The sequence below is a fragment of the Hordeum vulgare genome, chromosome 4H (assembly GCF_904849725.1).
Source record: "Hordeum vulgare subsp. vulgare chromosome 4H, MorexV3_pseudomolecules_assembly, whole genome shotgun sequence".
Taxonomy (NCBI): domain Eukaryota; kingdom Viridiplantae; phylum Streptophyta; class Magnoliopsida; order Poales; family Poaceae; genus Hordeum; species Hordeum vulgare.
In genome coordinates, this window is record NC_058521.1 from 359,240,820 (window position 1) to 359,529,177 (window position 288,358).

Below are 288,358 nucleotides of genomic sequence, written 5' to 3' on the forward strand. Positions count from 1 at the left end.
GTAGTTGCTACAAGCTGGGTTAATCTTTATTCACTTTTCTTTCGAAGTCTCTAAAAATTTCAGAATTTTTCAGAGCTAGAAAAAGGAAAAGATGAGGAGGTTCTTGAGAGGCTCGTCAAGCCGTAACCCCAAGGAGGATGAGAAGAACCACCCCAAGTACGTAGTCCCTCGAGTCACAGAAGTTTCAGCGTGCGACTGGCCAAGTGATGAATTTTTGCACGCCGCTGGACTTTATGAAGACTTTTATTACTTGGTGTAGAACGAAGGTCTTACTGCGTTCGTTGCAGATAAGTGCTCACAATACCTCCTCCTCACCAATATTTTCGTTGAAAGCTTCAACTTTTATCCGAGGAAGAATCCTCCCATGGTTGAGTTCATGATATACGATGTTCCCCAGTGCATGACACTCCAGGATTTTTGCAATGTATGCAAATTACCTTATGTTGGGGATATCCGTGACCCTCGGCCACGGGACTTGGGAGGATTTCATTGGTACTATTGCTGTTGGAGAGGAGAGAGGAGTGTCTCACGCTATAATTGCTAGCATACATTTTCCTGTGCTTCGGTACTTCTTACTATTTGTGGGAAAATGTTTGATTGGCCATGGGGAGGCTGGATCACTTAGTTCTCCAGACCTTGCGGTTTTGCGCGAGGGCCTTTATAACGATAAGACTTACAGCCTAGGTGCTATAGTGGCCCAACGGTTGAACATCAACCGTTCCAAGGGTGTCGTCTATGGAGGTATCTACGCTACCCGTCTTGCCAGACACTTTGAGATACCCATTAGACTGGGAGAGGAAGGAGAGATGCTTCTCCCTGAGAAATATCTGGATTATGACAGCATGGTTCGCCATGATTTTCTGGATAGAGATGCTAGTAGACGGATGGTTTATAACCTGGTATTTAGTCAGGGTACTCGCGAGACTATTACTTTGCCTGCTCCTTCTTTGTTCGATCTTCATGCAGGCATGTACACTATCATGCCCTCGGACATCTACCCATATTAGGGCTTGGCCCAACCACAGGCGCCCGTACCCGAGCCGCCAGTCGAGTACCAGATGCTAGTTTATCAGTGGGAACCAGAGGAGCTCACACAGCAGTGGCATCCACAGTCTGCTCCGGAGTATTCTAGAGCTGGTGATTTCCCACCATGGGAGTAGACCAAGCTAGGCCGAAAGCCTAAGCTTGGGGGAGTACGTGTTCTCACCGACTTTACATTCATGCTTAAGCTTTCACTTTGTTTGCCGGTGTTTACACTTTGCCACTGTATTATCCATGCTAGTTTATTTTCGTTTTCTTGTTTTGTGTCCTTTTGAGAAAACCCAAAAAGATTTTTCTTTCTTCTTTTGCTTGTTGGGAGCTTTCCCGTGTAAATAGTTTTCTTTTTCTTTGGGTCAAGGTAGAAGATATTGGTTACAATGTTTAGTGGCTCTTGCATGCATACCTGTTTAGCTTTCAAAGAGCCATATTACTTTGTCTTCTCCTTTGTGTTTGCCTGCAGATTCAGCTTAGTCCAATGCACGAGCACTCTTATTATTGTTCACAATGTTCGGTCGTGCAAATGAAAGGCAATAATGATGATATATGATGAAGTGACTGAGACTGAAAAGCTGGTATGAACTCTATCTATTTTGTTTTTGTAAATATGACTAGCTTGTCGACCCAGATTTAGCTTTGTTGTGAGAGAACCATGTTTGCAATGAAAACTTAGAGATCATAGTTTCTGATGCCATGCTTATTTAGCTAGGAGCTTATAATGGTTTGTCTTGAATGCCAACATGGATTTTGAAATGACTATGATGTAGTATGATAGGATGGTATTCTCCTTTGAATGTTTCAAGTGCCTTGACTTGGCGCATGTTCATGCATGTAGTTGAAACAAAATCAACATAGCCTCTATGATGTTCGTGTTCATGGTGATTTATATCCTGTTCATGCTTGCATTCAATGTTAGTCAAACTCATTGCATCTTGATGACTGTTGTCGCTCTCTAGTTGGTCGCTTCCCAGTCTTTTGCTAGCCTTCACTTGTACTAAGCGGAATGCTGCTTGTGCATCCACTTCCATAAACCCAAAAGTTTTTCCATGAGAGTCCACCATACCTACCTATTTGCGGTATCTACCTGCCGTTCCAAGTAAATTTGCATGTGCCACTCTCTAAACCTTCTAGAAATAATTTGTTTTGCATGCTCGAACCGCTCATGTGGTGACATGGGGCTATTGGTATCTTCCATGCTAGGAGTGTTATCCTCGACATGTGTTTATTCACTGTCATTCATGAGAAAGGGGTCGGTAATTGGAATGCCCAGTTCCACGCTTAAATCGAAAACATAACTATAAAACAAGACTTCCCCCAGATTGATGTTAGTATGGACGGTACCCGAGGATTCGGCTAGCCGTGGAGTGTGATTGATTGGTGGTGGTGGAGTTAAAACTTTACTTTTCTGTTTGGGAACCGCCTATAGCATGAGTAGCATGGAAGTTATTGAGAACTCTTGGTCATTGCGTTGACAATGAAAGCATGCCACCCAAGATTATTATCTCTGTTTTCAAAGCTTGAGCTCTGGCACCCTTGCAAATCAATGCTTCCCTCTACGAAGGGCCTGTCTATTTATTTTCCTGTTGAGTCATCCTCCTCTTTTATAAGCACCAATTAGAGAGCACCTCTGTCATTTTTATGCTTTGCTTTTGATTGATATTGAGTATGACTATGATTGGACCTTAGTTGCTATGAATTACAATGTTTAGTGAGCCCTTGATCTTTGAAAGTGCTCTGAATTTATGTTTTGCGGTCTCAGAAAGAGCTAGCGAGATACCACCTATTCATATTGCTTCATTCTTGTTTTGACTGAAGTGTTGGTATTTGAAACTCATTATTATTTGCTCGTTAGCTGATTATGCCATTGATATTAGTTTACTGTGAGACCTTTGTGTCACTTGCTTATGTGGTTAACTTGTGATCTTGCTGAAATTCTGGTCATGAGTTAGACATAGTTGCAACAACAAGATCAAACAGAGTTTGTCAAAGTTTTTCTTTCTCTCTCAGTTTGTCAACTGAGTTGCTTGAGGACAAGCAAGGTTTTAAGCTTGGGTGAGTTGATACCTCTCCATCATATCTACTTTTCCAAACTCTTTTGCCCTTGTTTTGGACTCTAATTTGCATGATTTGAATGGAACTAATCTCGACTGACGCTGTTTTTAGTAGAATTGCCTTGGTGTTTTTTTGTGTGCAGAAATCAAAATTCTCCAAACGCCCTGAAAATTTACGGGGAACATTTTTGGAAAATATGAAAAATATCTGCGCCAAGTTCCACCTGAGGGGGTGGGCGAGTGGGCCACAAGCCCTGGCTTCGCCACCCCCCTAGTGGCGGTGGGCAAGCTTGTGGGGCCCACACAGCTGTGCCGCCCCCAATTCCAGCTCTATAAGTTCACTTTCGTCCCAGAAAAAATAAAAAGAGAAGATTTCGTCGTGTTTACGATACGGAGGCGCCACCACAACCTGTTCTTCATCTGGGGGGTAGATCTGGAGTCAGTTTTGGGCTCCGGAGAGGGGAAATCGTCGCCATCGTCATCATCAACCTTCTTCCCTCTCCAATTCCATGAAGCTCTTCGTCGTTCATGAGTAATCTATTCGTAGGCTCGCTGGGTGGTGATGAGTAGTATGAGATCTATCATGTAATCGAGTTAGTTTCGATGGGGATTGATCCCTAGTATCCACTATGTTGTGAGATTGATGTTGCTACTACTTTGCCATGCTTAATGCTTGTCACTAGGGCGTGAGTGCTATGATTTCAGATCTGAAATTATTATGTTGTCACCAATATATGTGTGTTTTAGATCCGATCTTGCAAGTTGTAGTTACCTACTATGTGTTATGATCCGGCAACCTCGGAGTGACAATAACCGGAACCACTCCCGGTGATGACCATAGTTTGAGGAGTTCATGTGTTCACCAAGTGCTAATGCGTTGGTCCGGTTCTTTATTAAAAGGAGAACCTTAATATCTCGTAGTTTCCTTTTGGACCCCGCTGCCACGGGAGGGATGGACAATAGATGTCATGCAAGTTCTTTTCCCTAAGCACGTATGACGACACACGGAATGCATGCCTACATCACATTGACGAGCGGGAGCTAGCCACATATCTCTCCGTGTTATAGCTGTTGCATGATGAATATCATCCAAACAAATCACCGACCCGTTGCCTACGAGTTTGTCCTACTACTGCTGTTACTTGTCTTGCTCTGCTGCTACTGTTGCTACTACTGTCGCTTGCTATTGTTGCTACTTGCTACTGCCGTCACTACTGCTGTTCCTTGTCACTGCCGTTACTCGCTACTTTGCTATTACTACTTTGTTGTTACTACTTTGCTTGCAGATACTAATCTTTCAGGTGTGGTTGAATCTGACAAATTCAGCTGCTAATACTCGAGAGTATTCTCTCACCTCCTGTTTGGCGATCAACAAATTTGGGTCGAATACTCTACCCTCGAAAACTGCTACGATCCCATGTGCTGGTGGGCCGTCAACAACATTCTTCTAGTTTCAAGTGCCGGAGAGTGCTAGCAGCATTCTTCTGGTTCCGTTGCAAGGGAAGGTGTGCTGTTACGGAGTCAGTAACATATCGAAGGACAAAGGGAATGTATGAATCCTTGACACTGAGGTTCAACCGATAAGATCTTCGGAGAATATGTAGGATCCAATAGGGCATCCAGGTCCCGCTATTGGATATTGACCGAGGAGTGCCTCGGGGCATGACTACATAGTTCTCGAACCCGCAGGGTCTGCACACTTAAGGTTCGATGATGTTTTAGTATAGTTGAGTTATATGTGTGGTTACCGAATGTTGTTCGGAGTCCCGGATGAAATCAAAAACGTCACGAGGGTGTCCGGAATGGTCCGAAAACGAAGATTGATATATAGGATGGTTTCATTTGGTTACCGGAAAGTTTTGGGCAATTCCGGCAGTGTACCGGGAGTGACGAATGCGTTCCGGGCGTTCACCGGGAGGGGCCCACCCACCCGGGAGTGAGCCCAAGGCCATAGGGTGGCGCCACAAGTCCCTAGTGGACTTGTGGAGTCAGACCAAGGGGCCCATGGCGCCACTTAAATAAATACCAAAAAGAAAAGAAAAAGATAAGGGAAATTGGGAGGTGGGAAGGAAGAGGAGGACTCCTCCTTCCCCAAACCGAATTGGAGGAGGAGTCCTCCTCCTCCCTAGCGCCGGTGCACCCCTTGAGGGCTTGGCCCTCAAGGAAAGCCCCTCCCCCTCCCTCCTATATATAGTGGTGTTTTAGGGCTAATTTGAGACAACTTTTGCCACGTGCAACTCAACCTAGACCACATAGTTCTACCTCTAGATCGTATTTCTGCGGAGGTCGGGCGGAGCCCTGCAGGAGTAGATCATCACCACCATCGGAGCGTTGTCACGCTCCCGGAGAACTCATCTACTTCTCTGTCTTGCTTGCTGGATCAAGAAGACCGAGATCATCGTCGAGCTGTACGTGTGCTGAACGCGGAGGTGCCGTCCTTCGGCACTAGATCAGAACGGATCGTGGGACGGATCACGGGATGGTTCGTTAGATGGTTCGTGGGGCGGTTCGAGGGACGTGAAGACGTTCCACTACATCAACCGGGTTTCTTAGTGTTTCCTGCTGTGCGATCTACAAGGGTACGTAGATCCAAATCTCCTCTCGTAGATGGACATCACCATGATAGGTCTTCGTGTGCGTAGGATTTTTTTGTTTCCCATGCAACGTTCCCCAACAGTGGTATCAGCGCTAGGTTCATGCGTAGATGTTATCTCAAGTAGAACACAAAAGGTTTTATGGACGGTGATGTTCGATTTGCTGCCCTCCTTAGTCTTTTCTTGATTCGGCGGTATTGTTGGATTGAAGCGACCCGAACCGACATTACTCGTACGCTTACTAGAGACTGGTTTCATCGACTAACATGCAACCTCGTTGCATAAAGATGACTGGTGGGTGTCGGTTTCTTCAACTTTAGTTGAATTGGTTTTGACCGAGGCGGTTCTTGGAGAGGTTAAATAGCAATTTGCACATCTCCGTTGTGGTTTTTGCGTAAGTCAGATGCGATCATACTAGATACCCATAGCAGCCACGTAAAACATGCAACAACAAATTAGAGGACGGCTAACTTGTTTTTGCAGGGTATGCTTGTGTTATGATATGGACAATGACGTGATGTGATATATTGGATGTATGAGATGATCATGTTGTAATAGTTAATATCGACTTGCACGTCGATGCTACGACAACCGGCAGGAGCCATAGGGTTGTCTTTAAACTAACGTTTGCGTTTGTAGATGTGTTTACTATATTGCTAGGATGTAGTTTTAGTAGTAATAGCATAAGTAGCATGACAATCTCGATGGCAACACGTTGATGGAGATCATGGTGTGGTGCTGGTGACAAGAAGATCGTGCCGGTGCTTTGCTGATGGAGATCAAGAAGCACTAGATGATGGCCATATCATGTCACTTATGAATTGCATGTGATGTTAATCCTTTTATGCACCTTATTTTGCTTAGAACGACGGTAGCATTATAAGGTGATCTCTCGCTAAAATTTCAAGACGAAATTGTGTTCTCCCCGGCTGTGCACCGTTGCTACAGTTTGTCGTTTCGAGACACCACGTGATGATCGGTTGTGATAGACTCAACGTTCACATACAACGGGTGCAAAACAGTTCCACAAGAGGAACACTCGGGTTAAGCTTGACGAGCCTAGCATGTGCAGACATGGCCTCGGAACACATGAGACCGAAAGATCGAGCATGAATTGTATAGTTGATATGACTAGCATATAGATGCTTACCACTGAAACTATTCTCAACTCACGTGATGATCGGACTTGAGTTAGTGAATTTGGATCATGTACCACTCAAATGACTAGAGAGATGTACTTTTTGAGTGGGAGTTTAGCAAGTAATTTGATTAGTTAAACTCTAATTATCTTGAACATAGTCTAAGTCCACTTTGAAATATTTGTGTTGTAGATCAATGGCTCACGCGACAGTTACCCTGAATTTTAATACGTTCCTAGAGAAAGCTAAGTTGAAAGATGATGGAAGCAACTTTTTAGACTGGGCTCGTAATCTTAAGTTGCTCCTGCAAGCTGGGAAGAAGGATTATGTCCTTAATGCTGCGCTAGGATATGAACCACCCGCTATGGCTGACCAAGATGTTAAGAACGCTTGGTTAACACGTAAGGAGGACTACTCAGTAGTTCAATATGCAGTCTTGTATGGCTTAGAGCCGGGACTTCAGCGTCGCTTTGAGCGTCATGGAGCATTTGAGATGTTCCAGGAGTTGAAGTTTATCTTTCAGAAGAACGCCCAGATCGAGAGGTATGAGACCTCCGATAAATTCTATGCTTTCAAGATGGAGGAGAATTCGTCTGTCAGTGAACATGTACTCAAAATGTCTGGGTACTCAAACCGTCTAGCTGAGCTGGGGATTGAACTCCTGCAAGAGGCTAACACTGACATAATTCTTCAATCACTGCCACCAAGCTACAAGAGCTTTGTTTTGAACTATAACATGCAAGGGATGAACAAGTCACCCGACGAGTTATTCGCGATGCCGAAAGTCGCAGAGTCAGAACTCCGTAAAGAGCGTCAAGTGTTGATGGTGAATAAGACCACTAGTTTCAAGAGAAACAACAAATGCAAGAAGGGTAACTCCAAGAAGAGCGACAAACCTGTTGCCAATCCGACGAAGAAACCAAAGGCTGGACCTAAGCCTGAAACAGAGTGTTATTATTGCAAGGGACTGGGTTAGTGGAAGCGCAACTGCCCCAAGTATTTGGCTGATAAGAAGGCGACCAAGGAAAAATCAGTTATATTCAATATACATTTTATTGATGTGTACTTAACCAGCTCTCGTAGTAGTGCCTGGGTATTCGATACCGGTTCTATTGCTCATATTTGCAACTCGAAACAGGAACTGTGGAATAAGCGAAGGCTGGCAAAGGATGAAGTGACGATGCGTGTGGGAAATGGTTCCAAGGTTGATGCAATCACCGTCGGCACAGTTTCACTTCAGTTACCATCAAGATTAGTTATGACCTTAAATAATTGTTATTTAGTGCCTGCATTAAGCATGAACATTATATCTGGATCTTGTTTATTGCGAGACGGTTACTCGTTTAAGTCAGAGAATAATGGTTGTTCTATTTCTATGAGTAATATCTTTTATGGTCATGCACCCAATGTGAGAGGATTGTTCATATTGAATCTTGATAACGATGATAAACATATACATAACATTCAGACCAAAAGAGTTAGAGTTAACAATGATAGCACCATGTTTTTGTGGCACTACCGCTTAGGTCATATTGGTGTAAAGCGCATGAAGAAATTCCATTCCGATGGACTTTTGGAGTCACTTGACTTTGATTCACTTGACATGTGCGAACCATGCCTCATGGGCAAGATGACTAAGACTCCGTTCTCCGGAACAATGGAGCGTGCAAATGACTTGTTGGAAATCATACATACCGATGTATGTGGTCCGATGAGTGTGGAGGCGTGCGGCGGATATCGTTATTTTCTCACCTTCACTAACGATTTGAGTAGATATGGTTATGTCTACTTGATGAAGCACAAGTATGAAACGTTTGAGAAGTTCAAGCAATTTCAGAGTGAAGTTGAAAATCATCGTAACAAGAAGATCAAGTTCCTATAGTCTGATCGTGGGGGTGAATATCTGAGTTTCGAGTTTGGTGCTCACTTAAGACAATGTGGAATTGTTTCACAGTTGACACCGCCTGGAACACCACAACGTAATGGTGTGTCTGAATGTCGTAATCGTACTTTATTAGAGTTGTTGCGATCTATGATCTCTCTTACCGATTTGCTGTTATCGTTTTGGGGTTTTGCATTAGAGACAGTTGCATTCACTTTAAATAGGGCACCATAAAAATCCGTTGAGACGACACCATACGAACTGCGGTATGGCAAAAGACCAAAATTGTCGTTTCTTAAAGTTTGGGGATGTGATGCTTATGTCAAAAAGCTTTAGCTTGAAAAGCTGGAACCCAAAGCGGAAAAGTGCATCTTCATAGGTTACCCAAAAGAGTCAGTTTGGTGTACCTTCTATCTCAAATCCGAGGGCAAAGTGTTTGTTGCTAAAAATGGAGCTTTTCTTGAGAAGGAGTTTCTCTCGAAAGAATTGAGTGGGAGGAAGATAGAACTTGATGAGGTTGTCGAACCTCTAATCCCTCTAGATGGTGGCGCAGAGCAAGGGGAAACCCTTGTCATTGCGATGCCCGTTGAGGAGGAAGTTGATGATGATGATCATGAAACTTCGGATCAAGTTCCTATCGGACCTCGCAGGTCGACGAGATCACGTACTGCTCCTGAGTGGTACGGTAATCCTGTCTTATCAATTATGTTGTTAGACAACAATGAACCTGTGAATTATGAAGACGCAATGGTGGGCCCGGATTCCAACAAATGGATGGAGGCCATGAAGTGTGAGATAGGATCCATGTACGAGAACAAAGTGTGGACTTTGGAGGTACTACCTGAAGGCCGCAAGGCTATTCAGAACAAATGGATCTTTAAGAAGAAGACGGACGCGGACAGTAATGTGACCATTTATAAAGCTCGACTTGTGGCAAAGGGTTTTTCACAAGTTCAAGGAGTTAACTACGATGAGACATTCTCACCGGTAGCGTTGCTTAAGTCCGTCCGAATCATGTTAGCAATAGCTGCATTTTACGATTATGAAATATGGCAGATGGATGTCAAAACGGTGTTCCTTAACGGTTTTCTTAAGGAAGAGTTGTATATGATGCAACCCAAAGGTTTTGTCGATCCAAAGAATGCTAACAAAGTGTGCAAGCTCCAGCGATCCATTTATGGACTGGTGCAAGCATCTCGGAGTTGGAATAAGAGCTTTGATGAGGTGATCAAAGCATTTGGGGTTTATACAAGTGGTTGGAGAATCTTGTACTTACAAGAAAGTGAGTGGGAGGTCTGTGGCATTTCTAATATTATATGTGGATGACACATTGCTGATTGGAAACAACATGGAGATTTTGGAGAGCATAAAGGATTACTTGAATAAAAGTTTCTCTATGAAGGACCTAGGAGAAGCTGCTTACATTCTAGGCATTAAGATCTATAGGGATAAATCGAGACGCGTGATAGGACTTCCACAAAGCACATACCTTGATAAAGTTTTGAAGAAATTCAAAATGGATCAGTCCAAGAAAGGGTTTTAGCCAGTATTACAAGGTATAAAATTGAGTAAGACTCAGTGCCCAGCAACTGCGGAAGATAGAGAACAAAGGAGTTCCGTCCCCTACGCTTCATCTGTAGGTTCTATCATGTATGCAATGCTGTGCACTAGACCAGACGTCAGCTTGGCCATAAGTGTGGCAGGCAGGTTTCAGAGTAATCCAGGAGTGGATCAGTGGATGACGGTGAAGAATATTCTGAAGTACCTGAAAAGGACTAAGGAAATGTTTCTCGTTTATGGAGGTGACAAAGAGCACATCGTAAAAGGTTATGTTGACGCAAGTTTTGACACCGATCCGGATGACTCTAAGTCGCAAACCGGATACATATTTATTCTTAATGGGGGTGCGGTAAGCTGGTGCAGTTCCAAGCAAAGCGTCGTAGCAGATTCTACATGTGAAGCGGAGTATATGGCTGCCTCGGAGGTAGCAAAGGAGGGTGTCTGGATGAAGCAGTTCATGACAGATCTTGGAGTTGTGCCGAGCGCACTAGATCCAATAACTCTGTTATGTGACAACACTCGCGCCATTGCCTTAGGAAAGGAACCATGGTTTCACAAGAAGAACAGACACATCAAACGCCGCTTCAACCTCATCTGCGACTACGTTGAAGAAGAGGACGTGAATATTTGCAAAGTGCACACGGATCTGAATGTAGCAGACCCGCTGACTAAACCTCTTCCACGGGAAAAACATGATCAACACTAGAACTGTATGGGTGTTTGATTTAATACAATGTAAATTGCATGGAGATGTGAGGACTAAATTATTGACTCTAGTGCAAGTGGGAGACTGTTGGAAATATGCCCTAGAGGCAATGATAAATAGTTATTATTAAATTTCCTATTTAATGATAATCATTTATTATCCATGCTATAATTGTATTGAATGAAAACATAGATACGTGTGTGGATACATAGACAAAACAATGTCCCTAGCAAGCCTCTAGTTGGCTAGCCAGTTGATCAATGATAATCAAGGTTTTCTGGCTATATGCAAGTGTTGTCACTTGATAACTGGATCACATCATTAGGAGAATCATGTGATGGACTAGACCCAAACTATGAACGTAGCATATTGATCGTGTCATTTTATTGCTATTATTTTCTGCGTGTCAAGTATATGTTCCTATGACCATGAGATCATATAACTCACTGGCACCGGAGGAATACCTTGTGTGCATCAAACGTCACAACGTAACTAGGATTTGAGTTAGTATGGATCAAGACTGGGATTTGTCACTCCGTGTGATGGAGAGGTATCTCGGGGACCACTCGGTAATACAACATCACACACAAGCCTTGCAAGCAATGTGACTAAGTGTAAGTCATGGGATCTTGTATTACGGAACGAGTAAAGAGACTTGCCGGTAACGAGATTGAAATAGGTATGCAGATACCGACGATCGAATCTCGGGTAAGTAACATACCGAAGGACAAAGGGAATGACTTACGGGATTATATGAGTCCTTGACACTGAGGTTCAACCGATAAGATCTTCTGAGAATATGTAGGATACAATATGGGCATCCAGGTCCCGTTATTGAATATTGACCTAGGAGTGCCTCGGGGCATGGCTACATAGTTCTCGAACCCGCAGGGTCTGCACACTTAAGGTTCGATGATGCTTTAGTATAGTTGAGTTATATATGTGGTTACCGAATGTTGTTCGGAGTCCCGGATGAGATCACAGACCTCACGAGGGTTTCTGGAATGGTCCGAAAACGAAGATTGATATATAGGATGGTTTCATTTGGTTATCGGAAAGTTTCGGGTAATTCCGGCACTGTACCGGGAGTGACGAATGGGTTGTGGGAGTTCATCTGGAGGGGCCCACCCACCCGGGAGTGAGCCCAAGGACATAGGGTGCCGCCACAAGTCCCTAGTGGGCTGGTGGAGTCAGCCCAAGGGGCCCATGGCGCCACTTAAAGAAATACCAAAAAGAAAAGAAAAAGAAAAGGGAAATTGGGAGGTGGGAAGGAAGAGGAGGACTCCTCCTTCCCCAAACCGAATTGGAGGAGGAGTCCTCCTCCTCCCTAGTGCCGGCGCACCCCTTGAGGTCTTGGCTCTCAAGGCAAGCCCCTCCCCCTCCCTCCTATATATAGTGGTGTTTTAGGGCTGATTTGAGACAACTTTTGCCACGTGCAACTCAACCCTAGACCACATAGTTCTACCTCTAGATCGGATTTCTGCGGAGCTCGGGCGGAGCCCTACAGGAGTAGATCATCACTACCACCGGAGCGCCTTCACGCTGCCGGAGAACTCGTCTACTGCTACTGCAACAAAAGACCTTCCAACAGCGCCAGAAATAGGCACGTCGACGAGAGAATACTTGGCTTGATCTTTCTTATGCGGCTACGCCTTAAGGGACTTCCTAGGCAAGTATGCAAAGGATTTCCCCCGTGGCCTTGGAGCCTTGCGTTGGTGTTCCCTCGAAGCGGAAAGGGTGATGTAGCATAGCGGTGGTAAGTATTTCCCTCAGTTTGGGAACCAAGGTATCAATCCAGTGGAGGAGTATCTCAAGATCCTGCACAAACACAAAATCTTGCTCCCAACGCTATGAAGGGGTTGTCAATCCCTTATAGATTGGTTGCCAAGTGAGAACTGAAAGCAACAAAGTAACAAGGCAAAGTAAAAGCAGAGGTGTAAACGACGGATGTGAATAGACCCGGGGGCCGTAGTGTTTACTAGTGGCTTCTCTCATGAAAGCAAGTAGACGGTGGGTGAACAAATTACTATCGAGCAATTGATAGAACCGCGCAAAGTTGTGACGATATCTATGCAATGATTATTTCTATAGGCATCACGTCCAAAACAAGTAGACCGATACTGTCTGCATCTACTACTTACTCCACACGTCAACCGCTATCGAGCATGCATCTAGTGTATTAAGTCCATAAGAACAGAGTAACACCTTGAGCAAGATGAAATGCTGTAGAGGGATAATCTCAAACCAATGATAAAAAACCCCATCTTTTTACCCTTGATGGCAACTACTTGATGTGTGCCTTGCTGCCCCTACTGTCACTGGGAAAGGTCACCACATGGCAGAACCCAAAACCAAGCACTTCTCCCATTGCAAGAATCATAGATCAAGTTGGCCAAACAAAACCCAAGACTCAGAGAGACTTACGAGGATATCAAATCATGTATATAAGAAATCAATAAAGACTCAAATATATATCATAGATAATCTAATCACAAATCCACAATTCATCAGATCTCGACAAATACACCGCCAAAGAAGATTACATCGGATAGATCTCCATGAAGATCATGGAGAACTTTGTATTGAAGATCCAAGAGAGAGAAGAAGCCATCTAGCTACTAACTACGGACCCGTAGGTCTAAAGTGAACTACTCACGAGTCATTGGAGGGGCGATGATGATGATGAAGAGGCCCTCCAACTCCAAAGTCCCCTCCGGCAGGGCGTCGGGAAGGGTCTCCAGATGAGATCTCGTGGAAACGGAAGCTTGCGGCGGCGGAAAAGTATTTTCGAGGCTCCCCTGATTTTTTGCGGAATATTTGGGAATTTATAGGCCAAAGACCTAGGTTAGGGGGCGGCCAGGGAGGCCACAAGCCTGCCCACCGCAGCCTCCCCCTCGTGGCGGAGTGGGGGCTTGTGGGCTCCCTGGAGCCCACCTGGCCTCGCCCAAAGGCCCCCTGATCTTCTTCCGTTCGGGAACAAAATTAAACAACCAAAGAAGACAAGATAACGACGTGAAACCATCAAAAATTATAGATACGTTTGAGACGTATCAAGCATCCCCAAGCTTAACTCCTGCTCGTCCTAGAGTAGGGAAGTGATAAGAATGAATTTTTGATGCTTTCATGCTACCTAGCATAGGTGTCCTTTGTAATTCCTCTTATGTGACGTGAATGTTCAGATCCATTAGATTTAAAACAATAGTTTGCTATTGACGTGGAAACAATAATAATTCAATTAAACTAGCAAAGTAATCATGAACTTTCAAAATAACAAGGCCAAAAGAAAGTTATCCCTACAAAAGCATATAGTCTGGCTATGCTCTATCATCATTGCACAACGAATTTAAATCATACACAACTCCGATATTGGCCAAGTAATTGTTTCACAACTTTACTTTCTCAAACCTTTTCAACTCTCACGCAATACATAAGCGTGTGCCATGGTTATAACACTATAGATGGTGTGGAAGTAGTGGAGGTTGCAAGACAAAAAGGAGAAGATAGTCACATTAACTAGACATATCAATGAGCTGTGGAGATGCTCATCAATAGATATCAATGTGAATGAGTAGGGATTGCCATACAATTGATGCACTAGAGCTATGAGTATGTGAAAGCTCTTAAAGAAAACTAGTGGGTGTGCATCCAACTTGCTTGCTCACGAAGACCTAAGGCAATTTTGAGGAAGCCTATCATTGGAATATACAAGCCAAGTTATATAATGAAAATTTCCCACTAGCTATATGGTGGTGACAAAATGAGAGACTCTCAATCATGAAGATCATGGTGCTTAATAAGCACAAGTGTGGAAAAAGTGGTAGCATTGTCCCTTCTCTCTTTTTCTCTCATTTTTTTTATTTTTTTATTTTGTTTGGTTCTTTGGCCTCTCTTTTTTTGGTGGGCTTCTTTGGCCTCTTTTATTTCCTCACATGGGACAATGCTTCATTAATGATGATCATCACACTTTCAACTCAAAACTTACAGCAACTATGACTCTATATGGAATGCCTTCGGTAGTGTACCGTGGCAATGATCTAGCATGGCATATACATCAATGGAAACATCATGCTAGCTATCTTACGATCATGCAATGGCAATGTAGACATGGTGGCACATGTCATGGTGGTAGTTGCATGGCAATATATCTCAGAATGACTTTGAAAAATCCATAATAGGTAGGTATGGTGGCTGTTTTGAGGGAGGCTAATGGTGGGTTTTGTGCATCGGCGAAAGTTGCACGACACTAAGAAGATAGTGATGGAGGAAGGTGAAAGTGCATCTAAACCATGGACTCAACATTAGTCCTGAAGAACTCGTATACTTGTTGCAAAAGTTTTATTAGTAATCGAAACAAAGCATTCAACGCATACTCCTAGGGGAAGGGTTGGTAGGTATAAACCATCGCGCGATCCCGACCGCCACGCAAAGGATGATAATCAATAGACTAATCATGCTCAGGTTTCATCACATAGCGGTTCACCATACTTGCATGCTACGGGAATCACTAACTTCAACACAAGTATTTCTAGATCCACAACACCTTACTAGCATGACTTTAATATTACCATAACCACAACTCAAAACTAATTGAGATGAATCAAACTTCTCTAACTATTCAATGCACATGAAGGTGGAAGTTTTCGTATCCCTTTGGATAACTACCCCTTTTGAGACTACTTTCAAAGCATAGATCAATTACCAAGCCACGCACCGCTGTGCCCTAAAAGATATAAGTGAAGCACATAGAGCAAAAGTATCTAGCTCAAAAGATATAAGTGAAGCACATGTGAGCTGAATTGTCTACCAAAAGATATAAGTGAAGCTCGACAAAATCATGGTGTGTGTATGTATCTCTCTCTAGGTGTGCAGCAAGGATGATTGTGAGACAAAAAAAATAAAATACTCCTACGATACAAGACGCTCCAAGCAAAAACACATAACATGTGGTGAATAAAAATGTAGCCCCAAGTAACGTTACCGATGGATTGAAGACGAGAGAGGGGATGCCTTCCCGGGGCATCCCCAAGCTTAGGCTTTTACGGCATCCTTGAATCTCTTGGGGTGCCTTGGGCATCACCAAGCTTGAGCTCTTGCCACTCTTTATCTCTTTGTCCATAAGAACTTCACCCAAAACTTGAAAACTTCACAACACGAAACTTAAACAGAAACTCTTGATAACATTAGTACAAGAAAGCAAACCACCACTTCCTTAGGTACTGTAGAAAACTTAAATTCTACTTGTGCTGATGTTGGGTTACTATACTTTCAATCTTCCATGGCTAATACCCCCCGATACTATCCATAGTTTCATCAAAATAAGCAACCAACACAACAAAAACAGAATCTGTTAACAGGAGACTAGTCTGTAGCAATCTGTATATTTCGTATACCTGTGGTACTTCAAAAATTCTGAAACATTACGATAGTCTGAAGAATTTGCTTAGCAATCATAAGCAAAATGAATCAACTCAAAAGCTCTTACAGAAAAAAAATGAAAATTCTTTTCGTGAGCAGAAAGTTTCTGTCTTTTCCAGCATGACCAAACGATCATCCCCAAGACTAATCATAACGGTTTTGCTTGCCACAAACGCAAAAAGAAACAGAAAAAAACACAATCATAACAGAATTATGAAAGTGTGGAAAGCACAGAATAGAAAGAAAAAGGATAGGTTCGTTGGGTTGCCTCCCAACAAGCGCTATTGTTTAACGCCCTTAGCTAGGCATTCAATGATGCTCTCACAAAAGACAAGAATTGAAGCACAACGAGAGCATCCTAAAGCATTTGGAAACCACATATAAGTCTAACATACTTCCTATGCATAGGCATTTTATTGGAAAACAGATTGTCAAGACAACCAATAGTTTCCATATGCAAGGAAGAAGAAAGAGACAATAGCAATCTCAACACAACGAGAGGTAATTTGGTAACATGAAAGTTTCTACCAAAATATTTTCCTCTCTTATAGCAATTACACGTGGGATCATATTCAAATTCAACAATATAGCTATCCCATAGGATATTCTTTTCATGATCCACATGCATGCAAAGTTGAGGCTCTTCAAAAATAGTGGGATTGTCATCAACCAAAGTCATGACTTCTCCAATCCCACTTTCAATATTGTTGTAAATATCATATTCATCATGAGGTTTGAACAAATTTTCAAGATCATAAGAAAGATCATCACCCCAATCATGATTATTGCAACAAGTAGTGGACAAAGCAAAACTAGCATCCCCAAGCTTAGGGTTTTGCATATTTTTAGCATGATTGTCACTAATAGGATTTATAGTGAAACAATTGCAATCATGCTTTTCATCCAAGGAGCTCTCATGAATCACTTCATGAATTTATTCCTCACAATTTTCAGATTCACGCATCTTAAGCAAAACTCCATAGAAATAGTCAAGTGCCCTCAACTCACTAGCAATTCGTTCCACATAAGTGGGTCTCTTAAAGAGATTAGCTAGTGGATGAGGATCCATATCAAAGGATTTTTAGCAAGCACAGATGCAAGCTAAAAGAAGGCACATGGTAACACAAGCAAATAGAAAGCGAGCGGAAGAAGGGTGAACGGAAAAAGGAAAATGAAAACGGCAAAGGAGAAAGGCAAATGAAAATGGTGAATGTGAAGTGGGGGAGAGGAAAACGAGAGGCAACTCGCAACAAAAGTAAATGCAAGAGAAGAGTTTGTGAGACCTACTTGGATAGATCTTGATTTCTCCCCCCGACAACGGCGCCAGAAATACTTCTGCTACTGCAACAAAAGACCTTCCAACGACGCCAGAAATAGGCACGTCAATGGGAGAATACTTGTCTTAATCTTTCTGCTGCGGCTACGCCTTAAGGGACTTCCTAGGCAAGTATGCAAAGGATTTCCCCGTGGCCTTGGAGCTTTGCGTTGGTGTTCCCTCGAAGCGGAAAGGGTGATGTAGCGTAGCGGTGGTAAGTATTTCACTCTGTTTGAGACCAAGGTATCAATCCAGTGGAGGAGTATCTCAAGATCCTACAGAAGCACAAAAGCTTGCCCCCAACACTATGAAGGGGGTGTCAATCCTTATAGATTGTTTGCCAAGTGAGAACTGAAAGCAACAAAGTAACAAAGCAAAGTAAAAGCAGAGGTGTAAACGATGGATGTGAATAGACCCGGGGGCCATAGTGTTTACTAGTGGCTTCTCTCATGAAAGCAAGTAGACGGTGTGTGAACAAATTACCGTCGAGCAATTGATAGAACCACGCAAAGTCGTGACGATATCTATGCAATGATTGTTTCTATAGGCATCACGTCCAAAACAAGTAGATCGATACTGTCTGCATCTACTACTATTACTCCACACGTCGACCGCTATCCAGCATGCATCTAGTGTATTAAGTCCATAAGAACAGAGTAATGCCTTAAGCAAGAATGACATGACGTAGAGGGATAATCTCAAACCAATGATGAAAACCCCATCTTTTTACCCTTGATGGCAACGACTTGATGTGTGCCTTGCTGCCCCTACTGTCACTGGGAAAGGTCACGACATGGCAGAACCCAAAACCAAGCACTTGTCCCATTGCAAGAATCATAGATCTAGTTGGCCAAACAAATCCGAAGACTCGGAGAGACTTACAAGGATATCAAATCAGGCATATAAGAAATCAGCAAAGACTCAAATATATATCATAGATAATCTGATCACAAATCCACAATTCATCGGATCTCGACAAACACACCGCCAAAGAAGATTACATCGGATCGATCTCCATGAAGATCATGGAGAACTTTGTATTGAATATCCAAGAGAGAGAAGAAGCCATCTAGCTACTAACTACGGACCCGTAGGTCTGGAGTGAACTACTCACGAGTCATTGGAGGGGCGATGATGATGATGAAGAGGCCCTCCAACTCCAAAGTCCCCTCCGGTAGGGCGCTGGGAAGGGTCTCCAGATGAGATCTCGCGGAAACGGAAGCTTGCGGCGGCGGAAAAGTATTTTCGAGGCTCCCCTGATTTTTTGCGGAATATTTGGGAATTTATAGGCCAAAGACCTAGGTCAGGGGGCGGCCAGGGAGGCCACAAGCCTGCCCACCGCCGCCTCCCCTGGTGGCGGAGTGGGGGCTTGTGGGCTCCCTGGAGCCCACCTGGCCTGGCCCAAAGGCCCCGTGATCTTCTTCCGTTCGGAAAAAAAATCATTTTGAACTTTTTCTTCCGTTTGGACTCCGTTCCAAAATCAGACCTGAAAAGAGTCAAAAACACGGAAAAATAGGAACTGGCACTTGGCACTGAATTAATAAGTTAGTCCCAAAAAAGATATAAAAGGTACATAAAACAACCAAAGAAGACAAGATAACAGCGTGAAACCATAAAAAAAATAGATACGTTTGAGACGTATCATCTACTTCTCCGTATTGCTTGTTGGATCAAGAAGGCCGAGATTATCGTCGAGCTGTACGTGTGCTGAACGCGGAGGTGTCGTCCGTTCGGCACTAGATCGGAACGGATCATGGGACGGATCGCGGGACGGTTCGTGGGGCGGTTCGAGGGACGTGAAGGCGTTTCACTACATCAACCGCGTTTCTTAACGCTTCCTACTGTGTGATCTACAAGGGTACGTAGATCCAAATCTCCTCTCGTAGATGGACATCACCATGATAGGTCTTCGTGTGCGTAGGAAATTTTTTGTTTCCCATGCAACGTTCCCCAACAAATAAGTCAATGGTAAACAAATGTTGTGGGGAACATGAATTTGGTTTGGTCGAAGTTTAGATCAGGTCTTGCTCTCCCAATCCGCAAAGTATCAACAAGTTTGGATGGAGGGATTGAGAGTATTGAGAAAAATGAGTTGTGACAATGGAGGAGCTGAACAAGACATTAGGGTTAGGAATGGAGAAGGAATAAGGGTGGCTTTTACAGTGTTCTTGGTTGGGGTTTTCTTCCCGTTGGACCCGTGCGCACGGGCTAAGTCGGCCCAGTGTGCATGGGGTACTCAGAGACTAAATCGCCACCCCATGCGCACGGGGTACTCACTGAGTTTTGGGGTACCCCATGCGCACGGGATCAAAAGAACTCGTGCACACGGGGTGTCCAGAAAGTCTCTGTAGTGACTTCGTGAGTACCCGCGCATGACACTAAAATGACATATGGATGGTGGAGATGATAGGAAGGTTGGTGTATATGTTTTGGAGGTATTCCCACACAACACAAATCCAAGAAGACCCTTCATAATAGTGTTGTAATTCCTGCGACTCAATCGAACCAAAACAAAAACCATTGAGTCACCGGAAACACCACACATTCGACCTTTTTGAATTGGAGGGTCAGATACCTCCATCAAGAACTTCATGAAACCAATATCCTCACATAAACTTTAGCAACTGATATTAGTTCTCTAACATATTGTCATCATGCCAAAATACAATTAAGTGCCACATGCACTTTCAATCTCCCCCTTTTTGGTGCATTGATGCCAACATGGTTAGGACATGGCTTTAAGATATACTGAATTAAAAAATCATGAGAAAAACAAAAATTGATCACATGAGATTCCCCTACATGTGTAGATGTATTGAACAAAAAAAAATGCTTCGGTATGCATCAAGCACAGACATAAGAGGCTCCCCCAAGATCAATATGGACAATACCATGCGATCAAACATATATAGTCTGCATGGTGCCTAGATCACATGCAAGGACTGTGGTGAGAAAGGTTAGTGAGACATAACAAATAATAACATGACCATATGCCAAGTGATAAATAAATAAATAAGCATAAATAATCCATAAGCCACATAGTCTGACACATAGATAAAATAGAGTAGCTCATAATGTCGGGACCCCGATCCTAAGCCATAGGAATCCAGCCTGTAACACATTGCATCCCTTTGCGATCTCACGCACGGTTATCCCCACGACTGCCACCTTACCTTAGCCGGGACCGTTTGCGCCTTTTGACTCACTTATGCATTAGTGTCGCTAGCATTCCAATGTCAAAGAACCTGGGTCGACATATCTAGTCATAAACTAAAGTGGCTCGACTGTACAGCGACAGACATACATAACCCAGCAAAGCAGGTGTCGGTCAACAACGAGTGTAGACGAGTCGTAGCAAGCTACAAGGACTCCATTACATCGCGTGACATTTCCCTGTAGGGACAGGCACAACAACTAAGAAGGATACATGCTGGTCAACCAATGTGTCCGGAGTAGTAGCGAACTACCAGGCTTGGTGGAATCACAAAGGGGCATTTCTCTGTATAGAGAGCTACTAAGGGCATACGACTAGGTGTTGAATCCCACACATATCATAGTGCATCACACGTACGCTTGACATACTCGATATGCATAGATACAACAATGTCATCACAACATAACCATACAACAACACAACATTTATTTAGAAGACTCGGAAGAGTCTTGCATAATATGTTCATACAGGCAGGGGTCACATGACCCGACACTCAAAGTCATACAAATAGAGTTATACAAACCAATGGAAGCATAAAAGCTGTCTGAGTACAGACAGTTGAAAGGAAAAGGCACAAAGCCTGACTATCTATAGATCCCTTCTGAAAGGGGCCAGGTCGTAGCTGGGATACGAGCTACTCGTCATCATCGATGTCTAGAAAGAACCCACTTGTTGGCTCGTGGGTATCCTCTGCAACAGTTGTTCAGCAAACATGAGTACAAGAGTACTCAGCAAGACTTTTAGAACATATCTATCTACTCATGCTCAGGTATCAGTAAAGGGGGTTGTGGTGTTTCATGCAGCAAGCCAGCTTTGACTCTTGGCTAGACTAAACTACAATTTTAATAGTTTTAACAACTTTGACAAGTCGTACACGAGTCCACTACCACCACAACAATACACTATCATGAACTCCTTTCCGTCTCCCTACGAAATGCCATACATGATACTCATGCTTATCTTGATACTTTTATGAGTAGCCATTAAAGTTGTCTATGAACAACATATGTCTCCAAGTAGTCCATATCCGCGGACGCGGCTATTCGAATAGATCATAACCCTGCAGGGGTGTACTTCTTCACACACGCTCTCGCCACTTATAGCTATGTGCACGCCATGCACCTTGACAACCTTCAAGCGGTAGCCCAGCGAGGGAGTCGGCCACGACCGTTAACCACATTAGTACCTAGTCCAGGTTTATCGCCTATTTGAGAGTAACCCGCACGGATGTCCGGCCGAGGTTTCCGCCACGGCCCCAAACGATGTGCGAGGGTTCCCAAGCCCACCATACGGGTGCCACTTGGCACACCGTGCCACTGCCTACCGCATCATAGCCCACCTCTAAGGTCAGCACTATGCACGGCCTCCAGCATGACTATAAACACCAGAAACTACTTGCGACTCCTGGATCGAGTACTAGGTGATTAATAAGTCGAGCGGGGTCATATTTCAGGGACGAGCATGTGGTAGTAACTAGTCTTGGATTACATACACGAAACTCAGTTCCTAAAGACGGTTCCAATGAAACAACCCGCCATGTACTCCTACATAGCCTTTCATCAGTACCTTTACCAAATCAGGTTCCACACTTATTTCTTAGTCACTAGAACACATTCATCCATTCCTGTTCATCACACAGATGAAACAGACCTGACACTACTCTAGGCATATCAAGCATAGCAGGATAAACACATCACAGCTCAAGCAACTATCAGGTATGCTAGGTTGCAAGGTTTGGCTATTTACTATGACAATGACATGTCATGCAAAGGAATAGATTCAGTTACCGAAGCAAATCATTTGAAAGTATTTTGTCCTAATGCAATAAATGGGAGTAGGAGCAAGAACATGGGATTATATCGGAATGATCAAAAGGGTGCTTGCCTTGTTGCTCAGCAGAGGGATTAAATCCGTCACACAGATATTCAGACGTACTCGGAAGGGCAGAGCCTACCGAAATAATAACAAACAATTAATAACAATCATATGCAACAACATGATGCATGATCATGGCATGAAATGAATTGTAGCATAAGTTAATGTGGCTATCAACTTTTAGGATGATCCTGATTTGAATTCAAATTCAAATATTACTTTAAGTAATATATTTATCATATTCATTTAATTGATTTGACCTGGTGCTATTTCATAACTTTGTTTGTCATGCATGAAAATAGCACCATTGTGTTCATTGAATTTTTCTAATCAATTTGCATATATTATTTGTCAAATTTGGAGTTATAATCATTTTTTATGAATTTCCAAAGTTTTAGCATTTTTTGGAATTAATATAAATCAGAATTAGTATTACTGCATCAGCATGACATCAGCAGGTCCAACTGGCCGCTGAAAGTCAAAGCTGACAAGTGGGACCCACTGGTCAGTGACTCCGGCTAGATTTTAATTAAATTTAAAGTTAATTAGTTATTTAACAGGGGTTGTCCCACATGTGAGTGGCTGTTTAGGTTTTTCATTAAACATCTATTTTTATTAATCTAACTTAATTAGCTAGGGGGCTAGCCCCACCTGTGAGTGACTCTGGGGAGTCAACCCCACCGGCGGCGAGGTGAATCTCACCGACGATGAGGCTCCGGCGACCACAGGGACGGCGGAGGGCATCGGGTTTGCTCCTCCGGCAACCAAAAGGACGGCGGAGGGCACCAGGGGAATGGCCACTCGCCCACGATTCCATTTTTGCATGTTACATGGGGTGAAATGGCCGAAGATGACGCCGATGACGAGCTCGGCGGCTGCCGGAGCTCGGGCATCATCGGGATCATCGATCCGGAGGGCAAAAGGGACGGGGCTTAGCTCCTACGACATCTACACGATGCACCGAAGCTGATGGTGGTCTCAGATGGACCAACCCATCATCGGAGCATTACCGACGACGAGCTCCCGCGGCGGATCTCGTCGGGCTCCGGTGGAATCGGACGCTAGGGCACGGGATCGAGGAGGAAAACAAGGGGGAAAGCACCCTGGGCTCACGGGGAGTGCAGAGGCATCGAAAGCATGCTCGGGGATGGCCTCAGGAGGGAGAACGACGACGGTGAACGTCGGAGATCCGAGGAAGAAGATGATGGTGTTGGGGCGTTGCAGGGCTCGAGAGCTTGCGTGGCTTGCTGGATAGCTTCAGGGAGTCATGGCGAGTCTTCTGCGCGGCTCAGGGGAGAGAGAGAGGCTGGAGCGACGGTGAGCTCGAGCTCGGCTCGGGCTCTAATGGCGGCCGAGAGGGAGAGGGAGGAGAGCGCGAATGGGGAGAGAATGAGGACGAGAATGGGTTCCGGGGAGGCTTATCTCCCTTGCGAGCGCGATGGAGGGGCCAGGCAGGCACGCACGTGCGTGGCTGCACCGGAGGGAGCGGCGACCACCTCGTCCTGCCTACTGGCGCGAGGAAGACGACAACGCTACGGTGGGCTCGGCCAAGGTAAGCGTTAGATATGATTTTTCTTATTTCCTTCTTTTCTTTTTTCTGTTTTATACTTTTTGGCATTTGTTTCATTTAATTTTTGGCTCCAAACTATTTCTAAAATAGTATAATTAATCCTGGGGTGTTATTTGGAATATTTCCAAACCCACATAAAAGATTCAACAATTTATGAAACTCTGAAATATTTGAAATCAAATATATAGTTGATTTCAGTGGTTTTTGTGATTAAAATAAAATGCCAAAAGTGGTTTTAAAAATAAATCCACCCCTGAATTGTGGTTTCCAATATTTATCAAAAAATATGGACTTTTATGAAGGCCATTTTGGGTTCATTGATTTGTCACAACTTTGAATTGTTTTGAATAGGAAGTTGCTAGAGATTTTCTTTTGATTTCCATTTTCATTTTTAATGCAAGAATGAAAATATGATCACAATCTTGCTAATGATAAAGGGGTAGCTAGGGATGCGACAACTCACCCCACTCAAAATAATCTCGTCCCGAGATTTGGAAGTCGTCGGGAATAGCGCGGGATACTCAAGTCGAAGACGCTCCTCTCTTTCCCATGTTGCCTCTTTTTAAGAATGATTTGACCATTGAACTTTAAGAAACTTGAGGTTTCGACGTCGAGTGGTACACTCAGCTTGATCAAGAATACGAATAGGGTATTCTCGGTATGAAAGGTTATCTTGGAGATCAAGCGTTTCGTGGTCCACTTCAGGGATAGGATCCGAAAAGCAACGCCTAAGTTGTGAGACGTGGAAAACATCATGAATCTTGGAAAGATGCGGAGGAAGTTCCAACTGGTAGGCAACTTCTCCTTGTTTGACAAGAATGCGAAAAGGACCAATGTAACGAGGAGCCAATTTGCCTTCGATACCGAAGCAATGGGTACCCTTCAAAGGTGTAACCCGAAGGTAAGCCTTCTCATCAACTTCAAAAGTCACAACCTTATGATGACAATCATATTGGCTCTGTTGACGAGATTGGGCTGTTTTCAACTTTTCACGAATAATGCGAACTTGCTCTTCTGCTTCCTGGATCATATCCGGACCAAAGAGTTGCCTCTCTCTGGTTTCTGACCAATTAAGAGGTGTTCGACATCTTCGTCCATAGAGAACTTCAAAAGGGGCTTTGCCCAAGCTTGATTGATAACTATTGTTATAAGCAAATTCGGTGAATGGAAGGCATTTCTCCCAATTCATACCAATGATATAACACAAGCTCGGAGCATATCTTCTAGGATTTGATTCACTCTTTCTACTTGACCACTTGATTGAGGATGGAAAGCGGTGCTAAAAGATAGGTGAGTCCCCATGGCATTCTGAAAACTTTCCCAGAAGCGATAAGTAAAAAAATACTCCCACGGTCTGAGTTAATCTCCACAGGAACACCATGAAGAGACACTATTCAAGATATATATAACTCTGCTAGCTGGCTAGCTGTTATACTCTCACGAACTGGAAGAAAATGAGCTACTTTGGAAAGACGGTCAATGACCACAAAGATAGCATTATTTCCTTTCTTGGTCTTGGGAAATCCAGTGATGAAATCCATACTGACTTTATACGATTTCCATTCAGGAATAGCTAAAGGTTGAAGGGTGCGAGCAGGCCTTTGATGTTTTGCCTTAACTCGACGACAAACGTTGCAGTTAGCAACGAACTCAACAATTTCTCTCTTCATCCTAGTCCACCAAAGCCTCTAGCGTAGGTCCTGATACATCTTAGTACTACCGGGATGAATGGTGAGAGGAGAATCTTGAGCCTCCTTAAGGATCAACTGCCTCAGATGTGGATTCTTAGGAACCACTAGACGGTTCTGAAAGAACACAACATCTTGATCATTCATGGATAATTCCTTAGCGTTTCCGCTAATAATATTCTCCTTGATCCGTGATGTACCCTTATCACGCTTTTGGACAACTATGATTTGATCTCTAAGAGTAGGTTTCGCCACCAGGTTAGAAAGGAATCCTTGAGGAACAATGTGGAGGTTTAACTTCCAAAATTCCTCATAGAGACATGGTTGACCTCGTTGTAGCATCAAATTGTTAGAATAAGACTTACGACGTAGTGCATGAGCCATAACATTGGCCTTCCCCGGGGTGTAAGTTATCCCTAAGTCGTAATATGAGATCAACTCAACCCACCGTCTTTGCCTGAGATTCAAATTCGGCTGGGTGAAGATATATTTCAGACTTTGGTGATTAGTGAATATTTCGCAACGATTACCAAGAAGGTAATGTCGCCAGGTTTTAAGTGCATGGACTACAACTGCAAGATCAAGATCACGTGTGGGATAATTATCCTCATGTGGACGCAACTGTCGAGATGCATATGCAATCACATGATGATCCTGCATGAGAATGCAACCTAATCCTTGTCGCGAGGCGTCGCAATAGATAACAAAGTCCTTAGAAAAATATGGTGGTAGCAACACAGGTGCGGAAGTGAGGCGTCTTTTCAGTTCCTGAAAGCTATGCTCACACTGTGGTGTCCACTCGAACTTTTTATCTTTCTTGAGGAGTTCAGTTAGAGGCTTTGCAACCTTGGAGAAATTCTCGACAAAGCGGCGACAATAGCTCACTAGTCCAAGAAAACTCCTAACTTGCTTAACCGATTTAGGTTGAGTCCAATCAAGGATGGCTTGAACTCTCTCAGGATTGACAGCAATACCCTTACCAGAGATTACATGGCCTAGATAGGTCACTTGTGGTAAGAAAAATTCACATTTTGAAAACTTGGCATAAAGACGATGCTCTCGAAGTTTCATCAATACCAGCCTTAGAGGCTTGGCATGTTCTTGTTCGTTCTTCGAGTAGATGAGAATATCATCAAGGTATACCACGACGAATTTATCCAAATACTCCATGAAGATTGAATTCATCAAGCGAGACAAGGTGGCTGGGGCATTGGTTAAACCGAAGGACATAACGGTGTACTCGTATTGGCCATAACGAGTGACAAAGGCCGTTTTTGGAATGTCCCCGTTCTTGATCTTGATTTGTTGGTAACCCAACCTCAAATCCATTTTAGAGAAGACCGAGGATCCAGCGAGCTAATCATACATATCATTGATCCTGGGAGCGGATACTTGTTCTTTATGGTGACCAGGTTAACTCATCGATAATCTACAACCATCTGATCCGTTCCATCTTTCTTCTTGACGAAGAGGACGGGACAAGCCCAAGGAGAAGAGCTAGGATGAACGAAACCTTTATTCAAGGCCTCATCTAGTTGCTTCTTAAGTTCGGCTAGCTCCAAGGGTGCCATCTTATAGGGTCTTCTGACTATTGGGACAGTTCTTGGAACCAGATCTATCACAAACTCTACATCCCTGTCACGTGGAATTCATGGCAGTTCTTCTGGAAAAACATTCGGGAAGTCACGGACTACCGGAATGTCTTCAAGTTCCGGAAGAGGATTGGTGCTACGTCAACAAAGTATCTATAATTTTTGTTGGTTCCATGCTATTATCTTGTCAAACTTTGGATGTTTTGTATGCCTTTTATATCTTATTTGGGACTAACTTATTAACTCAGTGCCAAATGCCAGTTCCTGTTTTTTTCGTGTTTTTGACCCTTTTCAGAGGAGAATTTTAAACGGTGTCCAAACGGAATAAAACTTCCGAAAATATTTTTTCCGGAACTGAAGATACGCACGGGACGTGAGAACCAAGGCAGAGGCCACCAGGGGAGGCCACAAGCCCCCTAGGCGCGGCCAGGGGGGCGCCTAGCAGGCTTGTGGGCCCCGTGTGGCTCGTCTGCCCTACCTCTTCTGCCTATAAATTCCCGAAAAATCCAAAACTACGGGAGAGATCCACGAAAATACTTTTCCGCCGCCGCAAGCTTCTGTCTCTGCAAGATCCCATCTGGGGCATGTTCTGGTACCCTGCCGGAGGGGGGATTCGGATACGGAGGGCTTCTTCATCAACACCATGGCCTCTCCGATGATGCGTGAGTAGTTCACCATAGACCTTCGGGTCCATAGCTATTAGCTAGATGGCTTCTTCGCTCTCTTGGATCTTCAATACAAAGTTCTCCATGATCTTCATGGAGATCTATCCGATGTAATCTTCTTTTGCGGTGTGTTTGTAGAGATCCGATGAATGGTGGATTTATGATCAGATTATCTATGAATCTTATATGAGTTTCTTCTGATCTCTTATATGCATGATATCATATCCTTGCAATTCTCTTCGAGTTGTGGGTTTTGTTTGGCCAACTTGATCTATGATTCTTGCAATGGGAGAAGTGCTTGGTTTTGGGTTCATACCGTGTGGTGACCTCACCCAGTGTCCTAAGGGGTAGCGAGGCACGCATCGTGTTGTTGCCATCAAGGGTAAAAATATGGGGTTTACGTCATTTGTTTGAGTTTATCCCTCTACATCATGTCATCTTGCTTAAGGCGTTACTCTGTTCATCATGAACTCAATACACTAGATGCATGCTGGATAGCGGTCGATGTGTGGAGTAATAGTAGTAGATGCAAATAGTATCGGTCTACTTGTTTCGGACGTGATACCTATATGTATGATCATTGCCTTAGATATCGTCATGACTTTGCGCAGTTCTATCAATTGCTCAACAGTAATTTTTTCACCCACCGTAATATTTGCTATTTTGAGAGAAGCCTCTAGTGAACACTATGGCCCCCGGGTCTACTTCACATCATATTTTCAGCCTTACACTTTTATTTCATTGCACTTTCTGCCTTCAGATCTCACTTTGCAATCAATCTTTAAGGGATTGACAACCCCTTTATAGTGTTGGGTGTAAGCTTGTTTGTGTTTGCGCAGGTACTCTGGACACTTGGCTTGATTCTCCTACTAGATTGATACCTTGGTTCTCAAAACTGAGGGAAATACTTACTGCTACTATGCTGCATCACCGTTTCGTCTTCAAGGGAAAAATGAACGCAAGCTCAAGAGGTAGCATGAAGGATTTCTGGCGCCGTTGCTGGGGAGGATCAAGTCAAGAATAATCTCCCGTCAACGTGTCAATTTCTGGCACCGGGGATTATTCTAGGTGAAGCTCATCCAAGTAAGTGTCGCGAACTCATCTCTTGCATTTACTTTTTTGCCTCTCGTTTTCCTCTCCCCACTTCTGAAAACAAAAAATTACAAAAATATTTGCCTTTTTCGTTCGCCCTTTTCTCTCGCTTGCTTTCTGTTTGCTTGTGTGCTTGTTTGCTTGCTGAAGTCACCATGACTGAAAACACCAAACTTTGTGACTTCTCGAATACTAATAATAATGATTTTATTAGTACTCCGATTGCTCCCTCCACTAGTGCAGAATCATACGAAATCAATGCTGCTTTGCTGAATCTTGTTATGAAAGAGAAATTCCGTTCTCGTTGCGAAGATGACGCATCCCATCTTAATACCTCCATTGAGCTTTGCGATATGCAAAAGAAGAAAGATGTGGATAATGATGTGATTAAATTGAAGCTTTTTCCGTTCTCGTTGCGAGATCGAGCAAAAACTTGGTTTTCATCTTTGCCCAAAAATAGTATTGATTATGGGAACAAGTGCAAAGATGCTTATATATCCAAGTATTTTCCGCCGACTAAGATTATCTCTCTCCGTACTGATATCATAAATTTTAAGCAACTTGATCATGAACATGTTGCACAATCTTTGGAGAGAATGAAATTGATGATTAGAAATTGTCCCGCTCATGGTTTGAGTCTTTGGATGATTATACAAATCTTCTACGTTGGTTTGAATTTCGCTTCTAGAAATATCTTGGATTCCGCCTTAGGTGGAACGTTCATGGAAATCACATTAGGAGAAGCCACATAACTCCTAGACAATATCATGACAAACTACTCTCAGTGGCATACTGAAAGGTCACCTACTAGTAAAAAGGTACACGCTAAAGAAGAAATTACTCGTTGAGTGCTAAGATGGATGAGTTAATGAATTGGTTGCTAGTAAAGGTGCTCCTTTAGATCCTAATGATATGCCCTTGTATTCCTTGATTGAGAGTAGCAATGCGAGCTTGGACGTTAATTTTGTTGGTAGGAATAATTTTGGCAACAACAATGCTTTTAGAGGAAACTATGTTCCTAGGCCTTTTCCTAGTAATCCCTCTAATAACTTTGGCAACTCCTACAACAATACTCATGGAAATTACAATAAATTACCCTCTCATCTAGAGAGTAATATCAAAGAGTTTATCAACTCGCAAAATATTTTCAATGCGTCCATAGAGGAAAAACTACTCAAAATTGATGATTTGGCTAGGAGCGTTGATAGAATGTCTATTGATATTGATGCTTTGAAAGTTAGATGTGCTCCTCCCAAGATCAATATGGATGAAACTTTGAAAGCTATGCGTGTTTCCATGAATGAGAGCAAAGAAAGAACCGCCCAAATTCATGCTAGACATGAATTGCTTAAAAAGGCGTGTTCTCGTGATAAGAATCACGAATATCTTAAAGTGCTTGGTGTGACTCCCATTGAATCCTTGTTTTCTTGTGTCAAACCTAATGATGATGGGGATGGATATGAATCCACTTTGGTTGAAAAATGCCCTAATGATTCAGAGTCCATCTATCTTGATCCTAAAAGCATTGAAAGTGGAGTAGAGGATTTCAAAACTTTGAGTAGTAATGAAACTACTACTTTGGATTTCAAGGAATTCAATTATGATAGTTGCTCTTTGATTGAATGTATTTCCTTGATGCAATCCATGCTAAACTCTCCACGCGCTTATAGCCAAAACAAGGCCTTTACCGATCATATCGTCGATGCTATGATAAAATCTCTTGAAGAGAAACTTGAGTTGGAGGTTTCTATTCCTAGAAAGCTTCATGATGAATGGGAACCTACTATCAAAATCAAAATAAAAACTCTGAATGCAATGCTTTGTGTGATTTGGGTGCTAGTGTTTCCGCGATTCCAAGTTCTTCATGTGATGTTCTAGGCTTTAATGAGATTGAGGAGTGCTCTCTTAATTTGCATCTTGCGGATTCTAATGTCAAGAAACCCATGGGAAGGATAAATGATGTTCTTATTATTACAAATAGGAACTATGTACCCGTGGATTTCATTGTGCTTGATATTGATTGCAATCCTACTTGCCCTATCATTCTTGGTATACCTTTCCTAAGGACTATTGGGGCTATCATCGATATGAAGGAAGGGAATATTAGGTTTCAATTTCCTTTAAAGAAAGGCATGGAGAATTTTCCTAGAAAGAAAATAAGATTGCCTTATGGTTTGAGTACCAAAGACGACGATACGTGATTCCATCACCTTATGCCTATCTAAGGGCGTTAAACAATAGCGCTTGTTGGGAGGCAACCCAAAGAATTTATCTTTTTCTTTCTGTTTTGTTGCTTCCACACCATCATAATTCTGTTATGATTTAGCCTTTTGTGTTTATTTTTGTGTTTGAGCCAAGCAAAACCTTTATGACTAGTTTGGTGTTGGTTGTTTGATCGTGCTGGAAAAAGACAGAAAATTTTCGCTCACGAAATTATTTTTCATTTTTATCCAGAAAGAGCTTTGAGTTGATTCTTTTTTCTTCTGGTTGATATGACTTTTGCCCAGGCTGTCGTAATTTTTCAGAATTTTTGTGGTACCAGAAGTATACGAAGTATACAGATTGCTACAGACTGGTCTGTTTTTGACAAATTCTGTTTTTGTTGTGTTGGTTGCTTGTTTTGATGAAACTATGGATAGTATCGGGGGTACTAGCCATGGAAAAGTGAGAATATAGTAATATAAAACCAATCTAAATAGAAATCAAGATTGCTATAGTACCTAAAGAGGTGGTAGTTTGTTTTCTTGTGCTAATGATATCACACGTTTCTGTTTAAGTTTTGTGTTGTGAAGTTTTCAAGTTTTGGGTGATGTTCTCATGGACAAAGGGATAAAGAGTGGAAAGAGCTCAAGCTTGGGGATTCCCAAGGAATCCCAAGCCAAATTCAGGGACACGAAAAAGCCTAAGCTTGGGGATGCCCCGGGAAGGCATCCCCTCTTTCGTCTTCAATCCATTGGTAACATTACTTGGAGCTATACATTTATTCACCACATGATATGTGTTTTGCTTGGAGCGTCTTGTATCATAGGAGTCTTTTCTTTTTGCTGTGTCACAATCATCCTTGTTGCACACCTTTTGAGAGAGACATGCACTCATCGTAAATTTGCTAGAATACTCATTGTGCTTCACGTATATTTTTTGAGCTAGATAATTTTGATCTATGTGCTTCACTTAGATCTTTTAGAGCACGATGATGCATAACTTGGTAGTTGGCTTGTGCTATGAAAGTAGTCCCAAAGGTGATAGGTACCCAAAGAGGATACAATAAAACTTCCATCTTCATGTGCATTGAGTAGAAAGGGAAGTTGGATTCCTCTCAATTAGTTTTGAGATGTGGATTTGGTAATATTAAGAGTTATGTTAGTTCGGTGTTGTGAATCTAAAAATACTTGTGTTGAAGTTAGTGATTCTCGTAACATGCACGTATGGTGAACCGCTATGTTAGGAAGTCGGAGCATAATTGATCTATTGATTGTCATCCTTTGTGTTGCGGTCGGGATCGCGCGATGGTTAACACCTACCAACCCTTCCCCTAGGAGTGTGCGTTTAGCACTTTGTTTCGATTACTAATAAAAACTTTCGCAACAAGTATGTGAGTTCTTCATGACTAATGTGAGTCCATGGTATATATGCACTTTCACCTTCAACCATTGCTAGCCTCTCTAGTACCGCGCAATTTTCGGCGGTGCACAAACCCACCATATGCCTTCCTTAGAACAGACACCATACCTACCTGCTATGGCATTTTCATAGCCATTCCGAGATATATTGCCATGCAACTCCCACCGTTCCATCTCATGACTTGTGCCGTCACTCTCATATTTCCATTGCATGATCGTAAGATAGTAGCGAGATGTTTCAACGTCATACGCCAAGCTAGATCGTTGCTCATCCCGGTACACTGCCGGAGGCATTTCCTATAGAGTCATCATCGTTCTAAGCTTTGAGCTGTGAGTAAATAAAAGTGTGATGATCATTATTATTAGATCATTGTCCCATGTGAGGAAATAAAAAAATAGGCCAAAGTTTGCCCACAAAAAAAGAGGCCAAAGAGCCCAAACAAAAAAAGGGAGAAAAAGAGAGAAGGGACAATGCTACTATATCTTTCCACACTTGTGCTTCATAATAGCACCATGTTCTTCATGATTGAGAGCCTCTCGTTTTGTCACCACCATATGCTAGTGGGAATCTTTATTATAAAACTTGGCTTGTATATTCCAGTGATGGGCTTCCTCAAAATTGCCCTAGGTCTTCGTGAGGAAGCAAGTTGGATGCACACCCACTAGTTCTCCTTTTGAGCTTTCACATATTTATAGCTCTAGTGCATCCTTCGTATGGCAATTCCTACTCATTCACATCGATATCTATTAATGGGCATCTCCATAGTCCTTTGATACGCCGAGTCAATGTGACCATCTCCTCCTTTTTGTCTCACAACCTCCACCACACTCTATTCCACCATAGTGCTATATCCATGGCTCACGCTCATGTATTCCGTGAGAGTTGAAAAAGGTTTGAGAAAGTAAGAGTGCAAAACAATTACTTGGCCAATACCGGGGTTGTGCATGATTTAAATTAGTTGTGTGGGGATGATGGAGCATAGCCAGACTATATGATTTTGGAGGGATAACTTTCTTTGGCCTTGTTATTTCGAAAGTTCATGATTACCTTGCTAGTTTGCTTGAAGTATTATTGTTCTCATGTCAACAACAAACTATTGTTTTGAATCTTACGGATCTGAACATTCATGTCACATGAAAGAAGTTACAAAGGACAACTATGCTAGCTAGCATTCCACATCAAAAATTCAGTCTTTATCACTTCCCTACTCGAGGACGAGCAGGAGTTAAGCTTGGGGATGCTTGATACGTCTCCAACATATCTATAATTTTTGCTGGTTCCATGCTATTATCTTGTCAAACTTTGGATGTTTTGTATGCCTTTTATATATTTTTTGGGACTAACTTATTAACTCAGTGCCAAGTGCCAGTTCCTGTTTTTTCCGTGTTTTTGAACCTTTTCAGAAGAGAATTTTAAACGGTGTCCAAACGGAATAAAACTTCCGATAAGATTTTTTCTGGAACAGAAGATACGCAGGGGATGTGAGAACCAAGGCAGAGGCCACCAGGGGAGGCCACAAGCCCCCTAGGCGCGGCCAGGGGGTCCCGTGCCTAGCAAGCTTGTGGGCCCCGTGTGGCTCGTCTGCCCTACCTCTTTCGCCTATAAATTCCCGAAATATCCAAGACTACGGGAGAGATCCACGAAAATACTTTTCTGCCGCAACAAGCTTCTGTCTCCGCAAGATCCCATCTGGGGCACGTTCTGGTGCCCTGCCGGAGGGGGATTCGGATACGGAGGGCTTCTTCATCAACACCATGGCCTCTCCGATGATGCGTGAGTAGTTCACCATAGACCTTCTGGTCCATAGCTATTAGCTAGATGGCTTCTTCTCTCTCTTGGATCTTCAATACAAAGTTCTCCATGATCTTCATGGAGATCTATCCGATGTAATCTTCTTTTGCGGTGTGTTTGTCGAGATCCGATGAATTGTGGATTTGTGATCAGATTATCTATGAATCTTTTTTGAGTTTCTTCTGATCTCTTATATGCATGATTTCATATCCTTGTAATTCTCTTCGAGTTGTGGGTTTTGTTTGGCCAACTTGATCTATGATTCTTGCAACTGGAGAAGTGCTTGGTTTTGGGTTCATACCATGCGGTGACCTCACCCAGTGACAGAAGGGGTAGCGAGGCACGCATCATGTTGTTGCCATCAAGGGTAAAAAGATGGGATTTACATCATTGGTTTGAGTTTATCCCTCTACATCATGTCATCTTGCTTAAGGCGTTACTCTGTTCGTCATGAACTCAATACACTAGATGCATGCTGGATAGCGGTCGATGTGTGGAGTATTAGTAGTAGATGCAGACAGTATCGGTTTACTTGTTTCGGACGTGATGCCTATATGTATGTTCATTGCCTTAGATATCGTCATGACTTTGCGCGGTTCTATCAATTGCTCGACCACAATTTGTTCACCAACCGTAATATTTGCTATTTTGAGAGAAGCCTCTAGTGAACACTATGGTTCCCGGGTCTACTTCACATCATATTTTCAGCCTTACACTTTTACTTCGTTGCACTTTCCGCCTTCAGATCTCACTTTGCAATCAATCTTGAAGGGATTGACAACCCCTTTATAGCGTTGGGTGCAAGCTTGTTTGTGTTTGCGGAGGTACTCTGGACACTTGGCTTGATTCTGCTACTGGATTGACAGCTTGGTTCTCAAAACTGAGGGAAATACTTACTGCTACTGTGCTGCATCACTCTTTCCTCTTCGAGGGAAAAACCAATGCAAGCTCAAGAGGTAGCAATTGGCATCGAGGGAATTGAGTTGGCATTTAGCAACTCGAGTAGAGACATTAACTATATCACCCGAGGGATGGGTAAGCTGAACATTTCTAGAATGGGTATCAATCTTGGCATAATGAGCTGAATCCAGTCCATACCCAAGATGATATTGATATCCGAGGATTTCAGGGCTATCAATGATGCTTGGAAAACTAGCCTGTCTACTAGGATTTCATTGTCATAACTTATCCTAGAAGTTTGCCACTTACTACCAAGGGTTTGGACAACTAATGGGATTGGCATATCACAAAAGGACATGTTATGCAACTGTGCATAACTTTCGGAAATGAAGGAATGAGATGAGCCAGTGTCAAAAAGAACAGACGGTGAGTGATGATTGACAAGGAGCGTACCCAATATGACGTCGGGATCCTATGCAGCTTCTTCTGTTGAGACATAATTCACGCGTCCACGTGCAGGAGTTGGCTTCACATAATAAGCTTTGCCCGACTTTCCTTGCCCAACGGACTTTCCAGGATGCTTGCCACCTATATTCTGGGGACACTCTCGTGAGTAGTTCCCTGGTTCTCCACACTTGTAACAGATCACCTGATTGGCATGTGGTGCAGCATTGCTAGCTGGACCACCATAGGTCTTCGCTGGAGGGTTGGTCTGGTTCGCCTGAGGCGCCACATAGGATGGCCTCGGGGTATATCTTGGCGGCAGAGAGCTATTCGGGACCCACAACCTGCGTTTTGGAAACGCGGAACCAGATGAGGAGCCCGAATCGCGAGAGTGCTTTTTTGTGGCTTCATAGTCGGTATGACCAGTCTCGGCACTGATCGCCTTGTTGACAAGAGCTTGAAAACTTGTGCATTCATGAAGACGCAGGTCACGACGAAGTTCAGGGCTCAGAACCTTGCGAAATCTTGCTTGCTTCTTGGCATCAGTTGACACCTCTTCAGTTGCGTGGCGAGCAAGATTACCGAACTCGCGACTATAAGCATCCACAGTCAACTTTCCCTAGGTGAAGGCACAAAATTCCTCTCGCTTACGGTCCATCATACCCTTTGGGATGTGGTGCAGACGGAAGGTTGCACTGAATTCTGCCCATGTGGTTGCTGGTCCGGCAGGACGCATAGCTTCAAAATTCTCCCACCATAGATTGGCGGGACCTTCTAGAAAGTACACCGCAAAGGTCACCTTGTCGGCCTCAGAAACACTGGCTGAGCGTATCTTGCGCGATATACTGCACAACCAATCATCAGCGTCGAGAGGATCGACGGAGTGATGGAAATTCGGGGGATTAAGCTTCACGAAGTTATTGAGGGACACTGCATCATTTCGCGGCCGACGAGCCGTATTTTGCTCAATACGCTCTAGCAGACGGTTGGTCTCCCGCTTGTTTCTTTCCGCCTCAAGCATAACTTCCGCCAGAGAAGGCGGGTGAGGCAATTTCTCGTGTGCTGCCTAACTACCTTCTTCGTGCTCATGGGTAGGGGCACGGTTCAGCCTGGTGAACACCATCCTGGCAAACAAACTCACAATTTAGACTAATATCAACATCAACACTAGCTATGGATTAAGAATGCACTGAACACATGGAATGCGGAAATGAACATCCGAACAACATGGTAACAAGCTACTGCTATATATAGACCATGGTTCATACACACCATTACATAGTTCAGTAGAATCTCAAACTTAAGAGCAAACTACGGAAAAGATGATACTACTCATCAGAGGCTTTCCAAGCTTCCTATACATTATTTATCTATGCCTCCGGAACTCATCTCACGACATAAGCATACTCCACAAGACACACAGGACTGTGGAAGTACAATTGCTACCATACTCTTCTTCCACTCACGGGTTCAAGCATCCGCATAAAACATTTCATAAAGGTTGCCTCCATGCCCTGGGAGCTCAACCTGCGGATCAGGAAATACTCGAGCCTCGGACCCCTGGGATCCGTATGGACACGGGTGTGGCCTTGGTCCCCTGACTGGTGGTAGTAGAGGTCCTTGAAGAGGGGTGACACCTCCTATAGGAGGCCAGTCAACATGAGCTGGAAGATGAGTCCTAACAGGGTTCAACATCTCCATATCTCCATACCCTGTCTGAACTACAGGTGCCAGCTGTGTCAAGGCTGTCCACAAACGGGCACGAGTAGCATAGAGCTCCATACGAAGGACACGAGCATCTCTGTCTCTATTCTCTAACATCTCAACGATGGACTGCAGTAGCGGATCCTCCATAGAGGAATCAAAGTAGACCACACTGAGGTATCCTTCTTCTCCTGGCTGAGAAGCGGGAATATAGCAGAACTCTGAATTCTATAGCAGTGCATGTCTGGCTCTCATGATGGACAACATTGAATAGGCAGCATCTTGTACCGCCATGTCAACGGTAACCCCAATCCATAAGACCAATGGATTGGCTCCTCGGGTCCAGGTAATCTGGGAATACCCTAATAGTGCACAAGTACTGACTCTGGCTGAAATCCCGGTACTGCTCCTCCACTGTATACTCTGGGTACCAGCGGTAACCGGCTACTGACATCATCGTGACCAGCATGGCCGTGTGACCTGGCACATCAATGCACCTAGTCATACGGACTACCTAACGAGAAGGAAGGCCAGTCATCTGAAATATAGAGTAATGCAAAAGGCATTAGAGCTCTAGAAATAAAATTGGGTAGCATAACGGTTGTAAATGCTCAAAAACAATTTTGAGACAACCCACAAAGATAGGATAGCATAATCACTCAACTATCAAGTTCAATTCCATGGTCATCAAAACTTATTTTCTTTTCCTTGGAACAAAAGAAACTCAGATTAACTCTCGACCCATGTTCCTACAATCTACCGATTAGTGACATACGATCCTGAGAGATAGATAAGTAACGTAGTTCTTAATCCCCGTAGAAAAGACGAGGATGACCAGAATAGAATTACTAGATGAGAGAAGCAAGAGTCTTACGTTCCCTTCCACAAACAATTCCCTTATAACTAACTAACACATTTCTAGACTCAACTTCGACCAGTTTGGCTTAGTAATCCTACAGTCAGTCAAGCTCTGATACCAACGCTGTCGGGACCCCGATCCTAAGCCATAGGAATCCATCCTGTAACACATTGCATCCCTTTGCGGTCTCACGCACGGTTATCCCCATGGCTGCCACCTTACCTTAGCCGGGACCGTTTGCGCCTTTTGACTCACGTATGCATTAGTGTCGCTAGCATTCCAATGTCAAAGAACCCGGGTCGACATATCTAATCATAAACTCAAGTGGCTCGACTGTACAGTGACAGGCATACATGACCCAACAAAGCAGGTGTCGGTCAACAACGAGTGTAGACGAGTCGTAGCAAGCTACAAGGACTCCATTACATCGCATGACATTTCCCTGTAGGGACATACACATGAGCTAAGAAGGATACATGCCGGTCAACCAATCTGTCCGGAGCAGTAGCGAACTACCAAGGCTGGGTGGAATCACAAAGGGGAATTTCTCTGTACAGAGAGCTACTAAGGGCATACGACTAGGTGTCGAATCCCATACATATCATAGTGCATCACACGTACGCATGACATACTCGATATGCATAGATAAAACAATGGCATCACAACAACACAACATTTATTTAGAAGACTCAGAAGAGTCTTGCATAATATGTTCATACAGGCAAGGGTCACATGACCCGACACTCAAAGTCATACAAACAGAGTTATACAAACCAACGGAAGCATAAAAGCTGTCTGAGTACAGACAGTTGAAAGGAAAAGGCACAAAGCCTGACTATCTACAAATCCCTTCTGAAAGGGGCAAGGTCGTAGCTAGGATACCAGCTACTCGTCATCATCGATGTCTAGAAAGAACCCACTTGTTGGCTCGTGGGTATCCTTAGCAACAATTTTTAAGCAAACATGAGTAAAAGAGTACTCAACAAGACTTTTAGAACAGATCTATCTACTCATGCTCAGGTATCAGTAAAGGGGGTTGTGGTGTTTCATGCAGCAAGCCAGCTTTGACTCTTGGCTAGACTAAACTACAATTTTAAATAGTTTTAACAACTTTGACAAGTCGTACACGAGTCCACTACCACCACAACAATACAATATCATGAACTCCTTTCCGTCTCCCTATGGAATGCCATACATGATACTCACGCTTATCTTGATACTTTTATGAGTAGCCATTAAAGTTGTCTATGAATAACATATGTCTCCAAGTAGTCCATATCCGCGGACGCGGCTATTCGAATAGATCATAACCCTGCAGGGGTGTACTTCTTCACACACGCTCTCGCGACTTATCACTATGTGCACGTCATGCACCTCGACAACCTTCAAGCGGAAGCCCAACGAGGGAGTCGGCCACGTCCGTTAACCATATTAGTACCTAGTCCAGGTTTATCGCCTATTTGAGAGCAACCAGCATGGAAGTCCGGCCGAGGTTTCCGCCACGGCCCAAACGATGTGCGCAGGGTTCCCAAGCCCACCATCCGGGTGCCACTTGGTACACCGTGCCACTACCTACCGCATCATAGCCCACCTCTAAGGTCAGCACTATGCACGGCCTCCAGCATGACTATAAACACCAGAAACTACTTGCGACTCCTGAATCGAGTACTAGGAGATTAATAAGTCGAGCAGGGTCATATTTCAGGGCCCAGCATGTGGTAGTAACTAGTCTTGGATTACATACACAGGACTCAGTTCCTAAAGACGGTTCCAATGAAACAACCCGCCATGTACTCCTACATAGCCTTTCATCGGTACCTTTACCAAATTAGGTTCCACACTTATTTCTTAGTCACTAGAACACATTCATCCATTCCTGTTCATCACCCAGATGAAACAGACCTGACACTACTTTAGGCATAGCAAGCATAGCAGGATAAAACACATCACAGCTCAAGAAACTACCAGGTATGCTTGGTTGCAAGGTTTGACTATTTACTGTGACAATGACAGGTCATGCAAAGGAATAGGTTCAGTTACCGAAGCAAATCATTTGAAAGTATTTCTTCCTAATGCAATAAGTGGGAGCAGGAGCAAGAACATGGGATTATATCGGAATGATCAAAAGGGTGCTTGCCTTGTTGCTCAGCAGAGGGATTAAATCCGTCAGACGGATATTTGGACTTATCCGGAAGGGAGAGTCTACCGAAATAACAACAAACAATTAATAACAATCATATGCAACAACATGATGCATGATCATGGCATGAAATGAATTGTAGCATAAGTTAATGTGGCTATCAACTTTTAGGATGATGCTGATTTGAATTCAAATTCAAATATTACTTTAAGTAATATATTTATCATATTCATTTAATTGATTTGACCTGATTTTGTTTCATAACTTTGTTTGTCATGCATGAAAACAGCACCATTGTGTTCATTGAATTTTTCTGATCAATTTTCATATATTATTTATCGAATTTGGAGTTATAATCATTTTTCTATGAATTTACAAAGTTTTAGCATTTTCTAGAATTAATATAAATCAGAATTAGTATTACTGCATCAGCAGGTCCAACTGGCCGTTGAAAGTCAAACCTGACCAGTGGGACCCATTGGTTAGTGACTCTGGCCAGATTTTAATTAAATTTAAAGTTAATTAGTTATTTAACAGGGGTTGGCCCACATGTCAGTGGATGTTTAGGTTTTTAATTAAACATTTGTTTTTATTAATCTAACTTAATTAGCAAGGGGGCTGGCCCCACCTGCTAGTGACTCTGGGGAGTCGACCCCACTGGCGGCGAGGTGAATCACACTGGCGATGGGGCTCCGGCGACCACAGAGACGGCGGAGGGCATCGGGTTTGCTCCTCCGGCGACCAAAAGGACGACGGAGGGCACCAGGGAACAACCACTCGCCCACGGTTCATTTTTGCACGTTACACGGGGTGAAATGGCCGGAGATGACGCCGGCGACGAGCTCGGCGGCTGCCGGAGCTCGGGCATCATCGGGATCATCGATCCAGAGGGCAAAAGGGAAGGGGCTTAGCTCCTACGACATCTACACGACGCACCAAAGCTCATGGTGGTCTTAGATGGACCAACCCATCATCGGAGCATCACCGGGGACGAGCTCCCGTGGCGGATATCGTCGGGCTCCGGTGAAATCGGACGCTAGGGCACGGGATCAAGGGGTAAAACAAGGGGAAAGCACATGGGCTCAAGGGGAGTGCAGAGGCGTCAAAAGCGTGCTCGGGGATGGCCTAAGGAGGTAGAACGACGGCGGTGAACGTCGGCGATCCGAGGAAGAAGATGACAGCGTCGGGGCGATGCAGGGCTCGAGAGCTTGCGTGGCTTGGTGGATAGCTTCACGGAATCATGGTGAGTCTTTTGCACGGCTCAGGGAGAGAGAGAGAGAGGCTGGAGCGACGGCAAGCTCGAGCTCGGCTCGGGCTCTAATGGCGGCCGAGAGGGAGAGGGAGGAGAGTGCGAATGGGGAGAGGATGATGACGGGAATGGGTTCCGGGGAGGCTTATCTCCCTTGCCAGCGCGATGGAGGGGCCAGGCAGGCACGCAGGTGCGTGGCCGCGCCGGAGGGAGCGGCGGCCACCTCGTGCTGCCTACTGGCACGAGGAAGACGACAGCGCTACGGTGGGCTGGGCCAAGGTAACCGTTTGATAGGATTTTTCTTATTTCCTTCTTTTCTATTTTCTGTTTTATACTTTCTCGCATTTGTTTCATTTAATTTTTGGCTCCATACTATTTCTAAAATAGTATATTTAGTGCCGGGGTGTTATTTGGAATATTTCCAAACCCACATAAAAGATTCAACAATTTATGAAACTCTGAAATATTTGAAATCAAATATATAGTTGATTTCAGTGGTTTTTGTGATTAAAATAAAATGCCAAAAGTGGTTTTAAAAATAAATCCACCCCTGAATTGTGGTTTCCAATATTTATCAATAAATATGGACTTTTATGAAGGCCATTTTGGGTTCACTGATTTGTCACAACTTTGAATTGTTTTGAATAAGAAGTTGCTAGGGATTTTGTTTTGATTTCCATTTTCATTTTTAGTGCAAGAATGAAAATATGAGGACAATCTTGCTAATCATAAAGGGGTAAATAAGGCATGAGAGGCAAACCAGAATATCTCAAGCGACATAAACACCACAACAAAAGAACGAGGCTTTGAAATCTCACACACTCAGAAATTCTTAGACCACTTGTCCCCCTTTGTCATCGAGACAAGAAAGAGGGGAAAAGGTGATGCAAATAAAAGCATTAGATAAGAGAAGGCGCGCTCGAAGCATCATGTAACAACCTGGAACCAACGCTCCACAAGATTCCCCTTTTATTCCATTATGGCTGTGTTATTTATTTGGTTGTCGCATTCATCATCGCACCATGCGCATCATCCGCATTGCATCGACACTTCGTTGTCGTCAGTTTTCAAAACTGCATCCATTGTTAGTTGTTGGTTCTGTTTGTTTTTGCCGTTGACCATTTCGATACCAACCACACACGCACGCGCCCGCGACATCATTAAAATATTGTTTTTAAAAAGTGCGTATAAAACTTTCTCGGATTGGGTTGAAAGTTGGCATGTGGTCTTATTATAGTGTAGGTAGGCCGCCTGCCAAATTTCATCACAATTGGAGTCCGTTTGATACCAGGACCGTTAAATGCATATCGACACTATAGTCGGTTTATTAGTGGGACGTTTCAGTGTTAAAAACCCTGTCACGGGCTGCCAGACCTCCCTCTCTTCTCAACCTAGCCCATCTTCATAGCCCACATAGCCCACTTAGCCTTCCCTGCAACCAGAGCCATCCAATTACGATCGCACGATCGAAAATCGGAGCAAAAACCCTCAAAACATAGCCCCATTGCTATATATAGATTCCTCTAGTCCGTTTTTGGACAACCCTAGCTACAAAAACCAGCCCCAACCCCCTTCCCACGCAGCCAACCTGTACCAGCCCAGAACCGACGCTCCAGAAGATTCCTCTTTTATTCCGTTGTCGTCATGTGAATTATTTGTTTGTTGCATTCATCATGTCATCATGCCATCATGTCATTAATTTTTTTGCAACTCAATAAATAAATTGCATGGATCCCGGATCTATTTAAATTGAGGAATTCACGTGATGATTCTCTTTATAACATATCCTCCAAATACTTAGGGAGCTACTATAAATATTTCATTAATTGGATTCACCCCCAACACACTTGCAGTTCAAATCTTATGCCTTTCCTACTTCAAGTTTGGCCTCCGAACCTTGTTAATATTTTTCGCTGCCTTTGTCGAGGCCCCACCTTAAATCTCAACATTTTCGGGCCTATCTAAACTTTGTCCTAGTTCAAACTTATTTGAGTCAAATTCAAATATGTGCGAATCCAATTCTTCCAACACGGCCAATTGTATTTATCCCTGGATCCAACATAATTTTGTGGGGTCCAGGATTTTTTTTCATGATCAAAATGCATTCCTAACCTCTCTTTCCTTTCCTATCTTATCTCAATTTTCCTTAAGAGATAAAAAGGGAATAAGGAGAGAGGGAGCCCAACAGCTGGCCCATTTGGCCTAGGCCCAACCGAAACCACCTGAACCCTACCCCCACTCCTCTCTTCCCTCGATCCCATATCCCTCCTCCCAACAATGCCACCGCCACACACACTCGCACGTAGCACACATACACACACAGCGCCTCGCACCTCCTACCTCCAGCCCGAGCGGCCCTTGCCCCAGTATCGCCAGCCCGCCGCCTCGGTCGCCCCGCACCTCTGCATGCTGCCGGCCCGCCTCCACCTGCGCCGAACTCCCCGCTGCCCCTCCTGCTCCTGCGCGCCCGCAGACACCTCCTCCTTCCTCCCACCCACTGCCATGGCCGCAGCCGGTCAGGGCCGCCTCGCCCACCTGCCTCGTCGCCTCTCTTGATCCATGTCGTCGTGCCACAGCCCGCGTTCCTCTGCTCGCCCTGCCTTGGCCATCTTTGCTGCTAGTTGCCGCTGCATGTCCGTGCACCCCACGCCCCCTTCGCTGCTGCTGTAGCTAGGCCTCCCCATAGTTTCGTGCGTCGTGTCGCGCCATGTCGCCGCCCATGCCAGACCTCCTCTAGCTGGCCTCAACTTGCACCTCCCGCTCGCCCCATCCTGCACTGCATCGAGCCATCACCTCCCCTGCTTCGTGTTGACCATGGCTGCTTGCCTCTGCTCGCGTTGGAGCCCCGCTTGTAGCAACCATCGCTGCCTATTGTAGCCGCTGCGGCTTGCTGCTTTGTCGCTCGCTGTTGTCGTTGGATGCTGGTGGTTAGCAATGGCCCTTTGGTCACGTCACCCAAAACCCGTTGTTGATCCGAGGCCTTTTGTGTTGCTTCGATTTGGGAACTTCACCTCTCAACGCAAGACCCGGAAACCGCGTAGTACCACGACGTCCACGACGACCCCGGACATCTACTGAACGTGTACGACTACCGTCGCCGAAGACCTGTGTACCACTACTTCAACTACCGTCGCCATGGAACTGAAAAGATCGTCGAGTATCACTACTTCCATGATGTCCACGATGACACGTGTATGACTACTTCCCGCAACGATCCTCGGTCCACCCCGAACGCACGCTTCGAATGTATGCCGCCGGGACAACCACCCGTGGGACGAATGCATCGTTGTATGAGTTTCGATGTTGTCATCATAGATGCCATGTTAGTTGCTAGTACCCCATATTCATGCCTCCGACACATGGGAACCCGGTAACCAGGATCACTCCATCATTCTTTGGCATGACACGCTCATAATTATTTTGCACCGGTATCTCATCGAGTTATCTTGACCGGGACATTGCTGTGGCATTGTTTCTGTTTTGCCGCCATGGTACCCTTCCTTCAGCCATGGCGACACATGCTTCCTATCCTTATTGCCAGTGTTTTCATAAAAATTGCATGCATGTTGCATTTATGGCATAATATTCTGTGTTGCACGTATCTTTTAAGTAGCTTCGTTCATACGTTCTTTGTGTAAACCGACTAGAATGCCGTGTAGAATCACATGCTTCACCTCTTGCCATGTTTAAACAACATTTAATATTATCGTGTACCTAAACGGGGCTGAACTATATAATTTGTATGTGGAGTTTCGTTGTTGCATATTGAACTTCACTTAATGTGTAGTGTTTCATTGTTGTGAATTGTCGTGCCATGCCTTGCATAACTGAAGTGGACATGCATCATATTAGGTTGTGCATAATATCGTGCATGTGTCGTCGTGAATATCGTGTGTTGATTCTTGTTCCGGTTTGCTTCTTCTCGATAGAGATCCGATACGCTTCGAAGTATGAGGATCCGTTCGACTACGTTGGTTCGTTTGCTTCACGATTTCGTTCGTCTTCCCAGCAGGATCACACGCAAGATGATCATTTCCCTAGATACCATTACTATCATTGCCATGCTAGATGTTTCGTTTCTATCGCTATGTCTCGATGCCTACCACCTGTTGAATAAGCCTCTCAACATTTTTGATGCCCTCGATTTGATCGTACGCTAATCATACACGCAAATGCATACGACCAAGCTCAAAGACTCACGAGAAGATATCACAACACAACTCTAGAGACAAATAAAACATACAAGCTTCATATTACAAGCCAGGGGCCTCAAGGGGTAGAATACAGAAGCTCGATAAACACACGAGTGAGCGAAAGCAACAAATATCTGAGTACAGACATGAAACATGAGGTGCCTTAGAGAAGGCTAGCACAAAGATACAATGATCGAACGAGGCGAGGCCTCCTCCCTGGGAACCTCCTATCCCCTCCTAGTCTTCAGCCGCCTCCACGTAGTAGTAGGCACCATTGAGATAGCAGTCGTCGTCGTCGGGATACGCCATCTCTTGGGCTCCATCATCTGGTCACAGCAACAGATCAAGGGGAAAAAGGGGGAGCAAAGCAACAGTGAGTACTCATCCAAAGTACTCGCAAGACTGACATCAGAACTATACTAAGCATGCATCAGTATCAAAGGAAGGGGGTGTTATATGTGGACCAACTGCAGCAATGCAAGAATAGGGAGAGAAGGCATAGTCCTATCGAAGACTAGCATCTTCAGGGGTCTTGCAGCAATAGACGAGAGTAGAACAGGTAACACAAATAATAGTCATATTGTTGCAACAATATTAATTAAAGTCACGCCCAAAGATCCTTCCTCGACTCCATGCGAGGAAGCAAACCCGGAGCAAACATTCCAGTTAAGTAACAGTTGTAGTTGTAAAAGATCACGACACAACTCCAAGTTGTCCTATAACCGTGGACACGGCTATTCGAATAGATAAGTTCTTCCCTGCAGGGGTGCACCACATCTTCCCCGTCACACTCGATAAACTCTGGCCGGACACACTTTCCTGGCCATGCCCGGCCTCGGAACATCGACACGTCGCAGCCCCACCTAGACTCAACAAAGAGGCCAGCCCGCCGGTCTAAATCCTAAACGCTCAGGGGTCATGGGCCCATCACCCTTTGCACTCCTGCATGATGCATGGGCAGCTAAGGTCAGTCCTAGCCCCCCTTATTACAAGCGCGATGCCTATCCAGACCACTCGGGCGCGCGCCGCTCCATTGCTGACGTCTGAAGAGATTCGGCTGATACCACGACGTCGAGTACCCATAACTTCTCCCATGTAGACGGTTAGTGTGAATAAGGTTTCCGACCAACCCAGATCAAATACCCAAATCCATTAACATTTTAATTAACTAATCGACACATCCACGCGGGAATCCACCCGCCAAACATTATTCATCAATGTTCCTAGTAACATGGTCAAGTAACTATGTGGTTGTAACATCAGGGGGATTCGAGGCATCACCCTCGTTGGATTCCGAATGATGTAACCGTCAAGGTGGACTTAGAGGAATCACCCTCGAGGGTCTCACACTTGAGGGGTTGTACGACAGAGTCATTATCGGGAGTGGTGAAGGAGGAATCACCCTCGATAACCACGACCGACTAGCTGCACTACAAATATAGCATCATGAGTACTTCGCGAGGTGTCACCCTCGGTACCCGATAGTAGCTCTGCAACATCGTACAACTAAGGGGTGTGTGAGTGCTGTGTCGGGTCTTGGCTCGTCGATCATGGATCGAGACTTGACGATAACGCGGGCGCAACTGGACTAAGGGTCAGAGGGGATGACTGTGCCATCTATACTAAGGATTTTAAAGTGTGGTACTGGAAAGTAGCAGTTCATCAAAATTGGGCTATGCATCAGATATAGGAGCTAACTACAAAAGTAGCAAAATTCTAATGCAACCTTGAGGGAGAAGGAAATATGCGATATAGGGATAATCAAGGGGGGTTTGCTTGGCTTGTTGATCTGCGGCAAAAGGCTGGTCGTCACGAGGGTAGTCGTACCCAGCAGCAGCGTCAGTCTCGGGGTTTACCGGTAAGAAGAGGGGGGAAGAAACAATAAATATAACACAGATGCAATCACTAAGCATGACATGGCAATATGCAGGTCTAGGCATGAGCTAACAGAGTGTTATCCGTCATAAACGGGTCAGGAAAATATCGGATGATATTTTCCGGGTCTCTAGCTACTACTGGTTACGCGAAACGGATGGAAAGGTTCCATGTTCGCTATGCTATGGACGCGTGCACACGAATGGATAACGTATCCGTATTCGTCTCATTCTCCTGATCAACTTTCATGTTCAAAATATTTCCATCTGACTTAAGATTTCATTAATATGAATTTTTCAAGTTTGATTGAATATTCAAAAATTGAAATAGATCATTTTAATTCAATAAATGCAGTGATGACATCAACATGATGTCAGCAGCCAACTTGTGTGTTGACTCGATCAAACTGACGGGTGGGGCCTCTTTGTCATTGGCACAAGATTAATTAAAGTTTAATTAATACTAATCAGGTTAATTAATTAACATATTAGTGAATTAACACTATTAGCCTTAATTAAGTTAACTAATTAATTAATAGAATTATTAACTAATTAACTGTAACCATCTAATTAATTAATTAATTACTTAACTATTTATTTATTTATTTATTTTTATATCTATTTATTTATTTTACTCTTTTTTATATATATTATGTATTTACATAGGGGGGTGTCCTCGACCCCCTTTGTGAGTCTTTAGGAAGGGAAAATGGCCCTAAACCGAAAAAGTCATGAGGGGGGCTAATCCCCCAAAATGATATGTCATAGGGGGGGGGGGGTTTATCCCCGTAATAATCAGCTAGGGGCGAGAAGCCATGGCACGGGGCCGGTGCGGCTGCAGTGAGAGGACGGCGTGGCCGCGGCGATGGGGTGGTACTAGGCGGGGCGAGGGGCGGCTGGAGCGGAGCGCGGGCAAGGCTAGCGCGCGCAGGCGTATGCGTGGAGGCGTAGGCAGACGTAGGGCACGGGCACGGTCGCGGGCCGGTGGGAAGGCCGAGCTGTAGTCGGAGGGGCGGCGTGGGGGCGCGGCTCGGGGTGGAACCGGGCGGACCTGTGGGGGAAATGGGGGGAAGAGCCCCGAGGCTGTGCTCACCGGCGTTGCAGGTGTTGCAGCGGCTTGGTGGAGGTCACGGGAGTCCGATGAGGAGGGCGACCGCATGTGGAAGATGAGCTGGGGATGACCAGAGTGGGTCAGGTGAGGAGGTACGGTGCGACAGGGGGCGTCAGAGCAGGCCGGGGGGCGCTGGGGCGCCGGCGGCCGGCGGAGAGGCACTGACGGGGCGGTGCGGGGCTTAGGCCTCCCCAGCCCCGATCCACTCTGGATCGGGAGGGAGAGGGAGAGGAATGAGGGAGCTGGGGTTCGTGGGATTTGGTGGTGGCTACGGGGTGGGAGGGAGAGAAGTGAGTGGGTGAGCTCGGGTTAGGGTTTTATACCCAAGGGACTAGGTGGGCCGGCTGGGGCCAGTTGGGCTGGCCGAGTTGGCGAGGTTTTTGTGTGTGTATCTTTTCTTTTTTAACTTATTTTGTATTTTACTTTATTTTAACCCTTTTGTTTATTTATTTCCTTTTACACTTCACTGTATTTTAGTTATAGAAAATATTAATCATGATTTATTTGCTACGACTTGAATATTTTAGTTTTGATATTTGAAAACTTTTAATGTTTTACTTTATTTTAAACTTTGAATTTGAAATAGTTTTGAACTCACGCGAGATTAACAACAATAATCACAGTGACGCATCATCATTAGCATAGGATTACAATAGATTAATTACAGAGATTACTGTAGCAAAAGCTCAGGATGTCACAACTCTCCCCTACTAATAAGAATTCTTGTCCCGAGAATTAAGAGGTAGAAGGAAAGAGCTCGGGGTATTCATCACGAAGATGACCCTCGCGTTCCCAAGTGGCTTCATCTTCAGAATGATTTGACCACTTCACTTTAAGGAACTTGGTGACTTTGCAACGAGTTTGACATTCAGCCTGATCGAGAATCTGGACCCGGTGCTCTTTATAAGAGAGGTCTTGTTGGAGCTCAACATATCATGATCCACTGCTCGAATAGGATCCTTGAAGCAGTGACGGAGCTGAGACACATGGAAGACATCGTGAACCCGAGAAAGGTTCGTCGGCAGTTCCAATTGATAAGCTACTTTTGCATGACTTTCGAGAACAGTGAAAGGAACAATATAACGAGGAGCCAACTTGCCCTTGATCCCGAAACGGTGTGTAACTCTCATCGGCATGACTCGAAGATAAGCCTTTTCGCCAGGTTGATAGACCATATCTTGATGATGACAGTCATACTGACTTTTCTGACGAGACTGAGCAGCCTTCAGGTTCTCATGAATAATGCAGACTTAATCTTCATCATGTTGGGTAATATCTGGACCGAACAGTGATTGTTCCATTGGACGGTGGCTCTAGAATCTCATACGAAGCCAAGTGCAAAGGATACCTTGGAGTCAAGAGATGTACAGGAGAGTCAGGTTTCGATCCTGTGGAACTTTGGGTTATGGGTCCACCATGTGGGCCAAGAGTGTGGAACTTTGGGTTATGGGTCCATCATGTGGGCCAAGAGTGTGGAACTTTGGGTTATGGGTCCACCATGTGGGCAAAGAGTAGGCACATTAGTGACATCTCATACGGTCTTCGTAGCAAGACATGTCAGAGGATAGCGTGTCAGTTATGTAGGCAACAATGTCGGTACCAAGGGCGGGGGACGAATAGAACCATTTTCCCGCTCGTTGAAACGAGTCAGAAAAATAGGCAAACTTCTTGTCCACCGGCGGCTACCAGAATGTTATCCACAATAGTAACAGGGTCTTACTGACAGTTGTGGCACCGAGGGTTTTACGAAAGCAAGAATTTACCAATGCCCGGATAAATTAGATTACGACAAAGGTTAAGCAGACCAATGGAAAGGAAATTGTGTTCACACACACAAGTATTTAAAGTATACCATTTCCAAGGAAAACACAACATGGTATACATGATAGGTCATCAAGTACATACCCATTTAGATAAAGAGGCAAGAAGAATCATGATGTTTACCCATACCATGAGGTTTGGATAATTGATCAGGAACAATTTAGCATTGCGCTTCCAATGTCCCTGTTGACAATTGAAGTACCACATTCGTGATTCGAGGTAGCATCGACATGGTCATCAGATACAGGTTGGACTTTGGGCACACAACGGATTCATCAAAATTAACTTATAAAACAAGTCATATAGTTTCCGCATGGAAGATGGCGAATCTTACATATGGAAGAATTTATAACAATAGTTCCTTCGGCCCGGTGTGCCACACAAGACGTCACCGTATCAGGTGACATAAAGACCAAAGTTATAATTATTGGGAAATGTTCCAACCACCATATCTTCCCGAGATTCAGATCTGAGTGGTTTCAGGGCACCTCAGGCTCAGGATGCATGAGAAGAAAAGATGATGATGCAAGATTCTCATGATATGTACTACACAAGCAATCCTTGGATCATGAGTTGGATTGTACGACACGTGAACACCATGTCAATACATTCGTGCCCACATGGAATTCTTACAATGAAATGCAACTGAGTTGTGATTTGAGAACCATCATTGAGGATATCAAGGCCCTTGTGTAAGCATGGATTAACTCTTACGAAGGAGCTTAACTTCCTTGATCAAATCGGTTAGTGACTTCGGGTGCTAAGAGGAATTATATGAAGTGAAGATAGCAAATCTTCAAAACATATAACACTTCGCACATGTGTGAATGATTTGGGATTACCCGAGAGGAAGCGAAACAAAACTTTCTCATAGTCACGGCGGCAAGAATGCACGTGAACTTTAGGAAAACACTTCTTCGATCAAACATATTATTCATGAGCTAGGCACAAAGGTAAAGCTTTCAAGAGCTTCATCGTGAACCATGAATAAGTTGAGGGTGTGGCCGATGGGCTCAGCAACAATCCCTTAAGAATTCGATAGGAATGAATGTCCAAAATTATAAGAACAAAGAGATTGAATTTGTCGGATCAAATGATATGATGACGTATGCTCGAGGGAACATCGACAATTAAACATTGATCGAAGGGTGCACTCAAAAATACAGAATGAATAGCACGACCAATGCTAGAATGGGAGTCAACAACCAACACTCCAAGAATGAAATAATTAGTTGTTACCCTCAAGGCAATAGGGTTGCCAGAAGTATTGGGATCACATATCAGAGTTCACTTGTTGGTATTCCGGTTTGAAACAACACGGGACCAAGAAATGGATGGTGATGGCGAGAAGTATCACTATGTCAAGAATTCTTAAAAGGTGCAACGATGCTCACAACATTCTTGACATAAATGATGATAATACCCTAAGATAGAAAGTAACATAAGCTGAATTACAAGGAACTCAAAGGTCAACACAAAACATGGACACGTTTGTGTTGGAGGGAAGGAAACAAGGATGTCGATGATAATTACAAATCATCGAGGGGAAAGGATGGTAGTTCTTAACATGCATTCGATTGATATCCTGGAAGAGTTCAGAATGCTAACGATTGATCACGACACATTTGTCAAGAAGTTTCATGAAGATGTAATCGTTCAGCGACGACATCAAGTAAGGGAATGATGAAGCGAAAGGTTGTCAAAATCATAGTTAAGACCGCTAGCTCCGAATCGAGATTACCTTTCAATAAAACCAACATGATATTGAAAGCCCGATGTAAGCTTAACGCAGAGTTGGAAATGTGTTCCAGGGATGGAGGACATAGATAGCATGTTCAAGGTTTAGCATGACGATGATGATGTAGCTTAACAGCTTGGAGTGACAAGATCAAGTACAAACTCGTAACCAACGAAGATTGCTAAAAGTTGTTGAATCTTAATGCATACTCGATTCAGTTATCGGTGTACTTGCGTGCCCAACGACTCAAAATACGAGGAAACTGGAATCAACGAAACATTGTAGTTGACGAGGAGCTGATAACAAGTTATATAGCTGTGTGATATTTTTGAGATACCAGGGGCAATACTAGGAGGTAGATCGGAATAGAGGTTAGACTGGTGTATTGATCGGCGGAAAACAAGCACTTTAACTTATCTACATATCAGGTCAAAGAACAAGAATCATGGTCGGAACCAGGGTTGCAAAGTACCAAACCACAGATATAAGATCAAATCATATAATGAATGATTCTTGATACGAGAAGCTTCTATGATAGGATCAACGCCGTCTCCATGGGCATGAACACAAGTTCAAGGTCGACTCCCACTTCTGCAATGCATCACCTTCCATTTACTCATCGCCTTTGATCAGGTTGTAATTTTAAAACAATATCCGGCAAAACACCAGAAGAAAAAGTCTCATGAAAACTCTTGGGATCACCTTGATTTAGTAAGGCATAGGTTCAACCCATCGACGAATCTTAGGAACATAAACTACTAACTTCAAGAGTAATCAACACATGCTTGACAACAGAGCATGGCCGACAAAAGCATAGGATGCAATTTATCAGATGATGAAGACACAATTACCAAGGCCATCAGATACCGGAGGAAGAATATCACATGAATTTTGAATGTAAAGGATGCCATCGGATAATAACCCAACAATAGGTCTGGCAGTCCACAAAGGACGTGATGTGAGTATCGGTACTCAATCAGAGGGAGATAGAATGCAAGGCATCAGATTATAGAACATCTAAAAAATATTGATACTTAATTACCAAAGGAATTATGATTTCCAGGTTGGTGTATCAGAATCAGATGCTTCGATCAAATACAAGTAAGTTGAGTGGACTTAGATGGACAACCAACCAAAGTTGATTTGTCGAGAACCAGCTCCTGTCTGGAAGGAGGTCTGAGCCAAAAAGATAATTTTTGAGTATCAACAGATGATTGTGTTCATTCACACAGAGGTTAAATCAATAAGATCGTAGGAAAATCACAAAGGATTTTAATGAATGTTGCTAGACATATGGATTTAACCATAATGCAAGCAGGTGAGAAAGGTCAAGCACAATATGCTACTGAGGATTTGGGAAGATCGAATAGCAATTCAAGGGACTTACGAAACCCATGCCAATTGAGGATGCATGAATCCCCAGTGAGATAACTCGATACACCTTGTAATAAAAAGAGCAATTGGAAAAGTAAGTATGAACGTATTTTGTATGTAGTCATCCATAGGGGTTGACGGAGGAAGGGAAATCGTAGAAGCGATGAGCACGAGTTCTAAGGAGAACATCGGAGAGTATGTTCGGAGTCTTCTAATGAATCAAGCCGTCACCTAGAATGCGGGGCTCTATGGGATAAAGTATTTACGAGATCCTAAAGTTAGAGTTAGCAAAATCTTTAACCTGAAAGAGAAGAGAGATCAGAACCCAGAGTAGAGAAAAGGAGTAAAAGATCCTAATACCACCCGATTGAGATGTGGGCCCGTAAGCCACACAACAATGTTAGTAAAGTTTTTCAAGTACTAGAATCAATTTCGGCCAAGGAGTTGGAAAGGGGCTACCTACAGGCAGTTGGCTCTGATACCAACTTGCGACGTCCACGATTTGATTGTACGCTAATCATACACGCAAATGCGTACGACCAAGCTCAAGGACTCACGGGAAGATATCACAACACAACTCTAGACACAAATAAAACATACAAGCTTTATATTACAAGACAGGGGCCTCGAGGGGTAGAATAAAGAAGCTCGATAAACACATGAGTCAGCAGAAGCAACAAATATCTTAGTACAGACATAAAACATGAGGTGCCTTAGAGAAGGCTAGGACAAAGATACAATGATCAAACGAGGCGATGCCTCTTGCCTGGGAACCTCCTATGTACTCCTGGTCTTCAGCGGCCTCCACGTAGTAGTAAGCACCGTCGGGGTAGCAGTCGTCGTCGGTGGGATGCGCCATCTCCCGGGCTCCATCATCTGGTCGCAGCAACAGATCGAGGGGAAAAAGGGGGAGCAAAGCAACGGTGAGTACTCATCCAAAGTATTCGCAAGACTGACATCAGAACTATGCTAAGTATGGATCAGTATCAAAGGAAGGAGGGTGTTATATGTGGACTGACTACAACAATGCAAGAATAGGGAGAGAAGGCCTAGTCCTATCGAAGACTAGCATCTTTAGGGGTCTTGCAGCAATAGACGAGAGTAGAACATGTAACACAAATAATAGTCATATTGTTGCAGCAATATTAATTAAAGTCACGCCCAGAGATCCTTCCTCGACTCCCTGCGAGGAAGCTATCCCGGAGCAAACATTCCAGTTAAGTAAGAGTTGTAGTTGTATAAGATCGGGGCACAACTCCAAGTCGTCCTGTAACCGTGGACACGACTATTCGAATAGAGAAGTTCTTCCCTGCATGGGTGCACACATATTCTACGTCAAGCTCGATAAACTCTGGCCGGACACACTTTCCTGGGTCATCCCGGCCTCGGAAGATCGACACGTCGCATACCCACCTAGACTCAACAGAGAGGCTAGCCCACGGGTCTAAATCCTAAGCGCTCAGGGGTCATGGGCCCATCACCCTTTGCACTCCAGCATGATGCGTGGGCGGTCGAGGTCAGTCCTAGCACCCCTTATTATAAGCGCGATGCCTATCCGGACCACTTGAGCGCGCGTCGCTCCACTGCTGACGTCTGAAGAGATTCGGCTGATACCACGACATCGAGTACCCATAACTTCTCCCACGTAAATGTTTAGTGTGAACAAGGTCTCCGACCAACCCAGATCGAATACTCAAATCCATTAACATTTTAATTAACTAATTGACACATCCACGCGAGAATCCACCCGCCAAACATTATTCTTCAATGTTCATAGTAACACAGTCAAGTAACTGTGTGGTTGTAACATCAGGGTGATCCGAGGCATCACCCTTGTTGGATTCTGAATGATGTAATCGTCAAGGTGGACTTAGGCTATATAGGGATGAGCCACCTGTACTAAGCAGTTTAAAGTGTGGTACTGGAAAGTAGCAGTTCATCAAAATTAGGCTATGCATCAGATATAGGAGCTAACTACAAAAGTAGCAAATTCTAATGCAAGCATGAGGGAGAAGGAAATATGCGATATAGGGATGATCAAGGGGGGGGGGTTGCTTTCATTGTTGCTCTGCGACAAAGGGTTGGTCGTTAGGAGGGTAGTCGTACCCGGCAACGGTGTTAGTCTCGGGGTCTACCGGTAAGAATAGGGGGGAAGAAACAATAAATATATCACAGATACCATCACTAAGCATGACATGGCAATATGCAGGTCTAGGCATGAGCTAACATAGTGTTATCCGTCATAGACGGGTCGGGAAAAATATCGGATGCTATTTCCCGGGTATGTGGCTACTACCGGTCAGGTGAAACGAATGGAAAAGTTCCATGTCCGCTATTCTAGGGACGCGTGATAGACGAACGAATAGCGTATGCGTATTTAACTCGTTCTGCTGATCAACTTTCATGTTTAAAATATTTTCATTTGACTTACGGTTTTATTAATATTAATTTTTAAAATTTTATTAAATATTCAGAAGTTAAAATAGATCATTTTAAATCAATAAATGCAGTTATAACATCAACATGATGTCAGCAGCCAACATGTATGTTGACTAGTTCAAACTGACGGGTGGGGCCCGTCTATCATTGGCACAAGATTAATTAATGTTTAATTAGTACTAATGAGGTTAATTAATTAACAGATTGGTTAATTAACATAATTAGCCTTAATTAAGTTAATTGGTTAATTAATAGAATTATTAACGAATTAACTTTAATAATCTAGTTAATTAATTACTTAACTAATTATTTAGTATTTATTTATTTATTTTATTTTTATATCTATTTATTTATTTTACTCTTTTTATATACATTATGTATTTACACATGGGGGTGTCCTGTGCCCCCTTTGTGAGTCTGAGGGAAGGGGCAAAATTGCCCAAAACAGAAAAATTCATCACTCGGGCTAATCCCACAAAATGTTATGTCACAGGCGGGGGGGGGGGGGGGGTGTTTAATCCCCCTGCTAATCGGCCAGGGGCGAGCAGCTAGGGCACGAGGCGGGTGCGACTGCGACGAGCGTGGGGAGAGGAGGGCGTGGCCGCGGCGGTGGGGTGGTGCTAGGCACGGCGAGGGGCGGCCGGAGCGGAGCGCCGGCGAGGCTAGCACGCGCGGGCACACACGCGGAGGCGCGAGCAGACGTAGGGCAGGGGCACGGTCGCAGGCCGGTGGGGTGGGGGGGGGCGAGCTGCATCCGGAGGGGCGACGTGGGGGTGCGACTCGGGGTGGAACCGGGCGGAGTTGTGGGGGGAATGGGGGGAGAGCCCCGAGGCTGTGCTCACCGGCATTGCAGGTGTTGCAGCGGCTAGGTGGAGGTCGGAGGAGTCCGACGAGGAGGCTGGTCGGAGGTGGAGGAGGAGCTGGGGATGACCGGAGCGGCTTAGGCGAGGAGGAGCGGTGCGGCAGGGGGCGTCGGAGGAGGCCGGGAGGAGCCGGGGCGACGACGGCTCGCGGCGAGGCACCGACGGGGCGGTGCGGGGCTTAGGCCTCACCGGTCCACTCTAGATCGGGAGGGAAAGGGAGAGAAACGAGGGAGCTGGGGGTCGTGGGGTTTGGTGGTGGCTGCGGAATGGCAGGGAGAGAAGTGAGTGGGTGAGCTCGGGGTTAGGGTTTTAGTGGGGTTTTATACCCGAGGGAATAGGTGGGCCGGCTCGGTTGGTTGGCCGAGTTGGCCAGTTTTTTTGTGTGTTTCTTTTCTTATTGAAGTTATTTTGTATTTTACTTTATTTAAACCCTTTTATTTAGTTATTTTCTTTTACACTTTACTGTATTTTAGTTTTAGAAAATATTAATCATGATTTGTTTGCTACAACTTGGACATTTTTGTTTTGATATTTGAAAACTTTTAATGTTTTACTTTATTTTAAAATTTGAAGTTGAAACGGTTTTGAACTAACGCGAGATTAACAACAGTAATCACAGTGACGCGACATCATTAGCATAGGATTACGGTAGCTTATTTACAGAGATTACTCTAGCAAAAGCTGAGGATGTCACAACATTGCCATGAGAACCTTAAACCTTTTTACAACCTAGCAAACCACTGATTGGCTATGTTACCGCTTGGTCAACCATTGGATAACATTGCTAGTTGCAGGTGCAGTTGCTTCCATGTGATAACATGGGTTCCTTGTAATATCACCATATTAATGCTATTTAATTTAATGTACCTATATACTTGGTAAAAGGTAGAAGGCTCGGCCATTATAGCCTGGTGTTTTGTTCCACGTTTTCCGCCTTAGTTTCGGCTACCGGTGTTATATTCCATAATTGAGAGCTCCTAACACGATCGGGGTTGTTATGGGGACATCCTTGATAATTCGTTTTAGGTTAAAACTGGTCTGTCAAGGCCCAACTTTGGTACTACATTTGCCTAATAACCTAATAAAATTGCATAGGGACTTTCTGGACCCCGTGGATAATTAATCAACACCGTGGGCTAGTGCTCCTCATGAGTGTCGATCCAAACTGGAGCACTGTGCGGGGCCACCCCAGGGCAACCCGGGCGATGTCTATTAGGCCGTGTACACTAGCTTATACGGTCATGTCCTGAGAACGAGATACGCAACTCCTATCTGGTTCGTCGACACGTCGGGCGGCATTGCTGGACTTGTTTTACCTTTTATGAAATATTTTGTGCATTGGGATTCCTGTGATGCTTTGGACTATCTCAGATTTGAGGTTTTCCACTAAGGAATCCGAGGAGATCACGGTTTTTGTGATCGAGATTTTCTATGCGGCTTGTGGTAATTTGTGATGGACTAGTTGGTGCACCCCTGCAGGGTTAAAACTTTTAGAACGTCGTGCTCGCGGTTATGTGGCGAACTTGGAAACTTTGTTTAACATCCGGTTCTAGATAAATTGAAGTAAGTTTAATTAAAATATGCCAACTGTGTGCGTAACCATGACTGTCTCTTCTCATGAGTTCTGCTTCCGGAAGAGGACACAATGGGGTTATGATTGACAAAGTAGGTGTTCATGATCATTCATTTGATCATCATTAGTTTATGTCCGCTATGCGTAGATCATCCCCCCTCTTTAATTCTTGTACTCGTAAGTTAGCCACCTCAAATAAATGGTTAGTCGCTTGTTGCAGCCTCACCAATTAACCATACCTTACCCATGAAGCTTTGCTAGTCTTGATACCTTTGGAAATGAGATTGCTGAGTCCCTGTGGCTCACAGATTACTACAACACCAGTTGCAGGTACAGGTAAAGCAATACTTTGACGTGAGCGCGATGATTGTTCTATTTGGAGTTTCTTCTTCTTCTTCTTCTTCTTCATCGGTCTAGGATGGGTTCGAGGCCGACAGCCTGGGACAGCAAGGATGGACGTCGTTCTTTTATCGTTTGTTTTCGTCCGTAGCCGGACCCTTCTCTTCTTCATGATGATTGACATTGTTGTTGTATTGATGTGATCTTTATGTAGCTTGTGGCGAGTGTAATCCAACTCCTTGTACTCATCTTTTTATTACATGTACTTGTAAAGATATCCATTTTTGCGAAACGATGAGATGCACTTCTATCCCTGTCGAGGCCCTCGCGCTAAAATAAGGATATGATCGCATCTTGGGTGTTACAAATTGGTACCGTAGCAGTACCGACCTAGGAGCCCCCTTGATTGATCGAACTTGGCCCAGTCGAGTCTAGTAAAAAACTGCTTTGAGTCTACTTATATATCGGAGAGTAGGATTCTTTTTTCTTCTCTTCTATGCTCTTGTGAGGAATCTTGACATTAGAATTTTAATTCTACTCCCCTTCTCACTCAAATTCTTTTGGATCACGCGGATATTTTTTGAATCTATATGATGTCGATGCGACGGAGTTTTCTCTTGGTGCCTCCTGTCTGACTTGATTTCTTCCGGGGAGTTGAGCTCCAGGGGATTCTTGAGCACATCGTTATCATTTAGAGTTCTTAGTATCTCAGGACGGAGGATGTTCGAAATCGCTTCAATACTAGTAGTGGGGAGAGGAGTCCGACATCCCCAGTACTAGTGGAGAGAGTTCAGATGTACTGCCATACTTAGTATCAATGTGTTCTCGAGGATTTGAGATAGATGAGTTTCCGAGATCTCTGGTTATGTGTTGACGGATGTGATACACTAGACGGGTTAGTGTTATTGCTAGGAGTTGAGTGATGGATTTTACTCCTTGTATCTGTGGACCCGATTGCATGACCAGAAATTTCGGGAGTTCTTAGGTGGGAATTCAAGTAGTTACTTATAGGACAATCTTCCAACAGATGCATGATGTGAGGTTGGGGTTTGACATTGAGTGGATTCGTTTGTTCACGGTCGTTTTTACAGAGGACAGTATCGATATATGTCATCAGTATGCTTCGACAAGCCTTGTAGTTCACTACGCCTAGGGAGCATATTCGAGCGTCATTTCAATATGACAATCCAATGTACGATCGAGTCCGTGCGATCCTATCCACGAAAATATCGAGCGAAATCTCTCTCATATGCTTGTTTTGGCTAATTCGCAAGCCTCATCTTTTGTTTTGTTGGAGTATGGTAATTCGAGTTGCTTCGATGTCAAGTGGTGAATTCATAACTTTCCAAGAGGCGTTCTCATATTTTTACGGGAATGCAAATTCTTTTGCTCAATCAAGTGTCTTATCAATTCTTTTCGACTAGAGTTGTCATGTCAATTCTTTTCATCTGGAGTGCTTCTCTTCAAGTCAATTCTATCCTTTTCAACATTTTCAAGACCAATCTCTCATTTCTTTCTGGAGTTGTCTCTTTTGTCCCAAGTTGCCTTTGTTTTTCCTGCCCTCCCACCCCTTTTCTTCATGATTTAATTATCATCCAAGTGCAATTCAATTCATGGTTGCTTCCGCTATCGTTTTCTTTTCTGTCTTATCCATAGATTCATTGTGAGGATTCTCACGAGTTCCGAGTTCATCATTTTTCATTCTTGTTCTTTTTACAGTGAATTCAATTCAAGCTATCCGTGTTCATCATATCCTTTTCATCCTTTATATTCTTTTCCATGTTGAAAATTCTAATTCAAGCCTCTCTTGTTATTCATCCATCTCTGTTCTATCCGGAGTGTTGAAGATGTCTCAGAAGTTCTTGTTTTCAATCTTTTCAATTGTTTCAAGGCTCTCATTTCATCAAGTTTTCATTTGTACCGGTGCAATCTCTCTTTCTAATCAATTGGTTCAACGTGTTTATTTTGAGTGGGCCCATAACCCACAGTTTTTTTCCAGGATCTTACCTGGCTCTTCTAATCTTTTTCAGAGATCTATAAATCTTTTCAAAGGTGATGCAAGAATGAATTCCATAAGTCATATTACTTATTGAAAAACGCTTGAATTTTGTGGTGTCCCTTCTCATCATTCTCAGCTTGAAGTTCGAAGGAGTGTTTCTCTCAGATCTTGTCCATTCTTTTGAAGATGGCATCTCAGCTCGTGTTATCTTCTCAATTGTTGTCAATCATGAGAAATTCTCCATATCTATTTGGTGCATTTCAGTGCAGTGTTCATTTCTTCATCCCTTGAAGGCCATCCTTTCAAAAGATTTCTTCGTTCTCAGCTTTCCGTTTTCATTCTAAAATTCTTCTCAATTGTTGTCTCTTCGTTCATCTCTCGGTTATTCCGGTGCCTCATTCATGTTTTTTGTTAGGAGGCTCAAGATCTCTTTGTTCTCATCTATTCCATCCATTTCTTCTCATGTAGTCCATCCATTTCTAATATCCCCATATTTCTAAAATTTTCAGGGTGATCATGATCTCTTCGTTCTCATGTATCTTCATTCATTCATGATATTCCCATTCATTTGTGTATTCTTATCGGTGGCTTGTTCAAGCATTCTCTAATCGAACCGTGCTCTCCTTGTCCTCATGTAGCTCAATTCATTTGTGTTATCCTCTTTCATTCCAAATTCTTTCCGGTGTTTCTTCGAAGAATTCTTCAAGTGTGTGCCTTATCTATCGCTCTTTTGTCTTTCTAAGAAGAATAACTGGTATGCTAAATCTGTTGCTTGTCATCAATTTAACTTGATGAAGGATATGCACTACATTATTCTTATTCTTTTTTCTTCAAGGTGATTTTAATTCTTCTTCCGGAGCGGCTCATGATGTCAAATTCTTTATCTCAAGCGTGTCATCTTTCTTTTCTGGTGGTCAAGTTTTTCTCGAGTTTCTCTTCGCGAAGTTCCATCTAATTCTTTGCAAGGCTATAATCTTATTCTTTCATCCTTAATTTCTTTTCATCATTATTTTGTTCCGGAGGTTCTTCATGGTGGTTTGTTAGGATGTCATTCGTTCTCAAGTGTTCTTCTCTTGCATTTCAAAGTGCAATTCTTCCTCCTTTATCCTTTGAGGTGGTATAATAGCATTCTTGTTACTGGAGGAGTCTCGAAGATAACTTATTTCAATAATGAGATATTTAAATACACCAATTCTTTGATCGTGAGATATTTTTAACCCATGATTTCTTCATTGAGCTATCTTGGTTTGGATTTCACCTAAGGCTTTTCCTTAGAATTATAGCTATTATGGTGATTATCGTTGATCCAATTTCTTAATGTATCCTCTTAATGAAAGAAGTTTTGGATATCTTGTTGCTCCCAATCAATCCTTGTTTCTGTTAGTGGCTCGTTGTCAACTCATTATTTGCGATGGTTTCCATAAGCCCACAACAAGCCTGTTCTTTTCGTTGTTGATTTTTCCAACAACTCCATTCAATTCTTCTGGTAGATGCTTCTCAATTCAATTGTGGGAGTAGTTGTCATTTTCTTCTTCATTCTTTCTTCCCTATGCTAGTTCCTATTCTCTTGTTCCGGAGTTGTTGTGATGTTGCTCTCTTTGAATCAATTATCTAGTTTTTTCAAGATTGTGTCCTTTCCTTTCTTATTCATTTAACCGGAGTGTTGTGTTTTCTGTCATGTTCTTTCCTTGCTTATCAATTTAGTTGGTTTGTTGTGAATCTTGTCAAGACCTTTCCATCTTATCAAATTTTTCCCTTAATTTCCCATCGAAGTGATGCTGATTTTTTTGTGAATTCTTGCTTGTTTCTCATATCATTCTTCATCTATTTGCAACCATCAAGGATCGTTGGTTTCACTCATTTGTCAAAGAAGCGGCTAAGTTTTTTACCTCTTGCTCTGTCTCATCCCCTTCCCCTTCTCACTCTTAGTGTAGGAGAGTTGTAACAGCCCGGAACCGACGCTACAAAAGATTCCACTTTTATTCCTTTGTCGTCATGTGAATTATTTCTTTGTTGCATTCATCATGTCATCATGCCATCATGTCATTAAATTTTCTGCAACTCAATAAATAAATTGCATGGATCTCGGATCTATTTAAATTGAGGGATTCACATGATGATTCTGTTTATAACATATCCTCCCAATATTTAGGGAGCTACAATAAATATTTCATTAATTGGAATCACCCCAACACACTTGCAGTTCAAATCTTATGCCTTTCCTACTTCAAGTTTGGCCTCCGAACCTTGTTAATAATTTTCTCTGCCTTTGTCGAGGCTCGACCTTAAATCTCAACATTCCCTGGACTATCTATACTTTGTCCTAATTCAAACTTATTTAAGTCAAATTCAAATATGTGCGAATCCAATTCTTCCAACAGGGCCAATTGTATTTATCCTTGGATCCAACATAATTTTGTGGGGTCCAGGATTTTTTTCCGTGGTCAAAATGCACTCCTAACCTCTCTTTCCTTTCCTATCTTATCTTTGTTTTCTTTAAGAGATTAAAAGAGAATAAGGAGAGAGGGAGCCCAACAGCTGGCCCATTTGGACTAGGCCTAGCCGGAACCACCTCAACCCTATCCCATCTCCCTCCCCCCGACAGCGCCGCCGCCAGACGCACTTGCACGCAGCACACGCACATAGCTCACCTCGCGCCTCCTCCCTTCAGCCCGAGCGGCCCTTGCCCCAGTCTCGCGAGCTAACCACCTCGCTCGCCCCGCACCTCTGCATGCCGTCGGTCCGCGTCCACATGAGCCGAACTCCCCGCTGCCCCTCCTGCTCGTGCGCGCCCGCATCCACCTCTTCCTTCCTCCCGCCCGCTGCCATGGCCGCAGCCGGTCAGGGCTGCCTCGCCCAGCTGCCTCGCCGCCTCTCTTACTCCATGTCGTTGTGCCATCGCGTGCGTTCCTCTGCTCGCCCTGCCTTGGCCATCTATGTTGTTTGTTGCCGCTGCACGTTTGTGCAGCCGACGCCCCCTTTGCTACTACTGTAGCTAGGCCCCCTGGAGCTGCCCGCGTTGTGTCGCGCCATGCCACCACCCATGCTAGACCTCCTCCGGCTGGCCTCGACTCACGCCTCCCGCTCACCCTGTCCTGCACAGCATCGAGCCATCACCTCCCCTGCTTCGCGATGCCATGGCTGCTTGCCTCTACTTGTGTTGGAGCCACGCCCGTAGTAACCACCGTTGCCTGCTATAGCCGCTGCGTCTTCATGCTTTGTCGCTCGATGTTGTCGTTGGATGCTGGTGGTTAGCATTGAACCTTTGGTCGCGTTGCCCAAAACCCGTTGTTGATCCGAGGCCTTTTGTGTTGCTTCGATTTGGGCACTTCACCTCTCAACGCAAGACTCGTAAACCGCATAGTACCACGACGTCCACGACGACCCCGGACATCTATGGAACGTGTACGATTACCGTCGCCGAAGACCTGTGTACCACTGCTTCAACTACCATCGCCATGGAACCGACAAGATCGCCGAGTATCACTACTTCCACGATGTCCACGACGACATGTGTACGACTACTCCCCACAGCGAACCTCGGTCCACCCCGAACGCACGCTTCAAAGGTATACCACCGGGACGACCACCCATGGTCCGAATGCATTGTTGTATGAGTTGCGATGTTGTACGTTTTGTAGATGCCATGTTAGTTGCTGGTACCCCGTATTCATGCCTCTGGCATAGGGAACCTGGTAACCGGGATCACCCCATCATTCTTTGGCATGACACGCTCACAATTCTTTTGCATCGGTATCTCATCGAGTTATCAGGACCGGGATGTTGCCGTGGCATCGTTTCTGTTTTGCCGCCATGGTACCCTTTCTTAAGCCATGGTGACACATGCTTCATATCCTTATTTCTAGTGTTTTCATAAAAATTGCATGCATGTTGCATTCATGGCATAATACTCCGTGTTGCACGTATCTTTTAACCGTAGCTCCGTTCATACATTCTTTGTGTAAACCGACTAGAATGCCGTGTAGAATCACATGCTTCACCTCTTGCCATGTTTAAACAACATTTAGTATTGTCGTGTACCTAAACGCGACTGAACTAAATAATTCGTATGTGGAGTTTTTTCAATATGCAACTCGTTAAATATTGAGCTTTACTTAATGTGTAGTGTTTGATTGTTGTGAATTGCCATGCCATGCCTTGCATAATTGAAATGGACATGGATCATATTAGGTTGTGCATCATATCGTGCATGTGTCGTGGTGAATATCATGTGTTGATTCTTGTTCCGGCTTGCTTTTTCTCGATAGAGTTATGATCCGCTTCAGTGTGTGACGATCCGTTCGACTACGTTGGTTCGTCTGCTTCACGGTTTCGTTCGTCTTCCAAGAAGGATCACAGGTAAGAAGATCATTTCCCTAGATACCATTACTATAATTGCCATGCTAGTTGTTTCGTTTTTGTCGCTATGTCTCAATGCCTACAACTTGTTTAATAAGCCTCTCAACATTGCCATTAAAACCTTCAACCTTTTTACAACCTAGCAAACCACTGATTTGCTATGTTACCGCTTGCTTAACCATTGGATAGCGTTGCTAGTTGCACGTGCAGTTGCTTCCATGTGATAACATGGATTCCTTGTTATATCACCATATTAATGCTATTTAATTTAATGTACCTATATACTTGGTAAAAGGTGGAAGGCTCGGCCTTTCTAGCCTGGTGTTTTTTTTCCACGTTTGTCGCCTTAGTTTCGGCTACCGGTGTTATATTCCATAATTGAGCGCTCCTAACACGATTGGGGTTGTTATGGGGACCCCCTTGATAATTCGTTTTAGATTAAAACCGGTCTGGCAAGGCCCAAATTTGGTACTACATTTGCCTAATAACCTAATAAAATTGCATAGGGACTTTCCGGACCCCGTGGATAATTAATCAACAACCCCAGCCAGTGCTCCTCATGAGTGTTGGTCCAAACTAGAGCACAGTGTGGGGCCACCCTGGGGCAACCCGGGTGATGTCTATCAGGCCGTGTACACTAGCTTATCCGATTGTGTCCTGAGAACGAGATATACGGCTCCTATCGGGTTCGTTGACACGTGGGTGGCCTTGCTGGACTTGTTTTACCTTTTACGAAATGTCTTATGCATCGGGATTCCGGTGATGCTTTGGGCTATCTCAGAGTTGAGGTTTTCCACTAAGAAATCTAAGGAGATCAGTAGTTTCGTGATCGAGGCTTTCTATGCGGCTTGTGGTAATTTGTGATGGACTAGTTGGAGCACCCGTGTAGGGTTACATCTTTCGGAAAGTCATGCCCGCGGTTATGTGGCAGACTTGGAAACTCTGTTTAACATCCGGTTCTAGATAACTTGAAGTAAGTTTAATTAAAATATGCCAACTATGTGCGTAACCATGATTGTCTCTTCTCGTGAGTTCTGCATCTGGAAGAGGACACGATGGGGTTATGACTGACGTAAGTAGGTGTTTAGGATCATTCATTTGATCATCATTAGTTCACGTCCGCTATGCATAGATCATCCCCCTCTTTTATTCTTGTACTCGTAAGTTAGCCACCTCAAATAAATACTTAGTCGCTTGCTGCCGCCTCACCACTTAACCATACCTTACCCATTAAGCTTTGCTAGTCTTGATACCTTTGGAAATGAGATTGTTGAGTCCGTGTGGCTCACAAATTACTACAACACCAGTTGCAGGTACAGGTAAAGCAATACTTTGACCTGAGCGCGATGATTGTTCTATTTGGAGTTTCTTCTTCTTCTTCTTCTTCATAGATCTAGGATGAGTTCCAGGCCGGCAGCCTCGGATTGCAAGGATGGACATCGTTCTTTTATCCTTTATTTTCATCCGTGGTCCGCTCTTCTTCATGATGAGTGATTATGTTGTTGTATTGATGTAATCTTGATGTAGCTTGTGGCGAGTGTAAGCCAACTCCTTATACTCATGTTTTCAGTACATGTACTTGTAACATATCCATTCTTGCGAAACGACGAGATGCACTTCTATCCCTGTTGAGGCCCTCGCGCGAAAATAAGGATATGATCGCACATTGGGCGTTACACAACCTCCGCCTCCATCGTTTTCTGCGTCGGTCGAACCCACCACCGCCACTTGTTGCCGCCACCTTCATCTGCGCTGTAGCCCGTAGCCAACGAGAGGTCGCCACGCGCCCCTCGCTATCGCCCGGCTGTCGTGGCCCGCCAGGACCACAATCGGCCTGCCCCGGGCCCAACCGGGCCGACGCCACCCGCGCCCGAGCCTGTGCGCCGCCCCGCTCGCCCCCTCCTCCACCGCGTCGCTAGCGCCCCGCGAAGACCTCGCCGGATAACCGCGCCGCCCGTGCCATCTCGCGCCGTCGCCGACCACCGTTGCTCGCCCCCACCAGTGCCTCGCCGCAACTCGGCCTTGATGCGAGCCGCCGCCGCCTAATGTGCGCCCCCGTCACGGCCTATCGCCTCGCCGAGTCACTCGTCATCGGCGCCAGCAGCCGCCGGATCTACCCTTCGGTGGCTAGATTGGCCTCACCCACGCCGCATCGGCCCCGTCCCCATCCGCTCTCGTCCGTGCTGCCAGAGCAGATGTCGGCCGATCTCAATCCGACCCGTGGAACCGCTGTAGCAGCCCCACCCCCCCGCGTTTTTTCTCTAAGTCATTTTATCTGCGTGAAAAATCATCATCATGCCATGTTTAACTGACGATATTTTTGCAAACCATGTATCAGATGGAGATGAATTATATATGAAAATTGTGCAACTCTCTCTAAAGCATTGTAGCATTTTCATACATATTAGGATTCATCTAGCTGTTGTTAATTCCATTACAAAAGTGCATCCCCTCGTAGTCGGTAAAAACTGTTATTTTCTTCTAAGATGCATGGATGATAGCAATCAAACTGTAGACCTTTTGCATGTGGTTGCTTCATGAGATGTTCTCTATATTATGTCTACTTTCATGCCATGCCTCTAGTTTCCATGTAGGTGTAGGATTGAAAGTATGTCTAGAGGGGGGGGGGGTGATTAGACTACTTGATAAGGTAAATACTTAGTATTTTCTCAATTTTAGTTGTGGGCGAGTTTTAGCAATTATGACTAGTCAAGTTCACCCTACACATGCACATCTAAGAGTATAGAAGTGGAAAGTAACGACATGCAAATGTAAAGTAGAGGGTAATGTAGGGAGATCAAACGCAAAGGTTGACACGGTGATTTTTGGCATGGTTCCGATAGGTGGCGCTATCGTACGTCCATGTTAGTGGAGACTTCAACCCACAGAGGGTAACGCCTGCGAGAGTCCACAGAGGGCTCCAACTACAAGGGGTCCACGAAGAAGCAGCCTTGTCTATTCCACCACGGCTTCCGTCCACACAGGACTAGCCTCACTCACGGTAGATCTTCACAAAGTAGGCGATCTCCTTGCCCTTACAAACTTCTTGGTTCAACTCCACAACACGAAGTAGCAGGCTCCCAAGCGACACCTAACCAATCTAGGAGGCACCACCCTCCAAAAGGTAATATATGTGATAGAACAATGAACTCCTTGCTCTTGTGCTTCAAAAGATAGTCTCCTCAACACTCAATCACTCTCACAGATTTGGCATGGGTAGGAGAGATTGATCTTGTGGAAAGCAACTTGGGGAGGCTAGTAATCAAGGTTCAAATGGCTGGATTGGAATCTCTTGATATCATCACATGAGTAGGTGGCTCTTTCTCAGAAAAATGGATCTCGCAAGTGTAAGTGTGTTCTGAGTACTTCGTCTACGAATGAGAGGAGGTGGAGGGGTATATATAGGCATCTCCCAAAATCCAACTATTACAACTTTATTGCCCAACTTGTTGACACCGAAAAGAATCTCGGTGGTACCGAGTTGCACTAAATATGACAACTTTTGAATTCTCGGTGAGACATATATATATGAATCTTAGTGGTACCGATACGATGACCTAGACTAGTTTGCAAATCTCGATGATACCGATTTCAAACTTGGAAATTCTGATTCTTGAAATCTTCTTGACAGAAAGTTGGTCAGTGAATCTCGGTGGCATCGATGTGTAAGTTGGTGGTACCGAGATGGTAGTGTTTGGCATAGGTTCTGTCAAGTGGAAAATCGGTAAGGCCAAGTGGAAATAGTTGGTGGTACCGATTTTGCTGATATGGATTTGGACAGAGATATTTTTTAGAAGAATGGTTGAGTATATTTGGTGGCTACCTCTAAGCACTTGAGCAACCAATTCATCATAATACCTCACCCCCTTTTAGTAGTATTGGATTTTCTATGGACTCAAAGTGATTTCTCACAAATGTAAAATGTAGAGTCTTCTTGCTTGAAGCTTGGGCCAATCTTATCTCTTTCCTTGCATCAAGGGGCTTATCCTCACAATCCTATAGCCGAAGCATCTTTGAAATTTTCTGAAATATACTTGAATAAGATCATTAGTCCAATGATGCATATGTTGTGATCAATTATCAAAACCACCTTAGGGAGCAATTGTGCTTTCGATCTCCCCCTTTTTGGTAATTGATGACAACATATAGATCAAAGCTTCGACAAAATATATAATCAATGATTAGCATCGACGCTTTGAGAAGTATGTGAAAAGCAAGAGCTCCCCCTAAATTTGTGCATCTTTTTAAATTTGCATTGGAATGCAAATGCACAATCGATTAGGATCATGGGTCACTCTTCCATGTCAGATACAACTTGGTGGCGCGCATAAATGATATGAATGAATAGTAATGCACACAACACCAACAAGCAAGTGAATGATGATCATGTAGATAGCTCAAAGGTAATAACATGGTAGCAATAGCCAATCAGAGTGTATGATGAAACACTTCTTCTAAGCGGATAAAGTCATCCAAAAGACCAAAAGTTTTGAAAAACCAATTGAGAGCAAATAAAATGCAAAGCTCTCTCTCTATCTCTCTCTCTCTCTCAGCCCTATTTGATCCATACACTTCTCCACCTTTGGCAACAAGTTACCAAAAAGTTCAAAGGTCTAGAACTAATCGTCTCTCTGGGCACGATCTCCTCTGGTAGCTGACGATGGAGTGGATGGAAGAGCGTCAACGAAGGATTCTGCAAATGTCCATGGAGGTGGAGGTGTAGACACCGGAGGTGCAAGAGCAGGAGCTGAAGCTTGAGCTCATGAACATGGTCTTGCTTCCGGAACTGGCACAACTGCTGACCTAGTCCGGGTCCTGAACTGAGTAGTAGTAGGAAGAGGCTACTCTTCATCATCACTGCTGGAGCGTGGAATCTTCACATAACCAACTTCATGGCGGAGCTGCTCAACAGTGGTGGTTAACTCCATTACTTAACATCGAAGTCATGGAATTTTTTCTCCACGATCCTCTTGAGGCTCTTCTAGTTGAGTAAGATCTCAGAAACTTACTTCTCCATCCCTTGGATGGTGGTGACCAAGAAAGACATCTGCTCATCTTTGGTTCTGAGCTGTGGGCTTGGAGCTATAGCATTCCTAGCAGCCTCTGCCTCTTCTGCCTCTAGAGCAGTAGCCGAGCTGGGATGGCTTGAGTCCATCACAACTTCATTGTCTTCAAACTCTGGATGAAGTGGCAGGTGGGGACGATGAAATAGATATGCATTGCTTGCCGATCTTGGCATTGATGAGCATATGAATATATGGAGCATATCCACAAGATCTGTTTTGATCTGCAGCAGTCCTCCTGAAAGTCTCAACTATCAAATCCATCATTGTGAACCGGGTATGGGTGTCTAGGTGATGGAGCATGTTGATGGAATAACCTCTAATCATCTTATCATCTCCTGATTTAGGCATCAGGGTGTATCTCATAATGGTGTTCGTAGTAGGTATTCCTGCTTGCAAGAAATATACAAAGCCAAACTTGTGCGTCTCCACATACTTATGGGGCACTGGCTTGTACATGTTGGCCATGGAGTTGTGATTTATCTTTGGTTCTGAATACACATCCAAATCTCATTCTAGTGCCTTTGGAGCACCAATATTAGTGGTACACTCATCAATTGTAGACTCATACAAGTGACCTTCAGCCATCCATACAATTCTTCCATCAGTATAGAAATGAGCGGTGGAATAGACTTGCATGATCATCTCGTCATTCCAAGCAGTCATCTCTCTGCCAACAAAATCTTCAATATCAACCATCCTAAAGTTTTCTCTCACATGGGGAAAATAATGTTCATTGGCCTTGATATATTCCCAATCGACATATCTCATGTCGCTGACTGCTGGACTCTTATCAAGCAACACGGTCTCATAGAAATCTTGTTGCTCCTTTGTGTGAAAGCGGGGATCAACAACAATTCTCCTTCTCACATGATATGGATCAACTAATCTCCACTTCCTTAGTCCTTGATCTCTTCTCTTCTTCATGTCCTCAACAGTAGGGTGAGCTGAATTGTGTAGTGGAAGATGAGCTCTTAGCTTCATAAGCACAGTGGCATCCTCTTCTTCCTCTGCAGCAAATTATCTGGATGTAGAGCCTTTATTCGTCTCAGCTGTAGGAATATCTTTTGTAGTCCTCTTGGGAGCTACATACTTCTTAGCCTTAGGTGCTAAAGTCATGGGGTAGTCTTCTTAGGCATAGCATCACCCATCGGCTTTTTCTTCTTAGGAGGAGGAACCTTACCATGAATTTCTTCCTCCTCCACCTCATCAACAGCTTCTGCTAGATCTTCATAGGTTTGCCTACCAACAACATGGACAATTCTCTTCCTGGATCACTTCGACCTGGCTTCTTTCCAAGCCTAGCTTCTGGAGCTCTAATGTCAGCAGGTCTGGCATACTCCTTCCTCACAGTCTTCCTAACTGTGGTCCCCTCTTTCTGCTTCTGGAGAACAAATTCCTCATGGATAAAGGCAACATCTTCTTCATCAAAATTGACCTTCCCTCTAAAGCTCGTAGCTGCCTTGGGCAAGCCATTGAACCTAGGAGTACCTGGGTGAGAAGGTGTCCTCTCAGGACTAGTGCCTAAGTCCATCTCAGCACTAGGCTCACTGAAGTTGTTCTGAATATCCTCTGATCCTGACATCCTGACAAATAGCCAACCAGACAAGGACAAGCACACCCTATGAAGAGATATATAAGAGCTGGAGTGGATGAGAATCACAAAAATCAAAAGTTTTGAAAAAGTTGAACTCTGAAGAATTAGGTTTAATATCAGCAAAAGAGGATTTTGGTTCCACCGAGTCAAAAAATTTGGAGCCACCGAGACATACTTCTAATTAACAGAAACTGAAAAGGAGAACTCGGTTCCACCAAGAATATTCTCAGTAACCCTGAAACCAAATAGGGAAGACCAACTTTAATGAATCGATGACACCGAGATTCAATTTTGCGGACTACTAACCCTAAAAAATCAATTGTTCCCTAATCTACGGGAACATTCTTCCGGATAGAATTAGTGCATAAGTGGACAGAAATCGCCAAGACCTATTTGCACAGGAATTAGATTTGGGAGTGAAAAGAGGGGTCGGATTCATACCCTAACTTGGTGGTGAATCCGCTACGGGGAGGACAAAGGTGGAGATTCCCGTCGGCGGTGAAGACTCCGGTGGCGAGGGCACACAGGAGAGTCAATGCAAAGTCTAGGGGACTAGGGCGCATCAACGAGGATGTTCTGCCCAAGATGCAATTCTATCCTTATTTTGGCTCGAGGGCCTCGACAGGGATAGAAGCGCATCTCGTCGTTTTGCAGGAATGGATATCGTTACAAGTACATGTACAGAAGAGATGAGTATACTAAATTGGCTTACACTCGCCACAAGCTACAACATGAACAACACATTACATAAATATATTCAATGACCATGTAGAAGAGCAGGGTCCGACTACAGATGAAATCAAACGATAAAAGAACGATGTCCATCCTTGCTATTCCAGGCTGCTAGCCTCGAACCCATCCTAGATCGATGAAGAAGAAGAAGTAGAAGAAACTCCAAATAGCACAATCACCACACTCACATCAAAGTATCACTTTACCTATACCTGCAACTGTTGTTGTAGTAATCTGTGAGCCATAGGGACTCAACAATCTCATTTCCAAAGGTATCAAGACTAGCAAAGCTTATGGGTGAGGTATGGTTAACGGATGAGGCTGCAACAAGCAACTAAGCATTTATTTGAGTGACTAACTTACGAGTACAATAATAAGAGGGGGTGATCTACACATAACGGACGTGAAATAATACCAATCATGAAGTGATCCTGAACACCTACTTACGTCAAATATAACCCCACTGTGTCCTCTCCAGAATATAGAACTCACGAGAAGAGATAGTCATGGTTGCACACATAGTTGGCAAGTTTTAATTAAGTTTACTTCAAGTTATCTAGAACCGGATGTTAAACAAAGTTTCAAAGTTGCCACATAACCGCGGGAATGACTTTTTAAAAGATTTAACCCTACAGGGGTGCTCCAACTAGTCCATCACAAACTATCACACACTGCGTCGGAAACCTCAACTACGGAAAACCCGTGATCCCCTCAGATTCCTAGTGGAAAACCTCAACCTCGAGATATCCCAATGTATCCTTGGAATCCCTCGCACAAGACGTTCGAGAAAGGTAAAAAAAATCCAACAACACCGCCCGACGTGTCGACGATCCCGATAGGAGCCACGTATCTCGTTCTTTGGACACGAAGGATGAGAAATACGTACAGTGACCGTATAGAAATCCTCCGAGTTGCCCCGGGTGGCCCCGCAAGTGGCTCTGTTTGGGACCTACACCATCAACAATGTCCCCCTGTATTATGTTGAATTACTCCTCGGGTTCATGATGCCCTATGTTTTTCAGTGTTATTATGTTGGGCAAATATAGTACCAATGTTGGGCCTTGCCAAACGAGTTTTATACCAAACGAAAGTCAAAGGGGTCCCCATAACAACCCCAAGCATGTTAGGAGCGCTCAATTATGGAACATAACACCGGTAGCCGAAACCAAGGTGGCAAAGATGGAACAAAACACCAGGTTAGAATGCCAAGCCTTCCACCTTTTACCAAGTACATAGGTGCATTAAATTAAATATCAATTATATGGTTATATAACAAGGAACCCATGTGGTCGCATGGAAGTAACTGAAGCTGCAACTAGCAACGCTATAAGAAGGCTGAGCAAGCGGTAACATAGCCAAACAATGGCTTGCTGGGATGTGGAGGAGTTAGAGGCTTTTCATGGCAATGTTGAGAGGCTGACATTTAAGTGGTAGGCAGCGAGACATAGCAAAAGAAACGAGACAACTAGCATGGCATTGATAGTAATATTGGGAAATGGTCATCTTTCCTGTGATCCCGCTTGGAAGAAGAACGAATTCATGAAGCAGACGAACCGCGTAGATGAAGGAATCCTCACATTCCGACACGTTTGCGGAACTCCATCGAGAAGAAGCAATCCGGAAACAAGAATCAACACACGATATTCACCACAACATATGCATGACATGATGCACAACACAAATGATGCATGTCCATTTAATTATGAATGACACGACAAAGCACATCAATTTATTACTACACATTAAATGAAGCTCAATATGCAACGAGTTCCGTATTGATGAATCTCCATGTTCAAATATTTAGTTCACTCCCATTTAGTTACTCATTAATATTAAATGTTGTTTTAACATGGCAAGAGGTGAAGCATAAATAAATTACACTATCTAGGCATTTTAAATGATGTCGGAAATAACATATAACATCTCCGAAATGACCCCATGTGTTAATTTCGAAATTGGTCCAGATCTGTACTAAACACATTTTTATTTATTAAACATAAAAATAAAGTGGAGCATGTGATTCTACACGTCATTCTAGTTGATTTACATATATAGATCACTTAAAACGGAGCTACGGTCTAAAAGATATGAACAACACAAGATGATATGCAACAATTGCAAAATGCATTCAAATGACAGTCACAACATATAAATCATGGACGCACAAGATATTATGGAACTACGTGAAATTCTAGGCAAGTTTAAATAAGGTTGGAACAACGAATAACAATTCCGGAAATTCCCCATATGTAATTTTGAATTTGCTAAAGATCTGCTTAAAACACAGTTTTAGATTTTTGAAACGGGAAAATAAATGTCATCATCTTGTTCCGCACATTTTTCTAGCCATGTTACATATATAAAACATTTTAATCGGAGCTACGATTAATTAGTTATGACATAAACCGTTTTAACATGACATTTATGCAAAATAAATGACAACATCAAGTTAAATATTTTAAACATGGTTGAAGTTGGTTAATGTGAAACTATACAAAATTCTAAGCATTTTACATGGTTAAAGTTTTTAAATCTGGTGCACGGTTAGTTATCTATGAATTAAATTATTTTTATATCTCATCACGCAAAACAATGCAAATTGCATGTTTAAATATTTTTAACATGTGTGAAAGTGGCATATTGTTAATCTACATAAAATTATGGACATTTTACACATATGGCATGTTTTATTTAGATGCATGATTAATTATTTATTAGCATATCGAATGCGCGGTAGTTTTCTGTAATTATGAAATTCTCAGGAAATTAGCTAAATTCGTACGTAGGGAAAAAAGTCTTCGGAGCAAAACTGGACATGGGCCTAAACAAACATGGGCGCAACATAGAATATGACGCGCGTGGGCGGGAGATAGCGAGCTGGTGGTCTGGCCTCACGTCGTTGAGCCTAGAAGGTCGGTTGGGGATGGCTGGACGAATTGGTGGCCCACTTGGCGCTCAAGGGGCGAGGCGGATGGGCCAATGCTCGATGCACTGGCTCGCTTCGTCGCCTCCCTCCGAGACGAGCGACAGAGGAGGCAGTCCATTTTATTGAAAGATCCAGCTGATGGCTGGCATATATTGGAACAGCAGATAGCAGGGCGGGAATACAAATAAGGGGGGGGGGCTAATCAAAAGATCAAAAGACATAACAGGAAAAGCTTCCCAAAAAAGAAGTGGAAAAAGGTAGCATGGTACAGGCGCCGGACTCCTCACGTTAGTTCCCCAATCGGGTGCTCAAGGAAAACTGCTCCTGCTTGCCTCCAAAACTCAAGCATTGTTGTGATGGAGGTGGATATATTTGCTACTCTTGCTGGGAGACGGGAGCGGCCAGCGGGCACAGGTAACTGGCAGGGCGGTCGGATCCGCGTTAGATCTCGTCGGATTTGGGGACGGACGGGGCTGACGATGCGGTTCCCCATGGCGACACTAGGAAGGAGTCAATGTCCATGGCAACTCGTGCAGACAAAGTAGAGGAAGCAAGAGGGGGAGGAGAGAGCAAAGGGGGGGGGGACGGTGAGGTCGACTCAGTGGCTTGCCGACGAGGTCCGGCCCTTCGGTGGCCGGCGGCGTGGTCCAACATGGCGCTGTGGGGGAGAAGCAGCGAGGAGCAACTAGGGGTCGGGATGCGGGCGCTCCTCGGGCGTGGGAGTCTGGGAGGCTCTCATGTCCGTACGATCTGAGATCTGACGGCTCAGACCGGCGGCTAGGGCTGGATTAGATCTGGCTGGTAGTTGGCTTGGGGTGCATGGATTTCGGTGGTGGTGGTTGGTTGGCTGCACATGGAAATCGAGGAGAATGTCTAGGGTTCCAATTTGGGCAGGGTAGGCTTTCTTTTATACCAGGGGTCTAGGGTTAGGTGGGTTTTGTCACCGATTTCAGGCCGTTGGATCTCAATATGACGGCTTCAATTGGAGGTGGGGACTAGGCTGGGTTAGTGGGCTGTGTAGGGTGCTATTGGGATGAGATGAGAGGAAAATTTGAGTCCCATGACAACTTTTTTTAAATCTGAAACACCCGATGAATAAACCGATGATGGTGCCACTACGGTCGACCGTTCAGGAATCAAACGGACTTCGATTGCGATGAAATTTGGTCGACGGCCTACCTACACTATAATAAAATTGCACGCCAAGTTCCAACACAATCCTAGAATGTTTTGTACACACTTTTAAAAACAAGACTTTAACGGTGCCCTGGGTGCGTGCGTGTGTGGTTGGTTCCGAAACGGTCATCAACAAAAACGGAGAGAACCGGCAACTAATAACGGATGCAAGTTTTGAAAACTGACTACAACGGAGTGCCGATACAATGCTGATGATGCGAATGATATGATGATGACTGCGACAAACAAAAGAATCACACACGACGACAAAGGAATAAAAGGGGAATCTTCTACAGTGTCAGTTGTGGGCTTGAAAGTGCGTTATATCGACTATAGGGGGGGGGGGTGAATAGGAGATTTTTAGAATTTCATCACTGAGGAAATTCCTTTTGAGAGAATTCCTCACTGATGACTAACTTACAGCGGAAACAGTAAAGGATCAGAAGTGCAAAGTTTCACAACAACAATTTTTCAGAGTGAGGAATGTGAAAACAGATTGCACAGTGAGCAGGGACGCAAAATACAGATGAGGATTAACTAGCGTTAAGAATTTGGGGTTGAGGAATTTCAGAGAAAGTCTTCAGCAAATTCTTCAAACAATAGCAGTTAAAGTCATCAACACATAATCTGAGGAAAGTAAGGAGTTGAGGAATTAGAACCCGTTTCACAGCGAAGACAATAGTTGATGACCCAGTTCCAACTACCGTGACAGTCGTACATCTAGTTTGGAGCGGCTCGGTATTGAAACCAAAGGACACACAGTCCCGGGACACACAGTCCCTACCGTGTTCTCCTTGGGCTAAGAACACACAGTCCTCGCCCAACACTCGTGGTAAGTCTTCAGGGCAGACTTCCAAACCCTCACAAACTTGGTCACCCGACGATCCACAATTGACTGCTGGAAAGCTCTAGACCATGACGCCTAACCATCTGGAGGATGCACAGTCCTCAAAGGTAAAAGGCTTCAGTCCCACACAAGAACAACTTCTTCAGTGATGCGCAATCACTAGGTTTGGTTTGTGTTTTCGGTGTATGGGGTATTTCCTCACTAATGAATTACTCTCGAAGACTCTAAGGAATTTGGGTTGCTATTATGACAAGTGTCAGTTCCTAGCGGAGCAGCCAACCGGCTAATGGTTGTGGGGACGGCTATTTATAGCCTGGGAGCATCCCGACATGATTTGACACTAATGCCCTTAAATAATATGACCGTTGGTGTGGATAAGACCAATGACTTGGCGTGGCTATCGAAACGGTCGGAACCCTCAACTGTGAGAGTCCTCATGTCACTCGTATTCCTCACTTGAGGCTTTTGGTAGGATTAGGCTTGGGTTGAGCATCATGAGGAAATTCATTCCAAAGTGTAACTTCGCCCCATTTAACAGTACGGTGTTCCTATGACTCAAGTGTGAAGAAAATAAAACAGAAAGGGTAAATCTTCATGCTTCAAAGTCTTCAAAATGATTTTCTTCACGACACACCGAATTCCTCAATTTCAGTATCTTCATGAGGAATATCAATTTCATCGCAGATTCTTCGCGATTCATTTCTTCAGCTTCAGACCAATTTCTTCAACCGAAGATATACATTTTTAGGGGTCGATATTCATCAAATATCTCAAACTCCTCAGTGACTCATAGATCCTGTGTACACTCATAAACACATTAGATACTTAACCTATAAGTCTTGAAACCACCAAAATCACTAAGGGGCACTAGATGCACTTACAATCTTCCCCTTTTTGGTGGTTGATGAAAATTAGGTTAAGTCTTCAACAGGGATCAAAAATATGAAGTGTAAATACTCATTTGAGGAATTTGAAATCAAGATTCAGAGAGACTCGCCCTGAAGATGTGCATATCTTGAGGACTTTGCTTTTCACAGCAAATGCACATTGATGATTTATATCATGGAGATCTCCCCCTGAGTCTTGTAAATCATGCATACATGTAACATATCGTATGAAGAAAATGAAGATGGATGATGACAAATGGTATCTGACGAATTCCAGCTTGCGTGCATTAAAACTTGAGGAGTAAGCATGCGAAGAAAAACGTTCAAAAGCGTGAGAGTACCATCGGGCTTAAGTTACAACTCATTACATAAAAACTTCAGAAGAGCCAAGAGTTTGTAACTTAAATATAGTTCATAAGCCCCAAAATATCCCGCTTGAAGACTAACTCTCAAGTTTCTCCCCCTTTGTCATCAAGTGACAAAAAGGGACAAACTGAGGACTAACGCCTGTGAAGACTTCACTTCTTGGCGGTTGATGAAGAGGCGTGATGCTTCTTGGGAGTAATCTTCTTCCTTGGACCGGTAGCAGTGTCGAGCTGTTCTTCATCAGTTTCAGTAGTGCGGAATGAAGAAAAGGAGCTGTCTTCAAGGTCTGGAACTGGAATGGGCCTGAACTTCTTCTTGGGAGGCCATGACTAGTCAAAGTCTCGCTCAAAGTCCATTTCTTCAAGCTCTGTCTGAGTCTTCAGATGTGCAAGTGTAGCCCAGGTGCGATCAAAAACCTCATGCAGATAGTGATGGTTAAGCTTCACAGAGTTCTCTGTTTCAGTGAGGGTTTTCACAATGGCGCCAAACTGGCGTTTGACCCACTTGTGATTGCGATCCACCTTCTGGTGAAGACTGAGGAGGAGCTCTCTTGTATTCATCACGCGAGGAGGAACGGGGATTGCCGGGCGAGTCTCAGTGTCATCCCATGAAGAATAAGCTTCTGGCTCTCTGAACTGTCCATCAAGGGGCCTACGGCCTTCATCAATCACTGACTTGCCTTTTCCTTCAATGGGCTCGAAAGTCTTCTTGTTGACCCGGATAGGAGGCATATAACCAACATGGTTTTGGAAATCAGCGTGGAAGTTGATGCCTGTCCTTGTCCTGATGAATCTCATGATCCATGGGGCATATATCTTGTGATCAAATGGACACGTAGCATTGTCAGCCAAAGTCCTCAAGAAGAAATCATGGATGTTGATAGGAATACCATGGATGATGTTGAAGAGGATATTCTTCATGATGCCTACGACATCTTCTTCATCATCATGGCCTTTGATCGGCACGAGCACACTGCAGAGGATTCTGTAGACAGACCTTGGTGTATATTTGAGCTCATGGACGAGGAAGGTTTTTCTTGGTGATTGTCCTTCAGCCAAAGGCTTCATGAGGACTTCCATCATCCCGTTGGGCAGCTCACGCTGACCGTAAAGCTTCACAGCCTCCTCTGAGGGAATTGGTACAGGCAGTTCAAGGAGGAGTTCAGTAGCAGGAGCCTTGTAGTGAGTGTTTTGTGTCATCCAGTCAAACACCCAGGTGTTAATATCTTCAGGGTTGCCCGATATGTGAAGAGTGGCATAAAACTAAAGAATGAGCTCACTGTTCCAGTCAGAGATGTCGGAGCACATTGGCAGCAGACCAGCGTCATGGAGTACATTGAGGACTGGCTCTAGGCACGGTATTGCTTCAAGTTCAACGTGAGGAATATGCCTGTGCAGGAATATCTTATTTCTTCCACACAGCACAGAGTCATAGTAATTTAGCTTTGTCCTCGTCCAAAACTTCAGATGCCTCATTTGAGGCTTGTCATAGGGGTTCTCTCCAATGAAGTACATGCGCTCTTGAAAGAAATTCTCCTTTTGAAACTGTGGTCGCTTGGAGAATGGCTGACGCTGAACTGGCTGAAGATTTTGCTGAGGAATAGGAGGGGAGACAACAATTGCAGTCTCGGGGTTGAGCACGACGAAGGCATTGTCTTGATCAGGTGCATTTTCCTCAACATTGTCCTCAGGGTGAGGAATTTCATCAGCTGGGGCTTCAGGCTGAGGAGCTTGCTCCGGCTGGGCATCAGGCTGAGGGGCTAGCTCTGGCTGGGCATCAGGCTGAGGAATAGGTTCATCTTGCTTAGGTGGAGGAGTTGGGTCAGCCTGTTCCTCATCTTGAGGATTTTTCTCAGGTGGAGGAGTTTGTTCAGCCTGTTCCTCATCTTGAGGATTTTGCTCAGAACTTTGAATTTTATCAGCTTGAGGAATTTCACTTTGTTCTTCCTCAGCTGGCTTGGTGACACAGGTAGTTTCATCAGCTGGTGCAGCTGATTCTTGAGCAGTGTCTTTCTGAGGAAGGAAGGGCTGAGGACTAGCGTCAATACGAATTTCTTCGTCAGTGTGTTCCTCAGAGGCAACATCCTTCATTTCCTCATCTGTCCCTTTCGCTTGGTCATCAAGGATGACCATTTCATAAGACGGAGCGACATTAAGGGGCACAGGGTCCAGTGGAGCAGTATCTTCAAGCGCTTTGAGGCGCTTGGCCTGTGTTTCTTCTTTTGCTGAGGAGGCCTTTCTCTTTTTGGCTTCCTTCTCAGCAGCCCTGGTTTTCTTCACGTCGGATGCAGACGGAGTCATCTTCTTCACCTTTGAAGCTTTTGTTGAAGGGGTTCTCTCGACAGATTCTTCAGCTGGCTTTAAGGAACCAGCTGGAGCAGAGTCATCAGCTTGCTTTGATGAAGCAGCTGGGTCAGGGACAGTCTCACCAGCTGCAGCAGGTTCAGCAGCTAGATTTTCCATGGTGATTTCTTCAATAGAAGGTACATCCACACGGCTTTCTTGGTGTATTTCCTCAGCTTGAGGAGTTTCCTCAGCATGAGGAGATTCATGAGCTGGCTCTTCAATCAAGGGCTGGGGAGTTGGTGCTGGAGGTGCAGCCTTCTTATTGTAGTCATCAACAGCTTTAGTGGCCAGCTTGATGAAATTGCTTTTGAGACTCTGACGATCTGACAGCTTGGAGTACTTATCAGCCAAATTCTTCAACTCAGCCTGTGTTGACACCAGTGCATCAGGCGTCAAGCTGAGGAGATTCTGCTTGAGGAATTTCTCCTTTCTAAGCTTCGCAACCTTGGCCTGCTTGGCTTGCTGTTCTTTTTACTTGGCTTCATTGATGAAAGTGGCCACCATGTGGCTGATGCCAGGGGGAAGTTTCAAATCATCAAGCGGAGTGTTTGGGTCCTCATACCAGATGTTTATGTAGTCTAGGAGGACCTTGGGGTCCATGGCCAGAGGAATGGCGTTGCCTGATGCTTGAGCTACCCTTTCCTGCTTGTTTCTGATTATCGTTTGCAGGGTTTGATTATCATATTCATCACTGCCCTCTGATGCAGACGAGACAGTGATGATTTTGCTGGGGCTTGGCAGAGTTGCTCTCTCAGCAGACACCTGAGTCTTCACCGGAGGTGGTGAAGACTTTGTCTCCGAGCTGGTTGCAGCCGGGAGTGAGGAGCTGGAGGTGGCGGTCAGTGGCTTCATGACCGACTTCTATACTGGTATATCTTGAGGCTTTGGTGGTGGTGCTGAGGATTTTGGAGCTGAGGGTTTTGGCGCTGAGGGTTTTGTAACTGATGCCTGAGCAGACTTCTCTTGAGGCTTTGGAGCCCTTGGTTTTAACGGCACAGACTATGGTTGAGGAATTGCTAAACCAGAGGTCTCAGCGGCAAAGGAAGTAGCTGCAGTTGGGGCAGCAACTGAGGATTCATTGAATTTCCTCACTGCAGCTTCTGCCTGCTTCTTCAGCTTAGCCAGATGCTTTTCCTTCTCATCTGGATAGTCATCAATGGTCTTGAGGCTTGAGGGATGTGCTACTTGATGAGCCTCAAGTGGGGCCCGTTTGCCAGGAGGCTTTAGGGCGAATTTCTTCGCATACTTGGCAGTTACAAACCTGTATTCCTTCCATTCCTTAGCCCATCAGCGTTCTATTTTCTGCACCCGAATCTTTCTTGGCCATTGTTTCATTTTCATCAGGTGTGCAATAGTCCAAGTAAATATCCTGAGGTATATCCAAAGCTGTGTTCTTCTCAAGTTTCTTTCCTCCCTTCTGTTTTCTGTCATCCTCCATTTTCTTTAGCTGAGGATTTTGCTGATGAGATTGAACTCTTGAGGATTCTGATGAGACTTGAAGATTTTCTTCAAGAAACGCTGCAAATGAGTTAATGCGATGAGAACCGAGAGATTCATCAGCTGACATGTGTGTACCTGTGAACAGAGTATAGTTGCAAGGAATTTGGAGAGGTCATATGCGTTCTCAGATTTGAAGAAAATGAAAAAGTTTGACAGTTGAGTAATTTAACCAGTGGTTGAGGAATTTGACTAAGCATACTGTTCTTGGGTTCCAGAGTTGTACATATGCAAAAATTCGCACAATTGAGGAATCTCGTGAAAATCTTAGATGCTTAGTGAAGTTCATCATTGGTGTGGTGATAGGCAGTGTTTGAGGAATCAAGTGCATATCGATTCTTGAGGAAAAACAGATTTCACATAGGAGATGTAAAATAGTAGATCTAACTTGCTGTAAAAATGGGATTTTTATTTACCCTTGACGGCGCGCACGAAGAACACAGAAAAGTTGTGTAGAAAAGCTCTTCAGTCACGTGTCCAATGCGCCTAACCCGGCAGCAGAGGACGTCTACGGCGGCGGCGGACGAAGATGGTCCGACTCCGGCGTGGTTCCGGCGATGGAGAAGTCGAGGTAGTGAAGCTCTTCTTCACCGGCGACGAGACTTCCAACGGTGGCGCTAGGGTTCGGTGCTTTTTGCTGTAGCAGGAGAGTGATGGGGCGAAGAAGTGTTTGCCGAGGGTGATAAGGACATATTTATAGCCAGACAATTATTGTTGGCGCGAAGAATTCAGAGCAAACAGCCCCTGCCTCTACGTCTCCGCGGGACACGTGTAGTTTCCAAGCAAGGCGGTGGAGATAGTGGAGATCGTGGTTATCCGAACGTAGGAAGTGGGGTTCAGTTACTGTGCATTAGAGAAACAATTTTTGAGGATTTGAGGATTTTTGTTACAAAATCATCAGCTGACAAGGACGCAGTGAGGATTTTGAACAAAGTTTCAAGTAGAACGCATATGAAGAATCGAATAGACTGGATGATAATATCATAGAGGGAAAGTAGGGTCCGATCACATTCACTTAGAGGAAATATCAACTTGAAGAAATAGCTATAAGTGAATGCTGTTGAGGACTTGAAATCACAGTCTATCTAGTCAAACGAAAGTCATCAAGTGTTTTTGAAGATTTTGTGATAAATCGTCACAATGAAGAACAACTATTTTGAAGAAAAACACATTTTGAGGAAATGGAACATTTGAAGAAAATCAACTTGAGGAATTTCACGTTGGGTGGTGGCGTGACCCACCATATAAGAATGTTGATTACAGACGCCGCGTACAATTGTCGTAGGGCCCTGAGAATCAATTTCTTCATTGATTTCTTCACATTCAGAGTGATATTCTTCATTAGTTGAAGAAAATCAATTCATCATGTGTTGCACATCTAAGTCATCAATTTTGCATAAGTCTTAGGATGTGTGCATGTTTTTACAAAACATTTGAAGATTCTAAGATATTTAGCTCACACCGCAACTTGCAAAACCTTTTCTCATCCAAGGGCTTAGTGAAGATATCTGCCAGTTGATCATCAGTCTTCACATGGTCGATGAGGATATTTCCCTTGAGGACATGGTCCCGAAGAAAATGATGACGAATCTGGATGTGCTTGGTCTTCGAGTGCTGTACTGGGTTGTATGCAATCTTGATTGCACTCTCATTGTTGTAGTAGAGAGGCACATTCTTCATGTTGATGCCGTAGTCCTTGAGGGTTTGCTTCATCCATAGTAATTAAGCACAACATGAACCAGCATCAATGTACTCAGCTTCGGCAGTGGAAAGTGATACGCAGTTCTGCTTCTTTGAGGACCATCAAACTAGTGATCTTCCGAGGAAATGGCATGTGCCAGAAGTTGACTTGCGATCCACATGGTCACCAGCATAGTCAGAATCAGAATACCCTATCAGATGAAGATTTGAGCCCTTGGGATACCATAATCCTAGTGTTGGTGTCTGAGCTAAGTATCGAAGAATATGCTTCACAGCCTTATGGTGTGATTCCTTCGGTTTTGCTTGAAAACGTGCACACATGCAAACACTAAGCATTATATCTGGCCTAGATGCACATAGATACAATATAAGAGCCAATCATAGAGCGATATACCTGCTGATCGAAATCTTTACCATTTTCATCAATGCCGAGGTGGCCGTTGGTAGGCATTGGAGTCTTGGCACCTTTGCATTCATGCATGTCAAATTTCCTCAGAACATCCTTGAGGTATTTCTCCTGTGATATGAAGATTCCGTTGCGTTGTTGACGAATTTGAAGACCTAGGAAGAATTTCAGCTCCCCCATCATAGACATCTGATATTCTTCACTCATCATGTAAGCAAATTCATCACTGTATCATTTGTTAGTACAACCATAAATGATATCATCAACATATATTTGACACACAAATAGCTCATTATCATAGGATTTAGTAAAAAGAGTTGGATCGAGTGAACCAGGTTTGAAGCCTTTCTTCATGAGGAATTCCTTCAATGTATCATACCATGCCCGAGGGGCTTGCTTGAGACCATATAGAGCCTTTTTGAGTCTGAAGACTTTGTCTGGATTCTTTGGATCCTCAAAACCTGGGGGCTGAGCAACATATACTTCTTCCTCAAGCTTACCATTGAGGAATGCACTTTTCACATCCATTTGATATAAGATGATGTTATGATGATTAGCATAGGCAAGTATTATTTGAATAGCTTCAAGTCTAGCAACAGGTGCAAAAGTTTCATCGAAATCTATTCCTTCAACCTGGGTGTAGCCTTGGGCTACAAGTCGTGCCTTGTTCCTCACCACTTGACCGTCCTCATCTTTCTTGTTTCGGAAAATCCACTTGGTGCCGATGATGTTGTGCTTGCGAGGATCTGGTCGTTTGACGAGCTCCCATACGTCATTCATCTTGAATTGAAGAAGTTCGTCTTGCATAGCTTGGATCCACTCCGGTTCTAGAAAAGCCTCAGCAACTTTTGAGGGTTCTGTGATGGATACAAAGGAAAAATGCCCACAAAAGTTAACTAAGTGTGAAGCTTTTGAACGAGTGAGAGGACCTGGCGCGTTGATGTCGTTGAGGATTTTTTCAAGTTCTACTTCATTAGCAATCCTCGGATGAGCTGGTTGAGGATTTCGTCTGGGTTGAGGAAGTGGTTCGGGTGCAATTTCCTCAGGAGCATCTTCTTGATTTTCATTAGTGATGGGGATCGTTTCTTCACCTCTTTCCTCAGTGGGGACAATGTCTTCAGTAGGTTTGAGCTTTATTGCTTCCTCAGGAGACAACTTATCTGGATTAGAAGGAAATTGCTCTCTTTGCGAGCCTTTAGTTTCATCGAACCGCACATCTACAGTCTCAACAACTTTGTTGTGATAGTTGTTGAAGACTATGTAGGTGTGCGAGTCCTTTCCATAACCGAGCATAAAACCTTCATGTGCCTTAGGTGCAAATTTTGAGCTATGGTGAGGATCTCTAATCCAACATTTTGCACCGAAGACTTTGAAATAACTTACATTGGGTTTCTTATCAGTGAGGAGTTCATATGAGGTTTTCTTGAGGAATTTGTGAAGATATACCCTGTTGATGATATGGCATGCAGTGTTGATTGCTTCAGGCCAAAAGCGACGAGGAGTCTGATATTCTTCAAGCATAGTTCTTTCCATCTCAACCAGAGTCCCGTTCTTCCTTTCGACGACACCATTCTGCTGCGGAGTATAAGGAGCAAATAATTCGTGAGTAATACCAAGTTCATCAAGATAATCATCAAGACCAGTGTTTTTGAACTCTGTTCCATTATCACTGCTGATATGTTTGATCTTGATGCCAAAGTTCGTCGAGGCCCTTGAAGAAAATCGTTTGAAGATTTCCCGCACTTCAGTTTTATACACTATGATATGCACCCATGTATATCTAGAATAATCATCAACTATGACGAAGCCATATAAATATGTTGCACTGGTTAGTGTGGCATAGTGAGTAGGTCCAAATAGATCCATATGAAGCAATTCGAATGGACGTGTAGTGGTCATGATAGTCTTCGAGGGATGCTTGGATCTGGTCATTTTCCCAGATTCACATGCACCGCAGAGATGATCCTTGAGGAATTTGACTGATTCGATGCTGATGACATGCTTCTTCTTCGCGAGCGTGTGCAAATTCCTCATGCCTGCATGACCTAGTCTTCGGTGCCACAGCCATCCTTCTTAGGTTTTTGCTAGTAAGCAAGTGGCTGGTTGAGGACCTGTAGAGAAATCAACAATTTACAAATCCCCTCTTCTTACACCTTCGAAGACTTTGGATCTGTTAGATTCCATGATGACTACACATCTATATCTACCAAAGATAACAATCATATCAAGATCACAAAGCATCGAGACTGACATGAGGTTAAAACCAAGGGATTCAACAAGCATCACTTTGTCCATATGCCTATCCTTGGAAATAGCCACTTTGCCAAGTCCCAATACCTTGCTTTTACCTTTCTCAGCATATGTGATTTGCTTCAGAGGTGATGGAGTTAGTGGCATATTCATCAGCAAGCTTTTATCACCAGTCATGTGATGTGTGCAGCCACTATCAAGAACCCACTCAGTATTCTTGGGTTTGTCATCCTGCAGATGAATTAGTATAGCTTACCATCTCATATGCTTCAGATTTGAAGAATATGATACTAATTTCATCAGATACGAAATTCATCACAACAGAATTATAAGGACGTGTGAAATATTTCTATTTCATCAACATTAGCTTGCGTCCTATCAAGCATTTCCTAAGGTCTCCAGCAAATTCTCCAGATGATGATTTTCATCTGGAGACCTGACCTCCAGAAGTGATAAGTTCGGTTCCTTCAGCACCCACATCTGAAGGGGTGGCAAAGCATTCATCATCCTGCGAGCACCATATGAGAAAGGTGGCATTGAAGCTAATGCACTTCTCTTAACAGTAGGGGGGTTAAAGTACTCATATGAATATGCAGAGAACTGGTTTGAGGTTTTATGAACATAATGATTTGAAGAGTAATGCTCATATTCATATTCCTTGTAGTTTCCCTGCATGTTAGACGCATTAGCACGGGTACAAGCATAATTTTGACCAGTTGAGGATTTTGATCCTCTTGAAGACTTTGGTCCTCCTGAGGAATTTGATCTGGGGTTCAGATTCTTCAGTGGTGATGTCATGAGGACATTCACCTGAAGATTTTCAAGACAACTTTTGGGAACCCAGATTTTCATCAAGGGAGGGCCATTCCTGCATTTAGTTCCAACATATCGTGCAAATACTTCACCAGATTGATTTTTGAACAGTTTATAGTTGGAGTCAAATGACTCATCTGAGGAATAGGATAATTCACATGAAAAGCCAGTTAGATTAGATGGATCAAAAGGAGGCCCAGTAGCAGCAACCCATGAGGTTTTGGGATACTGCTCAGGTTTCCAATAAGATCCATCAGCATTTAATTTCCTCTCAAAGGCAATTCCTTCTTTCCTCTGGTTCCTGTTCAAGACCTTCTTTTTGAGCACATCACAAAGGATTTGATGGCCTTTGAGGCTTTTGTATATGCCTGTCACATACAATTCCTTCAACCCTGCATTTTCATTAGTAGCATTTGTGTTTTCCTCAAGTGAGGAAATAGACACTACAGGTGCAGTTGAAGAATTTGTAGCAATAGAAGCATTTGATGATTCTGGTGAAGAATTAGCAGTTTCACGTTCAATGCATTTAAGACATGGAGGAATGAATTCAACTTGACCAGCGCTGATCTGTTGAGCTAGTAATGAATCATTTTCCATACGAAGATCATCATGAGACATCCTCAGGTTCTCTAGATCAAGCTTCCTTTGAAGAAATTCATAGGAAAGCTTCTCATGATCAGCGAGGAGTGTATCATAACGATCTTGAAGATCATCAAATCTAGACTGAAGACTTTTCACATCTTCAGTGAGGATTTGGGTAAGGTTCATTTCATCATTCAACAGATCATCACTTCTATCTAGTAGTTTCTGAAGCTTTTCCAGGGCAGTTTGTTGTTTAGTGGCAATGATAGCAAGTTTACTGTAACTGGGTTTTTATAATCATCAGGTTCACAGTCACTTGATTCAGAGGAGGAGGCATTATTTGGTACCTTTGAACCTTTTGAAATGAAGCAATAGGTTGGAGCAAATTCATCAGCATAGCCATTAGTGTGGATGGTGCAATCATTTTCTTCAAGATTGAAGATTGACTTGCTGACGAAAGTGGTTGCCAGTGCAAGACTAGCCTGTCCGGATTCTGAGTCTTCATCAGAACCCTCTTCTTCATCACATTCCTCTGATTCTGCCTCGGAGTCCATTTCCTTGCCAATAAGTGCCCGAGCCTTTCTGAAACTAGTCTTCTTGTGCGATGAGGGCTTTGAAGATGAGGATTTTGAAGATTTCTTCTTCTTCTTCAAGTCATCAGAACTGTCATCCTTGTATTTCTTCTTCTTCCTTGAGTCATCAGAACTGTCATCCTTGTATTTCTTCTTCTTTGATTCCTTTCCCCAACGGGGACAATCAGCAATGTAATGACCTGATTTCTTGCACTTGTGGCAGGTTCTTTTCTTGTAGTCCTCAGATGAAGATTCTGATTTCCTCATGTCTCTTCTTGAAGATTTACCGAACTGGCCACGTCGTGTACACCTCTGGAATTTCCTCACAAGCATTGCAAGCTCCTGTCCAAATTCTTCAGGGTCACCAATGCTGTCATCCGAATCTTCTTCTTCAGATGAGGAAATTGCTCTAGCCTTCAGTGCACGTGGTCTAGAATAGTTTGGTCCATATAGATCTTTCTTTTCTTCTAGATGGAATTCATGAGTATTTAGCCTTTCGAGTATATCAGCTGGATCAAGAATCTTGTAGTCTGGTCTTTCTTGAATCATCAGAACTAAAGTATCAAATAAAGAATCCAAAGATCTCATCAGTTTCTTCACAACTTCGTGATCAGTAATGTCTCGAGCTCCCAGTGCTTGCAGTTCATTTGATATGTCAGTGAGGCGATCAAAGGTGTCTTGGCAGCTTTCATTGTCATGCCTCTTGAAGCGATTGAAGAGATTGCGAAGAATATCAACACCAGAGTCACGCTGGGTTGATACTCCTTCATTTACTTTGCACAGTCTCTCCCAGGTCAGTGTTGCAAAGCCCAAAGCACTCACTCTTCCAAACTGGCCTGGGCTCAGATGGCCACAGATGATATTCTTCGCTTGAGAATCGAGTTGCTTGAATTTCTTCACATCAGCAGCAGAGACACTAGCAGAGATGATGGGGACTCCATGTTCCACAATATACCATAGATCATTGTCAATAGCTTGTAGATGCATTTGCATCTTGTTCTTCCAAAAGGGAAAGTTCTTTCCTTCGAAGGTAGGACATGCTGCAGTCACCTTAAACATGCCTGCAGTCGACATAACTAAAACCCCAGGTGGTTAAACCAAAATCACACAGAACAAGGGAGTACCTTGCTCTGATACCAACTGAAAGTGCGTTATATCGACTAGAGGGGGGGGTGAATAGGAGATTTTTCGAATTTCATCATTGATAAAATTCCTTCTGAGGGAATTCCTCACTGCTGACTAACTTATAGCGGAAACAGTAAAGGATCAAAAGTGCAAAGTTTCACAACAGCAGTTTTTCAGAGTGAGGAATGTGAAAACAGATTGCACAGTGAGCAGGCACGCAAAATACAGATGAGGATTAACTAGCGTGAATAATTTGGGGTTGAGGAATTTCAGAGAAAGTCTTCAGCAAATTCTTCAAACAGTAGCAGTGAAAGTCATCAACACATAATCTGAGGTAAGTAAGGAGTTGAGGAATTAGAACCCGTTTCACAACGAAGACAGTAGTTGGTGACCCAGTTCCAACTGCTGTGACAGTCGTACATCTGGTTTGGATCGGCTTGGTATTGAAACCAAAGGACACAGAGTCCCGGGACACACAGTCCCTACCGTGTTCTCCTTGGGCTAAGAACACACAGTCCTCGCCCAACACTCGTGGTAAGTCTTCAGGGCAGACTTCCAAACCCTCACAAACTTGGTCACCCGGCGATCCACAATTGACTGCTGGAAAGCTCTAGACCATGACGCCTAACCTTCTGGAGGATGCACAGTCCTAAAAGGTAAAAGGCTTCAGTCCTACACAGGAACAACTTCTTCAGTGATGCTCAAGCACTAGGTTTGGTTTGTGGTTTCGGTGTATGGGGTATTTCCTCACTGATGAATTACTCTCGAAGACTCTGAGGAATTTGGGTTGCTCTTATGACAAGTGTCAGTTCCTAGTGGAGCAGCCAACCAGCTAATGGTTCTGGGGGGCGGCTATTTATAGCATGGGAGCATCCCGACATGATTTGACACTAATGCCCTTAAATAATATGACCGTTGGTGTGGATAAGACCAATGACTTGGCATGGCTATCGAAACGGTCGGAACCCTCAACTGTGAGAGTCCTCATGTCACTCGTATTCCTCACTTGAGGCTTTTGGTAGGATTAGGCTTGGGTTGAGCATCATGAGGAAATTCATTCCAAAGTGTAACTTCGAACCCCTTTAACAGTACAGTGTTCCTATTACTCAAGTGTGAAGAAAATAAAATAGAAAGAGTAAATCTTCATGCTTCAAAGTCTTCAAAATGATTTTCTTCCGGACACACCGAATTCCTCAATTTCAGTATCTTCATGAGGAATATCAATTTCATCGCAGATTCTTCGCGATTCATTTCTTTAGCTTCAGACCAATTTCTTCAACCGAAGATACACATTTTTAGGGGTCGATATTCATCAAATATCTCAAACTCCTCAGTGACTTATAGATCCTGTGGACACTCATAAACACATTAGGTACTTAACCTATAAGTCTTCAAACCACCAAAAGCACTAAGGGGCACTAGATGCACTTACAGGCTGTTACACAGGAGGTGCGGGAGGCGACGATTGAAGAGTTTTTCCAACCACCGGGTCCATGCGATATATATCTCCTGGGTGTTGGTGACACCGAGATGGAGTCTTCGGTGCCACCGAGTTCCTTAACTATCTGCTAGCAGAGAAACTCGGTGAGGCCGAAAAGAACAACTCGGTGGTACCGAGATAGAAAAACCTGACCAACCTTAGGCTTATTCAGATTATCTATGAATATTATTTGAATCTCTTTTGAATTCTTATATGCATAATTTCATATCTTAGCACGTCTCTTCGAGTTATTGGTTTGGTTTAAACAACTAGATTGGTAATTCTTGCAATGGGAGAAGTGCTTAGTTTTGGGTTCAATCTTGCGGTGTCCTCACCCAGTGACATAGTAGGGGTAGCGAGGCACGTATTGTATTGTTGCCATCGAGGATAAAAAGATGGGGTTTTCATCATATTGCTTGAGTTTATCCCTCTACATCATGTCATCTTACTTAATGCGTTACTCTGTTCTTCATGAACTTAATATTCTAGATGCAGGGAGGAGTCGGTCGATGTGTGGAGTAATAGTAGTAGATGCATAATCGTTTCGGTCTACTTGACACACACGTGATGCCTATATGCATAATCATTGCCTTCGATATCTTCATAATTATTCACTTTTCTATCAATTGCTCGACAATATTTTGTCCACCCACCGTATTATTTTCCTTTATGAGAGAAACCTCTAGTGAAACCTATGGACCCCGGGTCTATTTTCCATATTCTACTTTCAGATCTACAGACCAAAAATATCTCACTGTGATTTATTTACTTTTGTTTCCTCAATCTTTTATATCTATCTCTATGAGATCTCGTCCTTGCAAATAACTCTGAAAGGATTGACAACCCCTTTTTAGCGTTGGGTGCAAGAGTTTGATTATTTGTGTAGGTACTACAATTGGGGCCTTGATTGTTCCTCCTACTGGATTGATACCTTGGTTCTCAAGAAACTGAGGGAAATACTTATCTACTTCGCTACATCACCCTTTCCTCTTCAAGGGAAGACCAACGCAAGCTCAAGAGGCAGCAAATAGCAGTTTATCAAAAACAGGCTATGCATCAGAATAGGATCTATCTACAATAGTAGCAAAGTCTAATGCAAGCATGAGGGAGAGAGAATGTGCGATATATGAAAGATCAAGGGGGGCTACTTGCCTTGTTGATCTGCGGCAAAGGGCTGCTCATCGGGAGGGTAGTCATACCGGCATCGTCGTCAGCGTCAGCGTCTATCGGAGATACCAGAGAGAAGAGGGGGAAGAAACAATAAATATAAGGCAGACAGATGCATCACGATGCATGACATGGCAATATGCAGTGCTAGGCATGAGCTAATACAGTACTAAACGTCATGGATGGATCGGGAAAATATCCGACGATATTCCTCGGGTCTGTGGCTACTATGGGAAACGGGAAAACGATGGAAAAGTTCCATGTTCGCTATGCTAGGGACACGCGAGTCACAAATGGACAACGTATCCAGGTTTGTCTCTTTTTGTGATCAACTTTCATGTATAAAATATTTTCATACGGATTATAGATTATTTTATATTATTTTTAAAGTTTTATTAATATTCTAAAATTAAACAAATTTAATTTAATTTAATAATGACATCGACATGATGGCATGCTCACATCACGAGTCGACAATCTTAGTTGACTCGTCAAACTGACGAGTGGGCCCCATTATCATACTCACAACGTTAATTCAGGTTTAGTTAATAATAATCAGATTTGATTAAGAGGGGTCCCACCTGTCATAGACTATTAGGTTTAATTAATTAACAGATTTAAGTAGACAGTTTAATTACCCTAATTGAGGTGGGCCTACATGTCATACTCTCATTAATCTTAACACAATCATTAGATAACCTAGTTTGTTTAATTAAGTTAATTAATGAATTAATTAAATTAATTAGTTATTTTTTGTTTTTGTTTTTTTCCATTTTCGTTTAAGGGGGGTGGGTCCCAAGTGTGAGTTCGTTAATTAGTCATTTGTTTGATTTAAGCTAATCGTATCGCTATAGTAAGGGGGCCATACGTCATCAGCTGTTTAGCCGCCAAATGGACCAAACCACCTGGGCCCACATGTCAGCGACCCAGGGCGGTGGCACGCTGGTGATGGCGCTCTGGCAACGCCAGGGCGCGACGAAGGACATCGGGATCGGCGGCCAAAAGAAGCGAGGAGGGGCTCGTTCAAATGGGCAAAGTGAGCCGCATCCATGTGTGCTAAGAACGGGGGGCTGGGGGGAGGGGCTAAGATGGCGACAGCGCCGACCACGGTGGATGTCGGAGATCGGGTGAGATCGAGCAAGTTGCTACGTGGCATGGAGGATGAGCGGATGGCTGCGTGCGGCAAGGCTGATGACGGGCGCGGCAGGGCGTAGGAGTAGCGGCAAGAGCAGTGGCAACAACACGCTATGAAGCGGAGCAGCGCAACAACAGTGAGAGCAAGCGTGGTTAGGGGACGCTAAGGCGGTTCACGCGCGGGCGGGCACAAATGAGTGCGGGCGCGCGGGCGGCGAGTAGGAATGGAGCGGCGCGATGGGGGCCGTCGGAGTGGTGACCGGGGGTGGCAGCGGGCACGAGGGCAACGGGGTCGGGGAGGAGGCGAGGAAGGGGGCCGACAGGGAGACACCGGTGTGGGAGGGCTCTCATGACGGAGAATAGCGGCGCAGGTTTCGGGGCGGGGCGACGGTGCAGGGTGCGGCCCCGATTCAATAGGGACAGGAAAGGGAGAGTGGAGGAGGGAGTGGGGCACGGGGGTTACGGTTTCGTGCACGGGGGTTATAGCCCCCCGGGGGTGGGCCGGTAGTGCACTGTGGCCACTAGGTCCTAGTGGCACAGTAGTTAGTTAGGCCCTTGTCTTCTTAATAAAATTACTATTTAGTTAGGTACCGTTTTGCAAAATAGTTTGTGTACCAAATGCTTTTTGTTGAACATAAAATTTGGCACATAAATCAAAGGCAATATGCTGCAGTGGCTCACAAAGTTTGGGGACATTTGGAAATGCATAAATATTTACGTTTTGAAAAGGGTATTTTATTTGTTGATGGACCAGTTTATAATTTCCTACGGGTTAAATGGTGGGTCTAATAATGTTGGGTTCAACATGAAAATTCCTTAGTGAATATTTGCAACCGAGCCAACATTTTTATTTTACAGTTTAATGAAATAACTTATTTGACTTTATTTTTAATTTGAAATTGGATTTGATTTTCATCAAGTGGAAACTTGGCTTAGTTAATCTTGATGACATGGCACCATTAGCGTGTGGTTACTCTAGCTTAGCTACCGGGGCGTCACAAAATGGTTGGATTGGAATGTATTGATCTCAATACATGAGTAGGTGTCTCTCTCTCAGAAAAATGGATCTGGCAAGTGTAAGTGTATTCTCAGTGCTTCCTCTGCAAATGAGAGGAGGTGGAGGGGTATATATAGGCATCTCCCAAAATGTAACCATTATAATATTATTGGCCACCTTGGTGACACCGAAAATAATCTCTGTGGTCCCGAGTTGCACTAAATGTGGCAACTTTAAATTCTCAATCAGACCGATATATGAATCTCGTTGGTACTGATACGATGACCTAGACCAGTTTCCAAATATTGGTGAGGGCGATTTCAAACTCGGAAATTCCAATTTTTGAAATCTTCTTAACAAAAAGTTGGTTGCTGAATCTCGGTGGCACCGATGTGAAAGTTTGTGGTACCGAAATGGTTGGGTTTGACATAGGTTTTGTCAAGTGGAACATCGGTAGGGCCGAGTGGAAATAGTTGGTGGTGTCGATTTTGCTGATATGGCTTTGGGCAGAGATATTTTGTGGGAGAATGGATGAGTATATTTGGTGCCTACCTCTAAGTACTTGAGCAACTAATTCATCATAACACCTCACCCCTTTTAATAGTATTGGCTTTCCTATGGACTCAAAGTGATTTATCATAAATGTAAAATGTAGAGTCTTCTTGCTTGAAGCTTGGGCCAATCCTATTCCTTTCCTTGCATCAAGGGGCTTCTCCTCACAATCCTATAACCAAAGCATCTTTGAACTTTTCTGAAATATACTTGAATAAGATCATTAGTCCAATAATGCATATGTTGTGATAAATTATCAAAATCACATTAGGGAGCCATTGTGCTTTTAGTAGGTTGTCATTAACATGTGCGGTTGTTGCTCTAAAAGTGCTATCACGTTAAAAACTGCATTTTTTTTCATAAAGTTCCATTTTATTAAGTTTGAATTAAGCAAACCATGCCCCTTTTGCTTGTGCGAAATGGAGTGATTTGTAGTAGGCTATGACTAGTTGCAGTTAGTAGGTTTCCCATGCCATGAATGTCATCCTTAGATGTTGTTTTCTTCATGTCAACATGCTAAGATGATGTTGCTGTTTGGTAGGGTTAAATATTTCTATGTTTGAGAATATGATATTTCACCATGCCATGTTGTGTTGATGCTAGCTATGAATGCGTGCATATTTAGCCCTTGATAGGGTGGTATGAAATGAAGTGCATCATGCCTACTACCATGAGGTAAATTTTCATGCCATTATATGCCTTATAGCATGTGTTTTTCTTGCTGCCAATATGCCTTCAGGATAAAAAAACTGCACTCTTAAAACTGATAATTTCACTTGGTGTGAAACTGTGTTCAACTTGCCATTTTGTGTGCTCGTTTCCTAGTAATCCATGCTTCTATTCAATTTGCCGTTAGGAGATTTTTGTTGTGCATCTTGTCCACTACTTCCTCATGTCTTATTTGTGCATTTTAGAATCCTGTAGGTGTATGCTTTGGTGTGTATAAAATGCCATGTTACTGTTTTGGGGAGATTATGTCTATTTCTTGTATTGGTTGTAGTTGTTGAACCGTTGCTCCGTTTTGAACATGCCATATAAGAAACTTGCTTAGAATCTCATGTATTTTCATAATATCTTGCTGCATACATGATTTGGAATGCTTGTGGGTGTCATTTGCATACATTTTGCATTCATGCCATATTATATTGCATTGGTCATATCTTCTAGACCATAACTCCGTTTTAGATGATCTATATATGTAAATCGACTCGAATGACGTGTAGAATGACATGGTACACTTTATTTTTCTGTTTTACAAATATAAAATTTGTTTAGTTCAGACCTGTACATGCATCACTTAATGTGTAGAAGTTGATTGTTATGCTTTGCTCTGTGTTGAATAATTAAATGGACATGCATCATAATTACTTGCACATCATTCCATGCATATGTTGTGGTGATTAATGCGTGTTGATTGTATTTCTAGTTTGTTTCTTCTTGATATAGTTTCAAACCGCTTCAGAGTGTGAGGATTCGTTGGACTACGTGGGTTCGTCTTCTTCACGGATCCGTTCTTCTTCCAAGCAGGATCACACGCAAGATGATCAGTTCCCTAGGTACCAATACAATCATTGCTATGTTAGTTGCATCGTTTCTATCCCTATCTCTCGCTACCTACCGCCTGTTATGTCAAGCCTCCCAACATTGCCATGAAAGCCTCTAATCCCCTCCACATCCCACCAAACCTTTGTTTGGCTATGTTACCGTGTGCTCAGTCTTCTCATAGTGTTGCTAGTTGGAGGTGCAGTTGCTTCCTTGTGAAAACATGGGTTCCTGGATATATCACCATATTGTTGCTATTTTATTTAATGCACCTATATACTTGGTAAGAGGTGGAAGGCTTGGCCTTCTAGCTCGGTGTTTTGTTCCACCTTTGCCGCCCTAGTTACTTGTGTACGGGTGTTAAGTTCCATAACTGAGCGCTCTTAACATGCTTGGGGTTGTTATGGGGACCCCCTCGATTTTTGTTTTGGGATAAAACTCTTCTCGCAAGGCCCAACATTGGTATTACATTTGCCTAATAACTAATAAAATTGCATAGGAACTTTCCAGACCCCGTGGATAATTAATCACCCCTTGGGCCAGTGCTCCTCATGAGTGTTGGTCCACCTACCTAGTAGTCGGCGGTGCCACGTCGAGGCAACTCGAGGCATTTTTTGGCTATCGTCCAGTTTGCATAGACAGATGACGCTCATAGATAGAGAGTGTGCGGCTCTAGATGCGGTCTGGCTCACCGGGTGGCCTTGCTGGATTTGTTTTACCTTTCCCGAACGTATTGTGCGTGGGATTCCGATGATACTTTGGGCTATCTCGAGGTTGAGGTTTTCCATCGGAATTTCCGAGGAGACTACTGGTCTTCCGTGGTTGAGGTTATTCCATGTAGCCTATGGTAGTTTGTGATGGACTTGTTGGAGCACCCTTGTAGCGTTAAATCTTTCTGAAAGCCATGCCCGCGGTTATGTAGCAACTTGGAATTTTTTAACACCCGGTCATAGCAAAGTTGAATTTAACTTAATTAAAATATGCCAACTGTGTGAGTAACTATGACCATCTCTTCTCGTGAGCTCTATATCCAAGAGAGCACACGGTGGGGTTTTGTCTAACGTAAGATATTTTCGGATTTGGAATCTCGGCCTCTGAGTGATGCGTGGAGAAAAGATATTTAAGTTTCAATTCGCCTCGGGATGCAGAGTGGTTTTATGTAACCCCAAACTTTGAGTGGGCCCTGGGCCCTCTCTCATGTGTACCTTTAGCTGAACTTGATTCCGTTTATCCATATTCGAGTTTGGATTGTATTTGCTTGGTTGTCTTTGTTTGGAATCACTTATACTCGGTCGAAAGCTGGTTCACAGCCGAGTCCCCTAGTGTGTTAATTGTCCCCACTCGGGATTGACTTTGACTTAGGCGAAAGCTAGTTCGCAGCTAAGCCCCCAAATGTGGAAGTTGTCCTCACTCGGGAATGTTTTTGACTTAGGCGGAAGCTGGTTCGCAGCTAATCCCCCGAGTGTGGAAGTTGTCCTCACTCGGGATCGTTTTTCACTTAGGCGAAAGCTAGTTCGCAACTAAGCCCTCAAGTGTAGAAGCTGTCCACACTCGGGATCGTTTTTGATTTAGGTGAAAGCTGGTTCGCAGCTAAGCCCCCGAGTGTGGACGTTGTCCACACTCGGGATTGTTTTTGACTTAGGCGGAAGCTGGTTCACACCTAAGCCCCCGAGTGTGGAAGTTGTCCTCACTCGGGATCGTTTTTGACTTAGGCAAAAGCTGGTTGGCTGCTAAGCCCCCGAGTATGGAAGCTGTCCACACTCGGGATAGTTTTACCCAAAGCAAAAGCAGATTCGCTGCTAGGGGTGATTGTTCTATTCATCTTGGCGTCCAAATGAAGATCTTGCCTTCATTCGGAACTGCTTTAACTTAGGCGAGAACTGGTTCGCAGCTAAGCCCCCAGTGTGGAGGCTGTCCCCACTTAGGGAATAGTTTACCTTAGGCGAAACAGGTTCGCTACCAAGAAATGATTATTCTGTTCATCTTGGCATTCGAATGAAGATCTTGCCTTCATTCGAAGCCACTTTAACTTAGGCAAAAACTGGTTCGCAGCTAAGCCCCCGAGTGTGGAGGCTATCCCCACTCGGGGAAGGGTTTACCTTAGGTGAAACAGGTTCACTACCAAGAAATGATTGCTCTGTTTATCTTTGCGTTTGAATGAAGATCTTGCCTTCATTCGGAACCGCTTTAACTTAGGCGAAAACTGGTTCACAACTAAGCCCCCGATTGTGGAGGTTGTCCCCACTCGGGGAAGGGTTTACCTTAGGGAAAACAGGTTCGCTGCCAAGAAATGATTGCTCTGTTCATCTTGGCGTTCGAATGAAGATCTTGCCTTCATTCAGAACCTCTTTAACTTAGGCGAAAACTGGTTCGCAGCTAAGCCCCCGAGTGTGGAGGTTGTCCCCACTCGGGGAAGGATTTACCTTAGGCGAAATAGGTTCGCTACCAAGAAATGATTGTTATTGTGAACTTATTGATGGCCCTGTCCATCTTGGTATTCGAATGAAGATCTTGTCTTCATTTGGAACCATTTTAACTTAGGTGAAGGCTGGTTCGCAGCTAAGCCCCCGAGTGTAGAGGTTGTCCACACTTGAGGCAGGTTTTACCTTAAGAGAAAACGGGTCCATGGTTAAGGGTTTTCACCCACTAGAGCGTGTTTCACCAGAGTGAAGTATTTGTGAATAGTTGAAGAAAGTAAGCACTTTATTCTTCTGATCATTTGGATTCATTACATGAATAAAAAGGGAGAAATTTCTATATGTAGAACTTGCGGAGCAGGTCCGCGCTCCAAGTTTTGAGCTCCTCCACGTCGTTATCGATGTTGTACAACCAATAAGCTCTGTTGTGCATGACTTTGGAGATGGCAGATGACCCTTGCCATGGAGGTGCCAGCTTGTGGGTGAAAGTACAATTGCTCCCTAGGGTGGTTTTGATAATTGATCACAACATATGCATCATTGGACTAATGTGTTTTCCAAGTATATTTCAGAAAGGTTCAAAAGATGCTATGGCTTAAGGTTTTTGTGGAGATCCCCCTTGATGCAAGAAAGGAATAATATTGGCTCAAGCATCAAGCTAGAAGACTCTTCATTTTATATTTGGCCACCAAAACACTCAGTCATTTTCCCCACATATCCAATCTGTCAAGTTCCACATTCACAAATTCGGTGTCACCAACATTTCCACATCGGACCCACCGAGTTTGAACCTAAGACAGAACCCTAGCCATTCCCACCAAATTGGTGCAACCGAAACTGCATAGGTGCTACCAAGTTTGAACCTCAGATAAAACCCTAGCCATTCCATGTATGAAGATCTAGAAGCTACTGAGGAAGAAGCTCCCGAGGAGATCCCAGTTCCTTCCAAGAAGAAGAAGTTGATGGCTGATGCCTTTAAGTCTGCTCCTAAGCCTGCTGCTAAAGCAAAGAAGGCTCCAGCTTCTAGGAAGACCACCAAAGACATACCCGCAGCTGCCAAAGAAAAAGGCCCTGCATCCAGTGCCCCTGCTACAGAGGAAGAAGCAGATGAGAATGCTCCAGTTCTCAGTAAGCTCAGACCATTCCTTCCACTCAACAATGCTGCTCATCCTATAGCAGAGGATATGAAGAAGAAGAAGGATGACAGACTAAGAAAGTGGAGATCCCTTGATCCATATGCTGTGAGGAAAACAACTGCTGTTGATCCAAGGTTTCACACCAAGGAACAACAAGACTTTTATGAGACTGTCTTATTTGACAAGAGTCCTGCTCTCAGTGATATGAGGTATGTCAATTGGGCATACATAAAGGATAATGAAGATTTCTTTCCACATGTCCGAGAGAACTTCAAGGTAATGGACTTTGAGAAATTTGTTGGGATGGAGATGACTCCATGGAATGACGAGCTGATCGTGCAATTCTATGCATCTATGCACTTTTATGAAGATTCTCTAGTCTGTATGACCGATCGACACACGTACAAAGCTACAATTGCTGAATGGGATGCTATCATTGGTGCTCCCGATCAGGAATAATCAGATGTAGATTTGTATGCAGACGCTAAGCAGAATCACAACTCCATGGACAATATGTACAAAACCATTCCACATCAGTACTTGGCCAGTCACACGTTTGGTTCACTGTATTTTTCTTCAAGTTGTCATTCCCACGATGAACACTATACTACGATACACCCTCATGCCTAAGTCAGGTGATGAGAAGAGGATCAGAGGATATTCTGTCAACCTGCTTGACGTGATAGACACACATACCAGATTTAGAGTGATGGACTTGATAGTTGATACTATCCGGTGAACTGCTTCGGATCTGAAGAAATCCTATGGATATGCACCTTACATTCAGATGCTCATCAATGCCAAGCTAGGAAAGCATGCATATCTACTTGATCATCCCCATCTACCTCTTCAGCCTGAATTTGAAGATAATGAGCTTGTGATGGATGACAATGATCCCAACTCAGCTGCAGCAAGAATGGCAGCAGAGGCAGCAGAGGCTGAAGCTGCTAGAAATAGGCCACCTCTAGTTCCACAGCTTAGAACCCTAGCTGAGCAAATGACATTTCTAGTCAGCATTGTCCAACGCATGGATTAGAACATCCAAGATATCATGCAAAAGCAGAAGAGTCTTGAGAGAGTTGTGGAGACAAAATTCCACGACATGGATGTGAAGGTAACTGAGTTTACCACCATTGTCAGACAGCTTCAACATGAAGTTGACTCTGTGGAGATTCCATGCTCAGAGGATGAAGATGAATATGAAGATGATGACGATGACGAGGATGAGTTTCCTCCTCCCACTACTACTAGGTTCAGCACCAGGCATCGGTCAGCTGCTGTTTCAACCCAGGAGACATGTCAGACATCTTCAGCACAAGCTTCAGCACCTTCAGCACCAACTCCAGCTCAAGCACCTCCACTATCAACTCCTCCAGCTCCAGGGACATGAGCAGACGACTTCACAGACGATGTTCTATCGCCTCCATCATCAGCTGCCCAGAGAGACAAGTAGTTCTATACTTTTGAACTTTTTGGTAACTTGTTGCCAAAGGGGGAGAAAGGTATAGATCATAGACTTCATGTGAGAGAGAGTTTTTGACTTTATTTGCTCTCATTAGATTTGAAAAACTTTCGTTGTTGGATGAATTTATCCTATCTGTGTGATTGATAATACGCTTTATTCTGTGTGATGCTACGATATCATCTCTTATCTATCCTTGTGATGATCACTCACTTATCTTGTTGGTGTCATGTGCATTGCTATTATTTTTACGCACCCCCAAGATGAATGTGACATGGAAGAGTAACCCATGATCCTAATCGATTGTGCATTTGCATTCAAATTCAATTTTTAAATAATGCGCAAATTTAGGGGGAGCTCTTGCTTTTCACATACTTCTCAAAGCGTCGATGCTAATCATTGATTATATCTTTTGTCGAAGCTTTGATTTGTATGTTGTCATCAATTACCAAAAAGGGGGAGATTGAAAGCACAATTGCTCTCTAGGGTGGTTTTGATAATTGATCACAACATATGCATCATTGGACTAATGTGTTTTCCAAGTATATTTCAGAAAGAATCATAAGATGCTATGTCTTAAGGTTTTTGTGAAGATGCCCCTTGATGCAAGAAAGGAATAATATTGGCTCAAGCTTCAAGCTAGAAGACTCTTCATTTTATATTTGTGAGAAATCACTTTTTGAGTCCATAGGAAAGCCAATACTATTAAAATGGGGTGATGTTGTAAAATGAACTCATTGCTCAAAGTTAGCCACCAAAACACTCAGTCATTTTTCCCACATATCCACTCTGTCAAGTTCCACATTCACAAATTCAGTGTCACCAACATTTCCACATTGGACCCAGCGAGTTTGAACCTCAAACAGAACCCTTGCCATTCCCACCAAATCGGTGCAACCGAAACTACATCGGTGCTACCAAGTTTGGGTGACCAATATTCTATTGCCAAGATACACAAAATCGGAATTTCCGAGTTTGAGTATCGGGGCCACCGATTTTGGCCATCTGACCATTAGTAACCTTTTCAGTGCCACCAAGTTGTATATATCGGTCTCACCAAGATTCAAAAGTTCACACCTTTAGTGCTAGTCGGCACCACCGTGTTTCCAACTTCGGTGTCACTGAGTTTGCTCTTTTGTGTGTAATGGTTGTATTTTGGCTGCTGCCTATATATACCCCTTCACCCACCTCTCTTCGTGGGAGAAGCACTCAGGACACACACTTCATTTCCAGATCCATTTTCTGAGAGATAACCACCTAATCATGTGTTGAGACCAAGATATTCCAATCCAATCATATGAAACTTGTTTTTTAGCCTCCCCAAACTGCTTTCCACCAAATCAACCTCTCCTACCCATGCATATTCTGTGAGAGAGTGATTTGTGTTGAGGAGACTATCTTTAGAAGCACAAGAGCAAAGAGTTCACTGATCTACCCCATCTATTACCTTTTGGAGGGTGGTGGCTCCTAGATTGGTTAGGTGTCGCTTGGGAGCCTCCTACTTCGTGTTGTGGAGTTGAACCAAGATGTTTGTAAGGGCAAGGAGATCGCCTACTTCATGAAGATCTACCGTGAGTAAGGCTAGTCCTCCGTGTACGGAAGCCGTGGTGGGACAGACAAGGCTGCTTCTTTGTGGACCCTTCGTGGGTGGAGCCCTTCGTGGACTCTCACAGCCGTTACCCTCCATGGGTTGAAGTCTCCACTAACATGGACGTACGATAGCGCCACCTATCGGAACCATGCCAAAAATCGCCGTGTAACCTCATGCGTTTGATCTCCCTACCTTACTCCTCTATTTACACTTGCATGTTTACATTCCGCTGCTATACTATTATAACCGCATGTGTAGGGTGTACTTGACTTGTTATAACTGCCGTAGCTGCCTCTCAAGTAAAATTGGGAAAAGGCAAAAAAATTATCTTGTCGAGTAGTCTAATCACCCCCTCTAGACATACTTTCGATCCTACAAGTGATATCAGAGCTTTCGTCTCCATTTCATTGGTTTAGCAACCTAGGAGAGTATGGCATCTAGTGAGGGAAATTATCATTGTAGAGGTCCTTACTTCGATGGCACTAATTTGCTAGTTGGAACCATAAAATGAAAATGCATATACTTGGCTTTAATCCTCATGTTTGGGCTGTTATTTGTGTTGGTGAGCAAGGTAACTTCTTTGGAGATGGGCATGAACCAGATCGTGATGCAACAACTGATGTACTGTAGATTTTGCAACTTAATGCTCAAGCTTACGATATCATCTTCAACTGCCTTTGCCCCGAAGAATTCAACAAAATTGGTCGTCTTGAGAATGCAAAAGAAATTTTGGATACTATGGTTGATATGCACCAAGGTACTGATTCCGTCAGAGAATCTAAGTTGGATGTGCTTGAAAGTCAGCTTGACAAGTTCAAGATGAAGGATGGTGAAGGAGTCGCTGAAATGTACTCTAGGCTAGCTTTCATCACCAATGTGATTGCCGGCTTAGGAATAGAAGGACTAGAGAAGATCACTATGAACGAAGACACTCACGGAGAGGCAAGGAATCGGAGAAGAAGGACAAATACACCAAGAGAAGTTCAAGAAGAAGTCATCAAGATCATGTTGGTGAATGGGTCTGTGGCTCCGAGTCTGATCACCACTCCGAGATAAGCTATCACTCCAACTCCGACTATAGTCATTATGAAGGTGTTGCCGGGATTGCGCTTGTTTCCACCAACTCCTACGACTTATTTGATTCACCAAATGAGGGAGTCGGAAACTGCTTCATTGCTAAAGGCCCTAAGGTATCACATCCTGAGTATCTTGATTTCAATAGTGATGAGAATGACTTGTCAGGAGAAGATGACTTGCTTCTAGATAAAACTTGTGAATGCACTGAAAATGAACTTACTAATTATCATGCTAGTCAAGAGAAATCAAATGATTATGATAAGAAAGAAGTTGAATGACTAACTCAAGAATTAAAAACTCTTAAGTTATCTCATGAGACTACTTTAGAAGATCATAGAGAGCTTACAAGAACCCATGAGAAGCTATGCTTCAAGAAGCTCAACTTGGAACAAGACCATGAGTTTTTAAAAGCAATCAATGATGATCTTCGGAAGAAGAGTTCTTCTTATCTCTCCAAACGATTACTCTTGTCTAACTTTGTTCCACAAGTTAAACCTATGAACACTAGTAACAAAGGCAAGAAGGATTTTTCAGCTAGTAACAACAATGCTAAAGCTAAATCCAATAATGTTGTTGCTAGTAACCCTATTGATTCCACGAACGATTCTCTTAGCCAAGTTACACTTGAGCAAGAAAATGATCTATTGAAAGGGATTATAGAGAGAGGTGTCTTCAAGAGTCCTACGAGAAGTGAGAACTTTGAGGAAATTGTGCGCAAGCAAGGAGGACATCAGAAAAACAAGGTGTTTGCTACTTCAAGGCCAACGGAGATGTTTGGGAAGAAGGTCCATATCCCACTCCCAAGTTTGTTCCCCAAAAGAGAAGTGTGATTCCACTCCTTCCGAAGGAAAGATCTCACAAGATGGCCTTCTACCACAAAACCAAAAAGACAAGGGAAAGCTTCAAGATGACATTGACCTATTTGAAGAAGAACCCCAAGCCAAGGTCAAGTGGATTCCCAAGGATACTACTGGCTCTACCTCAACAAGTGGTACCACAACTCCAAGGATTCCCATCAATTTGGTGTGGATTCCCAAGAGGAAGAACTAGAAGTTCTTGATGTGTGACTCTGCCAATGAAATTCACTCTTATTAATTTTGGTAAGAACTATATGCAATCAACCTCAACCATATGCATTAATTGAAGGAGGCACACATTCCCTCAAAGGTAAGCAAGGAACAAGGTAATTAATGTATCCCATGTGTGCTTCACTCCATGTCCATAGATATTCTTGCATATGTTCCTTTTGCTTTGGGACTAACCCATGGAGGTGAAAGAAGTATGAAAACAACAAGGATTGCTCCCAACTCAAGATGATCTTCATCAACATTGAGAATCCACCACTACTTCACCTACTTGAAGTCTTCTACGACAAAACCCAAGGTTAGTTGACCCCTCTTAGTGGGGATATCATATAAGGGGGAGCTTTACTCTAATACTTGAGTATAAGTATCTCCTAAGGATACGAACACATTAATGCTTATGTAAAAGTGGTAACCCCACTTGTACTTAACGATGAGTATAACCTATGATCAAGTATTATTACATGGCTCCTACGTCAATATACTCATATATAGATGACTTTGTCATCGCCCAAGTGTTTGATAGCTGCTAGGATGTTTGTGCATGTTCACTATGTTTTATTCATCATTATTGTTGTGTGAGCATGTTGGTCTGCATGTGTTCGATCATTCGAGGACATCCAATTGTTGTTATTTGGATTTTGATTTATCTTTTGCCAATTGGATGGACAAGAATGCCTAGACCCTTCTCTAGCTATCTATGCTATCTCATCTCAAGTTCTATTCATTCTTCATCACAAAACTTGAACAAGCACTTGTTGATCCCTCTGTGTGAAGGTGCACTCGGGGAGTTCTGTATCGTCAAAGGTTGCCTTCCAAAACCTCTTTGAAAAACTCGGTGTGACCAAGTACACACACTCGGTGCCACTGACTTTTTAAAGTTGATCAGTGTCGGGGAAACCGACACCTATGGGAAACTCGAGGAGTCCCTTGATCGTTCGGCGGGGGAGAGAGAGGTACGGCGTCGAGATCGGAACTAGCGATCAACACCGGCAATGACTCTTTACCCAGGTTCGGGCCGCTTGGCGCGTAAAACCCTACTCATGCTTAGGTTTGTATTGTGTGATCGCTGTAATGTGGTTTTGCTACAGTAACTCAGTAGGTGATTAGGGAGTCTATGATCACCAAAGGGTCTCACCTCCTATGAATGAGCTTTGGGCCTCCTTTTATAGGCAAAGGGGTTACCAACAGTGTGCTCACAGGGTGCACAGTGAACAATGTTCACCGCTCTACTTCTTCGGTGGTGTCAGGGGCAGTAAATGCCTGGTCGGGCCCCTGACCTGCCGCAAGATGGTTGCGACACGTTTCCAGGTGAGTCAACACCTGGGCCTTGTGCTGGCACACGAGGGATGTGCTTTTGCAGTTGAATTGTGGATGAAACTGGAGGGGACACCTGGCGGGCGAACTTGGGCTTGCTGGCCTGGAGTCCCTGTCAGATGACTTGGTCATCTTCCCGGCAAGGAAGGCTTGCCGGGGGCTCGAATACTTTCCCATTAAGGAGGGCTTGCCGGGGGCTTCGACAGTCCGTGCGGGCCTTCTCGTCAAGGGAGACTTGCCGGGGGCTTCGTCAGTCCGTGCGGGCCTTCTCGTCAAGGGAGACTTGCCGGGGGCCTGTTATTCTCTGGGTAGTCTTCCCGGTGAAGCGGGCTTGCCGGGGCCTTGGGAATCTTCCCGGCAAGGAGCGCTTGCCGGGACCATATGTCTAGAGCCTTTGTGCTCCACGCCTTGGAGAGGTAAGGGCGTGTCTTTGGTGGGTCTTGGATTGCCTTCCTGCTGATCTTCCTGACGCACTGCTGTCAAAGGGGCGTCGCCGATGCCCGTGCACAAGTCTGGGGCATGAGGGACCCGAGTCTCTAGTGCACCGACAAGAGCCCGCGGGCCTCGGCCACGCACGCGCGCGAGGCGTTGCTGGGTGTGCCCAAAGAAGTGCATGGGCTTCCTTAGTAGGGGACTCTGTAGCTTCGGAGCCGTTGTAGATGGCCCTTCCCCATGTCGCGCATCTAGCGCGAGAGGTGTAGAAGTGTGCGCACAGTAGCCCCCCACCTCCCGACGCATTACTTCCACGCGTGAAGCATGCGCAGTAATAGTCAGGCGAGTGGCGTTCATGGCCATAAAGGCCATAGTCGTGATAGGGCCCGCCTCCCATGCATTGCTTCAGCAGGGCGGTTCCCTGTTCGCCCGTGATCATGGGTGATTGGGCGAGAGGGGTGGCGGTTTCTGGAGTGAGGGGAGCTAGCCCCCCGCGCCTCGCCCTATTAATTAGGGAGTTTGTGAGGGGGTTTTGCTCATCCACCAACTCCTGAAACGTCCACCCCCAGCTTGCATATGTGGAATCTTTCTGGTTCCGGGTGGCGCTTGCCCACAACCATGGCCATGGGACGAGGGAGGCCACCATCGGTCACCAGGGGGGCAAGGGGATCACACTCGAATCATGCCCAACTTCACGGGGTGCACCACAGAGGGCGGCACGAGCGCCCGTGGTGGCGGAGAGGTGAGAAGCCGCGGTCGTTGCGGAGGCCGTGGCCGGGGGAATTGGAGGGCTACTCCAGCACCTCCGTCTCCTCCTGGGCTTATCCCAGCAGGGACTCATGTCGAAAGGACTTCGTTGGAGTTTCTTGTCAGAATGCAAGGCCGCATTTGGACCCGGCTTCAATTCCCCACCGACTTTGCCAAGGTGATGAGCGAAGAGAAGCCCCTGATGTTGCGGCTTCAGGTGGACGACTGCGGTAACGGTGCGGTCCCGGTGACTGTGGAGCAGCCGGTGCCTCGGCTCATGTTCTTCAGCCACGGGTGGAAGAGCTTCGCCCGTGCCCATAACCTTTGGGATGCGCACATTCTTCGCTTCAAGATGATGGCAGACAACCCGCTCTCCGCCAAGATATACGGGAGCCTGGGTGCGCGCCTCGGCTGCCGCTAAGAAAGCTCGAGCGGGACTGGCAACCCTTCCTTGCGCGAGAGCGACGAGGACGGGTCGGATGGTAGCGACGGTGAGTACGAGTCAGATCCTCGGTAGGCTGAGCCTGGGTACGAGAATCTGTCCTCGGACTAACTGTGGGTCGAACCATCACCGTTAGTCCGCGATCCTCCTCCTCCCGATCCCGGACCGTCGAGCCGGAAGAACCGATGCTGCAGCACCCCGCGGGATCGCCTGGTTTCCGTAGCCGCCGTCCCTTGAGGCCCCGTTCTCCATTGCGCAATGCTGGTCCAGGATGGGCCAGCACTGGTCGTGCCGAGGGCCTTGCCGCTTTTTGTCTTCTTGAACTTTTGTCCGGCAACCACGCCCCTTGCCAAATGACAGTACAATAGGTTAGAGTATAAAAAATGATTCATGTAATATGTCTGAGTTTGTTTAAAAAATGAATGAAATGTTGTTTCCCTTGCGTTTGATCTTTCTCCTTGTATGATACGCCTTTTGCATCTTCGGGAAGCTTGCCGGCGTGACTGGTCCTGTCGCTAGTGCTTTGAGGAACGGATCCTTAGCAGCTCGCTTGAGGGGTCGTTATCGACAAGGCTCCTTGCCGCACTCAGTGTAACCATTATATCGTCGAGCGCGGCTCGAGGCGAAATAAGGTGCTATGTAGCCACTTAGACCGTCGAACAGGTTCGAAACAGTGTGAAGGCGCTGTGTGGCCGTTCAAGTCGTTGAACTAGTTCGAAACTTAACTAAGGCGCAGTGATCCTGACAAGGTTCCATCTACGCGTAGGTTTCTCAAACATGGGTTGGGATATTCCAGAAAGGAATCAACCTATCTACCCTGAAATCACATCTGAAATATTCATCGCTTACCTGTCGTGCCGCAACACTTCTGTGCACGGCGCTCGGGTCTTTTGCCGGGGCCTCAGGTCCCTGGAAAGCAGGAGAGTATGCCTTCCCGACAACTTCCCCTCCCGCAAGGTATCCGCCGATAGTTCTTGACTGTCGTTTGGAGGGGAGTCGCCGGAGCATAACTCCTTTTCCTATCTTGCCCGACCATGCTGACGGAGCCCCCGAGCACACCTTCGGTGACGACGTGATGCTTCTCGGGGGGGAAGCGTTCGGTTGGAGTGTGTGCCTGGGTTCCGGGGCCTGTGGACGCATTCTCGATGGCTATGCACCTCTCCGTGGAGGTGCGTCGGCCGTAGTATGCACCGGAGGCCTGGCCAGAGCCCCCAGGCACACCCTCGACAGCAGCGTACTTTCCCGTCTCCCTAGCCTCTGCTCGCACAATGGTGCACTCGCGGAGGTGTTAGGAGGACGTGGCGAAGCAGAGCGACCACCGCTGCGCCCTCCTTCGAGGGACTGAAGTGGTGCACGCTACTTCTCAAGATCTGACGGGGAACTTGCTTGAATCAGCGAAAAAGCTCACAACCACCGCCCCCTACCTGGTGCGCTAAAGATGTCGGGGAAACCGACACCTATGGGAAACTCGATGAGTCCCTTGATCGTTTGGCGGGGAGAGAGAGGTACGGCGTCGAGAGCGCAACTAGCGATCAACACTGACAAGGACTTTATACCCAGGTTCGGGCCGCTTGGCGCGTAAAACCCTACTCGTGCTTAGGTTTGTATCATGTGATCGCTGTAGTGTGGTTTTGCTAGAGTAACTTAGTAGGTGATTAGGGAGTCTATGATCACCAAAGGGTCTCACCTCCTAAGAATGATCTTTGGGCCTCCTTTTATAGGCAAAGGGGTTACCAACAGTGTGCTCACGGGGTGCACAGTGAACAATGTTCACCTCTCTACTTCTTCGGTGGTGTCAGGGGCAGTAAATGCCGGGTCGGTCCCCTGACTTGCCGCAAGATGGTTGCGACACATGTCCAGGTGAGTCGACACCTGGGACTTGTGCTGGCACACGAGGGATGTGCTGGAGCTGTTGGATTGTGGTTGAAACTGGAGGGGACACTAAAACCTTGCTTGTCCTGAAGAAACTCAGTTGACAAACTGAGAGAGAAAGAAAAACTTTGACAAACTCTGTTTGATCTTGTTGTTGCAACTATGTCTAACTCATAGCCAGAATTTCAGCAAGATCACAAGTTAACCACATAAGCAAGTGACACAAAGGTCTCACGGTAAACTAATATAAATGGCATAATCAGCTAGCGAGCAAATAATAATGAGTTTCAGATACCAACAATTCAATCAAAACAAGCATGAAGCAATAGGAATAGGTGGTATCTCGCTAGCTCTTTCTGAGACCGCAAAACATAAATGCAGAGCACTTTCAAAGATCAAGGGCTGACTAAACATTATAATTCATAGCAACAAAGATCCAATCATAGTCATACTCAATATCAATCTAAAGCAAAGCTTAAAAATGACAGAGGTGCTCTCTAATTGGTGCTCATATAAGAAGAGGATGACTCAACAGGAAAATAAATAGACAGGCCCTTCGAAGAGGGAAGCATTTATTTGCACAGGTGCCAGAGCTCAAGCTTTGAAAAAAGAGATAATAATTTTGGGTGGCATGCTTTCATTGTCAACGCAATGACCAAGAGTTCTCAATATCTTCCATGCTACTCATGCTATAGGAGGTTCCCAAACAGAAAAGTAAAGTTTTAACTCCCCCACCACCAATCAATCACACTCCACGGCTAGCCGAATCCTCGGGTACCGTCCATGCTAACATCAATCCGGGGGGAGTCTTGTTTTACAGTTATGTTTTCGATTTAAGCGTGGAACTGGGCATTCCAATTACCGGCCCCTTTCTCATGAATGATAGTGAATAAACACATGTCGAGGATAACACGCCTAACATGGAAGATACCTATAGCCCCCTATCACCACATGAGCGGTTCATGCATGCAAAACAAATTATTTCTTGAAGGTTTAGAGAATGGCACATGCAAATTTACTTGGAACGACAGGTAGATACCGCAAATAGGTAGGTATGGTGGACTCACATGGAAATACTTTTGGGTTTATGGAAGTGAATGCACAAGTAGTATTCCGCTTAGTACAAGTGAAGGCTAGCAAAATACTGGGAAGCGACCAACTAGAGAGCGACAACAGTCATCAAGATGCAATGAGTTTGACTAACATTGAGTGCAAGCATGAGCAGGATATAAATCACCATGAACACGAACATCATAGAGGCTATGTTGATTTTGTTTCAACTACATGCATGAACATGCGCCAAGTCAAGCCACTTGAATCATTCAAAGGAGAATACCATCCTATCATACTACACCATAGTCATCTCAAAATCTATGTTGGCATTCAAGACAAACCATTATAAGCTCCTAGCTAATTAAGCATGGCATCAGAAACTATGATCTCTAAGTTGTAATTGCAAACATGGTTCTCTCTCAACAAAGCTGAATCTGGGATGACAAACTAGTCATATTTACAAAAACAAAATAGATAGAGTTCATACCAGCTTTTCCAGTCTCAGTCACTTCATCATATATCATCATTATTGCCTTCCACTTGCACGATCGAACGATGTAAACAATAATAAGAGTGCTCGTGCATTGGACTAAGCTGAATCTGCAGGCAAACACAAAGGAGAAGACAAAGTAATATGGCTCTTTAACAAATGAACACGTATGCATGCGAGAGCCACTAAACATTGTAACCATGGTCTTCTACCTCGACTCAAAGAAAAAAAACTATTTACACGGGAAAGCTCCCAACAAGCAAAATAAGAAAGGAAAATCTTTTTGGGTTTTTTAAAAGGACACAAAACAAGAAAACGAAAATAAACTAGCATGGATAATACAGTGGAAAGTCTAAACACCGACTAACAAGGTAAAAGCATAACCAAGAATGTAAAGTTGATGCAAACACGTACTCCCACAAGCTTAGGCTTTTGGCCTAGCTTGGTCTACTCCCAAGGAGGGAAATAACCAGCTCTGGGATACTCCGGAGCGGACTGTGGATGCCACTGCTATGTGAGCTCCTCTGGCTCCCACTGATAAACTGGCGTCTGGTACTCGACTGGCGGCTCGGGCACGGGCACCTGTGGTTGGGCCAAGCCCCAATATGCGTAGATGTCCGAGGGCATAATAGTGTACCTGCCTGCATGAAGATTGAACAAAGAAGGAGCAGGCAAAGTAATAGTCTCACGAGTACGCTGACTAAATACCAGGTTATAAATCATCCGTCTACTAGCATCTCTATCCAAAAAATCATGGCGAGCCATACTGTCATAATCCAGATATTTCTCAGGAAGAAGCATTTCTTCTTCCTCCTTCAGTGTAATGGGTATCTCAAAGTGTCTGGAAAGACGGGTAGCATAGATACCTCCATAGACGACACCTTTGGAACTGTTTGTGTTCAACCGCTGAGCTACTATAGCACCTAGGCTATAAGTCTTATTGTTATAAAGGCCTTCGCGCAAAACCGCATGGTCTGGAGAGCTAAGTGATCCAGCCTCCCCACGGCCAATCAAACATTTTCCCACAAATAATGAGAAGTATCGAAGCACATGAAAATGTATGCTAGCAATTCTAGCGCGAGACACTCCTCTCTCCTCTCCAACAGAAATAGTATCTATGAAAGCCTCCAAGTCCCGTGGACGAGGATCATGAGTATCCCCAACATAAGGTAATTTGCACACATTGCAAAAATCCTGTAGTGTCATGCGATGGGAGATATCGTATAACATGAACTCAACCATAGGAGGATTCTTCCTCGGATAAAAGTTGAAGCTTTGAACAAAAATATTGGTGAGGAGGAGGTATTGTGGGAACTTATCTTCAACGAACGCGGTAAGACCTGCGTTCTCCACCAAGTAATAAAAGTATTCATAATGCCCAGCGGTGCGCAAAAATTCATCACTTGGCCACTCGCACGCTCGAACTTCTGTGACTCGAGGAACCACGTACTTGGGGTGGTTCTTCTCATCCTCCTTGGGGTTACGGCTTGAAGAGCCTCTCAAGAACCTCCTCATCTTTTCCCTTTTCTAACTCTGAAAAATTATGAAATTTTTAGAGACTTCGAAAGAAAAGTGAGTAAGGATTAACCCAACTCATAGCAACTACTCCTACTAGTGCCAAGAGACCGTATCATGCGGTAAAACTACTTGGGACCAGCTAAAATCAACATTTCAAGCTCAAGAACAGGGTCACCAAGGTAGCAAGAATACGCGAAGGATAAAGCACTAGACTAGAAACTAATTGGACCAATGGAGGATTCACTTACCAAGGAGTAATTTCCCCAAAACGGTTCGGAGAGCTCTGAGCAAGGAGATCGAAAATCACAGCCAAATGAGCAAGAACACGGGTTTGAGCTGCGAAACGATTTTTTCTGGAGGTAGAAGAAGAGGATGGGAGCTGGAATGAGTGGAGGGGGTCCCTGTGGGCCCCACAAGCTTGGTAGCCGCGGCCAGGGGGAGGCCGCGGCTACAGGTCTTGTGGCCCACTGGTGTGTCCCCCAGAAGAGCTCTCAGTCCAAGTATTTTTCAAAAAATCCAGAAAAAATCATATTTGATTTTCAGGACCATCGGAGAACTTTTATTTTCGGGGTACTTTTCCCCGGGACGCTAAAACAGAAAACAGGAAAAACTATACTAAATCTATCATTTTCCTTCTAAGCAACAGAAAGTGAAAGCTTAAACAGAGGTATGTGACCCTTTGATTCATCCATTTCATGGTCATCGAAAGAAATCCGTCAATGGGGTTGATCAAATCCTCATGACAAAACCTTTTCGAATCGCAAAAGGAAACGGAGAATTGTCGAATAGATACTAAGTCACCTCAATGGGGACATGAATCTCTCCAACAAGCAAATCATACTTCATCTTAACATGAGGAATAGGGCATTCAAAGCTCCCAATAAGAATTGATGAAGTTTTTTGGATAGCATTGATGCAATGTACTTGATATCGTTTATTCGGAAAGTGCACTGTATGCTCATTACCGTTGACATGTAAAGTGACATTGCCTTTGCTGCAATCTATAACAGCCCTTGCGGTGTTTAAGAACGGTCTTCCAAGAATGATCGCCATGGCATCATCCTTAGGAATATCCAGGATAACAAAGTCCGTCAAGATAGTAACGTTAGCAACCACAACAGGCACATCCTCGTAAATGACGACAGGGAAAGCAGTTGATTTGTCGGCCATCTGCACAGAAATTTAAATGGGTGTCAACTTATCTAGTTCAAGTCTACGATAAAGAGAGAGAGGCATAACACTAACACCAGATTCAAGGTCACATAAGGCAGTTCTTACGTAATTTCCTTTAATGGAGCAAGGTATAGTGGGCACTCCGGGATCACCAAGTTTCTTAGGAGTTCCACCTTTGAAAGTGTAATTGGCGAGCATGGTGGAGATCTCAAGATCTGGTATCTTCCGTTTATTAGTCACGATATCTTTCATGTACTTTGCATATGGAGACATTTTGAGAATATCAATTAACCGCATCTGCAGAAAGACGGGTCTCAACATTTCAATAAAGAGCTCAAAATCCTCATCATCCTTTTTCTTGGATGGCTTAGGGGAAAGGGCATGGGTCTTTGAACCCATGGCTCCCTTTCTTTACCATGCTTCCTAGCAGTGAAGTCATTCTTATCGTATCTCTTAGGTTGTGGGTTATCAGGATTAACCGTAGGTTCAATCTCCACATCCTTTTCATTGCTAGGTTGAGCATTATTATGAACTTCACTGTCCATATTGTCACCAGGTTCATGTTCATCACCAGATTGTGTTTCTGTATCAAACGCAGAAATATCATTTGGTTCTTCAGGTGTGACAGTATTTGGCGAACTGACATGTAGGTTTCTATCATCCTTCTTTTTATTCTTAGGATGACTGGGTGTATCAACATTTATTCCTTGAGAATCTTGATCAATTCTCTTAGGATGGCCTTCAGGATACAAATGTTCTTGAGTCATTTTGCCTCCTCTAGTAATAAGTCTGACAGAGTTATCATTTAATTCATTGAGCAAGTCATTCTGAGCTTTAAGTACTTGTTCTACCTGAGTAGTAATCATAGAGGCATGTTTACTCAGAAGCTTCAGATCATTGACATTTCTATCTACACAAGCACTTAAATGACTAAGATACGAGTACTTTGTTCCAATTGTCTGCTAACATAATCATTGAAACTCTGTTGTTTGGCAACAAAGTTGTCAAATTCATCAAAGCATAGGCTAGCAGGTTTGCCAAAAGGAATTTCACTCTCATTGAATCTACGCAGAGAATTCACCTCTACTACTTGTATCGGGTTATCGAGACCATGGATCTCTTCGATAGGCGGTAGATTTTTGACTTCTTTAGATCTAATGCCTTTCTCTTGCATAGATTTCTTGGCTTCTTGCATATCATCGGTACTGAGGAATAGAATACCTCTTTTCTTAGGAGTTGGCTTAGGAGGTGGTTCGGGGATAGTCCAAGCATTATCGTTGATTAAGATGTTATTCAGTAGAATCTCAGCTTGTTCTACAGTTCGTTCCCTAAAGAGACAACCGACACAACTATCTAGGTGGTCTCTAGAAGCATCGGTAAGTCTGTAATAGAAGATATCAAGTATCTGGTTCTTCTTAAGAGGGTGATCAGGCAAAGCATTCTGTAGCTAGATGAGCCTCCCCCAAGCTTGTGGGAGACTCTCTTCTTTGAGTTGAGCAAAGTTGTATATTTCCTGCAAGGAAGCTTGATTCTTATGGGCAGGGAAATATTTCTCACAAAAGTAATAGACCATATCCTGGGGACTACTCACACATCCAGGAGCAAGAGAAGTGAACCAGGCTATAGCGTCATCCTTTAGAGAGAAAGGAAACAACTTAAGGATATAGTAGTAGCGGATCTTCTCCTCACTAGTGAAAAGGGTGGCTATATTGTGTAGTTTGGTAAGATGGGCTACGACCGTCTCAGACTCATAATCGTGGAAAGGATCAGATTAGACTAGAGAGATTATCTCAGGGTCGACAGAGAATTCATAATCCTTATCGGTGATAAAGATAGGTGAAGTGGCAAACTTCGGGTCGTATTTCATCCTAGCTTTCAGAGATTTTTCCTTCCACTTGAGAAGTAATTTCTCAGCGTCATAGGCATCCTTACACGCAAGAAAATCCTCAGCTATCTCTCCCTCCATAACATAACCCTCAGGTATATTAGGCAATTCATATCTAGGAGAGCTAGATCTAGCAGGAGCAAAAGCAGGTTCTATCTCAATAGTATCGGCAGTTTCACAAGCATCACGAGCATTGGTAGTAACTCTAGCAATATGGGCATCAAGGAATACCCCTAGTGGCATATCATGCAAAGTAGTATCTCTAGCAGTATCAAGCATAGCATCATCTGGTAAAATAGCATCTCTAGCATCATCAGGCAAAGCAGTATCAAGCATAGCATCTCTAGCAGTATCAGGCATAGCATCTCTAGCAGTATCAGGCATAGCATCTCTAGCAGTATCAGGCATAGCATCATCAGGAAAAATAGCATCTCTAGCATCATCAGGCAAAGCAGTATCAAGCATAGCATCTCTAGCAGTATCAGGCATAGCATCTCTAGAAGTATCACGCATAGCATCTCTAGCAGTATCAGGCATAGCATCACTAGCAGTATCACGCATAGCATCATCATAAGTGTCGTGGGTATAAGCCTGACAGTAGATGTGTAGGGTACGAAAAGGATGGGCAGAGTCCCAGCTACGGCGAGGATGTATGAGTTTGGGCCCCTCTGCGGTGGAGGTAATAACCCTACGTCTCATGCTCAGGGAGCTTTGTTGTCGAGTGGAATAGGGAATACAATGAGTTGCTAACCCCTCTACCAGTGGGGGAGGGCGGCTTATATAGAGTGCACTGCCCTCGACAACGGTTCCGGTACAGGGGTGGAGTAGTGGGGATTGAATGCGTACGTTACATGTAACATATGCTCTAAATGCGAATAAATGCACCCGGAAACGTACGGCCATTTCCCTCCAGAGAGGTTACGATGTACCGAGTGTAGCTAGTCGGTTAGCTTGGTATCCTCCGAATGCTAGTCTCCGACTGGATGGTTGAGGACCTGTTACCGACTGGATGATGGGGACTCCTTAATTCAGTCGGGACTGACTAAGGGCCTTGTTCTTTGTGAGGGGTAGTCCTTGGGTAGGACCTACATGACAGGCCTATGACCCTACCCTAGGACTATGACCCCATCATTAGTCCGCGAATGGATTGGGGTTGAAACGACGAAGCGGTGCTTGAAGTTTGGATCCGACTGGAACAGATTTGGCTTGGACGTTGCCTGCCCCGATCCATTTTATCTTTTCTGACCAACGATCCGAGTGGAAGTACTCGCGAAACAGACTGTCGGAAGCCGAGTGCTTCTGCGGCATCTTTTGACGCGACCGGTCAACTGACAGCGACGGATTTTCCGAGATCTCAAATTTCGGGTTCCGCGCGCTCAGGGGGATGACGCCATCGCGCTCGAGTAGCGCCTGACGCCTCGATTCTCGCGCCTTCAACCTCTCCACTACTATCGCCGCGGTGGGTCGGGGGATAAGGTTTCGGGCCCACCCGCCAGCGACCCAGTCGGAGCCCTACTTAAATCTCGGTGGCGAGGGTTCTTCGTTACGCTCGCCGAATCTCTTGCCTTCGCCTGCTCCTTCTCTCTCGCCACCTCCAGCGCCTCTACACTCTTCCCTCCCTCTTCCTCCCGCGGGCTCGCAGCTTCCGCCATGACCAAGGGTCAGACGAGCAAGATGGAGGCGAGGAAGAAGAAGGGGAAGGCGGTCGCTCCTGCTTAACGGCGGCAGCGGCCGCTGTCGGCGGGGTGGATTCAAGGCGACTTCCTCCCCTCGATCTGCTGCAGCTGGTCGAGCACGGGATGATTGTGCACAAGACTTGGAGGCTGCCGGCGGAGAACGAGGTCGAGCCGGCGCCCCGGGGGTGGGAGCGCGTCTTGCTTCTCAGCCACGTCTATCGAGGTTTCACCTTGCCCCTGCATCCTTTGTTCAATGGCATCATGAATCACTTCGGGGCACAACTTCACCACTTTCCCCCGAACGCCATTGCCCATCTCTCTGCCTTTATAGTTCTGTGCGAGTGTTTCATTGGCTATCCTCCCCATTGGGGGCTGTTCAAGCACATATTTTCTCCTACATCCCAGACCATCAAACGACTTAGCCAGTCGGATGATAAAACACATCTTCTCTAGCTCTGCGGGGGTCTAGGTTTCCAGAAAAAGAGTTGGAGCAGTTATCCCACCCTCCAGCTAAGTGAGTCGGTCAGGACCTCGCAGTCGACGTGGTTCTACTGCCAGGATATCGCCGGCCCGAATGCTTCGACATGGCTGCCTCCCTTTAGCTTAGATCGGCCCGCCCCACCTAAGCAACTCGCGCTCACGAGGGTGGAGAAGAACGACATCCAGCCTCTGGTCGGGGCGCTCGTAGATGTTGTCAGGAGGGGGGTCACTGGCATAGACTTGCTGGAGGTCTTCCTCGGTCGGCGTATCCAGCCCCTGCAGGCTCGCGACCACGCCATGTGGCATTATACGGGGCCCGAGGATTCCACTCGGACCAACGTCGTGGGCGTGACTGAGGAGAGGGTGACCTCATGGGTGCTCCAGATCACAGGCCCCTGTGAGAATCCCAAAGGATCTCGGCGAGTGAAGCCCTTCTGCGCGGATAATCCTCCTCCGAATCAGGTGAGTGGCACTTGTCGAGTGCTCCTAACTGTCTTAATCTTATCATTTTCTTGAATCTCTGTGTGACGTCTGATGTCGCCGACTGAATTTTATGCAGGAGTGGACCAACTGGTTTTCTCCCGTCTTGAACGGGAACCCGGCCGAGGAGGAGGAAGGCAGCCAGGAGGGCAGCATGGAGAGCGCTGAATATGTCTCCGACAGCGAGGAGTTGGAGGAAGAGACCAACGAGGAAGAGGAGGAAGACGAAGAGCAGGACTCGCCGCCTCCGCAAACAGAGCATCGGACCAAGCGCCGACACGAGCCTGCCGTTCCCTCGGCCCCTCCAACATCTTCGAGTGCTCCGCCCACTGCCCTAGTGGTCCCGAGTGCTCGGAGCACCAAAAGGGCCAGGGATGCTGCCGCTGAGCCTGCGGGTCAGTCTTCCAAGGCGGCCAAACCGAGTGGGTCCAAACCTCGGAAGGCTCTGCCGCGGATGAGGGTTGCTGTCCCCGTCACCTCCACGTAAGTGTATCGATCCTCTAATTTCTTCTGATATCCGAGTGAATTCTTGTTCATTGGTCGAATGGATTTCACTCGACAGAGTTGCTACTTCTGCCACCTCTCCGACGCGCCAAGAAGATGACCCCATGGACACGGACAACGTCGTCTCGTCCCAGCCAGGTGCGGTGTAGTGACTTCGAATGTTTTATTCTATCATAGGTTCTGCCTCTTTCTTTTTCTGAGATCTTGCGTCGTTCGGTCTATCAGGGGCGATTTGCATGGACGAGGGCGATCAGGGGAGAGCTGAACAGGCTGCGGAGCCCATTCTTGAGGCCGCTCCGCCTGTTGCTGCTCTCGCCGCCAACGTGCCGCCGACTGAGGCGCTACCACCGACTGAACCGGCGCTGGTGGTTGAGGTGCCGACTGGAGCGGACCTCGGGATGCCTCAGGAGCTTCCGACGATGCCAGGCTCGTCGAATGTCGAGTTCAACATCCAGCGTCTCCCGGAGGAGCAGGTGGGAGCGGCCAAGGGAGCCATGGTGCAGGCGGAGCTGATGGCTGGGGAGGCCAAGAGGGCCTACGACTCCGTCGCGTCCTTGTACGAGCGGAGCCTGGAGCTGCGGGATGATATCCGAGTAAGTGGGCTAGTAAGTATTTACTTTTCTCTTGTAACCCACTGGGTGTTTTTGGATAGCATCTGTTGTTCGCAATGGGTTCACTCTGAGTGAACCCAGTGGGTGTAGTCCCCGAGACTTCTGTCGAGTGCTTGCACCGGCAGTTGTCTTTATACATATTGTCTTTGCTTTGGTCAGGTCTGTAGATAACATGACCGAGTGCGCGTAGTTGTGGCACTCGGAGTGCACTTACTGTAAGAATCCCCGAGAGTAATTTGTACTCAGGTCGGGTAGTATTGGCCTCGTAGGCGTAGGTGGTAACATGCATCTCAATAGGGCGGGCCTGCTTGAGTTGCATGCCAGTGGGGTCACTCTTAGTGAACCCACTGGGTGTAGTCCCCGAGGCCGCTGTCGACTGCTTGCGTCCGCAGGGGTCTGAAGAACTTAAACTTTTGTTGTTGGATTTTCTGATTGTCCCTTGGTGTTTGCTGGCAGAAAACTTGTGAAATGGGAACAACCTATGAGACTCTCAGGGCGGAGAAGAATCAGTTAGCTGGTGAGCTTGATGCGGCGCTGCTTGCAATGGCTGGCATGAAGGATGCTCTGGCGGGACGAGAGAAGTCATTGGAGCAGGCGCGTGAAGCGAACAAGGTGTTGACTGAGGAAGTGGAAAAGATGGGGAAACAGAGGACTGCGCTGATGGGTCAGATGGACGTGCTGAACAAGCGACGCAGAGCAAAGGAGAAATACGTCAGCGACTGGGTTCGGCAGATGACGACGCGTTTGGCTGGTAAGTCTTGCTCTTTCCGTGTGGTTGTGTTATGCGCGTCACACTCGGCACTTATTGTCTGCTTGTCCTGTTGTCGCAGATTTTTGCTTTGACGCTGAAGCTGAAGCGGCTGATGTAGAGCGGTCGATTCTCGAGAACGTTCCACTCGGCGAGGACGCCAATCGGGATCTTCTCCGTGTGCACATCCGCGTGGGCAAAGTTGGTCCTTTCATCGGTCGACTGAGAGAAGTCGTTGGCCGAATCGACAAGGAGCTTTGGCCAGAAGATGAGTCGCGGCAGGAGATGGAGAACCTGATGACCCGACTGGAGGAGATTCCGAACCGAGTGCAGTCGTGGAAGAAATCTGCAGCTCGTTGTGGTGCAGATGTTGCTCTATCTCTGGTCCGAGTCCATTGCAAGGAGGTGCGCGAGGAGAAGTTGAAGACATTGAAGGTGGCCAACACGAAGAAACTTCGATTTGAAGACTTCATGGAAACCTTCCTTGAAAGTGCTACCCGCATCGCCGACGGTATTGATCTGGACACGTTCGTAGAGCCCTCCAGTCTTGGTGTTAATCCAGATGAAGCGTAAAAACACTTTTATCCTCGGTATGCCGAGTGTTGATCTGTAAGAAACTTTGGCCAGTGCTGTTGGCCGTCACATTCGTGGTTCGGTGTGGGTAAGCTTGATCCACACCGAACTACTATCTTTGGTTGAACTTTGAATCGAATCTTTTGCTCTTCTGTTGCAATGTTGACTCGAGTTTTTGTTTGGCATTTATTGGTGAAGCCAAAGGCAAACATTCGGAACATGTCAGATGTTTTGACATCTGCATGAACCTCATTGAGGGTCCCTGGAATTCCCTAAGTCCCCGAGTGTGACGTTAAGTGCACACCCGGAGAAGGTTCATACTTAGGCGATTCCGGATCACAGCTAAGTCCCCGAGTGTGACGTTAAGTGCACACTCGGAGAAAGTTAATACTTAGGCGATTCTGGATCGCAGCTAAGCCCCCGAGTGTGACGTTAAGTGCGCACTCGGAGAAAGTTAATACTTAGGCGATTCTGGATCGCAGCTAAGCCCCCGAGTGCGACGTTAAGTGCACACTCGGAGATAGTTAATACTTAGGCAATTCTGGATCGCAGCTAAGGCCCCGAGTGTGACGTTAAGTGCACACTCGGAGAAAGTTAATACTTAGGCGATTCTGGATCGCAGCTAAGCCCCCGAGTGTGATATGAAGTGCACATTCGGAGAAAGTTAATACTTAGGCGATTCTGGATCGCAGCTAAGCCCCCGAGTGTGACGTGAAGTGCACACTCGGAGAAAGTTAATACTTAGGCGGTTCTGGATCGCAGCTAAGCCCCCGAGTGTGACGTGAAGTGCACACTCGGAGATAGTTAATACTTAGGCGATTCTGGATCGCAGCTAAGCCCCCGAGTTTGACGTTAAGTGCACATTCGGAGAAAGTTAATACTTAGGCGATTCTGGATCGCAGCTAAGCCCCCGAGTGTGACGTTAAGTGCACACTCGGAGAAAGTTAATACTTAGGCGATTCTGGATCGCAGCTAAGCCCCCGAGTGTGACGTGAAGTGCACACTCGGAGAAAGTTAATACTTAGGCGATTCTGGATCATAGCTAAGCCCCCGGGTGTGACGTGAAGTGCACACTCGGAGAAAGTTAATACTTAGGCGATTCTGGATCGCAGCTAAGCCCCCGAGTGTGACGTGAAGTGCACACTCGGAGAAAGTTACACTTAGGCGATTCTGGATCGCAGCTAAGCTCCCGAGTGTGACGTGAAGTGCACACTCAGAGAAAGTTAATACTTAGGCGATTCTCGATCGCAGCTAAGTTTTTTTTCTTTTTGAGACCTGAGTCTGCGACCGCGGAAGAACTTTGAAGCTGCAAAAAACTCAATCTGCTTTTTATTATTTCACCAATACTTGTTCTTTACATTGCTTCAGTCGACGGTCACGTGTAGAAGCGCTTCAGGAGATCTCCGTTCCATGCACGCGGCTCGTCTGTCTCCCTCTCGATGTTGTAGAGTCTGTATGCTCCGTTGTTCAGAACCTTGGAGATGATGAAGGGTCCTTCCTAGGCTGGAGCCAACTTGTGAGGTCTTTGCTGATCCACTCGGAGCACCAGGTCGCCTGCTTGGAACGTGCGACTTCTGACGTGGCGTGCATGAAAACGCCGCAGATTTTGTTGATAAATGGTCGAGCGAGTTAGTGCCATCTCGCGCTCCTCCTCCAGGAGATCCACTCCGTCTTGCCTTGCTTGTTCTGCTTCGGCTTCGGAGAAGAGTTCGACTTGTGGCGCATTGTGAAGCAAGTCACTCGGAAGGACCGCTTCTGCTCCATAAACGAGGAAGAACGGTGATCGCCCTGTAGATCTGTTCAGGGTTGTGCGAAGTCCCCAAAGCACTGAAGGTAGCTCGGTAACCCAAGCGCCAGCGGCATGTCCTATCTCTCGCAGGATTCGGGGCTTCAAACCTTGCAAAATAAGTCCGTTTGCCCGCTCTGCTTGTCCATTGGACCGAGGATGCGCTACGGAAGCAAAATCCACTCGGATGCATTGGCTTGTACAGAAACCTTTGAATCTGTCCGAGTCAAAGTTTGTCCCGTTGTCCGTGATTATGCTGTGAGGTACACCGAATCTGAAGATGATGTCCCTGACAAACTTGACGGCTGTTGAGGCGTCGAGCTTCTTGATGGGTTTCGCTTCGATCCATTTTGTGAACTTGTCGACTGCCACCAACAGATGTGTGTATCCACCTTGGCCTGTCTTGAATGGGCCGACGGTATCTAATCCCCACACTGCAAACGACCACACAAGAGGGATCGTCTTCAATGCAGACGTCGGCTTGTGGGACTTGTTGGAGTAGAACTGGCAGCCCTCACATCGGTCAACCATATCTTTAGCCATCTCGTTAGCCTGCAGCCAGAAGAAACCAGCCCTGAATGCCTTGGCGACGATTGCTCTCGAAGAAGCATGATGACCGCAGGTCCCCGAGTGAATATCCTCCAGAATCAGCTGCCCCTCCTCTAGGGAGATGCATCGTTGAAGAACGCCTGAGATACTTTCTTTATACAATTGGCCATCAATGACAGTGAATGACTTCGACCTGCGGACTATCTGCCTGGCATGGACTTCGTCTTCTGGTAGTTCTTGCCTCAGAATATATGCAACGATCGGCACAGTCCAATCGGGGATGACGACAAGAATCTCCATGACCAGATCAATCACAGCAGGAACATCGACTTCAGTCGGATCCGTAGAACTCTTTGGTTGTACCGGCTCCTCTGTGAAAGGATCTTCTTTGACTGAGGGGAGGTGGAGGTGCTCGAGGCAGACGTCACTCGGGACTGGTCTCCGAGTGGATCCGAGTTTTGCTAACTCATCAGCTGCTTGGTTCTTCAGTCTTGGAACATGGTGAAGTTCTAGACCTTCAAACTTCTTCTCAAGCTTCCTCACTGCATTGCAGTATGTAGTCATGGTGGGGTTTCTGATGTCCGACTCTTTCATCACTTGATTGACCACCAAATCCGAATCGTCGTAGACCATCAGGCGACGGACGCCGAGTGAGATGGCCATACGCAACCCGTAGAGGAGAGCTTCATACTCTGCCTCGTTGTTGGAGGAATCAAAGTGTATCTGTAGCACGTACTTGATCTTGTCGCCCTTTGGTGATATGATCACAACGCCAGCGCCGAAGCCATTCAACATCTTGGACCCATCGAAGAACATTGTCCAATGGGCTGAGCAGATGTGGGTCGGTTGCTGTTGTTCTACCCATTCTGCTATGAAGTCAGCCAGAGCTTGAGGCTTAATAGCTTTCTTGGCCTCGAACTTGATATCGCAGTACATCATCTTCATCGCCCACTTCGCCGCTCGGCCTGACGCATCTCGGTTGTGGAGAATTTCCGACAATGGAGCATCAGAAACGACACACACCGAGTGGTCTTGGAAATAATGGGCCACCTTCTTTGCAGTCATGTAAATCCCGTAGATAAGTTTTTGATAGTGGGGATACCTCTGCTTGGAAGGAGTCTGGACTTCGGAGATGTAGTACACTGGCCGCTGAACTTTGTATGCTTTGCTTTCTTCTTCTCGTTCGACTGTAAGAACAGTACTGACGACTTGATTTGTAGCCGCGATATACAGAAGAAGGGGCTCTTTACTGAGCGGAGCAGTAAGAACCGGCTGGGTGGAAAGTAGGACTTTGAGGTCGTCGAATGCGACTTGGGCTTCATCTGTCCACTCGAAAGTATCTGATTTCTTCATGAGTCGGTACAGAGGAAGTGCTTTTTCGCCGAGTTGACTGATGAACCTGCTCAAAGCCGCTAGGCAACCTGTGAGCCGTTGAACATTGTGTATTCTGACCGGCCTCTCCATTCAGACGATGGTCCCGATCTTTTCGGGGTTGACATCGATCCCTCGTTCGGAAACGAAGAAACCAAGTAACTTTCCGCTGGGAACGCCGAATGAACATTTGGCGGGGTTGAGCTTGATATCGTACCTACGAAGGTTGGCGAATGTTTCTGCCAAGTCAGTCAGCAGGTCGGAACCTTTGCGTGACTTGACTATGATATCATCCATATACGCCTCCACATTCCGACCGATCTGATCGAGGAGACATTTTTCGATCATGCGCATAAAGGTAGCTCCTGCATTCTTCAGACCGAACAGCATAGTGATGTAGCAGAAGCTGTTGGGGAACGTCGCATGGGAAACAAATTTTTTCCTACGCGCACGAAGACCTATCATGGTGATGTCCATCTACGAGAGGGGATGAGTGATCTACGTACCCTTGTAGATCGTACAGCAGAAGCGTTAGAGAACGCGGTTGATGTAGTGGAACATCCTCACGTCCCTCGATCCGCCCCGCGAACAATCCCGCGATCAGTCCCACGATCTAGTACCGAACGGACGGCACCTCCGCGTTCAGCACACGTACATCTCGACGATGATCTCGGCCTTCTTGATCCAGCAAGAGAGACGGAGAGGTAGAAGAGTTCTCCGGCAGCGTGACGGTGCTCCGGAGGTTGGTGATGATCTTGTCTCAGCAGGGCTCCGCCCGAGCTCCGCAGAAACACGATCTAGAGGAAAAACTATGGAGGTATGTGGTCGGGCAGCCGTGAGAAAGTCGTCTCAAATCTGCCCTAAAAGCCCCATATATATAGGAGGAGGGAGGGGGACCTTGCCTTGGGGTCCAAGGGACTCCCAAGGGGTCGGCCGAGCCAAGGGGGGGAGGACTCCCCCCCCAAACCGAGTTGGACTTGGTTTGGTGGGAGGAGTCCCCCTCCCTTCCCACTTCTTCCCTCTTTTTTTTTCTTTTCCTTTGATTTTCTTATCTTGGCGCATAGGCTACCTTGGGGCTGTCCCACCAGCCCACTAAGGGCTGGTGTGTCCCCCAAAAGCCTATGGGCTTCCCCGGAGTGGGTTGCCCCCCTCCGGTGAACTCCCGGAACCCATTCGTCATTCCCGGTACATTCCCGGTAACTCCGAAAACCTTCCGGTAATCAAATGAGGTCATCCTATATATCAATCTTCGTTTCCGGACCATTTCGGAAACCCTCGTGATGTCCATGATCTCATCCGGGACTCCGAACAACATTCGGTAACCAACCATATAACTCAAATACGCATAAAACAACGTCGAACCTTAAGTGTGCAGACCCTGCGGGTTCGAGAACTATGTAGACATGGCCCGAGAGACTCCTCGGTCAATATCCAATAACGGGACCTGGATGCCCATATTGGATCCTACATATTCTACGAAGATCTTATCGTTTGAACCTCAGTGCCAAGGATTCGTATAATCCCGTATATCATTCCCTTTGTCCTTCGGTATGTTACTTGCCCGAGATTCGATCGTCAGTATCCGCATACCTATTTCAATCTCGTTTACCGGCAAGTCTCTTTACTCGTTCCGTAATACAAGATCCCGCAACTTACACTAAGTTACATTGCTTGCAAGGCTTGTGTGTGATGTTGTATTACCGAGTGGGCCCCGAGATACCTCTCCGTCACACGGAGTGACAAATCCCAGTCTTGATCCATACTAACTCAACTAACACCTTCGGAGATACCTGTAGAGCATATTTATAGTCACCCAGTTACGTTGCGACGTTTGATACACAAAAAGCATTCCTCCGGTGTCAGTGAGTTATATGATCTCATGGTCATAGGAATAAATACTTGACACACAGAAAACAGTAGCAACAAAATGACACGATCAACATGCTACGTCTATTAGTTTGGGTCTAGTCCATCACGTGATTCTCCCAATGACGTGATCCAGTTATCAAGCAACAACACCTTGTTCATAATCAGAAGACACTGACTATCATCGATCAACTGGCTAGCCAACTAGAGGCATGCTAGGGACGGTGTTTTGTCTATGTATCCACACATGTAAATGAGTCTTCATTCAATACAATTATAGCATGGATAATAAACTATTATCTTGATACAGGAATTATAATAATAACTATACATTTATTATTGCCTCTAGGGCATAATTCCAACAGAAGCACCCGAAGGGGTGATGAAGGCTGTTTTTAACTCATCGGGACCATACAGACGGATCTGATGATAGCCCGAGTAGGCATCAAGAAATGACAGACGCTCGCAACCCGCAGTCGAATCGACAATTTGATCTATGCGGGGGAGCGGAAAATGGTCTTTCGGGCAGACCTTATTGAGATGCTTGAAGTCGATGCACATTCGGAGTGACTTGTCCTTCTTGGGCACCATGACAACATTGGCGAGCCACTCGGAGTGGTGAACCTCGCGAATGAAGTTGGCTGCCAGCAGCTCGGCCACCTCTTCCCCGATTGCCTTCCTCTTTGGCGCGGCGGACCGGCGCAGGCGCTCTCGGACAGGCCGAGCCGTGGAATCCACGTGCATTCGGTGCTCAACCAACTCCCTGGGTACACCTGGCATGTCGGAGGGTTTCCATGTGAAGATGTCCCAGTTCTCACGGAGGAATTGGGTGAGCTCGGCTTCCTATTTAGGATCGAGGGTGGTGGAGATGTTCGTCGGGGCAGCAGTGGCGTCCGTCGGGTGGATGCTAACCTTCTTCTTCTCTCCCGCCGACTGAAATGCAGACTCTGAAGCTAGCTTCTTCGAGCGCATCAGGTCGGCGGGGTCGACTGTTTTCTTGTACTCGTCCAGCTCGAGGACGGCCATCTGCTGGTCGGTGATTCTTGATCCCTGTTGCAGACACTCTTCAGCCCGCTGCCGATTGCCTATGATGGTGATCACACCCTTCGGGCCTGGCATCTTCAGCTTCAGGTATACGTAACATGGACGGGCCATGAAGTGCGCATACGCTGGGCGAGCCAGAATTGCGTGATAAGCGCTCTGGAAGTCAACCACTTCGAACGTCACCTTTTCCTTGCGGAAGTTCTTGTCGGAGCCGAAAACGACGTCCAACGCGATCTGGCCGAGTGATTTGTCCTTCCGTCCAGGGACGACTCCATGGAACTGCATGCTGCTCTCGCTGAGTTTGGACATCGGGATGCCCATCCCCTTGAGGGTGTCGGCATACATGATGTTCAAGCCGCTGCCGCCATCCATGAGGACTTTGCGCAGTCGGACTCCTTCTACCACCGGGTCGACGACCAGGGCCTGTCTTCCCGGGGTGGGTACATGTGCCGGATGATTCGACTGGTCGAAGGTGATTGCAGTCTGAGACCATTTGAGGAACTTAGGGTTGGTAGGGGTGGCCATGTTCACCTCTCTGTTCACCAGCTTCAGTTGGCTCTTGCTCTCGACGTCAGCAAAGATCATCAGGGTTGCATGGACTTGGGGGAACGGATCCTCCTTATCCTCCTGATCCTGTTCATGGTCCTTCTCACTCGGTTGCCCTTCGCTGAACCCCTGGATCAGGAGGCATCACTTTAGAGTGGTATGCTTCGCATATATGGGGTTGCCTTCTTCATCCATCTTCGTATGAACCGGACATGGCTGGTCCAGGATGGGGTTATTGAACTGCTTCTTCTTGGGGGTGAACTGAGCATTCCCTTTGCCCTTGAACTTGGCATTGGTTACGGCCGCAGCTTCTGCTTGCGGAGCGGTCGGAGCTTTCTGCTTCTGCTTCCGAGTGTTGCCCCCATCGCCATCACCGACTGTTTTGTGCTTGCCGCTTCGGATGCGGTCCTCTTCTTCACCATTTGCATAGTGTGTTGCTATCTCCATCATCTTGCTCATGGAGATGTCGCCTGTTCGGCCAAACTTCAGGTACAGATCCCTGTACCGCACGCCTGCCTTGAAGGCGCAGACTACTTGATGCTCGGTGACGTTCTCCACCGTGTGATAGAGAGTTGTCCAGCGCTGGATGAAGTCACGCAGGGGCTCATTTTGCTTCTGGACGCAGTGCTGGAGCTCCACAAGGCCAGCAGGGCGCTTGCACGTCCCTTCGAAGGTCCTGATGAACACTTGGGCCAGATCTGCCCAACTGTAGATGCTTGAGGGGGCCAACTGGTTCAGCCACGCTCGCGCCGAGCCATCGAGCATCAGAGGTAGGTGCATCATGGCGACATGGTCGTCCCCTCCTCCGATCTGGACTGCCACTCGGTAGTCATCCAGCCACGTTTCTGGCTTGGACTCTCCTGTGAACTTGCTAATTCCCGTCGCCAATCGGAATTTGGGAGGGATGTCAGCCGAACGGATGGCTCGACTGAAACACTCGGGACCAGAAACGGTGGCCCTGCTTCCACTCGGACGGTCGATATCGTGACCATCGCGGTGGGCCCGACCCCTGTCGACCCTCCGCTGGGCGATATGCCCTCTTGCGTCGGGCCTTGGGTCGTAAGTGTCACCAACTGAACGCCGATCATCATGATGTCGGGGCCCGTAGGGCCCACCCCGCGGAGGGGTGCGTGAGCGGCGGTGATCTTCGTGATTTATGGAACGGCTGCCTCCTGTGTGCCGCTGATGGGAACCTGGGCTGTGAACCGACCGATGCGTATTCGCATGAACAGAACTATTATAGATCCTGTTGTGCGACTGGGAGATCGCCGAATTCTGCTGCTGCGCCGTGTGTAACAGGGCTTAGATCTGCTCGATCCCTCTACCAGCCTCTGAATCAGTCGGCTGGAGGGAATCGGCTATCTTGGCAGCTGCAGCCAAGTTGAGGAGGGGTGTGCGGAACAACTCCACGTTGCCCCGCCGAGTGTGCCGATTAGCAGAACGGCGATGTGGATGACGCGCGCCGGACGCTTCACTGTTCTCGTGCTCGTTCCGGCCAGCCTGACGGGGATCTTCATGGGAATTGGCCATGTGTATTTCTGCTGCAGGCCCGTGACCCGCGTACTCGGAAGGAAACTCAGTCGGAACCGAGCCCGAGCGCTGGGACAGCGGGGCAACCACAACTGACTCTAGAACCGCCACTTGTGAAGATGCGTTCTGGCGTGCCTGGGCGTGTTGCACCCAAAGCTGGAGCCGAGGACGGCGGGATCGCTTGACGCGGCGCGTGACGGCGGTGTAGGTCGACACCAGAGCCGACTGCTGGAGAAGAAGAATGCCGCGGGCGCCGGCACGGAAGTGCGTAGCCCCGCGACGGGGAAGCGCCTCGACGTCGAGGGGCGCATCCCGAAGCCACGCCGAATCGTCGACGATGAAGGAAGAGCGCCGAAGAAGATCTGGTGATCCATGCTCGAATCTCCACCGGACGACATAACGAAAGGAAGTAGTCGCAAACTCGCCGGAGGTCACTTAGACGCCTGCCCCATGGTGGACGCCAACTGTCGTGGGTATAAGCCTGACAGTAGATGTGTAGGGTACGAAAAGGATGGGCAGAGTCCCAGCTACGGCGAGGATGTATGAGTTCGGGCCCCTCTGCGGTGGAGGTAATAACCCTACGTCTCAGTGCTCAGGGAGCTTTGTTGTCGAGTGGAATAGGGAATACAATGAGTTTCTAACCCCTCAGGGCGGCTTATATAGAGTGCGCTGCCCTCCACAACGGTTCCGGTATAGGGGTGGAGTAGTGGGGATTGAATGCGTACGTTACATGTAACGTATGCTCTAAATGCTAATAAATGCACCCGGAAACGTACGGCCATTTCCCTCCAGAGAGGTTACGATGTACCGAGTGTAGCTAGTCGGTTAGCTTGGTATCCTCCGAATGCTAGTCTCCGACTGGATGGGGGCTGAGAGCCACGCGGGCCCCACAAGCTTGGTAGCTGCGACCAGGGGGGCGCGGCTAAAGGGCTTGTGGCCCACTGGCCCGTTCCCTCCGGTGGATCTTTGCGTAGGTATTTTTCATATTTTCCAGAAATATTCTCCGTAAATTTTCAGGACGTTCCGAGAACTTTAATTTTGCACAAAAACAACACCATGACAATTCTGCTGAAAACAGCGTCAGTCCGGGTTAGTTCCATTCGAATCATGCAAATTAGAGTCCAAAACAAGGGCAAAAGAGTTTGGAAAAGTAGATATGATGGAGACGTATCAGACACCTGGCGGGCGAATATGGGCTTGCTGACCTGGAGTCCCTGTCGGATGACTTGGTCATCTTCCCAGCAAGGAAGGCTTGCCGGGGGCTCGAATGCTTTCACGACAAGGAGGGCTTGCCGGGGGCTTCGTTAGTCCGTGCGGGCCTTCCCGTCAAGGGAGACTTGCTGGGGGCCTGCTATTCTCTAGGTAGTCTTCCCAGCGAAGCGGGCTTGCCGGGGCCTTGGGAATCATCCCGGCGAAGCGGGCTTGCTGGGGCCTTGTGTCTAGAGCCTTTGTGCTCCACACCCCTAGAGAGGGAAGGGCGTGTCTTTGATGGGTCTTGGATTGCCTTCCTGCTGATCTTCCCGGCGCACAGCTGTCAAAGGGGCGTTACCGATGCCCGTGCACAATTCTGGGACATGAGAGACCCCAGTTTCTAGTGTACCGATAGGAGCCCACGGGCCTGGGCCACGCATGCGCACGAGGCGTTGCAGCATGCCCAAAGAAGTGCACGGGCTTTCTTAGCAGGGGACTCTGTAGCTTCGGAGCCGTTGTAGATGGCCCTTCCCCACGTCGCGCATCTAGCGCGCGAGGTGGAGAAGTGTGCGCACAGTAGCTTCCCCACCTCCTGACGCATTACTGCCATGCGTGAAGCATGCGCAGTAATAGTCAGGCAAGTGGCGTTCGTGGCCATAAAGGCCACAGTCGTGGCAGGGCCCGCCTCCCATGCATTGGTGCTGCAGGGCGGTTCCCTGTTCGCCCGTGATCATGGGTGATTGGGCGAGAGGGGCGACAGTTTCTAGAGTGAGGGGAACTAGCCCCCTGCGCCTCGCCCTATAAATTATGGACTTTGCGAGGGGGTTTTGCTCATCCACCAACTCCTGAATCGTCCACCCCCCAGCTTGCATATGTGGAATCTTTCTGGTTCCGGGTGGCGCTTGCCCCCAACCATGGCTATGGGACGAGGGAGGCCACCATAAGCTGCCAGGGAGGCAAGGGGATCCCACTCGGATCATGTCACATCTTCAGGGGGAACAACTGCGGAGGGCGGCACGAGCGCCCATGGTGGCGGAGGGGCGAGGAGCCGCGGTCGTTGCGGAGGCGGTGGCCGGGGGAGGCAGAGTGCTACTCCAGCACCCCCGTCTCCTCCTAGGCTTGTCCCAGCGGGGACTCACGTCGAAAGGACTTCGTTGGAGTTTCTTGTCAGACTGCAAGGCCGCATCCAGACCCAACTTCAACTCCCCACCGTCTTTGCCAAGGTGATGAGCAAAGAGATGCCCCTGATGTTGCCGCTTCAGGTGCACGACTGCGGTAATGGTGCGGTCCCGGTGACCGTGGAGCAGCCGGGGCCTCGGCTCCTGTTCCTCGGCAGTGCGTGGAAGAGCTTCACCCGTGCCCATAACCTTTGGGATGGGCACATTCTTCACTTCAAGATGATGGCGAACAACCTGCTCTCCGCCAAGATATACGAGAGCTTGGGTGCACGCCTCGGCTGCTGCAAAGAAAGCTCGAGCGGGACTAACATCCCTTCCTTGCGTGAGAGCGACGAGGACGGGTCGGATGGTAGCGACGGTGAGTACGGGTCAGATCCTCAGTAGGCTGAGCCTGGGTACGAGAATCTGTCCTTGGACTAACCGTCGATCGAACTGTCACCGTCAGTCCGCGGTCCTCCTCCTCCCGAGCCCGGACCGTCGAGCTGGAAGAACCGACACATCCGCACCCCGCGAGATCGCCTGGTTTCCGTTCCCGTCGTCCCTTCAGGCCCCGTTCTCCACTATGCAATGTTGGTGCAGGATTGGCCGGCACTGGTTGCGCCGAGGGCGTTGCCAGTTTTTGTCTTCTTGAACTTCTGTCCGGCGACCACGCCCCTCGCCAAATGACAGTACAATAGGTTAGAGTATAAAAAATCACTCATGTAATATGTCTGAGTTTGTTTCAAAAAATGAATGAAATGTTGTTTCCCTTGCGTCTGATCTTTCTCCTTGTATGATACGCCTTTTGCATCTTCCAGAAGCTTGCCGGCGTGACTGGTCCTGTCACTAGTGCTTTGAGGAACGGATCCTTAGCAGTTCGCTAAGGGGAGTAGGGCAGACGACAAAGGTGGAGGGAGAGAGGGGGTGGCCCCTTTGCCGTTGGCCTCAGACATGGCTGACGGTAAAGGGGGGAGGGCACACAACAAAGGACAGGTGGGCCCAGCAGGCTACCGTTAGCACTTAACGGAGCGCCTTGTGGATATGTCGTCCCATTTTGTTTGTCGTCTGCCCCTCCATGGTAAAGATTCTTTGTCGTACGCCTTCTAAAAGCAGACAACAAAGAACCTCTTCACCGGATAATTCTTTACCGTCTAGTTCGCTGTCCGCTGACGGACGACAAAGGCTTTGCCGTCCGAGGTTCTCCCTTTGCCGTCAGCCATGGCAGACAGCAAAGTCTTAGATTCCTGTAGTGGAACTACTTTTAGAGGAATTAGTACTTAGGTGTAAGCATAACATAGCACTAGCATACTCGTCATGATGAAACAAAACATAAACCGAGCACGAGTAGCATGAAAACAGTATAAGCAGGTGAAGAACAAGGTGACTGAAGAACTTGATATGAGGAAATTTATTGAGTCTTTAGTCAAAGTCTTCAAACGATAACGACCAATTTCATCAACAAGTGCTCGGGGAAATCAAAGGGTTGAGGAAATTGAACCAGGAGCACGGTGAAGACAATGGTTTGATGAACCATTTTCAACTGATGTGACAGTTGTACGTCTAGTTTGGAGCGGATTGGTATTTAAACCAAGGTTCACACAATCCTTACCGTATTCACCTTGAGCTAAGATCACACAGACCTTGCCCAACACTCGTGGTAAGTCTTCAGGGTAGACTTCCAAACCCTCACAAACTCAATCACCCGACAATCCACAATTTCCTCTTGGATGCTCTAGACCATGACGCCTAACCGTCTGGAAGATGCACAATCTTCAAAGGTAACAAGCGTCAGTTCCACATAGGAACAGTCTCTTCAGTGATGCTCAATCAATTTTGGGTTTTGTGTTTTGGGTTCGTCCTCACAGTTGATTTTCTCTCAAAGTCCTCAGGGGATGTGTTGCTCTCAAATGACACTTGTCAAGTTCTCTCTCGGAGTAGCCAACCAACTAGTGGTTATGGGTGGCGGCTATTTGTAGCGAGGGTGCAACTCGACATGATAATACATAAATGCCCCCAATGATATGATTGTCATGTGGATAAGAGGTTTTGGGACAGCTGGCGCTAAACACGGCAACAGTCGGAATTCAAACTCTCAAAGTCCTGAGGGCTAGCATATGTTGGAAATATGCCCTAGAGGCAATAATAAAATGGTTATTATCATATTTCCTTGTTCATGATAATCGTCTATCGTTCATGCTATAATTGTATTAACAGGAAACAGTAATACATGTGTGAATGAATAGATCACAATGTGTCCCTAGCAAGCCTCTTGTTGGCTAGCTCGTTAGTCAATAGATTACCATGGTTTCCTGATCATGGACATTAGATGTCATTGATAACGGGATCACATCATTGGGAGAATGATGTGGTGGACAAGACCCAATCCTAAGCCTAGCACTAGATCGTATTGTTCGTATGCTAATGCTTTTCTAATGTCAAGTATATTTTCCTTCGACCGTGAGATTGTGCAACTCCCGGATACCGTAGGAGTGCTTTGGGTGTATCAAACGTCACAACGTAACTGGGTGACTATAAAGGTGCACTACGGGTACCTCCGAAAGTGTCTGTTGGGTTGGCACGAATCGAGATCGGGATTTGTCACTCCGTGTGACGGAGAGGTATCTCTAGTCCCACTCGGTAGAACATCATCATGAGCTCAATGTGACTAAGGAGTTAGTCACACGATGACGTGCTACGGAACGAGTAAAGAGACTTACCGGTAACGAGATTGAACAAGGTATAGGTATACCGACGATCGAATCTCGGGCAAGTTCTATACCGACAGACAAAGGGAATCATATACGGGATTGATTGAATCCTTGACATCGTGGTTCATCCAATGAGATCATCGTGGAGCTAGTGGGAGCCACCATGGGTATCCAGACCCCGCTGATGGTTATTGGCCAGAGAGGTGTCTCGGTCATGTCTGCCTGTCTCCCGACCCCGTAGGGTCTACACACTTAAGGTTCGATGACGCTAGGGTTAAAGGGAATTGTTATACGAGATTACCGAAAGTTTTTCGGAGTCCCGGATGAGATCCCGGACGTCACGAGGAGCTCCAGAATGGTCCGGAGGTAAAGATTGATATATAGGACGGATGGTTTCGGACACCGGAAGTGTTTCGGGCATCACCGGTAACATACCGGGACCACCGGGACCACCGGAGGTGGTCCCGGGGGACCACCGAAGGGGGGTGACGACCCCGGGAGGCTAGATGGGCTAAGTGGGGAAGGGAACCAGCCCCTAAGTGGGCTGGTGCGCCCCCACCCAGCCCATGTGCACCAGAAAAAAGGGGAAAGGGGGAACCCTAACTAAGGTGGGCCTTAGGCCCACCAGAGGGGTGCGCCACCCCTCCCACTTGCCCTGGCCGCCACCCCTCTCCCATCTAAGGGCTGCCGCACCCCTTAGGGGTGGGAAACCTAAGGGCTGCGCCCCCTCCCTCTCCCCCTATATATAGATGAGGTTCGGGGCTGTTTGAGACACGGTTGAATCTCTCTCTCTCGGCGCAGCCCTGCTCCTCTCCCTCCTCCTCTCTGCCGGCGCTTGGTGAAGCCCTGCCGGGAGACCTCGTCTCTCCACCAACACCACGCTGTCGTGTTGCTGGTCTTCTTCTCTAACCTCTTCCTCCTCCTTGCTGGATCAAGGTGCGGGAGACGTCACCGGGCTGCACGTGTGTTGAACGCGGAGGTGCCGTTGTTCGGCACTAGATCGGAATCGCTGCGAGTACGACTCCATCAACCGCCTTCTAGCAACGCTTCTGCTTAGCGATCTTCAAACGTACGAAGATGCTCTTACCCCTCTCTCGTTGCTGGTCTCTCCATAGGAAGATCTGAATAAGCGTAGGAAAATTTTGAATTTATGCTACGTTACCCAACAGTGGTATCAGAGCCAGGTTTTCTATGCGTAGATTCTATGCATGAGTAGAACACAAAAGTTGTGGGCGATGGTTTGTCAATTTGCTTACCGTTACTAGTCTTATTCTTTTCCGGCGGTATTGTGGGATGAAGCGGCCCGGACCGACCTTACACGTACGCTTACGTGAGACTGGTTCCACCGACAGACATGCACATCGTGCATAAAGGTGGCTAGCGGGTGTCTGTCTCTCCTACTCTAGTCGGATTGGATTTGATGAAAAGGGTCCTTATGAAGGGTAAATAGCTTTGGCATATCATCATTGTGGCTGTCACGTAGGTAAGAAGGCGTTCTTGCTAGAAACCCAAATCAGCCACGTAAAACTTGCAACAACAATTATAGGACGTCTAACTTGTTTTTGCAGGGTTTGACATGTGATGTGATATGGCCAAAGTTGTGATGTTGCATGTATGATGTATGAGATGATCATGTTATTGTAATAGGTTTCACGACTTGCATGTCGATGAGTATGACAACCGGCAGGAGCCATAGGAGTTGTCTTAATTTATTGTATGAGATGCAACGCCATGTGCTTACTATTTTACTTCATTGCTAACGGTTAGCCATAGTAGTAGTGATAGTAGTAGTTGGCGTGACGACTTCACGGAGACACGATGATGGAGATCATGATGATGGAGATCATGGTGTCACACCGGTGACAATGATGATCATGCGATGCCTGAAGATGGAGATCGAAAGAGCAAAGATGATAATGGCCATATCATGTCACTATATGATTGCATTGTGATGTTTATCATGTTTTACATCTTATTGCTTAAAACGACGGTAGCATAATAAGATGATCCCTCTTAAAGTTTCGAGAACGTATTCCCCTAAGTGTGCACCGTTGCGAAGGTTCGTTGTCTCGAACCACCACGTGATGATCGGGTGTGATAGAATCTAACGTTCGCATACAACGGGTGTAAGCCAGATTTACACACGCGAAACACCTAGGTTGACTCGACGAGCTTAGCTTGTACAGACATGACCTTGAATACAAGAGACCGAAAGGTCGAACATGAGTCGTATGATTGAATATGATCAGCATGAATTTGCTCACCATGGTGACTAGTCCGTCTCACGTGATGATCGGACACGGGTTAGTCAACATGGATCATGTATCACTTAGATGACTAGAGGGATGTCGATTTAAGTGGGAGTTCATACTTAATTTGATTAAATGAACTTAATTGTCATGAACTTAGTCTAAAAGTTGTCTTTATAAATATTGTAGATGTCCAACGTCAACCTCAACTTCAACGCATTCCTAGAGAAAAACAAGCTGAAAGATGATGGTAGCAACTATGCGGACTGGGTTCGCAACCTGAAGCTCATTCTTGAAGCAAGTAAAAAGGCTTATGTCCTTAATGCGCCGCTAGGTGACCCTCCCGCTCCCGCAGCAGCCCAGGACATTCTAAACGTCTGGCAAGCGCGGAGTGATGACTACTCTCTAGTCAGGTGTGGCATGTTATACAGTTTAGAAACGGGGCTCCAAAGACGTTTTGAGCAGCACGGGGCATATGAGATGTTCCAAGAGCTGAAGCTAGTTTTTCAAGCTCATGCCTGTGTCGAGAGATATGAAGTCTCTGACAAGTTCTTCAGCTGTAAGATGGAGGAGAATAGTTCTGTCAGTGAGCACATACTCAAAATGTCTGGGTTACACGGTCGTCTGACTTCACTTGGAGTCGAACTTCCGGATGATGCTATCATTGACAGAATCCTCCAGTCTCTGCCACCAAGCTACAAAGGCTTTGTGCTTAACTACAACATGCAAGGGATGGAGAAAACCATTCCCGAGTTGTACTCGATGCTCAAGTCTGCAGAAGTAGAACTCAAGAAGGAGCATCAAGTGTTGATGGTCAACAAGACCACTAGTTTCAAGAAAGGCAGGGGTAAGAAGAACTTCAAGAAAGACGGCAAAGCTGTTGCCACGCCCGGTAAGCCAGATGCCGGGAAGAAGAAAAAGAACGGACCCAAGCCTAAGACTGAGTGCTTCTACTGCAAGGGAAAAGGTCACTGGAAGCGGAACTGCCCCAAATACTTAGCGGACAAGAAGGCCGGCAACGTTAAAGGTATATGTGATATACATGTTATTGATGTGTACCTTACCAGCGCTCGTAGTAGCTCCTGGGTATTTGATACCGGTGCTGTTGCTCACATTTGCAACTCAAAGCAGGAACTGCGGAATAAGCGGAGACTGGCCAAGGACGAGGTGACGATGCGCGTCGGGAATGGTTCAAAGGTCGATGTGATCGCCGTCGGCACGCTACCTCTACATCTACCGTCGGGATTAGTTTTAAACCTTAATAATTGTTATTTAGTACCAGCTTTAAGCATGAACATTGTATCAGGGTCTTGCTTAATGCGAGACGGCTACTCATTTAAGTCAGAGAATAATGGTTGTTCTATTTATATGAGTGATATGTTTTATGGTCATGCTCCGCTGGTGAATGGTTTATTCTTGATGAATCTCGATCGTGATGTTACACATATTCATAGCGTGAGTACCAAAAGATGCAAAGTTGATAATGATAGTCCCACGTACTTGTGGCACTGCCGCCTTGGTCATATCGGCGTTAAACGCATGAAGAAGCTCCATACTGATGGTCTATTAGAGTCTCTTGACTTTGAATCATTTGACACATGCGAACCGTGCCTCATGGGCAAGATGACTAAGCCTCCATTCTCAAGAATAATGGAGAGAGCAACCGACTTATTGGAAATAATACATACTGATGTGTGTGGTCCAATGAACGTTGAAGCTCGGGGTGGTTATCGTTATGTTCTCACTCTCACCGATGATTTGAGTAGGTATGGGTATATCTACTTGATGAAGCACAAATCTGAGACGTTTGAAAAGTTCAAGGAATTTCAGAGTGAGGTTGAGAATCAACTTGACAGAAAAATTAAATGTCTACGATCCGATCGTGGAGGAGAATATTTGAGTCACGAGTTTGGCACACACCTAAGGAAGTGTGGAATCGTTTCACAACTGACGCCGCCTGGCACACCGCAGCGCAACGGAGTGTCTGAACGTCATAATCGCACTTTATTAGATATGGTACGATCTATGATGTCTCTCACCGACTTACCGCTATCATTTTGGGGATACGCATTAGAAACTGCAGCATTCAATTTAAATAGGGCACCGTCTAAATCCGTTGAGACGACACCGTATGAAATATGGTTTGGCAAGAAACCTAAGTTGTCGTTTCTTAAAGTTTGGGGCTGCGATGCTTATGTGAAGAAACTTCAACCAGAAAAGCTCGAACCCAAAGCGGAAAAATGCGTATTCATAGGATACCCTAAGGAAACAATTGGGTATACCTTCTATCTTAGATCCGAAGGTAAAACCTTTGTTGCCAAGAACGGATCCTTTCTAGAGAAAGAGTTTCTCTCGAAAGAAGTAAGTGGGAGGAAGGTAGAACTTGATGAGGTAATCACACCCCCTCTCGAACAGGAAAGTAGCGCAGCACAAGAAGTTGTTCCTGTGGTGCCTACACCGACTGAAGAGGAAGTTAATGATGATGATCATGAAGCTTCGGATCAAGTTACTACTGAACCGTGAAGGTCCACAAGAGTACGCTCCGCACCAGAGTGGTACGGCAACCCTGTGATGGAAATCATGCTGTTAGACAACGGTGAACCTTCGAACTATGAAGAAGCGATGGCGGGCCCGGATTCCAACAAATGGCTTGAGGCCATGAAATCCAAGATAGGATCCATGTATGAGAACAAAGTATGGACTTTGGTGGACTTGCCCGATGACCGGCGAGCCATAGAAAATAAATGGATCTTCAAGAAGAAGACTGATGCAAACGGTAATGTAACCGTTTACAAAGCTCGACTTGTCGCAAAGGGTTTTCGACAGATTCAAGGAGTTGACTACGAAGAGACTTAGTCTCCCGTAGCGAAGCTGAAATCAGTCCGAATCATGTTAGCAATTGCCGCCTTTTATGATTATGAAATCTGGAAAATGGACGTCAAAACGGCGTTCCTTAACAGGAACCTTAAGGAAGAGTTGTATATGATGCAACCAGAAGGTTTTGTCGACCCTAAGGGTGCTAACAAAGTATGCAAGCTCCAGCGCTCCATCTATGGGCTGGTGCAAGCATCTCGGAGTTGGAACATTTGCTTTAATGAAGTGATTAAAGTGTTTGGGTTCATACAGGTTTACGGAGAAGCCTGTCTGTACAAGAAAGTGAGTGGGAGCTCTGTAGCTTTCCTCGTTCTATATGTGGATGACATATTATTGATGGGGAATGATATAGAGATGTTGGAGAGCATAAAGGCCTATTTGAACAAGAGTTTTTCAATGAAGGACCTTGGAGAAGCTGCATACATATTAGGCATCAAGATCTATAGAGATAGATCGAGACGCCTCATAGGTCTTTCGCAAAGTACATACCTTGACAAGATATTGAAGAAGTTCAATATGGAAAACTCAAAGAAAGGGTTCTTGCCAGTTTTGCAAGGTATGAGATTGAGTAAGACTCAGTCGCCGACCACGGCAGCAGATAGAGAGAAGGTGGGTTCTGTCCCCTACGCTTCAGCCGTGGGCTCTCTAATGTATGCCATGTTGTGTACCAGACCTGATATAAACCTTGCGATAAGCTTGGTAGGGAGGTACCAAAGTAATCCCGGTGCGGAACACTGGACAGCGGTCAAGAATATCCTTAAGTACCTGAAAAGGACTAAGGAAATGTTTCTCGTTTATGGAGGTGACGAAGAGCTCATCGTAAAGGGTTACGTTGATGCTAGCTTCGACACAGATCCAGATGACTCTAAGTCACAAACGGGATACGTATATGTGTTGAATGGTGGGGAAGTGAGCTGGTGCAGCAGCAAGCAAGAAGTCGTGGCAGCATCTACATGTGAAGCGGAGTACATAGCTGCTTCAGAAGCGGCTCATGAAGGAATTTGGATGAAGGAGCTCATCACCGACCTTGGAGTGGTTCCAAGCGCGTCGGGTCCTATGACACTCTTCTGTGATAACACTGGAGCCATTGCCATAGCCAAGGAGCCCAGGTTTCACCAGAAGACGAAGCACATCAAGCGCCGCTACAATTCCATCCAGGACCATGTCCAGAGTGGAGTGATAGATATTTGTAAAGTACACACAGATCTGAATATTGCAGGCCCGTTGACTAAACCTCTTCCACGAGCAAAACATGATCAGCACCATAATGCTATGGGCGTTCGATACATCACAATGTAACTAGATTATTGACTCTAGTGCAAGTGGGAGACTGTTGGAAATATGCCCTAGAGGCAATAATAAAATGGTTATTATCATATTTCCTTGTTCATGATAATCGCCTATCGTTCATGCTATAATTGTATTAACAGGAAACAGTAATACATGTGTGAATGAATAGATCACAATGTGTCCCTAGCAAGCCTCTAGTTGGCTAGCTCGTTAGTCAATAGATGATCATGGTTTCCTGATCATGGACATTGGATGTCATTGATAACGGGATCACATCATTGGGAGAATGATGTGGTGGACAAGACCCAATCCTAAGCCTAGCACTAGATCGTATTGTTCGTATGCTAATGCTTTTCTAATGTCAAGTATCTTTTCCTTCGACCGTGAGATTGTGCAACTCCCGGATACCGTAGGAGTGCTTTGGGTGTATCAAACGTCACAACGTAACTGGGTGACTATAAAGGTGCACTACGGGTACCTCCGAAAGTGTCTGTTGGGTTGGCACGAATCGAGATCGGGATTTGTCACTCCGTGTGATGGAGAGGTATCTCTAGGCCCACTCGGTAGAACATCATCATGAGCTCAATGTGACTAAGCAGTTAGTCACACGATGACGTGCTACGGAACGAGTAAAGAGACTTACCGGTAACGAGATTGAACAAGGTATAGGTATACCGACGATCGAATCTCGGGCAAGTTCTATACCGACACACAAAGGGAATCGTATACGGGATTGATTGAATCCTTGACATCGTGGTTCATCCGATGAGATCATCGTGGAGCTAGTGGGAGCCACCATGGGTATCCAGACCCCGCTGATGGTTATTGGCCAGAGAGGTGTTTCGGTCATGTCTGCCTGTCTCCCGAACCCGTAGGGTCTACACACTTAAGGTTCGATGACGCTAGGGTTATAGGGAATTGTTATACGAGATTACCTAAAGTTGTTCGGAGTCCCGGATGAGATCCTGGACGTCACGAGGAGCTCCGGAATGGCCCGGAGGTAAAGATTGATATATAGGACGGATGGTTTCTGACACCGGAAGTGTTTCGGGCATCACCGGTAACATACCGGGACCACCGGGACCACCGAAGGTGGTCCCGGGGGACCACCGAAGGGGGGTGACGACCCCGGGAGGCTAGATGGGCTAAGTGGGGAAGGGAACCAGCCCCTAATTGGGCTGGTGCGCCCCCCACCCAACCCATGTGCACCAGAAAAAAGGGGAAAGGGGGAACCCTAACTAAGGTGGGCCTTAGGCCCACCAAAGGGGTGTGCCACCCCTCCCCCTTGCCCTGGCCGCCACACCTCTCCCATCTAAGGGCTGCCGCACCCCTTAGGGGTGGGAACCCTAAGGGCTGCGCCCCCTCCCTCTCCCCCTATATATAGATGAGGTTCGGGGCTGCTTGAGACACGGTTGAATCTCTCTCTCTCGGCGCAGCCCTGCTCCTCTCCCTCCTCCTCTCTGCCGGCGCTTGGCGAAGCCCTGCCGGGATACCTCGTCTCTCCACCAACACCACGCCGTCGTGTTGCTGGTCTTCTTCTATAACCTCTTCCTCCTCCTTGCTGGATCAAGGTGCGGTAGACGTCACCGGGCTGCACGTGTGTTGAACGCGGAGGTGCCGTTGTTCGGCACTAGATCGGAATCGCTGCGAGTACGACTCCATCAACCGCGTTCTAGCAACGCTTCTGCTTAGCGATCTTCAAAGGTACGAAGATGCTCTTACCCCTCTCTCATTGCTGGTCTCTCCATAGGAAGATCTGAATAAGCGTAGGAAAATTTTGAATTTATGCTACGTTACCCAACTGCATATTCCTCACTTGTAGGCAATTTCCACTGGCGAAATCCTAACTCCTCAGTCAGACCAATTTCCTCAAAGACCAGAAGAACATCGTCTCTATCACTGAAAAATTTGACTGAACTGTAAGAGAATTCCAAAGGCTTCACTCCAAGGATTGGATATGTGTAGGCCTTGAGATGAGCATCACTTGGAATTTTTTACTTATTATTACCTCAACCCCCTTTAATAGTATGGTTTTTCTATGACTCGACAAAAAGGAAACGAGACTACAAAAACAAAAGTATTCATGCTTCATAGTCCTCGCATCAATATATTCAAGGATACACCAATTTACTCACTTTCAAAGTCCCTAGAAAAGTATCAAAGTCTTCAGTTGAAGATATTCATTTTAGGGGTCGACATTCTTCGGATATCTCAAATTCCCGAGTGACTTATATAGCCTGTGTACACTTGAAAACATATTGGTCCCTTAACATATAAGTCTTCAATAGACAAAAATCAGTAAGGGGCAGTAGATACACTTACAATATCCCCCTTCTCGGTGATTGATGACAAATAGGTTAAGTTTTCAACGGGGTTAAATGTTTGAAGTGTAAGTACTGAGTTTGATCATTTTGATTGTAAGATAGAGAGAAACTCCCCGTGAAGATGTGCATATTTGAGGAATTTTATTTGGACTGCAAATGCACATGGTAGTTTAGAATCATGGAGATCTCCCCCGATATCTTGTAATCCATACACGCATTTGACATATATCATGAGGAAATTGAAAATGCATGATGGAAAATGGTGTCTGAGAAAATTCAACATGTGTGCATTCACGAACTTGAGGAATAAGCATGCACAAAGCAGCTCAAAAGCGTGAGATCACCATTGGACCTAAATTTACAACTCATACAATTAAACACCTCAAAAGAACGAGACTTGGAACTTAACAAAAACAGCCCATATGTATACTCGTTTGAAGAGTAACTCGAATTTCTCCCCTTTGTCATCAAGTGATGAACATGGACAAAATTGAGGACTAACACGCGTGAAGATCATCATCTTGAAGGAGGTGGAGGAGCGTCAGTGTTGTTGGGGTCGTTTGTCGATGCTGGGCCCACAATAATGTTGTCGAGGTCCTCATCTTCATCCTCGAGTGCTATGAAGAATATGAGCTTCTAACAAGATGAGGAACTTTAACTTGCTTGAATTTCTTTGAAGGTGTCCAGGACCAATCGAAGTTCTGCTGGAATTCCATCTCTTCAAGTTCTTGAAGAATCCTGAGATGGGATAGGATGGACCATGTGCGGTCAAAGATTTCATGAGCATAATAGTGGTTCTTACTCACTAAGTTCTGTGTGACCATCATATTTTGAAGAATGGCATTGAATTGACGTTTTACCCGCTTGTGATTTCGATTGAATTTCTAATGAAGAGTTAGAAGAAGCTCACGATTAGTCAACACTTGCGGGTGAGAAGCTCGAGGATTTGTGCTGAAGCCTTTGCTGCAGAATATTGGTAAGCAGCATCATCATTTGTGGAATATGAAGCAACTTGACAAAATTGGGCATCCAGAGCACGAGTGCCTTCATCATTAACAACTTTGCCCTTCCCGTCCAGTGAAAAAATGTCTTCTAAATGACTTCAATCGGGGGCAGAAAGATGAAGTGGTTCTAAAAGTCCGCTTCATCAGGAATTGAGGATCTTGCTGTGATGAATTTGATAATCCAGGGGCCATATGGATTCAATTCAAATAGTGATAAGGAAATGTTGGCCAAAGTCCTCATGAAGAAATTGTGAATATTTAGGGAATCCCATGAATTATGTTGAACAAGAGATTCTTCATTATTCCAACCACATCCTCTTCTTTAGAGTTGTGACCCTTGATATGACTGAGGGTTTTGGTCAATAAGCGGTATACATTTCTTGGAACGTACAACAAATCCTTTAGTAGGAAGGTGATTCTTGGAGCTTGTCCTGGCACCAAGGATTCATCAGCACTTGCATCAGATGATTTGGAAGTTCAGATTCCTTGTATATGCATCTTGCTCTTTCAGGTGGAATACCGACTGGGATTGCACGAAGCAATTCTGTTGCTGGGGTAGTTTAATGTGTACATTCAGTCGTCCAATCAAGTATCCATGTGTTAATATCATTGGCATCACCCGAGATGTGCAAAGTTGCATAGAACTGGAAAATAAGCTCTTTATTCCAATCATAGATGTTAACGCAGAATGGTAGGAACCCATCTTCATGAAGAACATTGAGAACTAGAGAGAAGCATGGAATGGACTGCATATCCGCATGAGGAATTTGATGGTGTTGGAAGATTTTGTTCTTATCTAAGAGAACCACACCATAGAAATTGACTTGGGTATAAGTCCAAAACCTCTTGCGCCTAACTCTGGCCAAGAAATAGGGATTTACACCTGTGAAGAAATGATGTTCATCATAGAAATTTTCTTTGTTGAATTTGGGCCGCTTGGTGGCTTTGAATGGCTGAAAGGGCTTGGGTTGAAGATTTGGCTTGTAACACCTCACAATGTCCCTGGTCAAAATAGTTGCTTCAAGAGACTGAGAATTTTGTGCCACGGGTTCCTCAACCGCCATTGAGTAATTTGAGCAACAGTTTCTCCAACATTAGTTTTAGTGTTGATTCCTTCAACCATTGTTTCTTCAAAGATTGGCTAAGGAATGTGAGCAATAGGTTCTTCAATAACACGCTCTCCAAACTTAGTAATTAGAGGAATTATTTCTTCAGCTGATGCAGCTAGAATTTCTTCAACGACAGGATCTCCAGATTGAGTAATAAGAGGAATAATTTCTTCAGCTGATGCAACTGGAATTTCTTCCGAAATTGACTTGAGGGGAGTGTATCCTATAAGAATTTATTTTGTTTGGGCAGGAGAATGAGGAATTTGACTTGGAGGGGTGGTCATTGGCGAATTTGGGTGTGCTACTTCCTAGTATTCATCATTGATCATAGAAGTAGTGTTGCCAATGTCCACATCCTCATCAATTTCATCAACTCTAGCCTTTTCAACAATGAACCGAGTCTAGGGAGATCATACCTAAGGGTATGAAATGATTACAGCCACCTCACTTTGGTCATCATAGGCTCCGTGGAAGCAGAAGATTGATTTTCTTCGTTTTCTTCTTCTCGGATGACATAGTCTTCACCAAATGCAACTATTACATATGAAGGTACGGAGGATATAGGAGATGCATCAATGGGTTCTGTTTAGGAACTTGGCAAAATCCTCAATCGCTTGGCATCTGAGGATTCTGCAGAGGATGATGCCTTTCTCTTTTGCAGGACTTCCTTCTTTGCAACCTGTCTTTTCTTCGCTTCTGATGCAGAAGGAAGTGTGACTTTATTCACCTTTGAAGATTTTGCAGGTGGAGCAGAGGGTGAAGGTGATGTAATTTATTTAGGCACGACTGATGCAGTCGCCATGGTTAAATATCTTTAGGCACCACAGATTCTTGAGGTGGCCTGGATTCTTCTTCGTGTGCAATAGTGGAAATTTCCCTTGCAGTTTCTACATGAGCTAGAATTTCTACAGCATCCCTAGTAGTTTCTTGAGTGGCTAGAATTTCTTCAACTGGTCGAGCAGTTTCTTTAGCAGACTGAGCAGAGGAGCTAGCGTGAGGAATCTTTGGTTCCGATGGAGCTTCAACCCTTGTGTTATGGTTCGTGATGACTTTGGTCACCATATTGACGAATCTGACCTTGGCACCCTGCCAATCAGCATGATATTTGTCATATTCATCATTGAGGTTTTTGATCTCGGTTTGAGCAGAAATAAGTTGATCAGGAGACAGTGGGAGAACATTATTTCTCAAGAAGTGTTTATTCTAGTTATGATCCCTTTTGGCTCTTTTGGCCTCCATATTTCCATTTCTCTTTAGCTACAAAAGCAGTTAGCACATGACTTCTACTAGGTGGCAATTTTGAGTCATCAATTGGGGTATGTGGATCTCTGTACCAGATATCAATAAAGTGAAGCACACTCCTTTGGTCCAACATAAGAGGTATTTGAGTGCATTTTGCCTTAGCCACTCTTTGTTGCTTATTTCTGATGATTTCAGCAAGTTCATCATGTCCTTCTTCATCCTCAGATTCTGAGGGAACTTGAAAGACTGCCTTGTGAGGACTTGGCCTTTTTCCACATCCCGCAGTCATCTTATTTTTCATGGCTAGTGCCACTTGAGGAAGTGAGAGCAGAGGCAGTTGCACAAGTCCGTGAGGGAATTGTGAAACCAACCATTCACTAACATGTTGCAAGATGCACTGGCATTGAGGCTTTTGTGGAAGCACCCGAGGAAGTGGCATCCATTGAGGGAGCTGATTGAGGAAATAGCTATGAGGAAATAGCACTTGAATATTTTTTCTTATTTTGCACAACCTTCTTTGGTGCATTTTCACTGGCCAAGGCCTTAGCATCAGATGAGGTAGCTGCAATAGTAGTAGGAGTGTCTCAACTGAATTTCATCACTGATTCTGCAACGATTTTCCTCAGTTTGGCTTGGCTTGGCTCATTCCTTAGGGAATTCCTCGCCACTTTTGATGCTAGTGGGATCACCAACTTGTCCTTCAACAAGTGGAGGTCTTGGGCATGGAGGATTGAAAGCAAATTTATTCATGCATTTTGGAGTTACATATCTATATTCCTTCCACTCCTTTTCCCATCTCCTCTCAATTATATGTATGCGTGTTTTGCGCTTATCTTTAGTTTCCTAGTCATATATTTCCTCATCAAGAGTGTGATATTCATCGTATATTTCCTTAGGGATTTCAAAGGCAGTATATGTTGCTTCCTTCTTTCCTTCTTTATGAGGTCTTTTTCCCTTCAACCATTTTCTTCACTTGAGGAGTTTGTACTTTTGAGGATTCTGAAGATGTGTGAAATTTTTCTTCAAGAAACGCTATAAATGAGTTACGTTGATGAGAACCTAAAGATTCATTAGCAAACATTTGTACCTATGAACAAAATATAGGTGCAAATAATTTGAATATGTCATATGTGTTCTCACATATTTTTCAAAAGAGTATCAAATTGAGGAATTTGACCATAGATGTCTTGAAGGACTTCACTAAGTGTTCTTGACTTAGGTTCCACACTTGTGCAGATTTGGAAATCCATACAATTGAGGAATCTTTGAAGAAAAACATAATTTAGAGAAACAAATCAAGGGAAACGGAGCTTTTAAAATGTTTACAGAATGAACTGTTGAGGAACAAACATCTTTTGAGGATTTTGTAAAATCATGAAGATCAAAGAGGGTAGTAAATTTAGATTTTAATTACCCTTTATGAAGAACGTGGCGAACACGGAGTAGAAATGGAGAAGTTCATCAGTTCAGATCTCCTGCACCCTAACTTGGCGGGAGAAAACAACTATGGCGGCGGTGGAGGGAGTATTTTCGCGGTCGGTGCGAGTATGACGACGAGGAGGTTGAGGCAGCGAAGTTCGTCCTTTTCAGCAACGATGAATTTACGGTGGCGCTAGGTCTGAGCTCGAGCAGGATGATGATGAGATCGAGTGGATTAAATGAGACAATGAAAGGGTGAGGGGATATTTATAGTGGGGGTGAAAACAGTTCGGTCCGAAGATTTTGGAACATTTTACCCCTGACCCTTGATATCCAAGCGACATGTGTCACCCATGTACTGAGAAGTGGAGATAGTGGGGGTCGTGGGTTATCCTGTCGTGGGAAGCCAGGTGGCATTGCCAACAGGGACCCGTCGCACCACCTCCTTCCTCCGGCACCGCCGCTCGGGCGCCGCCACACCACATCTTTACTCCTACGTTGCTACCCACCGCCCCACCTCCTTCCTCTCAGGCCGTCGCCCAAGACCCGCTGCATCCTCCCACCTTTGTTTGTTGCCGGCCATGGAGCCTTATGACTGTTAGATCCCCAAGCCACCCGCACTGCATCCAAACCCTAGCTAACTCCACCACCCCGCTTAACTACCTCCCTCGCCGCCCCGCCCCCAATGGCCTCCCAACCCCTCCCTACTCTTGCACTCGCCCACACCTTTGTCCCACCCTGCTCCCACATTTCCCCAACTGTCTTGGATTCATGACACAATTTTGCAAGTGAGACATCCGACAAATTACCCGTAGTCGTCCCTGGCAAGATCTGGCGACCTCACCCGACAATGGCTGCATCTGATCTTCGGAGACGGACTCTCAACCTCCAGCCGGATGCAGGATCCTGTGCACCTCGAGCTCCTTCCCAGTGAACCTGTGTGCCACCGTGAGATCTCTGGAAGGACTCTGCGGGCTTCCTCACAGATTTCCTCCTGGGCCTGCTAGCACTGGCGATGGATGTGGTGTCCACGCGTGCTGGCATGCATGCGACGGGCGACCATGAGCTCCCTGGCAAACGACCGTTCCCCTCCAATCTAGTTCGCGCAGTCCATTGTTGGGATGTAGTGTGAGGGAGTGCGTCATGTAGCTTGCCCGACAAGCACAAGTTTCCTCGGACTCTGATATAGTGGGCCTCCTGTTCTTTTTTTGCCTAATTCAATTTCTCCTCTGCAGTAACCTTCTCAGAATGCAGGAAGCATGGATGTTAGATGCAGCTTGCTGGTGTGTGCTCTTGCAGTTCGAAGCTCCTGCACCGACGGTGCTGCCCCTTCCCGGCCATGTCTATAATGTGCACTACTATAATTTCCAATTTGTGTAGTTCCAAACTTTGTATTCTGTAGTGAATTTCTTGCTCGGGGTGCACTGCTGTCCGATGGCCGAAGTGCGTAGTGCTTTGTTTGTTTGGTGGAAAAAGAAGTCGCTCGGGGTGCAGTTCAGTTGGTTGGCGGGGCATGTGCAGTGCTTTATTACATTTGGTCTGAAAACAACACAACACTTATAATAAATATGTAAAAAGTTTAGAAGTTCATATTTTTTTAGAAATAAGTTACTGCCTTTTGGTGAGGTTCGCTCATCTATCCTCTAGATCACTGTGTTCCTTGTGATGCAAAACAAGAGACAAAAAATGAAAATGAGTGTTGGTAGTATGGACAAAAAAGTTTCGCTCGAGTAAGCTTAGAGGTTCACTCCAAGAAAAATCCATCTTGTTTTGTAATAATATTGATGGGAACATGTGGCACTTGTTTCGTCACACGTATTGCAGAGAAAAATGTCGTGTTATAATTTGTTCTTTGCACATGTCTTCCACTCGGTATTTTCTTTGTTTAATTTGTGTTTTTTTGAAGGATAGAGAACATTAGAAAAAGTGAAATATATATGTGTGATCAGTTACATGTTTCCCGTGTATGCAATTCACTTCGTTTTTCAAAGATTAATAAAAACAAGTTTGCTATAATTCATTCCAAAACCGCTTTATGCCACTTGATGATGTCCTAATTGAAGTTTGCTTATGTATGGTATACGGTATACTGGTATGGCCTTGAGTTAACTCACTCCTTATTCTGATGTTGTTCATCTCGTAAGTGCAGAAAAAAGTTACAAAACGACAAAAAAGTAATGAGGTTCACTTCTCTATAACGTCGCGGTTCACTTACGTCCGATGTGAAGTGCAGTCCACTTCCCCGGATGAAAAATTTCACGTTGGACAAAAATAAACCATGACGTTCACTTACCGGTTCGTTGTAGTTCGGTCTTCAGTCCAATGGAGTATGTTCTTCTGTTCGATGGGGTTCAAGCGTCGGTTTTGGTGTTGAGACATTTCGGTAATTTCAAAACTGCTCTCAAATCATAAGGAATTAGAGAGAGTGATCTACATGAAAAATTTGTGCCTCGTTGATATCTTTACAATGTCGTACCATTTGCATCATTCTCAGAGCGGTTTGGAAAAAATTACGAATATATGCTCGCTGCCACTCATAGGAAGCCACACTATTTTCAAAATTCCTTTAAAACTGTGACGAATCTCAACAAATGACTAACATATAAAAGTTGCGCCCATTCCATAGATTTTCGAGGCCGTATCACATGCCTCATCCGATAGACGGTTAAAAATCTGTAGCAAAAACCGTACCAAAGAAATCGAAATATTTGAAAAACAAAATTCCGCATTTTGGTAAATCTGAAACTGCTCTTAATCCATAATGAATTAGAGAGTGCAATCCACATGAAAATTGGAGCCTCGATGATATCTTTCCAAGTCCATATCGTTTTCTTCATTCTGATGAGCAGTTTAGAAACAATCACAAAAATATGCTCACTGCCACCCGTCAGGCACCCACCATTCTCGAAACTCATCTTAAACCGTGCGGAATCCTGAAAAGTGTTCAACATGGTGAAGTTGCGCAGTTTTCATAGCTATCGAACGGTGTTACACGCCTCATTCCAACAAACAGTCAAAAAACTTTAGCGAAAACAGTAGATAAAAACACATGCATATTTGTTTGTCGACATTGTAATGCTCGTTTGACATGGATGCAGTGCACTCGTGTTAACCGTGCAAATCGAAAGTGATGTAACAATAGTTATGCTGCACCCGCTGTTAGAATTGACTATATATATATATATAGTCAATGAAGAACACCAGTTGAAAAGTTTCCAAGAATTTGAACATTTTTAGGAATTTGAAAATTTGAAGAATTTGCAGAATGAAGAAAAACTCAATTTTGAAATTTTTTAACTATGGTTGGTGGCATGACCCACCGTATAAGAATGACGGTTTTAGACACCATGTACAACTATCCTAGGGTTGTGAGAATTAGATTTTCCATCAATTTCTTCGCACTTAGTGGGTTAATCTTCATTGCTTCAAGAAAAATGTTATTTCGTGTATTGCACATAAAAGTCATGTGTGTCTTTTCATAGAACATTCGAAGATTATAATATATTTGGCTCACACTCCAACTTGCAAAATTTATTTTCATCGCTTAGTGAAGATATCTGCCAGTTGTTCTTTAGTCTTCACGTGGTTGATGAAGATGTCACCCTTGAAGAGAATGATGAAGAATTTGGAAGTGCTTTGTCTTCGAATGCTGAATTGGGTTGTGAGAAATCTGGATGGCACTCTCGTTGTCATAGTAGATAGGCACATTCTTCACGTTGATGTCATCGTCCATGAGGGTTTTCTTCATCCATAGAAGTTGAGCACAGCAGGAACCAGCAGCAATGTACTCAACTTCAGAAGTAGATAGTGACACATAGTTTTGTTTCTTCGAGGACCAATAGACTAGGGATTGTCCAAGCAAATGGCATGTGCCTGATATTGACTTGTGATTCACACTATCACCAACATAGTCAGAGTCAGAATATCCAATAAGATCAAGATCCGAGCCCTTGGTGTCCCACAATCCAAGCGTTGGTGTGTGAGCTAGATATTGAATAATATGCTTCATGGCCTTATGGTTTGATTTGTCGGGACCCCGATCCTAAGCCATAGGAATCTAGCCTGTAACACATCGCATCCCTTTGTGGTCTCACGCACGGTTAACTCCACGGCTGCAGCCTTACCTTAGCCGGGACCGTTTGCGTCTTTTGACTCATGTATGTGATAGTGTCGCTAGCAATCCAATGTCAAAGAACCCGGATCGACATGTCTCGTCATAAACCAAAGTGGCAGTACCGCACAAGGACATGCATACATGACCCAACAAAGCAGGTGTCGTTCATCAGCGAATGTAGACGAGTCGTAGCAAGCTACAAGGACTCCATTACATCGCGTGACATTTCCCCAAAGGGGACAGACACATCAGCTAAGAAGGACACATGCCGGTCAACCAATGTGTCCGAAGCAGTAGCGAACTACCAAGGCTCGTTGGATCACAAAGGGGCATTTCCTTGTTAGGAGTGCTACTAAAGTTCACGACTAGGTATTCGAACCCCATACATATCAAGTACGACACACGTACGCATGACATACCGATATGTATAGATACATCGATGGCATCACAACATAACCATAAACATACAACCTTTATTTAAGAGGCTCGGAAGAGCCACACACATAATATTACACATTAAGGGTCTCACGACCCATAATAACAGTCATACAAATACAAGCCAGCGGAAGAGTTTAAACTGTCTGAGTACAGACAGGGCAACTAGAAGGCACATGGCCTGACTATACTACAGAGCCGACGTAGGGCCAGATCGTAGCTGGGACACCAGCTACTCGTCGTCGTCGATGTCTACGAAGAACCCTCCATTAGGGTCATTAGCAACCTCTGCAACATTTATTAAGCAAACATGAGTACGAAGGTACTCAACAAGACTTTAGGAGAAATAACTAATGCAAGGTATCAAAAGGTATTGTGGGGTTTCATGCGGGAAGCCAGCATTTGACTCGTGGCTAGACAACTTGCATTTTGAAATTAGTTTTGACAACTTGATTTCTCGCACACGAGTCCACTAACACCACAACAATACACTATCGTGGAATCATTCCGTCTCCATACGGAAATGCCGTCCACGACACTCACGCTTATCTTGTCAATTTTATGAGTAGCCATTGAAGTTATCTATGAACAACATATGTCTCCAAGTAGTCCATATCCGCGGACGCGGCTATTCGAATAGATCATAACCCTACAGGGGTGTACTTCGTCACACACGCTCTCGCCACTTATCGCTATGTGCACGTCATGCACCTCGGCAACCTTCAAGCGGAAGCCCAGCAAGGGAGTCGGCCACGACCGTTAACCACACTAGTACCTAGTCCAGGTTTATCGCCCATCTGAGAGTAACCCGTACGGAAGTCCGGCCGAGGTTTCCGCCACGGCCTCAAACGATGTGCGCAGGGTTCCCAAGCCCACCATCCGGGTGCCACTTGGTACACCGTGCCACTGCCTACCGCATCATGGCCCACCTCTCAGGTCAGCACCATGCACGGCCTCCAGCATTACTATAAACACCAGAAACTACTTGCAACTCCTGGACCGGGTACTACGGGATTAATAGGCCGAGCGGGGTCATATTTCAGTGCCCAGCATGTGGTAGTATCTATTCTTGGAATACATACACGGAACTCAGTTCCTAAGGACGGTTCCAATGAAACAACCCACCATGTACTCCTACACAACCTTTCACCGATACCTTTACCAACTCAAGTTCAACACACAACCTTTGCCTACCGAACACATTCCACATTTCTGTTCATCTCCCAGATGACAGACCATACACAACTCTAAGCATAGCATGCATAGCAGGATAAGGCACATCATAGCTCAAGCAACTACCAGGTATGCTAGGTTGCAAGGTTCGGCTATTTACTGTGACAAGGTTAAGTCATGCAAAGGAAGTGGGTTCAACTATCGTGGCAAAAGCAGTTGAAGCATTTGATCTTAAATGCAATAAATAGGTGCAGGAGCAAGACCATGGGGGTTATCGGAATGATCAAAGGGGTTGCTTGCCTTGTTGCTCAGAGGAGGAACGATATCCGTCAGACGAATATTCGGTGGAATCCGGGGGTGCGGAGCCTACCGAAATGAATGGCAACATTCAATAACAATCATATGCACTCAAGATGATGCATGAGCATGGCATGAGAATGCAAGGTGATAAGTTATTATTTTCAACATGTATTAGGTTTAGAGTTGATTTGAATCACATTCGAATAGCAATTCAAATGGGGTATTCTCGGATACCGGTTTAATTGATTCGATCTGATGCTCAGATCAACTTGATGTTAACATGCATGAAATGTCACGTTATGGTACTGAATTGTAATTAGGACAGTGGTGAACATTGTATATATAATGAAATTTGAATATTTTTGCAAATTCCATTTAAAAGGTGATTATAAGAATTGAATTATTCCTTATTCCACAATTTAGGGTTCTGTAACTTTTTTAAACATGGTTGAAAATAGCATAATCAGAATCCTTGAATTTTTCTGATACTTTTTCATATATAAATTATTTTCATTGGAGTTACAAATTAATTTCTATGATTTTTACAATTTTTAGCAATTTCCTGAATTAGTTTTATACTGGAAATTCTATTTATTGCATCAGACTGACGTCAGCAGGTCAGCCGACCTGTTCAGGTCAAACCTGACAGGGGGGCCCCACTGGTCAGCCTCTCTCGGACTAATCCCGCGCTGACCAGCCCTAACTGAGGTTTGACTTGGCCTTGGGCCCACTTGTCAGCGAGTGATTAGGTGCTGAGCTGCTGGGATAGCTTTGCCACGTCGGCATCCACCGGCGGCGAGGTCGTCCTTGCCGGCGGGGAGCCTCCGGCGACCACCAGCACGGCGGAGGGGCTCGGAAACGGCGCACAGGGGGCCAAATGTTGCACGGAGAGCACCAGAGGAACGACACGTCTCCTGCAGCTTCATTTCTGCACCTAGCCGGGGCTGATCTGGCCGGAGATGACGCCGACGACGAGCTTGGCGGCGGCCAAGGCTCGGGCATCATCGGGGTCTTTGAATCAGAGGGATCTATGCTCGGTTCTTAGCTGCTACATCGTCTACGCGTCGACGTGGAGCTGCTGGTGCCCTCGGAAGGACGAGCTGATCATCGGAGGGCTACCGGCGACGAGCGGCAGCGGCGGTCCTCGTCTGGCTCCGGTGAAACTAGAGCTAGAGGAGGGGATCGACGGGGAAAACTTAGGGGAAACGACCGCATGCTCATGGGGAGTGCAGAGCAGAGCTTAGACGGCTCGGGGAAGGCCTGGGGGCGACGAATCGACGGGAGAGGTCCGGCGGCCGGAGGTGGATGACGACGGCGTTGCGGGCGTTGCAGGGCTCGAGGAAGCTTCGGCTTCTGTAGAGATAACCAGGGCGACGAGGCGGAGCTAATGGCGTGCTCTGGGAGGGAATCCTATGGCCAGGGGCACGGGCAGCGCGAGATCGAGCTCGGCTCTAATGGCGGCAGCAAGGAGGAGGAGGAGATCCGGGAGGAGGAAGAGAACCGAGGCGGGGAATGGATAGGGGAGGCCCTGGGGAGCTTATCCCTGTCGTCGCCAGCGCGAGGCGGCGGCCAGGCAGGCACGCAGGTGCGTGGCCGCGCCGGAGGGGGCGGCGGCCACCTCCTGCTGCCTACTGGCGCGAGGGAGGGGACGAGCCAGGGATGGGCCGGGCCAGGCTTAGGCGACAGGTAAGGTTTTTCCATTTTTTTCTGTTTTTGTTTTTCTGTTTTGCTAATTATTGTTTTGCTAATTAATTCAGCTCCAAAACAATAAGTAAAAACTATTTTAGACCTCCTGAAATATTTGTTATAATATCCCCAACCATTTCCAAGGTTTTCAACATTTTTGGAAATTTATAGTTTCTGATTTCAAATTTAAAACTTGAAACCAGTAGCCTTTTTCATTTATTCAAAAAGCTTAAAGTGTCAAGAAAATAGTTTTCTCCAATGCTCATTTACTTTCATGATTTATCAGAAAGTTTGAACATTTCTTGAGGCCATTTTGGGTTCATTGATTTTGAACTAGTTTGAGATTTCCTTTAATTGAAATGGTGGCTAGGGTTTTGAGTTTTTCCTTTGCCACTTTGTTGTTTTTGTTGAAACTTCTTAGATGCAAATGCAAAGAAGACATGAGCACAATGCTATCTTGCTTAAGGGTTAGGGATGTGACAACTCACCCCCACTCAAAAGAATCTCGTCCCGAGATTTAGAAGTCGTCGGGAATAACGCAGGATACTCAAATCGGAGACGATCCTCTCTTTCCCAAGTTGCCTCCTTTTCAGAATGATTTGACCATTGAACTTTAACAAACTTGAGGTTTCGACGTTGAGTGGTACGCTCAGCTTGATCAAGAATACGCACGGGGTATTCTCGGTATGAAAGGTTATCTTGAAGATCAAGCGTTTCGTGGTCCACTTCACGGATAGGATCCGAAAAGCAACGCCTCAGTTGCGAGACGTGGAAAACATCATGAACCTTGGAAAGATGCGGAGTAAGTTCCAACTGGTAGGCAACTTCTCCTCGTTTGGCAAGAATGCGAAAAGGACCAATGTAATGAGGTGCCAACTTGCCCTTGATACCGAAACGATGGGTACCCTTCAAAGGTGTAACCCGAAGGTAAGCCTTCTCGTCAACTTCAAAGGTCACAGCCTTATGATGACGATCATATTGGCTCTTTTGACGAGACTGGGCTGTTTTCAACTTTTCACGAATAATGCGAACCTGCTCTTCTGCATCCTGGATCATATCCGGGCCAAAGAGTTGCCTCTCTCCGGTTTCTGACCAATTAAGAGGGGTTCGACATCTTCGTCCATAGAGAACTTCAAAAGGGGCTTTGCCCAAGCTTGATTGATAACTATTGTTATAAGCGAATTCGGCGAATGGAAGGAACTTCTCCCAATTCATACCGAACGAAATAACACAAGCTCGGAGCATATCTTCTAGGATTTGATTCACTCTTTCTACTTGACCACTTGATTGAGGATGGAAAGCAGTGCTAAAAGATAAGTGAGTCCCCATGGCATTCTGAAAACTTCCCAGAAGCGAGAAGTAAAGATACTTCCACGATCCGAGTTAATTTCCAGGGGAACACCATGAAGAGACACTATTCGGGAGATATATAATTCTGCTAGCTGGCTAGCTGTTATACTCTCATGAACAGGAAGAAAATGAGCCACTTTGGAAAGACGGTCAATGACCACAAATATAGCATTATTTCCTTTCTTGGTCTTGGGAAATCCGGTAATGAAATCCATGCTAACTTTATCCCATTTGCATTCAGGAATAGCTAGAGGCTGAAGGGTGCCAGCAGGCTTTTGATGTTCTGCCTTAACTCGACGACAAACGTCGCAGTTAGCAACGAACTCAGCAATTTCTCTCTTCATCCTAGTCCACCAGAACCTCTGGCGTAGGTCCTGATACATCTTAGTACTACCGGGATGAATGGTGAGAGGAGAATCATGAGCCTCCTTAAGGATTAACTGCCTTAGATGTGGGTTCTTAGGAACCACTAAACGATTCTGGAAGAACACAACACCTTGATCATTCATGGAAAATTCTTTAGCGTTTCCGCGAAAAATATTCCCCTTGATCCGTGATATACCCTTGTCATGCTTTTGGCCAGCTATAATTTGATCCTTAAGAGTAGGCTTCGTCACCAGGGTAGAAAGGAATCCTTGAGGAACAATATGAAGATTCAACTTCCGAAAGTACTCATGGAGATGTGGTTGACCTTGTTGTAGCATCAAATTGTTACAATAAGATTTACGACTTAGCGCATCGGCCATAACATTGGCCTTCCCCGGGGTGTAAGTTATCCCTAAGTCGTAATCCGAGATCAACTCAACCCACCGTCTTTGCCTGAGATTCAAATCCGGCTGGGTGAAGATATATTTCAGACTTTGGTGATCAGTGAATATTTCGCAACGATTACCCAAAAGGTAATGTCGCCAGGTTTTTAGTGCATGGACCACAGCTGCAAGCTCAAGGTCATGTGTGGGATAATTATCCTCATGTGGACGCAACTGTCGAGATGCGTATGCGATCACATGACGATCTTGCATGAGAATGCAACCTAATCCTTGTCGCGAGGCGTCGCAATAGATAACAAAGTCCTTAGAAAAATCTGGTGGTAGCAACACAGGTGTGGAAGTCAGGCGTCTTTTCAGTTCCTGAAAACTATGCTCACACTGTGGTGTCCACTCGAACTTTTTGTCCTTCTTGAGGAGTTCAGTTAGAGGCTTTGCAACCTTGGAGAAATTCTCGACGAAGCGGCGACAATAGCTCGCTAGACCAAGAAAACTCCTAACTTGCTTAACCGATTCAGGTTGAGTCCAATCAAGGACAGCTTGAACTCTCTCGGGATTGACAGCAATACCCTTACCAGAGATTACGTGGCCTAGATAGGTCACTTCTGGTAACCAGAATTCACATTTTGAAAATTTGGCATAAAGGCGATGCTCTCGAAGTTTCATCAATACCAACCTTAGATGCTCGGCATGTTCTTGTTCATTCTTTGAGTAGATGAGAATATCATCGAGGTATACTACGACGAATTTATCCAAATACTCCATAAAGATTGAATTCATCAGTCGAGAGAAGGTGGCTGGGGCATTGGTTAAACCGAAGGACATAACGGTGTACTCATATTGGCCATAACGAGTAACAAAGGCCGTTTTTGGAATGTCCCCGTTCTTAATCTTGATTTGATGGTATCCCAACCTCAAATCCATTTTAGAGAAGACTGAGAATCCAGCGAGCTGATCGTACAGATCGTTGATCCTGGGGAGCGGATACTTGTTCTTTATAGTGACCAGGTTAATTGGTCGGTAATCTACAACCATCCGATCCGTTCCGTCTTTCTTCTTGACGAAGAGGACGGGACAAGCCCAAGGAGAAGAGCTAGGACGAATGAAACCTTTGTTCAAGGCCTCATCTAATTGCTTCTTAAGTTCGGCTAACTCTAGGAGTGCCATCTTATAAGGTCTTCTGGCTATTGGGACAGTTCCCGGAACAAGATCTATCACAAACTCTACATCTCTGTCAGGTGGAATTCCTGGCAGTTCCTCTGGAAAAACATCCGGGAAGTCACGGACTACCGGAATGTCTTCAAGTTCCGGAAGAGGGTTGGCATTTAGGGAATAGAGTTGGCATTTGGCAACTCGAGTAGAGACCTTTACTATCTCACCCGAGGGATGGGTAAGTTGGACATTTCTAGAATGAGTATCAATCTTGGCATAGTGAGCTGACATCCAGTCCATGCCCAAGATGATATTAATATCCGAAGATTTCAATGCTATCAATGAGGCTAGAAAAAATAGCTAGTCTACTAGAATTTCATTGTCATAGGTTATCCTAGAGGTTTGCCATTTACTACCAGGGGTTTGGACAACCAATGGGATTGGCATATCACAAAATGACATGTTATGCAACTGTGCATAACTTTCTGAAATGAAGGAATGAGAAGACCCAGTGTCAAAGAGAACAGACGTTGGGTGATGATTAAGAAGAAGCGTACCCAGCATGACGTTGGGATCCTCTGCAGCTTCTTCTGCTGACACATAGTTCACACGGCCACGTGCAGGAGTTGGCTTCACATAATAAGCTTTGCCCGACTTGGCCTGCCCGACGGACTTTCCGGGTTGCTTGGCACCCACATTCTGAGGACACTCACGGGAATAATGCCCTGGTTCTCCACACTTGTAGCATATCACCTGGTTGGCATGTGGTGCAGCATTGCTAGCTGGACCACCATAAGCTTTTGCTGGAGGGTTGGCCTGATTCGTCTGAGGCGCCACGTAGGATGGCCTCGGAGTGTATCTTGGCGGCAGAGAACTGTTTGGAACCCACAGCCTGCGTTTTGGAAATGCGGAACCAGAAGATGAGCCAAAGTCACGGGAGTGCTTCCTTGTGGCTTCGAAGTCAGTATGACCAGTCTCCGCACTGATCGCTTTGTTGACCAAGGCTTGAAAACTTGCACACTCATGGAGGCACAGGTCTAGACGGAGCTCAGGGCTCAGACCCTTACGGAATCTTGCTTGCTTCTTGGCGTCAGTAGACACCTCCTTTGTTGCATAGCGGGCGAGGTTACCGAACTCGCGGCTATAGGCATCCACAGACAACTTGCCCTAAGTGAAGGCACAGAACTCCTCTCACTTTCTGTCCATCAGGCCCTCTGGAATATGGTGCAGACGAAAAGCTGCACTGAAGTTTGCCCACGTGGCCACTGGTTCAGCGGGACGCATAGCTTCAAAATTCTCCCACCACAGATTGGCGGGTCCCTCCAGGAAATACGCCGCAAAGGTCACCTTGTCGGCCTCAGACACATTCGCCGAGCGAATCTTGCGTGAGATGCTGCACAGCCAGTCATCAGCATCGAGGGGATCGACGGAATGATGAAACTTTGGAGGATTCAGCTTCACAAAGTCATTGAGGGACACTGCAGCATTCCTAGGCTGTCGAGCCGTATTCTGCTCAATATGCTCTAGCAGTCAGTTGGTCTCCCTTTTGTTTCTTTCTGCCTCAAGCATCACTTCTACCAAAGAAGGTGGGTGAGGCAGGTCTTCCTGCGACGCTTGACTACCCTCACCTTGCTCATGAGCAGGGGCACGGTTCAACCTGGTGAACACCATCCTGACAAACAAACTCATAGCTTAGACCAATATCATATCAATACTAGCTATGGATTAAGAATGTACTGAACACACGGAATGCGGAAATGAATATCCGAACAGCATGGTAACAAGCAACTGCTATATATTCACCATGGTTCATACACACCCTTACATAGTTCAGTACACCCTTAACCGAAGAGCAAACTACTGGCATTATGAAACTACTCATCAGAGGTTTACAAGCTTCCTATACATTATTTATCTAGGCCTCCGGAATTCATTTCACATTACATGCATACTTCACAAGTCATGCAGGACTGTGAACGTACGGCTACTACCATACTATCCTTCCGCTCACAGCTCAGGCATCCGCATAGAACATCTCATAGAGATTACCTCCATGACCTGGAAGCTCAACCTGCGGATCAGGAAACACTCTAGCCTGAGATCCCTGGGATCCATAAGGACACGGATGTGGCCTTGGTCCCCTGACTGGTGGTAAGAGGGGTCCCCGAAGAGGTGTGACTCCTCCTATAGCTGGCCAGTCAACATGGGCCGGAAGATGGGTCCTAACAGGGTTCAGCATCTCCATCTCTCCATACCCTGTCTGGACTACCGGTGCCAGTTGCGTCAAAGCTGTCCACAGACGGGCACGGGTAGCATAAAGCTCCATGCGGAGAGCACGAGCATCCCTGTCTCTATTCTCTAGCATCTCAACAGTGGACTGCAGAAGTGGATCCTCCATAGAAGAATAAAAATAGACCCCACTGAGGTAACCCTCTTCACCAGACTGAGAGGCCGGAACATAGCAGAACTCTGAATTCTGCAGCAGTGCATGTCTCGCTCTCATAATAGTCAGCATTGAATAGGCAGGATCCTGTACTGCCATGTCAACGGTGACCCCCAACCCATAGGACCAATGGATTGGCTTCTCAGCTCCAGGATAATCTGGAAATACCCTAATAGTGCAGATGTACTGGCTCTGTTGAAGTCTCGGTACTGTTCCTCCACTGTGTACTCGGGGTACCAGCGGTAACAGCACACCGACATCACCCTGACCAGCATGCCCGTATGACCCGGTACATCAATGCACCTGGTCAGACGTACCACCTGACGAGAAGGACGACCAGGCATCTGTAAATAGAGAGTAATGCAAAAGCATTAGAGCTCTGAATGCAAAATTGGGCAGCATAACGGCTGTAAATGCTCAAAACAAATTTGAGACAACCCAACATGGAATAGCGTAACCACTCAACTATCAAGTTCAACTCTCTGATCATCAAACTTACTTCCTGCTTCCTAGGAATAAAAGAAACCCAATATCTCTCGACCCGTAGTCCTATAATCTACCGATCAGAAACACGAGCCTAGGAGAAGATGAGTAACCTAGTCCTTAATTTCCACAGAAAGGACGAGGATGACCAGAATAGAATATCTTGAGAAGAGAACAAGAGTGTTACGTTCCCTTCCACAAACAATTCCCTTATATATAACTAAGAAATTCTAGACTCAACTTCGACCAGTTTGGCTTAGTAATCCTACAGTCAGTCAGGCTCTGATACCAACGTTGTCGGGACCCCGATCCTAAGCCATAGGAATCTAGCCTGTAACACATCGCATCCCTTTGTGGTCTCACGCACGGTTAACTCCACGGCTGCAGCCTTACCTTAGCCGGGACCGTTTGCGTCTTTTGACTCACGTATGTGATAGTGTCGCTAGCAATCCAATGTCAAAGAACCCGGATCGACATGTCTAGTCATAAACCAAAGTGGCAGTACCGCACAAGGACAGGCATACATGACCCAACAAAGCAGGTGTCGGTCATCAGCGAATGTAGACGAGTCGTAGCAAGCTACAATGACTCCATTACATCGCGTGACATTTCCCCAAAGGGGAGAGACACAACAGCTAAGAAGGACACATGCCGGTCAACCAATGTGTCCGAAGAAGTAGCGAACTACCAAGGCTCGTTGGATCACAAAGGGGCATTTCCTTGTAAGGAGTGCTACTAAAGTCACGACTAGGTATTCGAACCCCATACATATCAAGTACGACACACGTACGCATGACATACCGATATGTATAGATACATCGATGGCATCACAACATAACCATAAACATACAACCTTTATTTAAGAGGCTCGGAAGAGCCACACACATAATATTACACATTAAGGGTCTCACGACCCATAATAACAGTCATACAAATACAAGCCAGCGGAAGAGTTTAAACTGTCTGAGTACAGACAGGGCAACTAGAAGGCACATGGCCTGACTATACTACAGATCCGACGTAGGGCCAGATCGTAGCTGGGACACCAGCTACTCGTCGTCGTCGATGTCTACGAAGAACCCTCCATTAGGGTCATTAGCAACCTCTGCAACATTTATTAAGCAAACATGAGTATGAAGGTACTCAGCAAGACTTTAGGAGAACTAACTACTCATGCAAGGTATCAAAAGGTATTGTGGGGTTTCATGCGGGAAGCCAGCATTTGACTCGTGGCTAGACAACTTGCATTTTGAAATTAGTTTTGACAACTTGATTTCTCGCACACGAGTCCACTAACACCACAACAATACACTATCGTGGAATCACTCCGTCTCCATATGGAAATGCCGTCCACGACACTCACGCTTATCTTGTCAATTTTATGAGTAGCCATTGAAGTTATCTATGAACAACATATGTCTCCAAGTAGTTCATATCCGCGGACGCGGCTATTCGAATAGATCATAACCCTGCAGGGGTGTACTTCGTCACACACGCTCTCGCCACTTATCGCTATGTGCATGTCATGCACCTCGGCAACCTTCAAGCGGAAGCCCAGCAAGGGAATCGGCCACGATCGTTAACCACACTAGTACCTAGTCCAGGTTTATCGCCTATCTGAGAGTAACCCGTACGGAAGTCCGGACGAGGTTTCCACCACGGCCTCAAACGATGTGCGCAGGGTTCCCAAGCCCACCATCCGGGTGCCACTTGTTACACCGTGCCACTACCTACCGCATCACGGCCCACCTCTCAGGTCAGCACCATGCACGGCCTCCAGCATTACTATAAACACCAGAAACTACTTGCAACTCCTGGACCGGGTACTACGCGATTAATAGGCCGAGCGGGGTCATACTTCAGGGCCCAGCATGTGGTAGTATCTAGTCTTGGAATACATACACGGAACTCAGTTCCTAAGGACGGTTCCAATGAAACAACCCGCCATGTACTCCTACACAGCCTTTCACCGGTACCTTTACCAACTCAAGTTCAACACACAACCTTTGCCTACCGAACACATTCCACATTTCTGTTCATCTCCCAGATGACAGACCATACACAACTCTAAGCATAGCATGCATAGCAGGATAAGGCACATCATAGCTCAAGCAACTACCAGGTATGCTAGGTTGCAAGGTTCGGCTATTTACTGTGACAAGGTTAAGTCATGCAAAGGAAGTGGGTTCAACTATCGTGGCAAAAGCAGTTGAAGCATTTGATCTTAAATGCAATAAATAGGTGCAGGAGCAAGAACATGGGGGTTATCGGAATGATCAAAGGGGTTGCTTGCCTTGTTGCTCAGAGGAGGAACAATATCCGTCAGACGGATATTCGGTGGAATCCGGGGGTGCGGAGCCTACCGAAATTAATGGCAACATTCAATAACAATCATATGCACTCAAAATGATGCATGAGCATGGCATGAGAATGCAAGGTGATAAGTTATTATTTTCAACATGTATTAGGTTTAGAGTTGATTTGAATCACATTTGGATAGCAATTCAAACGGGGTATTCTCGGATACCGGTTTAATTGATTCGATCCGATGCTCAGATCAACTTGATGTTAACATGCATGAAATGTCATGTTATGGTACTGAATTGTAATTAGGACAGTGGTGAACATTGTATATATAATGAAATTTGAATATTTTTGCAAATTCCATTTAAAAGGTGATTATAAGAATTGAATTATTCCTTATTCCACAATTTAGGGTTCTGTAACTTTTTTAAACATGGTTGAAAATAGCATAATCAGAATCCTTGAATTTTTCTGATACTTTTTCATATATAAATTATTTTCATTGGAGTTACAGATTAATTTCTATGATTTTGACAATTTTTAGCAATTTCATGAATTAGTTTTATACTGGAAATTCTATTTATTGCATCAGACTGACGTCAGCAGGTCAGCCGACCTGTTCAGGTCAAAACTGACAGGGGGGCCCCACTGGTCAGCCTCTCTCAGACTAATCCCGCGCTGACCAGCCCTAACTGAGGTTTGACTTGGCCTTGGGCCCACTTGTCAGCGAGTGATTAGGTGCTGAGCTGCTGGGTTAGCTTTGCCACGTCAACATCCACCGGCGACCACCAGCACGGCGGAGGGGCTCGGAAACGGCGCACAGGGGGCCAAATGCTGCGCGGAGAGCACGAGAGGAACGACACGTCTCCCGCAGCTTCATTTCTGCACCTAGCCGGGGCTGATCTGGCCGGAGATGACACCGGCGACGAGCTTGGCGGCGGCCAAGGCTCGGGCGTCATCGGGGTCTTTGAATCAGAGGGATCTACGCTCGGTTCTTAGCTGCTACAGCGTCTACGCGTCGACCTAGAGCTGCTGGTGCCCTCGGAAGGACGAGCTGATCATCGGAGGGCTACCGGCGACGAGCGGCAGCGGCGGTCCTCGTCGGGCTCCGGTGAAACTAGAGCTAGAGGAGGGGATCGACGGGGAAAACTTAGGGGAAACGACCGCATGCTCACGGCGAGTGCAGAGCAGAGCTTAGACGGCTCGGGGAAGGCCTGGGGGCGACGAATCGACGGGAGAGGTCCGGCGGCCGGAGGTGGAAGACGACGGCGTTGCGGGCGTTCCAGGGCTCGAGGAAGCTTCGGCTTCTGCAGAGATGACCAGGGCGATGAGGCGGAGCTAATGGCGTGCTCTGGGAGGGAATCCTATGGCCAGGGGCACGGGCAGCTCGAGCTCGAGCTCGGCTCTAATGGCGGCAGCAAGGAGGAGGAGGAGATCCGGGAGGAGGAAGAGAACCGAGGCGGGGAATGGATAGGGGAGGCCCTGGGGAGCTTATCCCCGTCGTCGCCAGCGCGAGGCGGCGGCCAGGCAGGCACGCAGGTGCGTGGCCGCGCTGGAGGGGGCGGCGGCCACCTCCTGCTGCCTACTGGCGCGAGGGAGGGGACGAGCGAGGGATGGGCCGGGCCAGGCTTAGGCGACAGGTAAGGTTTTTCCATTTTTTTTCATTTTTTGTTTTTCTGTTTTGCTAATTATTGTTTTGCTAATTAATTCAGCTCCAAAACAATAAGTAAAAACTATTTTAGACCTCCTGAAATATCTGTTATAATATCCCCAACCATTTCCAAGGTTTTCAACATTTTTGGAAATTTATAGTTTCTGATTTCAAATTTAAAACTTGAAACCAGTAGCCTTTTTCATTTATTCAAAAAGCTTAAAGTGTCAAGAAAATAGTTTTCTCCAATGCTCATTTACTTTCATGATTTATCAGAAAGTTTGAACATTTCTTGAGGCCATTTTGGGTTCATTGATTTTGAACTAGTTTGAGATTTCCTTTAATTGAAATGGTGGCTAGGGTTTTGAGTTTTTCCTTTGCCACTTTGTTGTTTTTGTTGAAACTTCTTAGATGCAAATGCAAAGAAGACATGAGCACAATGCTATCTTGCTTAAGGGTTAGGTATGTGACATGATTCCTTCAGTGTTACTTGGAAATGGACACACATTCAAACACTAAGCATAATATCTGGCCAAGATGCACATAGGTATAATAAAGAGCCAATCATGGAGCGATATACCTTCCGATCGAAATCTTTTCTAGTTTCGACAATGTAGAGGTGGCCATTAGTGGGCTTAGGAGTCTTGGCGCCTTCGAAATCTTGCATGCCAAATTTCTTCACGATATAATTGAGGTATTTTTTATTTAGAAATGAATATGTCGTTGTGTTGTTGACGAGTTTGTAGACCTAGGAAGAATTTCGGCGTTCCCATCATAGACATTTTATATTCTTCACTTATCATGTAGGCAAATTCGCAGTGTAATTTTTGTGAATACAACCAAAGAAAATATCATCCAGATATATTTGGCACACAAATAATTCATGGTAAAAGTGCCCACAAAAGTTAGTGTGAAGATTTTGGGCAGGTGAGGGGACCTCCTGCATTGATGGAGTCGAGGATTCTGTTAATCCGCACTTCATTAACCACTATTCGATGAGCACGTTGACGACTTTGTTGTGGCTTAGGATTTTCATCAGCACAATTTTTCTCAGGTGCACCAGCATGAATTTGTTCATTGCTTGGGATGACTTCACCAACCGGTAGAGGTTATTCAATGGGTATGATATCTTAAGTAGCCTTGAACCTAATGGATTCCTCACGAGTCCTTTCATCTAGCACAGGAGGTAGGTGCTCTCTTTGCGAGCCGTTACTCTCATCAAACTGCACATCTATAGTTTCAACAACCTTGTTGTGGTAGGTGTTGAACACTCTGTAGGTGTGCGAGTCCTTTCCATACCCAAGCATAAAACCTTCATGTGCTTTCAGTGTGAGTTTCGAACTATGATGAGGATCTCTAATCCAACATTTTGAACCGAACACTTTGAAATAACTAACATTGGTTTCTTGTGAGTGAGTAGTTCATATGAAGTCTTCTTGAGGAATTTGTGAACATATACCTTGTTGATGATGTGGCAGGCAATACTGATTGCGTGAGGACATAAGAGATATGGGGTCTTGTATTCTTCAAGCATAGTGCAAGCCATCTCAACAAGAGTCCTGTTCTAGCACTCCACGATGCCATTCAGCTAAGGCGTATATTGGGACGATAACTCATGAGTAATACCAAGTTCATCAAGACCAGCGTTCTTTAACTCGATCCCATTATCACTCCTGACGTGCTTGATCTTGGCACCGAAATTCGTCCCAGCTCTTGAGGAAAATCTGTGAAGACTTCCCGCACTTCAGTTTTATAGTAGATAATGTGCACCCAAGTGTAATAAGAGTAATAATCAACAATGAAAAAGCCATATAGAGATGCAACATTGTTTAGCGTGGCATAGTGAGTGGGGCCAAAGAGGTCCATGTGAAGTAGTTCAAAGGGACAAGTTGTAGTCATGATAGTATTTGAGGGATGCTTGGATCTGGTAATCTTTCCAAACTCACAAGCCCCACAGAGATGGTCCTTGAGGAATTTTACACCCTTAATGCCTCATGCTAGCATTCTGAAGCTTTTGAAAGTATACAAGTGGCCATATAAGTGCATCTAGTGCCCCTTAGTGATTTTGGTGTACTGAAGACTTATAGGTTAAGATACTAATGTGTTTGTGATTATACACACGCTCTATAAGTCCTTGAGGAGTTTGAGATATGCGAAGAATATCGGCCCCTAAAAATGAATGTCTTTGGCGGAAGAGTTTGATACTTTCCTGAAGTTTCTTAAAGTGAGGAAATTGGTGTGTCCTTGAAAATATTTATGCGAGGACTTTGAAGCATGAAGACTTTTTTTTTGTAGTTTCATCTCCTTTCTTTTGATTCATAGGAACACCGTACTGTTAAAGGGGGTTGAGGTAAAACTAAGGAAAAGTTCCCAAGCGATGCCCATCTCAAAGCCTACACATACCCACTCCTTCGAGTGAAGCCTTTGGAAATCTTTTATAGTTTAGTCAATTTCTTTAGTTACAGAGACGAAGATCTTCTGGTCTTTGAGGAAATTTGTCACGCCCAAGATGCGACCCTATCCTCAATTTGGCACGAGGGCCTCGTCAGGGATAGAAGCGCATCTCGTCGTGTCGCAAGAATGGATATCGTTACAAGTACATGTACTGAAAAGAAGAGATATATATACATAGAATTGGATTACACTCGCCATAAGCTACATCTGAGTCACATCAGTACAATACATAATCATCACGAATAAGAGCAGGGTCCGACTAAGGACGAAAACAAACGAGAAAAGAAGAGCGACGTCCATCCTTGCTATCCCAGGCTGTCGCCCTGGAACCCATCCTAGATCGAAGAAGAAGCAACTCCAAATGAACAATCAACGCGCTCGCGTCGAGTAACCTTTACCTGTACCCGCAACTGGTGTCGTAGTAATCTGTGAGCCACAGGGGACTCAGGAATCTCATTTCCAAAGGTATCAAGACTAGCAAAGTTTAATAGGTGAGGCAAGGTTAAGTGGTGAGGTTGCAGGAGCGACTAAGCATATATATATATGGTGGCTAACTTATGAGTACAAGAAATAAGAGGGGGAAGATCTACGCATACCGGACGTGAACTACGGTTGATCAAATGAATGATCCTGAACACCTACCTACCTCAGACATAACCCCACCGTGTCCTCGATCGGAGAAGGAACTCACGAAAGAGATAGTCACGGTTACGCACACAGTTGGCATATTTTAATTAAGTTAACTTCAAGTTATCTAGAACCAGTGTTAAACAAAGCTTCCCCATTGCCACATAACCACAGGCACGGCTTTCCGAAAAGATTTAACCCTGCAGAGGTGCTCCAACTAGTCCATCACAAATTACCACAAGCCGCATAGAAATCCTCAATCACGAAGCTCGCGATTTCATCGGATTCCCTAGTGGAAAACCTCAACTCTGATATTACCCAAAGCATCACGGGAATCCCGATGCACAAGATATCTCGTCAAAGGTAAAACTAATCCAGCAAGGCTGCCCGGCGTGTCGACGATCCCGATAGGAGCCATGTATCTCGTTCTCAGGACACGACAGATGAGCGATGGTTACCACGCAAAACGCCGAGTTGCCCCGGGTAGCGTTAATAAGCTGCTCTGTTTTGAACCAACACTCATGAGGAGCACTGGCCCGGGGGTTGATTAAATTTCCTCGGGTTAATTACTCCCTATGTAGTTCATTAGTGATTAGGCAAATGTAGTACCAAAGTTGGGCCTTGCCGGACAAGCTTTAATCTAAAATTAATTATCAAGGGGGTCCCCATAACAACCCCGATCGTGTTAGGAGCACTCAAATATGGAACATAACACCGGTAGCCGAAACTAAGGGGGCAAAGGTGGAATAAAACACTAGGCTAGAAAAGGCCGAGCCTTCCACCTTTTACCAAGTATATAGGTGCATTAAATTAAATAGCCATTAATATGGTGATATAACAAGGAACCATGTTATCACATGGAAGCAACTGCACATGCATCTAGCAACGCTAACAACATGGTTAAGCAAGCGGTAACATAGCAAATCAGTGGTTTGCTAGGTTGAATAGGTTGAAGATTTTCATGACATTGTAGAGAGGCTGATATTTAACATGTGGTAGGCAAGGAGACATAAACGGTAGAAGTGGTAAAACTAGCATGGAAATGATAGTAATGATATCTGGGGAAATGGTCATCTTGCTTGAGATCCCGAGAAGTCGGCGAACCAACGTAGTCGAACAGGTCCTCACATTCTGACACGCTTGCGGATCTCTATCGAGACAGAGCAAACCGGAAACAAGCATCAACACAGATAAACACAACACGGTGCACAACATGAAGCACATCCTAATATGATGCATGATGAGTTCAATGATGCAAGGCATGGCATGACAATTCACCTCACGCAAACACTACACGTTAAGTGAAGCTCGATATGCAACGAGTTGCATATCGACGAAACTCCACGATTAATTATTTAGTTCGCTACCGCTTATTTACACGCAATATTAAATTGTTGTTAACATGGCAAGGGGTGAAGCGGTGATTCTACAAGTCATCCTTGTCGCTTAACACCCGGGACTTAGAACGGAGCTACGTCACAAGAAACATCAATACAAGATTTTATGCCATGAATGCGTCATGCATGCAAGTTCATAACATCACGGGCAAGAGGAGAAAAGAAGCATGTGTCGCCATGGTGATCGAAAGGGTACCATGGCGGCAAGACGAAAACGATGCCACGACAACATTTCTAACACGTTAACTCAACGAGATATCGGTGCCAACGACTTGGGAGCGCGTGCGTGTCAAGCCAAATAAAGATGGGTTGATCCCGGTTACCGGGTTCCCATGTGTCGGGGCCACAACAAAAGAGGAACAACGTGCAACGGTCAACATATCTGGCGCAAACATACGGTTCACCTAAAACATCACGTGCATTCGGTACACGACACGTCCCATCGGTATACCTTTGAAGCATGCATATCTGAGCGGTTCGGAACGTTGCGGTGTGTACATAGGTCGTCGTGGACGTCGTGGAAGTAGTTGTACTCGTCTCGTAGGGGAAGTAGTCGAACTCTTGGTGTCGGTACACGGGTCTTCGCATCAGTCGTCGAACACGCTCCATAGATGTTCGGGGTCGTCGAGGACGTTGTGTACTCGGCAAACTTGTTGGATCCACGGTGGCGGGGGTGGTGCACGCGGTCTTCGGCGACGGTCCCGAAAGGTGATAGGGCGAGGCAACACAACAGCAAGCAACAACTACAACAACTAGCAGTGGCAGCTAGCAACCTACAGCACCAGGCAGTAGGCAGCAAGCAAGCTAGCAGGGTACATCAACAGCTACAACAAGCAAGCTAGCAACAGCAGCTACTTGCCAGCAACGGGCAATCAACAACAACAACCTATCAGCAGCAATAGCCAGCAGAATGCTCCTGCGGCACGCATCAACGGCAGCAAGCGGCTGCAGCAACAGCACGCAGCTTCGGCACAGCAACAACAATCGGCAGCACTGGCAAGCAGCCTAGCAGCAACAGGGACAGTAGGCGGCAGCAGCAACATCAGGCGGCAGCTAAGCTCGGTAGCAGCGGCAAGGCAAAGCGGCACAAGCAGGCAACAGCAGGAGCCGGCAGCGGCAACAAGAAGAGGGCTCCGGCGCTGGAGCTTGGCAGCACGGCAGGGCCGGAGCTGGCGCGCGGGGTGGAGCACGAGGCGGCGCGGCGAGGACGGGAGGCCAGGGCGACGGCGTCCTTGCGGCCGGCGACATCCGTCAGGGGCGTTGTGCCCCGCGAAGGGCTCCGCGAGGGAGAGGGGCGAGGCGGCGCGGGCATGGGAGGCTAGGGGCGGCGAGCTCCTACGGCAGACGAGGCTGCGGCGGGGCGCAACACGGGAGGCCCGCGGGAAGAGGAGAGGGGCTGATCGCGAGCTCTCTCTCTGGGCAGGAGGCGTCCACCGAGGAAGGAGAGGGAGAAGGGATCGGGCTAGTGTCCCGAGGCGAGGGGGAGGACGGCGCGAGGGGGAAGCCATCGGGCTGGAGGAGGGAAACGCGCATGGGAGGACGAGGCGCACGGGGGGGGGGGGGGATCAGAGGGATCGAGGAGGATCCACCCTGCCCTAGGGCTGGGGCCGGTTGGCCTTCGGCCGGCTCGGCCTTGAGCCTTGGCAGGCTCCTCCTCTCTCCCTCCAATTCTTTTTAACAGAAAACGCACGCAAAAGAAAAGGTTTAAACAAAATAATAAAAAAATGCTTTTGGGCGGCTCCTTGGAAAATATACCCCAACTATAAAAATAGATTGGGAATTTTTTTATGAATAAAAATGAAACCTTTTTTTGAAGAATAAAATAAAACCCCTTTCTATAAATAAAATGGAACTCTATTTTGAAATAAAACAAAATAATAAATAAAGAAAACCAAAGGGGTTGCCTCCACCTTTAATAAAATGATTTTTAAAAGAAGACAAACTTTTTATTGGGGTCAAAACTGAAACTCTAAAGCAGCCACAAAATAGAACAAGAGAGGGGAGAAGGGGAGTTCCTATAGCACCAAAGACTCCAAGAGCACTTGGAGCGCACACACTCAAAACACCACACGCAAAATATGATGCAAGATGCCATGCATGATGCCATGATGCAAACTAAATGATGAAGCAACAAACAAAAATAACCACACGACGGAAACGGAAATAAAGGGGAATCTTCTTGGGCGTCGGCATCGGGCTATCACAAAATTTCTGGGGCGTCGGAAATGGGTCATTAAATCACTGTCTTCATCAACTGCCTAGCTCTGTTTCATCAACCCTTCTATTTCCTCATTTATGTGTTGATGAAATTGATCGTTACTGTTTGAAGAATTTTACTAAAAAGTTTCTCAATTTCCTCATCTCTAATTCTTCACATTTCTTTCTTCACCTGCTTATCCTCATCATGCTACTCGCGCTAAGTGTTTGTCTCATTTCATCATGATGACCATGCTTTTGTCATGTTATGCTTATGCCTAAGTACTTATTTTGTTGTAAGCTGTTCGTGACTTAGCAATTTCCTCACACGGAAATTCCTTAGTTATGAATTAATAAAAATCGCCTATTCACCCCCTCTAGTCAATATAACACACTTTCAATTGGTATCAGAGCAAGGTACTCCCCTGTTCTATGTGATTTTGGTTTAACCAACTGGTGGTTTTGTTATGTCGATCGCAGGTATGATCAAGTTCACTGCATGCTATCCTACCTTTGAAGGGACGGACTATCCCTTCTTGAAGAACAACATGCACATGCATCTTGAAGCAATTGACAACGATCTCTAGTATGTTGTGGCAAAGGGTGTTGCCGCTGTATCTGAAGCTAGCAAAGCTGCAGATGTGAAGAGATTCAAGCAACTCGACTCTCAAGCAAAGAATATCATCTGTGGTCATCTGAGCAAAGATTAGTATGGCAGAGTGAGTGCTTTAGGATCTACAATACTCTTCTCGGACAGGTTGTCCAAAGTCAAGGAAGGAGTATCTACTCAACGTGACTCTCGGGTTGATGTTCTTCGCAATCTCTTCAACCGCTTCAAAAGACTCGATAATGAATTTTTTTTGCAAATCTTTGATCGCATCACTGATATCTCGAATGAGCTATAGATTCTTGGGCCCAGTGACATCACCGACCATGGGGTGGTGAACAAATTGCTATGATCTATTGGTTCCTCATTTGATACATTGGTTCTGATGATTCCAGAGCGTGTAGACTACAAGTCACTAGATCCTGCTGATATTTTCTAGAGACTCAAGACTCGTGAATTCCAAGAATCTGAGAGAGAAATATCTATGGACCAAGCTATGGAAGATCTCGTGCGCTAAAGGCAAATGTTGTTTCCTCATCTAAAGAAGATGAATTTGATTGCAATCTTGGTGATCCCGAAGAACTTGGTGACGAACTTGCAATGCTTGTGAGAAAATTCTAGTAGTTCTCCAGATGAGCTCAGTTGAAAAAAATCTTCAAGAAGATATGTGAGGAAATCGAAATCTACATCTGTGGACTACAAGAAAAGAACGTGCCATAAATGCAAGAAGTTTGGTCACTACATTGCTGATTGTCCTCGCTGGGTAAAGGAATCAAATAATAAGAAGTACAAGGATGACCGTTCTGATGACTCGAAGAGAAAGACCAAATATTAAAAATACTCATCATAAAAGTCCTCATCGCACAAGAAGAACAATTTCAGAAAGGCTCATGCTCTTATTGGCAAGGAATTGTATTCTAAGGAAGAATCTAAGGAATGTGATGAAGAGGAAGGATCCGAGGAGGAGTCATTGTGTGGTGTAGCAAGTCTAGCCCTTGATACCACATTCGTGATCAAGTCCATCTTCAATCTTGAAGAAAATGACAACGTCAACAACACTAATGACTGCGACGACGACTTTGCTCCCACCTATTGCTTCATGGAAAAAGGTTCCAAGGTACCCAAACACACTTCCTCTTCTGACTCAAGTGACAATGAACCTAGTGATTATCCGAAACCTAGTTACTACAAACTTGCTAATATTTCCAGTAAGGAGCACAATGCTCTTGAAAAGCTTCAGAAACTGCTTGACAAAAACGATGACCTGTTGAGTCAGGAAATGGATCGGACTCAAACCCTGACTGGTGACGTTCCACGTCTTTAGTCCAAGTTTGATAGACTTCAAGAATGTCAAGACACTCTCTTGGTTGATCATGAGAAACTTTCTTATGAACTTCTTCAAAGAAAGCAAGATCTTGAGAAACTAAGAGCGTCTCATGACGATCTTCGAAGCGAAAATAATTATTTGCTCGCTCAACAGATTAGTTCCACTCAGGAACAAGTCATTTCACCATGCATAAAATGCATCAAATGTGAATTTGCTAAGTCTTCACCTGAATGTTCAAATGTAATACAAATTCTACCACTGTAATTGTGGTCACAAATTCCTCACTTGAGGAACCCACAAATGTCACTAACGAAAATGCAGGGTTGAAGGAATTGTATGTGACAGGCATATACAGAAGTCTCAAAGGGCATCAAACCCTTTCCAATGTGCTCAAAAAGAAGATTCTAAACAGGAACCCTAGGAAAGAGGGTGTTGTATTATAGAGGAAATTGAATGATGATGGATCAAACGAGACACCTAAGCAGTATCCCAAAACCTCATGGGTTACTACAAAAGGAACCCGTGTTGATCCATCTACATTATCAGGCTTTACATGCAAAACTTCATATTCCTCTCATGAGTCATTTGAATCCAACTATAAACTATTCAAAAATGAGAATGGTGAAGTATTTGCTAGATATGTTGGAACTAACTACATGAATGGATCACCCTTGAGGAAAATATGGGTTCCCAGAACAACTTGGAAAGTCTTCACGTGAATGTCCTCGTGACACCACCTGTGAAGAATAGAAACCCCAAATCAAATTCCTCAAGTGGACCCAAGTCTTCACGAGGATCAAATTCCTCATATGGTCAAAATTTTGCTCATACTCGTGCTAATGCTTCTAGTATGCAGGGAAACTAAAAGAGTCATGAATATGTGCACTATTCCTCAAACCAATATGTTTATAAATCCTCGAACAATTTTTGTGCATATGCATTCGAGTACACTAACCCCGTCCCGTGAAACGAAATGCATTAGCTTCAATGCCTAAATTCTCATATGGTGCTCGCAGGATGATGAACTCTTTGCCGTCTCTTCAAATGTGGGTGGTGAAAAAATTGAACTAACCACTTATGCAGGTCAGGTCTCCAGATGAACATGATCATCTGAAGAATTTTCTGGAGACGTGAGGAAATGCTTGATAGGATGCAAGATAATCATGATGAAATGATTATCATTTCACACATCCTCATATTATCTTAACTCTACACTATGTGATGAAATTCAAGTGTGATGAATTGGATATCATATTCTTCACTCTGAAGCATATGAGATGGTAAGCTGTACTACTTCATCTGTGGGATGACAACCCCAAAGCCACTGAGTGGGTTCTTGACAGTGGATGTACTAATCACATGACTGGTGACAAGAGTCTACTGATGAACATTCCATTAACTCCATCCCCAATGAAGCATATCACCTATGGAGACAAAGAAAAATACAAAATATTGGGTCTTGGTCAGGTTGCAATATCCAAGGACCAACACATGGACAAAGTCATGCTTGTTGAATCCCTTGGGTTTAACCTCATGTCTGGCTCAATGCTTTGTGATCTTGATATGATTTTCGTCTTTGGCAAATATCGTTGCATAGTCATCATGGAATCTGACAAATCCGTAGTTTTCGAAGGCTTTAGGAGAGGATAGGTGTACATTGTTGATTTCTCTACAGGTCCACAGCCGGCGATGTGTCTACACGCAAAAGCCTAAGAGGGCTGGCTATGGCATCGGCTATTTGATCATGCAGGCATGAGGAATCTGCACACTCTTGTGAAGAATAAGCATGTCATTGGCATCGAGGGTGTGCAATTCCTCAAGGATCATCTGTGTGGGGCTTGTGAGTCTAGAAAGATGACCAGATCCAAGCACCTCTCAAAGACTATCATGACCACCACTTGTCCTTTTGAATTGCTTCACATGGACCTCTTTGGACCCACTCCTTATGCGAGACTAACCAATATAGCATCTCTATATGGCTTTGTCATTATTAAGGATTATTCATGTTACGCTTGGGTGCATATTATCTTTTACAAAACTGAAGTGTAGGAAGATTTCAAATGATTTACCTCAAGGGCCTCGATGAACTTTGGTGTCAAGATCAAGCACATTAGGAGTGACAATGGGACAGAGTTCGAAAACAGTGGTCTTGATGATTGTCTTGATGAACTTGGTATTACTCATGAGCTCTCTGACCCATATACTCCTCAGCAGAATGGTGTCATGGAGCGCAAGAACGGGACTCTTGAGATGGCTTTCACTATGCTTGAATAATATCACACTCCACGTCGCTTCTGGCCTGAGGCAATCAACATTGGCTGCCGCATCATCAACAGGGTATGTATTCACAAATTCCTCAAGAAGACCTCATATGAACTCCTCATTGACAAGAAACTCAATGTAAGTTATTTCAAAGTCTTCGATGCAAGATGCTGGATTAGACATCCTCACCACTGTTCTAAATTTGCACCGAAAGCACAAGAGTGTTTTATGCTTGGTTACATAAATGACCTGCATACTTGCACATGAGTGTGGTTCGATGAAACTAACGGCTCACAAAGAGAGCACCTACCTCCTCTGCTATATGAAATGCCTCTTGAGGAATACATTAGGTTCAAGGCTACTGAAGATATCATTCCCACTAAAGAACCTCTACTTGTTGAAGAATTCATCCCAAACAATAAAGAAATTCGGGCTCGTGCACCTGAGGAAATTGCTGCTGATCAAATTCCTCAACCCAAAGAAAGTCATCAACATGTGCATCCAAGGGTTGCAAATGAAGTGCAAATTGACAAAATCCTTGATGACATCAATGCACCAAGTCCCCTCACTTACTCAAAAGCTTCACATTTAACTAACTTTTGTGGGCACTCTTCCTTTGAGTCTATCACAAAGCCCTCAAAGGTTGATTAAGCCTTCATGGAGCCTGAGTGTATTCAAGCACTTCAAGAGGAACTACATCAATTCAGGCTTAACAATGCATGGGAACTTGTCAAGCAGCCTGATGCTCACAAAAAAAATATCATCGGTGCCAAGTGGATCTACCAAAACAAGCAAGACAAATATGGTCACGTAGTGAGGAATAAGGCACGACTTGGGGCACAAGGCTACACACAGGTTGAAGGAATTGACTTTGATGAAACTTTTGCATCTCTTGCTAGACTTGAAGCTATTCATATATTGCTTGCTGATGCTAACCATCACAATATCACCTTATATAAAATGGATGTGAAAAGTGCATTCCTCAATGGTAAGCTTGAGGAAGAAGTATATGTTGCTCAGCCCCTAGTATATCCTGGCAAAGTATTCAAACTCAACAAAGCTCTCTATGGCCTCAAGAAGGCCCCTAGGATATGGTATTACACGTTGAAGGAATTCATCATGAAGAAATGCTTCAAACCCGGTTCACTTGATCCAACTGTTTTCACAAACTCCTATGACAATGAAATATTTGTGTGCCAAATAGAAGTAGACAACATTATGTTTTGTTGTACTGACAAACGTTACAGTGACAGATTTGGCTACATGATGGGTGAAAAATATCAAATGTCCATGATGGGGGAGTTGAAATTCTTCCTAGGTCTTCAAATTCATCAACAGTGCAACAACATCTTCATCTCTCAAGAGAAATATCTGAAGGATGTCCTGAAGAAATTCGATATGCAAGACTGCAAAGGCGTCAAGATTCCAATGCCTACCAACGACCACCTCTGCACTGACGAGAATGGTAAAGATTTTGATAAGAAGTTATATCTCTCCATGGTTGGATCTTTATTGTACCTATGTGAATCTAGTCCATATATTATGCTTAGTGTTTGCATGTATGACTGCTTCCAAGCAACACCGAAGGAATCACACCATACGGCTGTGAAGCATATTCTTCGATATCTATCTCACACACCAATTCTTGGATTATAGTACATCAAGGGCTCAAATCGTCATCTTGTCGGATATTCTGACTCTGACTATGCTGGTGACCGTGTGGATCGAGAGTCAACATCACGCACATGCCATTTCCTTGGACGATCCTTAGTCTATTAGTCCTCAAAGAAACATAACCGTGTGTCACTCTCCACTGCTGAAGTTGAGTATATTGCTGTTGGTTCGTGTTATGCTCAACTTCTGTGGATGAAGCAAACCCTCAAGGACTACACCATCAATGTGAAGAATGTGCCACTCTACAGCGACAATGAGAGTGCAATCAAGATTGCAAATAACCCAGTACAACACTCAAATACCAAGCACATCCAGATTCTTCATCATTTTGTTCCTGATCATGTACTCAAGGGCAACATCTTCCTCGACCATGTGAAGAATGAAGAACAACTGGCAGATATCTTCCCTAAGCCCTTGGATTAAAAGAGATTTCCCAAGTTGCTGTGTGAGCTAAATATCTTAGAATCTTTGAATGTTGTGTGAAAGGACACACATTCTAACACTTATGCAAAACTAATAACTTAGATGTGCAACACACGAAGTGAAGTTTTTGTTCAACCAATGAAGACTAACCCACTAAGTGTGAAGATACTAATGGAATTTGATTCTAAGGACCATACGACAATTGTACGTGTCATATAAAGTCATCATTCTTATAAAGTGGGTTACGCCACCAACCAAAGATGAAATTCTTAAAAATTGAGATTTTTGCAAATTATTCAAATCTTCAAATTCTTAAAATTTTCAAATTCCTCAGGAGTTCAAATTCTTCAAAACTTTTCAACATATGTTCTCCATTGACTATATACATATAAATTGATGTTTGAGCTTTCAAAATCCTCAACAACATACACTTATAGCTAAGTCTTCAAGTTGGTTTTTCTTCTAAGTGAATGTGATGGATCCGTTCCCCCTCTATGCTAAGTTCAACCTATTCTATTCTCAAATTGTTCATATGCGTTCTACTTGAAACACATTCAAAGTCTTCACGGTCATTGCCGCTCAAACCGCTCCCACTACCCTTGTCTGGATAACCCATGATCTCCAACTAACTCCACCTCTTAATACGTGGGTGACACTTGTCAAGCAGGGATAAAGAGTGAACGGGCAGTTTGGTCCGAAATCTTCGGGCCGGATCATTTTTGACCTGGGCTATAAGTACCCCTTCACCCCCTCAATAACTCTCTCTTCCTCTCGATCTCACTCTTCATCACTCGAAGCTTATACCTAGCGCCGCCGCTGGAAATCATCATCACCGGAGGGAAGAGCTTCACTACCTCACCCTCCTCATCACCATACTTGCGCCGACCGCAGGCATCCTCCTCCACCGTCGCCGTAGATGTCTTTTGCTACGAAGTTAGGGTGTAAAATATCTAACCATACGAACTTCTCCTCCTCTTCTCAGTGTTAATCGTATGAATTTTCGGATCTGCAGAACTCTGAACAAAAGATTCCTCAATTCTGTGAATTTTTGGATCTGCACAACTCTGAACCTAAGTCAAGAACACTTAGCGAAATTCTTCAAGACATAGTTGGTCAAATTTCCCAACTTTATTTACTTTTGAACATGTTCTGAGAATGCATATGACCTCTTCAAATTCTTCTTACCTATACTCTGTTCACAAATACGAAATGTCTGCTGATGAATCTCTAGGTTCTTATCAACTTAACTCATTTGCAACTTTTCTTGAAGAAAATTTGCACACCTCCTCAGAATCCTCAAAAGCTCAAATTCCTCAAGTGAAGAAAATGGCTGAAGGGAAGACACAATAGAAAGGAGGAAAGAAGCTAGAGGCCAACACTTCCTTTACAATCCTTGAGTACCTATATGATGAATACTACACACCGGATGAAGCAACATATGGCAAGAAAACCAAGGAAAAGCTCAGGACGCACATACAGAAAATTGAGAGGAGATGGGCCACAAAATGGAGTGAGTATATATATGACTCCCAAATACATGAAGAAATTCGCACTCAAACCTCCATGCCCGATACCTCCTCTTGTTGAAGGCCAAGTCGCTGATCCTACTAGCATTGTCAGTGGTGAGGAATTTCCTACCAAATGGACTAAACATCACGCAAAACTACAAAAGGTTGTAAAAGATGCCCTCAGACAATTCAACTTGGAAACTGTTGCTGCAGCTACTGCTGCCACCTCCTCGGCCGTTGAAGCTCCTAGCACAGAAATAACTCCAAAGTGAGCTCTAGTGAATAAATCGGCTATGAAGATAAAATGTTCAACTTCATAATCTTCATAGCAAAATCCTCAACCACCCCCTACTGTAGATGCAACTTCCTGAGCGATTGCCTCAAATTCCTCAATACCAGTACATTTGGGAACAAGTCAGCGAACAATGGGAACTGCAATTCCCTTAGGACCCTCTGCTTCTGGCTCTAACACACTTCTTCAAGTGCTACCATGAAGAAAAAGATGACCGATGGGTGAGGAAAAATACCAAGCCCTAACAAGGTGTTCTTCAATATGCCCTTAGGATATGAGGAAGATCAGGCTAATGATGAACAATTAGCTCAAATCATCATAAGAAAACAAGAGAGGGTTGCTCAGGCAAAAGGCACAAACATTCCACTCATGTTGGATCCCAGGGTGGTGCTAGACTTCATCGACCTATGGTATCAAAATCCTCATACTCCAATTGATGATTTGCATCTTCCACCTGGGCCAACCCATGTGTTGGCAGCATTTATTGCTCAAGAGAAATGGGATGTTGAGAAGGCAAAGAGAACCTCCCCACTTTGACCCTTGAATTACTTGTTTCCACACAAACTGAGATCAAAAACCTTAGTGAAGAATACAGTCACTATCATGCGGACTGGAAAGGTGCAAAGGTCAGATTCGTCAACATGGCAACCAAGGCCTTCACGGATCACAATGCAAGGGTTGCAGCTCCAATGCAACGACAAATTCCTCAGGCTAGCTCCTCCACACAACCTGCTAAAGAAATTTTCAGGCCTGAAGAAATTCAAGCACCTGAAGATATTGCACCTGAATAACCTGCCAGGATAGCTGAATAAACTACTGTGCCTGAAGAACATGCTCCTACCAGGACGACTGGATCAGCCGTGCCTGAAGAATCTGCCCCAACAACAAAATCTTCAAGAGTGAAGAACCTAACACTTCCTTCTGCATCAGAAGGAAAGAAAACAGAAGCTGGTAAAAAGGAAGCCACTAAGAAGCGGAAATTATCAACGAGCACAGATTCCTCGGGCGCCAAACGCTTGAGGACTTTGTCAAGTCCCTAAAGTGCACCAATTGATGTTACTCCAAACAGTGCAATACCCTCTTAAGAGATGGTGCCATTTGGTGAAGAACATGCTATCCTAGAAGGGGGGGGGGGGTGAAGAAATTGAAGATAATCGATTTGGTGCTTCCACAGAGCGGACCAATGAAGAAACTGAAGTGGAATCAAAGAATTCAATTCCTCAAGCATCATCACCTCCGCCTCAGTTCTCTGCTGAAGAGGCGGGAATTGATGATATGGAAGAAGATGTGGATATTGGCTTCCACACACATGTCATCAACGATGAATATTGGGAAGCAGCTCATCCCGCATCACCGCTAGCCACTCCACTTCCTCAAAATCCTCAGTCCCCTGCTGTTACTTAGGAAACTCATGCTAGGTTTGATGACTGACACATCCCGATGTAATGAATTCTAGAAGAAGAAACAGCTGCATCAGGTGAAGAAACTATAAATCAAACCGCCACTAAGGATATTGCTGCACCTGTCATTGATGAATGTGGAAAGCATATTCCTCACATCGAAGAAATTGTAGCTGAAGAAACTGCTCCTCAAGGTGAGGTTACTACTGATGAGCCTCGTGTTCAAAATCTTCAATCAACAGTTGTTGTGGTCAAGCACCTTAGACGGAAGAAGAGCTCCGAGGACTTGTGGGAAAATATAAGAAAAATCTTCAACCCAAGACACTTCAGCCATTCAGAGGAAAAAACAGACAAAAATTCCTCAAGGAGAATTTATTTGATGAACATCATTTCTTCATTGGTGCAAATACGTATGACTATCCGAGGATAAGGCTCGAGAGGTTATGGACTGCCACGCAAATAAACTTCTACGGTGTTGTGCTCTTTGGGAAGAATAAGCTTTTCGAGCACCGTCAAATTCCGCATGCAAACATGGAATTCATTCCTTGCTTCACACCTGTCCTCGTTATTCTTCATGATGCTGGCCTATTGCCGTTCTGCATCGATATATGCGATTGGAATGAAGAACTAATTCTTCAATTATGTGCCACTTTCCATCTTTCTGGTGAAGCACAAGACATAAACACTTGGGTTCTTGACTGGACGACTGAAGACACACACTACATTTCTCCTGCAATAGAATTGCTTCGTGTGGTCTCAGTTGGAACCCCCTAGAAAGGAGCCCGGTGCATCTATGATGAACCTGATCTGAGCAATCACCTGATGCAAGTGCCGATGAAGCCATTGGCTCCTGGCATGCCACCAAGGACTACATTCCTCGTCAAGGATATGTTGTACGTGCCAATGATAGTATACCACATCTTGACCAAAATCCTCAGCCCCATCAAGGGTCACAACTCTGAAGAAGAATACATGGTGGGAATCATGAACAATTTGCTATTTGTAAGTGCATCTAGTGCCCTTAGTGATTTTGGTGGTTTGCAGACTTATAGGTTAAGTGAGTAATGTGTTTATAAGTGTACACATGCTCTATAAGTCGCTGAGGAGTTTGAGTTATACGATGAATATCGACCCCTAAATATGTCTTCGGCTGAAGATTTTGGTCTTACCTTGAAGACTTTGATCGCAAAGAAATTGCGATGAAATTGATATTCCTCATGAATATATTAATGATGAGGAATTTGGTGGTTCCTGAAGAAATCCTGTCTGAAGACTTTGAAGCGTGAAGATTTATTCTTTCTGTTTCATTTTCTTTACTCTTGAGTCATAGGAACACCGTACTGTTAAAGGGGGTCGAGGTAATACTATGGAATGAATTTCCTCATGATGCTCAACCCAAGCCTAAAACTACTAAAGCCTCAGAGTGAGGAATATGAGAGACATAAGGACTTTCACAGTTGAAAGTTTCGACCATTGCCGCGACACGCGCCACCTCACTGATCTTATCCACACCAACGGTCACATTATTTAAAGGCATTTATATCAAATCATGTGGGGATGCTCCCAGGCTATAAATAGCCGCCCCCACAACCACTAGCTACTTGGCTGCTCCAAGAGAAACTGACACTTGTCATTTAGAGCAACCCAAATTCCTCAGAGTCTTCGAGAGTAAATCATCAAATGAGGAAATACGCCAAACACCAAACCACAAACCAAAAAGCAAGTGATTGAGAATCACTGAAGAATTTGTTCCATTGTGGAACTGAAGACTTTTACCTTTGAGGACTGTGCATCCTCGAGACGGTTAGGCGTCATGGTCTAGAGCATCGTGCAGTCAATTATATATGGATCACCGAGTGACTGAGTTTATGAGGGTTTGGAAGTCTGCCCTAAAGACTTACCACGAGTGTTGGGCAAGGAATGTGTGTCCTTATCTCCAGAAGAATATGGTAGGGACTATGTGTCCTTTGGTTTCAATACCAAGCTGCTCCAAACCAGATGTACGATTATCATAGTAGTTGGAACTGGGTCATCCACAACTATCTTCATCATGATACGGGTTCTATTTCTTCAACTCTTTCATTTCCTAAACATTGCATGTTGAGGACTTTCATCTGTGATGTTTGAAGAATTTGTCTAAAGACTTTCTCTGAATTTCCTCAACCTCAAATTCTTCTCTCGAGCTAATCTTCACCCGTGTTCTTCATACCTACTCACTCTGCAAACCGATTCTCACAATCTTCACTTAGTAATCTATTGTAGTAGTCTTTGCACATCCGATCATGCACTATTTCCGCTGCACTTCATTCATCATTGAGGAATTTCCTCACAAGGAATTTCCTCAGTGATGAAACACTAAAGATCGCCTATTCACCCCCTCTATTCGATATAACGCACTTTCAATTGGTATCAGAGTGAGGTACTCCCTTGTTCTGTGCGATTTTGGTTGAACCACCTAGAGTTTTAGTTATGTCAACTGCAGGTATGATCAAGGTTACTACAGGATGTCCTACCTTCGAAGGAAAGAACTTTCCCTACTGGAAGACCAAGATGTAGATGCATCTTCAGGCTATTGACAATGATCTCTGGTACATTGTGGAACATGGTATTCCCTCCATCGCTGCTACTGTCTGTGTCGCTGATGAGAAGAAATTCAAGCAACTTGATTCTCAAGCAAAGAATATCATCTATGGCCATCTGAGCAAAGGTCAGTATGGCAGAGTGAGTGCTTTGGGACAGCTAAGCTTATCTAGGATAGGCTGTCGGAAGTCAATGAAGGAATTTCAACTCAGCGTGACTCTCGTGTTGATGTTCTTCGCAATCTCTTCAATTGCTTTAAGAGGCTTGACAATGAAAGCTTCTAAGATACCGTTGATCGCCTCACTGAAGAACTTGGACATGAGCTTGCAATGCTCGTGAGGAAATTCCAGAAGTTTACAAGGCGTGGCGAGTTTGGTAAATCTTCAAGAAGAGATATGAGGAAATCGAAATCTTCATCTGAGGACTACAAGAAAAGAACCTTCCACAAATGCAAGAAATCTGGTCACTACATTGCTGATTGTCCTCGCTGGCTGAAGGAATCAAAGAAGAACAAATACAAGGATGAAAGTTCTTATGACTGGAAGAAAAATAAGAAATCTTCAAAATGCTCATCCTCAAAGTCCTCGTCGCACAAGAATACTAGTTTCAGAAAGGCTCGGGCACTCATTGGCAAGGAAATGGATTCTGAGGAAGAATCTGAGGGATATGATGAAGAGGAAGGTTGTGAAGAAGACTCAGAGTCCGGTGTGGCAAGTCTTGCACTGGCTAACACATTCATTAGCAAGTTAATCTTCAACCTTGAAGAAAATGACAACGCTATCTACACTGATGACTATGCTGATGACTTCGCTGCAGCCTATTTCTTCATGGAAAAAAGTTCAAAGGTACCGAATGACACTTCCTCCTCTGATTCAAGTGACTGTGAACCTGATGATTATAAAAAACCCAGTTACAATAAACCTGCCAACATTGCAACTAAACAACGAAGTGCCGTCGAAAAGCTTCAAAAACTGCTAGACAAAAGCGATGATCTGTTGAATGATGAAATGAATCGTACTCAAATCCTCACTGAAGATGTGAAAAGTCTTCAGTCTAGATTTTATAGTCTTTAAGATCGTTATGGCACACTCTTGGCTAATCATGAGAAACTTTCCTATGAATTTCTTCAAGGGAAACTTGATCTTGAGAAGTTGAAGATGTCTCATGATGATCTCCGAATGGAAAACAATTCATTTCTTTCTCAACAGATCAGTGTCGCTCAGGTTGAATTCACTCCACCATGTCTCAAATGCATCGAGCGTGAAACTGCCAATTCCTCAGCAGAATCATCGAATGCTTCTATTGCTACAAATTCTTCAACTGCTCCTGTGGTAACAAATTCCTCACTTGAGGAAACCACAAATGTTACTAACGAAAATGCAGGGCTGAAGGAATTTTATGTGATAGGCATGTACAAAAGTCTCAAAGGGGATCAAACCCTCTGCGATGTGCTCAAAAAGCAGATTTTGAACAGGAACCCGAGGAAAGAATGAATTGCCTTTGAAAGGAAACTGAATGCTGATGGATCATACTGTAAACCTGAGCAGTATACCAAAACCTCACGGGTTACTGCTAAAGGACCTCCTGTTGATACATCCAATCTAACAGGCTTTGCATGTGAATTATCCTATTCCTCAGACGAGTCATTTGACTCCAACTATAAATTGTTCAAAAATCAATCTAGTGAAGTATTTTCTCGATATGTTGGAACTAACTTCAGGAATGGACCACCCCTGAGGTAAATCTGGGTCCCCAAAAGTTGCTTGGAAAATCTTCAGGTGAATGTCCTCATGACACCACGAGTGAAGAACCTGAACCCCAGATCAAATTCCTCATGTGGACCAAAGTCTTCAAGAGGATCAAAATCCTCAACTGGTCAAAACTATGCTCGGACTCGTGCTAGTGCTTCTGATATGCAGGGAAATTACAAGGGATATGAATATGAGCATTATACCTCAAATCATTACGTTCATAAATCCTCAAAGAACTTCTCTGCACATTCATTTGAGTACTCTAACCGCCCTACTGTCAAAAGAAGTGCATTAGCTTCAATGCCCCCTTTCTCATATGGTGCTCGTAGGATGATGAAGTCTTTGCCACCCCTTCAGATGTGGATGGTGAAGAGTTTGAAGTAATCACCTCTGCAAGTCAGGTCTCCAGATGAAAATCATCATCTGAAGAATTTGCTCGAGACCTGAGGAAAATTCTTGATTGGAAGCAAGCTAAAATTGATGAAATGATAACATTTCACACGTCCTCAAATTTACTATTTATTGTGAAATTCCTATCTGATGAAATTGAAATCATATTCTTCAAGTCTGAAGCATATGAGATGGTAAGCTATACTAATTCATATGCAGGATGAAAAACACAAGAGTACTGAGTGGGTTCTTGATAGTGGTTGCACAAACCACATGACTGGTGATAAAAGCTTGCTGATGAATATGCCATTGACTCCATCACCTTTGAAGCAAATCACTTATGCTGACAAAGGTAAAAGCAAGGTATTGGGACTTGGCAAAGTGGCTATTTCCAAGGGCACACACATGGACAAAGTCATGCTTGTCGAATCCCTTGGGTTTAACCTCATGTTAGTCTCAATGCTTTGTGATCTTGATATGGTTGTTATCTTTGGAAAATATAGATGTGTAGTCATCATGGAATCTGACAGATCCAAAGTCTTCGAAGGCTTTAGAAGAGGAGATTTGTACATTGTTGATTTTTTCACAGGTCGTCAACCAGCAGATGCTTACTTGCAAAAACCTCAGAAGGCTGGCTATGGCATTGAAGACTTGGTCATGAAGGCATGAGGAATTTGCACACGCTAGCGAAGAAGAAGCATGTCATCGGAATCGAATCAGTCAAATTCCTCAAATACCACCTCTGCGGTGCTTGTGAGTCTGGAAAAATGACTAGATCCAAACACCCCGCAAAGACTATCATGACTACTACACGTCCGTTGGAATTGCTTCACATGGATCTATTTGGACCTACTCATTATGCTACTCTAACCAATGCAGCATCCTTATATGGCTTTTTCATCGTTGATGACTACTCTCAATACACTTGGGTACATATCATTCTGTATAAACTGAAGTGCAGGAAGTCTTCAAACGATTTTCCTCAAGGGCATCGACGAACTTCGGCGTCAAGATCAAACACATCAGGAGTGACAATGGGACAGAATTCACAAACACTGGTCTTGATGATTATCTTGATGAACTTGGTATTACTCATGAATTATCTGCTCCTTATACTCCTCAACAGAATGGCATAGTTGAACGCAAGAACATGACTCTGGTTGAAATGGCACAGACCATACTTGAAGATTATCAGACTCCTCGTCGTTTCTGGCATGAAGCAATCAACACTGCTTGCCACATCATCAACAGGGTATATCTTCATAAATTCCTCAAGAAAACCTCATATGAACTCCTCACTGACAAGAAACCCAATGTAAGTTATTTTAAAGTCTTCGGTGCAAAATGCTGGATTAGAGATTCTCACCATAGCTCAAAATTTACACCTAAAGCACATGAGGGTTTTATGCTTGCTTATGGAAAGGACTCGCACACATACAGTGTTTTCAACACCTATCACAACAAGGTTGTTGAAACTGTAGATGTGCGGTTTGATGAAACTAATGGCTCGCAAAGAGAGCAATTTCCTGGAGTGACAGACAAATTATCTTGTGAGAAGGAAATAAGGTTCAAAGTTACTGAAGACATTGTTCCTACTGAGGAAATTGCTGAAGAAATCGTCCCCAGCACTGATGGAATTCAAGAAGGTTCACGTGAGGAAATTTCTCCAGATCAAAATTCCTCAGCCCAGACAAAATCCTCAACCAGCTCATCCAAGGATTGTAAATGAAGTAGAACTTGACAAAATCCTCGATGACATCAATGCGCCAAGTCCTCTCACTCGCTCAAAAGATTCACATTTAGTTAACTTTTGTGGGCATTCCTCCTTTGTGTCTATCACAGAACCCTCAAAAGTTGCTGAAGCCTTAGTGGAACCTGAATGGATTCAAGCCACGCGAGATGAACTTCTTCAGTTCAAAGCTGAATGACGTATGGGAACTCGTCAAACGACCAAATCCTCGCAAGCACAATATCATCGACACCAAGTGGATTTTCCGAAACAAGCAAGATGAGTATGGTCAAGTGGTGAGGAATAAGGAACGGCTTGTAGCCCAAGGCTACACATAGGTTGAAGGAATTGATTTCGATAAATCTTTTGCACCTGTTGTTAGACTTGAAGCTATTCGAATACTACTTGCTTATGCTAATCATCATAACATTACTTTATATTGAATGGATGTGAAAAGTGCATTCCTCAATGGTAAGCTTGCGGAAGAAGTATATGTTGCTCAGCCCCCAGGTTTTGAGGATCCGAAGCATCCACACAAAGTCTTCAGACTCAAAAAGGCACTCTATGGCCTCAAGCAAGCCCCTCGGGCATGGTATGATACACTGAAGGAATTCACTCGACCCAATTCTTTTCACAAAATCCAATGATAATGAACTTTTTGTGTGCCAAATATATGTCAACGACATTATCTTTGGTTGTACTGACAAACGTTAGAGTGATGAATTTGCTTACATGATGAGTGAAGAATATCAGATGTGTATAATGGGGGAGCCGAAATTATTCTTAGGTCTTCAAATTCTCCAACAATGCAATGGCATCTTCATATCACACGAGAAATACCTCAAGGATGTTCTGAAGAAATTCAATATGCATGAGTGCAAAGGCGTCAAGACTCCTTTGCTTACCAACGGCCACCTCTGCACCGATGAAAATGGTAAAGGTTTCGATCAGTAGATATATCGTTCGATGATTGGCTCTTTATTGTATCTATGTGCATCTAGGCCTGATATAATGCTTAGTGTTTGCATGTGTGCTCATTTTCATGCAAAACTGTAGGAATCACTGTTGGGGAACGTCGCATGGGAAACAAAAGTTTTCCTACGCGCACGAAGACCTATCATGGTGATGTCCATCTACGAGAGGGGATGAGTGATCTACGTACCCTTGGAGATCATACAGCAGAAGCGTTAGTGAACGCGGTTGATGTAGTGGAACGTCCTCACGTCCCTCGATCCGCCCCGCGAACAATCCCGCGATCAGTCCCACGATCTTGTACCGAACGGACGGCACCTCCGCGTTCAGCACACGTACAACTCGACGATGATCTCGGCCTTCTTGATCCAGCAAGAGAGACGGAGAGGTAGAAGAGTTCTCTGGAAGCGTGACGGCGCTCCGGAGGTTGGTGATGACCTTGTCTCAGCAGGGCTCCGCCCGAGCTCCGCAGAAACGCGATCTAGAGGAAAAACCGTGGAGGTATGTGGTCGGGCTGCCGTGGAAAAGTCGTCTCAAATCAGCCCTAAAACCTCCGTATATATAGGTGGGAGGGAGGGGAGGAGGCAGCCTCAAAACCTAAAGGTTTGGCCGAAATTGGAGGTGGAGGAGTCCTACTCCAATCCTACTTGGAGTAGGATTCCACCTTCCCACTTGGAAACTCTTTCCACCTTGTGTTTTTTCCTTCTCAAACCTTATGGGCCTTAGTGGGAACTTATTCCAGCCCACTAGGGGCTGGTTTATCTCTTCCCATAGCCCATGAGACCCCTTGGGGCGTGACACCCCTCCCGATGGTCCCCGGCACCCCTCCCGGCACTCCCGGTACACTACCGATGAGCCCGAAACTTTTCCGGTAATGCACGAAAACCTTCTGGTAACCAATTGAGGTCATCCTATATATCAATCTTAGTTTCCGGACCATTCCGGAAACCCTCGTGACGTCCGTGATCTCATCCGGGACTCCGAACAACATTCGGTAACCAACCATATAACTCAAATACGCATAAAACAACGTCGAACCTTAAGTGTGCAGACCCTGCGGGTTCGAGAACTATGTAGACATGACCCGAGAGACTCCTCGGTCAATATCCAATAGCGGGACCTGGATGCCCATATTGGATCCTACATATTCTACGAAGATCTTATCGTTTGAACCTCAGTGCCAAGGATTCATATAATCCCGTATGTCATTCCCTTTGTCCTTCGGTATGTTACTTGCCCGAGATTCGATCGTTAGTATCCGCATACCTATTTCAATCTCGTTTACCGGCAAGTCTCTTTACTCGTTCCGTAATACAAGATCCCGCAACTTACATTAAGTTACATTGCTTGCAAGGCTTGTGTGTGATGTTGTATTACCGAGTGGGCCCCGAGATACCTCTCCGTCACACGGAGTGACAAATCCCAGTCTCGATCTATACTAACTCAAAGAACACCTTCGGAGATACCTGTAGAGCATCTTTATAGTCACCCAGTTACGTTGCGACGTTTGATACACACAAAGCATTCCTCCGGTGTCCGTGAGTTATATGATCTCATGGTCATAGGAACAAATACTTGACACGCAGAAAACAGTAGCAACAAAATGACACGATCAACATGCTACGTCTATTAGTTTGGGTCTAGTCCATCACATGATTCTCCTAATGATGTGATCCCGTTATCAAGTGACAACACTTGCCTATGGCCAGGAAACCTTGACCATCTTTGATCAACGAGCTAGTCAACTAGAGGCTTACTAGGGACAGTGTTTTGTCTATGTATCCACACAAGTATTGTGTTTCCAATCAATACAATTATAGCATGGATAATAAACGATTATCATGAACTAAGAAATATAATAATAAGTAATTTATTATTGCCTCTAGGGCATATTTCCAACAATCACACCATAAGGCTGTGAAGCATATTCTTCGATACTTAGCTCACACACCAACACTAGGATTATGGTACCCCAAGGGCTCAAATGTTCATCTCGTTGGATATTCTGATTCTGATTATGCTGGTGACCATGTGGATCGCAAGTCAATATGTGGCACATGCCATTTCCTCGGAAGACCATTAGTCTGCTGGTCCTCAAAGAAGCAAAACTTGGTTTCTCTCTCCAGTACCGAAGCTGAGTACATTTCTGCTGGATCCTGTTGTGCTCAACTGCTATGGATGAAGCAAACCTTCAGAGACTATGACATTAACATGAAGAATGTTCCTCTCTACTGTGACAATGAGAGTGCAATCAAGAGCGCCTACAACCTAGTACAACACTCGAAGACTAAGCACATCTAGATTTGCCATCATTTTCTTTGGGACCATGTCCTCCAGGGCAATATCATCATTGATCATGTGAAGACTGACAATCAACTAGCACATATTTTCACTAAGCCCTTGGATGAGAGAAGGTTTTGCAAGTTGCGGTGTGAGCTAAATATCTTAGAGTCTTCAATTGTTTTGTGAAAACATGTGCACATCCTAACACTTCTACAAAATTGATGACTTAGATGTGCAACACATGAAGAATCGATTTTCTTCAAATCAATGAAGAATATCACTCTTAGTGCGTGGACACGAATGAAGAATTTGGTTCTCAGGGCCCTACGACAATTGTACGCGATGCGTGAAATCATTATTCTTATACGGTGGGTCACGCCACCACCCAACTTTGAAATTCTTCAAGCTTTTTTTAAAGTTGAAATTCATCAATCTGACACTTTGTCACAAAATCCTCAAGTTTTTCAAAATCTTCAAATTCTTCAAAACATCTGATGATTTTCATTTGCATATATATATATATATATATATATATATATATATATATATATATATACATAGACTTAGATTTCAAAGTCCTCAACAACATTCACTTATAGCTCATTCTTCAATTTGATTTTTCATCTAAGTGAATGTGATCGGACCCGACTCCCCTCTATGCTAAGCTCAACCCAGTCTATTCATTTATTCATATGCGTTCTACTTGATACTTGTTCAAAATCCTCACCGTGTCCTTGTCAGCTCGGGACTTTGCAATGAAATCCTCAAAATTCCAAAAATCATTTTTATAACATTACACAGTATCTGGACCCACTTCTCATGATCGGATAACCACGAACTCCACGACTTCAGTCGTGGGCTCCACGTGTCGTGCAAAAACGAATGGGAAAGGGCTGTTCGGTCCGAAAATTTTGGCCGAACAATTTTTCACCTAAGCTATAAATAGGCCTTTACCCCCTCAGTCAAAACTCTTCGTCCTCTCGTCTTCTCTGCTCGAGCTCAACCCTAGCGCCACCGCTAGCAATCTCGTCGCCGGTGAGGAAAAGCTTCGCTGCCTCGCCCTTGCCGTCACCGAACTCACGCCGGACGCGGAATCTCTCTCTCCGCCGCCGCCGTAGCTAATATATGTCGCCAAGTTAGGGCGCGAAAGATCTGAACCGAAGAACATCTCTCTTTTACTGCTCCAGTTCTTCGTGTTCTTCCCTCAGGGTAATTAAAATCCTATTTTACTACCTTTGTTGATCTAGTATTAAACTTTAGACTCGCGAAATCCGTTTTTCTTCAGAGTGTCTGTCATTCACACAGATTCATTCCTCAAACACTTGATGAATTTCACTAAGCCACTCAATTCTTCATGAAATTACTCAATTGTGTAAATTCTCAAATTTGCACAACTATGGAACCCAAGATCAGAATGCTTAGTCAAATTCCTCAACCCACTGGTCAAATTCCTCAACTACTAATTTTTTTCAATTTCCTCAAATCTGAGAACACATATGACCTCTCCAAATTCTTCGCACCTATACTATATTCACAGGTACAAAAATGTCCGCTGATGCATCACTAGGTTCTCTTCAACTTAACTCATTTGCAGTGTTCCTCGAAGAAACTTTACCTATGTCATCAGAATCTTCAAGAGTTCATATTCCTTAGCAAAACCCTGAGTTGAAAAAATGAAGGATGACCGGAAGCAGAAGGGAAGAAAGAAGCTTGAACAAACACAACTTTTTAAATACCTGAAGACATATACGCTGACTACTGCACTCCTGATGAGGAAATTCATGAAAAAGAAACGATGGCGAAGCGCAAGATAAGACTTCAGAAAATTGAACGCAAGTGGCTAAGGAGTGGAAGGAGTACATATATGTTACTCCTAAGTATGCGAAGAAATTCGCCCTCAAGCCACCTTTCAAGAGGCCTCCTCAGGGTGACCAACAAGCTGCTCATCCCTCAAGTGTCGAAACCATTGAGGATTATCCTGATGAGAAGATAAAATCTCTGTCTAAGCTATAGAAGACGGCAGAAGCAGCCGTGTAGAAATTCAATGATGACTCTGCTGCTGCAGGCACTGCAGCTACCTCTTCAGCTGCCGAGGCCTCTGCTATAGCTATTCCTCAGAAGTAGATTGTGCTGAGGAAACCCAAAGCCTCAGTGCCAAAAGAGAAAATGCCTCAGAAGGCTGCACCAGTGAAAAAATCTTCAACACCACCCCAGTCTTCACATCCTCAACATAAGCAGCTTATTAAGCATTAGCCTGCTCAATCAAGTTCCTCGGTGTCGTCTTCCATGAGCTCTGCCACAAAGTCTTCACCACCTTTGTTGAAGAGTAAAATGACTACTGGAAAAGGCATCAGGCCAAGTCCGGGCAAAGTCGTCAACGTTCCTTCTGCATCAGAAGGAAGTGAAGAATCTGATGAGGAGACAATTCAAGCTATCATCAGAAATAAGCAGGAACGAGTTGCTCAAGCCTCAGGGAGCTACATTCCTCTTGCCATGGACCCGCAGGTTTTGCTGGATTTCATCGACCTCTGGTATGAAGATCCGGACACTCCTATTGATGACTTAAAGCTTCCTCCTGGTGTAAGCCACATGATAGCAACTTTCATCAATGAGGCAAAGTGGAAAGAACAACAAGCCAAGCAAGCAAAGGCTGCTAAACTCAAGAAGGAGAAATTCCTGAAGCAGAATCTCGTTAAGTTGATGCCTAAAGCACTTGTATCAACTCAGGCTAAACTTAAAACCCTGACAGATAAGTACACATGTCTATCTGATCGTCAAGGTGTCAAGGTGAATTTCATCAACGCTGCAATAGCTACAGTTGATGAATACAACAAGAGAACTACTCCTCCCATGCAGCAAAAGACACCTCCGTCTAGCTATGATGTTCAGCTGACCGAGGAAGATGAAACTGATGAACCAGCTGCTCAGGAAATTCCTTAGAATATTGCAGCTGAAGAAAATGCTCCAGCTGATGAAACTGCCAGGACTGACACTACACCGGTGCATGATGAAACTATTCTTTCACGTCAACCCTCAAAGGTGAAAAAAGTGACTCCGTTTGCATCAGACGTGAATAAGACCAAAGCTGCTGACAAAGAAGCAAATAAGAGAAAAGCTTCAATGACCTCAGACACACCAGAGGCTAAACGTCGGAAGGTCTCTCAGTCAGAGTCTTCAACTGCCCCAGTGGATGCTACTCATCTGAATGTAGCTCCATCTTACTTGATCGTTCCCTTCGGAGTTTACTAGGTCATTCCTGAATATGATGAAGAAATGGAGGATGCTGAAGATGAAGAAATCATGGATGAGGAAATACTGATTGACGATGTTCCTCAGTCCACCATTGCTCCAAAGACCTCTGAAGAACTAGTGGGTGATGATGAAACTGGGTGCATCACTCTAGTGATTCATGATGACTTCTGGGAAGATACTCATCCTCGCTCACCGAGGTCAACTCAAATTCCTCCGACTCGTGTTGCAATAGAAATCCTCACAGGTTCTGATGGGAAAACCATTCGTGAGGAATCTACTCAAGAATGAGCTGCATCAGCTGAAGACAATGCAGCTAAAAATACTGCAACTGCCTCCTCCAACAAGCAAATTGAAGAAAATGCTCAGAATGAAGAAAATGCTCCTGCCCCAAACACTGAAACTGATATAGTTGTGGTAAACATAGACACAACAATGCTAGTGGCTCGTCCTCAAGAACAACAACATAATCTTCAACCACAGCAGAATCAACCTTTCTCCAAAAGACCAAAGTTTCAAAAGGAGGCATTCTACGAAGAACAAATGTACTTTAGTGGCGAGAATCCATATGTAAGCTTCGCATCAGGCAAGGAAGTTTTGGACAAGGAATCAACTCAACTACTACGCTTTAGTGCTCTATGGGCGGAACAAGATATTTCAGCATAAACATATTCCTCACTATGATATGTAGGAAATACGTTGCTTTACTCTAGTCCTCAACGTTCTTCACGAAGTTGGATTACTGCCTTTCTGCACTGACATAGGAGACTGGAACATTGGCATCATTCTTCAGTTCTACGCCACTCTGCACATCTCTGACGACCCAAAGGATGTCAACACTTGGGTTTTGGATTGGATGACTCAGCACACGCACTACAAAGCGCCTGCCACTCAATTGCTTCGAGCTCTTCCAATCTCAATTGCCTCAGAGGATGCAGTGATGATGTATGATGAACGTGAACTGCCCAACAGACTGATGGTAGTCCTCATGAAGCTTTTGGCCAAGGACCAACCTCCAAGGACTCGCTTTCTGGTAGAGGACTTGAAGTATGAACCAAGAACAATCTATAGAATCCTGTCCAATGACATTGCTCCTATCAAAGGGCACGATGATGAAGAAGATGTCATAGGCATCATGAAGAATATCCTTTTCAATGTCATCCATGGCATACCAATGAACGTTCATGATTTCTTCTTGAGGACTTTGGGTGATAATGCCCTGTCGCCTTTTGAATTGAAGATTTATGCACCGTGGATCATGACATTCATCAGAAATAGGTCAGGCATCAACTACCAAGCTGATTTTCCGAATCACATCGGATATCTGCCGCCAGTCAGAGTCATCAAGAAATCATTTGATCATGTTGAAGGCAAAGGCAAATCTGTGATTGATGAAGGAAATCGGGCCCTTGATGGCGAGTTTCGGAAAGCAGAGTCATATTCTTCATATGATGACACTCCTACCCAAGATCCACCAAGCCCAACTGCCCCCAGAGTGATGAAACAGAGAGCTACTCCTCAGTCTTCATCAAAAGGTTTATCGCAATCATAAGTGGGTTAAACGTCAGTTCAGTGCCATTGTGAAAACCATCAACGAGAATCAGAATGCAGTGAAGAAAAATCACTATTATCTTCATGAGGTGTTTGATTGAACCTGGGCCACCTTGGGTCATCTGAAGACTCAAGAGGAACTTGAGGAAATGGAGTTTATTCAGGACTTCGACTAGTCATGGCCTCCATCGAAGAAATTCAAGCCCATTCCAGTTCCTGACTTGGAGGACAGTTCATTTTCTTCATTTCGCACAGCTGAATGTGATGAAGAACCAGAAGACACAACAACTAGTCCAAGGAAGAAGCATGTCGCCAAGAATCCTCAAGCATTTTCATCACCAAGAAGTGAATTTCTTCAAAGGGCGTTAGTCCTCGGTTCTGTCCCTTTTAGTCACTTCATGACAAAGGGGGAGAAATCTAAGAGTTAGTCTTCAAACGGGATCTTTTTTGGGGCTTATAAACATTATTTAGTTACAAACTCTTTGTTCTTCTGAGGTGTTTTGATGTAATGAGTTACAAACTCTTTTGAACGTTTTTCTTCGCATGCTCATTCCTCAAAGTCTATTAATGTAGGCATGCTGAAATTCGTCAGACACCATTTTTCATCATGCATTTTCAATTTCTCATATTATATGTCAAATGTATGCATGATTTACAAGATACAGGAGGAGGTCTCCATGATATAAGTCATCAATGTGCATCTGTTGTACAAAGCAAATCCCTCAAAATATGCACATCTTCAGGGGGAGTCTCTCGGTATCTTGATTTCAAATTCCTCAAACTCAGTTTTTACACTTCATATATTTATCCCCGTTGAAAACTTAACCTAATTGTCATCAACCACCAAAAAGGGGGAGTAAGTGCATCTAGTGCCCTTAGTGATTTTGGTGGTTTGAAGACTTATAGGTTAAGTGACTAATGTGTTTATAAGCATACATAGAGTCTATAAGTTGCTGAGGAGTTTGAGTTATACGATGAATATCGACCCCTAAAAATGTATGTCTTTGGCAGAAGATTTTGGTCTTACCTTGAAGACTTTGATCGGGAAGAAATTGCGATGAAATTGATATTCTTCAGGAAGATATTGATGATGAGGAATTTGGTGGTTCATGAAGAAATACTATCTGAAGACTTTGAAGAGTGAAGATTTATTCTTTCTGTTTCATTTTCTTTACTCTTGAGTCATAGGAACACCGTACTGTTAAAGGGGATCAAGGTAATACTACGGAATAAATTTCCTCATGATGCTCAACTCAAGCCTAAACCTACTAAAGCCTCAGAGTGAGGAATTTGACAGTTGAAAGTTTCGACTGTTGCCGCGACACGCGCCACCTCACTGATCTAAGCCACACAAACGGTCACATTATTTAAGGGCATTTATGTCAAATCATGTCGGGATGCTCCCAGGCTATAAATAGTCACCCCCACAACCACTAGCTCGTTGCCTGCTGCGAGAGAAACTGACACTTCTCATTTAGAGCAACCTAAATTCCTTAGAGTCTTCGAGAGTAAATCATCAAGTGAGGAAATAACCCAAACACCAAACCACAAACCAAAAACCAAGTGATTGAGGATCACTCAAGAATTTGTTCCTGTGTGGAATTGAAGCCTTTTACCTTTGAGGACTGTGCATCCTCTAGACGGTTATGCGTCATGGTCTAGAGCATCCAGTAGTCATTTGTGGATCGCCGGGTGACCGAGTTTGTGAGGGTGACTGTGTGTCCCGGGATTGTGTGTCCTTTGGTTTCAATACCAAGCCGCTCCAAACCAGACGTACGACTGTCACATCAGTTGGAACTGTGTCATCAACAACTGCCTTCATCGTGATACGGGTTCTATTTCTTCAACTCTTTCATTTCCTCAAAATTGTATGTTGAAGACTTTCATTTGTGTTGTTTGAAGAATTAGTCTGGAGACTTTCTCTGAATTTCCTCAACCTTAAATTCTTCTCTCGAGCTAATCTTCACCCGCGTTCTTCATACCTGCTCACTGTGCAAACCGATTCTCACAATCTTCACTTAGTAATCTGTTGTATTAGTCTTTGCACATCTGATCCTGCTCTATTTCCGCCGCACTTAATTCATCATTGAGGAATTTCCTCACAAGGAATTTCCTCAGCGACGAAACTCTCAAAATCGCCTATTCACCCCCTCTAGTCGATATAACGCACTTTCATTATTCAACGTCAGTCATGGGGTTCCCATAAGTCTTCACGATTTCTTCACGAGGACTTTGGCCAATATTGTTGTGTCACCTTTTGAACTAAAGCCATATGCACCATGGATCGTGAAATTCATCAGGGCCAGATACTCAATTCCTTACAAAACTGATTTCCGGAATCACTTCAGCTACCTGCCCCCAGTCGAAGTCCTCAAGATATCATTCGAGCTGATTGAAGGCAAAGGGAAAACAATCATTGATGAAGGATCTCGTCCCCTTGATGGACAATTTTGCAAAGCAGCATCCTACTCCACAAATGATGACACTCTTTGATAAGACTCTGCTGCAAAAGCCTCAGCTCAAATTCCTCATGAGTCTGGTCCGCGCATGATGACTGCCCGTGAACTTATGCTAAGTCTTCATCAAAAGGTCGATCACAATCACAAGTGGGTAAAGCGTCAATTTGGTGAAACTGTGCGTGATCTCACTCTGACACATAATGTTGTGTGGAAGAATCACTATTATCTTCATGAAATCTTCGATCACATATGGGCCATTCTGTCTCATCTCAAGACTTCTGAAGAACTCAAGGATACAAAATTTCAGCAAGACTTTGATTGGTCATGGACGCCCAAGAAGATATACAAGAAGGTTCAAGGTCCTCTGCTGGTGACTAGTGCATTTTCTTCACCGCGTTCGATAGATGAAGCTGAGGACCTTGACAACACTCTTGTGGATCCTTCAATGACAAACGACCCCGACAACACTGGATCTCCTCCTCCACCAACAAGTTGAAATTCTTTAGGGGTATTAGTCCTCAGTTTCGTCCCTTTTCGTCTCTTGATGACAAAGGGGGAGAAATTTGAGTTAGTCTTCAATCGGGTCTACCTTATGGGCTATATTTTTGTTAAAGTGCAACTCTCGTTCTTTAGAAGTGTTCGGTTGTCTGAGTTGTAAATTTAAGTGAGGTGGTGGTCTTACATTTTTGACCCGTTTTGTTCGCATGCTTATTACTCATGCTGATTAATGCACGCATGTTGAATTCGTCAGACACCACTTTCCATTGTGCATTTCAATTTCCTCATGATAGATGTTAAATGCGTGCAATGATTAAAAGATATGGGGGAGATCTCCATGGTATAACCCTACAATGTGCATTTACAGTGCAAAGATTTTTTTTCAAATATGGACATCTTCAGGGGGAATTCTTTATATCTTGCAATCAAATTCCTCAAACTCCGTATTTACCATTCATATATTTATCCCCGTTGAAACCTTAACTTATTTGTCATCAATCACCAAAAAGGGGGAGATTGCAAGTGCATCGAGTGCCCCTTAGTCATTTTGGTGTATTGAAGACTTATAGTTAAGAGATTAATGTGTTTGTGAGTTTACACCGGATCTATAAGTCGCTAAGGACTTTGAGTTATTCAAAGAATATCGAACCCTAAAAAGAATGTCTTCGGCTGAAGTCTTTGATACTTTCCTAAAGTTTTTGAAAGTGAGGAAATTGGTGTGTCCTTGAAGATATTGATGCAAGGACTTTGAAGCGTGAAGAATTTTGTTTTCGTAGTTTTATTTCATTTATTTTGAGTCATAGGAACACGATATTGTTAAAGTGGGTCGAGGTAAAACTAAGGAAAAGTTTCCAAGTGATGCTCATCTCAAAGCCTACACAAACCCAATCCTTCGAGTGAAGCCTTTGGAATTTTTTAGAGTTTAGTCAATATCTTCAGTGACAGGGACGAAGATGTTCTCGTCTCTGAGGAAAATTTTCGAACCGAAGAGTTAGGTTTTCGCCAATGCGAATTACTTACAAGTGAGGAATATGAGAGACATGAGGAGTTTCATAGCTTGAAAGTTCCGACCATTGCTGCGCGGCGCGCTAGCTGTCCCCAAACTGTATCCACATAATGGTCATATCATTGGGCATTTTTGTTAAATCATGTCGGGATTGCTCCCCGGCTATAAATAGCCGCCCCATAACCACTAGCTAGTTGGCTTCTCAGCGAGAGAACTTGACACTTGTCATTTGAGAGCAAGCCATTCCTCAAAGACTTTGTGAGAAAATCATTAGTGAGGAAAAACCCAAACACCCAAACCCAAACCCAAACACCCAAAGTGAGTGAGCATCACTCAAGAGATAGTTCCTGTGTGGAACCAACGATTGTTACCTTTAAAGACTGTGCATCTTCCAGACGGTTAGGCATCAATGGTCTAGGGCATCGAGGAGTAAATTGTGGGTTGCCGGGTGACCGAGTTTGTGAGGGTTTCGAAGTCTGCCCTGATGACTTACGACGAGTGTTGGGCGAGGACTGTGTGTCCTTAGATCAAGGAGAATATGGTAAGGACTTAGTGTCCTCGGACCGTGTGTCCTTTGGTTTAAATACCAAGCTTATCCAAACTAGACATACAACTGTCACAACAGTGGGATCCGGGTCATCAAATCAGTGTCTTCAACGAGTGCTTGGTCCTATTTCCTAATTTATGTGTTGATGAAATTGACCGTCAGTGTTTGAAGAATTTGAATGAAGACTTTCTCAATTTCCTCATCTCAAATACTTCACATCACTTGTTCTTCACCTTCTTATCTTGATCATGCTACCCACGCAAAGTGTTTGTTCCATTTCATCATGATGAACATGCTTTTGTCATGTTACGCTTATGCATGAGTACTTATTCCGGGGCAAGCTGTTCATGACTTTTCAGTTTCCTCACAAAGAAATTCCCTAGTTACAAATTCATAAAAATCGTCTATTCACCACCCTCTAGTCAATGTAACGCACTTTCAGGCCGATTGTTGACCTATAGAGAAATCAACAATATACAAATCTCCTCTCCTAATGCATTCAAATACTTTGGATTTGTCAGAATCAATAAGCACAGTGCAATGATAATTGCCAAAGATGACACCCATATCAAGATCACAAAGCATAGAGACACACATGAGATTGAGTCCTAGGGATTCAACAAGCATGACTTTGTCCATGTGTTAGTCCTTTGAAATTGAAACCTTACCTAGACTCAATACCTTGCTTTTTTCCTTTATCAGTGCAGGTCATATGCTTCAGATGAGATGGAGCTAATGGAATTTCCATCTATAGATTCTTGTAAAAAGTCATGTGATTTGTGCATCTATTGTCGAGGACCAACTCAGTAGCTTTTGGTGATTCATCCTGCATATGAGTTAGTACAACTTATGAAGTCATATACTAGTGTAGTAAGTAAAATAACCAATGTATTAAGTAAAATAACATGAGGATGCATGACATGAATAATTTATTTCAAGCATTTCCTTAGGTCTCCATCATATTCCTTTGATGCTCTAGTTCATGTGGAGAACTGACCTGCATAAGTGGTTAGTTCATTTTCTTCACCACCCACATCTGCAGGGGTGGCAAAGAGTTTGTCATTCTACCAGCACCATATGAGAATTTAGGCATTGAAGCTAAAGCACTTCGGTTCATACTAGGGGGTTAGTGTACTCAACTACATATGCAAATAATTTCTTCGAGGATTTATGAACATAATGATTTGAAGGATAATGCATATATTCATGAACCTTAGATTTTCCCTACTGAACAGAAACATTATCACGAGCATCACTAGAATTTTGACCATATGAGGAATTTGGTTCATGTGAAGACTTTGGTCCATTTGAGTAATTTGATCTGGAGGTCCTATTCGTCATGAGTGATGTCATGATGATATTCACGTGAAGATTTTCCAAACAGCTCTTGGGAACACAGATTTTCCTCATAGGAGGTCCGTTCCTGCTATTATTTTGAACATATCTAGCCAATACTTCGTCATTCTTTTTTTTGAACAATTTATAGTTGGAGTCAAATGACTCATCACAGGAATATGAAGATTCACAAGTAAAGCCACATAATGTGGATGGATCTACAGGAGATTCTTTTGCAGCGACCCATGAGGTTTTAGGATATTGCCGAGATTTCGAGTAACATCCAACAATATTCAATTTCTTCTCAAATGCAATACCCTATTTTCTAGGGTTCCTCTCCATAATTTGCTTTTTGAGCACATCGCGAAGTGTTTGATGCCCTTTGAGACTTTTGTATATGTATGACATATATAATTCCTTCAACCCTGCATTTTCGTGAGTGACATTTGTGGTTTCCTCGGTATAGGAATATTTGACCATAGATATAGTTGAAGAATTTGCAACAATAGAAGAATTTGAACATTCAGGTGAAGAATTAGATGTTTCACGTTTGATGCATTTCAAGCAAGGTGTAAAGAATTCTTCCTGGGCGTAACTGATCTGTTGATCAAGCAAAGAATCATTTCCGCTTTGAACATCATCATGACACATTCTTAGTTTGTCAAGATCTTGATTTCTTTGAAGAAATTCATAAGAAAGTTTCTCTCGATCAGTTAAGAGAGTTCCATGACGACTCTGAAGGCTATCAAACTTAGATTGAAGACGTTGAGAGTCATCTGTCAGAGTTTGAGTCCGATCCATTTCCTCGTTCAACACATCATCACTATTGTCTAGCAGTTTCTAAAGATTTTCAATAGCATTCTGTTGCTTAGTGGACATATTAGCAAGATTGTAGTAACTAGGTTTCTGATAATCATCAGGTTCATTCTCACTTGAGTCAGACAAGGAGGCATGTTTGATACATTGGCATTGTTTTCCATGAAGCAATAGGTGGGAGCAGAGTCATCATCGCAATCATCAGTGTTGTTGACGATATCATTTTGTTCGATGTTGAAGATGGACTTGCTGACCAATGCGATAGCAAGATCTAGGCTTGCCACGCCAGAGTATGACTGCCCCTCATATCCTTACTCTTCCTCGCATTCCTCATATTATTCTTCGGAATCTATTGCCTTGCCAATAAGTGCCTGAGCCTTTCTGGAACTGTTCTTTTTGTGCGGTGAGGACTTTGAAGATGAGGACTCGGAAGATCTATTATTTTTCTTCGAGTCATCAAAACTATCAACCTTGTATTTGTTCTTCTTTGATTCCTTTACCCAGCAAGGGAAATCAACAATTTAGTGGCCAGACTTCTTGCATTTGTGACAAGTTCATTTCTTGTAATCCTCACATGAAGATTCTTATTTCTTCACATCTCTCAAAGATTTTCCAAACTGACCTCTTGTGGAAAACTTTTGGAATTTCTTCACGAGCATTACAAGCTCGTCACCAAGTTCTTTAGGATCACCAAGATTGCAATCAGATTCATCTTATTTAGATGAGGAAATTATCTTTGCCTTCAGTGCACGAGATCTTCCATAGCCTGGCCCATAGATATCTCTTTTCTCAGTTTGTTGGAATTCATGAGTACTGAGACTCTCACACTGGTGCAGCGATGTGACATACAAGCAGCTTTTAACCCCTTACCACGACAAACTTTTCAAGTGTCGCCTTGCCTATGTTGGCGATAGGGGGGTCAGCCCACACGACACTGAAAATTCATCGATGATGGTGACCAATGAATGCAAACGTTTGGCAAAACTAAGCATATAGGATGTCCGCATCCATCACAAACGAGAGTTACCAGTCAACCGTTTGAGATATGGTGGACTTACCATATGGCCCATCCTTTCAACTTGTGTGTGATCACACTAACATCATATGCACTATTTTGTTATGCACCATTTACGATGTGCACCGAATCACTAGTAGTTCACGATTGTAAAGCGTGTATGATACGGAGTATATCACAAGAACACACAATTTCAGACCCATTTGCAATTTTGTAACTAAGAAGGTAATTTGACCGCCATATGAGTTTCGAATAAGTTTAAGAAATGTCTGAATGTCGGACTTGTATCATACATGATAAATATCGCATGCGCAATTCCGTGGTGCAACATTTACGCTGCGTATTACATCACAAACAGTTTATTCTTCTGAACTCTATGCGATAGAGGTTCTACCATCAACATTGAATTCGGTTGCACCATTTATGATATTGTATTTCCTCACACACGGTTTGCAAACAACAATTGAGTGTATCGTCGCACACGTTTCCTATCTATGAAATGTGTCGGATTATTAGGTATTTCACAAATGTTGATATTTACAAACCTTATGCGGCATCATGACCCACACAACACCTTTCTTATTTTAATCACTACAATTTTAAATTGTAAATAATTTGAATTTGAAATTAGGGAATAGATTTTTTACATATCCATAGATAGATAGGTTCAACAACCAATTCATTATTTGATTCGCAGGTACACAATTCAAGAATTACGTCAACAAAAGAATTACATAGGCACCAAATAAAGAATGATGAATACCAGTTGAATACTTGTATGAAAGACGACTAAGAAAGAGGCAAAATACATTCTAGTTCATGTAAAAGGTGAAGTGGAATGCCCGTAGTGTGCTCACCTCCATGCCGAATGCACACACGACTCTAGTCCAACCCCTTGTGATGGCTGACATCCCATCCTTCAATATCGTCATCAGGACTTCCAGATAGTCCTTGTAATCCGGGAGAAATACATGTACATTTGCATGTCCAACAATCACGTAGTTTGAGAGGTGATCTTGAGTAAACTTCGTACCGTGGCAAAGGAGAAAGATACGGGCATTGTTAGCTACAACTCATTATGGTCTATAAAAAGGATATAGAGTTCTGAGTTCATATACTGCAGATCATTGTTGTCTTGGACAAACTATAAATAAATAGTTTAATTTCCACATTTTGACCCATCATACTAACAATATTTATTAGTTAGCTTGCATGACGTTGGTTCATGAATACCTCATTGCCCCATAGGCAAAAAGGGTCTAAACGGGGTTATTTAAGAGTAACATATGTACCTACAAACAACAAGTAATATTAGAAGCTAAACTGCAATTGCACAATGATGTAGTACAATACTCTCTCAGAACCACTATATAAGATATAATTACATCCAATATACTAGCATATTGGATGTATTAACATCTTATGTTATGGGGCGGAGGGAGTATAACGTGGGAGACAAATATAGCCATGCAAACAAAAAACCAAAATACGCATATGCTCACTATAACAACCTTAAGAGAAACAAACTGTAGTCATTCATAATGGTAATGTTGAGATTGCATAGAACAAAGGTTTTAATTAAATATCAAATTGTATAATTGAACATCAGAAAGTGAAAAATAGGGGGTGTATTACCTACACCAGGCTTAACAGGTAACAAATATGGCCATTGAACTGGTACGGATCAAATTGTACTTCACATTGTGAATAACTAAATAAACAAGGCATACCGCAAACAACCAAATATAACAATTGAAACTAGACAAATGCTAACTACAAACAACCAAAAACCTAAAAAGGGGGCATATGCTCATTACAACAGACTTAACAACATAAAATGTACCATGTGCTTAAACATCAAATTGCATGATTGAACATCACATTGTGAGAAAATCGAAATAAACAAGGGTGTGTTAACTACACCAGCTTTAACAGGAACCAAATATATGATTGAACAACCAAATCTAGCAAATGAAACTATACATTTGTTCACTAAAAACAAGGAAAAACAGCTAAACAATGTATATACTCGCTACTGACAACCAAAAACGACTAAACAATGTATATGCTCAACCCTTGGAAGAGCCCGGATGGTGGGTGCACACTGTGCGCTCCCTGTTGTCGCAGCTTGGCTCCTTCCCTTTCGGAGAGCATGGCTACAGGGTGCCACCCTGATGTCATGGATGGGCTACTTCCCCTTGGAAGAGATAGATAGGGCACCCTTATCGTGGTTGTCGTCATCAGTGAGGCATGACTTGGCAGCTGACAATGACGAGGCACTGCCATGGAACGCGACCTTTGGAAATGATGGCAGATTCCTGACAACAGAGAAGAGTAGGTTAATAGCGGGGCCGTGCAGGAGACACCACCATGGAAAGCAACCTTCAGAAATGAAGGAAAATTCGTGACAACAAAGCAGAGTATATCAGCGGTGAGGCCATGGAAGAGATCCACGTGGGTTGAATTCGAGGGGTGAGGTTGTGCCACTTAAGCTATACCATATCCCGCGTCAAATAATCGCTGTCGACGAGCTCGATATCGTAGCCGGCTGCCATGACATATAGACATGCGCGAGCTCACTTATTTAAAGCCTCAGAGAGTCATCGTAGTGAGCTTCCCCAAGGGCCTCGGCGGTCACCTCCCGGATATACCTCTTTTTTCCATTCGCTCCTTGAGAGCGCCTGGAAGTGTAGCCGGGCTGCAACAATGTGGAATGGGGGTGGGTGTGGGGATAGCGATGGGGATCTGTGGAAAGGCGGTATTTTGCAGGCCGGCACAAGGGAGTGGACCCGAGTCGTACGTGAATTCGACATGGATGAGCACTACTGTCGTATGCACAAACGACTCTAGTCCAATCTTTTGTGAAGAAACTTCATGAGGACAATGGGGTCGGGCGGTGTCGGCGGCTGCAGTGAGCTAGCTAGGGTTTGAGAGAGGGAGGAGTGGTGTGTTTGAGCGGAGGTTTTATTCTTCTTATTTTTGATGTAAGCTCATCAATGTTTTGGTGGTGCATGCAGGGGAGGGGGAGGGGGGCTGGTGGTGTTTTAGTAAATGTCGCGGCTGCTAAAATTTTTACTAGGCAGGAGTGTAATGCGAGGATACTAACGCTACTAAAAATTTAGATTATGGGATTGAAGTTGCACGACCCGCGCTGGAGCAACAAACATCGCACACGGCCCAAACATAATAAGTGTGTGCTATCAAATAGTAAAAACACGTGGAATCGCCATTTTTCAAATCGCTCAAGGCGGTAGATATTTTTGATATTGTGAGGGAGGTCTCGTGGAGCCCAATCGTGTGACCGTGCTGATGTGACAGGGCATGGCTGTGGGACACGGGTAGTCGGAGCCTCGAAGGAATGGCGTGTGTTGAGTGTACAATCGCAAACGGTCATTTTGTTGCAATCATCTGCTATTTAATACTATAATAATATTGTAAGTGAGCATTTTTGCAAAAAAAATCAGGAAAAGGGTCAGAACACAAACACACGTACATGTGGAACAAAAATATATATGCAAAGGGTGGTTTGAGATGTTCAAATACCCAATGCGCAACTTTGATGTGGCACATGTCTCGTGTGGTTCCTTTTCGTGTCAGCGGGAGGGAATGATAGCTACGAATACATGCCCAAACTAGATCTCACGTCTTACCCTATTCTAACAAAAAAAATTAAACCTACATGAATCTAGCATGGTCAAACCACCCCCTTCTCGATTCTAGTCGAAGGTGGATAGTGGCACATACACCTTGCAACACGGACATCCCTGCCCCCCGCTCCCGAGGTTCATGACATACATGCATTATAGCCCGCCCCACACACAAATCGAGACTTTGAGTAAGTTGGAGGGCATATCACCAAGACTTTCTCTAACAGAAACCAAATAATCAAGCTTGGTCAAACCTCTCTTGATGTCGGTCAAAGTGATTGACGTCCATCGAGGCCCACGAATGGGGCGTGTCGCTGATAAGCATGCGATGGAGTGTCCGAAGACAGCAATCACATGCATGTGGCACACACATATGTATGGAAGTGCTCTGTTACACTTGAATTAATTAATGTATATACCTGATACGCAACTTTGATGTCACATGGTTTGGAACCGAAAATCACCCTCCCACACACAAGACCAAGGGTTCATGGTGCGTATATTTAGTTTGTCGAGCGCCAATGTGAAAGATTCACGCGTAGTTAGCCGTGCGCTCGTACTTTGATAATTAGGAAAGTCATTGACCTAATATATATACCATAACACAAACCAAGAAGAATCCACCATGACACTTGTGGAGAAAGGTATAGCCATAAGTCTTATCGGTGGCGCACCATTTTCCTACAATGCCAACACTATTTCTTTCAAATAGCGTTGTCTTCGGTTTAATTGGTACCCCAGCTATAAAAGGTTAGTGCTAGCGTGGATATTTTTGGATATGCCATAAATATGTTGGCCCACCTATACTCACCATCTGGAATATAATGGCGGTGTAGCATTTCTGAGCATGTCGTAGATAATTAGTTTGTACTCCCGAGCAAGATTGTTGTACGCCAGACATTATATTTCCACTTAAACTAGTAATTTAACTATTTAAAAATTATATATGCCAGTTAGAAAATAGAAAATATTTGATTTTACATTTTGTACATGATTATTGTTAAGAGTTCTAATTTTGAATATTATGTTTAGTCTTTCATTAAAGTTAATTAGTATTTTTTTATTTGGGCCGTTGTTAGCTATGGCGTTGCACTTTAGGCCTACACGAACAAAGGCCCACGCTAGTCAACTCCCATGCCTTAGTAAAATACCTAGTCCACGTCCCCTTTCATTTCAACTCCCCCTCGACTAGCCACCACCCATCTACGCACCGTCACCGCCCCTCGTCCCACCCATCATTGTGCCATCGCTGCCCGTTCTGCCCCTTTGCCGAGCAGCAAGGTTGAATCCTCTCCTTCCCCTCCTGTTGCACCTCCTTCCATATGTATGGGATTCATCTATATGTTGATTTAGGATTGCTTTTTGTAGATATTTTAGTACCTATATAATGTATTTTTTTGTGTGATGTAGAATCAAAATTTGATTCCATGGATTGTTTTGTGTACAAATTTTAGTGATAATCCGATTTAATATTGCATTTTGAGTACAAATGGTTTGAGTGTCTAGAATGTTAATGATTCTAGTTCAACTTAATTTGGTAGTGTAGTCTAGAATGCGAGAGGAATAAACAAAATGAATTCCTAATGTAGCATTTTGAGTATAATTTGTTTATTTGTGAATACATGTAACTAGTGTAGAATTATACATGTTACTCGTCTCGATTACTAGTCTAAATCCGATTATATACTTAGTTTTCAATATGTTTTTTGTAGAATAGCGCAACCACCACCATGTCGAGTGTGCAAGTCAAGGTGCACAACTAGCCTTGCAACTCCCACGCTGTTCGGCATTTACTTGTAGCCATGTTTTGTTCCAGCGGCGGTAAGAAATTATGAACCTTCTAACAGTTTCTGCTTTTGTTTTGATGCCATTTCCACTAATTCATTGTGAGTGTGTTTTTGGATTTACTTACACAGATCATCCCTTGCAATGTGAGATTGGATTTCAATGACCTCATATCTGGAGACACTGTCATCTTTGACGCTCCTGGGGGCTCCTACACTATGGAGGTCAATAAGGGACGGAATATAACCCAGATTGGAGGAGATGAACGGGATCGTTTCATCGCCCGCATGCATCTCACTAGGGTGAATTGATCAGTTTCTCCTTTGGAAGAGAACTCCAAGGCTTGCTGTTATCTATCTCAACTATGAGGAAGAACATGATGAGCCACTTGATGAAGTAGTGTTTGCCCAAAGAATGACCAGACTGAGTGAGGATGAACTGACACGCTCTGAGAAAAACTTCTGCCATGTGATGCCTACGTCGGGATGCCATTCGTGACCTTCCTGACACGGACGATGGTTAACCCCCATATCATGGTATGTTACTTATTACTGTAGTAATATTAACGCGATGATATGCTTAGTGTAGAATTTGATGATATGCTTAGTACATATATTAAAGTGATGATATGCTTATAGTGTAGTAATGTTACATGATCATCTTGTTTTTTTTAGAAATTACCTAAGAGTGTATGTGTAAGCTATGGCATCGAGCTGGATGAAGAATGCATTTCTGGACTACGCCTTACCACAAGGGGCTCCATCACCACCTGTGCTTATGAAGTGCACACGGACAAGCACACTATCTTCAATGCCGCTGCATGGAATAACTTCCTCGCTGACAAGAATCTCCGGGTTGGACTGGCCGTCTTAGTCACTATCAGGAACACCCCATGCCATGCCTTAAGGATGATGCTCGTTATAGACCTCCGTTAAGTATGTTAGTTTGCTCGTGAGAAATGAACTCCTTATTAACTATGCTCGTGTTTGTGAGGATTGTCGTTAATGCCTACTTGTGAGCTTGGCACTTACTGTTAACTGGAGTGCATTGTTTTATTAGACTAGTTCCTCGTTTGTAGTTCTGAATGGTAAATGTTATGTGCTGGGGAAAAATGGTTGTACGAAACATTCCTTGCATGCAATGTACATTCAGCGTCGCTAGGTAAATGATTATAGTGGTGGCATTGCCTACGTGGCACGCCGTCAGCACGTAAAATACCGCTGACGTGAGACCCAACGCCACCGGTTTTTTTAACAATGGCACGATATTGGTGGTGTAGGGCTACCATGCCAGCAAAGCCTTTTGTGCCACACCATAGCTAGGATTTTATGCACTAGTTTGGTAACTACTCTCTCGTTGCCAGTCAGTGCGATGGACATCGACGCGGGCCCAGGAATGGCTTCCCATTGACAACCTTATGATGGAGTGTCCGAAGACAACCACCATCTAAGCGTGGATCAATATATGGATGGAAATATTGTGGGATGCTTAAAAACCCAACAAAGAAACTTTGATGTAGCACCCTCACTAATCACAAAGTCCCCACACGGCGCGAGGTTCAGGACACAAAGTATATATGTGCCCCCCCCAATTTGAGATGACGGGGGGGCATTCATGCATACATATGCGCTCAAATTATACCATGCAATAATTTCAGACCATGACCTACCGCAAACACAAACCAAAAAAGAATCGACAGTAATTAATCCTTCTTGTTGCAGACAAAGTGATGGACCACACATGAGGCCACAGACGGGAGCGACACTAATAACTGCACGAAGGGGGCAATGTCCTCCTCCGTGCTGTCCTAACATATGTACAGAGGTGATGTGTGATGTTTTGATGACCAATGCACACCTTTGATGTGTCACCTTTGCAAACTGGACAGCCCCTCACCCAGAGGTGCACGACGTGTACTCTTATTTGTAGCAAGTGGGAGCACGTGTACACATGCGCTCAAACTTTCATGTGGAATCTCACCATGATCTACACCAAAACACATACCAAAAGACGAATCTACCATCGATCAAACCCCCCTTTCAAATTGATAGACGGCACGGGGGCCATCGAATGCGTGGGTTGCTGGTAACCGCACGGGGGTGTGTACGAGGACCAGCACCACATGTGATCCAAACATATGCATGAAAGGGTATGAGATGCTTTAAATACCCAATGCATGACTTTTGATTTGGCATGTGCCTCACAAACTGGACAACCCCACACGATGGCTCATGACACATAGTGTGTCGGACCCCCCCAAACCGTCCCACCACACCACCTCCACTTCAAGGCATGCAAGTCCAACTTTTTCTGTAGTGAACATGTGAAAATAAGAGCGTCGTGGTAAAATTTGAAGTTTTAGAGAACATTAATACATTTCATACATTAAACTGATTCCTTAGGGATTTAATTTATAAATTTCAAATTTGAACTATAAACACACGCGGTTGTGCACCAGAATGGATTAGAAAATCAAAATTTGCGTCTTGGGTGTATGTCTAGTTCCCATGCAAGGAAAGCCAATAAGTTTCAAACATCCCGGCATCATGGCTCAGTCGCAAACATTGAGAGTCTTTGTTTTCAAATTCCAGAAAATGACCAGCTAAGTTAGAATTCATGAAACATTAACATGATTTCATGATATGCAACAAATAGGCCGCGGTAAATAAACTGTACAATTTTAGAAAAGTTTTCATCTAAGCTGAATAGATGCAACACAGAACTGTCATGGTAACATCGCAGACGGCTTATTAATCCAACATGTTGCCATTACAACAAAATGACATGTCTTGTAGATTTGGTTAAGTAATAATCAAGTGGTAGAATTAATCCTCAAAAATAAAAAACAATACACGCCCTGCGATCCGTGCAAGCACTTCTAATTTGATGGGAGATTATTCTAGCAGGCCGCCATGCATGCTCATCGACAGGTGTGCGAACAGGTGCGTCAATTGATGGTAGGCGTGTTTGTTGTGCATTATCATAGGGAGATGTGCGGTCACACGTGTGAATTGACGATACGCAGGCTCACCAGGAGGTGAGCCGCCTCTTTGAACCGTCGCCCGCCTCCCACCCAGCTGCTCTATTAACGATGCCCGAGCTACTGGTTTTAACACATGGTCGCACTCCGCATTCTCGGTACACACACAATCCTTTCCTCTTCATCATCGTCATGATTCTCAGTCATCATCAGCAACCTCCTCTAAGTGCACCTTGGGAGGGAGTGAACACACCGGGTCCGGTGAAGCACCGAGCACAGCTTGAAGCGGGGCACAGAGACTGTTGTCACCGCAGATGATGTGTCATGTGGTTAGCAGTGCGGCCTTGATGTCGTCTTCACCATCATGCTTTCCCAGCCAAAGCCGATGCTCCATAGTGACTCCGACGACCACTGTGGAGACGATAACAACTCCAATGGAGAACCGCTTGATCATTTATACCCATTTTTGGTAAATACATTGTAGATAGGTTTTCTTTGGTTACAAATCGTTTGTACAAATGATTTTGCTAATAATCCAGTCGATCAGGGTAAGTGATCGCGCTAATAATTCATAGCCAGAACTTACAATTCATTTGAATGTCCTACATAGATGACTGCCATTTTTTGGACATGTAGTAATGTTTGCAATCCATTCATGTAGCGTGATCTTCCAATCCATTCTTAGCCAGATCTCAATTTATGCATTTCCTTCACCAATATCACTTGAAATTTAGGGTTCACATTGTCACATGATATATTATGTTTCATAAACTCTGACTTGCTGAATTCACACTATAAAATATACCAACGTCACATTTTTTACTATATGTTAGGTGCTATTTGATGATGTCGATAGTCAGGATGAAGACAACCAGGATAGGTTCAAGAGGTAAAGCCTGTGGGATCTTAAGGGTGGAAAGCATAATAAGCGCGTCTGTAAGAATGGGGGATATGGATGTCTATTCTGCAACCATAAGATTAACAACACATATACTAGTGTTCTGGCGCATGCAAGAGGATGAGCCGTTGGGTCCTTCAGGCAGAAGTATTCTTGCAGGATGGCACACACCTCATATACCGAGTTCCTGGAGAATATTAACGATCAAGCATGATGATGAGATATTGGATTAAATCTATCTAGTTTGGGTGTATTATTTCTATGCTTGACAATATTTTTATTGGTTGTCCTACATGTTGGTGAGACTATGTCTAATGAACTAATAGTGCAATATAATTGCAGCCTTAAGCTGTAATGAGTCTGTTTTATTTCATTTTATGCGTATCTTGGACCAACCTATGATTCACAACTTATTAGTGTGAATCATCTCTGTTACTTTTAGTATTTCCACATAGTTTTATAATAGAAACCATTTGCCCCCCCCCCACACACACAACTTTGGAACTGTGTGCGATGACTTTCATCACTTAAGTTCTGATTGGACAGAATGCATCCTCATGGATCGCACGTTTGAACCGCAGGATGTACACAGATCAAACGGCTGTCCGTATCGCTATCACACCGGAGTGCTAGTTTTTTCGAGAATGATATTTTCGAGTTATCACACACTGTTGAGTCTTTAAGGCTTTGGCTCCAAAGCACATTATATTTTGGGGTGATATTTATGCTTTATCATACACGATTAGCTGTACGAACCATTGCCTCACAAGCATATTATTCTAGGACAGAAAACCCTCAACACCCGCACGTCACAAAACCCACACTAGAACCTTCCCGTCCACGTCTCCAGTAGAACCTACAGTACTCTTCTGGGCCTCTGCATGTCACTGCTTACCCCTGCGTCAACTACTTAGCTCGACGCCTATCACTGGCGCCAACCACTGCCAAACGCCACCGTGTTTCGCCACTGCCGCTTGCTGCGGCTTAACGGCACCGAGTTTCTCGATGATGCTCACCTGACTGGGGAATCTTCGGTACTGGTTCGGCCCCCAATGGAGAAGCAAGTAACTATAATCAACTTAAATATTTCCGCTCATCTCTTATCCCAGTTTGTCTCCCCTTTTTATCGTCGTTGTGCCCCTAGTCATGGATTCACGTTCCTTCTAGCTCTGGGGGTTATCCTCCTTTTTGAAAAAATGTCCCTTCTAGCTGATTTGATGGTTTTCATTCATAGAGTGTACAGTGCAAGGACACATCAAGGTTATGCGGCCTCGGCCAGACACGCGAGGAGTTCCATCTCACCATACCACACGACTTCAAGAAGTGCACGGTATGTTCAATCTCACACTCCGTGGGTTAACATGCCTATACATTTTCTAAACGTATACTATATATTTGTACATCCTTCTTCTTCGTCTTCTTCTTCTTCTTCTAAATTAGGCAAATTAATGTTGTATTGTTATTTTGTTTACTCTCATACATATTTGCATGACATCATGGTTACATTATGTGTTTACTTATAATTTTCCGTCCTTCCATATAAACTGATGTGTTGTTCTTTTAACTACCCCTATACTAGCATGTGGCCCTCTTCTTTACCAATATTATTAATTCCTATAGTACATCCCTTGCTTTGCAACAAAAACTGTAGCGCTAAATCATGGACTTTACATAATTGAAGACTCCAAGGATGTCATATTGAGCACAAAGCATGGATTTACAATCGTTGTTTCTGTAAAACTTGATCAAGATTGTCACTCCTATTTTGATATATTAATTTGGCCAGAATGTTTCATGTTTTATGTACTAAAAGATGGAAGTAAAATTGGGGTGCACCTAAACGAGTCTGTCAATACGATAAATGCTAAATTCCCCGATGACATCATCCGTCCATACTTTGTTGGAAGTAAGTGTTCTTTCTAGTATCTGCATGTTAACTTGCGTAGGAATATCAAAGTAATTTTGTAGTATTTCAACAACCAATTGGAATCCCATTTTCTTAATCCGCTCCAACCTAGTAACTTGTAATTACCAATACACTACTCTTCTACCCTCATCTAGCTACATAATCACTATCCTCCCACATCTCTACTCATGACAGGAAGTGCTGCCGCAGCCGATACTCTGAAGGTGGTGGACGAGGTTGCAATCAAGCGGAGGTGGGCCGAATCAGAAACACAAGCGCCTCCGGCAGGCCTAGACTTCATCAAAAACCTCCCAGATGATATGTTGACAGTGATCATCTATCTCATCCCAATCGAAGTTGGTGTGCATGCAATGTCCTCTCCTGGCGATGGCACCCCCTATGTCGTTGTGCCCCTCTTGGCCTCATCAATGAGCACATGCAAGTTCTGGCCCACTCTCTGGCCCAATCAGAGGCATTACTACAGGCAAGTTCCATTCCAACGACAAGGATCAAGCCAAGCTTGACAAGTGGTTCTTATCGATCGCCCTAGATCAACTCGAGGACCTCACTTTTAAAGATGGACATCTGCGCTCGCTGCCACCGTCCGCTCTATGCCTCTGATGTCTATGCATGCTTCTATTATTGTAGACTATGTTAGGCCTCCAAGCGTAGAGGTTTGTAGGACATCAGCAATTTCCCTCAAGTGGATGACCTAAGGTTTATCGAACTCAGGAAAGTAGAGGTTGAAGATGGTCTCTCTCAAGCAATCCTGCCATTAAGAAACAAAAAGTCTCTTGTGTCCTCAACACACCTAATACAATGATAAATTGTATAGGTGCACTAGTTCAGCGGAGAGATGGTAAAATATGGGTGATAGGTGTGGCAAAGCAAGATAATATAAATCTGTAATAAAACATTACAGCAAGGTAGCAAGTGACAAAAGTAGCACAAACGGTGTAACAATGGTGAGAAACAAGGCCTAGGCTTCATACTTTCACTAGTGGAAACTCCCAACAACATTAACATAGTCTAATCACATGATATTTCCACTAAAACATGCAATGGATACGTACTTGGAGGTCATTCCTTTGTGATCAAGAGAGAATGCTAATTATGTAGGGCTACAAAATCACACCTCGGAGTTCGTAGTTCTCATCTATAGATTTCCCAATGTCATCGCGGCCATCGAAAGAGTGTACCACAATCACCACAACATAACTCAAATATAGTGGAAGACAAGCACCAAGAGACTCTCAATCTTCAATCAATTCACAAAGGAGGAAATCACTCATGAAAATATTCTTCTAATGCATGTCCAATAGACCACTGTCACCATGATCTCGGAGATTATACTAGATAAGATCAAGTGAGTACATCAATCCAATACGAAGAAGAAGGGGAAACATCATGGGATCACCCTAGATTAACATAACCTATGATCACAATCAAGATAACATCATGGGAGAGAGAATTAACCACATAGCTATTGTAGAAGACCTCAGCCACGAGGAGGAACTACTCCCGCGTCATGGAGGGAGGAAGCAACATCGATGGAGATGAATCCGGGGGCACTTCCCCATCTCGACACGGTGCCGGCACGGGAATTCTGGTTCCCCGAAACATATTGGTGATGGTGGTAGAGATCGGAATTGCTTCTGGGGAAAAGGGTTCTTGAATGAGGCTTTCCTCCACGGGGGTAAAAATAGGGCCAAAGGGGGGCACCAGGGGAGGTCCCACTCGCCCAGGCGGCCTGGTGGTGCGGCCTCCCCCTAGGATGCGCCAAGTGGCCACCTAGGTGGCAGGTGGACCTCGTCTGGCTCTCCTTCGGGCGTCTGGAGTCTTCTGGAATGCTGATTTTTTATATATTTTCTGTGGAATTTTTCGGGCACTAGAAACATGGGTATAAACCTGCAATTCACAGACATCAGCAGACAGAAAATGGCACTGGGTCACTGAGTTAGTAGGTTAGTCCAAATATGTTGAAAAAGGTATGAATATGTACAGAACACATAGCAATATCACCGAAAACTTGCATCGAGAAAGCATAAATTATAGATACGTTTTGGACGTATCAACATCCCCAAGCTTAATTCCTGCTCGTCCTCGAGTAGGTAAATGATAACAAGCATAATTTCTGTGGTGACATGCTAACACACATATAAAACTTCAAGATCACGCAAGTAAGATATGCAATTCAAGTCAAGACAGTAACAAGCAAGAGTCTATATCTAGTATTGAAACTAGCAAAGTAAGATCATAAAGGTGCAAGAACTCTCGCTGTGCGTGACTCGAATGTCTCCAAATGGTGTTTGCGTGCAAGAAGTGGGAGATGGGTTTATAGCATAAAAATACTATATAGTTTAGTTGAGAACTCAATCTACTAAAACTTCACACTTGGTCTTCTTCTGAATCTTATTTTGACTCATCCCGAGACCACTAGTCATGCAAAAGTCAAAATGATCCTCTCCCTTTCGACTTTGAGAACTCATGCAATGGATGAGCGCGAGCAAGATATATTGGCATTATTATGGCAAAGAGAATAATGATGGGGAAGGAAGACAAAAAGGTGTGAAAGGCTTACATCAATGAGGACAACAATAGGAGATAGAAAGCCAAATGATAGATATGATGTGAGGAGTAGGGATTGCCATGCAACGGATGCACATATGAGCTAAGGTAAGCTCTCCAATGGAACTAGTGGGGGTGCATCCAACTTGCTTGCTCATCAAGACCTAGAGCTCATTTGAGGAGGCTCACCATTGGAATATACAAGCCAAGTTCTATAGTGTAAGGGCCCCACATACTTATCCATGAATGATAATCTCTATGGAGTACACATATAACAATGGAGTACGAGTGTGGATCTTTCAAAAGGAATAGTACTGTTGCCCCCTTCTCTCTTTTTTTCTTTTTTCTTTCCTTTTTTATTTATTTTTTGTGGCCTCTTTGGCTCTTTTCTATTTATCTCTCATTTTTCCTCTTTGGGATCTTTTCATGTGTCCTCTTTTGGGAGCTTTTAATTTGTCCTCTTTGGGATGTTTTCCTCACTTAAGGGAAACACTCTATATTTTACAAGAAATAAAAGATCTTCACACTTTATAAGAAGTACTAAACATAAATATAAATGAAAACTATCATGATGTATGCAAATGTATGTCTTTGCCAGTGTAGGAGGATATGCAATGATACTAGCGCATCATGTAGTAATAATAAGGGCAAAGCCGAACTAGCATGGGGTTCCTCGATCAAGCAAAAGCATGTATGACATGAAGATCAAGTCATGAAATGGTAGATGTTGCATGGAAATGTATCTCGGGAAGGCTATGGAAATGCCTTGATAGGTAGGTATGGTGGCTGTTTTGAGGAAGGATATAATGAGGCTTATGATGATAGAGCGTATCATGCCAATGGTTTGGATGCACCGGCGAAGTATGCACCAACTCTCAAGATGAGAAAGGGCAATGCACAGTACGAAAAAGGCTAGCGAAATATGGATGGTGGAAGTGCCAACAATCGAATACTCGCATTAGTTCGAAGAACTCATGCACTTATTATCGGTAACTCTCTATCTAGTCACGAGATTCACAAAGAGACAAGTACCCCAAGGATAAGTGTTTGGGGGTTTGGTTATCCTTGCACATCCTTGACCTATGATAACATGAGGGTACTCTTTATATTCCAACCCCTCCAGAGGTTAGCGATCCATCTAGTAGGCTAGATTTCTCAACTATTTTTTTATTTTGAAAATACACACGGATTGCCCAAAATACGACACCTATCACTAATAGGCTCAAGCTCTTGACACCAAAAGTCCAAATATTACTCAAATCAATACCTCAAAACTATTGCAAGCTACTACTATAGTTAAATAGTAACCTCAATTACCTACTCATGCAAGACACACAACTTAGTGCAACAAGCCAACTCTCTAAACAAGATAAGCATGATAACTCGATAGATTTCCAAAAGCAACCTAAATAAAAGCTCTTAAAAAGACAAAGCATGAAAACTAAGAGCTAAGCATGACATCAGCTATGAAAAGATAAAGAACACACAAAAATATAAACATGAAAACCTATGTTGTGTTCTAGGGTGAAGTGGAGCGTGTTTCTCTCCCAAAAAAAGAAGGCTAGATTCCAACTTGTTATTAACAGCAAGCAAGACTAAAACAAACTAAAAAAGAAAAGAGCGGGATGCTCCAAGCATAGCACATAACATATGCAGTGATAAAAATATAGCATGTAGAAGGACGAACTGATGATTGTTGATGGAGAAGGCGATGCATGGGGGCATCCCCAAGTTTAGACACTTGAGTCTCCTTGAATATTTCTTGGGCATGCATGGGGGCGTTCCCAAGCTTGAGGGCTTGACACTCCTGGCTCTTCTTTCATCATCGTCCATCGCATACTTGAAAACTCCCTTCATACGAAACTCATCATAAGCTGATGAGAGTGGTTAGTACCCATAATAATTTTTTTTTCTCCACTGGAAATAAAGATTTTCATGAAGAGATACTGTTTCTCAAGATTGCCAAAAGTTTTTTCAAAGAAAAAGCAAGCTTAAGATTTGCAAAACGATGAAAACGCAGAATGTGGCAGAATCTGTGAAAAAACAAACCAGCTGGTAGTAAATAGTTTTTTCAAGGCACTTATGAAACTCAAATCAAAAAACTCAGAACATATGCCAGAAAGCCAACTGTATAGATTATACTTTCAAAATTCAGATAAAAAATATGATCTGGTGATTTTTGGTGAATTTTTCCATCAATCAGACAGAATCTGTTTCTGGACAGCATGTCACAACTTTTGAACTTTCTTGCAATCAGAAGCTAAAACTTCGCACAAAGCTTAAAAATACAGATATAATGATGTTTCTACAGTAGTAACACATATCAAGACTACTAAAAACTGAAAGTTAAAATCAAAGTAAAGATAACAAGGGTTGACTCCCTAGAGCTCTTTCTTTATAGCCATAAAGATAGGCTTAAGATTCTAATGATGCTCTCGTAGGAATAAGAGTTGTAGAACAAAAGGGAGCATCAAGAAGAAAATACCAAACACATTTAAGTCTAACATGCTTACTACGCATAGGAATATTGCAATAGAATAATTCATTGAAGCACCAAGCAATAAGCATAGGAAGGCAAAACAAGTGCAGCTTCAAAACCTTCAACATAAAAAGAGGGAACTCGATATTATTGAAATATCTATAAGCATATGTTCCCTTCTCATAATAATTTTCAGTGGTATCATGAATAAACTCAACAATATAAGTATCACATAAAGCATTGTTACCATGATCCACATGCAAAAAGGTACTCTTACTCTCCACATAAGCATAATCTTTCTCATTGGTAATAGTGGGAGTAGGACTATCCTAAACAACTTGAACACTATAGATTAATTGTGTATTGGGGAGATGGTGTTCAGCAAGGGAGTAATTCCCTCCATGATTATGACCAGTTTCATATGGATAATTTCTCCTTATTCATAGGTATCTTTACAATAACAATAGATAGGAGTTATAACATCATCATGGTAGAGAAGAGCATTATTATTGCTAGCAACTATATTAGTAAACATGTTGTCTTTATTCTTACTAGCAAAGAATTATCAATTATCACATCACTAATGGGTAAAGGACTTGCAATCATATCATCCCCAAGCTTAGAGCTTTCCATATCATCATTTTCAAAGTTGGTACCAAAAAGATTTTCGAGATCATAAGTAGCATTATCATCATCTTCCCAATCACAATAAGTAACATGCATATAATAATCAAAATCATCTTTATTAGTACCTACAGACTTATCATCAAGATAATAATGAATTCAATCAACATCACCATCCTCCATAAATTTATGTCTGTTAGGATAAAAGTTGATGCGAGGAATATGCTCAGGCCAGGTTGGTACCCATTCTTCTTCTTTCTTGTTCCTCTTCCTCCTCTTCTTTTTCTTCTTATTCACCTTAGGAGGGAGTGGTTGGAGAGGAAGCTTCTCCAAATATTTTGGTTTATCATTAGAAACAATAGGGGAAACATGGGAGAAACTCTCCTTTTTATTAGTGAAAACATAAGAGACATTTTTATGCTTTGGTAAAGTTCCCTCCTTTCTAATCTTACTTATGTAATCATTTTCATGGCAATTAACAACACAATAGAGATGGCAGTTTTGCAAAGTGTTGTTTAGTCCTAAGGCATTATCATCTAGCCAAGAAGTTTTCTCTGATAACTCTTCAAATATCAAAAATAACATAAGTTCATCATAAAGATCAGAAGTGATCATGTTATCGCACAACTCGTTAACAGTTATGTTTCAAAACTACATGCATTGAAAATTAAAGTGACCCTCTATACCACAAAGTTCACAAGTAAAAGGATAAAGTTCACACAATTCTCTAGCAATTTCATTTAAATATATAACCCTTGTGATTGTTCTTTCATGCTTATGTTGCTTACAATACTTCTCTTCTTCAATCATAGGCCTTTCACAAGGTCTATCCACTCCACAGAAACTAACATGCTTATATAAAACTTCATTTTCAGGAATTGGATCATGCATGTTGCAATTATCATTAACAATTTCATTTTCTTTGCAAATCTCTTTAAAAGGTTCATGATGCTTGATCCAATTCTCCTTAGGCATATTAAAATGTGAAGCAAAATATTTGAGGAAATCAACAAGGAGTTGAGAATCAAGCCCAAACTTAGCACTAAACTTATTAAACTTGTTGTTTCAACAAAGGCCTTAATGCAATCATACTCATAATTTATACCTGACTCTTTATCTTCGTCGATCTCCCAATCTTCAGTATTGCTTTGAATTCTTTCAAGGAGTTCCCATTTAGCATCAATCCTTTCGTTCGTGAAAGAACATATAGAGGAAGCATCGAGCAAGTATTTATCCTGTCAAGAGAGCCTCACATAGAAATTAGTCATAATCATATCTTTAGGGAGCCCATGGTTAGGACATTTTAGCATTAAAGTTTTCAGTCTCCCCTAAGCTCGAGCTATGCTCTCTCCATCATGAGGATAGAAATTATAAACACAATTCCTATTCTCATGGACTTCATGAAGAGGATAAAACTTGGAGTAAAAGAGAGACTGAATCTCTTCCCAATCCCGTAGGTGAGAATCATCTCGTAGCCTATACTGTTCCAATGCTTTTCCTTTCAGTGACAAGGCAAATAAGTTCCTCATGACTCCATCTCTTGTCAAACCTGAAATCTTAAACAACTCACAAAGTTCTGTAAGTTTCAACAAATGAATACTAGAATTGATTGTTCCATCTCCTGCATAACAATCATTCCTAATTATTTCAATTATTCCAAGTGGTATTTTAAATGGGATACATTCAGTAGGTGGAGGAGACTTCTCTACCACGGGTGTGGTAAAGCGGCCTTCCCCAAGCAACGAACTAAGAGTGCGGTTTTCCATAAGCCTAACTAGTGAAAATAAAAACAAGAAACAAAAAGATTTAACTGCAAGATCTAAAGATATACCTTCACGCACTCACCTCCCCGACAACGGCGCCAGAAATAGCTTGATGTCTATGCACGCTTCTATTCTTGTAGACTATGTTGGGCTCCAAGCGCAGAGGTTTGTCGGACAACAGAAATTTCCCTCAAGTGGATGACCTAAGGTTTATCGAACTCAGGGAAGTAGATGTTGAAGATGGTCTCTCTCAAGCAACCCTGCAATTAAGAAACAAGAAGTCTCTTGTGTCCCCAACACACCTAATACAATGGTAAATTGTATAGGCGCACTAGTTTAGCGGAGAGATGGTAAAATATGGGTGATAGGTGTGGCAAATCAAGGTAATATAAATTTGTAATAAAACATTACAGAAAGGTAGCAAGTGACAAAAGTAGCACAAAACGGTGTAACAATTGTGAGAAACAAGGCCTAGGATTCATACTTTCACTAGTGGCAACTCCCAACAAGATTAACATAGTCCAATCACATGATATTTCCACTAAAACATGCAATGGATACGTATTCGGAGGTCATTCCTTTGTGATCAAGAGAGGACGGGAATTATGTAGGGCTAGAAAAGAACACCTCAGAGTTTGTAGTTCTCATCTATGGATTTCCCAATGTCACCGCGGCCATCCAAAGAGAATACCACAGTCACCACAACATATCTCAAGGATAGTCAAACACAAGCACCAAGAGACTCCCAATCTTTAATCAATTCACAAAAGAGGAAATCACTCATGAAAATATTCTTTGAATTCATGTCCAATTGACCGTTGTCACCATGGTCTCGGAGATTATACTAGATAAGATGAAGTGAGTACGTCAATCCAATACATAGAAGAAGGGGAAACATCATGGGATTACCCTAGATTAACATAGCCTTTGATCACAATCAAGATCACATCATGGGAGAGAGAATTAACCACATAGCTACTGTAGAAGACCTCATCCCTGAGGAGGAACTACTCCCGCTTCATGTAGGGAGGAAGCAATGTCAATGGAGATGAATCCGGGGGCACTTCCCCGTACAGACAGGGTACCGGCACAGGAATTCTGGTTCCCCGAAACTTGTTGGCAATGGCAGCGGGGATCGGAATTGCTTTTGGGGAAAAGGATTCTCGAATTAGGGTTTCCTCCACGGGGGTAAAAATAGGGACAAAGGGGGCTCCAAGGGAAGTCCCACTCGCCAAGGCGGCCTGGTGGCGCGGCCTCCCCCTAGGCCGCGCCAGGTGGCCGCCTGGGTGTGGGTAGCCCCTAGGCCGCGCCAGGTGGCCGCCTGGGTGTGGGTAGCTCTCTTTCGGGCGTCTGGAGTCTTCTGGAAAGCTGATTTTTTACATATTTTCTATGGAATTTTTCGGGCTCTATAAACATGCGTATAAACCTGCAATTCACAGACATCAGCAGCCAGAAACTGGCACTGGGTGCACTGAGTTAGGAGGTTAGTGCAAATATGTTGAAAAATGTATGAAAGTGACAAAACACATAGCAATATCACCCAAAACTTGCATGGAGCACTCATAAATTATAGATACGTTTGGGACGTATCAGCGTCCTACCAACGTTGTGCATCGTCTGGTTCATGAACTGCCAATTCTCCCAGATTAACACCGATCCCGCTCTTTTGCTACCTTGACTGAAGCACCCTGAGATCATGGTCATATGCATCCCCAATGACTACATGGAGCACCTCCTTTATGGATGTACTGCGCTCAAGTACCTTCATCTTTAGGCGGTCAATGGGTTGAGTAGCCTCCACATCGCCTCCATGAGTCTTTGGACAATTTGTGTGTATTGCTGGTGCTGCAACAAGAGATCACACAAGGTGAATCACCAAATGGTCATTCAGGGCGTGCCTTTTCCTGAGAGTTTACTTGTAGTTGATGAATAAGGTCCAACAAGAATCAGGGTCATATATGCTCCAAAGTTGATAGTGTTTGGCTACTCGCCCATCAACTCCTCTAAAATTTTTATTGGATCCATAACCCTCCAGTATAATAGTAGCCTTCTCCTCCTTCTTGAAATTAATTTTTTTTTCTCTATTCAAGATGTAATTTCGTCTGCAATCGAGAACATGATTCTGAAAAGCTCGACCTAGTATCTACGCACAATGAAAGTATTGGCACTAGAATCTATCGGCCCCGACCTCGACCAAGTTGTCAAATTCCCAAGATGCTTTCCTTGCCTAGAGAAACTATATATCAAGGTGATGATCCTTTCATGTTAAATGTTAACCAGTTGGGAGTTCAATCTTGGAAACTCTGCAAATCAAATAGGTCCCTTGTGTGTCCAAGCAATAATACCTTCTCTTATTTTGTAGATACGATTAGTACATGTAGTGGATAATGTGATCCAATAAAACAATCCCATCGAATGCCTCGGTATCCATCTCTCAGAAATTACTTTGAACTCCTATCGAGGGACCTTACCGGGGTTTATATTTGCCAGGTTCTTTCCTAGGAGAGAAAGTGTGCTAAAGATATTGAGATTTTCCCTAAATTTACTCTACCAAAAAGAATGGTTTGCTGATTAGCTCCGGCGACTAGGACATAATGGAAAAAGCTCTACAGAAGCTCAATTTCATTTTGTAATTTCTGCTGGCAGACTATTCAGGTGTCCTTATGTCAAGCCCATACATGACATATAAGTGGCGGATCCCTTTGCAGAAATATTGAAGTTGCGAAACTAGTTGTAATATTAGCATGAACCTCGAATGTGTTCATGTTCAGCTAATCAGCACGGGCATCTAGAGCTTCATGACAAAGTTTCTACATAAGCTGAATTTCATTTCTATTATCAGTTTGAACCTTGTAATCATCGAATTTGAGCCTTGTAATGCTGGAACATCTGTGTACTATTTTTGTCATTTGTGATACAATTATTCAAATGGCATCATACGAGACTCGTATTTTGCTAGTATTACTTTCTCCATAGTATGCATGGACGATTAATATCTAGACCTTATTATGCAATTGACGATTAATATCTGGAACTTAAGAATCACAACCACGACCAAGGGTATCCTGTGCGGCCCCAATGGTGCTCCCAGCGGCTGTCGATGACGAGCTCCAGTTCACCATGCATGCCATAGCGAACACACATAGAAGGTTCACGTACGGGGCTCTCTGTGGTGTACACCAACCAATCCTATCTGGGTGGATAACTCCAATGTTATGGATGTCTTGCTTGATGAGGACAAGTACAATATTGTCTCGTTGGACCTCGCGTTCCTCCTTGGTGCTCTGCTCTCGCATCCCTCTATTTTCTCTGCTCTCACAACCCTCCGCGCATGCTCTGCTAGTGGTTGGGGCCTGCCCACAATCATGTTCGAGGCTCCATATGCATGCGGTTGCGCCATGCACGTCGCCCCTTGCAGTTATGTGCTCCATGCCAGAATCACATGCTGCAAAAACTGCCATCTGGATGTGCTGGTTTTCTAGGAGTCCAGCCCCCATTTATACCCGTGGCTATTTACAAGAGGCTCTTCGTGCTTTTGATCGCGCCTCACAACACAATAAGGACACCCTCGATGATGCTTACAAAGAGGATATCCAACAATGTTGTAATGGAGTTCGGCGTGCATCCTATGGAGATCCACATGAGGAACACGAACCTCATGGTTGTGTACACCAACGACCCGGTCATGGTGAGGACTCCATCAACTCTATGGAGCGGTTGGTTGCTCAGGATGACAAGTAAAAAGTGGCTTCGACCTCACTTACACTGGCTGTCTTGTCAGGCACGATTAGAAAGTTGACGTTGCCCAGTTGTACATGCGCCATCACGTCTTCCTCTACCAGTACTACTTGGTAGCAGTGCCTTGCAAGAGTTTCACTTGGTTTGTACACAACCCCCACTACAGGTTCGCTACGATGGACACCACCAACGATCCAAAGGTGCTCAAGACTTTGGGCTTGTCCTATCAGAAGCTTGTATCCACGGCCACTACAAGATCTGGAGCAGCAAGAAGGACATGGACTCCCATGTTAACCTGGACGATCCCATCATTGACTCCTACTATGAAGGCATGTAGGCTGAGTGCGACAAGAACAAGCCCGTCTGGCACAGGGCCTGGGTGACGAGACTGGATGAACAACACATCCATACCATGGACTAGGAAGCGTACAAATGCTATGAGATGTGCAGGTCGATCGTTGACATGAGGAACTTCCTCCTAACTAAATACGTCGAGGGATCGAGCAACAAGCATAGCAATGGCGGCAAGCATCATGGGAACTAGATGATTTCATGATCGTTTTCCGGTACTCACTCTGTGCCGAAATATTTATAGTCTTAGTAGGCTAAGTTTATTATGAATGTAATGGTTTATTGAGGTGTGCGTCAGTGTTATGTGTGTAATCACTTATGTATTTGGATGCTTGATTAGGTTATGCAATCATGTTGTTATGTGTGTAATTGTTTATTGAGGTGTGCCAATGTCATATGTGTAGTCACCTATGTATTTGGATGTTTCATTTGGTTATGCGATCATGTTCTTCTACACAGATCATAGATGTCTATGCATAGACTGAGATTTCATCAACCTGAGAGGGACTAAAAAATCCGTCGGCGATGATTTCATCAATCGCTGACATTTCTTTACCAACAACCGTTTTCCCACAACACATCCGAGATTGACATGGACGACGTACATCACACAATTCTTCATCTGAGCAATCATTTGTGTTATTTTGTCTCATCGCGAACAATTCACACGAGAAACATGTTTGCCGCCTATCTCACACATCTTGATCTAGGTAATCGTTTGTGTAATTTTATGTCATCGCAAACGGTTGGTCAGGTTGACCTGTATGTCGTCTATTGCACACGTAATCATCAAGCCAATTGTTTGTTTTCTACTAGATCAGCGCAAACAGTTTGTCAGGGTTAACTGTATGTCGTACATCCCACATACTTCTATTCTATTAACTGTTTGTGTTATTTTGTCCCGTCGTAAAAAGTTTACCTGGTGAACTATTTGCCACCAATTGCATATGCAACTTTTTTTGGATCGTATTTGATGGATCCGCCATCGCACACAGGTTTATTTATTGTCAATGGAGCTTGAACTATACTATTTGCGATTGGCCGATCGCAAAAGTTTCGGCGAAGGGTCTCTGATTGATGTGTCGTCTTTGGACCCTCACATAGTAGTGTCAAGAATATAAGTGGGATCTAGTGACTTGTAGTCTCCACACTCTTGAATCATCAAAGCAAGTGTATCAAATGAGGAATCAAGAGATCTCAGTAATTTCTTCCACACCTCATGGTCAGTGATGTTAGTGGCACCAAGAGCTTGATGCTCATTGGAGATATCGGTGAGGCGATCGAAGGTTTGATGAACATTTTTGTTGTCATGTCTTTTGAAGTGGTTGAAGATATTGCAAAGAACATCTACCCGAGAGTCACGTTGAGTTTAGATTCCTTCATTGACTTTGGGCAGCCTATCCGAGATGACCTTTGTAGATCCTAAAGCACTCACTCTGCCATACTCACCTTTGCTCAGGTGGTCACATATGATATCCTTTGCTTGAGACTCGAGTTGCTTGAATCTTTTTACATCAGCAACATTGGTAGATGGGGTGACAGAGGGAACATGATTTTCCACAAAATACCAGAGATCGTTGTCAATTGCTTCAAGATGCATGCACATCTTGTTCTTCGAAAAGGGGTAGTCCATCTGTAAGTGCATCTAGTGCCCTTGGTGATTTTGGTGGATTGAAGACTTATAGGTTAAGGGACTGATATATTTGTGAGTGTACACAGGCTCTATAAGTCGCTGAGGAGTTTTTTATTCGAAGAATATCGAGCCCAAAAAAGTAGGAATTCGATGTATCGTGAAGACTTTGGTCATTCTTTGAAGACTTTGATAGCGAAGAAATTGCTATTCCTCACGAAGACTTTGAAATTGAGGAATTCGGTATATCCCGAAGAAAATGCTCTGAAGACTCTGAAGGTTGAAGATTTGCTCTTTCTATTTCATTTTTGTCTTTCTTGAGTCATATGAACACCATGCTATTAAAGGGGGTCGAGGTAATACAATGGAAATATTTCCTCATGATGCTCTACTCAAAACCTACACATACCAAATCCTCCGAGTCAAGCCTTTGAAAATCTCACACAGCTTAGTGATACATCTCCAACGTATCTATGATTTTTTATTGTTCCATGCTATTATATTATCTGTTTTGGATGTTTTATATGCATTAATATGCTATTTTATATTATTTTTGGGACTAACCTATTAATCTAGAGCTTAGTGTCAGTTTATGTTTTTCCATGTTTTTGAGTATTGCAGATAAGGAATATTAAACGGAGTCCAAACGGAAAAAAAAATCTTCGTAATGATTTTTCTTGGACCAGAACAAACCCAGAAGACTTCGAGTAGGGGGCAGGACACCTGCCGGGAGGCCCTAAGCCTACAGGGCGCGCCCTAAGGGGGTGGCCGCGCCCCTGGCTTGTGGGTCCCCTGTAGGCCTCCTAACCCTATTCTTTGGCCTATAAATTCCAAAATATTCCCCCATCACTAAAAAGATCCACGAAAATACCTTTCCGTCGTGGGAGCCACTGTTCCCGTGAGATCCAATCTGGGAGCCTTTTCCGGTAATCTGTCGGAGAGGGAATTGATCACGGAGGACATCTACATCAACTCCATTGCCCCTATGATGATGCGTGAGTAGTTCACCACAGACCTCCGGGTCCATAGCTAGTAGCTAGATGGCTTGTTCTCTCGCTTTGATCTTCAATACCATGTTCTTCATGATCTTCATGGAGATCTATTTGATGTAATACTCTTTTGCAGTGTGTATGTCGAGATCCGATGAATTATGAGTTTATGTTCAGATTATCTACGAATATTATTTGAATCTCTTCTGAATTCTTATATGCATGATTTCATATCTTAGCAAGTCTCTTCAAGTTATTGGTTTGGTTTGGCCAACTAGATTGGTAATTCTTGCAATGGGAGAAGTGCTTAGTTTTGGGTTCAATCTTGCGGTGTTCTCATCGAGAGACATAGTAGGGGTAGCGAGGCATGTATTGTATTATTGCCATCGAGGATAAAAAGATGGAGTTTCCATCATGTTGCTTGAGTTTATCCCTCTACAACATGTCATCTTACTTAATGTGTTACTCTGGTCTTCATGAACTTAATACTCTAGATGTAGGAAGGAGTCGATCAATGTGTGTAAAAGTAGTACATGCAGAATCGTTTCGGTCTACTTGACACGGACGTGATGCCTATATGCATAATCATTGGCTTAGATATCTTCATAATTATTCGCTTTTCTATCAATTGCTCAATAGTAATTTGTTCAGCCCCCGTATTATTTTCGTTTACGAGAGAAGCCTCTAGTGAAACCTATGGCCCCTGGGTCTATTTTCCATATTATACTTTCAGATCTATAAACCAAAAATACCAAAAATATCTTGCTGTAATTTATTTACTTTTGTTTTCGCAATCTTTTATATCTATCTCTGTCGGATTTCAGGCTCCGCAAAACCCTAAGTATTCCAACTCAGGGGCGTGTACGAAGATCTCTTGCGGCTCACCTCACCTAGCTCGCTACTGGCAGGGGATGCGGAGAACTCACCAGATGGTGAGGAAGATATAGAACACGACCGTTTACCCAGGTTCGGGCCGGTGAGAAGCATAATACCCTACTCCTCCTTTGGTGGATTGCCTCTCGTGGATGTTGGTGGATGAACTAGTACAGTGTTCGAGGGCCTCCGGAGGCTAGGTGGCCTTTGTGTGGTATCGGCGTGCGAATGAATGGTTTTCGTGTCCCTCTACGAAGTAACGTACCCTTTATATATAGTGGAGGCCCCGGTCCTCTTCCCCTATCGCAAGGGCGGGAAGGGATCCCACAATGGCCAATTTTGAAGGGGAATAGGGAAACATGCTCCCCTGCCTAAAGGTGGTTTTTGCCTGCAAAGTGGATGTCAGCACTGCAGGGACAGGTCCATGGATGACATCCGCCCTACTGGCGGGCGGCGATGGCCTCGTTGCACCAGAATGGAAACCTTTGGAAGATGCCCTGGGAACTTGCGTACGTCCTTGCCACCTTTGCACTAAAGGGGAAACTTCTCCGTCCTGCTGTCCGCTGCTCGCCTGTCCTTCATCCGCATCATCCTTGACTCTTGAGGCTGGGTCTCGCCTCGGAATCTCCGCCGCTCTGGGGGGGAGGGTTCCGGAGGAGGCCCCCTGCGGGTCTTGGTGCTTCTCCTCCTCGCGAGGCTCGGTCCCTCGCGAGGGCCTTGCCTTGAGTGGTGCCGTGCTCGGTTGTGTTTGCTTGATGAAGTGGGCCAGCCCTGGGCCACAGGCAGGCAGGTCTGGGTACCGTCACTCCTAAAATGCCGATAGTAGCCCCCGGGCCCAAGGCGCGCTTGGGCTGGCTTCTCAGCGAAGCCTTGAGGGTGACCTGAAGTGCTGCGGGCCCTAAATGGTTGTGGGCCAGGTCTGGTGTGCGTCACGCGGTTGATGTCGGGTGTCCCTTGCCTTCTGTCTCCACCCGAGCCATTAGCAACCCAACCCGTTGCCTTGGTCCGTTATTGCTATCCTTTATCCCGCACTCGCTCTTGCTCCTTAGTCTCTAACTCCAATCGGCATCTTCCAGATCCAGCATCGCGCCGCTCCCTTGTCGGTTCGGCGATGGCGCCCACAGGCAAGCAGAAGCTAGAGACGCAAGGTCGTGCCCCAGCTCCTCCGCTCTTGGAGTGCATCCTCTCCCAGGATGCGGGTCTTGCCCCTGTGCTCCCATGGACAGCGGCCAAGTCCAGTGAGCACGGACGGACTCCGATCTGGCCCGACGCCGTAGCAAAGGGGCCCGCGTCAAAGGTAGTATGCCCCTTCTTTCTTCATAGCGTCTTTGCCGGGCTGGTGGCGCCTTTCTCCTCGTTCTTCTCTGCCATCCTGAATCACTACGGGATCCATGCCGTTCACCTCCAGCCAAATTCCATCTTGCTTCTGTCCGTCTTCGCTTTCTACTGCGAGGCCTTTTTTGGGCGTGCGGCCTTCGGTAGCCCTCTTCCGCCATTTCTTTAGTCTGCGTCTGCACGACGGCACCCATTTGTCGGCGTGCGTCTCATTCGTAGCGGTCGTGAGCGGCAATTTTCACCTGAAGGCCGAGAAGGAGGTGCAAAACTTCAGGCACCGTTGGGTTCTCACGAGCCTCAAGAATGCCAACCCTCAGCTGGAGGATCCAAAGGGCCTGCCGGAGAAGACTTCTGCGTGGAGATCAACGAAGATCTCCTACCCTCGGGCCATGCCCATCCTGGAGCGCTTCTCCCGGGATATCAGCGCCAAGAGGCTGACCGAGGGAATGATAGTGAAGGAATTCTTGGCGCAGCGACTGGCGCACCTTCACGCCCATTCTAGGCCCATGTGGGACTACCAGATCAGCGACGACAAGCTCAAGCTCCGGTCCCAGGACCTTCCTGCTGAGGAGCTGAACAGGGTCGTGGCGACCCTGCTGGCGGTCACCCTGGTGACCTGCCTGAGGCTCAAGTTCCGTTGTACCATCTCGACGACCGGGTCGACCTGATCTCCATGCTGCCTGTCTTCGATGAGCGGAGGCTCATTCCGGCCGAGGGATCTGGTCCGGTAGAGGTGTCATCGAACGACACCTACTGTGGGGATGACTCGGAGAAGACCACCGATGACTTCCCGGCGAGCGCACCTCTCCCAGCACAGGCCGAACTTTTGTGCGAGCTTGAAGATGATGATGTCGCTTGCAAAGTCTCCACGATGATCTCCCCATGCCCGTCTAGGATCTCCACTGGATCCGCGTCGGCCCCACGCGCCATGCGGCCCGCGTGCTTGCTCGCCTCCCGGAAGCACGTGGCTGAGTCGCCCTTGGCGCATCCTGCCTTCGCCGACGGGAAGTCCGAGGCGCGGGCTCGCCTCCCTCCGTGGGGGGCCCTACTACCCCTGTCGTCACCTGCTGGATAGGAAGAGGAGATGGGTCGACATCGTAGAGTAAGTGACTCGCCTTGGCACGCCTTGCGCGTCCATTGTCTGCGCATGGCTGATTCCCTTTTTGTGGGATGTCCAGGGACGCTGCCCCGCGGGGGGCGAAGAAAAAGAAGGCGTGCGTCAAGCCGAAGGAGACTCCCGACGCATCGCCGCGTGCTGGAGAAGAATGGCAGACTCGCGAGGCGACCTCCCAGGCCTTGGTCGTCAAGCCCTCCGAGCCCTCGAAGCATCCCGAGGCAGTCGCGACAGGACCGTTCCCCGAGGGGCAGTCCCTCAAGGCCTCTCAGTCCACTTACGTGCCGATGCTCGCAACCTCCGAGCAACCTTCGAAGCCCCCTGTCCTTCGTGACGATGCCTCCCCGACGGCACCACCCACGAGAACACTGGAGGCTCCTCAGGAGGAGATCCAGAGGGCTTCAGTATACGCCCAGGGCATCCTAAACAAGGCCATCGCCGCCCTGGGCATGGTTGCGGTCGCGATGGCGGAAGGAAAGAAGGAGGCCAAGGTCGCTCACGCTGCGCGCGAGCTGGCGCTTGAGGAAGCCGAGTCTGCTCGAGCCGCGCATGAGGAGGCAATGAAGAAAGCCGCAGCAGCTGCCACACGTTGCGAAGAGGCGGAGGCTCGCCTCAAGGCCTTCCAAGAAGAACAAGCCGATCGACTTTGCCTGCGGGAGGAAGAACTCGAGGCCCGCAAGACCAAGCTCGCCGCCCAGGAGGAAAAGCTGACCCAGGAGGAAACTCACCAGGGAGCGAAACAGGCGTGCTCATATGAGCGGGAGAAGGAGATCGCCTCGAAGAAGGCCCTTCTTGATGCCAAGGAGGAAGCCCTCGCTGCAACCGAGAAGAAGAAGGCCAAGGTGGTGGTCGGCTTACCCGACGTTGAGCTCAGGCTTCGCACGACACTCCACACCCTGTGCCAGGGCGGGTTCGACGAGCCTCTGGCCACCCCGGAGGATGGCTTCGCCGGGATTGCGACGGAGCTCACCATGGTGTTGGAGGACACCTTCATCCAGGTGGAGGAGGTCTTGGACAATGAGGGTCGCGACCTCTTTTCCGAGGCCGCGACACGCGTCTTCAGTCACCTTATTCTTCGTGAGCTACGGTTTGACTTGGACTCCGTGATCCTACCGGACCCTACTGAGGCCCCCGACAGCGTTGTGCAGGCAGCGAGGGGCCTCGTGGAGGTGTTGGTGAAGAAGTTCGCCCGCTTCGCAGTTCCCCCATCTTTGGATGCCGCTGAAGTCGACGACAAGGAAGACAGCGCTACTGAGGCCGACGACAATCCCATGAAGATGGAGCACCTGTCGGCGGCGGTTCGTCCTGATTTCTTCCCCCTCTTGTTTCCTTGCAATGCGCATCGTGCCTCGTGGAGGCGTCAAACTCATTTGCGTTTTCAAGAACTTGTTATGGCTTGTAATAACTGGCCGACTGCTTGAATGCTTTCTTTGCCCCATTTCTTTCATGCTTGCTGTGATACTCTGCGTCGGCAAGGCCTGACCTGCGCGTACCTCCGCCGCCAATGGACCGACCGGATACTAGGATGGCCCACAGGGGGAAGGGGCTATGAGCATAGTTAGGCCCCTGACTCGCATGCTCAGGAGTCCCGCTTAACGTACGAGCGACTCCAATGTCCCTTCTAAGAAACTGACAATTTGAGACTCCCGAGCTCCTTCGGCACTCTGCGTTGACAGGGCCCGCCCCACATGTTCCTCTACCTCCGTTGGACCGCCTGGGTGGCCCAAGAGGGAAGGGCATAGTTCAGGTTCCTGAGTCACGATGCTCAGGAGTCCCCCTTAACGTACGAGTGACTCCAGCGTTCTCCCTGAGAGATTTTAAGTGGCTTGTTGAGCGCATTAGGCTCTGCGTCGGCAGGGCCTGTCCCGTGCGTACCTCCACCACCTTGAACCGACCGGAATCCAGGACAGCCCAAGAGGGAAGGGGCTATGGGCACAGTTAGGGCCCTAAGTCGCGATGCTCAAGGGTCCCCCTTGACGTACGAGTGGCTTCGTACCTCGAGTTGTCTGACCGTCACACTTGGCGTGGGCTTAGTCGTAGGTGGACTGGATTGACTCCCTCGCCGGCTGTGGGGTCATTGGTGGACTGTGTAGATTTCCTGGCCAGCTTTGGGCATAGTTATTGGTGGACTGGGTTGACTTCCTGGCTAGGTGTGGGCATAGTCATTTGTGCACTGTGTTGATTTCCTTCGTCTTCTGCCCAGCGCAGAGTGTAGGGCTGCCACTAGGCGTGGGTTGGACCCCTCCGTGTCCTCGGGGGGGGGGGGGGTATACAACCTCCTCGGCTCATTATTACATGAGAGTGGGGGTGTATCTGTGAGGTCGCGAGGATGCTTTGGCACGCGAATGTCCCTACCCCCGAGGCATTAGGCGCTTGATTTATTTTGGTCTTCACCCAACGCGGAGCATAGGTCACCCACTGGGCGTGGGAGGGACCCCTCCGCATCCTCGGCAGGCCCTGGGCGTATACAGCCTCGGCTCGTTATTACGTGAGAGTGTCACGGTGGTGGTGTATCTGGGAGGTCGCGAGGATGCTTTGTCCTCGCGAGTGTCCCTACCCCCGAGGCATTAGGCGCCTGGTTCCTTTTGGGTCGTTGGTAAACCCTACTGACTTGTTCTTCTTCAGAAGTGAGGCTGGGTGGCTGCTGACTCCGGAGGCCAACAAGTATAAGCTTCGGCCGGAGCCCCCAAGCGGGGAGCCGACCGCACAAAGATGCAAGCAAGGTAGAACGTTAGGGTTCGAAGAGGGTGCCACAGAAACAACGGAAGGAAGCGTAAATTAAAGTAGCGGCTCGGGGGTGTCCTGAATTCCTGGAGGCCTCATAGCCCTGTGGGCGCCCTCGGACGGAGTGAGCCAAAAAGTTACCTGGCGGCAGCCAACAAAAAGTCACCTAGCGGTCATGCCGCTAAAGTGTTGAGGGATCCGCTGTCACCTGATCTCCTGCTTCCACGATCGCGACCCTCACGGGTCAGTTGTCTCCCGAGGCTCGGGACCTTCGCTTGGCCCGAGCATCCCCTCCTCTTCCTCACCATGCCCCAGCAGACAAGGCATGAGAATGGCCTGCTGGAGCCGCTGGCAGGTGGCAGTCGCATTCCCCAGCCCGAAGGGCATGAGGGTGCCGGCGCCCGAGCAGACCCACCGATGGTCAGCTCGTGCGGGCCAGAAGGGGCCTTGAGCCACAGCTCTGTCGATTGCGAGTGCATGGATGCAGATGCAGGGCTGATTGACCGTGCCGACAACGGCGACTGCGATTGGTGATGCAGGGCGGTCCCCACCTCTCATGGCGTGGGCCTCTCAAAGTTGTTGGATTGCTCTGATGACGGACTCACGCACGCCGGAGTGCGCCCTCGGGTTGTGCTCGAGTGCCACCTTCGCCTCACTGGTCAGACCGGGAACCTCCCCGGAGAGCCCCCAGTCCTGACCCAAGTGGGGCACCGAGCGCGCCTTCCTATGCGATGGGAGGCAAGACCCCGTCCCCGGGCATGAAGCTCGAAGTCTTCTTCGTTGTCCGAGGTGGCTCATCTTCTTCGTCGTCCGAGCGCTCCGCCGCCGCGGCGCAGTAGGCGCGCTCGAGTGTACAGACGACATCCTTCTCGTCGTAGGCGATGGTGATGACGCCGCGCTCCCTGGCATCTTGAGGACGTTGTAGCCATGGTGGGTCACTGCCATGAACTTGGCGAGAGCCGGGTACCCAAGGATTGCGTTGTACGGAAGGTGGATGTGAGCACCGCTGAAGACAACGATCTCGGTGTGGCAGTTCTTGCGCTCGCCGAAGTTGATTGGAAGACGAACCTTCCTGATGGGCACGGTGGACCCTTTCGTGACTCTTGAGAAGGTCTTGGTCGGCATGAGCTGTTCGTACGACAACTGGAGTGTTTCGAAGGTCTCGACCGAGAGGATGTTGAGCCCCGCTCCACTGTCGATAAGGGTCTTGGTGATGAGGACGTTGCTGATGGTCGGGGTGCATATCATGGGAGCTTGCTGGCCATGAAAGAGCATGTGAGTTGGTCATTTGGATCGAAAGTGATGGTGGTCTGGGACCAGTTGAGGGGGCGCATCACTTCAGGCTTCGGGAAAGCATCATTCACCTCCTCGGCGAACTGCTTGAAGGCGCGGTTCAAGGCTGGGGTCTGGGCGCCGCCCCGGATGGAGGCCACCGCCCTGACCTCCTAGAAGCCCTCTAGTTCCATCACCCTGCCTGTCTTCATCCCTCCTTCTGGGTGGCGGAGGCAGCAGAGGCAGTCCAACCTCATGAGGGCTAACCTCACGAGGCCGACCACGTCGTTGCCCCTCCTGAGGGTCATCACGCTAGCGGTCCCCGTGAGGTTGTTCAAGCCACCCCTGCCGCGGCTCCCAGTCATCCCAGTAGCCTCCATTGCGACCACCACCACACACGGGGCCTCTTTCTCCCCGTTCGGGGGCACCTGCTGAAGTGCTCATGATGGACCAGTCGGAGCTTGCGGCACTGAGAGGTATCATGGCCGCTGGTGCCGTGGAAGACACACATTGGCCCCCTTGTCGACGGGCGCTCTCCCGATCGGCCATGCTTCGCCTCAGGCTCGGCTGCAAGCACCACCGAAGCCCTGCGCTTCGCCTCCTTGGCCTTGGTCTTCTTATCTTCTGGTTCCGCCGCATGAGGCCCGAGGAGCGAGACGCAACCTTCTTCAGGCCTGGCGCACTTGTTTGCTAGGTTGAACATTTCCAGTGCCGTGCTCATTTCTTCACTTATAGCGAGCTCCTCCTTTATCTTGAGGTTGGTGACTCTGTCGGAGAAGGCCGAGATGATGGCCTCGTCCAATGCCTTGGGGATCTTGAGGCGCATGCACGTGAAGCACTGTATGAACTTGTGTAGGGTCTCCCCCTCCTGCTGCTTGATGCGCCGCAGGTCGTTCATGATGGGAGCGCGGTCACGGGAGCCCTGGAGGTTGGTGATGAAGCGTTCACGGAGGCCATCACAGGAGGTGATGGACGCCCTTGGGAGGTTGAGGACCCAAGAGAGAGCGCCGCCACTGAGCACCATGGGGAACCGGCATGCCATGATCTTCTCGCCCCTCCTTCCGCCCTGATACTCAGCGTCTAGAGTAGCAGGAACTCGGCCGGGTCCAAGGTGTCATCGTAGCGCGGGGGTAGGTCGGTCTTGAACTTGCAGGGTCACGTGGATAGATCTACCGGGCGATGGCGAGGCACCCCACCAGCCAAACGGGTGCAGCGTGCGCGGGGGCGACCTAGTCCTGGTGTTACTGGGTCAGCTTCGAGCGGGGCACGCTCGCGGTGCGGGATTTGTAATGCCGGGAGCATGCACGCATCGGCGCTTGTCCGAGGGACCACCTGACATCTTGCTTCATCTCCTGGACCCGCCCATGGTTCGTGTAGCCGGTCGCGGGGACGCGCTTCCTGCCTAGGCTCAGGGTGCGCGCCACGCCGCGGAGGTGGGGGTGGCGCGTCTTGCTCCTCGTCGTTCGTTAGGCACGGTTGGGGTCGAAACGAGCAGGAGGACGCCGCAGAATCACCGGGAGCGGCGTCGAGCTCCTCGATGCGCTGGAGCCAGTCATTGTGGTGGTCAGGGGCGGGCTAGTAACGGAGTAGCTCGGTGGCCATGGCAAGTGCGTGCTGACCATGCGGCATCTCCGGCCAGGTGCGCGAGGCCGACCCAGAAGCCCGAATGAGCGACAGAGTGGCGGTGCGACCGTCGGACTACTCTGTAGCCGGCTGGGAGGAACCTTCCTGTTCTTCGGCGTCGGGGCCCGTGGCGGCGTTCGACATGGGCGACGGTGTCCGGCGCGCTCCGGCGGGGCCCACGAGCGTCGTGTGAGCAACGCAGGTGGCGCGGTCCTCGGCGCGAGCCCGGCGAGCGTCAGCCATCGGAGCGGCAAAGCTTGATGAAGGTGGAGCTTGGAGGAAACCCTGACACATCCCCTACGTGTCTCGCCAAATGTCAGATTTCGGGCTCCGCAAATCCCTAAGGATTCGAACTCAGGGGTGTGTACAAAGATCTCTCACGGCTCGCCTCACCTAGCTCGCTACTCGCAGGGGATGGGAGAGAACTCACTCGATGGTGAGGAAGATACAGAACACGATAGTTTACCCAGGTTCGGGGCGCTGAGAAGCGTAATACCCTACTCCTACTTTGGTGGATTGCTTCTCGTGGAGGTTGGTGCATGAACTAGTACAGTGTTCGAGGGCCTTTATAGGCTGGGTGGCCTTTGTGTGGTGTCGGTGTGCGAATGAATGGATTTCGTGTCCCTCTACGAAGTAACCTACCCTCTATATATAGAGGCGGCCCCTGTCCTATTCCCCTATCGCAAGGGCGGGAAGGGATCCCACAATGGCCAATTTTGAAGGGGAACATGGGAACATGCGCCCCTGCCCAAAGGTGGTCTTCGCCTGCAAAGTGGCTGTGGACGGTGCAAAGACAGGTCCAGTGATGACGTCCGTCCTGCTGGCGGGCGGAAATGGCCTTGTTCCGCCAGAATGGAAACCTTTGGAAGATGCCTTGGGAACCTGTGTACGCCCTTGCCCCTTTTGCACTAAAGGGGAAGCTACTCCGTCCTCCTGTCCGCTGCTCGTCTGTCCTTCCTCCGCATCATCCTTGACTCCTGAGGTCGGGTCTCACCTCAGAATCTCCGCCGCTCCGAACGGGTCCTGAGGAGGCCCCCTGCGGGTCACGGTGTTGCTCCTCCTCGCGAGGCTCGGACCCTCGCGAGGGCCTTTCCTTGAGTGGTGTCGTGCCGGTTGTGTTTGCTTGATGAAGTGCGCCAGCCCTGGGCCACGGGCAGGCAGGTCTGGGGTACCTCCATTCCCAGAATGTCGACAATCTATAGCAGATCTCATCCTTACAAATAACTGTGAAGGGATTGACAACCCCTTTTTAGATATGGGTGCAAGAGTTTGATTATATGTGTAGGTACTACGATTGGGGCCTTGCTTGTTCCTCCTAATGCATTGATACCTTGGTTCTCAACAAACTGAGGGAAATATGTATCCACTTCGCTGCATCACCCTTTCCTCTTCAAGGGAAAACCAACGCAAGCTCAAGAGATAGCAAGAAGGATTTCTCGCGCCGTTGCCGGGGAGGATACATAGCAATATCAAGCATACCAAGTACCCATCACAAACTCCTCTCTTGAATTTATTTTATTTGCCATTTGCCTCTCGTTTTCCTCTCCCCCATTTCTAAAATTATTTTCAGAAAATACCAAAATAATTTGCATTTTTATTCGCCCTTTTTCCGTTCGTCCTTTCGTTTGATTGCTTGTATGCTAGATTGCTTGCTATGTCACGATGTCTCAAGAGAATACCAAGTTATTTGACTTTTCCACTACTAATAATAATGATTTTATTAGTACTCCGATTGCTCCCGCCACTAGTGCGGAATCTTATGAAATTAATGCCGCTTTGCTCAATCTTTTTATGAAAGAACAATTTTCTGGCCTTCCTAATGAAGATGCCGCATCCCATCTACATACTTTCGTTGAGTTATGTGATATGCAAAAGAAGAAAGATGTGGATCATGAAATTCTTAAATTGAAGCTATTTCCTTTCTCACTATGAGATCGTGCTAAAACTTGGTTTTCATCTTTACCTAAAAATAGTATTGATTCATGGAATAAGTGTAAAGTTGCTTTTATTTCCAAGTACTTTCAGCCCGTTAAGATTATCTCCCTTAGGAACGATATAATGAAATTTAGGCAACTTGATCATGATCATGTTGCACAATCTTGGGAGAGTATGAAACTAATGATTTCGAATTGCCCCACGCATGGTTTGAGTTTATGGATCATTATACAATTTCTTTATGCGGGATTGAATTTTTGTTCTAGAAATCTTTTAGTAAGAGTGCTCCTATTGATCCCAATGATATGCCTTTGTTTTCTTTGATTGGAAATAATAATTGATCTATGGATGTGTATTTTGTTGGTAGGAACAATTTTGGCAATAACCGTATATAGGTAATTTCAATCCTAGATCGTTTCCTAGTAATTGCTCTAACAATTATGGTAATTACTGCAACAATTCTTAAGGAAATTATAATAAGATGCCCCCTGTTCTTGAGAGTAATATTAACGAATTCGTTAGCTAGCAAAAGGGTTTCAATGTTATGATTGAAGAAAAATTGCTCAAGATTGATGATTTTTCTAGGAACATTGATAGAATTTCTGTTAAGATTGATTCTTTGAAAATTAGATCTATTCCACACAAGCATGATATTAATGAGTCTTTAAAAGGTGTGGTAATTTATATTGATGAGTGTAAGGAAAGAACCGCTAGAATACATGCTAAGCGTGAATGCCTTGAAAAGCTGTTTTCTCGTGATAACAATGATGAAGATCTTAAAGTGATTGATGTGACACCTATTGAATATTTGTTTTCTAGTATAAATCTTGAAAAATATGGGACTATAGATGAGTCAACTTCATTTAAAAGGCGTCCGAGTGATTCGGAGTTTATAGTTCGTAATGATAAGATTGATAAAAGTGGCATGGAAGAGGTCAAAACTTTAAATGGCAATGACCCCACTCTTTTGGATTTCAAGGACTTTAATTATGATAGTTTCTCTTTGATTGATTATGTTTCCTTGTTGCAATCCATGTTGAATTCTCCGCGAGCTTATAATCAAAATAAATATTTTACTAAACATATTGTGGTTACTGTAATGATATCTTTTGAAGAGAAACTTGAGTTGGAAGTTTCTATACCTAGAAAGCTTTATGATGAGCGAGGACCTACTATTAATATTAAAATTAAAGATTATCAGTGCCATGTTTTGTGTGATTTGGGTGCTAGCATTTCCACGATCCCTAAAACTTTATGTGATGTGCTAGGATTCCATGAATTTGATGATTGCTCTTTAAATTTGCATCTAGCGGATTCTACAGTTAAGAAACCTACGGGAAGGATTAGTGATGTTCTTATTATTGCAAATAGAATTATGTGCCCGTACATTTCATTGTTCTTGATATAGATTGCAATCCTACATGTCCTATTATTCTTGTAGACCTTTTCTTAGAACGATTGGTCTAATTAATGATATGAAAGAAGGAAATATTAGATTCCAATTTCCATTAAGGAAAGGCATGGGGAACTTTCCAAGAAAAAAATAAGATTACCTTATGAATCTATTATGAGAGCCACTTATGGATTACATACCAAGGATGACAATACCTAGATCTATTGCATTATGCCTAGCTAGGAGCGTTAAACAATAGCGCTTGTTAGGAGACAACCCAATTTTATGTTTATGCTTTTGTTTTTCCTTCTGTCTTTGAGTTCTGCACACATTATTACCTCTCCAATAATTGTGTTCTCTTCTTTTAATTAGTGTTTGAGCCAAGTAAGACCTTTGGGATGGTATATGGTGTTTGCAAGTTGATTTTGCTGAAAAAACAGAAACTTTCGCTCTTAGTTCAAGAATTTTGTAAATTCACCGGAATGTGATTTTGAAATGAACTTTTTACACAAGATGTATTTACAAATTACCCATATTTTCCTATTTTTTCAGAATCTTTGGTATTATGGAAGTATTCCAAGTATACAGATTTCTACAAACTGTTTTGTTTTTGACAGATTCTGTTTTCATTGTGTTGTTTGCTTATTTTGATGAATCTATGGGTTGTATCGGCGGGTATGAACCCTGGAGAAGTTGGAATACAATAAATATTACATCAATATAAATAAAGAATGAGTTAACAACAGTACCTAAAGTGATGATTTTTTTATACTAACGGATCTATTGAGTTTTGTCTTGTGAAGTTTTCAAGTTTTGGGTAAAGATTTGATGGACTACGGAATAAGGAGTGGCAAGAGCCTAAGCTTGGGGATGGCCATGGCACCCAAATACATATTCAAGGATACCAAATAGCCTAAGCTTCGGGATGTCCCGGAAGGCATCCCCTCTTTCAATTTACTTGAGGCTAAGTTTTATTCACCACATGATATGATTTTTGCTTGGAGCGTCTTGTATGATATGAATCTTTACTTTTTAGTTTGCCACAATCATCCTTTCTGCACACATCTTTTGAAACAAACATGCTAAATCGTGAATTTCTTAGAATACTCTTTGTGCTTCACTTATATCTTTTGAGCTAGGCAATGTTGCTCTAGTGCTTCACTTATATCTTTAAGAGCACGACGGTCTGGTGTTTTATGGAAATTATTAAACTCTCATACTTCACTTATATTATTTTGAGAGTTCTTTAAACATCATGGTAATTGGTTTAGGTAATGAATTTAGTCCTAATATAATGGGCATCCAAGAGGGATATAATAAAAACATTCATATTAAGTGCATTGAATATGATAAGAAGTTTGATTCCTTGCATATAGTTTTGAGATATGAAGATGGTAATATGAGAGTCATGCTAGTAAGTAATTGTGAATTATAAGAAATACTTGTGTTAAAGCTTGTGAGTCCCATAGCATGCACGTATGGTGAACCGTTATGCGATGAAGTCGGAGCATGATTTTCTTAATGATTGTCAACCTTTGTGTGGAGGTCGGGATGGCGCGATTGTTAACTCCTACCAACCTTTCCCCTAGGAGCATGCGTCTAATACTTTGCTTCAACAACTAATAGGTTTTACAATAAGTATGTGAGTTCTTTGTGACTAATGTTGAGTTCATGGATTATACGCACTTTCACCCTTCCACCTTTGCTAGCCTCTCTAGTACCGCGCAACTCTCACTAGTACATTAAACCCACCTTCCTCAAAACAGCCACCATATATTTTTCTCAAAACAGACACCATATCTAGCAATTATGGAATTTTCATAGCCATTCCAAGATATATTGCCATGCAACACCACCGTCCCGTTTTTATGACATGCACCATCACTTCCATATTGCTTATAAAGTCATATTTTGTTCTAATCTTTGAGTTGTAAGTAAATAAAAGTGTGATGATTTGCATTATTAGAGCATTGTACCATGTGAGAAAAGGACGATGGAAGCTATGATTCCCTCACAAGTTGGGATGAATCTCCGGACTTTAGAAAAAAATAAAAGAGGCCAACGAATCCCATAAAAAATAAAAGAGGCCAAAGAAGCCCACCATAAAAATGAGAGAAAGAGAGAAGGGACAATGCTACTATCTTTTTCCACACTTGTGCTTAAAAGTAGCACCATGTTCTTCATAGAGAGTCTCCTAATTTGTCACTTTCATATAACTAGCGGAATTACATTTTTGCACGACCACTTAGTTTCCTTTTTGACCTTTCATACACTTATAGCTCTAGTTCATTTGTTGCATGGCAATCCCTACTCACTCACATTGATATCTATTGATGGGCATCTCCATAGCCCGTTGATATGCCAAGCTGATGTGAGACTATCTTCTCCTCTTTTGCAACCTCCAACACAATCTATTCCACCTATATTGCAACCTATCGGTGGTCACGCTCATGTATTGCATGAGAGTTTAAAAGGTTTGAGAACGTAAAAAGTGTGAAACAATTGCTTGACTTTCATCAAGGTTGTGCATGATTTAGATACTTTGTGTGGTGAAGATGGAGCATATCAAGACCATATGATTTTGTAGGGATAACTTTCTAAGACCATGTTATTTCGAAAGGAAGCAATTGCCTTATTAGTACGCTTGAAGTATTATTGTTTTCTGTCAATATTAGACTTTTATTTTGAAACTTATGGATCTGAATATGCATGCCACAATAAAAAATATTACATGGATAAATATGTTAGGTAGCATTCCAAATGAAAAAAATTTGTTTTCATCATTTACCTACTCGAGACGAGCATGAATTAAGCTTGGGGATGCTGATACGTCTCCATTGCATCTATAATTTTTGATTGTTCCATGCTATTATATTATCTGTTTTGGATGTTTTATATGCATTAATATGTTGTTTTATACTATTTTTGGAACTAACCTATTAATCTAGAGCTTAGTCAGAGTTTCTGTTTTTTCCATGTTTTTGAGTATTGCAGATAAGGAATATTAAACGGAGTCCAAACGGAATAAAATCTCCTGAGTGATTTTTCTTGGACCAGAAGAACCCCAGAAGACATGGAGTAGGGGGTAGGGCACCTGTCGGGAGGCCAAAAGCCTACAGGGTGCGCCCTAAGGGGTGGGCGCCCCCCTGGATTGCGGGTCCCCTGCGGGCCTCCTAACCCTATTCTTTGGCCTATAAATTCCCAAATATTCCCCCATCGCTAAAAAGAGCCACGAAAATACTTTTCCGCCGCGAAGAGCCTCTGTTCCCGTGAGATCCAATATGGGAGCCTTTTCCGGTAATCCGCCGGAGAGGTAATCGATCCTGGAGGGTATCTACATAAACTCCATTGCCCCTCCGATGATGCATGGGTAGTTCACCACAAACCTACGGGTCTATAGCTAGATGGATTCTTCTCTCTCTTTGATCTTCAATACCATGTTCTTCATGATCTTCATGGAGATTTATTAGATGTAATACTCTTTTGCGGTTTGTTTGTCGAGATTCCATGAATTGTGAGTTTATGTTTAGATTATCTATGAATATTATTTGAATCTATTCTCAATTCTTATATGCATGATTTCATATCTTAGCAAGTCTCTTCGAGTTATTGGTTTGGTTTGGCCAACTAGATTGGTAATTCTTGCAATGGGAGAAGTGCTTAGTTTTGGGTTCAATGTTGCGGTGTCCTCACCCAGTGACATATTAGGGGTAGAGAGGCACGTATCGTATTGTTGGCATCGAGGATAAAAAGATGGGTTTTCATCATATTACTGGATTTTATCCCTCTACATCATGTCATCCTACTTAATGCTTTACTCTGTTCTTCATGAACTTAATACTGTAGATGCAAACAGGAGTCGATCGATGTGTGGAGTAATAGTAGTAGATGCAGAATCATTTCAGTCTACTTGACACGGACATGATGCCTATATGCATAACCATTGCCTTAGATATCTTCATAATTATTCTCTTTTCTATCAATTGCTCGATAGTAATTTGCTCACACACCGTATTATTTTCCTTTATGAGAGAAGCCTCTAGTGAAAGCTATGGCCCCCGGGTCTATTTTCCATATTATACTTTCAGATCTATAAACCAAAAATACAAAAAATATCCTACTGCAATTTATTTACTTTTGTTTCCGCAATCTTTTATATCTATCTCTATTAGATCTCATCGTTGCAAATAACTCTGAAGGAATTGACAACCCCTTTTTAGCGTTGGGTGCAAGAATATAATTATTTGTCTAGGTACTATGATTGGGGCCTTGCTTGTTTCTCATACTGAATTGATACCTTGGTTCACAAAAAACTGAGGGAAATACTTATCTAATTCGCTGCATCACCCTTTCATGTTCAAGGGAAAACCAATGCAAGCTCAATAGGTAGCACTTAGTCCAAGTCTTCAGCAACAGAGACGAAGTTCTTCTAGTCGCGAAGAAATTGCACTAACTGCGGAGTTATTATTTCGCTAGTGCGAACTGGCTATTAGTGAGGAACATGAGAGACATGAGGACTTCCAAAGTTGAAAGATCCGACCGTTGCCGCGCCGTGCGCCACCAGTCCCCAATCTTATCCACTCAACGGTGGTATTATTGTGGGCATTAATGTCAAATCATGTCGGGATGCTCCCATGCTGTAAATAGCCACCCCCACAGCCACTAGTTGGTTGGCTTCTCCGAGAGAAGCTGACACTTGTCATTTAGAACAACCCAATCCTCGAGGAGTTTGAGAAAAAATCATCAAGTGAGGAAAAACCCCAAAGACCCAAACCAAAACCCAAAGACCCCTAAGTGATTGAGCATCACTGAAGAAATTGTTCCTGTGTGGAACCGACGCTTGTTACCTTTGAGGACTGTGCATCCTCCAAACGGTTAGGCATCATGGTCTAGAGCATCCAGCAGTTAATTGTGGATCGCTGGGTGACCAAGTTAGTGAGGGTTTGGAAGTCTACCCTGAAGACTTCCCACGAGTGTCGGGCGATGACTGTGTGTCCTTAACTCAAGGAGAATACGGTAGGGACTGTGTGTCCGGGAACCTTGTGTTGTTTGGTTTGAATACCAGGCTGCGCCAAACCACACGTACGACTGTCACAGCAGTTGGAACTAGGTCATCAAATCATTGTCTTCATCGAGAACGGGTTCTAATTCCTCAACCTTTTCATTTCCTCAATTGCTTGTTGATGACTTTGATCTTTACTATTTGAAGAATTTGACTAAAAACATTCTCTAATTCCTCACCTCAAATTCTTCACTTAAGTTATTCATCACCTTCTTATCCTGATCACGTGACCTGTGCAAACCGAACGTTTCACTTCACTGTGATGACTAAGCTATAGCTGTCTTTGCACATCTATTTGAGTACTTATTATGCTGCACTCAGTTCATGATAGAGGACATTCCTCACTAGGAATTTCCTCAGTGATGAATTTGTAAAAATCACCTATTCACCCCCTCTAGTCGATATAATGCACTTTAAATTGGTATCAGAGCAAGGTACTCCCTTGTTCTATGTCATTTTGGTTTAACCACCTTGAGTTTTAGTTATGTCGACCACAGGCATGATTAAGGTTACCGCGAGTTGTCCTACCTTTGAAGGAAAGTATTTCCCCTACTAGAAGAACAAGATGCGCATGCACCTTGAAGCAATTGACAACGATCTCTGGTACGTTGTGTAAAATGGTGTTCCCTTTATCACTTCAACTATCACTGCCGCTGATGTGAAGAGATTCAAGCAACTCGACTCTCAAGTGAAGAATATAATTTGTGGCCATCTAAGAAAAGGTCAGCATGACAGAGTGAGTGCATTGGCCTGTGCGAAGCTTATCTGGAAAGGTTGTCCAAAGTCAACAAAGAGAGTCCACATAATGTGACTTTCGTGTTGACGTTATTCGCAATCTCTTCAACGGCTTCAATAGATTTGATAATGAAAGTTTCCAAGATACCTTTGATCGTGTGTGACATCTTTAATATGCTTCAGACTCTTGGAGCCGGAGACATCACAGACCATGAAGTTGTGAAGAAACTGCTACAATCTCTTGATCCATCATTTGACACACTGGTATTGATGATACAAGAATGAAGAGACAAATAGCTACTTAATCCTGCTGATATTCTTAAGAGACTCAATACTCATGAATTCCATCAAGAAGATAAGAGAGACCTTTATGGACCAAGCTATAGAAGACCTCGTGCACTGAAGGCAAAGGTTGTTTCCTCATCTGAAGTAGAAGACAATCATTGAAGTCTTGGTGATCCAGAACAACTTGGTTAGGAACTTGCTATGCTCGTGAGGAAATTCCAGATGTTCTCAAGGCGTGGCCAGTTCGGAAACTCTTCCAGGAGAGATATGAGGAAATCATAATATTCATCTGAGGACTTCAAGAAAAGAACCCGCCATAAATGCAAGAAAGATGGTCACTACATTGCTAATTGTCCTCGTTGGGTGATGGAATCAAGGAAGAAGAAGTACAAGGATGACAGTTCTGATGATTCAAAGAAAAAGAAGAAGTATTCAAGGTCCTCATATTCAATTCCTCATCGCACAATAAGACCAGCTTCAGAATGGCTCGGGCACTTATTGGCAAAGAGATTCTGAAGAAGAATCTGAGGGATGTGATGAAGAGGAAGGTTCTGAGGTGGAGTCAGAGTCTGGTGTGGGAAGCCTATCCCTTTCTACCATATTCATCAACAAGTTCATCTTCGACCTCAAAGAAAATGACAACGTCAACAACACTGATGATGACGACTTTGCTCCCACACTTCCTCTTCTCACTCTAGTGACTATGAACTTGATGATTATCAAAAACCTAGTTACTATAAACTCGCTAATATTCCCACTAAGCAACAAACTGCTATTGAAAAGCTTCAGAAACTGCTAGACATAAGTGATGACCTATTTAGTGATAAAATGAATCAGACTCAAATCCTCATTGAAGATGTTGAAAGTCTTCAGTCTAGATTTGATAGTCTTCAAGAACGTTATGGCACACTCTTGGCTGATCATGACAAGTTTTCTTATGAATTTCTTCAAAGAAAGCAAAATCTTGAGAAGCTAAGAATGTCTCATGATGATCTTCGAATCGAAAATGATTCTTTGTTTGCTCAACAATCGGTACTGCTCAGGAAGAATTCATCCCACCATGTTTGAATTGCATCGAATGTGAAACTGCTAATTCTTCACCTGAAACTTCAAATGCTTCTATCGCTACAAATTCTTCAACTATTTATGTGGTAACAAATTATTGACCTAAGGAAACCACAAATGTCACTTACGTAAATGTTGGTTTGAAGGAATTGTATGTGACAGACATATACAAAATCCTCAAAGGGCATCAAACCCTTTGTGATGTACTCAAAAAGCAAATGCTTCACAGGAACCCCAGGAAAGAGGGTATTGCCTATGAGACGAAACTGAATGTTGATGGGTCATACTGGAAACCCGAGCAGTATCCCAAAACCTCATGGGTTTCTGCAAAAGGACCTCCTATTAATCCATCCACTCTAATAAGCTTTGCATGTGAAATGTCCTATTCCTTTGATGAGTCATTTGACTCTAACTATAAACTGTTCAAAAATCAGACTAGTGAAGTATTTGCTAGATATGTTGGAACTAACTAGAAGAATGGACCTCCCCTAAGGAATATCTGGGTTCCCAAAAGCAGCTTGGAAAGTCTTCAGGTGAATGTCCTCGTGACACCATCAGTGAAGAACAGGAAGCCCAGATCAAATTCGTCAGGTGGACCAAAGTCTTCACGGCGATTGAATTCCTCATATGGTCAAAACTATGCTCGTACGCGCACTAATACTTCTGATATCCAGGGAAACTACAAGGGACATGAATATGTGCATTATGCCTCAAATCACTATGTTCAGAAATCCTCAAAGAATTTCTCTCCCTATTCATTTGAGTACTCTAACCCCCCTCGTGTGAAATGAAGTGTATTAGCCTCAATGCCTCAATTCTCATGGTGATCGCACGATGATAAACTCTTTAGCACCCCTTCAGATGTGGGTGGTGAAGAAATCATACTAATCACTTCTGGAGGTCAGGTCTCTAGATGAAAGTCTTCATGTGAAGAATTTGCTGGACACCCGAGGAAATTGCTTGATAGGGAAAGCTAAACCTGATGAAAAGGTCTGTCATTTCACTTGTCCTTATTATGTCTAAAATACACGTTATGTGATGGAATCCAAGTCTGATGAAATTCAAGTCTAATGAAATTGATATCAAATTCTTCACTCTGAAGCATATGAGATGGTAAGCAACACAAATTCATCTACGGGATGACCCAACCCAAAACCATAGATTGGATTCTTAATGGTCGATGTACAAATCACATGACTGGTGACAAGATCCTATTGATAAATATCCCACTAACTTCATCACCACTGATGCATATCACCTACACTGACAAAGGTAAAAGCAAGGTATTGGGAATTAGTAAAGTGGCCAGCTCTACGGACCGACACATGGACAAAGTCATGCTTGTCGAATCCCTTGGGTTTAACCTTATGTCAGTCTCAATTATTTGTGATCTTGATATGTTTGTAAAATTTGGAAAATATCGATGCGTAGTCATCATGGAATCTGACAAATCCAAAGTCTTCGAAGTCTTTAGGAGAGGAGACTTGTACATTGTTGATTTCTCTATAAGTCATCAGCCAGCCACGTGTCTTCTAGCAAAAGCTTCACACGGCTCACTATGGCATCAACGACTTGGTCATGCGGGGATGAGGAATTTGTACACACTAGCAAAGAAGAAGCATGTCATTGGCATCAAAACCGTCAAATTCCTCAAGGACCATCTTTGTGGGGCTTGTGAATCTAGGAAGATGACCAGATCCAAGCACCCCTCGAAGACTATCATGACTACTACTCGTCCTTTTGAATTGCTTCACATCGATCTCTTTGGACCTACTTATTATGCTACTCTAACTAATGCAACATCTCTATATGGCTTTGTCATCGTTGACGACTATTCTCATTATATTTGGGTGCATATCATTCTTTACAAAACTGAAGTGCAGGAAGTCTTCGAATGATTTTCCTCAAGGGCATCGAGGCACTTCGGCATCAAGACCAAGCACATCACGGGTGACAATGGGACAAATTAAAGAATACAAGCCTTGATGACTATCTTGATGAACTTGGTATTACTCATGAATTGTCTGCTCCTTAGACTCCTCAACAGAATGGCATCGTTGAACACAAGAACAGGACTCTGGTTGAAATGGCATGGACTATGCTTGAAGAATATAAAATTCCTCATCGCTTCTGGCCTCAGGAAATCAATATTGTCTACCACATCATCAGTAGGGTATTGTAAGTGCATCTAGTGCCCCTTAGTGATTTTGGTAGTTTGAAGACGTATAGTTTAAGAGACTGATATGTTTGTGAGTGTACACATGCTCTATAAGTCGCTGAGGAGTTTGAGTTATTCGATGAATATCGACCCCTAAAAATGAATGTCTTCGGGCAAAGACTTTGGTCATTCCTTGAAGACTTTGATCGCGAAGAAATTGTGGAAATATTGATATTCCTCGTGAACATATTGAAGATGAGGAATTCGGTGTGTCCTGAAGAAACACTCTGAAGACTTTGAAGCGTGAATATTTACTCTTTCTGTTTCAATCTCTTTACTCTTGAGTCATAGGAACACCGTACTCTTAAAGGGAGTTGAGGTAAAACTACGGAACAAATTTCCTCATGATGCTCAAGACAAGCCTAAATCTACCAAAGCCTCAAAGTGATGAATATGAGAGACATGAGGACTTTCAAAGTTGAAAGTCCGACCGTTGCCGCACCATCCGCAATCTGTCCTAGATCTTATCCACCCAACGGTCATATTATTAAAGGGCATTTATGTCAAATCATGTCGGGATGCTCCCATGCTATAAATAGCCGCCCCACAACCACTTGATGGTTGGCTGCTCCGAGAGAAACTGTCGGGACCCCGATCCTAAGCCATAGGAATCCAGCCTGTAACACATCGCATCCCTTTGTGGTCTCACGCACGGTTAACTCCATGGTTGCAGCCTTACCTTAGCCGGGACCATTTGCGTCTTTTCACTCACGTATGTGATAGTGTCACTAGCAATCCAATGTCAAAGAACCCGGATCGACATGTCTAGTCATAAACCAAAGTGGCAGTACCGCACAAGGACAGGCATACATGACCCAACAAAGCAGGTGTCGGTCATCAACGAACGTAGACGAGTCGTAGCAAGCTACAAGGACTCCATTACGTCGCGTGACATTTCCCCAAAGGGGACAGACACAGCAGCTAAGAAGGACACATGCTGGTCAACCAATGTGTACGGAGCAGTAGCAAACTAACAAGGCTCATTGGATCACAACGGGGCATTTCCTTGTACGGAGTGCTACTAAAGTTCACGACTAGGTAATCGAACCCCATACATATCAAGTACGTCACACGTACGCATGGCATACCGATATGTATAGATACATCGATGGCATCACAACATAACCATAAACATACAACCTTTATTTAAGAGGCTCGGAAGAGCCACACACATAATATTACACATTAAGGGTCTCATGACCCATAATAACAGTCATACAAATACAAGCCAGCGGAAGAGTTATAAACTGTCTGGGTACAGACAGGGCAACTAGTAGGCACATGGCCTGACTATACTACAGAGCCGACGTAGGGCCAGAACGTAGCTGGGACACCAGCTACTCGTCGTCGTCGATGTCTACGAAGAACCCTCCATTAGGGTCATTAGCAACCTCTGCAACATTTATTAAGAAAACATGAGTATGAGGGTACTCAACAAGACTTTAGGAGAACTAACTACTCATGCAAGGTATCACAAGGTATTGTGGGGGTTCATGCGGGAAGCCAGCATTTGACTCGTGGCTAGACAACTTGCATTTTGAAATTAGTTTTGACAACTTGATTTCTCGCACACGAGTCCACTAACACCACAACAATACACTATCGTGGAATCATTCTGTATCCATACGGAAATGCCGTCCACGACACTCACGCTTATCTTGTCAATTTTATGAGTAGCCATTGAAGTTATCTATGAACAACATATGTCTCCAAGTAGTCCATATCCGCGGACGCGGCTATTCGAATAGATCATAACCCTGCAGGGGTATACTTCGTCACACACGCTATGTGCACGTCATGCACCTCGGCAACCTTCAAGCGGAAGCCCAGCGAGGGAGTCGGGCACGACCGTTAACCACACTAGTACCTAGTCCAGGTTTATCGCCTATCTGAGAGTAACCCGTACGGAAGTCCGGCCGAGGTTTCCGCCACGGCCTCAAACGATGTGCGCAGGGTTCCCAAGCCCACCATCCGGGTGCCACTTGGTACACCGTGCCACTGCCTACCGCATCACGGCCCACCTCTTAGGTCAGCACCATGCACGGCCTCCAGCATTACTATAAACACCAGAAACTACTTGCAACTCCTGGACCGGGTACTACGCGATTAATAGGCCGAGCGGGGTCATATTTCAGGGCCCAGCATGTGGTAGTATCTAGTCTTGGAATACATACACGGAACTCAGTTCCTAAGGACGGTTCCAATGAAACAACCCGCCATGTACTCCTACACACCCTTTCACCGGTACCTTTACCAACTCAAGTTCAACACACAACCTTTGCCTACCGAACACATTCCACATTTCTGTTCATCTCCCAGATGACAGACCATACACAACTCTAAGCATAGCATGCATAGCAGGATAAGGCACATCATAGCTCAAGCAACTAACAGGTATCCTAGGTTGCAAGGTTCGGCTATTTACTGTGACAAGGTTAAGTCATGCAAAGGAAGTGGGTTCAACTATCGTGGCAAAAGCAGTTGAAGCATTTGATCTTAAATGCAATAAATAGGTGTAGGAGCAAGAACATGGGAGTTATCGGAATGATCAAAGGGGTTGCTTGCCTTGTTGCTCAGAGGAGGAACGATATCCGTCAGACAGATATTCGGTGGAATCCGGGGGGTGCGAAGCCTACCGAAATGAATGGCAACATTCAATAACAATCATATGCACTCAAAATGATGCATGAGCATGGCATGAGAATGCAAGGTGATAAGTTATTATTTTCAACATGTATTAGGTTTAGAGTTGATTTGAATCACATTCGAATAGCAATTCAAACGGGGTATTCTCGGATACCGATTTAATTGATTCGATCTGATGCTCAGATCAACTTGATGTTAACATGCATGAAATGTCATGTTATGGTACTGAATTGTAATTAGGACAGTGGTGAACATTGTATATATAATGAAATTTGAATATTTTTGCAAATTCCATTTAAAAGGTGATTATAAGAATTGAATTATTCCTTATTCCACAATTTAGGGTTCTGTAACTTTTTTAAACATGGTTGAAAATAGCATAATCAGAATCCTTGAATTTTTCTGATACTTTTTCATATATAAATTATTTTCATTGGAGTTACAGATTAATTTCTATGATTTTTACAATTTTTAGCAATTTCCTGAATTAGTTTTATACTGGAAATTCTATTTATTGCATCAGACTGACGTCAGCAGGTCAGCCGACCTGTTCAAGTCAAACCTGACAGGGGGGCCCCACTGGTCAGCCTCTCTAGGACTAATCCCGCGCTGACCAGCCCTAACTGAGGTTTGACTTGGCCTTGGGCCCACTTGTCAGCGAGTGATTAGGTGCTGAGCTGCTGGGTTAGCTTTGCCACGTCGGCATCCACCGGCGGCGAGGTCGTCCTTGCCGGCGGGGAGCCTCCGGCGACCACCAGCACGGCGGAGGGGCTCGGAAACGGCGCACAGGGGTCCAAATGCTGCGCGGAGAGCACCAGAGGAACGACACGTCTCCCGCAGCTTCATTTCTGCACCTAGCCGGGGCTGATCTGGCCGGAGATGACGTCGGCGACGAGCTTGGCGGCCGCCAAGGCTCGGGCGTCATCGGGGTCTTTGAATCAGAGGGATCTACGCTCGGTTCTTAGCTTCTACAGCGTCTACGCGTCGACTTGGAGCTGCTGGTGCCCTCGGAAGGACGAGCTGATCATCGGAGGGCTACCGGCGACGAGCGGCAGCGGCGGTCCTCGTCGGGCTTCGGTGAAACTAGAGCTAGAGGAGGGGATCGACGGGGAAAACTTAGGGGAAACGACCTCATGCTCACGGGGAGTGCAGAGCAGAGCTTAGACGGCTCGGGGAAGGCCTGGGGCGACGAATCGACGGGAGAGGTCCGACGGCAGGAGGTGGAAGACGACGGCGTTGCGGGTGTTGCATGGCTCGAGGAAGCTTCGGCTTCTGCAGAGATGACCAGGGCGACGAGGCGAAGCTAATGACGTGCTCTGGGAGGGAATCCTATGGCCAGGGGCACGGGCAGCTCGAGCTCGAACTCGGCTCTAATGGCGGCAACAAGGAGGAGGAGGAGATCCGGGAGGAGGAAGAGAACCGAGGCGGGGAATGGATAGGGGAGGCCCTGGGGAGCTTATCCCTGTCGTCGCCAGCGCGAGGCGGCGGCCAGGCAGGCACGCAGGTGCGTGGCCGCGCCGGAGGGGGCGGCGGCCACCTCCTGCTGCCTACTGGCGCGAGGGAGGGGACGAGCCAGGGATGGGCCGGGCCAGGCTTAGGCGACAGGTAAGGTTTTTCCATTTTTTTTCTGTTTTTGTTTTTCTGTTTTGCTAATTATTGTTTTGCTAATTAATTCAGGTCCAAAACAATAAGTAAAAACTATTTTAGACCTCCTGAAATATTTGTTATAATATCCCCAACCATTTCCAAGGTTTTCAACATTTTTGGAAATTTATAGTTTCTGATTTCAAATTTAAAACTTGAAACCAGTAGCCTTTTTCATTTATTCAAAAAGCTTAAAGTGTCAAGAAAATAGTTTCTCCAATGCTCATTTACTTTCATGATTTATCAGAAAGTTTGAACATTTCTTGAGGCCATTTTGGGTTCATTGATTTTGAACTAGTTTGAGATTTCCTTTAATTGAAATGGTGGCTAGGGTTTTGAGTTTTTCCTTTGCCACTTTGTTGTTTTTGTTGAAACTTCTTAGATGCAAATGCAAAGAAGACATGAGCACAATTCTATCTTGCTTAAGGGTTAGGGATGTGACAACTCACCCCCACTCAAAAGAATCTCGTCCCGAGATTTAGAAGTCGTCGGGAATAACGCAGGATACTCAAGTCGGAGACGATCCTCTCTTTCCCAAGTTGCCTCCTTTTCAGAATGATTTGACCATTGAACTTTAAGAAACTTGAGGTTCCGACGTCGAGTGGTACGCTCAGCTTGATCAAGAATACGCACGGGGTATTCTCGGTATGAAAGGTTATCTTGTAGATCAAGCGTTTCGTGGTCCACTTCACGGATAGGATCCGAAAAGCAACGCCTGAGTTGCGAGACGTGGAAAACATCATGAACCTTGGAAAGATGCGGAGGAAGTTCCAACTGGTAGGCAACTTCTCCTCGTTTGGCAAGAATGCGAAAAGGACCAATGTAACGAGGAGCCAACTTGCCCTTGATACCGAAACGATGGGTACCCTTCAAAGGTGTAACCCGAAGGTAAGCCTTCTCGTCAACTTCAAAGGTCACAGCCTTATGATGACGATCATATTGGCTCTTTTGACGAGACTGGGCTGTTTTCAACTTTTCACGAATAATGCGAACCTGCTCTTCTGCATCCTGGATCATATCCGGGCCAAAGATTTGCCTCTCTCCGGTTTCTGACCAATTAAGAGGGGTTCGACATCTTCGTCCATATAGAACTTCAAAAGGGGCTTTGCCCAAGCTTGATTGATAACTATTGTTATAAGCGAATTCGGCGAATGGAAGGCACTTCTCCCAATTCATACCGAACGAAATAACACAAGCTCGGAGCATATCTTCTAGGATTTGATTCACTCTTTCTACTTGACCACTTGATTGAGGATGGAAAGCCGTGCTAAAAGATAAGTGAGTCCCCATGGCATTCTGAAAACTTTCCCAGAAGCGAGAAGTAAAGATACTTCCACGGTCCGAGTTAATTTCCAGGGGAACACCATGAAGAGACACTATTCGAGAGATATATAACTCTGCTAGCTGGCTAGCTGTTATACTCTCAGGAACAGGAAGAAAATGAGCCACTTTGGAAAGACGGTCAATGACAACAAAGATAGCATTATTTCCTTTCTTGGTCTTGGGAAATCCGGTAATGAAATCCACGCTAACTTTATACCATTTCCATTCTGGAATAGCTAGAGGCTGAAGGGTGCCAGCAGGCCTTTGATGTTCTGCCTTAACTCGACGACAAACGTCGCAGTTAGCAACGAACTCAGCAATTTCTCTCTTCATCCTAGTCCACCAGAACCTCTGGTGTAGGTCCTGATACATCTTAGTACTACCGGGATGAATGGTGAGAGGAGAATCATGAGCCTCCTTAAGGATTAACTGCCTTAGATGTGGGTTCTTAGGAACCACTAAACGATTCTGGAAGAACACAACACCTTGATCATTCATGGAAAATTCTTTAGCGTTTCCGCTAAAAATATTCCCCTTGATCCGTGATATACCCTTGTCACGCTTTTGGCCAGCTATAATTTGATCCTTAAGAGTAGGCTTCGCCACCAGGGTAGAAAGGAATCCTTGAGGAACAATATGAAGATTCAACTTCCGAAAGTCCTCATGGAGATGTGGTTGACCTTGTTGTAGCATCAAATTGTTACAATAGGATTTACGACTTAGTGCATCGGCCATAACATTGGCCTTCCCCGGGGTGTAAGTTATCCCTAAGTCATAATCCGAGATCAACTCAATCCACCGTCTTTTCCTGAGATTCAAATCCGGCTGGGTGAAGATATATTTCAGAATTTGGTGATCAGTGAATATTTCGCAACGATTACCCAGAAGGTAATGTCGCCAGGTTTTTAGTGCATGGACCACAGCTGCAAGCTCAAAGTCATGTGTGGGATAATTATCCTCATGTGGACGCAACTCTCGAGATGTGTATGCGATCACATAACGATCTTGCATGAGAATGCAACCTAATCCTTGTCGCGAGGCGTCGCAATAGATAACAAAGTCCTTAGAAAAATCTGGTGGTAGCAACACAGGTGCGGAAGTCAGGCGTCTTTTCAGTTCCTGAAAACTATGCTCACACTGTGGTGTCCACTCGAACTTCCTTCTTGAGGAGTTCAGTTAGAGGCTTTGCAACCTTGGAGAAATTCTCGACGAAGCGACGACAATAGCTCGCATGACCAAGAAAACTCCTAACTTGCTTAACCGATTCAGGTTGAGTCCAATCAAGGACAGCTTGAACTCTCTCGGGATTGACAGCAATACCCTTACTAGAGATTACGTGGCCTAGATAGGTCACTTCTGGTAACCAGAATTCACATTTTGAAAATTTGGCATAAAGGCGATGCTCTCGAAGTTTCATCAATACCAGCCTTAGATGCTCGGCATGTTCTTATTCATTCTTTGAGTAGATGAGAATATCATCGAGGTATACTACGACGAATTTATCCAAATACTCCATAAAGATTGAATTCATCAGTCGAGAGAAGGTGGCTGGGGCATTGGTTAAACCGAAGGACATAACGGTGTACTCATATTGGCCATAACGAGTAACAAAAGCCGTTTTTGGAATGTCCCCGTTCTTAATCTTGATTTGATGGTATCCCAACCTCAAATCCATTTTAGAGAAGATTGAGGATCCAGCGAGTTGATCGTACAGATCGTTGATCCTGGGGAGCGAATACTTGTTCTTTATAGTGACCAGGTTAACTGGTCGGTAATCTACAACCATCCGATCCGTTCCGTCTTTCTTCTTGACGAAGAGGACGGGACAAGCCCAAGGAGAAGAGCTAGGACGAATGAAACCTTTGTTCAAGGCCTCATCTAATGGCTTCTTAAGTTCGGCTAGCTCTAGGGGTGCCATCTTATAAGGTCTTCTGGCTATTGGGACAGTTCCCGGAACAAGATCTATCACAAACTCTACATCTCTGTCAGGTGGAATTCCTGGCAGTTCCTCTGGAAAAACATCCGGGAAGTCACGTACTACCGGAATATCTTCAAGTTCCGGAAGAGGGTTGGCATTTAGGGAATAGAGCTGGCATTTGGCAACTCGAGTGGAGACATTTACTATCTCACCCGAGGGATGGGTAAGTTGGACATTTCTAGAATGAGTAACAATCTTGGCATAGTGAGCTGACATCCAGTCCATGCCCAAGATGATATTAATATCCGAAGATTTCAATGCTATCAATGAGGCTAGAAAAACTAGCCTGTCTACTAGAATTTCATTGTCATAGGTTATCCTAGAGGTTTGCCATTTACTACCAGGGGTTTGGACAACCAATGGGATTGGCATATCACAAAATGACATGTTATGCAACTGTGCATAACTTTCCGAAATGAAGGAATGAGAAGACCCAGTGTCAAAGAGAACGGACGCTGGGTGATGATTAACAAGAAGCGTACCCAGCATGACATCGGGATCCTCTACAGCTTCTTCTGCTGACACATAGTTCACACGGCCACGTGCAGGAGTTGGCTTCACATAATAAGCTTTGCCCGACTTGGCCTGCCCGACGGACTTTCCGGGTTGCTTGGCACCCACATTCTGAGGATACTCACGGGAATAATGCCCTGGTTCTCCACACTTGTAGCATATCACCTGGTTGGCACGTGGTGCAGCATTGCTAGCTGGATCACCATAAGCTTTTGCTGGAGGGTTGGCCTGATTCGTCTGAGGCGCCACGTAGGATGGCCTCGGAGTGTATCTTGGCGGCAGAGAACTGTTTGGAACCCACAGCCTGCGTTTTGGAAACGCAGAACCAGAAGATGAGCCAAAGTCACGGGAGTGCTTCCTTGTGGCTTCGAAGTCAGTATGACCAGTCTCCGCACTAATCGCTTTGTTGACCAAGGCTTGAAAACTTGCACACTCATGGAGGTGCAGGTCTCGACGGAGCTCAGGGCTTAGACCCTTACGGAATCTTGCTTGCTTCTTGGCGTCAGTAGACACCTCCTCTGTTGCATAGCGGGCGAGGTTACCGAACTCGCGGCTATAGGCATCCACAGACAACTTGCCCTGAGTGAAGGCACAGAGCTCCTCTCTCTTTCTGTCCATCAGGCCCTCTGGAATATGGTGCAGACGAAAAGCTGCACTGAAGTCTGCCCACGTGGCCACTGGTTCAGCGGGACGCATAGCTTCAAAATTCTCCCACCATAGATTGGCGGGTCCCTCCAGGAAATACGCCGCAAAGGTCACCTTGTCGGCCTCAGACACATTCGCCGAGCGAATCTTGCGTGAGATGCTGCACAACCAGTCATCAGCGTCGAGGGGATCGACGGAATGATGAAACTTTGGAGGATTCAGCTTCACAAAGTCATTGAGGGACACTGCAACATTCCTAGGCTGTCGAGCCGTATTCTGCTCAATACGCTCTAGCAGTCGGTTGGTCTCCCTTTTGTTTCTTTCTGCCTCAAGCATCACTTCTACCAGAGAAGGTGGGTGAGGCAGGTCTTCCTGCGACCCTTGACTACCCTCACCTTGCTCATGAGCAGGGGCACGGTTCAACCTGGTGAACACCATCCTGACAAACAAACTCATAGCTTAGACCAATATCATATCAATACTAACTATGGATTAAGAATGTAATGAACACACGGAATGCGGAAATGAATATCCGAACAACATGGTAACAAGCAACTACTATATATACACCATGGTTCATACACACCCTTACATAGTTCAGTACAAACTTAACCGAAGAGCAAACTACTGGCATTATGAAACTACTCATTAGAGGCTTACAAGCTTCCTATACATTATTTATCTAGGCCTCCGGAATTCATTTCACATTACATGCATACTTCACAAGTCATGCAGGACTTTGAACGTACGGCTACTACCATACTATCCTTCCGCTCACAGCTCAGGCATCCGCATAGAACATCTCATAGAGATTACCTCCATGACCTGGAAGCTCAACCTGCGGATCAGGAAACACTCTAGCCTGAGATCCCTGGGATCCATAAGGACACGGATGTGGCCTTGGTCCCCTGACTGGTGGTAAGAGGGGTCCCCGAAGAGGTGTGACTCCTCCTATAGCTAGCCAGTCAACGTGGGCTGGAAGATGGGTTCTAACAGGGTTCAGCATCTCCATCTCTCCATACCCTGTCTGGACTACCGGTGCCAGCTGCGTCAAAGTTGTCCACAGACGGGCACGGGTAGCATAAAGCTCCATGCGGAGAGCACGAGCATCCCTGTCTCTGTTCTCTAGCATCTCAACAGTGGACTGCAGAAGTGGATCCTCCATAGAAGAATCAAAATAGACTCCACTAAGGTATCCCTCTTCACCAGACTGAGAGGCCGGAACATAGCAGAACTCTGAATTCTGCAGCAGTGCATGTCTCGCTCTCATAATAGTCAGCATTGAATAGGCAGCATCCTGTACTGCCATGTCAACGGTGACCCCCAACCCATAGGACCAATGGATTGGCTTCTCAGCTCCAGGGTAGTCTGGAAATACCCTAACAGTGCAGATGTACTGGCTCCGGTTGAAGTCTCAGTACTGTTCCTCCACTGTGTACTCGGGGTACCAGCGGTAACCGCACACCGACATCACCCTGACCAACATGGCCGTATGACCCGGTACATCAATGCACCTGGTCAGACGTAACACCTGACGAGAAGGACGGCCAGGCATCTGTAAATAGAGAGTAATGCAAAAGCATTAGAGCTCTGAATGCAAAATTGGGCAGCATAACGACTGTAAATGCTCAAAACAAATTTGAGACAACCCAACATGGAATAGCGTAACCACTCAACTATCAAGTTCAACTCTCTGATCATCAAACTTACTTCCTGCTTCCTAGGAATAAAATAAACCCAATATCTCTCGACCCGTAGTCCTATAATCTACCGATCAGAAACACGAGCCTAGGAGAAGATGAGTAATCTAGTCCTTAATTCCCGCAAAAAGGACGAGGATGACCAGAATAGAATATCTTGAGAAGAGAACGAGAGTGTTACGTTCCCTTCCACAAACAATTCCCTTATATATAACTAATTAATTCTAGACTCAACTTCGACCAGTTTGGCTTAGTAATCCTACAGTCAGTCAGGCTCTGATACCAACGCTGTCGGAACCCCGATCCTAAGCCATAGGAATCCATCCTGTAACACATCGCATCCCTTTGTGGTCTCACGCACGGTTAACTCCACGGCTGCAGCCTTACCTTAGCCGGGACCGTTTGCGTCTTTTGACTCACGTATGTGATAGTGTCGCTAGCAATCCAATGTCAAAGAACCCGGATCGACATGTCTAGTCATAAACCAAAGTGGCAGTACCGCACAAGGACAGGCATACATGACCCAACAAAGCAGGTGTCGGTCATCAACGAACGTAGACGAGTCGTAGCAAGCTACAAGGACTCCATTACGTCGCGTGACACTTCCCCAAAGGGGACAGACACAGCAGCTAAGAAGGACAGATGCCGGTCAACCAATGTGTCCGGAGGAGTAGTGAACTACCAAGGCTCGTTGGATCACAAAGGGGCATTTCCTTGTAAGGAGTGCTACTAAAGTTCACGACTAGGTAATCGAACCCCATACATATCAAGTACGACACACGTACGCATGGCATACCGATATGTATAGATACATCGATGGCATCACAACATAACCATAAACATACAACCTTTATTTAAGAGGCTCGGAAGAGCCACACACATAATATTACACATTAAGGGTCTCACGACCCATAATAACAGTCATACAAATACAAGCCAGCGGAAGAGTTATAAACTGTCTGGGTACAGACAGGGCAACTAGTAGGCACATGGCCTGACTATACTACAGAGCCGACGTAGGGCCAGATCGTAGCTGGGACACCAGCTACTCGTCGTCGTCGATGTCTACGAAGAACCCTCCATTAGGGTCATTAGCAACCTCTGCAACATTTATTAAGCAAACATGAGTACGAGGGTACTCAGCAAGACTTTAGGAGAACTAACTACTCATGCAAGGTATCAAAAGGTATTGTGGGGTTTCATGCAGGAAGCCAGCATTTGACTCGTGGCTAGACAACTTGCATTTTGAAATTAGTTTTGACAACTTGATTTCTCGCACACGAGTCCACTAACACCACAACAATACACTATCGTGGAATCATTCCGTCTCCATACGGAAATTTCGTCCACGACACTCACGCTTATCTTGTCAATTTTATGAGTAGCCATTGAAGTTATCTATGAACAACATATGTCTCCAAGTAGTCCATATCCGCGGACGCGGCTATTCGAATAGATCATAACCCTGCAGGGGTGTACTTCGTCACACACGCTCTCGCCACTTATCGCTATGTGCACGTCATGCACCTCGGCAACCTTCAAGCGGAAGCCCAGCGAGGGAGTCGGGCACGACCGTTAACCACACTAGTACCTAGTCCAGGTTTATCGCCTATCTGAGAGTAACCCGTACGGAAGTCCGGCCGAGGTTTCCGCCACGGCCTCAAACGATGTGCGCAGAGTTCCCAAGCCCACCATCCGGGTGCCACTTGGTACACCGTGCCACTGCCTACCGCATCACGGCCCACCTCTCAGGTCAGCACCATGCACGGCCTCCAGCATTACTATAAACACCAGAAACTACTTGCAACTCCTGGACCGGGTACTACACGATTAATAGGCCGAGCGGGGTCATATTTCAGGGCCCAGCATGTGGTAGTATCTAGTCCTGGAATACATACACGGAACTCAGTTCCTAAGGACGGTTCCAATGAAACAACCCGCCATGTACTCCTACACAGCCTTTCACCGGCACCTTTACCAACTCAAGTTCAACACACAACCTTTGCCTACCGAACACATTCCACATTTCTGTTCATCTCCCAGATGACAGACCATACACAACTCTAAGCATAGCATGCATAGCAGGATAAGGCACATCATAGCTCAAGCAACTACCAGGTATGCTAGGTTGCAAGGTTCGGCTATTTACTGTGACAAGGTTAAGTCATGCAAAGGAAGTGGGTTCAACTATCGTGGCAAAAGCAGTTGAAGCATTTGATCTTAAATGCAATAAATAGGTGCAGGAGCAAGAACATGGGAGTTATCGGAATGATCAAAGGGGTTGCTAGCCTTGTTGCTCAGAGGAGGAACGATATCCGTCAGACAGATATTCGGTGGAATCCGGGGGGTGTGGAGCCTACCGAAATGAATGGCAACATTCAATAACAATCATATGCACTCAAAATGATGCATGAGCATGGCATGAGAATGCAAGGTGATAAGTTATTATTTTCAACATGTATTAGGTTTAGAGTTGATTTGAATCACATTCGAATAGCAATTCAAACGGGGTATTCTCGGATATCGGTTTAATTGATTCGATCTGATGCTCAGATCAACTTGATGTTAACATGCATGAAATGTCATGTTATGGTACTGAATTGTAATTAGGACAGTGGTGAACATTGTATATATAATGAAATTTGAATATTTTTGCAAATTCCATTTAAAAGGTGATTATAAGAATTGAATTATTCCTTATTCCACAATTTAGGGTTCTGTAACTTTTTTAAACATGGTTGAAAATAGCATAATCAGAATCCTTGAATTTTTCTGATATGTTTTCATATATAAATTATTTTCATTGGAGTTACAGATTAATTTCTATGATTTTTACAATTTTTAGCAATTTCCTGAATTAGTTTTATACTGGAAATTCTATTTATTGCATCAGACTGACGTCAGCAGGTCAGCCGACCTGTTCAGGTCAAACCTGACAGGGGGGCCCCACTGGTCAGCCTCTCTGGGACTAATCCCGCGCTGACCAGCCCTAACTGAGGTTTGACTTGGCCTTGGGCCCACTTGTCAGCGAGTGATTAGGTGCTGAGCTGCTGGGTTAGCTTTGCCACGTCGGCATCCACCGACGGCGAGGTCGTCCTTGCCGGCGGGGAGCCTCCGGCGACCACCAGCACGGCGAAGGGGCTCGGAAACGGCGCACAGGGGGCCAAATGCTGCGCGGAGAGCACCAGAGGAACGACACGTCTCCCGCAGCTTCATTTCTGCACCTAGCCGGGGCTGATCTGGCCGGAGATGACACCGGCGACGAGCTTGGCGGCGGCCAAGGCTCGGGCGTCACCGGGGTCTTTGAATCAGAGGGATCTACGCTCGGTTCTTAGCTGCTATAGCGTCTACGCGTCGACCTGGAGCTGCTGGTGCCCTCGGAAGGACGAGCTGATCATCGGAGCGCTACCGGCGACGAGCGGCAGCGGCGGTCCTCGTCGGGCTCCGGTGAAACTAGAGCTAGAGGAGGGGATTGACGGGGAAAACTTAGGGGAAACGACCGCATGCTCACAGGGAGTGCAGAGCAGAGCTTAGACGGCTCAGGGAAGCCCTGGGGCGACGAATCGACGGGAGAGGTCCGGCGGCCGGAGGTGGAAGACGACGGCGTTGCGGGCGTTGCAGGGCTCGAGGAAGCTTCGGCTTCTGCGGAGATGACCAGGGCGACGAGGCGGAGCTAATGGCGTGCTCTAGGAGGGAATCCTATGGCCAGGGGCATGGGCAGCTCGAGTTCGAGCTCGGCTCTAATGGCGGGAGCAAGGAGGAGGAGGAGATCCGGGAGGAGGAAGAGAACCGAGGCGGGGAATTGATAGGGGAGGCCCTGGGGAGCTTATCCCCGTCGTCGCCAGCGCGAGGCGGTGGCCAGGCACGCAGGTGCGTGGCCGCGCCGGAGGGGGCGGCGGCCACCTCCTGCTGCCTACTGGCGCGAGGGAGGGGACGAGCCAGGGATGGGCCGGGCCAGGCTTAGGCGACAGGTAAGGTTTTTCCACTTTTTTTTCTGTTTTTATTTTTCTGTTTTGCTAATTATTGCTTTGCTAATTAATTCAGCTCCAAAACAATAAGTAAGAACTATTTTAGACCTCCTGAAATATTTGTTATAATATCCCCAACCATTTCCAAGGTTTTCAACATTTTTGGAAATTTATAGTTTCTGATTTCAAATTTAAAACTTGAAACCAGTAGCCTTTTTCATTTATTCAAAAAGCTTAAAGTGTCAAGAAAATAGTTTTCTCCAATGCTCATTTACTTTCATGATTTATCAGAAAGTTTGAACATTTCTTGAGGCCATTTTGGGTTCATTGATTTTGAACTAGTTTGAGATTTCCTTTAATTGAAATGGTGGCTAGGGTTTTGAGTTTTTCCTTTGCCACTTTGTTGTTTTTGTTGAAACTTCTTAGATGCAAATGCAAAGAAGACATGAGCACAATGCTATCTTGCTTAAGGGTTAGGGATGTGACAGAAACTGACACTAGTCATTTAGAGCAACGCAAATTCCATAGAGTCTTCGAGATCAAATCATCAAGTGAGGAAATACCCCATACAACAAACCCAAACAAAAAACCCAAGTGATTGAGCATCACTGAAGAAGTTGTTCATGTGTGGAACCGATGCTTACTGTTGGAAATTGCCCTAGAGGCAATAAAAAATTGGTTATTATTATATTTCCTAGTTCATGATAATTGTCTGTTGTTCATGCTATAATTGTATTAACCAGAAACCATAATGCATGTGTGAATATATGGATCACAATGTGTCCCTAGTAAGGCTCTAGTTGGCTAGCTCGTTGATCAATACATGATCATGGAATCTTGATCATGTACATTGGATGTCATTCATAATGGGATCACATGATTGGGGAATGATGTGATGGACAAGACCCAATCCTAAGCATAGCACTAGATCGTGTTGTTCGTCTGCTAATTAAAGCTTTTTGAATGTCAAGTTTCATTTCCTTAGACCGCGAGATTGTGGAACTCCCGGATATTATAGGAGTTCTTTGGGTGTACCAAACATCACAACGTAACTGGGTGATTATAAAGGTGCACTACGGGTATCTCCGGAAGTGTCTGTTGAGTTGTATGAATCGAGACCGGGATTTGTCACTCCGTCTGACGGAGAGGTATCTCTTGGCCCACTCGGTAATCCATCATCATGCTGAGCTCAGTGTGACTAAGGGGTTAGCCACAGGATGATGTGTTACAGAATGAGTGAAGAGAGTTCCCGGTAACAAGATTGAACAAGGTATAGGGATACCGACGATCGAATCTCGGGCAAGTATCATACCGATAGACAAAGGGAATTGCATACGGGATTGATTGAATCCTTGACATCATGGTTCATCCGATGAGATCATCGTGGAACATGTGGGAACCAACATGGATATCCAGAGCCCGCTGTTGGTTATTGGCCGGAGAGATGTCTCGGTCATGTCTGCACATCTCCTGAACTCGTAGGGCCTACACACTTAAGGTTCGATGACGCCAGGGTTATAGGGAACAAGTGTACGTGGTTATCGAAGCTTGTTCGGATTGCCGGATGAGATCCCGGACGTCACGAGGAGCTCCGGAATGGTCCATAGGTAAAGATTGATATATAGGATGAGGGGTTTTGGACACCGGAAATGTTTCGGGGGTCACCGGTAACGTACGGGGACCACCGGAAGGGTTCCCGGGGTTCACTAGGAGGGGCCACCAGCCCCAAAGGCTAGCATGGGCCAAAAGCTGGAAAGGAACTAGCCCAGAGTGGGCTGGTGCGCCTCTCACCTAGGCCCAAGGCATAGCAAGAGAGCGAAGGGGAGGGAGGAACACTAGTGTAGATGGGCCTAAGGCCCATCTGGGGGTGAGCCAACACCCTCTCCCTTGCCCTCGCCGCCACCTCCCACGCCAGATGGGGCTGCGGCACCCCTTGGGGGTGGGAACCCTAAGGGGTGCGCCCCCTCCCTCTCCCCCTATATATAGTGGAGCTTTTGGCTGATGTGAGGCACACGAAATCAGTCTCTCAGCGCAGCCCTGCTCCTCCTCTTCCTCCTCTTCTGAGGTGCTTGGCGAAGCCCTGTCGGAATACCTCGTAGCTCCAACGCCACCACGCTGTTGTGCTGCCGGAGCTCTCCCTCAACCTCTCCCTCCTCCTTGCTAGATCAAGGCGTGGGAGACATCACCGGGCTGTATGTGTGTTGAACGCGGAGGTGTCGTGATTCGGCACATAGATCGGAACCGATCACGATCTGAATCGCTGCGAGTACGACTCCATCGACTGCGTTCTAGTAACGCTTCCGCTTAGCAATCTTCAAAGGTATGAAGATGCTCTACCCCATAACTCGTTGTTGGTTTCTCCATAGATAGATCCTTGTTTGGCGTAGGAATTTTTTTGAAATTATTATGTTCCGCAACAGTGTATCAGAGCCAGGTTCTATGCGTAGAGTCTATGCACGAGTCGAACACAAAAGTTGTGGGCGCTATTTTTTTCAATTGCTTGTCGTTACTAGTCTTATCTAGATTCGGTGGCATCATGGGATGAAGCGGACCGGACCGACTTTACACGTACTCTTACGTGAGACAGGTTCCACCGACAAACATGCACTTGTTGCATAAGGTGGCTAGCGGGTATCTGTCTCTCCCACTTTAGTCAGATCGAATTCGATGAAGAGGGTCCTTATGAAGGGTAAATAGCATTGACATATCAACGTTGTGGCTATCACGTAGGTAAGAAACGTTCTTTCTAGAAACCCAAATCAGCCACGTAAAACTTGCAACAACAATTGGAGGACGTCTAACTTGTTTTTGCAGGGTATGCCATGTGATGTGATATGGCCAAAAGAATGTGATGTTACATGTGTCATGTATGAGATTGATCATGTTCTTGTAATAGGATTCACGACTTGCATGTCGATGAGCATGACAACCAGCAGGAGCCATAGGAGTTGTCTTAATTTATTGTTTGAGATGCAACGCCATGTTGATTACTTTACTTTATCGCTAACGGTTAGCTTTAGTAGTAGAAGTAATAGTTGGCGTGACGACTCCATGGAGACACAATGATGGAGATCATGGTGTCATGCCGGTGACGATGATGATTATGGTTCCCCGAAGATGGAGATCCAAGGAGCAAGATGATAATGGCCATATCATGTCACTATATGATTGCATGTGATGTTTATCATGTTTTACATCATATTGTTTAGAATGACTGTAGCAAAGATAAGATGATCCCTCATGAAAATTTTGAGAAAGTATTCCCCTAAGTGTGTACCGTTGCGAAGGATCGTTGTCCCGAAGCACCACGTGATGATCGGGTGTGATAGATTCTAACGTTCGCATAAAACGGGTGTAAGCCAGTTTACACACGCAGAACACTTAGGTTGACTCGACGAGCCTAGCATGTACAGACATGGCCTTGAATACAGGAGACCGAAAGGTCGAACATGAGTCGTATGGTTGATACGATCAGCATGGAGATGCTCACCATTGATGACTAGTCTGTCTCATGTGATGATCGGACACGGGCTAGTTGACGTGGATCATGTTTCACTTGGATGACTAGAGGGATATCGTTTGAGTGGGAGTTCATCAGATGAACTTAATTATAATGAGCATAGTCAAATAGGTCTTTGCAAATTATATTGTAACTTACGCTATAGCTCTACGGTATTTCATACGTTGCTAGAGAAAATATGGTTAAAAGATAGAAGTAGCAATTGTGTGGACTCGGTCCATTAACTGAGGAATGTCCTCATTGCTAAGAAGAAGGCTTATGTAGTTAATGCACCGCTCGGTGTGCTGAACCCCAAGCGTGATCTATGGATGTTGCGAACATCCGACATACACATTTTTTATAACTACATGATAGTTTAGTGCATATTTCTTGAATGACTTAGAATTAAGGCATTAAAGACGTTTCGAACGTCGCAGGACATACGTGATGATCCAAGAGATGAAATTGGGATTTCATGCTCGTGCCCTTGTTGAGAGGTATGAGACCTCCGACAAGATCTTTGTGTGCAAAGTAAAGGAGAAGAGCTCAGTCGTTGAGCATGTGCTCAGATTGTCTGAGTGATACAATCGCTTGAATCGAGTGGGAGTTGATCTTCTAGATGAGATAGTGAGAGTTCCCCAGAGTCACTGCCACCAAGCTGCTAGAGCTTCATGGTGAACTATAAAATATCACGGATGGATATGATGATCCTTTAGTTATTCGCAATGTTTGACACCGCGAAAGTAGAAATCAAAAGAAGCATCAATTGTTGATGGTTCGTGAAACCACTACTTTCGAGAAGGGCAAGTGAAAGAAGGGATACTTCATGAAACAGCAAACCAGTTGCTGCTCTAGTGAAGAGACCCAAGGTCGAACCCAAACCCGAGACTAAGTGCTTGTGTAATAAGGGGAACAGTCACTGAATAGGAACTACCCTAGATACCTTTAGATGAGAAGGCTGGCAAAGTCGACAAAAGTATATTGGATATACATGATATTAATATGTACTTTACTAGTACTCCTAGAAGCACCAGGGTATTAGATATCAGTTCAGTTTCGAAGTGTTAGTAACTCGAAATAAAAGCCACGGAATAAACGAAGACTAGCTGAAAGCGAGGTGACGATGTGTGTTGGAATTGTTTCCAAGGTTGATGTGATCAAACATCGCACGCTACCTCTACCATCGGGATTAGTGTTAAACCTAAATAATTGTTATTTGGTGTTCGCTTGAGCATTGACATGATTGGATTATGTTTATTGCAATACGGTTATTCATTTAAAAGAATAGTGGTCATTCCATTTACTTGAATAATACCTTCAATGGTCTTGCACCTAAAATGAACGGTTTATTGAATCTCGACCGGAGTGATACACATGTTCATAATATTGTTGCCAAAAGATACAAAATAGTAATGATAGTACCACTTACTTATGGCACTGCTACTTAGTCATATTGGTATAAAATGCATCAAGAAGCTCCATGCTAATGGATCTTTGTACTCATGCGTTTTTTGAAACGTTTGAAACATACAAACCATGCCTGTTGGTATAAATGCATGAAGAAACTACATGCGGATGGACCGTTTGGACTTACTTGATTTGTGAATCACTTGAGACATGCAAATCATACCACATGGGCGAGATGACTGAAGACCTCGTTTTCCAGTGAGAGGGAACAAGAAAGTAACTTGTTGGAAGTAATACATTTTGATGTATACAGTCCATTGAGTACCAAGGCACGCAGTTGATATCATTATGTTCTTACTTCTGAGATGATTTGAGTAGATGCTAGTGTATTTACATGACGGAACACAAATCTGAATTATTGAAAGGTTCAAGTAATTATAGAGTGAAGTTGAAGATCATCGTGACAAGAGGATAATATGTATACGATGTGATCGTGGAGGTAAACATATATATCTGAGTTACGAGTTTGGTAAACATTTAAGACAATGTGAAAATTGTTTCACGTGAAAAATGTTTCACAACTCATTCCACCTCGAACACCATAGTCTGATGGTGTGTCTGTATGTCATAGTCGTGCCCTTTAGATATGGTGCATACTATGATGTCTCTTACCAAATTACCACTATCATTTATGGTTTAGGCATTAGAGACAACCACATTCACTATAAATAGGGCACCACATAATTCCGTTGAGATGACACCATATGAACTATGGTTTAGAGAAACCTAAGCTGTTATTTCCTAAAAGTTTGGGGCTACGATGCTTATGTGAAAGAGTTTCATCTAGATAAGCTCAAACCCAAAGCGGATAAATGCATCTTCACAGGACACCCAAAACAGTTGGGTATAACTCCTATCTCAGATCCGGAAACGAAAGTGTTTGTTTCTAGAAATGGGTCCTTTCTCGAGAAAAAGTTTCTCTCGAAAGAATTGAGTGGGAGTTTTGGTGGAAACCTGATCAGGTTATTGAACCATCACTTCGACCAGTGTATGGCAGGGTGCAGGAAGTTGTTCCTTTGGCGCCTACACCAATTGATGTGGAAGCTTATGATAGTGATCATGAAGTTTCGGATCAAGTCACTGCCAAAACCTCGTAGATGGACAAGGACACGTATTACTACAGAGTGGTATGGTAATCCTGTCTTATAAGTCATGTTGTGGGAAAACAAAGAACATACGAAATATGGAGAAGCGATGGTGGGCCTGTATTTCGACAAATGGCCGGAGACCATGAAATCCGAGAGAGGATCCATGTATGAAAACAAAGTGTAGACTTTGGAAGAACTACTTGATGGTCGTAAGACTATTAATTATGGATGGGTCTTTGAAAGGAAGACAGACGGTGATGGTGAAAAGTCACCATTAAGAAAGCTGGACCTGTCGCGAAGATGTTTCCGGCAAAGTTCAAAGAGTTGACTATGATGAGACTTTCTCACTCGTAGCGACGCTGAAAGTCTGTTGAAATTATGGTAGCAGTTGCTGCATCATTTACGAAATCCTACGGATAGGATGTCAAAATATTGTTTCCTCGACGGTTTCCTTAAGAAAAGGTTGTATGTGATACAACCAGAAGATTTTTTCGATCCTAAAGGGTGCTAACATGCAAATCTCCAGCGATCCTTCTATGGACTGGAGCAAGCATCTCTGAGTTGGAATATACACTTTGATGAGATGATCAAAGTTTTTGGTTTTATAAAGTTTATGAGAAACTTGTATTTCCAAAGAAGTGAGTGGGAGCACTATAGAATTTCTGATGAATATATGTGGTTGACATATTGTTGATCGGAAATAAAGTAGAAATTCTGGAAAGCATAAAGGGTTGATTGAGAGGAGTTTTTTCAAAGGAAAACCTGAATGAGCTACTTGAGCATTGAGCATCAAGATCTATGGAGATAGATCAAAGTGCTTAATAGAACTTTGAACAAAATGCATGCCTTGACAAGTTTTTGAAAGTGTTCAAACTAAATCGTCAAAATAAGGAGTTGTTGGCTGTGTTATAAGGTGTGAATTTTTGAGTAAGACTCAAAAGCCCGACCACAGCAGAAGAAAGAGAAAGGACGAAGGTCGTCCCCTATGCATCAACCGTAGGCTCTATAATTATGCTATGCTGTGTACCGCAACTAAAGTGTGCCTTTCCATGAGTCAGTCAAGGGGTACAAGGGTGATCCAGGAATGGATCACTGGACAATGGTCAAAGGTATCCTTAGTAACTAGTGGACTAAGGAATATTTCTCAATTACGGAGGTGATTAAAGAGTTCGTCGTAAAGGGGTTACGTCGATGCAAGCTTTGTCACTAATCCTGATGACTATGAGTAGTAAACCGAATTCGTGTAGTGGAGCAGTCTTTTGGAATAGTTCCAAATGGTGCATGGTAGCAGTATCTATATGAAGACATAGAGATTTGTAAAGCACACACGGATCTGAAAGGTTCAGACCCGTTGACTAATAAACCTCCCTCACAAGCAGGACATGATCAGCACCAAAACTGTATGGGTGTTGGATTCATTGCAACCACATAGTGATGTGAACTAGATTATTGACTATAGTAAAAGTGGGAGACTATTGGAAGTATGCCCTAGAGGCAATAATAAATTAGTTACTATTATATTTACTAGTTCTTCATAATTGTCTATTATTAATTCTATAATTATATTAACAAGAAACCCTAATAAAAGTGTGAATATATAGATCACAATGTGTCCCTGGTAAGCCTCTAGTTCGTTAGCTCGTTGATCACTAGATGATCATGGTTTCTTGATCATGGACATTGGATGTCATTGATAACGGGATCACATCATTGGGGAATGATGTGATGGACAAGACCCAATCCTAAGCATAGCACTAGATAGCGTTGTTCGTCTGCTAAACCTTTTCTAATGTCAAGTTTCATTTCCTTAGACCGTGAGATTGTGCAACTCCCGGATACCGTAGGAGTGCTTTGGGTGTACCAAACGTCACAACGTAACTGGGTGATTATAAAGGTGCACTACGGGTATCTTCTAAAGTGTCTGTTGAGTGGTACGAATCGAGACTGGGATTTGTCACTCCGTGTGACGGAGAGGTATCTCTGTGCCCACTCGGTAATCCATCATCATATTGAGCTCAGTGTGACTAAGGGGTTAGCCACAGGATGATGTGTTACGGTACGAGTAAAGAGACTTGCCGGTAACTATATTGAACAAGGTATAGGGATACCGACAATCGAATCTCGGGCAAGTATCATACCGATAGACAAAGGGAATTGCATACGGGATAGATTGAATCCTTGCCATCGTGGTTCATCCGATGATATCATCGTGGAACATGTGGGAACCAACATGGATATCCAAACCCCGCTGTTGGTTCGATGATGCACGGGTTATAGGGAAATAGTGTACGTGGTTACCGAAGGTTGTTCAGATTCCCGGATGAGATCCCGGACGTCACGAGGAGCTCCGGAATGGTCCGGAGGTAAAGATTGATATATTGGATGAGGGGTTTGAACACCGGAAATGATTCGGGCGTCACCGGTAACGTACCGGGACCACCTGAAGGGTTCTGGGGGTTCACCGGGAGGGGCCACCAGCCCCAAAGGCTAGCATGGGCCAAAAGGTGGAAGGGAACTATCCCAAAGTGGGCTGGTGCGCCTCCCACCTAGTCCCAAGGCGCAACAAGATAGGGAAGGGGGGGGGGAAACCCTAGTGCAGATGGGCCTAAGGCCCATCTCGGGGTGCACCAACCCCCTCTCCCTTGCCCTGGACGCCACCTCCCACGCCAGATGGGGCTGCCGCACCCCTTGGGGGTGGGAACCCTAAGGGGTTCACCCCCTCCCTCTCCCCCTATATATAGTGGAGCTTTTGGTTGACTTGAGACACACGAAATCTCTCTCGGCGCAATCCCTGCTCCCCCTCTTCCTCACCTTCTGTGGTGCTTGGCGAACCCTTGTCGGAATACCTCGGAGCTCCAACACCACCATGCCATCGTGCTGCCGGAGCTGTGCCTCAACCTCTCCCTCCTCCTTGCTGGATCAAGGCATGGGAGACTTCACCGGGCTGTACGTGTGTTGAACATGGAGGTGTCATGATTCGGCATATAGATCGGAACCTACCGCGATCTGACTCGCTACGAGTACGACTCCATCGACCGCGTTCTAGAAACGCTTCCGCTTAGCGATCTTCAAAGGTATGAAGATGCTCTACCCCATCACTTATTGTTGGTTTCTCCATAGATAGATCCTTGTTTGGTGTAGGATTTTTTTTGAAATTACTACGTTCCCCAACAGTTACCTTTGAGGACTGCGAATCCTCCAAACGGTTAGGCGTCATGGTCTAGAGCATCCAGCAGTCAATTGTGGATCGCCGGGTGACCAAGTTTGTGAGGGCTTGGAAGTCTGCCCGAAAGACTTACCACGAGTGTTGGGCGAGGACTGTGTGTCCTTAGCTCAAGGAGAATACGATAGGGATTGTGTATCCCGGGACTGTGTGTCCTTTGGTTTCAATACCAAGCCGCTCCGAACCACACATACAATTGTCACAATAGTTGGAACTGGGTCATCAACAACTGTCTTCATCAAGCTACGGGTTCTATTTCTTCAACTCTCTCATTTCCTCAATTGTATGCTGAAGACTCTCATCCGAAGTGTTCGAAGTATTTTTCTGAAGACTTTCTCTGAATTTCCTCAACCTCAAATTCTTCACGTGAGTTAATCTTCACGTTCTTATCCTGTACTTATGACCTGTGAAAACCGAATCTGCGAAATCTCGCTGAGTACTTTACTATAGATGTTTTTGCACCCCTGATTTGTTTCTACTTCCGCTGCACTTAGTTCATGACCGAGGACTTTCCTCACTAGTAATTTCCTCAGTGATGAACTTGTAAAAATCGCCTATTCACCCCCCTCTAGTCGATATAACACACTTTCAATTGGTATCAAAGCAAGGTACTCCCTTGTTCTGTCTGATTTTGGTTTAACCAGCTGGAGTTTTAGTTATGTTGACCGCAGATATGATCAAGGTTACTACAGGATGTCCTACCTTTGAAGGAAAGGACTTCCCCTACTGGAAGACCAAGATGCAAATGCATCTTCAGGCAATTGAAAATGATCTTTGGTATATTTTGGAAAATGGTATTTCCTCCATCACTGCTACCACCTCTGTAGCTGATGTGAAGAAGTTCAAACAACTTGACTCGCAAGCGAAGAATATCACTTGTGGTCAGGTGAGCAAAGGTCAGTATGGTAGAGTAAGTGCTTTGGGCACAACTAAGCTTATCTCGGATAGGCTGTCCAAAGTCAATGAGGGAATCTCAACACAGTGTGACAGCCGTGTCGATGTTCTTCGCAATCTTATCAATTCCTTCAAGAGGCTTGACAATGAAAGCTGCCAACATACCTTTGATCGTCTCACTGATATCTCAAATGAACTACAAGCACTAGGAGCTAGAGACATCACGGACCATGAAGTTGTGAAGAAACTGCTATGATCTCTTGATCCATCATTTGACACACTGGTTCTGATGATACAATAACGAAGAGACTACAAGATGCTTGATCCTACTGATATACTTGAGAGACTCAATGTTCCTGAATTCCAACAAGAAGAAAAAAGAGATTTGTATGGACCAAGCTACTCAAGACCTTGTTCCATGAAGGCTTAGGTTGTTTCCTCATATAAAGACCTTGGACAGGAACTTGCAATGCTCATGAGGAAATTCTAGAAGTTTACAAAGCGTGGTCAGTTTGGAAAATCTTCAAGAAAAGATATGAGGAAATCATAATCTTCGTATGAGGACTACAAGAAAAGAACCTGCCACAGATGCAAAAAAGCTGGTCACTACATTGCTGACTGTCCTTGCTGGGTGGAAGAATCAAGGAAGAAGAAATACAAGGATGAAAGTTCTGATGACTGGAAGAAAAACAAGAAATCTTCAAAATCCTCATCTTCAAAGTCCTCATCGCACAAGAAGACCAGTTTCAGGCTCGGGCACTCATTGGCAAGGAAATGGATTCCTAAGAAGAATCTGAGGAATGTGATGAAGAGGAAGGTTCTGAAGTGGAGTCAGAGTGTGGTGTGGAAAGTCTTGCACTGGCTACCACATTCGTCAGCAAGTCAATATTCAACCTTGAAGAAAATGACAACCCTATCTATACTAATGAATATGCTGATGACTTCGCTCGAACCTAGTGCTTCATGGCAAAAGGTTCAAAGGTACCAAACCACACTTCCTCCTCTGATTCTAGTGACTGTGAACCTCATGATTATCAAAAACTCAGTTACTATAAACTTGCCAACATTGCCACTAAGCAACCAAGTGCCATTGAAATGCTTCGGAAACTGCTAGACAAAAGCAATGATCTGTTGAACGATGAAATGAATCACACTCAAGTCCTCACTGAAGATGTAAAAAGTTTTGAGTGTGGATTTGATAGTCTTCAATATCGTTATGGCACAATCTTGGCTGATCATGAGAAACTTTCCTATGAATTTCTTCAAAGGAAGCTTGATCTTGAGAAGTTAAGAATGTCTCATGATGATCTTTGAATGGAAAATAATTCATTGCTTGCTCAACATATTAGTACCACTCATGTTGAATTCATTCTACCATGTCTGAAATGCATCGAGCGTGAAACTGCCAATTCTTCACCAGAATCATCAAATGCTTGTGTCGCTACAAATTCTATAATTCTTCCTCTGGTATCAAATTTTTCACTTGAGGAGACCAGAAATGCTACTGATGAAATGGCAGGGCTGAAGGAATTGTATGTGACAAGAATATCACTACTGGAATCAGAGAATTTGCCATTTGCCGGGTCTTTGCCGTCTGCTGGCTGATGGCAAAGAAGCTCTTTGCCGTCAGCTACCAAAAAATAGATGGCAAAGAAGTGCTTTGCCATGAGTCGCTTCTTTGCCGTCAGCTAGCGGACGGCAAAGATGGACCAAGCTGATGGCAAAGAAACGGCTGACGGCAAAGATGACCCATGCAGACGGCAAAGAAAAATCGCAGTTGTAGCCATTACGTTTGCCATCAGCCGTGTCTTTGCCGTCCGCCAAAAGCTCCTTTTCCGTCTACCTTGGAGCACAGTGGACGGCAAAGACATTGACCCCACTAACGGCTGCCCACCAACGCTCCAACCCCACCTCGTTGTTTCAAAAAAAAAGAAAAAACCCACCTCGTCGCCCTCCTCCCGCACGCTCCCTCCCCCATCCAGCTTGCGCCCACCGGCCGTCGCCTCCCCGCCCTCCCCACCGGCCGGCGCCTCCCCCACCGGCGGGCGCCTCCCCGCCCTCCCCACCGGCCGGCGCCTCCCCGCCCTCCCCACCGGCCGGCGCCTCCCCGCCCTCCCCACCGGTCGGCACCTCCCCGCCCTCCCCGCCCTCCCCACCATCGCCACCTCCTCCCCCACCGGCCGGCGCCTCCCCGCCCTCCCCCACCGGCCGGCGCCTCCCCGCCCTCCCCACCGTCACCACCCCCCTCCCCATCGGCCCCCTCCCCATCGGCTCCCCCCTGCAGGCCGCACCTCTCCCCCGATCCGGCCACGCCGTCAGGAGCACGAGCAGCCCCCCTGACGCTCCTCCTCGCCCCGGACGCCCTGGAGCCTCGTCGCCACCCCCCTCCGTCGCCCGCACCCTCCTCCGTCGCCTAGCCGGAGCGGCCACCTCCCCGGAGGAACTCCTCTCCCCTGCTAGCAAAAACGGTGAGATTCATCTGTATAGGAGAAAATGAAAAAAATGAGTTCGTACTGCTATTTACCATCAATTTGGTAGTAATTCTTGGACACATGACACATCATACCTACACAAAGAAAATATTCTCATGCTAATATCTATTCTCTTTGAATAAATGATACAAAATAAAGGAGGTGACACCTTCGAATATGTAGAATGGAAATATTCGACATATCTTTTTGTTATAGAAATTTCTTTTTGTCTATAACCAATACAAATATCTTTTTGTCTGCTGTGGAAATATGATTAACATATAAATGTCAGTTTTACTTAATGCGTTGTGTTAAACAAAGGCCATACCAAGTTCCCAAAATTTACAGTGACATGTGACAACTTTGGTTTAATTGATTTTCCTAATGATTTAGTGTTCAACAAAATAAATTCTGAGACTGCTGCGAATAATGGTGCGTGTCTGCATGTGGAGCATGTCATTAGCCCTCCATACCCTAGGACAGTTAGTTTGTGTCATGGCTCTATGTTTGGCCGTTTTGATATGCGCGTGTTAACTTCCTGTTGGTTGTATGCATATCAATTATATAGACCCTGTCATCGACTCTCTATATTTACACCAACTCAATGTGATGTTAAGATGGGTAAAAGTTCCCCTAATATGTGATGTTAAAGAGTTATACACTCATCGCGCATGTAGAGGACATCAAGTACTATCCATGCATCAATCCGAGCAGACGCACGTGCCCTGAATTGAGGAATCTAGTGAACAAAACCAATGTATAAGTAGAGGTCATGGAAAAAAGTGCATCGTATATACAATAGAAGACTGAGTAAGTAATCTGGTTTATGAATAAAATAATTTAAAATTACTACCACGTCACATCTGAAAAGATTAGGAGACCATGGTAAGAAAGCACGACACAATGGCCCTGTTTGGATGCCACCGCTAGAGCTAGTTTTAGCTAGTTGGAGCTGGAAAGTTTTATAGGTCACCTGGAAAGTTTTATAAGTAACCTCGACCCCCGACCCCCGACCCCCGACAACACTCACCCTCGACCCCCGACCCCCTACCCCGACCCCCGACGCCACTGACCCCCGATCCCCGACGCTCGACGCCACTGACCCTCGACCCCCGACCCCCGACAACACTCACCCTCGACCCCCGACCCCCTACCCCGACCCCCGACGCCACTGACCCCCGACCCACGACGCCCGACGCCACTGACCCTCGACCCCCGACCCCCGACCCCCGACAACACTCACCCTCGACCCCCGACCCCCTACCCCGACCCCCGACGCCACTGACCCCCGACCCCCGACGCCCGACGCCACTCACCCTCGACCCCCGACCCCCGACCCCCGACAACACTCACCCTCGACCCCCGACCCCCTACCTCGACCCCCGACTCCACTGACCCCCAACCCCCGAGCCCCGGCACCTCTTCGGCCTCTTGTTGACCGAAAAGACCCCAATCCCCGACGCTAGTGACCTTCGACCCCCGATGACACTGACCCACATAGTTATGAGTTAGGTCATATAGTTATGTTAATTATAAAAACATCATATTTGTGTTGATCGGGTGAATTTCAATGTGCAGTTGTTCGACGACCTCCACGTGCATTGGACGAGCTCCGCCCTTGCGTTTGTTGGTGAGCACAAATGACTTCTCCTCCTACCCCCTTAATTTGCTCTGTCCCGGTCTTCGTGCCGATGAAACTTGCGAGCTATAGGTTTCTTCAATCATGAGTATGCGTGACCAGTATGCGTCTCCCATTCGAAAGGGCGACATCTATAAATATGCATTACTTTGCATATTTATAACCGCCATCCTTTCGAATTGTCCAACATTATCCATGGACAGCCCGAGTATGTGTTGATTGGGTTTGTTTTCCCGTATGCTGTGCTCCGGATCCGATGCAGAATTTTGTCAGTGACTCCCCTGTTGTTCTCCGGTTACACATCCTCTCTGCTTATTGCCGAGACGTGTATTAGGAGAACAGTGGGGAGGTGTTGTCGAAATTCTGCGTCGCATCTGGAGTAGAGCATGGGAAAACGAACCGAGTCTACACATACTCGGGTGGGATTAGGACCTATCTTTACCTATTAGCGTGTAGGTTGCATGGACGTAATAAAACTGACAAACTTGATTAGCTATGAATATAGATGATGAATTATATATTTATTTCTTGTGCCCCCATAGGTAGCTAGGCAACATGAGTGATCGTGCTTGGATGTACACTGGTCACCCTAGTCAGAAAGACATGACCCATGAATGGTTAACAAAAACCAGGGGGTTTGTGAGAGCCGCATTTGCAAATGGCCAGCATAAAACATGGTGCCCCTGTCCCAACTGCGACAACTGGAAAAAGCAGACAGAGTTTGAAATGGGTAAACACCTGTAGAAGTGGAGTTTTACGCCTAATTATACGATGTGGACTTTTCATGGTGAGTCTGACCAATGTGCCAGAGCTGAGGTGATTCGTCGTCGCACCGACGAGCATGGTACCGGGATTGAAGACATGGTGCAAGACTTTGATGATGCTCGTAATTCGGACGATGAGATGGAGGAATCTGCAAAGGCCTTCTATGAAATGCTGGAGTCTTCAAAACGTCCTCTCCAAGAGCAGACTGAGCTTTGTCAGCTGGATGCCATCGCGCAAGTAATGGCTCTGAAGGCTCAATTCAACATAGGCAGAGAATGCTACGACGCGATGATGACGATATTTGGACGCTTTCTACCCAAAGGCCATGTACTGCGTGCAAACCTGTACCAGTCAGAGAAAATCCTCCGTGTACTTAAGATGCCCTATGAGAAGATACATGCCTGTGAGAATGGATGTGCCTTATTTAGGCTTGAGTATGCGGCCTTGAACTATTGCCCCATTTGAAATTCTTCCAGATATATTGTGGTAGAGAACGGCATGGGTTAGAAGAATCAGACAAAAATCCCCATTAGTGTTCTTCGATATCTGCCAATCGTACCAAGACTTCAACGTCTTTTCATGGTCGAAGAGACGGCCAGACAGATGACATGGCACAAACTGGGCAAAAGAACCGAACTAGATGTGGATGGGAACAAGATGCTGGTACACACTTCAGATGGTTTTGCGTGGAGGCACTTCGATGCATTACATAAGGATAAATCGGAAGATCCAAGGCAACCTAGAGTTGCCATCACCACAGATGGGTTCAATGTGTATGGTATGACGGCAGCACAATACAGTTGTTGGCCTGTATTTGTCATTCCACTAAATTTGCCACCCGGAGAGATTATGAAAAGAAAGAACATTTTCCTGACGTTGATAATTCCAGGGCCCAACTATCCGGGGAAGAATATGAATGTGTACATGCAGTCGCTTAAGGATGAGTTGCAAGAAGCCTGGGATAATGGGATCAAGACCTACGACGCGGCTACCAAAACAAATTTCAAAATGCATGTGTGGTACATGTACTCGACGCATGATTATCCGGCGTTTGTGCTATTCGCTGGCTGGTGTGTGCATGGAAGGTTCCCATGCACCATATGCAAGGCAGCTCTTCAGTTCCGTTGGCTCCAGGCTGGTCGCAAGTATTCTTGCTTCGACATGCATAGACAATTCCTGGATCCTGACCATAAGTTCAGAAAAGACAAGAAGAATTTCATCAAAGGTAGAGTTGTCAAAAACACTGCACCAGCTGCGTTGACAGGTCAACAGACCCTTGATCAGTTAAACGCTCTCGAGCCCGATCCTTTGCGTCCAGGCTCCTTCAAAGGGTATAATACGGAACACGCCTGGACTCACAAGTCATGCTTATGGGATCTCCCTTACTTCAAAGACCTCCTTTGCCCACACAACATTGACGTGATGCACACTGAAAAGAATATTGCGGAGGCCATTTTTGGTACATTGTTCGGCATAGAGGGGAAGTCAAAAGATAATCCTAAGGCTAGAATCGACCTGGAGGCTCTATGTGATAGACCGTTGCAAAACTTGCGACAACGGAAAGGAAAGCAAAGCATAGCGAAGCCAAAGGCATGGTTCAATCTTGAAAGGCCAGCTATGAGGGAAATGCTATTGTGGGTGAAAATGCGGTTGATGTTCCCCGATGGGTATGCTACGAATCTAAAGAGGGGAGCGGGTCTTGAGAAATTGAAAATATTTGGGCTCAAGAGTCATGATTGGCACATACGGATTGAGCGGGTAATGCCGGTGATGTTGCGTGGCTTTATCCCTGAGGATGAATGGCTAGTACTGCCAGAGCAAAGCTATTTCTTCCGTTCTCTTTGTGCGAAAGAACTATCGCCTGTCGTGCTAGATGAAATGGAAGAGTTGGCGCCGGAGTTGGTCTGCAAATTAGAAAAGATCTTTCCACCGGGCTTCTTTAATCCAATGCAACATTTGATTTTGCATCTCCCGACCGAGGCAAGAATGGGGGGGGGCGTTCAAAATCGATGGTGCTACTCAACTGAAAGGATGCAGAAGACGCTTCTAGCTAAGTGTAAAAATAAACGTAGAATTGAAGCATCGATGGCCGAGGCATTCATTACTGAGGAGGCGGCAAACTTCATGACAGCACACTACGAAGCCAAAAATCATCATTTGCATAACCCGAAGCCTTGGTACAATGATGGCGATCGAGAAAAAGTTTGATCCAACCTCAGCCTATTCAAAGGTAAGCTCGCACCATCCGGTGTTTCGAAAGGGAAATCGTTGGATGTCGAAGAATGGCGGACCATTTCATTGTATATCTTCACCAACCTAACAGAAGTGCGGCCGTACATCGAGTAAGTTCTCGGTAATTTATTGTTCCGCAACTTCTAATTGCTTTGAACTACTCTTATTCCCGGATATTTGATATAGTCGATACATCGCCGAATTCTTGGATGGAGCGGTCATCGAAAAGGATTCCGTCAAAGAGTATGAGCTTCTCGCAAAGCATGGAGGCGACTATCCTGGTTTCATATCTTGGTTCAAACAAAGGGTAATTAATTACCATTAAGGGCCCATTTGATTTATTGGTCTAATTTGCGGCTAATGCATCCATTCTTTCGTATTAAACTTGTAGGCTGATGCAGAGTCTATGGACGCCGAGTTGAGACAAGTCGCTAATGGTTTTGACTATAAGGTTCGTTCATTTGGCAAATACAACATCAACGGGTATCACTTTCGTACCTTTGGCAAAGAGCTATCTATGCCCGACCTAAAGACTACAAATTGTTCTGTCTCTGCTATCGGCGAAGGAGACACCGAGTATTATGGAAGAGTTGAAGCAATTTATGAACTTCTATTCTATGGTGAAAACCCACCGACCGTCGAAGTCTTTAAATGTTATTGGTTTGAGCCGAGGGAGACTAGAAGGACTCATGAACATATAGGACTAGTCAAAATCAACCAAAACACCCACTTAGATGTTCCCGATGTCTATATTACAGCTCAACAAGCGACACAAGTTTTCTATGTACCGTGGGCCTACCAAACTGATCCAAATCTCAAAGGTTGGGATGTCGTTTATGAAGTGCCACCACATTTTAGACCACCTACCCTCAATGAAGAGGATTACGAACCTCACATTAACCCAGACACATATGAAGGAGAATTCTTCCAAGAAACACGTATGTCCAAGAAACGTTTCAAGAACCGCTCTACTTCACCCCAGAACATTGAAGTAGACAGCGACAGTGAATCCGTCTTAACCCCTGAGCCCGAAGAGGAAGAGTTGGAAGAAGAAGAGGTTACTGCTGCGGATGACCTGTCACTTCTTGACCGATTACATAATGGTGGCCTTCCACATGTTCTTCTAGATAGTGATGATGATGATGCATTTATTGATGATAGTGATGATCATGATGCATTTATTGACCCCGAAGCATATATAGACGAGGACGATTGTTATTAGTTCATGTCAGCTATTCAACTATTATACTATATATAAATTTTGAGTTCATGTTAGGTATTCAATTTTTATTAATCATGTTGGTATTTATGTTGTACTAATTTCATTTACTCTTTGTCATGACAGTTGTTGAAAGATGGTGGGAAAGGGTTGAAAGCACGCCGCGGCTGCTTCTTCGTTGGCGGGTGATGGGATGGGTACTTCCATTCCTGCCTCGCCTCTTCGGAGAGTGTTGCTCTCTACTATGCAAGGAGCGCCCCCCGTGAGAGGAGGTCGACCACCCGCGAAGCCAAGAGGCACTAAAGGTACACGTTGTATTCATGTTGGTATTTATGTTGTACTCATGTTGTATGCATATTGGTATTTATATACATTTTATTACTCATGTTGGTATTTATGTTGTACTAAAGGTACACGTGGCCGCGGGACAGGTAGGGCTACATGGTCTCCGCCACCACCCCAAGCTGATTCACCTAAGCACAGGAGGACTTCTAGGATGGATTCTTCTGAGGTGGAGGCTACACGGTCTCCGGTTCACGAGCCTCGGGTCGACGAGCCTCAGGTCGACGAGCTTCGACCCACGAGACTCGTGTCCCAGAGGCTTCCTTCCAAACGACTGCGGAGCACAGCAGGGATGAGGGTACGTCCCAAGAGACCCAGTGGGATACCTGGCCTGAGCCAACTGGCCATGCTGGTAGCGACGAGGAGCTGGGTGAGGGGGATACCGTCTACCAGCGTGGTAGTTCGGGGTTCCCGCTCGTGCCAGCGACCCCCGAGCAGAGGTGGTCGATTAGGCCAAATGGGGACAAGTAAGTTAATTTACTCTTATTTAACCTTTTGCCTTCGCGTTTTCTCAAATATCTAATGTTTTGGCTTTAATTTGTCATACTGTAGGGGTTGGATTGTTGCCAAGGGTGTCCGCAAGCCCAACAGCGTCCTTGGTGTTCTTTGCCATCAAAACTTCCCAGGGTTTTTTACGTTGCCCGGTCGGGAGCGAGAGGTAGGAATGACCTGGGAGCACTACTTGGGTGCCCCGGCCCCGCCGGAGGTGCAGATCGACGGTGTTTTGTGTGACACGAGGGCGGACATGGTGATCCGAAAGTTCTGGGTAATTTCTCTTTCACACAATTATAAATTAACCATAGCTATTTATTGTACTAATCGGTGTTGTCTCGTTTGCAGACCTTCTACAGGTGTGAGGTGGGATACGAGGACGACGCGGCAAAGGTTATCGAAACCGAATGTCGCCGCCTACTTCAAAACTTTCGGCACGAGGCTCGGGTGCAGGCTGTTCGAGACTTCTATGCAACTCGGCGTATTAGGATTGATAAGGCGAAGTGCCGTGATGCTAAGATGGAGAAGGAGCATTACATGAAGGTAATTACATGTTATTAAGGCTTTGTAGTTAGTTTCCTTGATTTGGTTCTTACGCACTCAAATTTCTCTTTATTAACTTAGGTGCCCCCGAGATGGTGTGTGGATAAGATGGATTGTTGGGAGGGCTTGGTGGATCATTGGTGCTCCGAAACGTGGGAGACCAGCCACAACAACGCCAAGGAGAGGCGTGGCAAAATGGTTGGTGTGCCACACCATCAAGGGAGCGTCAACTTAATCCAATTTGGCGAGAACTGGGTATGTGGTTTGCTTCATGCCTCATGCAATTCATTCTTAATGCTATCTTGAGCCCTTTACCAATATAATTTTCCGCTCTCTCTCTTTTAGGGGCGTCACAATAAGACGGAGGCGCCACAGATGTACGACCTGTATGCGCTGGCCCATACTGCCTCGTAGAAGAAGGTCAAGGCATTCTCTGAGTATGACCTCGAGCATCCATAAAACTTCACCAACATCTCCTCCCACGACAAGCTCGTGAAGTACAGAGATCACGGGAAGGCGAGGAATGGGGAGGACTTTAACCCGAGCGAGGGGCCTATTGATCCAAAGCTGGTGATGATAGCTGGCAACGGGAGGCCCCATGGCTCGATCTCCATTGGAGACGGCCTTATACCTTGTCCTAGCACTCTCCGGCGGATAAAGGCACGCCAAACGAGCTCTTGTCCGGAGATAACACGTCGTCCACGGCCAGTCGAGCTCACCATCGAGGTTAGTTTAATGGACTCAACTATCTTTCCGCATTATGTTGTGCGTTGGAACCAATATGATTACATTGCTAACAATGAGTTGTGTTGCAGGCTGCTATTCAGAAAGAGAGAGAGGCAATGCAGGCGGCTATGGCGGAGAAGGATAAGGAAATTAGGGAGCTGGAGGAGAGGACGACTGCATTGGTGGAGGCGGAGAGGGCACGGAATGAAGCGTCTACCAGGGCCATATACGAGCTCTTCGTGGTAAGTTTCTTCTTCATGTTATCTCAAATCTTGCATTTGAATGTCCGTTTCATTAATAAATTAAAAGTTTGACTTGTCGAAACCAAATGTACAGTCTATGTGCGAGAAGAACGGACAAGTCCCTCCGCCGATGCCAGTCATTAACGTGGCGGGGACGGTGAGTTTCATTTCAGTGGAGTGATCTTAAGAGTGTCCTCATGCTAACTACACATTGCAAACGATGTTTGGTGCAGAATATGTCTCGAAACGCATCGCACGACCCTTCTACAGTCGAGCCTTCTCCAGGTGAAACAAGCCAGAGCCACCGTGCTTCACCCTAACTTAGGTATGTT